General features: G+C 37.5%; 23 protein-coding genes and 1 long non-coding RNA gene across 40 annotated transcripts; 13 read left to right on the top strand and 11 right to left on the bottom strand.

The window, feature by feature from the left end:
- Nucleotides 1-319: 319 nt before the first annotated feature.
- LOC109070527 (neutral alpha-glucosidase AB-like) lies at nucleotides 320-10,495 on the bottom strand. Its single transcript, XM_042770055.1, has 24 exons — nucleotides 10,340-10,495; nucleotides 9,255-9,356; nucleotides 8,940-9,048; nucleotides 8,559-8,686; nucleotides 8,210-8,389; nucleotides 7,463-7,535; nucleotides 7,111-7,192; nucleotides 6,349-6,445; nucleotides 6,074-6,254; nucleotides 5,819-5,972; nucleotides 5,485-5,720; nucleotides 5,253-5,379; nucleotides 4,652-4,731; nucleotides 3,987-4,127; nucleotides 3,773-3,869; nucleotides 3,560-3,661; nucleotides 3,041-3,284; nucleotides 2,849-2,913; nucleotides 2,658-2,734; nucleotides 2,327-2,401; nucleotides 2,127-2,240; nucleotides 1,876-1,988; nucleotides 1,681-1,781; nucleotides 320-1,554 (listed from the first exon to the last, which is right to left on the bottom strand). Exons 1-24 carry the CDS (start codon nucleotides 10,360-10,362, stop codon nucleotides 1,448-1,450), a joined length of 2,808 nt encoding a protein of 935 aa, XP_042625989.1. The 5' UTR covers nucleotides 10,363-10,495; the 3' UTR covers nucleotides 320-1,447.
- A 9-nt stretch (nucleotides 10,496-10,504) lies between these two features.
- Nucleotides 10,505-15,191, bottom strand: LOC122133977 (integrator complex subunit 5-like). The gene is made up of 2 exons (XM_042770054.1): nucleotides 14,933-15,191; nucleotides 10,505-14,133 (listed from the first exon to the last, which is right to left on the bottom strand). The coding sequence occupies exons 1-2, from the start codon at nucleotides 15,007-15,009 to the stop codon at nucleotides 11,109-11,111; spliced, it is 3,102 nt and encodes a 1,033-aa protein (XP_042625988.1). The 5' UTR covers nucleotides 15,010-15,191; the 3' UTR covers nucleotides 10,505-11,108.
- Nucleotides 15,192-15,441: 250 nt separating this feature from the next.
- On the top strand, nucleotides 15,442-17,453 carry LOC109101550 (phospholipase A and acyltransferase 3-like). Of its 2 annotated transcripts, none has more exons than XM_042770056.1 (5): nucleotides 15,442-15,561; nucleotides 15,965-16,002; nucleotides 16,452-16,560; nucleotides 16,637-16,905; nucleotides 17,124-17,453. In XM_042770056.1, exons 2-5 carry the CDS (start codon nucleotides 15,994-15,996, stop codon nucleotides 17,241-17,243), a joined length of 507 nt encoding a protein of 168 aa, XP_042625990.1. In that variant the 5' UTR covers nucleotides 15,442-15,561; nucleotides 15,965-15,993; the 3' UTR covers nucleotides 17,244-17,453. The 2 variants fall into 2 exon arrangements, with proteins under 2 accessions (XP_042625990.1, XP_018970451.1); XM_019114906.2 differs by having other exon boundaries at nucleotides 15,561-15,688.
- A 3,645-nt stretch (nucleotides 17,454-21,098) lies between these two features.
- On the top strand, nucleotides 21,099-24,350 carry LOC109101549 (phospholipase A and acyltransferase 3-like). 6 transcript variants are annotated; one of them, XM_042770053.1, is made up of 5 exons: nucleotides 21,099-21,748; nucleotides 22,268-22,315; nucleotides 22,738-22,846; nucleotides 23,093-23,361; nucleotides 23,925-24,350. In XM_042770053.1, the coding sequence occupies exons 2-5, from the start codon at nucleotides 22,301-22,303 to the stop codon at nucleotides 24,051-24,053; spliced, it is 522 nt and encodes a 173-aa protein (XP_042625987.1). In that variant the 5' UTR covers nucleotides 21,099-21,748; nucleotides 22,268-22,300; the 3' UTR covers nucleotides 24,054-24,350. The 6 variants fall into 6 exon arrangements, with proteins under 6 accessions (XP_042625987.1, XP_018970447.1, XP_018970446.1 ...); XM_019114902.2 differs by having other exon boundaries at nucleotides 21,111-21,838; nucleotides 22,257-22,315; XM_019114901.2 differs by having other exon boundaries at nucleotides 21,114-21,748; nucleotides 22,257-22,315.
- An 846-nt stretch (nucleotides 24,351-25,196) lies between these two features.
- LOC109101548 (N-terminal kinase-like protein) lies at nucleotides 25,197-33,266 on the bottom strand. Its single transcript, XM_042770050.1, has 18 exons — nucleotides 33,058-33,266; nucleotides 32,091-32,231; nucleotides 31,669-31,791; nucleotides 31,356-31,576; nucleotides 31,079-31,169; nucleotides 30,781-30,936; nucleotides 30,037-30,195; nucleotides 29,824-29,931; nucleotides 29,586-29,699; nucleotides 29,195-29,350; nucleotides 28,906-29,094; nucleotides 28,703-28,778; nucleotides 28,379-28,573; nucleotides 28,137-28,249; nucleotides 27,923-28,003; nucleotides 26,431-26,772; nucleotides 26,227-26,305; nucleotides 25,197-26,104 (listed from the first exon to the last, which is right to left on the bottom strand). The coding sequence occupies exons 1-18, from the start codon at nucleotides 33,163-33,165 to the stop codon at nucleotides 25,980-25,982; spliced, it is 2,577 nt and encodes an 858-aa protein (XP_042625984.1). The 5' UTR covers nucleotides 33,166-33,266; the 3' UTR covers nucleotides 25,197-25,979.
- Nucleotides 33,267-35,674: 2,408 nt separating this feature from the next.
- On the bottom strand, nucleotides 35,675-42,652 carry LOC122147444. The gene is made up of 2 exons (XR_006161630.1): nucleotides 36,323-42,652; nucleotides 35,675-36,237 (listed from the first exon to the last, which is right to left on the bottom strand). It is a non-coding gene; the product is annotated as an uncharacterized LOC122147444 (long non-coding RNA).
- A 2,286-nt stretch (nucleotides 42,653-44,938) lies between these two features.
- Nucleotides 44,939-52,170, top strand: LOC109102047. Of its 2 annotated transcripts, none has more exons than XR_006161629.1 (7): nucleotides 44,939-46,400; nucleotides 47,152-48,475; nucleotides 49,397-49,425; nucleotides 49,703-49,831; nucleotides 49,924-49,990; nucleotides 50,274-50,377; nucleotides 50,824-50,962. XR_006161629.1 is itself a non-coding variant. In XM_042770049.1 (7 exons), exons 1-7 carry the CDS (start codon nucleotides 46,279-46,281, stop codon nucleotides 51,415-51,417), a joined length of 2,373 nt encoding a protein of 790 aa, XP_042625983.1. In that variant the 5' UTR covers nucleotides 44,940-46,278; the 3' UTR covers nucleotides 51,418-52,170. The 2 variants fall into 2 exon arrangements, 1 of the variants encoding a protein (XP_042625983.1); XM_042770049.1 differs by having other exon boundaries at nucleotides 44,940-46,400; nucleotides 50,270-50,377; nucleotides 50,824-52,170.
- Nucleotides 52,171-52,926: 756 nt separating this feature from the next.
- Nucleotides 52,927-57,652, top strand: LOC109101551 (RDS/peripherin-like protein xRDS35). Of its 2 annotated transcripts, none has more exons than XM_042770047.1 (6): nucleotides 52,927-53,037; nucleotides 53,365-53,515; nucleotides 54,401-54,676; nucleotides 55,147-55,301; nucleotides 55,660-55,906; nucleotides 56,985-57,652. In XM_042770047.1, exons 2-6 carry the CDS (start codon nucleotides 53,366-53,368, stop codon nucleotides 57,213-57,215), a joined length of 1,059 nt encoding a protein of 352 aa, XP_042625981.1. In that variant the 5' UTR covers nucleotides 52,927-53,037; nucleotide 53,365; the 3' UTR covers nucleotides 57,216-57,652. The 2 variants fall into 2 exon arrangements, with proteins under 2 accessions (XP_042625981.1, XP_042625982.1); XM_042770048.1 differs by having other exon boundaries at nucleotides 52,947-53,037; nucleotides 53,362-53,515.
- Nucleotides 57,653-58,732: 1,080 nt separating this feature from the next.
- Nucleotides 58,733-77,858, top strand: ccdc88b (coiled-coil domain containing 88B). 2 transcript variants are annotated; one of them, XM_042770045.1, is made up of 29 exons: nucleotides 58,733-59,023; nucleotides 59,708-59,856; nucleotides 60,005-60,113; nucleotides 61,701-61,770; nucleotides 61,906-61,964; nucleotides 62,107-62,190; nucleotides 62,283-62,423; nucleotides 62,557-62,699; nucleotides 62,915-62,996; nucleotides 63,097-63,255; nucleotides 64,491-64,637; nucleotides 64,848-65,028; nucleotides 66,190-66,305; nucleotides 66,387-66,476; nucleotides 66,585-67,199; nucleotides 67,550-67,729; nucleotides 68,719-69,059; nucleotides 70,015-70,141; nucleotides 70,519-70,917; nucleotides 71,071-71,232; nucleotides 72,095-72,372; nucleotides 73,126-73,269; nucleotides 73,982-74,168; nucleotides 74,873-75,018; nucleotides 75,143-75,256; nucleotides 75,419-75,564; nucleotides 76,495-76,794; nucleotides 76,918-76,983; nucleotides 77,648-77,858. In XM_042770045.1, exons 1-29 carry the CDS (start codon nucleotides 58,958-58,960, stop codon nucleotides 77,698-77,700), a joined length of 4,854 nt encoding a protein of 1,617 aa, XP_042625979.1. In that variant the 5' UTR covers nucleotides 58,733-58,957; the 3' UTR covers nucleotides 77,701-77,858. The 2 variants fall into 2 exon arrangements, with proteins under 2 accessions (XP_042625979.1, XP_042625980.1); XM_042770046.1 differs by having other exon boundaries at nucleotides 58,734-59,030.
- Nucleotides 77,859-84,081: 6,223 nt separating this feature from the next.
- Nucleotides 84,082-136,057, bottom strand: LOC109101905 (ADP-ribose glycohydrolase MACROD1-like). Its single transcript, XM_042770539.1, is given in 11 exon segments — nucleotides 84,082-84,678; nucleotides 85,657-85,738; nucleotides 88,109-88,182; nucleotides 89,388-89,418; nucleotides 90,995-91,105; nucleotides 91,107-91,123; nucleotides 97,348-97,464; nucleotides 103,380-103,409; nucleotides 135,371-135,481; nucleotides 135,697-135,777; nucleotides 135,988-136,057. Coding segments are annotated over 11 exon segments (750 nt in total). The 3' UTR covers nucleotides 84,082-84,652.
- On the top strand, nucleotides 107,379-127,143 carry LOC109101553 (leucine-rich repeat transmembrane protein FLRT1-like). Its single transcript, XM_042770044.1, has 3 exons — nucleotides 107,379-107,596; nucleotides 120,192-120,621; nucleotides 123,752-127,143. The coding sequence occupies exon 3, from the start codon at nucleotides 123,882-123,884 to the stop codon at nucleotides 126,027-126,029; it is 2,148 nt and encodes a 715-aa protein (XP_042625978.1). The 5' UTR covers nucleotides 107,379-107,596; nucleotides 120,192-120,621; nucleotides 123,752-123,881; the 3' UTR covers nucleotides 126,030-127,143.
- A 1,116-nt stretch (nucleotides 136,058-137,173) lies between the features above and the next one.
- On the top strand, nucleotides 137,174-145,005 carry LOC109101555 (fermitin family homolog 3-like). The gene is made up of 15 exons (XM_042770042.1): nucleotides 137,174-137,331; nucleotides 137,956-138,080; nucleotides 139,065-139,298; nucleotides 139,399-139,515; nucleotides 140,093-140,261; nucleotides 140,346-140,448; nucleotides 140,535-140,642; nucleotides 140,763-140,891; nucleotides 141,010-141,056; nucleotides 141,341-141,465; nucleotides 141,884-141,990; nucleotides 142,893-143,108; nucleotides 143,214-143,338; nucleotides 143,526-143,667; nucleotides 144,171-145,005. The coding sequence occupies exons 2-15, from the start codon at nucleotides 137,957-137,959 to the stop codon at nucleotides 144,348-144,350; spliced, it is 1,926 nt and encodes a 641-aa protein (XP_042625976.1). The 5' UTR covers nucleotides 137,174-137,331; nucleotide 137,956; the 3' UTR covers nucleotides 144,351-145,005.
- A 1,778-nt stretch (nucleotides 145,006-146,783) lies between these two features.
- Nucleotides 146,784-151,854, top strand: LOC109101576 (pre-mRNA-splicing factor SLU7-like). Its single transcript, XM_042770043.1, is given in 15 exon segments — nucleotides 146,784-146,921; nucleotides 147,325-147,494; nucleotides 147,638-147,791; nucleotides 147,879-147,959; nucleotides 148,643-148,807; nucleotides 148,979-149,047; nucleotides 149,193-149,228; nucleotides 149,337-149,462; nucleotides 149,695-149,816; nucleotides 150,366-150,546; nucleotides 150,641-150,802; nucleotides 150,909-151,013; nucleotides 151,250-151,335; nucleotides 151,432-151,537; nucleotides 151,641-151,854. Coding segments are annotated over 14 exon segments (1,728 nt in total). The 5' UTR covers nucleotides 146,784-146,921; nucleotides 147,325-147,339; the 3' UTR covers nucleotides 151,821-151,854.
- A 568-nt stretch (nucleotides 151,855-152,422) lies between these two features.
- LOC109101574 (complement C1q tumor necrosis factor-related protein 2-like) lies at nucleotides 152,423-154,281 on the top strand. 2 transcript variants are annotated; one of them, XM_019114944.2, is made up of 3 exons: nucleotides 152,423-152,680; nucleotides 152,937-153,193; nucleotides 153,421-154,281. In XM_019114944.2, exons 2-3 carry the CDS (start codon nucleotides 152,950-152,952, stop codon nucleotides 154,014-154,016), a joined length of 840 nt encoding a protein of 279 aa, XP_018970489.2. In that variant the 5' UTR covers nucleotides 152,423-152,680; nucleotides 152,937-152,949; the 3' UTR covers nucleotides 154,017-154,281. The 2 variants fall into 2 exon arrangements, with proteins under 2 accessions (XP_018970489.2, XP_018970488.2); XM_019114943.2 differs by having other exon boundaries at nucleotides 152,424-152,680; nucleotides 152,880-153,193; nucleotides 153,421-154,279.
- Nucleotides 154,282-156,148: 1,867 nt separating this feature from the next.
- LOC109075089 (nocturnin-like) lies at nucleotides 156,149-164,330 on the top strand. Its single transcript, XM_042770041.1, has 3 exons — nucleotides 156,149-156,248; nucleotides 162,213-162,473; nucleotides 163,011-164,330. The coding sequence occupies exons 2-3, from the start codon at nucleotides 162,221-162,223 to the stop codon at nucleotides 163,895-163,897; spliced, it is 1,140 nt and encodes a 379-aa protein (XP_042625975.1). The 5' UTR covers nucleotides 156,149-156,248; nucleotides 162,213-162,220; the 3' UTR covers nucleotides 163,898-164,330.
- A 2,089-nt stretch (nucleotides 164,331-166,419) lies between these two features.
- On the bottom strand, nucleotides 166,420-171,749 carry LOC109101573 (ETS-related transcription factor Elf-2-like). 2 transcript variants are annotated; one of them, XM_042770038.1, is made up of 9 exons: nucleotides 171,428-171,749; nucleotides 170,469-170,615; nucleotides 170,171-170,363; nucleotides 168,267-168,359; nucleotides 168,046-168,156; nucleotides 167,741-167,824; nucleotides 167,470-167,662; nucleotides 167,072-167,359; nucleotides 166,420-166,965 (listed from the first exon to the last, which is right to left on the bottom strand). In XM_042770038.1, exons 2-9 carry the CDS (start codon nucleotides 170,541-170,543, stop codon nucleotides 166,425-166,427), a joined length of 1,578 nt encoding a protein of 525 aa, XP_042625972.1. In that variant the 5' UTR covers nucleotides 170,544-170,615; nucleotides 171,428-171,749; the 3' UTR covers nucleotides 166,420-166,424. The 2 variants fall into 2 exon arrangements, with proteins under 2 accessions (XP_042625972.1, XP_042625973.1); XM_042770039.1 differs by lacking the exons at nucleotides 170,171-170,363; nucleotides 170,469-170,615; nucleotides 171,428-171,749 and adding an exon at nucleotides 169,337-170,153.
- A 7,797-nt stretch (nucleotides 171,750-179,546) lies between these two features.
- LOC109063578 (protein MGARP-like) lies at nucleotides 179,547-190,756 on the bottom strand. Of its 3 annotated transcripts, none has more exons than XM_042770037.1 (8): nucleotides 190,521-190,756; nucleotides 187,612-187,712; nucleotides 187,413-187,518; nucleotides 186,662-186,679; nucleotides 183,877-184,212; nucleotides 181,340-182,155; nucleotides 181,049-181,099; nucleotides 179,547-180,722 (listed from the first exon to the last, which is right to left on the bottom strand). In XM_042770037.1, the coding sequence occupies exons 1-7, from the start codon at nucleotides 190,600-190,602 to the stop codon at nucleotides 181,080-181,082; spliced, it is 1,479 nt and encodes a 492-aa protein (XP_042625971.1). In that variant the 5' UTR covers nucleotides 190,603-190,756; the 3' UTR covers nucleotides 179,547-180,722; nucleotides 181,049-181,079. The 3 variants fall into 3 exon arrangements, with proteins under 3 accessions (XP_042625971.1, XP_042625970.1, XP_018936166.2); XM_042770036.1 differs by having other exon boundaries at nucleotides 181,347-182,155; XM_019080621.2 differs by lacking the exons at nucleotides 179,547-180,722; nucleotides 181,049-181,099; nucleotides 181,340-182,155; nucleotides 183,877-184,212 and adding an exon at nucleotides 185,368-185,611 and having other exon boundaries at nucleotides 190,521-190,646.
- Nucleotides 190,757-192,793: 2,037 nt separating this feature from the next.
- On the bottom strand, nucleotides 192,794-195,579 carry LOC109063577 (NADH dehydrogenase [ubiquinone] 1 subunit C1, mitochondrial-like). The gene is made up of 5 exons (XM_019080619.2): nucleotides 195,561-195,579; nucleotides 193,730-193,852; nucleotides 193,138-193,241; nucleotides 192,981-193,053; nucleotides 192,794-192,881 (listed from the first exon to the last, which is right to left on the bottom strand). The coding sequence occupies exons 2-4, from the start codon at nucleotides 193,773-193,775 to the stop codon at nucleotides 192,994-192,996; spliced, it is 210 nt and encodes a 69-aa protein (XP_018936164.1). The 5' UTR covers nucleotides 193,776-193,852; nucleotides 195,561-195,579; the 3' UTR covers nucleotides 192,794-192,881; nucleotides 192,981-192,993.
- Nucleotides 194,696-207,097, top strand: LOC122147442 (N-alpha-acetyltransferase 15, NatA auxiliary subunit-like). The gene is made up of 20 exons (XM_042770035.1): nucleotides 194,696-194,997; nucleotides 197,534-197,618; nucleotides 197,718-197,822; nucleotides 199,006-199,163; nucleotides 199,280-199,414; nucleotides 199,544-199,697; nucleotides 200,342-200,464; nucleotides 200,548-200,640; nucleotides 200,724-200,830; nucleotides 200,928-201,000; nucleotides 201,093-201,262; nucleotides 201,366-201,518; nucleotides 202,112-202,230; nucleotides 202,412-202,632; nucleotides 204,262-204,455; nucleotides 204,540-204,648; nucleotides 204,737-204,835; nucleotides 204,918-205,061; nucleotides 205,661-205,758; nucleotides 205,857-207,097. The coding sequence occupies exons 1-20, from the start codon at nucleotides 194,944-194,946 to the stop codon at nucleotides 206,061-206,063; spliced, it is 2,601 nt and encodes an 866-aa protein (XP_042625969.1). The 5' UTR covers nucleotides 194,696-194,943; the 3' UTR covers nucleotides 206,064-207,097.
- A 546-nt stretch (nucleotides 207,098-207,643) lies between these two features.
- On the bottom strand, nucleotides 207,644-212,878 carry mlsl (malate synthase-like). The gene is made up of 15 exons (XM_042770030.1): nucleotides 212,736-212,878; nucleotides 212,466-212,594; nucleotides 212,076-212,294; nucleotides 211,904-211,994; nucleotides 211,702-211,778; nucleotides 211,137-211,247; nucleotides 210,984-211,043; nucleotides 210,737-210,893; nucleotides 210,456-210,657; nucleotides 209,508-209,586; nucleotides 209,309-209,401; nucleotides 209,143-209,215; nucleotides 208,981-209,048; nucleotides 208,774-208,904; nucleotides 207,644-208,115 (listed from the first exon to the last, which is right to left on the bottom strand). The coding sequence occupies exons 1-15, from the start codon at nucleotides 212,739-212,741 to the stop codon at nucleotides 207,947-207,949; spliced, it is 1,665 nt and encodes a 554-aa protein (XP_042625964.1). The 5' UTR covers nucleotides 212,742-212,878; the 3' UTR covers nucleotides 207,644-207,946.
- A 223-nt stretch (nucleotides 212,879-213,101) lies between these two features.
- LOC109102493 (ras-related protein Rab-33B-like) lies at nucleotides 213,102-217,281 on the top strand. The gene is made up of 2 exons (XM_019115842.2): nucleotides 213,102-213,653; nucleotides 214,401-217,281. Exons 1-2 carry the CDS (start codon nucleotides 213,426-213,428, stop codon nucleotides 214,881-214,883), a joined length of 711 nt encoding a protein of 236 aa, XP_018971387.1. The 5' UTR covers nucleotides 213,102-213,425; the 3' UTR covers nucleotides 214,884-217,281.
- Nucleotides 217,282-218,109: 828 nt separating this feature from the next.
- On the bottom strand, nucleotides 218,110-220,354 carry LOC109102494. Of its 4 annotated transcripts, none has more exons than XM_042770032.1 (8): nucleotides 220,259-220,286; nucleotides 220,056-220,136; nucleotides 219,755-219,905; nucleotides 219,011-219,070; nucleotides 218,787-218,918; nucleotides 218,549-218,695; nucleotides 218,384-218,444; nucleotides 218,110-218,230 (listed from the first exon to the last, which is right to left on the bottom strand). In XM_042770032.1, exons 2-8 carry the CDS (start codon nucleotides 220,076-220,078, stop codon nucleotides 218,124-218,126), a joined length of 681 nt encoding a protein of 226 aa, XP_042625966.1. In that variant the 5' UTR covers nucleotides 220,079-220,136; nucleotides 220,259-220,286; the 3' UTR covers nucleotides 218,110-218,123. The 4 variants fall into 4 exon arrangements, with proteins under 4 accessions (XP_042625966.1, XP_042625968.1, XP_042625967.1 ...); XM_042770034.1 differs by having other exon boundaries at nucleotides 219,755-219,919; nucleotides 220,041-220,136; nucleotides 220,259-220,278; XM_042770033.1 differs by lacking the exon at nucleotides 220,056-220,136 and having other exon boundaries at nucleotides 219,755-219,919; nucleotides 220,259-220,354.
- Nucleotides 220,355-221,023: 669 nt separating this feature from the next.
- LOC122147441 (histone-lysine N-methyltransferase SETD7-like) lies at nucleotides 221,024-224,860 on the bottom strand. The gene is made up of 8 exons (XM_042770029.1): nucleotides 224,476-224,860; nucleotides 223,670-223,799; nucleotides 222,723-222,924; nucleotides 222,389-222,578; nucleotides 222,190-222,271; nucleotides 221,866-221,983; nucleotides 221,599-221,756; nucleotides 221,024-221,452 (listed from the first exon to the last, which is right to left on the bottom strand). Exons 1-8 carry the CDS (start codon nucleotides 224,513-224,515, stop codon nucleotides 221,251-221,253), a joined length of 1,122 nt encoding a protein of 373 aa, XP_042625963.1. The 5' UTR covers nucleotides 224,516-224,860; the 3' UTR covers nucleotides 221,024-221,250.
- A 105-nt stretch (nucleotides 224,861-224,965) lies between these two features.
- Nucleotides 224,966-227,340, top strand: LOC109102495 (microsomal glutathione S-transferase 2). The gene is made up of 5 exons (XM_019115845.2): nucleotides 224,966-225,442; nucleotides 226,179-226,278; nucleotides 226,461-226,531; nucleotides 226,663-226,744; nucleotides 226,846-227,340. The coding sequence occupies exons 1-5, from the start codon at nucleotides 225,382-225,384 to the stop codon at nucleotides 226,955-226,957; spliced, it is 426 nt and encodes a 141-aa protein (XP_018971390.1). The 5' UTR covers nucleotides 224,966-225,381; the 3' UTR covers nucleotides 226,958-227,340.
- The last annotated feature ends 16,453 nt before the right edge of the window (nucleotides 227,341-243,793 follow it).

Raw genomic sequence — 243,793 nt, 5'->3', positions numbered from 1 at the left:
TACCTGAATTTTAGTTTTTTAATTGAGTGAGTGACAATGACATAGCCTAATGATTAATACAATTAATATATAATAAAAAAAAAAATATTAAATACTGGCGCCACTTTTGTTTATACATAACTTGAAAATATTCTGTAGAATTAATATACAAAAAGCATAATTTATTTCAAAATGTTTGCTTAATACCCTTTAAACTCAAGCAGGAATAAGCAACTATCTTAAAATTTGTTTGCTAGGTAGAACTTCCTTTTCAAATCAAAACGTTAATTTAATATTTTCCATGAATGTGGTGCCATAGAGACGAGAGAAAACAAACAAATTAAGTTAGGAATGTACAGCAATTTTTATTAACATCTCATTTGAACACTCATTAATCAGAACTGAAGACATTACGTTTGCCTCACATTTTCAGAGCTTTCAGGGTCACCCTCAGAAATGGAATGAAACGAGTGGAAAATCAGCAACACAGAGCAATAATGTGACATGGTCAAACGGAAATGTACACAAAGTCCTCTTTCATGAGCAGCCCTGCTTAAAACATTTACTTGACGAGATCAATAATTTTATAGTGGATGACAATTAACTTCACAAATCATCTTCCCCATCACAGTAGATTAGGCTGGAATAATTATAAGTGCCTGACTGTTTCATTCTGCTTTGTGTTAAATCACCCTACCCACCCCAAAAACAACATTCAAGTGCTCTAGAAAACAAAAATGTAAGCAATAAGACAAAAACTCACAGATTTAGTGGGCAATTCCCCTCTAAAACAATCCAAACCCAAGATCCCCCATCAAATTAACTAAATAGGCCATAAGCAAATAGAGCTTATTAGTAGTCTCCAGTGAAGAACTTACTTTTTCAAAACTGAACTCTAAAACCCCTGATATGATTATAGTTAAACCATTTTCTAGAGCTTTAATATTTCTAAACTAATAGGAAAAATAGCATCGATTTGCGAACCTGTTGTGTTGTCTTATCTTTGAAAAGGAGCAAATCTATTTGTTAAAGACCATTTCACTTCAGTAATGACTGGGTTTCCACTGTGCTCTGAGAGTTTAAATCCAATTAACACTCTCATTTGCTGCCCTGAAATGATTTAAATCCACTGTATGATTCAGTTAATCTGATTTTAATACTACTTTTCACTACACAAAATTAAAAACAAAGCTTTTGACGTTTGAACAACGTTACTACATTTAAAATGGAAAGCATTTACTGTCTGACCCTGCCAGTTGGATCCATTTCTTTTTAGCACTGAGAAATATCTCTGACCCACTGCACCACTTGTTCACTTTTGAATTGTTGAATTTGTAAGTGCTCTATGTGTTTATGGATTAAGAGGGAAATTTTCAACTCAGGAAATTTTCAAGTGAATTTTTTTTTTTTTTTTTTTTTTTTTGGATCTCATGTCATCTGGCCCCGGCCGCTGTAGAGATCCAGTGAGCTACTGCAGCAGCAGGGTCCAGTCGTCCCCAGCATTCATCCCAGGTTTACGGAGGGTTAGCACTGACATGGAAGAATCAAATTCAAAGTCCACAGGGGTTTCTTTGCCTGTTTGAAAGTGTATGAGAAGATTAGCATGCCATATCATTTCAGAAATTGAAGTTATTTTCATTGTAATACAAGATATTTTTTTCTCTTATTACAATGTTCAGGAGAACTGATTAAATATCTTACCATTCATTTTAAGAACCACCTTGCTGGGTTTACTGGCACCCAGAATGAGAACTTTTTCAATCCATGATGAGGTTAAGAAGTTACAGTCTGGGCACAGGTTGCTGAGATGAAGGAAAGTATTTTATAGAATTGAATCCAAAAATGTTTGGACAATGAAGCAGATATGTAAAGGACACATTAGGTTAATATAAATACCTGGAGGTGAGAGCATTATTGGCAAAAGTGAGGCTCCGGTGAATAAATTCTTTCTTTGTATCATAGTTAAAACTATGGCCATCATCAATGTAGAGCTTGCCTTCAGCAAATTTCTAAAAAGTGTGAAAGAAAAAAGAAAAGAGAGAAAGAAAGACATAGAGAAGAAAAAAAAGTTAAGTTACTCTTTTTTTCCAGTTCAATTATATTATACAATTTGTTTAATTAGTCAACAGAAAGAACTAGCTCTTTACCTTAGGGCTAAGAGCCACATACAAGGTGTATGGGTCATTTTCCATACAGGCAGATGACCTTCGAACTCTGTCCTTCCGAGGGATGATAGAGCCACCACGCTGGAACACCGGGATCTAAAAACAAAAAAACTATTAACACCAAATAAATTATGAGGTTGATCAAATAAACATGTTTTTCTTGCACAAGGAAAGACTCTTACAGAGCTAAGAGTGACTGGGATGTAGAGATTCTGTGCGCCATTGTGTTTTTGAAAGGTGTGGACATCATACCAAACCTAAATATGGAAAAAGGAAAACTGGATGAAGCATCATGCTGAAAATGTGAGTAAATGAACACGAGTTAATCTAATGTAACATTCAACACATTATATACATTTCCATTCATTTTAACGTTGAGCCCCCATGATAAGCAAAGTTTTGACATGGACTTCACTTTATGTCATAGAACAACAAAACTGGTGGTAGAAAATATTATTGGCATAAATATACTCATTCTAATACTATATATAGTATTTAAGTTTACAGTATCACCTCTCCAGCTCCAGGCAGATAGGCTGTGACCCCACGAGACCCTTCCTCAGTGACTGGGTGAACCAACAAATCGCTTCCTAAACAACAACAACAAAAAAAACAACAACACATTATAAATTACAGACTAACTGATATTAGATTTATTTTATTTTTTTAAAACTAAAAACATTTCAAGTTTTTCTCTCTCTCACCAATTAGGAATTCATCATCAATGGTGAAAGTTGCTGTGTCCTTGGGATAATCCACCCAAAGAGGTCTGAGACAAGACAGAAATAAAAACAGAGCACTCATGTAAAATGAGTACTTATGACTACACAAACAATCTAGTCTGCATGAAATAATGAAATATATCATAAGCAAGCATTCACAGGGACCTCGCTCACCTCATGACTGGCATTCCGGTCCTATATGCTTGGAAGAACAGCTGGTACCAGTATGGCAGAAGAGCATAACGCTGGCGGACTGCCTCCCGGATGAGTGCGGTGTTCTCTGGGCCAAAGAGCCAGGGTTCCCTACGTGTGGTGTCTAGATGAGCATGAGCGCGGAAGAATGGCTGATACGCACCCGTCTGATACCAGCGAACCAGAAGCTCAGTGCTGGGATTCTTAAAAAAGCCACCTACATCAGCTGTATGCAAGAAGAGAGATAAATGATCAGCATGATTACAAAATATAGGCAGATGAAGTTGCACACATGTACACTGCATTACTATCATTCATATAGTAGACACATCCTCTGCGTGTTTGTTATTAAATATTTTTCCTAATTTGACCACTACAAATAAAACTGCAATACTTATTCTGAAATATTAAAATACATTCCCCAGCGAAAATCAGCGAAGAAATAAAAGTTTGCTTGGGCCTAGTTATTACCACTGAGTAATACCACAGATAATTACTGACCTCCACAAAACGAGACGCCTACAAGCCCAAGACTGAGACACATGGGAATGGAAATCTTGAGATGGTCCCACTCAGCTGCATTATCACCAGTCCAAACAGCACCTGATGAAAATGAACAAACCCAAATGTTTCTTTCACACAACATGAACAATAAAATGATTACCATGTCTCAAACTGTAAGTTCAGTGTGTGAAAACAACCACATGAATTCACCAAATCTCTGAGAACCAGCAAAAAAGGCTCTGGTCAGCACAAAAGGCCTTTCAGCTCCACCAGATCGCTGAATCTGACCTTCGGCAGTGGCCATTTGCTGCAAAATAGTACAAAGAGGAAATTTGGAAGAATATTTAATGCAGGAGTATAAAATAAATATAACAATGTTATTGATATTTGTCCTTCCTCTTCTGTTGGTACATCAGTTCCTCACCACATAGAGTCCATACATATTGTGAATGTCTCTGTGCTCCCACTTTCCATGCAGTGCATCTTTGTGCATAGTGACCTCTGGCCCATTGAACACAGATGGCTCGTTCATGTCATTCCAAGTAAAGAGATTCTCCATCGAACCCTGAAAAGCAACAAGTAAAGTTGTAACAATGGGATTTGTTTGGCCATTTTCACTTTTAACACTGTGTCATAACCACATGTGATGTGTCAACATTTCCAAATTTGAAAGAAATTCTGTTCACACTGTATGCAAAAAATTAGAAGCGGGACTTCATTAAGATTTCACAGTGGAATGGAAATCAATGACTGACACAATGTCCTTCACAGTCGTCTGCAGTCTGGTGCACAGATGAAAACTTCATTTGTGCATATTTTACTTTGAACTTATTCTTGAACTCAGATTTTGTGAGTGTAAGCACTTCATACTCTGTAGGGAAATGCATCAAAACTTAAAAGCATCACCACATCCTGCGAAGAGGTGAGAAAGTGAAAAACAGAGGTAGAGCTACAACATCTGCATTGATCATTTATTTGCAAATCGTAGAACATTAGAACATGAAGGAAATCAGGAAATGAGCGTTATGATATAACAGTTTCAGATCCTTTTCCTAGTTTAGGGTTTCACCATGAACACAAAGTTCTCACCTCATACTGATCATAGGCGAACATACTAGCCCACCAGGCCCGCATTTCTGGATTTGTAAAATCTGGGTAACCAGAGTTTCCTGTGATAAGACCAGAGATGCTATTAAACTACAATACATGTAACATTAAGCATCTGAACATAAACGCCAATTTAAGTAAAATTACTTAATCTATGCTTCAAAAGTTTAGGGTTATTTTTTTTTCTTTAAGAATTTAATACGTTTACTCAGCAAGGATGCATTAAATTAATCAAAAGTGACAGCAAAGACTTTTACATTACATTACAAGAATTTAATAAAAATAAAAAGTTATTTTGAACTGTCTATTTATCAAAGAATCCTATATTTCTCAAGCATCAAATCAGCATATCAGAATGATTTCTGAAGGATCGTGTGACACTGAAGACTGCAGTAATGATGCTGAAAATTCAGCTTTGATCACAGGAATAAATTACATTTTAAAATATCAAAGTATCAAATAAATGCAGCCTAGGTGAGCCTAAGAGACTTTTTTCAAAAACATAAAAAAAAAACACCTTACAGACCCCAAAATTTTGAGGGGTACTGTATAAGTAAACTACATTTAAAAACAAACTTCCCACCTGGCCAGCACCAGCCTTCATAATTCCCACCATCTTTGTTCTTAACGTAGAAGTCTTTAGAAGTAATCTCGTTGTGGATCTTGTAACCACTATCAACCTTGATGTGGGGGTCTACTATAGCCACCATCTATTCACAAACAAGATCATCATCACAAAATAATCTGTTTTATATATATGGAATATTTAGAAGAAATTCATACCATACTGTAGTTTTACAACAACTGTGGCTGACCTTGCGTTTCTTGTCCATTAGGCCCTGAAGCATCTCTTTAGGCTGAGAGAACTTGTGGGGATCCCAGGTGAAGTAGCGCTTGCCATCTGCATGCTCGATGTCAAGCCATATGAAATCATAAGGGATGTCATGTTGGTCAAAGCCCTGGTCCACAGACTTCACATCTTCCTGGTCATTATAATTCCAGCGGCACTGGTGATAGCCCAGACTGGCGAGGGGAGGGAAGGACTGGGTGCCTACAGAGTAAAAAATAAAAAACAATATTTCTGACTCAAGCCTGAAGACCGTTTATGAAGGGTTTTGGTGTAGTTTAGAGCTCATAGGTGGCATTTACCTGTCAGAGAGGCATACTGTGAGAAGACGTCTGATGGTTTGGGCCCCAGCATGATGAAGACATCAATGATACCGCTCTCAGAGATCCAACGGACGTCCGTCTGTGGCTTCTCACTGGAGCCTTGAACAAAGTCCAGCATCTTACCAAAGACAGTCTGAAAGAAAAAGACAAAAGTAACAAAGTCAGGAGTGAAAGAATTTTCAAATGCACTACAATAAGAGATTATAATATAGAGAGAGCCTAGTGACCTCTTACCTTTCCCGCTGTATTAGAACTGATGTCTACCCAGGTCTCAGCTGCATTAAGCCAGAAAATACCCATGGTTCTCTGTGTGTTATGGGCTAGCATGAGGGGTATGGATCCATATAAGGCCATAGGGTTATAGAGCTCATACTGAAACACATCTAGGTTATAAAGCCTGTAAGGGTCACCACCACTAGAAAATAAAAAGAAAAGAAAAAAAACCTTTACTCCTCACTGGTTTCAATGGTGGTATATTTTTGATTTCTGTACATTAGATGTATACTCACTCTGTAGTTTTGAGTTTTAGGTCATCAGCATGCTCTGGAATACCGTATACATGTTCCACACCAGGCAAGGAGAAGTCTAAACTTATCGAAGTGGGGCCTAAAGGAATATTGAAAACAAAATCATTAGTATGCTGTCTTATAATCACAAATAATAACGATCAAATGAAACTTTCAAATATAAATATTAACATTTCTTTATTGTGTGTAAGACCACATGTAATAAAAATTTAAGTCCATCTCTGATAGATTTGAGGCCATCAATATGCTCAAATATGCTATAGTGTACTCTAAAATGTTGACTATTTTAACTGTTAACAGATAAACAAAATTGTTCAAAAGTTTGGGGTTAGTAAGATTTTTTTGTTGGTTTTATTTTTCTGTAAGAAATTAATACCCTTATGCCACAAGGATGTAAGGATGACAAACACATTTATAATGTTACAACAGATTTATATTTCAAAATTAATACTGTACTTTTTAATGTCCAATCACAGATTACACAAATAATGTTACAACACAACTGACAACACTGACAATAAGCAGTATATTAGATTGATTTCTGAAGGATCATTTGACACTGTCTACTCAACTGTGGCTACTCAAAAAAAAAAAGGAAAAAAAAGGAAAAAAAAAAGAAAAAGGAATAAACCCTTCAAGATGTTTCACCCAAACTTTCTGTTTCAATAGGAAACACGTGAACACCAATTTAAAAACTGCACTCGTCAAGCAGTTGAATGGAAATGAACTGACGTAGAAACATACCATTTGGTTTGGTATCTGTATGAGATTTAAATGTCTCCTCCCACAGTCCGTCTTCCTCTTTATTACTCTCTTCATCCTCATCCTAATGCGTAGAGGAAAAAAATAAAAAAATCAAGTTTTACTTCTGGTTTTAGTTCTCAATGTGATGATCATCAGGTCATACTTCTTTAGTTACTATAGTACTCTCACACACGTTAGTGTGGAACAACCGCTACATAAGACTGCTAACCCTGATCAGGTACAGCAAACGGACATGCTGGTTTTAACTGAAGACATGGCAAGATGAAAGTGAAACGGGTGGTAGTATCATTTACCTGAGGACACCCACAAATGCACGAAAACAGCTACTGACCTTCTTGCCTTCATCTTGCTGTTGATCTCCATCTACACTCTCTTTAACCTCAGCACCTTCTGGTTGTGCTTGCCTTTGATAACACACCCAACATACACACAAAAGAGAGAATAACAATAGTAAGGCTTAAGTAGTAAATGGTTTGCATTCACCACTGACATTTACGAAATCTCCTATACTCTGCAGCAAACTATACTATAATTTGTCTTGCTTATGGGAGAGGACAGGGATTTATTTCAACCCAAGCACATGTTGAAAACCACTTTTGGGGTGAACTATCCTTTTAAATCCTTGCAGGAAAAAACAGTTTCATCAACTACACGACCGTTCAAAAGTCTGGGGTCAATATGATTTTTTTTTAAAGAAATTAATACTTTTATTCAGCAATTGGATTAAAAATGACTTTCATTGTTACAAAAAAAATGTATCACAGTTTCCAATTGTAAATATTAAGCAGCACAACTGTTTTCAACATTGTTTCTGAGGATATCACGTGACACTGAAGACTGGAGTAATGGCTGCTGAACCCATCACAGGAATAAACTGCATTTTAAATTATATTAAAATATAAAACTATTATTTTGAATTGTAATATTACTGATCTGTATTTCTGATTAAATAAATGCAGCTTTGGTGAACAAAAACATTAAAAACCTTATGGACCCAAACTTTTCAATGGTAGTCTATAGGTATTCTCCTCAGCTTCCAAAGAAAACCCAGTTTAGGAGAGAGAAATTTAATACTTACGTGTCCTTGCGAAGACGCAGGTGCTCAAAGGCTAGCAGGCCACGAGAGTTGAGGGATAGCAGCACCTCTGGCCCCTCCATGATGTCCAGCCTAAATGGACGGGCACTAACAATCAACCTCTGGCTCTCTGCTCCCAGAGACAACACAACGCCATTATCATCCTTGGACAACACTGAGAGACTGGAGAAAGAGAAATACAGAGAGAGAGAAACAGACAGACAGGGGAATCAGAGGCAAAGGAAAGAAGCAGAGATGAGCTGAGGTTACTCAGAGGAACACAATAAATCATGCATGTGTTTGACTGTTCTCTGAATGTCATTGTGCACTCTCAGATCAGAGACACACTCACGGCTCAGTAGGAGGCTCTGCTATGAGCACGTCTGGCACCTCAAAGCGCGGCTTCAGAGGTTTCAGCTCATTTATTTTCACCCGAGTCATATTCCCCTGCAGCCTGTATAGCTCCAACAGCAAGTGCACCTGCAAACAGCAAGAGAGCACACCAAATCAGCCCAAATCCTGGCCTTTGAGCAGGACCATCATCCCAGGAAATGTAACAAGAAGGTCAGACTAACTACCTCTCTAGTTTACCATAAAAATAAAACAAAAGTGTTCTGGGACTAGATTAATGAAAATTAAACAAACAAAATGAATGAAGCACTGAATATCAAGAAATTCTGCATATCTTTTAACTAAGAAATTCAAAAAAGTACTGTTTTCAGAGGTATCGGACCTTATTGTTGTCATTGATGAGCTGGAGGGTCAGTCGGGAGTCACTGAGCTCCAAAGTTTCCAGTAGAGCTCGGTATGGGGACTGACCCGGCTTGAACGCCCTTTGACGTCTACGGACAGACAGAGACAAAAATCATTGCGTCTCTGGTGCCACAACAGAGTATACGGTGGATAACTTCAATATATTACATGTCAGAATAATCCAATAATAATAATGTTATCTTTCACAGGACTCTTAACATGTAATCCTAGTTGCACACCGCAGAGGTGTAGCATATCTATAATAATGTAGTGATTAACAGTATAAATGACATACTTGCAGAAGGCACTTTGATCGCAGGTTTTAAAGTTTCCCCGATCCACAGCAAAGGCGCTGCTGAAGAACAGACACACAAAGAATACAGACAGCAGCCCCATCCTAAAAAAGTACAAGAGGAGAAGTTTGAATTAAAATAGGCTTCTGCTTTTGAGCAGAGTGGAGTAACAATAAGAGCCAGTGCTAGGTTCACTTCCTTATTTGCCACCCTTGAGGATCATTTTCTTGTCTGTGATTTTAGATGTGGGATCATGGTGGGAAATTAACACCCACAGTCACCCATGCATTTTCACAGCAGCAGGTACTTCTGACTTATCTACTATCCACCATGACAACCTGTTCACGTTCAGTGTAACACAATCTCATACATTTTCTACAGATATTTTTAAATTTCTTTGTAGTATTTCTTAAAAACCGAGATAGGACAATAAAGTTATTCCCCACAATCCAAAGGAGATCAGAGTCCATGCACAGGAGCTGGCATAATGGCAGCGGAGATGCCATTAAGATGCATAAAAAAATTAAATAAAAAAAAAGAATATATATATATATATATATATATATATATATATATATATATATATATATATATATATATATATATATATATATATAAATGTTCAAAAAGCTGTATTTTCTCAGTTAATTTATTATTAAATAATCTGTAAACTCTGTAGATTTTATCTAGCATTGCACACCGATCAAACTACAAACTCGACCCTCGGACTGCCTTTTTCAAAAAAAAGATCAACGCCAGGATGAGATGGAAAAAGGCTGCAACGCATGCGCAAATAAACAATGCAATATAAAAGATATTCGTTTATACTATTTGCTATTTTTCATCAACCATAAAGCTATATAAAGACATCGGTGTCCTATAAATTAAAAGATGACTCGTCATAACGCCAGCGATGGCTCAAGCACGCAATCATATCCACTATTTTCTTGCTCGGTCAACACCTGCAGCAGACTTACAGCCTAGATCTCACACGAGCCGCCCGTCGGTTATCTTAAAATAAAGACAGGGGGAATTCAAAAAAGCCTTAACGACGAATTGACACGATAGCTTAAAGTCTTTGTTTTACCTTTCAATGGAGATGACCGCCATCTTGGACACACAGCGTTAAGCCCAGCCTCCCGGAGGTTGTGTTTGCAGGAACACTGCTGGGTAACAACCGAATCCTTATAGACCGCGCTTACCATGGAAACGAACCCATCTGACGTGTATGCGTGTGTACACAAGATACTTGTATGATGAAACTATATTAGAGATAGGCAGGCATCATTGGTTCGTTTCATGTCGATTTCTAGTTTGTTTTAACTAACTAGGCAGATCTTTGATGATAAAGATTAGACATGGCCTACTAACAGCACAAAACCTGTGTATGCCATTGGTTAAAACCACACAGACTTTACTTTTATGTAGCTTTTACTTTTTCCATTTTGTTTTAATTACAGCGCTTTTGCTGTAAAATAAACAACAGAATAAGTATGTTAATGCATTTTTTATTTTTTTGGTCACCCAACAACAACAACAGAGACAATGTGCAGAATTGCAAAAACATAACCTTTTTTCAGTATTTAAATATCTACAGAAAGCTAGACAATATAAATGTTAGATACAAAAACAGATCTGATGGTTAACGGAAAATCAGTTCCTAAAACGGTCACAATTAGGCTTTAAAGTGGTTATCTGTTACTTTTTGTTGTTGCTGTTGACACTGACATCTCTTAAAATGTAGAAATATGAACTTCATATCCAAGTTAACAGTATGTATAAAAATATCTGAATGCAAGAAGCCCGTGACCTTAGAACCCGGGTTTATAACACCACTTCTCTTAATTTAACAGTTGTCAGATTTGAAACCTCCAACAAAGGTGTCCCAGGTGGTCCATGTTCTTATGCAGAACACTGTGGATGGGTGCAATATAGCGCGCAACATCACCATCCCGTGAAAAGTCCCGAAAGAAAAGTCCTCGGTCAGCACAGAAGGTGAACTTCTGCGGCATTGGGCTGTTCCCCCGCATGTACTCCCATACACCCAACAGCAGTAGCCTAACTTCAAAGGGTGAGAGGTGAGGGAAAACCTCATGGATGTTACTCAACACTGGTGGTAGTAGCTGACCTTCACCCATACATGATACGAGCAAACAGGAGGTCTGAAGATGCCAGGGGGAGTCCAACACTGATGGTTCCCTTGATGCTTCCCAGTGAGCAAGTAAGGTGGAAAGCAGACCCCTTAAAATGACGGAGCAGTAGCAGAGAGCTGGACGTCCAGCTGCAACTACACGGAGAAGATGGAACAGAACAGGATTTATTTCAAAGCAACGACGAATGTGTATGTCTCGCTCAACAGTGGTTTTCGCATGTTCTTCTGGAGGCCAGGACAGTTCTCCATTTGCTACATCCGGACAAATGTTCTCCACCAGAGTTACAGCAATTACCTTTGCAGCTTCCGCATTAACTGGGGGAAGTTCATCAGAAACAAAAGGTTCACTGACAGCGAAGCGGCCATTACCAGTATCTCCAGCTGAACCATTTCTAGCATTGCCAGTAGGGCTTGCTCCACCTGAAGTACAGCACTGAACCATGACCGCAAACAAGGTCTGCATGTTCTGAGTGACTCTATCTGGGTCAGGTTGTGAAGGAGAGTACGGAGGTTTCAAACCCTTTCCGATTACTCCAGCGTGGAAAACGGACCACACACTACCAGAGAAGTTAACCGAGGTGCCAAATTTGCAGTTGATGTCCAAGAGGGAGATGCCTAAGTCTGGAACAAGGTTGGATGACTGTGTGGTGTCATCACCTGCGTTCTCCTGCAGGCCTCCAAATAAATCTCGGTTGCCTCTGTGCAGGGCTCCCTCCACCAGTTGTTGCAGCACAGCTTTAAGTGTCAAGGGAGAGTAGGCTGCAAGATGTGACAGCAGTCGCATGGAGTAGCCCACTTCCTCTTCCCCTACCCTAAGACCCTCCTCTTGCTGTCGTAAACACACAAAGAAGTGAGAAACTGCTGCTCTACATATCAACAACAGATGAGCTGAAGAGCAAGCTCTGGGAAGCTGGCTACATGAAAGCAGATAGACAGCCACCTTGGATACCATGGCGTCACCATGGAGAAGCAATGAGCAGAAATCCTGAAGGTGGCTGGAGACGGCGACTCTGACTTGTGCGGCCATCGATGACTGAGCCGAACTCCCCGTTGCAGCCACTCCATTTTTACGATCCTCCTCTTGACTCTGTACCACAGTAGCCAGGTTGTTCAGGAGCTGAGCCAACTCTTTGTTGTCAAAGGTTTGAGTGTGGATCTGGGCAACACAGCGGGATATTGTTGAAGAAAGCAACCCTGAAAGTGAAGTGGAAAGTGGGGTGTACAACTGCGAGGCCAGAGCAAGCTCCTCTGGGTTTCGAGCTTTGGTGAAGAGCTGACACAAAGCTTCAGTGGCCACGCTTGGACCTCCATACACTGATAGCAGACAAAGGAGCTGATGCAGCCAGAGGTGCCTTTTCCGCTCAAGCCGGAGGGTTTCAGCACACAAATCACCTATGTGTCCCTGGAGCTCCTCTAGAAATGGGATAACTTGCGGCATTGCTGTATCATCAGACGACTGTGGGAAGGGTTCATCACCCTTTGGTCTGTTGTGCACCAGCTTGTGAAGATGTAGCAGAAGCATTTGGAGTAAGCGGTCACAGGCGTCTCGAATACTATCATGAGGAGAGGGTGTAGGGCCCGATATGATCACTGAAGATGGTGTAGCAGTGTCTGCAAGGAACTTCAGCACCCTTGCTCCACCTGAAGGGCTTTGGCTTATGAGATGCACCGCTAGACCCAACATATTCTCGAGATCCTCCCGGGGAAAGGCCTTGAACTGAGCCTGGAGTTGAATTAGGATGGGTGGTCTGAGATACTCCACCAGTTCTGCAGAAACAGCACCCAGGAGAGTGGGGGAAAGAGCAGCCAATTGAAGCAAAAAAGGTACAGTGGCCCTACGGAGATGAGGGGAGTTCTCCCACCCGCCTGTCCCGGATGAATGCGGAGGTACATTTTGAGGGGGTGGAGACAGACTATCCTGAAACATCCTGAGAAGCTCTTTCTTGATGCTATCAGAATGTCTGGAGGCCAAGTGCCCAAGGATACCAACCACTGAGCCTATTTTGGGGACTCTGCTGCTCTTGTCAATTGCCTGCTGTTGGTTGATCTTCTCAGCAGAGGAATATCCGTGTGCATAAAAGTCTTTGAGGCCACAAGCCAGCACCCTGCTGATGATAGTGCCAGGAAAAGCTGAACCAATGTGGGCAACAACCCAGTCAAAATGAGGGGAGTGCTGAACAGAGGTGTCCAGCAAGGCATCCACACAGGCATCGGGGCACCAGGCCAACATGGCTGCTAGACACCGAGAGTAGCACTCCATAAGTGAGCGTGTGGCTGCACACGACATCCAAAGCTGCAGCTGCTCATTTAGACTGGACGAGTGAGGAGCTGCCCTTCGTCCTGCATGCTTGCTGCTAAGCTGACCAAGAAGGTCAACAGCCCATGTGGACACAAGGGGAGCCCAAGCTTTAGGACTAAGTTTGATAAATTCAGAGATGACTGCATGGACTTCTTTAATAACGTCCTCCAAATTGGATACACTGGTGCTGCCTCCTCCACTTGTACTGTTACCACCGTTTTCACACTCTGCCTCCAGGTCTTGCAGAAAGGCTGCAACATATTCATCATACACTCCCCTTAAGTGCTCTAAGACCGCTCCACGGCAGGCTGGGACAGTTCGAAGGAGGCGCACTGCACAGCGGGCATGATCCCGAACACTGAGTTTACGTCCCTGCGTCTGGTCAACTCCACTTATGAAAGCCTTGATTTCTATGGCCAGCTCTTGAGGACTGATGAAAAAAGAAAAAAAGATTTCCATATTGAGTATATTCTGACATGACACGTTTGGCAGTCACAGCAGTATAACATGCTAACCTTTATCTACTTTAAAACTTTAAAAACATTGAGAAACAACATGGAACATTTATTCTTTCAAAAGAAATGGTCATAGTGTATGTTATAAGTGCACATAATATAACAATACAACTTAAATAATTAAATAATATTATTCATAATTATTTTTATGAAAATCTTAAAATATTCAAATAAACAATATAATACCATTCCAAACAACACATACCACATAAACTGTATCCCTAACCCCATACAGTGTGACAACATGCCACATTTTAGGAATGCTGTCACAAAATGTCAACATGTGCTTCTTAAACTGTATCCTGGGCAATAACAGTGAACATGTTAATTTTATAAATATACAAAAAAAAATGCATATTTATTAATGCTTTTGCAATGTAAAACCTTTTACCATGCCAGGACATTTTACTGAACCTGAAATAACAAAGAAATGCAATGACAGAAGGCAACACATGATATTGGATCCAAAATGGACATACAATTACAATGGGGATTTATGTTTCGAGAAGTTATTTTTTAAACCTTAACTAACATACTGGACTGAACTTGGCAAACAGCTGCTTACTGTATCATTCCTATAAATCAGACTAAATAAACCACCTTCGTTTATGGCAGTAAAAAGACAATATTTTGTTCATTTATACAGATAACGCAGTTTAATGCAAAGTTTTAGAAGTTACTGTTAACATGTCTGATTATTCTTTTACTGCTCACCTGTAGTTGTTTAGAGGAGTGTGACAGTGAGACGTCTGCATGGCTGGCAGGGCATTCCTCTCGAACACAGCAGACATCGTTTATGTGCTTATGCCAAATACTCCATGCACAATATTTCATCTACATAAAAAAACTACTACTACAATGGCGAAAAGTTAGGGGGAAAGGTGCAACATTTGCAACTTTTACCAGTTTCAACACCGTTACAATGAACGATGCACTAGAAAGCGGAAGCTCTCGTGTATTCTTATGACAGAAGAAAGATTACGAGTTGGCTACACTTATCGCCCTCTGTAGTTTAGGAGTATTGTTAACGCATTCTCCTGGGCAAATCCGTGTAAAATGAGGTGTTTGTCCATGTTATAATGAGAGAAAACTCTCTTTCTCCAGTTTGCGCTTTTCACAGTTGAAATTGGCAACCCAGGAGTAAACCCTGAACTTTAATCTCGGGTTTTGTTCTACATTCCACACTGTTCGGTTTGCTTGGTTAATTTTATATCACACACTGTATGTTTCTAAATGTAAAGTTTTATTCGCTTATTTATGAGATCACAGTGAGTTGCGTGAACTGTTATGAGAATTGCTTGTCCAACACCGGAAAAGTTTCCAACTCCACCCTGTCTGTCTCTGTAAGTCTAATAAGTCTCTGTTCGTAAGGGCGTCTCTATCTGCACTGAATATATCTGATTGGTCGAGGACCGCGACGTAGCCTAGTTTTTGATTTCACTTTAGAAAAAGCATCCCTGCGACGTACTTGTAAGTATAATATCCTAATTACTTAAGACCACATCGATTATGAAATTAATACCTTGCTCAAAGCATGGATCATAGAGCGCAAACTTTGTTTGATAGTTAATTTTAGGAAGACCGAGGTGTCGCTCTTACCATGTTTAGGCTATTTCCGATGATTCAAATGAATTTATTTACGATAGAATGGGATAAAATGTGATTTATGTAATTTAGAGAATGTGTTCCTTGACATAGAGATTTAAATTTTCACATAAAACTTGTTTTGTTATGTGTTTCTAATAGGATGAAAAAAGTGAAAGTTTGAGGTTGCAATGGCCAAGGTAAATATTTTAATGACCTCAAACTAATGGAAAGAATGAAAGCTCACATTACATAGCAAATAGATATTTTTGTGCTGTTGTCATATAAGCTGACTGTTTGGTACTATTGCACTGTACCCTTAATTTTTTAGGTCTGTCACTAAGCAATATTACGGTACCAGAGAGAGAGAGACTTTAAAAAAAAAACTACAAAAGTGCAGTGCATGTTGTTCTCTAAGGCAACAGGATACGTGGCTATAACCCTCTCTCTGAAACGGTTATACTGTATGTCTTTGTGTACAGTTTCACTTTCTTGATTCTATCTGGCCTATTCACAAGTGCAGTGGTGTTGCTTTATTTCAGTTAAACATTATAGGCTAATATTACATTTTGTTGACAGATTAATTGGCTCTGTAGTAGGCCTATTTATTTATTTATTTTTAAATATTACGCCTGATATTGTTTCCTAGTACGAGAAAAAGCCAGAGCCCGGAGACCTCATTGAAATCTCCCGAGGCTTATACCAGCACTGGGCTATTTATGTTGGTGAAGGTTATGTGATTCACCTGGCACCACCCTGTGAGTATTTTACATGCCTCAAATGATATTGAGCTTAACTCGCATTGAACTTTCTTTTCCATTTCTTTCTCTACAGCTGAACATGCTCATGCTGGGGCCAGCAGTATCATGTCAGTACTACACGAAAGAGCCACAGTGAAAAAAGAACAACTTTATGAAGTAGTTGGCAATAATGATTATCGTATCAACAACCTTTTGGATGAGAAATATAAGCCACGTCCTGTTCGAGCGATTCTAAGGGATGCACACAGTTTTTTGGGAAAAGAACGTCCATATAGTGTGATTACAAAGAACTGTGAGCACTTTGTTACAGAGCTGAGATACGGAAAACCAGAATCGCGCCAGGTACAGTTGTTTGGCATGACCTGGTATACTGAGATCATTCACACAAGTACTGTAACTCAATTATAATACTCATAAATGTCTCAAAAATGCAAACCACTGTATTACAGGGCTGTTTATGGTAAAATATTTTAAAATAATTTATTACAGGCTTAAGGTCACAAAAGCAACAACTTTTCACACAATGAATTAATAAAGATAATTTCTGTTTCTTCTAATAGGTGCAAGATGCAGTGAGGACTTTGGCTGCAGGGGCTGGTGCAGGGCTCGGCTTCCTTAGCATTGCTTACGCTGTTTCAGTCTTTCTTGGTTCAAAAGACAAAGAGAAGCAGACACAATGAACAGTGAGAAATGAAGATCTAAAAGTACTGGATTATTTAAAGCAAGTAAATTGTTTGTTACTTTTTATTAACTTTAACTGAGATAAACCATTAAACTTAAATGTAAAAAACTTGGCAGCCTTAGCTTTATGAGCTTTATAAAACTTTTTTTTCTAATAGAATGTAAATCTATTGTGGTGTAAGGTAACTCAATAAAGCAATGTGTCCATAGTCCACTGATAAATCTCTTCTTTCTTGTTCTTCTATTTTATATATTTTTGTCTTTCACATTTATTTTTCTACCAGATTTTTCTACTAGACTTTTAGAACTGTCTATTATAACCAAAATCTAGAAAGCTGAATACAGTGGCATCTTGAAGCACCACCGGAAAGACGCACCCTAGTAAGGCTGAATTTCTAGGCTGCCATGTCCTCAAGCTCCTTCGAAGGACATCTCAATTTGAAAGATCCATAGTAGGCAGTCTATGTTTTGTGTCCTTCACTCGGCCTGTTTAGAAGGATGCATCAGGTGTATCCTTCACATCTTTCAATCACCCATATCTTTTTCAATCATTCCAGTATGCCAAAACATGGCATGGCCACCCCACTGGCCCCCCTCTTCACCGAGTCCACGTTGACTGTTCATGCTTAACATAGGATGAGACTTAAAGCCAAAGTGTACACATTTGATCAAATATGGACTTAAATATATCACATCAAAATTAAACAGCAATGGACATTCATTTCTTGAGGATTTCCTCCATAAGTTCCACCTAAACTATCCTTGCGTGTGCTCACTTTAGCTCGCCACTTTACTGCAGTGTTTGTGAGGATCGCTTTGAACTCGAAATGGACAAAACTCACAAGCAGTGTTGGTCAGTAACTGATTACATATAATCTAGACCATGTATTCAGATTCCAAAAATTAAGTACCTGTAATTAGATTATATTAATTTTAAAATGCTCTTAATCAGACTACAGTTACTTTTTTATTAATTACGTTATTACATATTATTCACACAATAACAATAAATTACTTAGAATTTATTGGTTCTCCCTAATTCTTTATTTATTTATTTTGTCATCTTTTAAATTCTTCTTTCTAAAATCGCCTTCTGCTTATATACATTTAGAAAGTTTTCCAGTTTTGTGGACAAAGCTTGATTTTTTATCTTATTGCATACAAGATATTTCAATGTTTCATTTCCCATGTAAAAACCATAAATCTTGTATTGTTTATCTCTCTGTAACTTTTAAGTATCAACTTCATTTTTAAAATAATAATTTCACATTCACTCTTTAATGATTTTACCCATGTCAGTGTGAATTCTAAATCCCGGGTAAATATCGATCTCTATTTTAATCTTTACCGATATGAATTCTTGCATTTCAGGATCGTTCTTTCAGTCTGTGCTGTTTTCTGTTGATGCACATACAAGTATTTATTATGTAGCGCCTACGATCTAATATGGATGTTAGGCGAAAGAGTGCAACTATTTAATAAGCTGTTTATCGCTGTATAAGCCAAAAGAAAGAGCTAGATACCTCTCCAAAATGTTTTTACGTTTATGCTAAGTTAACAAAACCGCAAGCGCACCTTCCCTTTCTTTCTCTATATTTATCTGTTCATAGTAGGGGGAGGGGGCACAACCTAACGCTGGACTAGCTGTAAAACACGTGGTTTAAAAGTATCAACCATAGACACAGGAGAGCATGATGAAACGGTGTGGAATGTTGGACACTTAATGTCGCAGCTTAAATTAGATTAGGGCTACATTACATTTTAAAATATATAATTGTTATCAGACTATAGTTATTTTTTTGGTAACACTGTAATAATAACTTTAATTTATAAATCATTAACAAACATTATATAATGTTTAACAGATCATTGTTAATACATATTCACATAGCTAGAAATATGAGATAATGTTCTTGTTAATGTTTTCTAATGAATTTACTAAACATTAGCTAATGATTAACATATGATTATTTAATGTAAATTGAACTTTCAGTTCACATGATCTTCATTTGTTGGTCTTTGTTGTGTAGACCTCTATTTACACATCTTAACAAATAATATATGAATTATTTTTTCATGTTTTTGCAGTAGGCCTACCCAATTTAAAGTTGTTGGGTTACTACAATAGACTGTATAAAAACAAGGACGTCACCCGTAGTTTTCTGAAGAGCGTTTTTGAAGCTCAAAGTGGGCGGAGCGGGCCGTCACCATCTTGGAAGCGCGTCCACGGAAACTGTTATTATTTATATGTGTGGAGCGTCTCAAACTCCATCTCTGCATGTTGTTGTGAGTAGGGGTGTAACGATTCATCGATATGGATCGATACATCAATACGATGTCTGACGATACGATGCATCGATGCCACACGTAAAATATAGATATCTGTAGTATAAATAGGCACCTTATTTGGCACTGTCCACATTTTCACATAATGTCCGTCTATGCATTACCGCCAACGCGTGCATTCTCGCTCAAAACTCGCGTATCAGGACTCGATATAAGGACTGCCCTTGCCTGAAGGCACAAGGTGAAGCATAAAAGACGCTCGGGATTGTTGGTGGAACATTCGAGCGCTGTGTGAGAAGTTTTCAGCGCACACATCTGAAGCGTGCGCACGCACACAGACAACCAAATGTGTAGGCCTATTTTTTTGTTGTGAATGTCCCAACTGAGGTACAGAATGTAAAATTTTCAGATGAGTTAATAAAAATGTAGATGGTTGTTTAAAATAGATATAAAATATCAAAATATCGATATATCGATCGATATACTCCTGTATCGAATCGAATCGTATCGAAGATTTTTTGGGGGTATCGGAAAATATTGTATCGCTGGGTATGAGAATCGATATCATATCGTATCGTGACGAACCCCTAGTTGTTTACACCCCTAGTTGTGAGTTTGGGTTTATTATAACGTTCATCTGAACGCAACGTGCACAATTTCATCAGTTTTGAAAGGTAAATCAGTGATAAATCCACGCAAACACAGGAGAATACATAATTATCTCGCAGGTTCAAAATAAAAGCTCAAACCCTCATTCTGAGTTGACACGTTTTGATGTCCACATATTCATTTAATTACAGTGGTTATAGCGCTTCTGTCCTAAAGAAATGGCCAAATATTAAAGATTAAGTAGACATTTGAATGAAATGGTGCTTGGTCAACAAGTTTTAGATCGCACAGTAATGTGTAAAAAACAATGGTCAGGTCGTTGGCGCCCCTGCAAGCCTTTGTTGTAATGCGTAATGTACATTAGCTCTTTTGTTTATAATGCACTATGTATTTTAACAATTTTGTTCAGTAAAACCATATAATTTATTGCTTTTGATACTTTATTTGAAATAATTATTATTGCTTCATTGCTATTATATATGTATTTAAAGTAATTTTAAAGGCTATTGTTCAATTACATCTATTTTATTGCCACAAAAAAAAAATAATTATAATTATAGGGGACTATGAAATTCATTTTATTTCGAAATTAATTTTTTTTCCATTTTCATTTTCCTATACTCTGTTTTAATGGTTAAATTAAGTTTCATTAATCAAAAAGCCTGTCTAATTAATTGAGTTTTACAGTTTCATCTTTACCAAATTCAGTTAAATATACAGGAGATTAACCATTTAGTGCCTTGGTCAGTAGCAATATTTTGAAATCAATACGGAACTTAATAGGTAACGAGTGTAGAGATGATCAAATTGGGGTACTATGGCAATATTTTTCTTGACCTGATAAGAACTCTAGCAGCTGCATTTTGGACTAACTGTAGCTTGTTTATTGAGGATGCAGGGCAACCAGCTAGTAGTGCATTACAGTAATCTAGTCGAGACGCCATGAATGCATGAACTAGCTTTTCTGCATCAGAAACAGATAACACGTTCCGTAGCTTAGCAATGTTTCTGAGGTGGAAGAAGGCTGTTTTTGTAACATATGAAATACGACTTTAGAAAGATAAGTTGCTGTCTTTAATTGCAGATGGGTAACTAATCGAACCATTGTAAAGTGTTATAGTTGATACGAGCATGACAGAACTCAGCACTAGACAAACAACCGGTGACTGGAGCGGAGCGTGCGTGGAGTCCAACCGAAACGCCTCTGATTGGCCACTGCGTTTTAGAAATCAACAAACATGTCTGTGATTGGCTACATTGCTCACCTCTGCGAAAATGCATCGTAAAATCATTTGACGCTTTCCAAAGAAGAAGATACACTGGATTGTGTGCCAAATCTATTTAGTTATGCTATTATTACGAAGAAGAGGTTATGGGCAGCTTTTCCATCTAAAAGTAAGCAGAAGCAACAGCAGGCAGCTGAATCAGTAAATACACGCTAAACTCAAGTCCGAGCGTCCCCCTCGGTCCGAAGGGGGTTCACAGATATCCGTGGGGGGCCCCCTCTGGCGCCAGGCCTGCTATGGTCCCTTACATGCCCTGAAAGTAACCTCCGATTGTGGAACCGAAAGCTGAGGTTATCTGCTCGCTTGTCCTCAGACATATCCGGGTATGTCACAACCTGCTGTTTGGAATACGTTACCACCAGCTGGTTAGTTTAGTCTAGTGATGTTATTTTTGCTTCAGACACGAATACACGGTTCGTAGCTCACCGACACAAACATTATTTGTAAGTATGATTGATTAGTTTTATAAGACCACAGGGTCACTTACGATCTCGATTACGGCATGAAGACCATGGAAGCCTGGATTGTTTATTTGTTTGTTTGTTTTGCAAGACGTCGACTTATCAACTTGATCCTGCAACCTGATGTTGTTGGGGTTTTTTTTTTTATTCCCGTTGCTCCAACCTATTATTCTCTTAAATAGAAACGTGATTAATGTAATTTCCAGAATATGTCGCACAATATTTGTTGCCATTTAAAAGTCATTGTATAGGTAGCCTAAATAAACGGCATACATAAATATAACAGTAAAGATTAATTTGTGATCACAAAAAATGCCTCTTAATACCATGTAGAACCAGGTCTAAATGTCGTCTTATGTGTCTCTTTTAGGATTATTTGAGTGAAAACAAGAAGAGCAGTGTTTTGGGGTTGCCATGGCATCGACAAAGGTAAATGTATTTTAATAATCTGAAACGACCTGAAAGACTGAAATGTAACATTAAAATTGAATAGATCATTTTAGTGCTATTGTTATTGAGGAAACTGTAGTGTTTGGTACCATTGCACAGTGTTTATTGCACAAGGTCTATTAAAGTGAGAGTGTTTAAAAAAGTATAAGACAGGATTTTGTATTCAAAGCCAAAGAGTTATATCAAGAGCATATGTATTTGCACATTTACATTTAGGCAAAAAAAAAAAAAAACTCAAGCAAGCACACTTTCATTTTCTTTGTCTTTTTATCTATTCATACGCGCAATAGTAGTCTATCTGGTTGTTTAAGTCAAACAGTATGATATTATTGTCAATCTAAATGGCTCTTTAACATTTTTTTTTTTTTTTATAAAATACAACATCTGATTTTGTTTCCTAGTACGAGAAAAAGCCAGAGCCCGGAGACCTCATTGAAATCTCCCGAGGCTTATACCAGCACTGGGCTATTTATGTTGGTGAAGGTTATGTGATTCACCTGGCACCACCCTGTGAGTATTTTACATGCCTCAAATGAGGTCTATTGAGACCAACTGGCATTCAGTCTGAAACACAACACAGACAAAAGCCAACAAACATGTTTGTTGGGTTTTGTCTGTCGGCATTGGTCAGGTTTGTTTTCACCCGAGTGACACTGTTTGTCAGTGTCTTTTGAATTGACCTCTAGTCTGATGAATGACATGTAAAGATTGAGCGTTTTACAGACAGTTTTTTCTTTTCCTTGTCTTTTTCTACAGCTGAAGATGCTCAAGCTGGACCCTACAGTATGATGTCAGTATTATGTGAAAAAGCCACAGTGAAGAAAGAGGAACTTTATGAAGTAGTTGGGAATAATGATTACTGTATCAACAATCTTCTGGATGAGAAATATGAGCCACGTCCTGTTCGAGAGATTCTACGGGATGCACACAGATTTTTAGGAAAAGAACTTACATATTGTGTCTTTAGAAAGAACTGTGAGCACTTTGTTACAGAGTTGAGATACGGAAAACCACAGTCCTGCCAGGTACGGTTTGAACATCAAAGAAGTCATAGTGTGAAGTAGTGAATATACTTTTCGGCAGTGTCACTGCTGCTGTCAGCTGGAGTATAATCTACACTGTGTAACACACATACTTAACAGCAGAACGATATTTAATTGATGATTAGTTTCTGTCAAACATAGGATTAATTATTTAGCTTAGAGTTAATTTACTTACAACAACCATTAGGCTTCTTCATGTGTTTTAATATTTGTCCTGTCATATATGTACTGCAGCTTCATCAGTATAACACTGGCCAGCGCACTTTACATTTACATTTACCTTTAGTCATTTAGCAGATGCTTTAATCCAAAATAATGTATCTCATCTATGGCTTTAATATTTAAAAAAAATATTTTATAGTATTACGCAATAAGAAATAACAAACGGTGACGTTCAGCGACAATCATCGGCACATGTCAGCGAAAACCGGAAGGGTCAGCTGATGTGCCACTGAGCATAGTGGCATGTGCTAATTGTTTCTGTTATGTGTGCTAAGCTTATCATACAGTGAATTAATTTGAATAATATCTGCCCATTCTCATAGGTGCGGAAAGCGGTGGAGATTGGTGTTGGAGTTGGTCTTGCTGCAGCAGCTACTTTTGGAGTTCTTGCTGCTGCTGCAGCCATATTTGGTTCAAAAGACAAAACAGAAACAGTAAAGACTGGGAAATGAAGAAGTGAAAGCACAATTGCCTTTGATATTTAAAGTCTGTAAAATGATTATTGCTTTTAATGGAAATAATTTAAACATGTATTGTATGGATTAGGCAGGCTTAGTTTTATGAGCACAAATGGAAATATTCTAAAAATCTCTGCCTGAAGGATTTCTCTTTCTACTGGTTTTCTTATAATATTTCAAGCATTTTAATAATCATATAATCAAAAATAGCAGGCTGAATATTTGACCAAATGAGTCCTAAAATAAACTGCCATGTTTCTATTTTTGTGCCATTAAATATTTGACATCATATGCTACTTGTTGGTGTTAACTTCTTAATGTGATTATACTATACCAGCATATTCTAAATGCTACTTAATTTATTCTGTAGTTCCATGGTGCAAGATTACCATTTACACAAGAAAATCAGAATCGGAAACACAATGACACTGCAATTACATCCATTAAGACAAAGTCAACTACATAATGCAGTTAAAAATTAACAAAAGATAACATTATAACCATACTGTGGATTTATATTGTATGACATAATCTGTGACTGTTGGATTTGCCACCACTCCTTAAATAGACATTTACAAATATAGCACTGGCCAAAGAGAAGGAAATAAAAACTTTAATCTTACTGTCCAGCAGTTTGAATTTAAGAAACCTTCCTTCCTGAGGTAATTACAGGGTTATAATAAATATGCTTATAATATAAATTAAAAGAAGTTAATAATTAATAAACTGGGCTCCAACACCTTTCAACCAATAACGTTTCATACCTTTACCCTTACCCAGCCCTTATTCCTACACAAGAAATATTTTTTTAGAAATATTTTTTTTTTTTAGATTTTATATAGAAATTATTTTATAGACAATTCAGCCAATTAAATATTTTAAAGCTGAGCACTACCAGTGTTTAGGCCTGCGAATTATAATACTAAAATTCCTTGATATTTCTATATTTTTGATGACTAGAACATAAATCTGCACTTTCAGGGTGCCATCGCACCACTAACAAACAATCAAGCACCTCATCTTCTGTTATGTATTTTTGGGAGGCAACACTGTGTTTCTGGCAGTTCAATGAGACCTTTGTTACCATTTAAGTTCTGTGAAGCATAGCGATTTAGCATCAATATTCTGTACGGCACATTTCCAAAGACTGTTCCTCTTTATTATAATACATATGTAGTTGGATTTTACATCTGGGTGTACAGTACATTAATAACCCCTTCTGAAAATATTGCACCAGATTTCACAGACTGTCTCATTAACTAAAATCATCTGTTGATTAATTTATTTTACAACATTAGCAGTACCGCCAACTAGGAACGCAAAAGAAGGCACAAACCAGAAATAACAAGCACATCCACCCTCACCCTGTCATATGGCAAACAAAGAAAGAACAAAACGCCTTTCATCAGTTACAATGTTTTTTGGTCAAGTGAATGATTTGTTTTGAAAATGTTCGTCTGTGTTTATACATGCACTAGTAATGGCATTGTACCACCTAGGATCATGTTTAAGTTACAGCTAACATGTTTAAGTTTCTCTGCATCATCCATTTTCCTCAAAGACCACATTCAGGGCATGTGGTCCATAATTAATGTATAATCAGTATACATACATACAAAGATATCTAGGATTACATTGTTCAAATGTCCCTCGACTCCTAATAATCAAACCAGTGAGTTCATGCACACTCAGTAAACTATGATATTGTGTAATATAAAAATCATGGTGCTGAGGAGAGTAAAGGAATAGCATAGTTTAAGATGTGTTAGCTGTTCCTCAGTCAGCAGACACGGCTGAATTTGAGTTCTTCCAAGTTGGCCAGCGTACAGACAGCTGTGAGAATCCATCACGGAATGTTTCTTTACAATCTCGCAGTCCCTTCATCTTCAAAGAGTCAATGATCTGGTGTACCTCCAGTGCTCAGTCCAGTTTGCGTGCGCCCAGTTTGAGAGGACCCTTTGCCGCCTTGCGCTCTGCCCGTTTGGCCTCCAGCTCCTTCCGCCGCTCTTCTCGTTTCTTCTTTGCTAATTCTACTTTACTTAAACCTGAGGGAGTTAAAGCATGGTTATTTGGGATGTATTTTCTATTTTCTCTAACAGCAAAAACAAAAATGAATCTGCATTTTAATATGCTGGTTTAAATGCTAAATGTAAAATGCGTCTCTGACCCTGATCTCCATCCAGTGACTCCCAGTTTTCTTCTGTTCCCCAGTCCCCTGCACTGTCTGCGTCCCAGCCATCAGACTTCTGTTTACAAAAAAACACACATCATACATAAACATCCTTCATTGGGAGGGAACTGTAATCCAGAACGGATTTCCGCCATCTTTAGCAATTTATAATGAAAGGAAATACCTCCACCAGAGCCTTACCGTAGTACTTCGTTGTGACACACTGGACAGCAGATCAGATGTTGTTGATTTTCCTTCCGCTCCATCCCAGTTATAATCACTGGCCAATCCTACCCCTTCCTGCGCAGAGCTTAATCTGGCACTCTTTGGAGCTCCAGTTAAGGCTTTATTTTGAGATGTTGGAGTGAAACTCTCAGACAGATTTCCATCCTCATCCCAGTCGTTACCCCAGCCCTCATCAGCAGGTGAACTTTGACCCTGACCATCTACGTCTTTCTCATTTGACCAGCTGTCGTCGGCATCCCAACCAGAGCTCCAATCAGAACTCTGCTTCTTGACTGCCTCTGAGGACTTCCGGCCCACCTATGGAAACATAATAAGAGTAGATTAGCTCTATTAAAGTGAAAATGAAAGTGATGTGTCCCATACTCTGAATTTTTGCTCTGCAAGTGCACACACACAGCAGTGAGTAGTGAACAAACACACACACACACAACGTGAACACACACCCGGAGCAGTGGGCAGCCAATTTTGCTCCAGCACCCGGGGAGCAATTGGGGGTTCGGTGACTTGCTCAAGGGTCTCACCTCAGTCGTGGTATCGAGAGTGGAAGAGAGCGCTGTACATTCACTCCCCACTCCTAAGATTCCTGCCAGTACCCAGACTCGAACCCACAGCCTTTTGGTAACAAGTCCGACTCTCTAACCATTAGGCCACAACTTCCACACCAGGAGATGTAAATCTAAGGCTGTTAAGATCCTCAAAGACTCCACCAAATTAGCTATCAGACTACTAAATATGGACATTAAACACACTGCACTTTAAAGACTCTGGTAGTGTAGAGTTACCCAGTAACTCTCTGCACACTGCACTTTTTTGAGATAACCTAGCTATGCAACTCATCCTCACTGTACATTGTTTACATCTCTGCACATCATCTGAGTAGCAGTTTCTGTGTAGCATCTCTGCACATCATCTGTGTAGTATTCTAATATATTGTGTATATTTCATTATTTGTATTTAATCATCTTCTTTTTTCTTCTTCTTCTTATTTTTTCGTATATTTTATTATTTGTATTTAATTTTCTCTTATTTTTTTGCACAGTCTAAAAAGAGTATGCCAGACCTACATTTCACTGCTTGTTGTATGCCATATAACTTGTGCGTGACAAATAAAATCTTGAATCTTATGGATAATACATCATTTATTTGTGAAGTGACATCTGAATGAATAGTATTATCTAATTTGTAATCATTATATTGCAATGCACATACAATATTTTCTATATATTTTGAAATATGTTTATAAAATACATTGAAAATCTCACCTCAGACAACCACTAATATAGCAAATGAATATGGTTAAAAACCTGTCAAGTTTTTCCATTTAGTAAATATAAGTATGGATATTGCATATATGTCTTCAATATTTACACAAAGCATAGCACTAAACAAATCAGTAGAATAATAGGGATCTTTTATTCGATAAGCTACACTAATGCAAATCACTTACATTGCTTTTCTTCTGTGTTGAGGACATTGCTGACCAATCAGAATGACAATCGTCTGGATCTGTTTGTACCTTCTCAGGGTCCTGTGGGTGCACAGAGATAAGGAATTATTCAAATTTCTCAGTATTTATGAGTAAGATAACTTTTAACACTATAAAATGTCAAGCACTGAAAAAACAACAGCGACTTTACATAATTTGAATAACCATCATTCACCTCAAGGCTTCCCCAATCTTCATCATCCCACCGATCCTTATCTGGCTCCACTGTCTCCTCATTTGATGTTTCTGATTGGACCCCACGTGCACCTGACGTCTGTGCTTTCATTTCTGGACATAACAGGAAAAGCGGAAAATGATGACAGAGAAAAGACATCCGTGATGATGTATGCATCTGACAAATGTGACCTCTAGAGGGCGCAGCCTTTGAAATGAGACAGCTTTTGTCTTGTTGCACACCTTTGTTTGCAGTATTTGTGGGTACTGGTCCAGCAGCAGGTTGAGGAGTGGGGCTGTTTTCAGCAGGTGGTGCCTCCGAACCAGCCGGAGCATTTCGGATGAGTTTGGAGGTGAGAGATGAGACACCTGTTACCGCCCATCCTGCCCATGTGACAGCTGACCCACCTGTCTGCGCCAAAGCAGTCACATCCTTCTCTGCGATTGAACCATTTAATTATATTAACATACATTTTTATTCAATTACCTTCATTTGGGAAGACTAGAAATCTTTGTGACTCATTTTGCCAGCACAGATCACCAATATGCTTATTAAAAACATCATACCTATTTCAGCTAGTTTAGAGGGGTCTTCAGAAACAGTCTCCAGCTTACTGAGGAAACTTTTTATGGCTTTGAATGCCTACAGGAACAGAAATACTTAAGAAATTGTCTGTTTCAAAAATGATGGATTACACAACCAAACTACAGAACATTTAAATAGATACAGTGTCAATGTGCACCTCAGTTCTGCTGTGCATTTTCTTTACCTGATCTCTGACGTTTTTGTCTGGGTCCACAGTCAATGTGCACAGTGTGGGCAAGATACGGCTGGCACTTTCTGCCACACTATAGTACTGATGGGTGGCTGCAAATCCCAGCACGCCTGCTGCACGTGAGGCTGGAAACGGGTCTTTAGCTGCCCGTGAGAATGCAGAGATTAAAACACGCTGGCGCATCTGAGAAAAAAAAGCATGGGGAAAAACCCATAAAGATGGTCATTGAGAGAAAGAAATATGCCTGAACAAGTGAAGGATTATTGGTTTTAGTTGCAGTTACCCCAGCATTGAGGTAGGGGGCAATTTTGCCCAGGCAAACAGTGGTGTTGCAGCGGATGGGGCCCTGATCGTCCCGGGCCTGCAGTCGTGCAAAGTGACGCATCAACTCTTGATTTAAATTGGTCTCATTTAATTTAGGGGCCAACAGCAACATAGACTACAGGAGAAATAGAAATTGAAAGAAAAGTCATTTAAAGACATTTTTAAGACTTATGTGCATATTGCCAAGGTCATGGGTTCCACTTCAAAGGAAAGCATGAATTGAAAAGCTTGAATGCAAAGTTAATTGTTCTGCATAAAAGTGTTTGCTAAATGCATAAATGTAAATATATGCCATTATATGTTACACTGACTGAGTGTCAAAACACTGAGAAGATGGAGCATACAAATACCTTTACAGTCTGCTCTCGGATGGCAGGGTTTGTGTCTGTAAAGCCATGAACCACGTGTGGAAAAATCTGTGAGTTAACTGCTGCTTCATTCAAGTACTGAATAAACTGCTCCATCTGGTAAAAGGAGAGACAAGTAGAAAAAAAACTGAGAAAGTGTGTATGATAGTCAGAGAGTTTGTGTAAGACTAATGTGGAAAACTCTTACGAAAGCGACATAAAGCATTGAAGTGACGTATACCTGCTGTAGCAGGCGTATCCTCATGGCACGGTCAGTAGAGGAGAACATCTTCACTATGACTGGGATGATCTTCTGCTGGTACTCCTCAGCTGACAAATACTTCCCTACCTAACACAGACAAAATATCCAAACTGTATTAAAGAAACTTAAAATGCTCTGAAGATAATACACAACATGTGTAAGCATTCATGCAAAACCAAAAATGGCTAGCACCTTAAATAGCGGGGTGAGGACAACAGCGCCAGCATTGCCAAACTCGAAGGCTGTCAGGAGCTGAGGAAGCACTTTATGTTTACAGAAATCTTCAGGAAAAGAGTCGAGATTCTCACTCAGGTCTTGGAAAAACTGCTGCTTCTCTGCAGGTTCTTTGATTTCATGAACACAGAAACAAACAAGCATTTAGGTGACTTTTCCAACCTAAATTTTTAGTAACAATGTATTAATGAAAACACATAAACAACACAAACCCATACACACAAAAACACAACACATACGAAAATAGCCTAATCATTCTACATATTCTTTTCAAGAAGACTTTATCATTTAGACTTTATTTATTAGGAAATTATATGAATTATTAACTTATCACAGCTTATTCATCAATATGCATTACTGTTCACATATTTGAGGTCAGCAATTTTTTAAAGAAATTAATATTCATAGTCAGCAACAAATGGATGCGTTAAATTGATCAAAGATGACAAAGACGTTTATAAGAAGATTTCTATTCAATAAATGCTGTTCTTTTGAGCTTTCTATTCATCAAAGAATCTTGAAGAGTGTCCAACACTGGCAATAGGATATGTCTCTCAAGCCCCAAATCAGCACATTAGAATGATTTTTTTATTTTTATTTTTTTAAACAAAAAAAAAAAAAACTCACCAACCCCAAACATTTAAATGCTAGTGTAATGCAACACAATACAGGCTCAGGCAATAACTGTTATCTGTATCTTACCTGTATCTCTTCCAGAAACAGACAGCTCTCCACAAAGCTGTTGTTCATAAAGCCTCCAGGAGATCTGCAGTTCAGTAAGAACCGTGCAGGGTTGGGACGAATCTTTGGGTTTGCTCCCACTAACTCACAGTAATGCGGCACTAACTGCTTTGGAATCTGTAAGAAGTAAAGAAAGTGGTTTGAAAGAGGATAAATAGCTTTTATTCTGTATGTAATAATTAAAACTACTGAAGAAAGTTGCTATTGCACAACTAGTTAAGACACAAATAGTTATCACTAAGAAAAAATGATCTGGTACCTTGCCGAGAGATCGTAACGAGGAGGCACGTGGTAAACTTCCATTAAATACTTCCCAAATGAGACACCCGAGACGCCACACATCCCCTGTCCTGAGATCATACAGACACAACAATACGCTATAGCTCATTAAATATGCATTTTACTAAACATTTTAAATCTCGATTGAAAGTAAAGTCTGAAAATGTTCTGCATTCAGAAAATGTAATAACCTATACAAAATATTTGGGCTGAAAATGAATAAAGAGAACTAGAAAACAAGATATTTCTGCCTGTACCATTTTTCTCCACCGTTACCAGGGCTCTCTGGAGGGTCATATCTCTCCAAGTCAGGGTTGATCACTTTAGGTGGCGGTAAGGAGATGGAGTCTCCCTGGTCTGAGGTCACATGATCCAACCCTCCAAGTTTCCATTCACCAGCACGGTCCACAAAGACGGCCCACATGCCCATGTTATTATGGTTTAGATGGCAATCATTCACCAAGAAGCTCAGCGCTTTCTGAAGGGAAAGGAGTGACAGCAAACTGAGCAATTTAACTAATTACTGAACAATCATTTCATTTTAGTCCGGGTCTTTACTTGACAACTTACCACAATCTGATGAAGGCCCCATGACACCTCTAAATCACTCGCACCACCCTTCTCCGCTTGGAGCTTCAGGTGAGCAGCCAGAGGAGTCACCGGCTCTGTGACAATGTACAAGCTTTTCTCTGTCTGATGTCAAAACGGAAAAGACACGAGTTTGAATAAAAAAGCCTTTTTAATAATTACAGTTAGGACAAATACTGACCGTCAAAAGTTTGTGTAAAAACTCCCACTAACAGAAAGTGACTAAAATATTTCTATCCCGGGATTCAAGTACATTTCTTAGAATATAAGTCTATAATTGAGAAGGGGTTACATTCACAAAGCTCACCTCAACCTGAATAATCCAGAAGAAAAGATAAGGCACTGCTTCAAGAGAACAACCTTCTTATGAGTCATCATCACACATCATTTCATGAGACCCTTACCTCAAGCCCATCTACGTAGGACAAGATGTTGGGATGTCTGAGAGTTTTTGTGCGTTTGAAAGCTGCTTTAGCCAGCTGCGTCTGCTCCTCTGTTCCCTGGGAAATCTCATACACGAAGACTGACACTGGCTCACCAGTCGTCTGGAATAAAGACGGGTTACTAGTTAACTTAAGCTGCAATTCATCTATATTAAGCAAAGAAGAATAGTGCAATTAGATTTGGAAAACTAGAATGTCCTGTCCTCATTATATTGTATTGACTAGACTTCTAATAAATGAAACCACTAATACATAGCCTTTAGTTAACAACAACACAGTAACAAGCCTGCCCTGATGTCTGAGCTGCTGTCATAATGAGGATCAGATGATTATCAGAGAGTTACTGATGCCTGCCAGTAAACTCAGCAAATGACGATCAAATACAATTATTGATATGACAAAAGTAATTCTGGTGAATGATGATGTGTTAGAGTTATTAATATGTCCTGTCAGGACACGTGTAGAGTAAATACAAACTATTCAGCTTTTCTCAGCAATTTATATAATCATACATAATACATTGAGTGATGATATTTCAAAACTCCATACCAAATAAAAAGGAAACACATAAACAGATGAATACTATCGACTGTACTTAGTCATACAATCATAATTCAGCCGTTTAATGTGTCTGCAGTTTTCTGTTGACGTGGCCACAGGAACGTTACATTCTGTGGTAAAAAGATGACAAAAGAAACCTAATTTCTGTTATACATGGTCCTTATATTCAAACGAATGCACCTCCACAGATTTTGAGTCCTGCCTATTAAAACATATAACCATACAAAGAATTTCAGGGTGTTTTGAGCTCTCTTTACCTTTACTTCACTGCGCAATGCTAAGCGGAATGTAGCTAAACTTTAGACCGAGGCTTCAGCGGCCTGCTGCGTCACTATCCGCTTTATATTAATATGTCAGATCATTTTACCTTGCGCTTGCCCCGACTAAGGGTCCATATGCCTGACTTTTCTTGGTTTTCGGGTAAAAGTTCATAGTTGAAGTCTTTGATAGGGTCCCGTGCGAAAAAGGACCACATCCTTCCCCGTCAATCCAGCCTACGATGTTGCTGTAGGACTGACAGCGAACCAACAGAGGACGCTCCGCGACCAGCGAGCGAAGGGCCACCTGACCCCCGAATACTTTTGATCCCGTTTGTATGTTAGTTCATTCATTTATTTATGTTACATCATATTTGATTTGTTGTTCTCTCTTATATTAGATTGTGTGTGTGTGTGTGTGAATTCTATCTTTTGCACTAAAGTACCTCTGAAATATTTTCACTATAGTTGTTGGGTAAACAGGTAAAATGTAAACAAAAATTAAAAAATGTAAACGTTGTTCACTCGCTTGTAGGGGTGAAAAGGATCGTAGCTGATCGTTTGCACTTGTTTATAAGTCTTGCCGATTTATTTTAAACTTTCATGCGTTTTAAAACATTTGCGCGCATTCGGAGCTAGTGCGCTGGTTTTTGCGCGCACTCCTTCAAAGCGCGCTCTCAGAGAGCCGGGTTTCAGACAATGCGCGTACACAGAATTGATTCCTCTTTCGCGTATCCTTGCTTCTGAATGAACACATACCCACAAAATTATCTCAAAATAATTGTTTCTGCAAGTATTCTCATAAACACAGTCGGTTATGTCTTAAGTGAACTTATACAGTGAAAAATAAATCTCCTGTGCATCATTATATTGGATCCGTGCATTCGGTCTTAAAGGAGCAGCAGCCTGTAAATACCTGCTGTTCCATTAGTGCCACCTGCTGTCAGAGAGTGACATTTGTGTCTCATTCACAAAGGTAAAATCAGACCGTTGTTTTTGCTTCAAATTTTAAACTTATGCAATCCAAATTACATGTATTTAGCACCTTTTTTGGATAGTAATTCAAATGCAGTGGTTGCCTCATATTAAAAAAAGACAAAAGCAAAACCCTTTTTTAAAATAAAAAAATTAATTTAATTTATAAAATTTTTAATTTGGAATTGTAAATTTTAAAGTTAGTTTTATTATTTAACATTTCAGTTTCACAAAGAAATATGCAGCATTTTGTATGAGTAATAATAAAAGGACACCTTTTCATTTATAATGTCTTAAATATCATTTTGAAAAAAAATAAATATATAAATAAATTGTAAGAAAACTGTATCATGTAATCTGTGTTTTGGGCTACCAAACCTGAAGAATGACTGCCCGAAGGGCTACCAGGGATTTTGACATTTTGTGAGCCCTGTGTACAGTGTATATATATATATATATAGTATACAGTTAGAGCACCCTCACTAATTTAAGAAGCACCCTCAGTGATTTGATTCTGGAGCCGGGCCTGTAAAGTGGGATGTTGCAGTTTACGGTTAGCAATATCTTTATCTTATTTATAAAATATTTGAACTAATTTCGGTTTATGTTATTTATTTTTTGGTTTGTATTTGTTTTCATAATATCTGGTAATACTGCAAAAACTGCACTTAAACTGCCATTAATTAAAAAAGCTCAAGGATGGGTTATTGCTGACAGGATACCACATTAAAGAAAACGAACAAGCAGCTTACAGAATGAAATTAAACACTAGCCATGAAGAAATCTATTTCATTCAGTAGTTACATTTTCATGCTAGTCACACTAAACAAAGTTATCATCTATATAGCAATGGTTATTAACATAAACTATAACAGTAATATGTATTGTTGCATGAATAATAAACAACCGAAAAATTTATCCACCCCAACCTATAGTAAAGTATTACCATTTTGATGCAATATATAATTTAACAACGCTCATTCCAAAACAGACATCTTTCACAAACATCTACATGTCTGTCTCTTTTAAAGTGTTTAGTGTATATAATGAGTTGTATTTGTAAAGGTTATTGTAGCACAATTCTTAACCCCAACCGAGAACTCACTCATTTTCAAACCCTGGTTACAGCCATGAATAAAAAAAAAAAAATAACACACTGGTATACATTCAGACAAGTCTCAACTATACAACAGATAAAATTTTTTTTTTTTTAAATAAATTGGCGAAATGTGTTATGGAGGAAAAAAATGCCCTGACTTATATATATATATATATATATCACTACCCTGATATAATACAAATACCCTGGCCAATCATCACTCCAAGTGGATGAGTTTACCTTGCATTTTGTGACATCCTCAACTTTGCTTTTCAAACTGGAAAGAAATGGCTCAGAAAGTCAAAAATAGCCAATTTCCAAATAATAATGAACATGAGTACTAACATCGTTTTCAAATGTGAATCTGTATTATGAGCCCATACACAAAATGAGCATACAAAAGTCAAGCCAAAAATTTACTGAAATAGAAAAACAGGTGGCATTATAAAATTATATAACTGCATTTTTTAGTCTTTATTAAAACCAGACATAGAATGAGCATAACTGAATTAATGCAGGATTTCAGAAATACCATACAGTTCAAATGCATTTAATAACTTTTCAGCAATATAAATGAAACTTTAGGAATGCCAGGAATACAATGAATTAGGATACCTTAAGTACTGATATGAACTCATGTACAAAAACAAAGGTGACATTGGGGCATTAGCAAACCTTTATTTCACAAGTATAAACAATTTTGACATGAATGAAAACTGAAATGGAAATAAGTACCATCATCAAAATAAGAAAAAACAAAATTAAATCAAAAACGAACTAAACTTTGGGTACACTAAAGAATATAACTTGAGCAGAGGTTAGAAAGCAAAGACGCCGCAGGGAATTGAACCCCGTCCTGAGAATCAGGAGTGCCTCCACCGGAGTCTTTTGCTTTTTTTCTTATGAGGTTAAAAAAGCAAAACCTGAAGGAAAAATCCTAAGATTATTCCCTCAGGAAAAGAAAAACCTCAAACCTGCTGCTCTACGACACTCTGGTCTTCTATGGCTCTTCTTCTTTAGCCTGAAACTACACAAAGACTGCAGGTATCCCCCCAATCCCCAGATAAACTCTTCAAAACATCCAAAATGCCATAGCTACTATTGAAGTTACGGTAAAATTTTCATATGCTTCTACTTGGAAGATCAAATCTCTGACCAGCGAGGTCTTGAACAAGGTTGCACTTGCATTCAGGTGTGACTTGTTCCCATTTAATAGCTGAAACACAAAGAGGATAGTTTAGAGCCCCCCACCCCGCCCAACCCAAAAGTGTCATAACCAATGTAATTCAAACGTCAGTTACCACCAAACAATGGTCCAGGTGTCGAAATCCCGCCAACATGGCCAGAACAAAATCCTGCCTTTGTGAGTCACCATTCCTGTAACTAGACAGACGCTCGCAGGGTTTTTCCGTTCCCCCCCACAGACTCCCCAAACTATTTTCATAATCTTTAAATGGCAAAAGTGCACGTAAAAACTTATCTCCAGCCAGTGACGCTTTACACCCAACTCTTCGGAGTAAAGTGTTAGCAAGTCTACAGCTGCAATGAAAGAACAGAGCAAAAAAAATTTACAAGCCCACATCCCCCTCCCTCCCCATCCCAATACAATTTAAATTAATTTACAATCCATTCCAAATACTTGTTACGCAATTGCTTTGACGCAAGCACATCCATCCACTCCAATGTTACAGCTCGGGCTCAATTTTAGAAGAATCACAACAGCATACCTGAAAAGAGAGAAAGTGTTGCCCCACCCCTCCCCAAAGCTACCAAATTCCAAACACTAACATTGGATTTGATTGAAATTTTAGTGCAAGTGTTATGTGCATGCATATTTATGAAAAAGTGAATGCTTGTTCTACCCACACATAAGATTAAGATCAACTTCATGTACTTAACTCAGCAGATAGCAGCAGAGCGATGCTCAATTAGCAGCAAAATGACAAATGAGGTTGATCAGAGCGACTGGATGTTTCATCAGGCGGTTAGAGCTCTCCCAGACGACAAGACAATTTTGCTCCCTAAGTGAAATTGACCTAAGAAAATGAAGAATTGGAGAAGAAAAAAAAAAAAAAAAAAAAAAAAAAAACGGGAGAGACGCGCAGACACACAAAGGGACTTCAGCGAAGGGCTTCAGAGGTTTGGACAAAGATCTCAAGCGCACGGTAGGGGGATTTGATCGCCATTCATTCAAGTGAAGACATTCACCAGGGCAACTGCTCTCACAGACAGCCTCGCATTCAGATGCAGTTGAGAAGGCGTGGGACAGACGGGTAATCTGAAACAAAGAGCTTCTACACACAAACACTTCCACCACACCGACTTCAATACTAAGGAGTTAAGAGATGTAAAAGAAACTTAAAGTGCATGAAGCACAAAACAAGTGCAGCTTCTGAAGCAGTGGTGATTGATGTTACTGAAGATTACAATGTTGCATGAGGATTCTACAATCAAGTTTAAAGATTCAGACACCTGGTAGCTATAGACTCCACAGGACGACATCATGTAACTTTCACCACACAGCTGGCTGATGAGATTTCTGCAGAAGAAAGAGAATAGTGCAAAGCCCTCCCCAGCCCAAACAAATCTTTTCCAGGTAACTTTCGGCTATACAGCCAATCAAAAAAAACCAGCTGCACAGTTGCACAGCTTTTCCCAGCCACTCTAAATTTGGAGTTTGGAGCACATTTGTGCAACAGCTGAACAGACTATTGCTATACATTTGTAAAGCAACTTTTACACCCTGCACAGTTGCGCAGAGCAGTGGCTGGGTAATTAAACATTTTAAAAGTACAGTACAGTTTAATATCTTCTGTAGCACAACGAATTGTCCTGCCTGCCGAAGTATTCAGTGGAACCGGATGAAGTGGCATTCTTCACGAGGCCTCGTAAAATTCTGCAAGACCAAAAATGGCAAAAACAAAGGCCCCCTCTGCCCACCCTTACAAAACAGCCCATTATCAAAGTAAAACAGTCTACAAGAATCAGATATTAAAAGGGTAGGCTTATGTATAAGAGACTACAATTTAATGCATAAAGCATATCTTAAAGTTAAATTTGTATATTTTGCCTTTCTTCCTTCGACCTGAGTACAGTTGTAGAACTGGACTGATCTGCCTCTCCACCTTGAACAGAGTCGACATCAAGCCCTGGCATCCAAGCTCTACAAAAAGCGCCAAGCTTTACACTCACACCTGAAAAAGCACAGAAATACCCCAAAAAGCCCCAGACATACCCCAAGAAACAAAATGCATACCAAAATATTTCAATCACAACAAGCTATGCATTTATTAACTGAAAATGGGAACAGTTACAGAATGTACACTTACATACAAATTACAAAGCTAATTTGTAATAAGTGCTCTACCACACATCTTAACAATTGTAACAGACTATTAATGAAAAAATGTTAGGAACAAATGGCTTGCTTAGTGACCTTACGTGACCAAATGAGGCTGAAGTTGACTGATGCGAAAGCAAATCTTTACATACAATGTTAAGATGACATCTTCAGTCGAAAGCATTCAGGGACACTGCACACTGAAAAATGCAAAGGGGGAGGAAAAGAAAGCCTACACACATCCCCGCTCTTCAAAATACAAAATTAACCAAACAATAAGAAACTAATACAATTACTGCATAGACACTTAGCCATCAAATTGTATTCAAGTACAATACAATGACAGACAAAAGCAAAATGAATGCCATTTACATGAATACCCAATTACTTGCCATTAGAAAACGTTAAAAGCATCTTGGCCTCTATTGAAGTAGCTTTGCTCCTTAAGTGGGGGGGGGGAGGGGGGGCAGATATTGGTTGGACCACCAGCTTTGTTCTTTGAGGGTTTGTTTCATTCTGTAAGAGTCAAAATTAAGCAATCCCCCCAAGATCCACAAACCCCATAAACAATATCAATACATACAACCAATATCGATATACTATTCAATAATGAGACAAAAGAGTGCCATCATGATGTGTTAAATAAATGGAAGCGTTTGATCCCATGCCGTGTTACCAAAGATGTAAACGCTGGTCTAGCTGCCATGGAAGGCTTGTAACAGGGCCACTCATCCACTGGCAGACACACTGGTGGTTCCTTCCCCCATACAGCGCTATTCAAGCCACTGCCACCCTTAAATAAAGCCGCTTTCACAAGCTGCAAAGTCTAGGAAGAGATTTGGGTTAACGGCCCACACCCCTCCACCCCATTGCCCATGACAATCCCAGACATTAAATACTGGAAAATATTTATGTATAGTATATGGTTCACAATTCCAAACACAACTTAACACAAATTCAATGAGGTACCTTCCTAAATCCCATCAAAGTAGAGGCTTTCTTTGTAGCTTTGTAAGAATCGTTACAGAGGAGTCAACAATTTGACTTTAAAAGGGTCCACACAACATCCTGGAATCCCTTTTGGTTCTATCGCCTCTAAATGTGACCAGGGCCTGTGGGAAAGAGAACTCGAGAAACGCATTTGCCCCTCCCAAACCCCCAAAACACTTTGCAATAACATTACGTCACTATTCAGAAACTGCATTTGCAAAATCTGTATGTTACTACTTTTACAATAGCGCATTTACAAAAAATAAGCGTTGCGTTTTCCTTTTTTTTTTTTTATATATATTAAAGCAACAGTGCTTTTATTTCATTAAAATTCATGCATGAACTCATCAAAATTTTTACCGGCAGGCAATACGCAGCTGCCCTGGCATCATATGTCGGACTGACGCAGCGGGGGTGCAGTAGAGGTAGTTGTGTCGTGTAGGGACGCAGGGGAACTTCAACTCCGAAAAACCCTTCGCATGTAGATTGCTTCTCAGGACAGACCTAATGGATTTAAGCGGATATGGGGACGACTTTTCCACGGGCCTATAGCCAAAACGTAGCGGAGGCGTGGTCGATTAAGGACGGACGTCTCCACAGCACACTAACGCCATTCATCAGACTTGGCCAACAACAGGAAAGATGACACATCGGAATTTCAAACACTGTCACTCACCACGCCTGAAAAGGAAAGAACAGAACTTCGCGAGCAAAAGTGTTCTGGAATGCAAACTACTGACATGACTTCAAAATTACACAGGATACCTCTACCCATACAAACCAAATGCCCTCTTCGTGACTTTGCTATGGCGAAGACCCCCTGATACTCTCTGCTTGTGAGCCCTCTTTCTTTCTCTGCAGCTGCTGGGACATTCATCTTTGGCTTGCTCTGATCTAGACCAGCTGAGCTCCCTCTGGTGGCGAAAGTTGTCCTGACGCTAATCTGCCTTGTGGATCTGGCTCCCCCATCTGGATACTGCTGCTGTTGCCTGCTCTGTGCCCTCTGATCCTCCCCCGGTTCCCCTCTGGTCCTGCCTGGCTCGCCATCTTGTCCTGATTCTCCCTGGTCCTGGCCTCTGCTGTGGGTCTTTTCTTCCATCCGTTGTCATCTAAGCGCTAGGTCGTTACTGGATAAATTAAACTCAGTCCATTTCTCCTTTACTCCGTACTTCAGTCTTCTGCTGATATTGTCGGATCATGAAAGACAAGCTATGCTCCCCATTCACAGCTGTTACGCAACACGTGACTCAGTCCATAAAAGCGATCATTAAGGTGCATGTTCAAGCACTCAGAAGTGCGTCATCGTAACTGATTAAAATGCTTTTTTATGAATTGATGGTCGAAAAACTGGTTTTACGTAAAAAAATAAAAATCTTCAGAAACAGATAAGCTGCGACTATAATCATCGTCCATTTCTTCCTAAGTATGAACTCACTTCTTGTTCAATAGATTCTTCCTAATAGAAGTAACGAGACGGGCTTCTCCAAAGGCTTCAAAAATAAATAAAATACTAATTTCCTGGCTGTCCGGGGTTTATCTTAGCAGTAAGCGGATACTGATGGTTCTGTTATGGTTTGCAGAAAAAAAGCTTTTTTTTTTTTTTTTTTTTTTTTTTTTTTAAATAAAATCTTCTGTAGATCTGTTCGCCCTCGCATCATGTGTCTGCTAACCGTCGCGACCGCCATTTTGAAAAAGCGTTGCTAACGTTAAGAATGAGAAATCGAGTAACTTATCGAAAAAAAAGCTTTTTAAGTCAAGTCACGTCATAAAAATCTCGTTGAAAGAAGAATATATTTAAAACTAGCTTAATAAAATAGGATAACATGGTCATAGCTGTGCTTTGTTTAAGCTATTAGTCAGCTGGTTAAACATTTGCTAGTAGTAAAATCAGCATTACATATTCTATTTCATAAAATTGCTTATTTCATAGTTCGTCTTTCCTATTAGAAATAGTCTGGTAAGTAATTATTTAAAAAAAAAAATGCACTTTTAACGTATAAAAAGCTTTCATTAAATCTTCTTCACGCTAAATGTAATAGCCTTAGTACGGTCAACTGTAACAAAGTATAAGCTTGAAAGTGAAAAAAGTTGGCTAAGAATAGTGCTTCTAGATAATCGTTATTAAAGTAAAATAGAATAAAGCGAAATCACATCACCAGATCACCGAACGAACCCTGCCTGCCTTCCTGTGCGCCTCACCCCGTCGTGACGCGCTTTGTTGTTGCCATGGTTTTTATAGACCTAGGCGGTCGATAGGCGGTCGGTTTCAACTCCTTCCGCCGTGTGATAAAAAAAAATAGTTCCTCTCAAAAGAATTTTGCATGCTATTTTTATAGTTCTTTCAGAGATATATAGACCTGCTAAATGTATGTTGCTATGAACATTCATGAATACTGTTATAAGTGAAATTGAGCATGTAATAATACAAAAAAATCATGGTTTTATGATGCATTATGTATACACCTTATATAAGACACAAAGTCGAATTAGAAAGCAAACGTTCCATCAAATTTAAAAGCAGATGACATGGAAAGTTTTCTAAAAGGAATTCCCCCACAATTTTCTATTTCTGTGAGATCAACGGTCACAGCTGCTCAGAGATGCATTAATGATAGAGCCTCACAAATGTACTTTTCAAACAACAACAGTTACGTCAGAAGCGCAGTGCGGAGGAATACAACATGCACAACACGAGCCCCATCTCCCAACTCGGCTTAAACCAGTTTTAGTGCACGGATCTTCTTTTCTTTCTACTGCAGTGCCCCAGTGCGCATGCGTGTAACAGTTTTGGCTTGAAAAAGACGATAGATCAACTAAATGCCAGAATGTTCTAGTTTAATCCAGATGGAAAGTTATGCTAAAACAACCCAGCTTTTTTGGAGGTCAATACATATACAGTATACTTTAGAAGGTTAAATAAATGGCCCATCATGACAAATCAGAGATGATATCCATTGTTTTTGTTTTGACGTTGTGCTGTATTTTTCTCACTTGTAAACCGCATAAAGCGTATAAAGGTACGTTTAAACTGAATTGTCTGAACTCGTTTCTTTGTCACGTTGGTAGAGTGGGTGCGGGGCAGACGAGAGCTCCAGCACGTCTCCTCTCTGGTATTTGTGCTGACGAACACAGCGGGACAGGGGGGATGGGCAACACAAATGCACTTAAAAACACGAAGTACCCGTGGACTGCCTGTTTATGTCTAAACATTCATCATGTAATTGCCCGGTAGAAACCTGTTTAGTGACGAAGCGTTTAGTGCTCAGTTAGTATGCATCAATTAATCTGTTAAACGGGTTTATATTACACTGCGCTTAATACACACAAGCGTTTTGGGTTTACGTTTCAGGGATAATCAAAGTTAGATGAAAGTATTTAATCTCCAAAATTGATGTAAATTATGCAATTTGTTCTCAATTATTAAAAGCTGTACGCAACGCAATGATTTATTTATTGTTCTGTCGTCATTTGTGCTACAGCTCTTGAGATGACTTCGCAGATTCGTCATCATCATGCAGTTCTGTCATTACTGCTAATATAACACTGTCTCGTTTCGTTTTATTTCATCGTGTCATTTTGTGTCACAACAGTGGTATGTAAAAAATGTATATAAAAAAAAAACTTAATGTGATGAATGGAAAAGTGTGGAAAGATCTGCATATTTTAGGCCCGTTTTTGTTTTTCCATTTGAAGGTTATCCGCTAGATGGCACCGACCTCACACTAATCACGAAACATTCTTAAAGTAAAGTCCATTTGCCCGTGAATAAATCCTATCAGTCATGACCTGAATGAAAACCTTCAGCCAGTGTATTAGTCTTTAACGTGTTTTGAACAGGAGCATGACACATGGAAGGTGACTGATTTATGTATGTTTTATGGGTAGTTGGTGTAAGCAACATTAAGATTTTAGGTTATCATCTGACTGTATAAGTTCAAGTTCATGTTAAGCTTTATTGTCATTCCGCTACATGTGTGGACATACTGTACAGTGGAACGAAATGTCGTGACTTGCAGGACCACGGTGCTACATAAATAAACAATATAAACATAAAACACTAGACGCAAGAACAATTTTTAGACCTACATAGCTAACTATCTGAAGCGGTAATCTAACTGTACATATACTATTAATAATTGACTATACATACACATAACCTAAAACAGCCTATACAAGTACTTTACATAATGACTGTGCATGATATTGTGCAAAAGAGGTATTTAAGGTTAAGAAGCAAGTAGTGCAGTATGATTTGTGGTGTATTCAAAAGTAAAACGTTTGTTATCTTTTTAAGTCCTTGTAACATGAAGTGTTTATTAGAAGGTGTCTGGTGCTTATAGAGAGTAAAGAGCGTGTATTTCTACAGGTGGTTTGTACAATCTACTCACTTGTGTGTAGCACACTCAGAATTGCACAATGTTCTTGAGGTTTTCAACAGTATTAATGAGGTTTCTCACAGCCTGATGGAAAAAGTTGTTCCTGGTTTCAGGAGCTAGGGTTGTGGATGAGGTTTCAGTGGGGGGTGAGGTGATTGGAATTAAGGGCTCTTAAAGCCTGGGGGAAAAAGCTGTCTTGCAGAGTGGGCCCTGATGCTCCGGTACCGTCTTCCTGATGGCAAGAGCTGGAACAGACTGTGGGAGGGATGGGTGGGGTCTTTCAAGTCAAGTCAAGTCTGCTTTATTGTCAATTCTTCCAAATGTACAGCACATACAAACAGAGAATTGAAATTGCGTTACTCTCAGACCCATGGTGCATACAGATAACACTAACAGTAGAGCTTAAAATACAGATAGATACAGATTAAATATAAAATACAACTATACAAATAAGGGCATGTAAAAAAATAAATAAAATAAAAATAAAGTTAAATAAAGTGGCAAAAGGCACATCGCGAAAAGAGTGCAAACCAGTGAAGTAAACAAACAGTGCAGATAAAAAGATTGTAGTGCAAAAGAGCTTATTCAGACTGATTAAAGTGACAAAGAGCTCAGAGAGCAGTTCTTTATTTAAACCGACTGAAGAAGTAGTTGAATGAGGTCAGTTCTATGCTGAATGCGATAGTGAGCAGACCAATGCTGCACAAAGCTGGGTGAGACGGGTTCCGTGAATGTCCTGGAGGGAGGGGAGAGAGACACCAACGATCTTCTCAGCTGCTCTCACTATGCGTTGAAGGGTCTTGCGGCAGGATGCGTTGCAGGCGCCATACCACACAGTGATGCAGCTCGTCAGAATGCTCTCGATGGTGCCTCTGTAGAAGGTGGGGCCGGGGCTCTAGCTCTTCTCAGTTTGCGGAGGAAGTAGAGACCACAGTTGTGTCATCAGCAAACTTGATGATGTGGTTGGAGCTGAACTTGACAGTGCAGTTGTGGGTCAGCAGCGTGAAGAGCAGCGGGCTGAGCACACAGCCATGTGGGGCACCTGTGCTCAGTGTGGTAGTGCTGGAGGTGTTGTGGACGACACGGACTGACTGAGGTCTTCCAGTTAGAAAGTCCAGGATCACAGAGGGAGCTGTTTAGGCCCAGCAGGTTTAGTTTGTTGATGAGTTGTTGTGGGATTATTGTATTGAATGCTGAGCTGAAGTCGATGAACAGCATTCTGACAGTCTTTGTTTTCTAAGTGGGTAAGAGCCTGGTGGAGGGTGGAGGAAATGGCATCGTCCGTGGAGCAGACGGTATGCAAACTGGAGCGGGTCAAATGTGTTGGGGAGATTGGATTTGATATGGTATATGATTAACCTCTCAAAGCACTTCATCATGATTGGGGTCAGTGTTATGGGACGATAGTCATTCAGGCAGGGCACAGGTGACTCCTTTGGTACTGGTATGATGGTGGTGGACTTGAGACATGTGGGGACAACCAGTGAGATGTTAAAGATGTCTGTTGCATTTTAAACCGTGCATAAAACTCATTGAGTGTATCTGGGAGGGATGTGTCATCATCACAGGCCTGTGGCAGGGGCTTGTAGTCTGTGATGGTCTGAATAGCTTGCCACAGACTCCATGTGTCTTTGCTGTCAGTAAAGTGATTATTGATTTTTTGTGCATACAACCGTTTTGTTTTCTTGATGCCACGGTACAGGTTGACTCTTGCTGTTTTGAGGACTGCTTTGTTTCATCTCGGGTCTTTAGCAGCCCAAGAACCTCTGTTGTCATCCATGGCTTCTGGTTTGCACGTGTGGTGATGTTCTCGGTGACTGTCACATCATTAGTGCACTTTTTGATGTAAGCAGTCACTGTTTCAGTGTACTCTTGCAGGTCTGTGTGGTCATGATAGTTGGCTGCCTCTTTAAACATGTTCCAGTCTGTGTCCTGGCGCTTGTATAAGGTCAAATGTGTATTTTATGTGCTGTAAATAGTCATCATTTCTTTTGTTTTTACATTTTTAGCCTTTTCAATTAATTTATGAAGACATACAAATAAACAAAATGTCCATGTCAACTACATTTATGCATTATAAAGGAAAATATAGCATGTTGTTTAAAATTTAAGTAGGTGACCCAATTAGCCTACCATGTCATGCAATGTCCTTTCACCAAAGCCTGATCGATTGTGTTCCAGCTGTGTTCTCCCCCCACCCCCACCCCACCCCCGTTTTCACTGACTTCGATATATGAAGTCATTACATCAGAATCAGATGGGTATTGGGTGACAGAAAGCCCTGGCAGCATTAGACTTGTTTCACTCAGCTGCTCAAGCCTGGAGAAGAAACATCTGCTTGTGAAAGGATGCACTTTTGAATATATTTCTTCAGAAGATCTTTCATTCTTCAGATTACAGGAACTTTAAAAACTAATTTTAAACAGACCCAAACAGCTACAAGGATCACATGCCCAAATCAGAGCTTAAAAAAAAAACATTTTCAGGAATTGCAAGGGAGGCATTAACAGAGTTACGCAGCTAAATACTGATAGTGTGGCAAGTATAAGAGATGGAAAGATACTTCACACCTGTGCGTGGCTCCTCAGAGGATGAGGTGAAAATTTACAAACATTACCGTCCCATACCTCAACAGCATCCTCACAACCATTATCACCACCATGGCTCACACAGGTATGTATATGTAAACTTTCTCTGGAGGATATGTAAAATTAACTAGCTATTACAATTTCTCATTCAAGCTAAATAAAACAAAATATAAATATAAAAACTTAATCTTGAAAAACTGAAATGAAAATGAGAAATGTTGACTTGTAAACTAACTGAAATAAAACGAGTTTAAGATTTTTTAAATTAACATTTTTTAAATAAGTTAAAAAAACGAAAGGTAATATAAATTTAATAGAATATAATAGAAATAGAAATATGTTCATATAATAAATATAAATATAATAGAAATAGAAGCAGATGCAAATGCCTTTCAATATTTACACTTAGTTTTCAGGCCTGGTGGCACATACATACAATTTCAATATAAATATATTTGAAAATGAATATATATAGTAGGAATTGAACAAAACAAACCTATTAATGCATTTGGTTTAATTTGAAAAAAAAGCAAACAACCTTCAATATTTTTCCTCATAATTTTATGGCAATTACGCTTAATTGAAACAATATGTAATAGTATGTTAGGAAAATTGTACATTGTGGCCTGTAACAGAAAAAAACAAAATATAATATCTATTACATTCCCACCAAATTTATAGCTTTATGTCTTGCAACTGAGAAATTGTTATTCAACACAAAGTAAATCTCCCAACTGCTATTGTGTAATAAGTCAATATATAAAAACAGATCACATATTGACATTATTTTCATTAATATTCATTTAATTTCATTATGTCACCCCCTTTTAAATCAGTCAAAGCTCTTCAAGCGGTCATGGAAAACACAGTGATAAACATACTTACCATCACCACGACAACCAGCATCACTTTTATCATCCCGCAAACCCTAAAATGTCTGGAGACCATCACAGCTTCTCTAAAAGGTCTTCCTCCAGCCTGTCCTCTTCCACTTCTTCATCTGCATCTTGGACCTCAGAGCCCAGTCTGGATGATGAGACGTATCTCATGCACAAACCCCAGCATTCCCTGTCCTGCTCCAACATCCCTGAGGTTCGAAGGAAAAGCCACAGAGATCACAGAGATCAGAGGCACCGCCACAGCCTAGAAAATGTCGTCGAACTGCTGCCTGGTTCACAGCATGAACATCAGATGCCAAAACTCTCCCGGGGCCACAGCAAAAGCGAGGAGGCCCTTCAACAAAACAAGCACAAACATGATTACTCAGAAGGATCTCACTCCATGCATCATGGGCCACTTTACAAGACTGCAAGCCTGGGACAAAGCCTTGCCTTTGGTGGCAACACTCTAGGTGGCAGGGTGGTTCCCAAGAAGGCTGTTTCAACCTTTCAGCTACCCAGCAAAGGTATTCTGAAAAACAAATATGATGGACAGAAAGAAGGAAACTTCAGGAAAGCAAAGTCTATGGAGGTGCTCTCCACCAGGGTGCACGTCACAGGAACATCCAAGCAGATCTCTACGGAAGCTGCAAAGGATAACTTTATGAAAGGGAAGCTACAGTTCTCTGCATTTCTGGACGAGATCACCAAGCAGGTTATCAGTCCCTGTGCTCTTAGCTCTTTTGGTGTAAACACATCAACGCCACCAAAATCACCCAGTGAAGAGCGCAAGAACCGCAGCAGCAAGCAGGAGAGCTTTGTGCCATCACCAAAACAGCAGCCCATCAGAACCGAGAGACGTGATTCAGAAAAAAACGATTCAAGCTCACTTTCTCGATCACATAAGAGACCGAGCAAATACCACAACCGAAACCTGACCAGTCCTCCACCCACGCCCCACCACCCTTCTAAAGCTGAAAGACAAGGGGCTGCTTCAGGTAAACAGCACCACAGGCAATATTCTCAGATGCTCACTGATGGTACCAGCACCAGCCCAGAAACTGTCCACACCAACCTCTCTAAACACAAAGAGCGACATCAAAGTAGTCATGGCCCTTTCAGACACATTCATACCAAGCAGGAGAAGGGTTCACCGCCACATTTGCGAGCCGCAGGGCTGGAATCAGAGTCTCAGTCGAGTAAATCATCCACCAGTGGTAGTTCAGAGAAAAGTGACAGACCCAAACACATGGGACACAGGAGGCAGTCCAAACCACACAGGGTGAGTTCATCACAAGACCAAAAAAGCCTGTTTATCATAATGTTTGGTGCAAAATAGGGCTAGAACCTTAAAATATTAAATGTACTGTTTTGTATTCCAATCATTTTATAGGAGGTTTGGAATTATTGCAACCCTGTTACCCAAATTTGAGATGTGCGATGGATTTGTATCACTTGTGAAATTGATAGATTTTTTACAATAAACACCAGTCAAAGTCTATATGAATAAAAATATATGAAAAACAGTTTATTTATACAATTTTTACAATTAAAAATCAATACAAAATAAAAAAAAATAAAGGTAATCAGCATGAACAACTTTTTGTAATTATTGATAAATTTAAACAAACATTACAAATTTCACAGACAATAAGATTTTTAAAAAGACATTAATGCGTTTATTCAGCAAGGATGCATTAAACTGATAAAAAGTAACAGTAAGGATGATATTTTTACAAAACATTCTACTTCAAATAAATGCTGTTATTTTGAACATTTTCTTCTTCAAAGAATATTTAAAAAATGTAATGAGGTTTCCACAAAAATATTAAGCAACACAACATATTATTAACTGTCATAATAATAAGAAATGTTTCCTGAGCACCAAAATCAGCATATTAACATAACATAACAGTAGTGTATATATTCCATTATTCTAGCACAGAGCAGAAAGATAAAAATGAAGGGATAATTAAAAGAAAAATTTAAATAAGTGATAGCCTTGGTGTAACCTCTAATGCTGGAAGCACGAGGGATACCCTTCATTGTGTCCATATCTGTTGATGAACACAATTGAACCAGATGAGTCATTAATCAATGGTCTTCCCTGGAACATATCACTTCAAAAATCAATTTTCTATTTTCTGTTCTGTTCTGTCCTCTATTCTCTGTTTCACCCCCCTCTCTTCTCTCTTGCCCCTAGGATTCATCTGGTTCCATGGACAGAGTTCAGTAAGTGTTTCCCCCCTTTTTCTGATTGGTTATTTCAGACTATTGATTTTGCTCTTATTCCAGAACTTTCCTCCATTTTTCTCTGCTCGGTTTCCTAAACTCTGCCATCCAGCCTGAGCTCCATCAATTGCCTCTGTTCATCTGTCCGGTACACAGTCAGAGCAGAGTCATGATATTTTTCTTTGCGAATGATTTATGATACTGAGTTTCTACAGAAGCACAACAGTTTACCTCCTGACAAAGACAAATAAACACACTGATCTGTAATATATTGCAGGATGCTGGAGGAGTACAACAAAGAGCTACATGAGAACCTGTTGCAGACGGTGGCATGCATTGAGAACATGGAGGCAGAATTGCAGTGTACCAAGACAGAGTTAGTCAGCTTCAAAGAGAAATACAGAAGGTCAGAAACTCCACACGTACTGTGAAAAACAAACGTTTTTAGTTCATGAAATGATAGCACCCATCTCATTCTCTGTTATATATCATTTGCAGGCTTCAGGAAAGCTATTCTGTTTCTCAGCAGGCAAACAGTGTCTTGGAGCAGAAACTCAAATCTGCGGTAAGATTAACACAAGTAGAGGAGGCACTTTCCACAAAAGACAAAGAAACTCTGTGTCGTGAATTGCTTTCTTACATTTTGTTTTCTTACACAAAGTGCATACCTGTAAAATATGATGGTACTCTTGTCAGGGCCTCATGGCTTACTGAATAAAGCGCCTGCTTGCCCTTGAGCTGGCCTCTTTGAAAATACAAATTCACAACACCTGAAATTTCTGTAGTGCTATCTACCATCACTGATGTTACATTTAAGCAGTATTTTTTAACCTTATTCTGACAGATAGACAGCTTGGAATCTGAGAGGAAGTTCCTCATGCAGAGAGTTGCAGATGTGACTAAACAGCTGGATATTGCTCAGAAGACCATCAACTCTCTGGAAAACGTCAATGTCAGTGCACATGCAGACAGATACAGCAAACAGATGCCCCATGTCTTCTATTTTTTTGCACAAACTAGTCAATTCCTCACTTAATAGCTTATAGTATATAGTATGCATGTCTATAATGTTATACATTACCCTAAGGTATTTTATTGTAGTATAGTAGATCTTTTACAAGCGCGGCTTGTTTTTTAGAGGGCTCTCCTGCTTTTGATATCACAGCTCAGGATAGTCTCCAGCCAATCAGCATTGCCATGACATAATTTCCACCCTGAATGAAGAGGGGGCAATATATAAACTTGTTCAAAAAAATAAAATACAACAATGCTTATGTTATAGCCAGCCAGCAGGCTTATGTATAGTTGTGTCGGCATAATGAATTGTTTCAACATAAAAACACAATTAACCTGTTGAAAAAAACAAAATGTTAAAGGTTAACATCTTTCTCTCTTTAGGTTCCCTCGTTCATTAAAGAGTTGTTGAGAAATCACTTTGATTCTCGGGAAGCACTGGAGCACTTCTTATGTCCTCGAACATCTCCACGCAAACCTGATATTGACCAATCAGAGAGGGCGCAGGAGGTCAGAAACAACCAACCATCTGGTGGAAAAGAGGAAGTATTTGAATGGCCACAGACTGGACACACATGTTCAGGTGCCAGACAACTGTCTGCCACAGCCTTTCTGCCATGGAAACATGATCATGATCCATGGGCAGGGCCAGGACAACTCATGGCTAAAGGAAGTGATTCACAACTTCCTTTTTCTTTTGATGATGATGTGCCAATCCACAAAACAATGGCAGATACAAAGGCCCCAAGTCATCAAGTGCATCAATTAGCCATTAACACAGAGATCCAATTAATTCCCCCAAACCCATATAATTTAGATGAGATGAGGTTCAGCAGAAAGACAGGTGGAGAGGGAAGTATCACTGTGGGGAAAGAGCCCACTGATGTCAGCTATCTTACTGCTCATAGGATGCTGAATGAGTTTTTGAACCAGATTCCTCCTCCAGCGCATGATGGTGAAGGGAAAGATAGCTTATAAGCAGAACTATAACAAAAGGAAAGCAGTAACATTTAATTTGACATCTTTTTGGTAAACTGTATAGGAACTGGATAAAAACCTCAATAACGTCTCCCATTACCAATATTGCAGCAAGGATGCAAATAACTGTGGCTCTGATGGCTCTTTATTGGTAGTTGTGAAATACACTTGATTTCTAGCTTTACAAGTATAATTGCTGTATGCATATAAGTATGTAGATACGGTATACCATCTGGTTTTGTGCTATATCCATTAAAACTTTTAGTTTTCTGGTTTCCTGCTTTCATTTGTAGTTCAGTACATTTGCAAAAGGCATCCTTTGTATTTGTGTTTTATGCCTGTTTGCACTTTTTGCCGTGCATATTGTGAAATATTTAAGGTTAGCAATAAAATTGTATAATTCGATATTCATTTTTTTATTGCTAACCAAAATTACTGTCAATTTGTTTTGGAAAAGTATGGCACTCTCATTCTTCTGTCTTTGGGTGCTCAATGTCTGCCTGTATAAAATTAAAAATTAAACTGTAGAGTGAATAGCACTTCTATGAAATGTGTAAATGAACTGAGACAATGTTCATGTGGTTATTTATTGTATAAATTACATTTAGGGAAATTTGAATTGTTGTTTTTGTGAAATCTATATGTGTAACTATATGTATATGTATAGAATATAAGTTATAGTTTCTGCTAGAAATCAAATAAGCCATATAACCATATATATTTAATATAGAATATCCTTGTATTTTTATTCCAAATGTATTAATAAAGTCTTGTGTGCAAGTTTGCTCTACATTTGGGAATGGTTAATATCTGTCTTAGTCACTTGGGGTGTCTTTATATCCATATAAAACACAGTCCAATTATATAACAATTGCTTCAGCTGATTTAAAGTTCAAATTAAACAAACATCACATTCTCAGTATATCATAAGACAATTAATACTGCTTTGTAAATTTCACATGACCCATTCCTGGTTATATATTATTATACAGCATCTATATTCTGCATAGTCACAGTGGATTAAGAGGTCCATAGTGTTATATCATATCGTATCGTATCATATCATATCATATCATATCATATCCTATCATATCATATCATATCATATCATATCCTAAAATTTTGAAATATATAAAATGTTATAAGTTGGCAATTTTGTTACTACATTTTTACTATCTGGGGCATTTTTTTTTTTTTATCACTGTTAGTGTGTTTTTGCCCTGAACCGTGTCCTCATTTATGAGTCTTCATTTATTTTTAACCCTGCCTTATACACTGAGGGTCACAGTGTTCAAATGCATCTTATTCTGTTATGCCTGTTTTCTTCTCTATTCTTTTGATGGTTTCTCAGTCCATTAAATGGCACACTTTGCATCAAACCCCTCCTTCTGGCACTCTTCTGGACTTGTTGACCAAGGGCAGGTTTGTTTAGAGGACACTGGCCTGGATTCTCATTGGTGGATTTGGTCTAATAGGATCAGACATGACAGGAGATTATGACACTCAAGACATAATACTCTATATCATATTTTTAAGACCTGGTCAAAATGGCTGCCAAACTGTAGGAGGCATATTGAAGGCTCAGGGTCTGAAAGAAAGGGCACTCAAACATTCTTGAAGGTAATGAATCATTTTTCTTCTGCTTAAATCAGACGATCTTGGGGACAACCTAAAATGTCATTTTAATTTAACATCCAAACCATGTTTTGTCCCACGCTCTTGTATTAGTTATATTGAAAGTATTTTGGAGGTGATTTCCAAGTGATACTGGATAGCACAACATTATTATTATTAGAACTAACAGAACCTGATGAAACTATGGGAATTTACCTGAGAATTACTGATTATTTGCTGTGCTGGATACTGATACTGCATGACCTCTATTAAATTCCTCTTCTGCAATCTAAACTTCTCTCTCTCCTCTATCCTACACTTCTTCTTAAGCAGCATGGTGTTGTTAAAAATGAAGTTCCCCTTCCAAAAGAGGGTGCGTCTGGCCCAGGGTCTCTGGCTGCTTTCATGGGTGGCCATGTTCTCTGGAGCCATCACCTTTGCTATGGGAGTCTTCCTCAAAACTGAGCTACATCGCAGATCAGAGGTGATGAAACGTTTCTTAATTAAAAAGCACATAATAGGACCTGAAAGTAAAGAATGTACTAATGCTTCCCTAGATACATGCTTGTTTGCCAAAAACATAAGTGGAAACATAATGAATTGCAGTGAGCAGTGTGTCTGCCATTATAGTCCATTTGGATCTATAAAAAATTTGAAAGGATAAACAGAATCAGAAATGCACTGCGTAGCAGTCATGCTTAACAGTTTTTAGAAATGCTCTGTGTTTTGTACAGTAAACAAATGTTTTACTAAGTAATATTTACTTAATGGTTTGCAGATATTATTTATTGGACACAATGAATAAATTACTGCTTTATTTACAATACTACAACAAGTTTTACTTTCATTTACCCTTTATATTGTCAACACCAGTGTAAAGGGCCTAAGCTTTGTCTTGATGCGAGGAATAATCTCACATAATCTGAGGATTGGCACTCAGATAATGTCCTGTAGTGTGTACCACCTGAGCTTGTATCTATAATGAAGTCAATAAACCTCACAAGGAAACCTGATAATGACTGAAAAGAGCATTGTGGGAAGAAATGAAGGACAAAAAAGTCACACGCATTCTGTTCAACAGGTGCAGGCTAATTGGTTTACAGTATATAATAGCTAACCTAAAACTTTCGGTCATGTCTGTAGGCTATAAGCAGATGCAGGAAGAATTGAAGTTGCTTAATGGTTAGCAAGAATTGTTAAAATATAAATGTGTACCATGCAATATACGTCACTTTGGATAAAAAGTATGCCTAATGCATAAATGAAATGTCTTTTTCTTATACTGGATTAATTTACGATTCAAAGAAAGTAAACATTGGTCTGGGCCTGATTAAATGCATGAAAAAAAACCCCCTCTTACTCTATACAGGTAATGCACAGTATGGACATCCACATTGTGCCAAATCTGCTGATGGCAGTGGGGTTAGCATCAGTGGGCATCAACATCTGTGCTGGTAAAGTCTGCCAGGACTCACTTGACCCCTCGCGTTTCCCACGCTGGAAGACGTTTCTTCCTCCGTTCTTCTGCTTCTCTGTCTTCCTCACCTCCCTGCTGCTGGTGGCCATGATTCTGAGCTTCGCCCTGCAGCCCAGCCTGGAGGAGTCTCTGAAGATCGGGCTGAAGAATGGCATCAGCTTCTACAAGGTTGGTGAGAGAAAGACAAAAAGAACAAAGTGGGGCATAAAAATGATTCAACTGCAATCAGGTGTCAGTTGAACTTAATTTAGTAATTTAGGCATAGCACTTACATATACATATACAGAATATAGATACATACATACACACACACACACACTAAAGGATTTTTCTGATTTTTAAATGCAAATCACAGCTGAATTTTTGAAATACTATAAGACTTTGAAATGCTAGATATTTATTTATTTGAATAAATCTGGCATTTCAGAGTACTATAAATATTTATTGAAATAAATAAATAAATCTGGCATTCCAGAGTCCTATAGATATATATTTAAATGGATAAATGAATGAATGAATAAATAAAGCCTTCAAATTCAGAAAGAATTTGATATAGAATTGAATTGCAGGATTTCAAGTCATACATATTTCTCTTAATGAACTTTCATGTATGTATCTGATGTTCCATATCTCTGCAGGATACAGACACACCAGGCCGTTGCTTCCAGAAGGAGACTATTGATCGTTTACAGATTGAGTTCCAGTGCTGTGGTAATACTAACTACCGGGACTGGTTTGAGGTGCAGTGGATCAGCAACCGCTACCTGGACTTCACATCCAAAGAAGTGAAAGAGTGAGTCCAAAAATCATAGATAAACTTACACTGCTGCACTCTCTCCTGAATGAAGGGCAGTGTTTGTTTTTTTTCATAATGGATTGAATCAAAGGTATCAGTGGTTAGTCAACACACTGCAAGATATTTAAATAAGTAAAACATTCCAAAATGCTTTCTTTTAGCTTCCAAGGTGAATCAGAATTTAGAATGTCATGTTCTGAAACAGGATGTCATCACCAAATGAGCCTGATGCACTGATCAGAAAGTCAATACAGACAGTTGCAGAGTCAATGGTTTAACAAAACTAGGAATATTATACTCATAACTGCATTATATGTAGTCTTATGTTTCTACCTATTCCATTTTACCGACACAGTCGTGTGAGGAGTAATGTAGACGGCCGATATCTGTTAGATGGGGTCCCATTCAGCTGCTGTAACCCTGCCTCCCCCCGGCCCTGCATCCAGTACAGTCTCCGGGACAACTCTGTCCATTACAACTACGAGTACCAGACTGAAGAGCTGAACCTGTATAGCCGAGGTTGCCGCCAGGCCCTTGTCAGCTACTACATGGGTTTAATGAACACCATCGGCCCTTGTGTTCTATTTGATTTCCTCCTCCAGGTATGAGCTGATTAATGGCTTTAATGAGTAGTAAGCAACAGCTTAAAATGAATGTTGTAATTTATGTTGAACAACAATGCATGACATGCTCTTCAAATTATGATAACTACAGAACTTATTTTACTTGTAAAGTGCAAAACACATGGCAACTTACAAACTTTAAGACTGAGGTACTAAATATTAGACTAAATTAACCATCCAACATTATTAAGTTATTACATATGTTTTAGGCTTAATATGTGTTAACTGCATCAGAGGATCATCATGAATGTTTTGTGAGGACTCGAATAACACATTGTATAATCTAATGTGCTCAACACATCGAACGGTTCACACACTCAGTTAATATTGACATGCATCCGGAATGGCTGGCAGTATGGTTGTGATCTCAAAGGTGTCAATATTCATTATTTGAGCATTAAAAATAACTTTCACCCAAAACCACATCACGCTCTCAGCTTTTATAACAGTCACAGCTTTTGTAACACTAACTGCATGATTCATTGCTCCTCATACACTAATTCAATAGACAACAAATCAATGCTGCCAGAACCAGGAAATAAAACTAGATTTGTTTTGCTATCTACAAAGTGTGATTCTTAATGTGGCATACTATCAGTTGTTAGTTCACAAATTCCAGTAAAGTTTGTTGTTGTTCCTGCCAAAAAAAAAAAAAAAAAAAAATTATAATACAGTGTGGTTATAATACAAGGGAACAAAATGTTTTGTAAAGGAAGAAAACCAAAAATGCAAATTTGTTAACCATTAACGACTTCATAAACCTGTATGAATTTCTTTCTTTTGTGGGACACAAAATAAGATATTTTTTAAAAATCTCTCTGCGTTTCGCTGTCCATTCAATGAATGTTAATAGAATCCGATGCTGTTTTGGACCGCAGTGTTCTTCAGCAAATCATATTTAGTGTTGCGCAGAAGAAAGAAATTCAAACAGGTTCACAATGACATTGTGAGTGTATAAATTACTTTAGGAAGACTCTTTAAGAGGCATTTGGGAAAACCTGAGGAAAATGTCTTAAAGGAGCTTGAACTCTGATCTCTGTATCTCTTCGGCCTTCAGATGGCCATTCTGGTGAGTCTGCGCTATCTGCAGACTGCAATGGAGGGTGTGATTGGACAGGAAAATGTGGAGATCGAGACAGAGGGATACATCCTGGAGAAAGGAGTGAAGGAGACATTGCTGGAGACTAAAGAAAAGGTGAAAAGGCTCCTCCAGTTCGCTCAGGTGGGCGACGCATCTTCTATGACCCCGGGCACACAGCCAGAGGAAGAAAAGCCAGCCACAGCCTAAAAGACCAAGTGTAATTGTTTATAATGAGTGCTAATGTGCACATTAGTGCTTACTGTCCTTGATTATCATCATCCAAAGGGAATACATAATCATAATTACAATGTAACATTGTTACTTCATTATATTGTTAAATGAAGTCATCAAGTTGCCCCAAAATTTAAGGTAACAACCAGTTACCTCTCAAAACACTGGAAACTGTTAATGCAAAACCTGACAATACCAAAATACCCCTTTGACAATTATACATAAAGTGAAGATGTATAAAGAAGAGTTAAAGCAGAAAATTCCAAGGAAATGAAGGCAATGAAATAGTACATTTCATCACATGTGGTCTGTAGATGTTTCGCTGCTTCATGCTTTGCTTAAATAGACAAAAAATTAAGAGTTGAAATTGCAAAAGATACATACGAAAAATAAAGATTTGAGTTTTTAACTGATCTATGAAGTCATGTGTTCATTGTGTCTTGTGACTGTTCGTCAAGTGCTTATTTTTGTTTTTCTCTTTTGCGTTGAAATGTGTATTTCATTCCAACACTTCTTACCCCACACTAGCCTGATCTTAACTTCCCTTGTGAAAGGGTGTAGTGTTAAAAACATTTCCTCTTCTTTTGCCTGTGCAGTGAGAGAGAGACAAAGAGCGAGTGAAAGAGAAATGAATAGGATTACTCTGACTGAATGCGGCAGGCTGTTCTGACACCTGAAATCTCTTTATCCCTTTGATGATGGTTAATACTATGACTGCTGCCAAAGCACTCATACACTAACACAATATTAGGCCAACACAAGAAATACAAAGGTGTATTGCCTCTAGTTGTTTATTGAAAGCAGTTAGTTTTGCACTAGTGATCATAATAGTTTCAACTAATTTTAACTTGTTTCAGTGGATTGGTCATTCCAGGAATTTTTTTACACACACACACACACACACACACACACACACACACACACACACACACACACACACACACACACATAGGACTATATTAAAATTTTGGAGACAATAAGAATTTTTTAAAATAAAATAATGAGGAATTTTTTTTTTTTTTTTTTATATATATATATTAAAAGTGGCAGAAGATGTACTATCAGTACCTGGCAGCGCATTACACCGTTCCACCATAAGAGAGCGGCAAAAACTCTATTTTCCTCTTGTGTCACTCTCAAGTTCGATAAAAATCTCACCCAGGTCACCTTGCAAACCATGCATAGATGCATTTGTATATCACCTACATCGTTTATTTTAGGAGCATTTTCGATGACTTTCATTGACATGAATAGATTTCGTTTTCCTGTGCTGCCCACACACCTATAGGCTGTGTCTCAAAGTGTAATAAGGCGCGTACTGCATTTTTGGACTGACGCGTTTGTGGAGATTGGCTATGAATCGATGCTCAAAATGCAAAATGCAATCTAGACAGGCAGCCTATGAGGTTTTGAGACACAACCCTTCTGTTGCGGTCTCGCTCTGTTCAAAGTGGAAACGCGCGTCACGGGCGTCATGCTGACACTAGGACGCGCAGAGGGGAACAGACCCAATGCAACTCTAGATTCCGGTGTGGTTTCGAAGTGTGACTAATGAAGGAAGGAAAAAGACACAGAAAGCAAATATGTTAACAGTTAAACAGTTTTATCTCGACAGTCTATTGTCAAGAGAATTACGGTAATCATGAGTGTGCTCGTCAAAGTCTATTATTTAAACAATCCGTTGTGTTTTAAGGAATAAATCAGATCAGGTACAGTACATGAAGATGGACGTAGACGTTACGGAAATGTTAGAAGAATTTATGGGAAGTGCACTTGTTACATGGGTAGGTGGTAAGCAAAAACAATTAAAGTTCTTTGATAATCTTCATTTTGTTCGATAAAAAGTTTTTTAAGCTCTACAAACCAGTTCAGACGTATTCTGCTACTGTAAATAATGACCAGAAGTTATTTTTGATCAATTCATGTTAAATCTGAACATTAACAAATTAAAAAAGGTCAACATTTATGCTATTCTCTGCTGAAAACTTAGTACACTCTTAGCTTTCTTTTGGAACATGTTAGCTGGTTTGGTCCAAGTTGATAGACCATCTTGAACCAAAAACGTTTGGCCAGCTAGTTGTTGGTTCAAGATGGTCTATCAACTTGGACCAAACTAGCTGACATGTTCCAAAACAAAGCTAAGAGTGTAATAAGTTTGCAGTCTGTTTTTTGCAGCTAATGACCAACCTGAACCAGCTAAAAACAGCCACCGTGGTTTAAAACAGAGCTATTTCAAACAGCGGGGGATATCTTAAAATATCTCAATGATTTCTTTAGAATTTAGAGTCAAAATGAAACTCTCAATTTACTTAGGATTTGGACAACCGCCCAATAACTTTAGCAAACTTCATGTAGATAGGAAACAGGAATAATAAAGCTTTCACAACAGAGAACAGATCTTATATTCAGATATCAGTTTTTATTATGCATCTTGATGGGAGCAGGGCATTGTTTTCATTGTCTGTAAGGTTCATCTATTTGAGGGTATTGTTGATGAGGAGGAGAATGGATCACTCTCTCAGGAATATATGGAAGTAAACTCCAACTCCCAGAATGCTGTGAGGCAGTACCTGAAGCTTACCAATGGAGTCTACCTCAATGAGGTCATGAGGATCATGTAAGACAGACTCAGAAAGTGAAAGTAAAATTAATCTGTTTTGTTTTGAATAATGTAGCTTGAATAAAAAGCTGATGATTTATTGCTAGTTCAGCAGTGACTCAGCTAACGGCGACGTGTTTGTTGTTTGTTTGGTTTTTATAATCAGTGATCCCAATCCAAAGGCAGAACAAATCTACCACAATGTGGGTGATGACAAGATTCGCAGGGTGCAGAACTTTTCCATCCTCAATCGACACTTGAGATCATACTATCAGGTATTGAATTAAAGCATCAGTCAAATCACTATGTGTAAACATGAGAAATATATTTTCATGTACATTCCACAAATACATAATCAAATACATAATATTGCCCTGACTAAAATAGAAACGCTGCCAGCACCTGATGGTAAAGATCAGGTCAATAGTGTATGAATGGGCAATCCACTAACTCGCTGAACAGTATGTACTGCCCTGTAGCTGTGGAACAAGTTAGCCACGTTTTTTTTAGGTTTCTGTGGTTTCACTTCTTGTTGCAACTGTGGACATGTGTTTTTTGCTGTTATTTTCACACAAAGCATTTAAAAACGACAATTTGCAAAAAATAAAATGAGAGCAAAAAAAAAAAAAGAAAAAACTGAAGCAAAAAACTCTAAATTATAGACCTGCTTTATCTGGATTTTTGACATTAAAATATAAATGAAGTGTGCTTGATGACTGCACAGTAGTTGGATTTCTTTGAGGAAACTGTCTGATTACAATAAATTACACTAAATATAGGCAGGTGATGCATACATTTCTGTGAAAGCATAAGAGGAATATTATGTGAAGCAACCAGTGTTGATTACTGAACACAGTTATTGTGTTTACCAAACAGTACTGTTAACTAAAACTACTTAAAATCCTTTTCATTAATTTAATTAAGGCTGGAATAAAATGTAAGTATTATACTCAGAAAAAAAGATACACAAGCTGTCACTGGGGCAGTACCCTTTCAATAGGTACACCTTCATATATGAGAGTGTAGATGAAAAACTTAAAACAAAAATCAGAAAGGTTGCCTTGGCAGCTAACTGAAATAAAATAGGTTTAAGTACTAAAATTACTAAAACTGAATTAAAAGTAAATTAAGGCTAAACAGAAATATATATAAAAAACCTAGAACTTAAACCTAGAATTAAAACGAAAATTGAAAAAAATAAAAATAAAAGCTGAAAGCTCAATTCGAAATATTAATAAATATTAGAAATAATACTGTTAAAACTAAAATAATACTGCATATAACTTGTGACATTGCTTTAAACTATTTCACCATGTTTGCTAATTTTTTTGCCTTCACCATAGTTAATACAATTTGCAAAAACAATTTGTAGAATTATTAAAAATGAAAACGATAAAAACACCACAGGGAATGTCAAATACTCAAATAAATAAAATGTTACATTGTACAGTGATGCCGAACTTCTACATACACTTATAAAAAGTACCACAGTTGGTACTTTTTGGAATTGTGTAAATACCACTGTATATAAATTTGGTAGTCAATAAATGCCATCCTATATATCACTGTACCATGGTACTGCCACAATACACAGTAAGTCGTTTTTAAAAGCATTAGAAAATTAGCAGTGCAATAACAAGATCATTAGTCATACTGAATGAGATGTCAGTTGCAGCAGATTAATAAGCCTATTTTCCACAATCATGCTTGTTTTCATTTGGCCATGACTGCATATGAATAACTCTCTTCTGTGCTCTAATGCATGTCATACTTAAATCTCTTACTTATGCATTGTCTGGGATGACAGCAGAACACCAATGAGGTTTCAATGCTTATTTCTTTCACGCGTGTTTCTCTTTAAGGAGAATCTACAGCAGCTGGTGCTGATGCCGCTACCAAATGTTGCTGTTTTAGGTCGAGATCCCCTGACAGGTATATGTGTACATTTGACAAAAAAAAAAAAAAAAAAACTTTCTAATTATTATTAAATAAACAGAAATGTTAAAAAAGTCCACATTTTTAAGTAAATATGCTGCGTTGGTGTTATGTTGGTTTCCTTGTAAATAGAGGGCGCTGTTGCAGAGCTCAGACGACTGCTACTGTTATTGCTAGGCTGTGCAGTACAGGTAACTAAACACTGTAAACACTTTTAATATCTTTACTGGACAGTTTCAGCACTGTTTAGAGTTGAATTGTTACTAATGTAAACATATTGAAGCTTGCAGTGTGTGATTAATTTCTCTCTGTTCTATGACTCATTGTCACCAGTGTGAAAGGAAAGAAACGTTCATTCAGCAGATTCAGTGCTTAGACATTGATACACAAGCAGAGCTTGCACTTTGCATACAGGAGGTCAGTGTATTTTGAACATATGCTGAACAAAGTTTCAAACTAAAGCCCATTTGTGTAGTGTGCAACTAACCCTGTGATCCACCCTGCTCCAGGTGACGCAGGACCCGAGCGCAGTGCTTCCTTTAGAGTTTGGAGACATGTGTGGGCTGAATGGAGCCGAGCTGCAGACTCTCTTCTGCTCCATGGCCAAACAGATCCAGAACCTGCTAGCCCAACGAGACACGCATTTGGAGGTGAGAGAAGAATTTATTTTAGCAGTCTGACATTTTCAGGTGCAAGTACAGTAGGTGAGGCTAGATATGATTCAGTCACAGTTGTGTTCAGAAAGGGTGTTCTTCAGCTTTGGTTTCTCTGTTTGATTTTCAGAGGATAGCCGAGCTTTGTCAGCAACAGGAATCATCTACAGCCCATATAACCACGTCGAGTGGGTTTGGAGATGGACTTCCTGAAGGTCTGGCTGTGCAGTTGGCAGACAGCAAAGCTAAACTGCGCCGACTCAAACAAGAACTGTGAGTTTATTTGCTAATGCATACATGATGCTTTATTTGTGGAGAGTATACAATATTAAGTTTTTTACTGTATTTGTGATCAAATAAATGCAGACGTGTTGACATAACATTGGTTTAACAGTCGTTATTTTTCATAATTTTATTATGTTACACTAGTGGCACAGAAATTACACACTTCATCTTTAAAAGTATTTACACATGAAAATGTCTTAAAGGGAGGATAAAGGTGATCAACTACTGGATTGCAAGCAAGAAATGCAAAGTATGGAGGAAGAAATAAAGAAACTACAGAAGGAAGTGAGCACACTATACTGATAATAGGCACTGTATAATGATCATTAATAAATGTGAATGGACCCTGGACACTGACATACCATCTTATGTTTGGTTGGCTCAGAACCGAGCGTTGCAGGTGGAAGCACGTGTGAGTCGGGGTCTGAAGGATGAACTGGACTGTCTGCGTGAGCGTGCAGCCAGAGTAGAGCAACTGCAGACGGAGCTGAAAAACTGCACACATCGGCTCCGCAGCATGGAGCTGTACCGCACACAACTGAAGGTAGAGGTGGAGATATACATCACGCTGAATCATTATGCTTTGCAATTAGGAATGACAAAGTGGAGAGCTATAATTTAGAAATGGAGTAATATTTTGTGCTACTTGTATTCTGGCAAAAGATCAGTTGTGAGAAATGAAAGTTGCAAGAAAAGGATTAAATTGCAGGAAGTTACTTTTAAAGGAATATATATATATATATATATATATATATATATATATATATATATATATATATATATGTATGTATGTATGTATGTATGTATATATATATATATATATATAAATATAACGTATGTATATATGTATGTATGTATATATATATATATATAGACAGCATATTATATATTAGAGGTTGACAGCATGGATCTGTGGTTTGTGCAAGTTCCCAGTAAGCACCACTTCAACAGTCTCTTCAGTATGCAGGTGTGTTTAATAACAAAGCAAAAAAGGGTTTACAACTTAATTCTCTTCAGCTCAAAAGTACTTAATCTTTGTTTCACAGAGGTACGTGTCCTTTCTCCAGCCGCCACACACCTCAACAGTTTCTCAAAAACCACAATATACATACTGCTGCTGGTCTCATTAGCTAGCTGTATCTCACATATTTTGTAGTCAACAGACAACGGCCATGTATGTTCCAAACCGCCCTCTCATGATGCCACAATAAGATGTTGTTCATAATGCCATAAGACTCACTTTCTTCAGTTGAACACAAAAGGAAACCTGCATGACACTACCATTTATAATGCATTTATTTGATCAAAATACAGTAAAAACAGTAACAATGTGCATATTACAATATAAAATAATTGTTTTCTATTGTAATATATATTAAAATGTCATTTATTTCTCTCACGGCAAAGCTGAATTATCAGCAGCCATTACTTTAGAAATCATTCTGATATGTTGATTTCATGCTCAAGATTTCTTATTATTATCAAAAATCCCAAACATTTGAATGGTAGTGTATTATTTGCATTTGGATTAACAAAGTGGAGTGCTTTCATCTGGAAATAATATTAGATTAGTTAATTAATGGATAATTAGTATTGATCAAACTTATAGAATAAAAGCTTTAAAATTAAGTTGTTATCAGTCATAAAACATGATGCATAAAGTTAGCAGTGTGAACATTCTGAAAAAACATCACAGAAAAAGTAAGTCAGGTTTGGGTTTGGAACAGCATGACAGTTAGTGAATGGTTTCTTGAACAGTCATTTTCTCCGGCCCTACAGGAGCAGCAGCAGTACTGCGCCTCGCTGCAAGAGAACAAGGCACTTCTGGATGAGCAGCTGGCTGACTCTCGAGCGCGGTGCACTGCTCTGCGGGAACTGGAGAAGGAAAATCTTCTTCTCAGGCAGAAGCTTGTGGATATGGAGGGTGTATGAATGACTTTATGAACTTATGGTGTTTAATTGCCATGCTTCCATTTGACACTACGGAGCTCAATTTTGATTAATTATGTTGAGTCTGAAGAAAACTTCTAAAATTCACTTTAAAATGTATGAAAGTTATATGAAAGAATTGCAATCTTCTAAAAAGTATGATGTATATTCATATTTCTATATGGTTATATAATTGCATTTATGTAGGAGCGAGATGTTGAGAGACAGAGGGTAGACGAGCTGTTGGAGATGAATATGAGTCTGCAGGTGGATCTCAAGCGTCAGGTTCATTCTGTGGGTGTCAGTCAAAATGTGACTCATCAGCATTTCCTCCAATCAGAGCTAGAGTCAGACGAGGACGTTCAGGAAATTAACATGCCTAAGATTGGTAGGTTTTATGTATGATTTGATATTTGATATTATGACTCAGCTGCCATCGTAGATGATTGATTTCATGTCTTCATGCATATGTAAATCAATCATGTATATGCAGATCAAGCTGTCGTGTTGAAGAATAGACATTTATGCATACAAGCAATAAATCTTAAAGGATAATTCACCCAGAAATTAAAATTCTGTCAACGTTCACTCACATCTATGTCTTTCCAAACCTGTATTTTGTTTTTATTCTGTAAAGCACAATAGGAAAAGATTAGCATTGTTCTGGATGCTCTTTTCCAAACAGTGGAAATGCAGGGCAGCAGACAGTGCTAAGCTAAGCTAAAACACTTTCATGTTGATTTTTTCATCTTTTTTGAAGCTTGACGATGTTCATCCTTATTTTCATTGTGTGGTAAAGAGAAGCAGAAACGTCCTGCCCTGCTTCTCCTTAAAGGAATAGTTCACTGAAAAATGAAAACCTGAGAGGTTTATGTCTCTCAACTGAAAATACAAGTAAATGAAACCAAGAATATCATATCTCTTCACAAGACTAGATTAAGATTAAACTCATATGGGTTCATTTTGCGACACGTTTATGACTCCTTTCTAAATTTTATTTACCTAAACGTTCAATCGAGGAACAAAAAGCTCTACGATTTCATTAACCAAAGTCTTATGGGTTTGGAATGACATGAGGGTAAATTATGACAGAATTTTTATTTTTGGGTGAACTATCCATTTAATAACATTTGCATTTATGCATTTAGCAGATGCTTTTGTCCAAAGTGATTTATAAAAAGAGGAACAAAAGTGGTTTGTCAAGGAGCCAACGATATTTGTAATATACAATGCCAGGTTTATTTGACAACTGGATTAGAAAGCGAGCAAGAGAAGAGGAGAAATGCAGAGAAGAAAAGTTTTTTTAATACGAGTGAGTGTGGGTAAATGCATCAGTTTAAGGGTGTGGGGTGGTTAAGAGCTCAAGAATAAGGTGTGTTCAGCTGCTTCCTGAAAGTTGCAGTGGTCTCAGCAGTTCAGGTGGAGGTTGGCAGCTCATTCTTAAAGAGAGGAACAGAGATGATGAAGGCTTTGGAGAGTGAGTTGTTGCCTTGTTGTAAAGGAACAATAAGCAATAACATGTGCATGTGTTTCTCTTACTGTTGTTTAGATCTGAAGCCTCTTAGTGAGGAGGTAAATGAGGCTTCCTCTCTGAGGCTTCTGGGAGCTGAAAATGAGAATGCTGAGCTGAGGAGACGACTGGAGCTCCTGCAAGCTGAACAAGAGGTCAGTGGATGCTTTGACATTTTAATCCTCAGGCTACAAATTGATTCTTGTAAATTCTCAGGTTTCCCGTCTCTCTTGCAGGCTCAGCAGGCCATCTCCCCTGACATGACTGAAGAACTCCAGAGACGCATGGACCAACTCTCACAAAAGCTTCAAAGCACCCTCAAGGAGGTGAGGCATGGATTTAAAGACAGTTATTCTAAGCGTTTTGTCTTCTGTGATTTTGTCCTCGTTTCAACTCTTTGAATCAGGCCCTGTCATTTCTCTTTCAATTGTTAGATGGAGTGTCTGAAGAATGAAAATAGCAGCTTGAAGATAAATCTTGAAGAGCTGAGGACAAAACAGCAACGGAAAGACCTAGAGGAAGAGAGAACAGCCTCGGAGGGAAAAGAAGGGAAAAAGCCAATAATCCCAAGAGGGGAATGTGAGGGAAATGACACGAGAAGAGAGAAACACGATGGAAAAGAAGGCGTAATAAATGCCCAGAGAGAAGATGGAGAGGGGGGAGAGGGGAGCGTCGTAATCCTCAGCGAGAGAAAAAAGAAGGTTATAGATGAAATGAATAGCAAAGAGAGAGGAGAGGCTGAGGGTGAGAAAGAAATTGAAAGGAAGAAAGAAATCACAGAAGAGGCATCTCAGACGTACAGCACTGAATCCCAGAAGACAGAAGAAGATCAATTCTCCCAGGACGCCCTCGCCCTGCATAACCAGCTTCAGCAGGCCCTGGAAGAGGCTGACAGACAGACCACTTTAGCCCAGGATTTGCGCTCCAAACTGGCAGAGCAGAGTAAGAAGGTTTTGGAGGCTGAACATAAGCTAGTTTTCCTGGAGGCTGAAAATCAGCGTCTGAAGAAAGCAGCAGAGAGCCTCATGGAGGCTAGGAAACAAATAGAGGTAATGAACCATCAAGCTATGACAGAAAAACCTAATTACTACATCATTGCACAAACTCCTTCAACGTCCAGTCAAAGCCAGATAACGGTCCAGTCGATAACACCAATGACTCTCCAAGTAAAAATGCAACTCCCTGCCACTAGCAATTAAGAAAGACATTCAATATGTTTACTAGACCCGTGTAAAACAAGGACTGTTTCTCAGATTGCAAATGAAGAGATGCCAGCCTGATTTCCTCAAGGAACGATCTTTGAATCATCACCATTGTGCCTTGAAGCACAGCACTTCACTTTGATATGCTTTGGATAAAAGCGTCTGCTAAATAACCACTTAATATGTTTATTTGTCAGGTGCTGCAGGGTGAATCTATGCAGCAGGAGGAGGAACTGATGCATCTGCGCAGTCAGGTGGAGTTTCAGAAGATGCAGGCCACAGTGATTGCTCAATTAGAGGGAGAGAGGGCAGCCTTGGAGAGGGAGAGAGAGACACTCAGAGGCACCGTAGACTCGCTCAGGGCTGCAGTACGCAAGGTGAGGCGGGTTAATTGTTTGCCCTTTTGCTGTACTACAAGATATGGATTACATGGCTGGGGAAACATTGAGATTGATGGTGTCTGCATTAAAATTAAGCTGTAACAATGAGTAGATATCAAAAACCACAATGGGCAGAGAATCAGCATGGGTAACAGTAATGAGACACCAATAGATGATAATTGGTCTTGAAAGTGGTAGTTCACAGAAAATGTGAAGTTCTGTTATCATTTACTCACCCTCATGTTCAAACTTACATGCTTTCTTTTGTGGAACGCAAAGGAAAATACATACAGTTAAAGTGAATGAGAAAGTTGTCAAGCCCCCAAAAGATTAAAAAACACCATAAAAGTAGTTCATATGAATGTATTAGTCCATATGTGCTATATTATATGGATCTGTGTAAGGAACAGACCAAAATGTTAGTTACAAATTTACATCTCTTAATTCTCATTTGCATATTCAAACTTTGGAGTATCAAGATGACTCATGCCATGTTTAACATCAGTAATGTCATTGGTTCTCGCAAGTCTCATGACTGAACATGATATGCCAACTTTAAATATGTTGATTTGAGAGTTGTGTTGAAAGGACAGATTTTCAGTGCAGAGACCATTTAAATTTCAAATAAAATCCATATACAAGCTTCAAAAGCCTTTCAATTTAGCATACAAGTTATATAGATTACTTATATATGTCAGTAAGATTTTTGCTTTGAAAGAAATTAATACTTTTATTCAGCAAGGAGGCATTAAATTGATCTGAAGTGACAGTAAAGGCTTTTCTTTGACTTTGACACTCCATTCTGCATTCACTTCCATTAAATGGAAAAGAGAAATGTAAAAATTGAGTATTAACAGCATATAGAGATACAAGCATTAAGTAAATTATGACAGAATATTCATTTTTAGGTCAACTATTCCTTCAAATCTGAAGAAAAGTGAATGTTTTCTATTTGTTGACTGAACTAAGCAAACTATATTTCATAGGGTGACCAGCTGGAGCTGACCAACCAAAACCTTAAGGCAGACCTTGAAAGATTGGGACGGACCTTAGAGTCTGCCAGGCGGCATGAAGAGGAGCTACAAGCTGAACTGCGAGAATCTGGCGTGGAGGTGGAGTCTTTGACTCGAGGACGGGAAGAAGCGCTGCTTGAAGTCATGCGACTTGAACAGGAGAAGGAGTCGTGTCAGGCAGAGCTGGACAGTCAACGGCGTGAGCTACGACAACGAGAGCGAGAAATGATCAGACTTAGACAGCAACTGGAAAGCACAACATCTGCTCTAGAGCATGGCAACCAACGAGCCTGCAGCCTAGAGGCACAAAACAGGTACAGACATAAGTACAGGCAAAAGGACCTAAGCACTTGAAATATTTAACCAGAAAAAACACTATTACAAAAATATATACACACAATCACCAAAAAATAGTAAAAACTTTTACACTGTTACAAAAAAATATATATTTCAAATAAATGCTGTTCTTTTTAACTTTGTTTATCAAAGATATAAAAATATATATATTACAGTTTCCACAAAATATTAATCAGCACAACTATTTTGAACATTGATAATAAAATAAATGTTTCTTTAGCACAAAAACAGCATATTAGAAACATTTCTGAAGGATCATGAGACACTGAAGACTGAAGTAATGGCTGCTAAAATTTCAGCTTTGCGTCACATGAATAAATTACATTATAAAATATATTAAAATAAAAAACAATTCACAATATTACGATTTTTACTGTATTTTTAAACAAATAAATGCAGCATCGGTTAGCATAAGAGATTTATTTGAAAAATCTTACCAATGTAACTTTATGAATGTCATGTCTTGTCATATCATAGTGATCTTGTTCTAACAAACTCCAAAAATGACCAAACACATTGAATGTAGTTTTTATGACTTGTGCGCTATATATAATTTTGACCTAAGTTCAGGTAGTTATTCACTATTGATAATCTTCCACTGCAGCATTGGTTCTTATCTGTCTGTTGCTCACACATCATACTGCTTCAGAAAACTTAGAATATAGTGCGCAAGTTGTATGGACCACCTTTTTTGAAAATTTTATGATGCCTTTTTGTTGTTTTTAATCTTTTTGTGGAAAAACAAATGGAACAACACAATGAGGAGTATTTAATGACTATATTTTCATTTTGTGAACTATTTATTTCACATAGAACCCTTTGTCAAAGTCCTTATTTCTGATCTTATGAAATAAAAAGTGTGGCATAAGAATATTATATGTCTCACTCACTACATCTATCATATGCCCACAGACGCATGTGTCAGGAGATTTCTCAGCTCAAAGAGACATCTGTCCAGTTCGAGGAGCTGCAGAAGGAGAATCTGCAGCTCGGTACACTCAACGCAGAGAGGAAGGTCCAGATTGACTCTCTGACAAAGGTCTGTGCAGTATTCAGCATGTTTGTTAGCAAGATCTGAATGATGAAAGCAATAATTATATTCAGTACTATACTCAGTACACCGTATTTCTGCAATAATGTTTGCCTCGAGGTCCCACTGAGCTGAGATCTTGCAAAATGGGCCTCTTTAAATATTTCCTTTCAACCAGATAATTGTTTTCTAGTTGCTTTTTTTATCTGAAAATCCTCAGCGCAATTAGATTTCCCCTCCGTAGATAACTGTGCTGAAAATGCATCTTTGTGAGATTAATAAAAGTTGTTATTGCTCAGGTTTTCCTAAAGAGTCACATGGTTGGTTCTGGATAAAGCTAGTAAGGTACAGCAGTTGTCTAACTTAAATATCTCACTCACAACCAGGACCTGGCTAATGAGAGTGCCCATTCCCGAGAGTTATCCAATCAAATCGCACAGCTGAACCGAACACTTGAAGAGCTGCAGACCAAGCTTGAAATGGCAGCTACACAACAGCTACGATCATCTCCAGAGGTTGCTTTTTCACCTCCTGATTCACACAAACAGAGAATCGAGGGTTGTGAATCAAACAGACAGTCTCCACCGCTGTCAGCAAGCCCCCAGGAGGCCACTGTCAGTATTGTAGATAAGGTTAACCAAAACCAGAGCTCGGGGCCTACAGACTCTATCTCTGCAGCAGAAGACTCTGAAAACACAAGGAACAAACAACCACACACAATGGCAGCGACTGGCACTGGCAGCCAGGAGGCGTTGAGTCAAAGACTGATAAATACGGAAAGGGAGGTGAGATAAAATGCAAAACACACACTGAAATCTTATTATGTTTTGGCCCCGCAAGGTAATGAGACACCAACGCCGTCCAGGGATTCTGATTATATTCTAAATGAATGGATATCAACTTGTATGCTGAACTCTATGCCTCTGGTTGTATCCCAGAATGCAGTGCTGCAGCGAGAGCGGGAGGTGTTGCTGTCTCAGCTGACTCAATCTCAGTCAGCCTGTGCTCAGCTCAGAGAGCAGTTGGACGCCCTGCAGCGCCACTCCATCTCGCTGCAAGAGAACTGTGCTAAATTACAGGCCCTCAACACCAAACTACAGGTGAGTGCTTGATTGAGTGTGGGTTGCTGGTCTTAAAAAGGACCCTTGACACTGAAATAAAGACTGGGGTATTTTAGAAACTGACATTTGTTTCAATCTATATTAGATTTGTAGTGGGTGGACACTAACGGGTTTCTATCATACCATTGATGGAGCGTAAAACTTCACCACTTTAAATTATACAGGCTTTTCATAAACAGATTATTTCCACCTGAATGACCACACTCTCATTATACAGTGGGAATAGAAAAGAATCACCCCCCTTTAAAATAATCACATTTTGTTGCTTTGCAGCCTGAAAGAAAGACGGACACAGTTTTTGTTTTATCCAGCTGTATTTACTCAGTGCTACTTATAACATCCAAGTGAAGGATAAATTGTCAATGGGAAGAAGGTTTACCTTCCAACATGACAATGACCCAAAGCACACAGCAAAACTGACCACACAGTGGTTGAAGGAGAAAAAGGTGAATGTCCAAGCATGAATGATCTAGTCAGAGCCCAGACTTAAACCTCATTGAAAGTCTGTGGAATGCCTTGAAGACTGCAGTCCACAAACAGCCACCATCAAAGTTAGTAGAGACATATGGCAACAGACTAAAGGCTTTAATTAAAGCAAAATGTGGTTCAACAAAATACTGAGACAAGGGGGTGATCATTTTTCCAACTCAGTGATTCTGTTTTAAGAAAAAAAAAATTCTGACAAGTTGGTCTTTCACTTGGATGTTATAAGTAAATACAGCTAGATCAAACAAAAACTGTGTCTGGCTGCAAAGCAACAAAATGTGATTATTTTAAAGGGATTGATTCTTTTCTATACCCACTGTATCTTTTTTATTTTACCCCATTTCCTCTCACTCAGGTGGAACAGGCATCTCTGAGCTCCGAACATGCGACAGTGTTGACACGTTGCAATGAGAGCGAAATGCGCTGTGTGGCTCTGGAGGCAGAATCAAGGGTGTGGCTCAAAGAGAAGGAGGAGTCAGTGATGCGCCTAGAGGCTGCAAGGCGGGATCACGAGAGACTGACAGCTCTGCAACAGAGACAGGAGGCGGAGTTAGAAGAGTTGTTGGCCAAACACAGTCAACTGAAAAGCAGCAGTCGCAGTCTAGATGCTCAATATAAAGACACTGAGGCCAGGTACAGTGTCTTAGACAAGTTTAATTGAATTAATTGAATAATAAATGTATATTTGAAAATAAATAAAATTAGAATAATTTATTTAATAAATAGTAATTTTAGCTGATTCAAAGGAAAAAAATGTTTGGTTATTTATTTAATTAATTTAATAAATTAATTTGTAATAATTTAATAATAATAATCTTAGCATACTTACAAAAGTGGTCTAAGAGGAAAAACGATGAGGTTATTTAATTAAGAATAAGAATTAATGAAGCATAAATTAAGAATAATTTAATGGTACTTTTTGATAACATATGTTTTTTTAGGTCATATCTTGTTTTAAGTCTAACTGTGATTAATCGAAATATGAAAACACAAGGTTGTTACATGACTTGTACTTAAAAAAAAAAACTAAAATAAATGTAGATTCCAAAAAAGTATGAACTAATATTACTAAAATAAAACATACAATAACACACCACATACACAATTTTTTTTTGTTTATTCCACATACAACTTTTACGCATAATAATAGAAAAACTTAAGACTTTGATGTAGTTTGGTTTTAATAAAAATTATGTTAATATAAACATAACTATAGTATTGGTTTATTGTTGTTTAAGTAATTGCTGTTCCATGTGATTTTAACATCATATGAAATTAAAACATGAATTTACAGTAGCTGAAATAAACTAAATAATCTCGATTTATGATTTAAAAAAATATCTTTGATTTAAGGCTTGTAAAATGTTCAAATACCGTACTTGTCAGATATAAGGAGCTGTTGGAGCGAAAAGCAAAGTTGGAGGAGGCAGAGGAATCAATACGTGTGGAGAGACAAAAAATGGAGAAAGTGACACAAGGGCAGGTGGAGAGCCAGAAAGAGCTGGAGAGACTGAAAATGGACAATGAAAGGTGAGAAAAAGTCATAATTGCGGTGACCACAACACTGGCTTGAAGTTACAGTTGAGCAGATTCATAGAAAAATGAGAGAGGAAGTGATGATTCCACCCACCACAAACTGCTCTTCATCCACTGTGGTGATGGGAAGCACCACCAAAGTCTCACCAGACCATGAGTCATTTCATAGCCCAGTTTCATAGCACAGTTGTTGCCATGGCGTGACGACCTGTGAAAATATTTGTAAAGCTGGTTGCCTTGGTGAACAGGATAAAAGACATTTTTTTACATAACCCAGCAGGAGGCAGTTTACTTTTATTCAGTATGTTCAGTTAGTTAGATAACTGTGTTAATGTAGATTGGCGCTTAGATCACTCGTCTAGGTGAATGGACAAATGGTTGTATAGACAGACTCACAAAAGCATGTCTGGGCTTAACCTCAGGATCTAGAGAAATATTAGCATGAAGAAAAAAGACAATGAAGCCTACATTAGATGTACTTTTAAAGGGTTAGTTCACCCAAAATTAAATTATGTCATATAATTTTAATTTTTGGCTGAACTAACCCTTTAATCATTTACTGTTGTATAGAAATATATAACATAATCACAAATGCCAAAACACATTTTCATTAAGCCTCCTTTAAACCTTATTTGTTTATTTTGGGAGTAAAATATGACCTTCATTAGATGTGTAGTTTAGTTTAATTCACTTGTTCTATCTGTAGATATCAGAACTTGCAGAAGGAGTGGGTTCAGGTGCAGTCTGAGCTGCTGGCTCAGAGTTCAGTTCTGCGGGCAGAGTTGAGTACGGCTCAGCTTGAACGGACCAGACTGGAGGGAGAACTCAGCACTCTTAAAGAGCAGAACCAACAGCTGGATCTCAACAGCGTCCGTCTCAGCAGCCAATACCAGGTCTGAGCACAATGAAAATTATGACAGTTGTGTCTGTATATTATATACAGTATATGAGATCTTTTCTTTTTTTTTAATCATGAATCAAATATTCAGCAAGGACAATTTTAAGTAAATCAGCATGTTACAGTGATTTCTGGAAGATCATGCGACACTGAAGATATAGTGATATCTGGAGTAATGATGCTGAAAATTCAGCTTTACCATCACAGGAATTCTTAAAAATAATAATAACAAAAAATGTATATATATATATATATATATATATATATATATATATATATTATATATATATATATATATATATATATATATATAAATAGATTATTTTATAGATTATAATAGTTTAAATTGTAATAATATTTTACTATATATATATATTATTATTATTTTTATATATTATTTTTATCAAATAAATGTAGCCTTCATGAGATGTCTTTAAATGTAAATTATTAGAGATTAAATTAATTATTATTAATTTTGTTGTGTAATATTTATTTTATATCATAATACTTCAGTTTTAAATTTTTCAAAATGCAGAACTTTATTTTAGAATTATTTACAGGTTCAAATTTTGTGGTTTTATTATGCATTTCATTATACTGAAAGTCTGAGATTAATCATGTTAACTACAAAAAAGTTAAATAATAATTATTTTAATTTATAGTATCATTTATTATCATTTATTTATATGTTTGCTATAGCTTTTAACCCAGTTGAAGGCGAACTTGGAAGAAGAGAACCGACATCTCCTAGAGCAGAACCAGAATCTGGCCAAAGAAAACAAGGCGCTACTGGAGAGCAACCTGGAGAGCCGAGACCAGCACCACAACCAGCAGAGAGAGTACCTGTAAGAACACACATTTGCAGCTCACTTTTATCTACTTTTTCCACATGCACCATGTAGAACGTTCAGCCGTGTACCACCTGCATCATGTTTTTCTCTCCCATCTGTCCATCTGTCTCCACCTCAGTGACAAGCTCAACGAGCTGCGCAGGGAGAAGCAGAAGCTGGTGGATAAGATAATGGATCAGTATCGTGTTTTGGAGCCGGGTCTGCCTGTAATGTGTCCACCCAAACAACCAAAGTTAGTCAGGCTTTAACATCTGTCTCTAGCAGACCTTTTCACCATGGACTTGTTGCTTTATTCACTGTATGCTCTCTTTCATCTTGTCATCCTGCCATTTTTCACTTATCTGAACCATACTCGCCGCCTTTCAATCACCTGTAAATTATCTTGTGATTTCAGGAAGTCAAACTGGATAGCAGACCGCATGAAGAAGCTGATAAAACCTAAAGGTGGAAGCAAAGAAGGCCGCACTCAGTCTATTGCTGCTGGCAGTATAGAGAACCTCGTGGATACTGTAGACGGTGCTCCCATCTCTTCAGCGTCTGGTGAGACTGCAGAGCTGTATGGCTGGTGTAATAACATTAGATGTATTGGACCACAGAGTGTAAGAGAGTGCCAGTAAGTTAAGACTGCAGGGTTCCCTGGACTCTGTAAAACACAAAAAAGGTCCCCAAAAGCCTATAACAATGAATGATGCTGTTACCCTACCACATTATAACATTGCCTTGGATCACAACCAGACATAGTAATTCAGTGTTTATGTGAAGGAGCAGTGGAATGGAATTTGCAGATCAAATGAATATTGCACAGAGTGTATACAGCATTGAGATTTATGGTAATATAAATACTAGTATACTAGATATAATAATACTAAATCTAGTGATACTAAATTTATGGAAATATAAATACTGGTAACAGTGTATAAATAAAGTAACAGTGTAACATTACTTATATGTAATGTATTTTCTGTGTATGTGGTAGATATATATGACATGGCATTAACTTTTTTTTTTGAGCAAATAAGTGGATTTGTAATTTTTAGAATATATCCAGTATGCTTCCATTTTAATCCGTTTTCCTTTGTCGTTTTCATAAAAAAGTTCTTTATTTTGACAAATATATAAATATTCCATACATTTAAATCAGTATTAAACCAGTTTATGTGTGAAAGTCACAAAAAAGTGTTTTAAATATTATTATTTTGGCGCCATGATTTATTTATTTTTGCTTTGTAACTTTTTTCTTGACAACTAAGCACATTTCACCTCAAATTCTCAAATGGTAATGTATCTGGATTTATTACATTTTACAAATACAGTATTAACAATGTGTACATTTAAATAAGATATTTTATTTATTGTATCTATTTTTTTGTTTGTTTATATGGTATATATTTATATTATTTAATGTTAGAATAATGAGAATTTGGGGGGATAATGTGCTTAATAATTCTGTTTCACTGTTTCATCCCTCAGTTCATGAGCAGGATCCCATCAGTGCTCCAGTCTCTCCGAGTTCATTAAGGAGAATCTCATCTCAGGCTGAAGAAGAACAACCCAAAGCTAATCTGCGGAGTGGTCGGCGCAAGCTGGGCTCCCGGCACGGCTGGGCTCTCGGCAAGGGCAGAGGAGGAACTTCCCAGTCCTTCAGCCCAGGAGACCATCGTGTACAGCCTCGCATCCGCCTGCGCTCTTCCCAAACAGGTGCCATGGCCCTCTGGGAACATGACGGCAGCCCTACACCCAGCCAGGACAGCCCTAGTGAGGAGGGAAGAGGTAAGAAGAGTAGAAGATATGAACTAGATAGGGTAGAAGGAAATTAAATTAGCTTAAGGTTGTAAATAACATGCATTTGCATTTGTTTTTTTGTTGAGTATAATATCTGTATGTGTGTTTTAGTTGATAGTGAGGAGAACATCTCTCCCGCACACTCTGATGTCAGCCGTGTATCATCTGGAACAGAAGGTCAGTCTACAGCAGTTGTTTTTAACTGGTGGATTTTTTTGTCACTGATTCATCTGTCAACTGGTAGAAGCTAGACACATTAGGTTAATGCCGGAACATCGACATGCTCTTACGATTTAAACCAGGGGACGCAAACTCAGTTTCTGGAGGGCCGCAGCACTGCAGAGTTTAGTTCCAACCCTGCTCCAGCACACACACATGTAGTTTTCAAATAAACCTAAATGATTAGATTAGCTGGATCAGATGTGTTTAGTTAGGGTTATATCTAAACTGTGCAGGGATGTGGCCCTCCAGGAACTGAGGTTGACACCCTTGATCAAACTACACAAGGTAAACTAAAATACAGTCAAGATATTAAATATGGGTTCACTTGTAATAAGGATAAAGATTGTCTTTCAAAACTCTATTAAGTCAATATAAAAACAAGCTGTCTCTTTTCCATTTATATTAATATATTTGAACATATTTTGAGGCTAATTAATATTTTTGATGGATAAAATACTACATTTCAAGAAAAGTTATGTTTGCTTTAAATTAGTTAGAATAATTAGCCACTTAATATTCAGCAAGACCACTGCAGTTACTTTTAATTATTGAATATGTCTTGATTTATTTTATTAAGAACGCCCAAAAAACATTAACATCTTTTGTCTCTCTCCTTTAGATTTTCACACCAGTTTTGACAAGCAACAAGACACAGAAAACAAACAAGCATAAAGCAATCACAATTTGTTAATGCTCATTTAACTGCCTTTATCCCTTGGTTTTTAAACAATTTTATTTACAAAACATCCATAAAGCATATAGTATAAACTTACTATATGTAATGGTCCAGTACATTTATTGTCGGAAAACAATTAAATGAATTTAAAACACATATGTATGATGCATCCATCATTAAAACACTCCATATATTTATAGACATGCGACTATCATGACTTTTATGAAATATTATACTAAATTATTATATTTATATATATATATAGTGGATGGGGTTGTAGTTCTTATCCTCACCGATATGTGGCACTATAATGCCCAGTGGTTGTGCTGGTGCCTTTTTGTCTGTATAATTATGAGAGTGTCTTATACAAACTGATGCTAACAAGATATTTATGAGAGCAGATTAATTCATGCTGTCTCGTTTGAAAAAAAAAAGCTGACACTTTGGAGACTTTGACATTTAGGAAGGAGGCAGATGATGATGGGGGTCTTAAAACAACGTGGGTGTGGGTAAAGATTTTTTTTTTTGACAATCCTTGGCTGGGGTGAATCATAACTCAAAAACGACAAATGGAACGCTAATACAATTCATGAATTATGCAGTTGTCATGGCAACATTAATCAAAATGCGTCAGTCCACAGACCTTTTTGTCGATGAACTGATGATATACTGAGCACCACGATGCACAGTTTAGAGATTGTCATCCAGTAGACCACATTTTAGGGAATGTCTTAAAGATGCTGCATTCTGAATGTTTAGACGATGCACTTGTCTCAAAGATGCCGAAAACACAATTTTTTCAGCTGAATAAAGAAAAGCAATTGTGAAGTTTTCAGAATTTCGGCTAAAATTAGAAGACCCCCAGAGGGTAGCCTTCATTAATTTGAGAGGAGAATGATTATTGTGAGATCTCATGGGCTGTTTGCCTCTGCAGTAGAGTCCTTAAAACAAAGCCACCACATATTTATATGCAACAGATCGTATGCAGCTATTACAAGATGAGATGTGACCTCCTGACTCCCTGGAGTTTGTTGAAGATACTCAGAGTTTGTGGGGATCATCTGAAATATGGTCACAGGTGATAGTATCTTTCTGAAGCACTGTCATCTTACCCCATTCATTCCCGCTTTCTCCTTCCGTCAACAGCTCCTGTCATGCTCCATTCCCTGGCGCGCTCTCCTCCTCTCCCTCTCTCCCTCTCTCCCTCTCTCCCTCCCTCACTTGTTTCTCCCCCAGTGTATTAAAGGCTTTGACGCTCTCAGTAAAAAGCTGATTTATTTTGTGGAGGTATCGATCGCTCTCTGCATTAAAGATTATAATTCATTACCCTGGTCCTTTTAATACATTAAACATTCAAAATAAAAATAAAATAAAATCGAGGTAGGTGAGAGGAGAGCACTCAGACACTGTCCACTCACACATGCACACACTCTCCATTTCAATCACATTTGGATAAACACTAAAACCTTTAAAGTATATTTATTCTATTAAAATAACACACACACAAACACATACATATAGAAGATTTACATTCTGAGCCTTATTTTTCTTCTAGTGTTTTTATTATTTATTCTAGCAATCTGACATGCGTTTTTGCCTGGTGAAACAAGGCACTTAGTAAATTTGTGAATACTGTTTTAGGCCAAATCCAACATAATGGTGGTGAGCATTGCATGGGCAGCAAGCACAAACTCACATTTTCAGGAAAAAATAAATAAAAACCTTCTAGTTTTCTTAGCAGAATCTTCATAAAGAATGTAGGCTATATAAAGTGCATATCATGAAAGCTGGGATGGTAGTTACTGTAAATTACACAAAACAAGGTAAGCCTCAAAACCAGAGGAGAATGCCACAGAAACAATGTGGATGCTTGAAAAGATCCATCACTGGTGGTTGTGCTTTCAGTGTGGGTAGACTCAGAGCATTGTCCAAATACAAGATCTATGACAAAAATAGAACCAAACAGAATAAAGATACAATGAATCATTTTATAATGGAGTGAATAGGCAATCATATATTGGCCACAAATGTCCCACTGTTCCATTATCACGCTAAGCACTCATGCTCCATCTAACATAGTATTTTTTAACAGCAAATGCAACATTTATGGTTTGTACACAGCAACTGACACAATGCATTTTATTGATATAGCCTAAATCAAAATAGTAGGCTATGATCACTTTGCTCTTTGGTTAACTATTTTTCTAGTGACACCGACACTTTAAATTAAGGGCTGGTTCATACCTAACGCAGTTACTTGTTTTAGTGCTGCTGCTATTAATTTTTTATTTTTTTTTACTTAAAGTGCGCTTCGAGGAACGTACTTTGATTGCTGTGTATCGCTGATTTTTCAGCGTCACGTACTAGCGCTGCGTTTTTAAGAAGTTAAAAGTTTTAAGAATCATTCCAATTCTATGAGAATAGGAAAGTCAGAAGTCCACTCCACAGCTGTAACGATAACAGCACAGAGGAACAATATCATAGGAATCACTTTCACAACAATTTTTTTTTCTCTGGCCGATAAATGACAAAAACACCGACAGCCAATCAGCACTTTACGTTAAAAAGTAGCCTAGAGCAAGGGTCACCAAACTCAGTCCTGGAGGGCTGGTGTCTTGCAGAGTTTAGTTCAAACTCTAATCAAACACACCTGAACCAGCTAATCAAGCTCTTAGGTATACTTCAAACTTCCAGGCAGGTGTGTTGAGACAAGTTGGAGCTACGCTATGCAGGACACTGGCCCTCCAGGACAAATTTTGGTGACCCTTGGCCTAGAACATAAACAACTGGAAATGACATGACTACAACGCACGCTTATAAACAGAGCATTATCGTCCGTTGGTATGGATGCATATATAGTTATCCTTACAGTTAAAAGTTATGCTTATAGCTAAAAGTTAATTTGGGTGTGAACAGGAATTTAAACTTAAACGTGTCTGGATAGCCTGCTGCTTTTTTCTCCTCAGCTGCGCTGCACGTCTGGTGGAAACAACGCGTTCTGTGCGAAAAGCAGTTATTATTAAGAACATTTCTTAAGTTGAATACTATGGAGATAATAATGCTCAGCACCATATTGCTGCAGAGTAATGTGGTAAACAAACTATAATGTTATTTTAACTTCTCCATGTGCTCTGGGGACTTTTGCAATTGTTAAATATTATATTAGGAATATTAAATTAAGTATATCCTACACATTTGTCTGACAGAGAGATGATATCACCTCTCTCATACAATACAGTAAACATCTTTAATATTTTAGTAGATACACAAACACACACACAGGCTGCAGACGCTCTGCAGGAGATGAAGCTTAACTTCACAGACGCTTCACTAAAAATAATTCCCTCACAATGTGTTATGCAGCCGCAGTGTTTACTGGAGAAGAACAAAAGTAAACGGCGTATTTAATTAAAGGATTCATATATGCACAAAAGAGCTGCCACCTAAAACCACCTTTAGTCTGCTCCTCTGAGATGTGAGCAAATTCTGGTACATTTGAAACTTCAAACTATTTTGACAAAACATTCGCCTGTTCTTTGATGAATATTCTTCTCATATGTAACTCTACTGAAAGTCCTGATGCCTCCTTCAAGCCTCCATCACCCCCACCTCTTCTCCTCTACCCGAGTTTATTGTCTACTGCCCTCAACGCTGGTGTTTAGGGCTGACAGGCTTTCAGCTAGTAAATCAGTGAATTGATCCTGAGGGGCAGCAGAGTGTCCTGGGTTCTGCTAAAGATCCATTTTCATTTCACAAGCAGCCCCCCACGCCAGCGTCTCCTCCAGCATCCATAAACATCAGCAACCAACTCCTGCTGACCCCATCCGACTCTTCCAACACTCTCGCTCACACTCATTTACCTGCTCACCCGCTCTCTCGATGTGATGAGGTAATCTGTTCTCGCAATGCATGATCAAAGAGCAAACAACACTTTTTTTTTTTAAAGCAACTTAGTAGTTTGCTCTCTTCATATACATAGAATGACAGAGGCCCTGGAGCTTGTGGGGGCTGTAGTGACACAATCACACTGCATTCTACACTAGAACTATTCTAGAACTGTTCAAGAGCATTTCATCTGTACGGTTTGCTTTTGGTGGGGCAATTATATTTTACTAGCTAATGTATTACAAGTATCGAACACATATAAAGTCATTGATAAAGAACATTAAGTAAACACGTTTGAACAATAACCTTTAGGCTTACGAGGAGCATAAATAAATAAAAAAAAACCCACCATACTATTTTTTTTTCTAAAAAATAAACTACATGTGGGTTAATAAACTAAAAATATGGTCTGAATGTAGCATCAATTTGCAGTTTAAAAATGAAAAAAAAAAAAAGTTTCCTGATAACCAAGTTCACTCTCTTTAAAATGCTCTTAATTATTTTATTATGGAGCTCGTTCCAAGACAGTACGTGCATCATTTGTGGTAGAGTTTCACAGTTTGTATTCCTAAATATTGAAAGAAAATCAACCTTTATGAGTCATTTTCTAATCCTTATCTAGCAGCTTACAGCAACTTCAGAGTTATATGACTGTGTATAATTTATATTGTAGAACAAAATGTAAAAATCTCTTCAAGTAATGCTAACCACAGACCTTACTGTACTCATAAATCAAAAACCTGGATTCTTAAAAACCCTTAAAAAATTCCAGAGGGAACTTCCAGTTTGACCTATAAATTGGGTAATCGCTCATTTAAGTAGAAATTTATTTGACTAAGCAGGGAACTGTCAAGACCAAAGGTGCTGAACTAAGTATAACATTTTTGCAATATCTCAAAGCCCAAAATAGCAGCCAAACATGGACATTTAGTTAATTAAGAACGTTTAAAAAAGTAAATGTTAATGATGAACTACACAGCCAGCGCAGGCCAGAGGGGGAACAAACCAAACGAGAATAGAGCATGCTGCTTGTTCACACATATACATTTATGCAGGATTATTTTAAATAAACTGAACAAAAATGCAACTTCTCATTGTCTGGAATGCATTAGCGTTGACATTTTAATGGACTTTTGTGTTCAAGAGGAAAGAAAAAAATCCTGTGTGTTTGAAGTGACATGAGGGTGGATAAAAAAAATGCTAAGCAACTGCAACTTGGCTAGACCAAAAAGTAGAGACATACGTTTTTTTTGTTTTTGTTTTTACCTTGGAACTTAATAATCAAAAATAAAAATTATTATTTGGGAAGTCACATTCAAATCCACTTGGCTCAAAAAGCCCTGGCTGCACCCACAAGATTAAACCAGATTGAAGTGACTATAAACTGTGACAGAGCACCAGGATGAAATGGCAGGGCCGCGAGTGATAGCGAGCTCCGTTTGACCGGCAGAATCTGGGGTTATGAGTCTGACGATACACAGGGAACGCAGCTGGAGGGAACCAGAGAGAGAGACACGATAGGATCATCGAAAATGAGCGCACGAGGGCATGGGAATGAGAGATAAGGTGAGAGAGCAGCAAAAAAGAGAAGAGGAGCTCTCATCTCGCCGTGCTTCTGCTGCTGGTGTATAGGATGCACTCCAGTGTAATTGTCACTGAAGGGTTACTATTTCAGCAGCAGCTCCACACTGCTGCTTTCACTGTACCAATCCAGCAAATTAAATAACACTTTACTAAGAGGGCTAGAGAGAGGGACACAGAGCTGGATTGCAAGAGGGAGGAAAGGAAGAGAGAAGTGCTGATGGGAAGGTGATGAAGTCTGGATTTAGGATAATTACTCTACTGAGCTCTTCCTCTCTCTCGCTCCCTTTTTTCTCCTCTGCTTTCATTATTTGGAGAAGCTCGCCTGATGACAGTATCTGAGTTGCCTGTCGCTTATTAAAAAATGAAAACTGCTTCAGATGAGTTTATTAAACTCATCTCTCCCTCTCTCTTTTTCATCTGCCTCCCTCACTCTCCTTTCGTTTACAGACATAGCAGCATGTTGAGATCAAAGACGACTCTTCTTTTTTTGGAAAGCGCTATGAAAGATGTTTGAATCGTATTGTACGATACGAGTGGGGAAAAATGTCGCAAAACAATTATGAGGAATTTGACAATCAATTTGAATCAAAATATTGTTCTAAATCGAATCGCTGACATAAACTTGAAGGCTTACGGTGTAATTAATGAAAGTTGCATTAAGAGCAGCCCCAGCCATTAATTCAGAGAGAGGAGTTGACTTTAATGAGGGTCTTTTATCATACTGGAAGACAGAATGTACATTGAAGAAGTACAAATAGTGCACTTTCATTATAGGTTGTGTTACAACCATTGACATACTCCTTTTCTTCCTTCGATTGCCTTAATATATACTCTATAAACTATATTCACATATGATATATTTAATCATTTCAATGCTAATGCACTGCAAATCATATAACTGCAGAAAATTGTTCCTGGAAGGAGTAATAATAAGAGTAAGCCATAAATAGATTTGAAAGACACAGAATTTGAGACAAATGGTCATGCACAGCTATGATATTATTTCTGTAATCAACTGAGGGGAAAAATATTATATATGAAGCAATACTTTTTCTGTTTCACCTAAAAATATCACACATTCATTCTTCTGTCGAAGATATTTTGAAGAATGTTGGGGTTCAAACAGAGATGGACCCTACTCACTTCCACTGTACAGACAAAAAATAAATACATAAAATAAAAATAAGAAAAACAGAAGAAAGAAATGCTATCTATGTGTAATTTTTGGGTGAACTACCACTTGTAAGCCCACATTGTTATTAATATTAACACAAATCCAATAGCAATATGACTCCCAACAGGAAGCTAATAGCAATCATTGAATTCCGTGGAGCACTGGTTTGGTGATATGAATAAATCAGGTGGTGTCAGGCAGCTGTTGTTGTTGTTGTTTGTAGGGGCTGCATCAGGTAAAAGCCAGACAGTGATGTGATGGAAAAGCAGCTTGTGTGGCGTTTCCACAGCAACTATGCCATCCTCTCATAATTTGCTCTTTGGCGGTGAACCTGGAGGTGAAAAAACAGGTCTAAAAGAGCACAGCACACACACACATACAGTAACAGACATTTACATGAACACTAATGTTTAGAGTTTGTCTACTGTGTGAGATCTCAATAACATCATGTCATAACTGTGATTATTAGAGCAAGGATCGCTCATGCAACATTCATGCAACAGTTCGTTACATTTTAAAAAAAGGTGCAAATAATAGCACCAGTCAATATGGTTGGGGGTGTTTAATATTTAGTGATATGAAAAACCAAATTAGTCAGTCTGCTGGTTTTTAATAAATTTATTTTAACAAGGTATACACTGCTTCCATTAAAAACATTAATGTAGTCAGTGTTGGTTTGTTATCAGCACAAGCTACACACGTACAGCTGTCACATAAGAACAACTTTAAATTGCACTAGTTTGTACCCTGTGTCCCAGAACACAGAAAAAACAAACACTAATACATTGACGTCACAGTCAGCACTACCAATTACTTGTCTGCTCACTGCGGGAGGGATAGATGAAAGACTTTGAGGTGAAAAATACTCAAATTATTTTGATTTTTGAAATGTACATATTGATAAAGTGCACAACCACTGAGCACGGTTTGTTTAGAAAGCATAAATGATCGAGGCTGGTTAGAAAATTTGAAACAGTTATAAATGTCTGCTATCTCGTAATTAAATCAAATCAATGTTAAAATGCAAAAGGTAATGAATAATGTTTGGAAGACTTCATTTAAAGTATAAGGGTGTGTGTGTGTATGAGAGATAGAGATATGTGGTCTAGGTAAACCTTGCGTTGGATAGTAAAACATAACATTTTTGGGTTAGTTTTAGGGGATAGAGTATACAGTCTGTACAGTATAAAAGTCATATCTATGGAAAGTCCCTAAAAAAAAAACAAGAAAACCCAACAAGTGTGTGTATGTGTTTGTGTGTCCGTGTGTGTGTGTGTGTGTGTGTGTGTGTGTGTGTGTGATGAAAGACCTTGTGGGAAGTATGCAGGCAACATTGTTTCATAGAGCTCTTTGTCAGACTTCAGAAACGCACAGAAGATGACCCGGTCCAGCTGACAGCAGATTAAAACAGAAAAAGAGACAAGAAATAAAAAATAAATGACTACAGAGAATCTCGCATTCAAGCTCTGATTTTGCTACTGCACAGCAGAAACCAACAATACTTCATAGACACAACTTAGAAAGATATACTTGTGATAATATATCACAAACTTCATCCAAATAATACAAATGTGCTCCTTCATCCTAACTATACTCTCTAAAGCTATAGCAGAAATTTGCTTAAATTCTTGTGAATATAGGAAAATGAAATAAAAGTGATTATGAAAGTAAATAACGTTTAAAAACTACTGCACATCTTGAACTCCATTATAAGTTCATTTCTGTCAAAGTGTTTGTTTGTTTTTTTAAACTGAGTTTATTTTCTGTGGCATGAATTGAACTTCAAAAATTCCATTTAACTGAAGAAAAAGGTTCATTTATCCAGTTCACTGATTTTTGACCTGTAGCCTTCTCAGTCTTGTGTGAAGAGAGGGTCTTCTTTAAAAGACCACTTAGGTGCAATCACTTAGCCTATTTTAATATCTGAGTCCTTCTAGTCGGAGAGGCGCAGTGCCAGTGACCTAACTGTCCTTGACAGAACACCAGCACCAGTCCCAAATGCTTCATGGCAAGCAACAACATAAAAAAAAATACATCAAGATCCATGCCAGCATCCTAGAACCTCCATCTCCATGACAACAGTGGTGAGGGCAGGTGGGCTGTTCCTGCTTCTAATCATGTTCCTGTAACACATCATTGCATCCAGCTAGCACTCCTACTCTGCCACTGAAATCTCTCTCACTCTCATTTTTCTCTCTTTGGTCTCTAGCATTGTCTTTTTTCATTTCTCTTTTGTCTCTCTGGCTCACTCATCCTGTGTCCCTTTGTCTGTCTGATTCAGATTCAAAATGAAGCTTTACATTGCCAAAGCATTTGCAACATTATAAACATGCACATATGTAATGCACTACAGAAATGACGAGGTTCAGTTTTCGGTTTGGATTGTGGGTTAAAAGCATAAGGCAAACTATCTACCATACACTATTAATAAGAAAATAATACTATAATATTTAGTTTGTTTATATTAACATACTATATTAACATTAACATAGAGAATGTAACACTAAATGATATCAAAGTCAATTTTATGTTTTTTTAAAGATGTATAAAATGCATATTTTGTGCTGTTTGCTATAATTAATAGCTACCTTCTTTCCAAATCAACTGCAATTCTCAGTAAACACTGCAGGTGCCATAAAGGTTACATGGAGGTGCAAATTTAATTTAACAAAGCCAAGTGTTTACTAAAAATGTCTCACTCACATATCTTCATCATCATTTCAAGTTCATTTTGATCCAGACATGAGTGGTTTTGTCCAAGTGGGTGAGTCGTTCACTCTGTAATTAATTAGTCAGTCCATTTCCACAAGCCTGACGCATTCAGGTCGATTTACAGACCGGCTACGATCATGACAGGTGGGCGTTATCAAATTGACAGGGTAATCAGCCAAACACATTGACGTGAAGGCACCGCCTTCTTTTATGTGACCTTTTGCTGTTATTTTTTCATTATCCATCACTCTTCACTCATTAAAAAAAACATGGCCTTAGATGTACACGGACATATTTTGTAAGTTTTTCTAAGTACTATTGATTATTTTCTCATCCAAATATTGTTTGCCACCTCAAAGAAAATGCAATACACAATATTACACATTTTTTAAAATAATAAAAGTAGAATAAATTATAAATATAATAAAATATATAATAAATATATAAAACTAGTACTTTATTCCATTCTGTACTATTTTTCTGGATGCATATGGAAAGTGGTAGGTTTAGCAAGCAGCAAAGCGCTGGTTAATTAGTGTGCTTTAATTAGGGTGTCTCTGTCATTTTGTATGTCTGTAGCGTAAAAGAAGGCAAGCGCAACTAAGCACACAGCGCAGAGTGAGATGGAAAAACATCACAACAAAAAACACATAACAGAGAGATAACACAGAGGGGAAAAAAAAGACAGATGTGACCAGGGAAGAAAGAGAGAGAGAGAGACTGCAGGATGGGATGTGCAGAAGTTTTGTCAAAGACATCCTGATGGCTCATTTCCTGTTAAATTTACTCTGGACTCACATTAAGTGACAGGGGCCAGGGATTGTGTCAATATGTTTGTGGATTTGTTGTATTTGTGCTGTTCTGTGAAGCCTATACAAGCTCCGTTAGGAACCAATTAAAACTTCTAGGTTATATTTGTGTGTGTGAGCATGCTGATTCAGAAAAGTAACTCCCTACGCAGCCACCATCTGTTTGCCACGGCGTGTTCCTCATTGAACAATAACAACAATGGCAAGAAAAGAACACCAGTAGGGAAACGACACACACACCTTCTCGTGGTTTTGCTCCAGGTATTCTCTCACTGTTCTCAGGGCAACTTCGACTGCTTGATCAGGGGGATATCCTGCACCACACACATCATCCAACGCACGAACACAACACACATCAGATTTATACTAGGACTTTCAATCGATTAACGTTTAAATTATGATGATTAAAAAGGTCTTAAACTACAATACGCTGATTGACTAAATAATTTAATCACAATTAATTGCACCAAAATAGATATTTCAAAGACATTATTGTGGCAGATGAAAGCACTGAATAAACATTTACAAAAGGTGAAAATAATGTCTTTTTTATATATATAAAAATAATGTATATTTATTATATATATATATATATATATATATATATATATACATTTTTTTTTTAAATCTATGCACATGTAAACAGATTTTGGCCATCACATTTCTGTTTTTCAGCATCTCATTCTATATAAATTTTGTTATTGTGTTGTTTTTTTATATATATAATTAATCTAAAAATAAACCATTGATGCATTAAACTGACAGCCCCAACACAAAGTAAATTAAAACAACCTTGATATTATTATAGATGTACACATTACTTGGATTGTACTGATGTAATTTTTATGATTAACCAAGAGGCGTCAGACATCAACATGTTCACACCTTGTCAATTCTGCCGATGCACGACACCATATTTTCTGCTTAAAGACTTGAAAATGTCTACTACTGATGGTGGTTGTTTTCTGAAGCTGTTTGCCAGGTTCATTTTAGAGTTTAATCTTGACACGTTTAGCTAAAAAGAGGGATTATAATCACAGTGACATGCTCTCGCACCTAATCTCTCCTAATCTGACCGTCTAATCCCACCCTTAATCTGAAAATCCCTCGTACTACTGCAAGTGATATCCACTCCCAGAATTCTTAAAATGAGGTTCCTACTACATAAACAACCACAAATAAGAACACATGCATGAGCACGGAGGTCACGGCATAGCCGAGGTTCATAAACGTACCATTGATTAGGTTAGATAGAGCGTCATAAACACAGGGAATGATGTACCATTGATGTTAACTCATAAATGTGGTTAATGAATGATCATAGGTTTTAATAATAAATGAGCCCATTGAAAACTCTAAATCAACCAACCTGTTTTCAATTACACACAGTCATTTATAGACTATGAATACAAAAGGCATATAAATATAAATAACTGATGTAAGACAAAGCAATTAAAGATCAAATGTAAACATCGATTGAGAGAAATAAAAAATAAAAAAAACGCTGGAATTTCCCTACCGTACACTCCAGTAGAGATGCAGGGAGAAGCCTAGACATCAACATAAAATACATAAAAAGAAATACAGACTTCAGTGTAACGTAATTAAAATTGTGAAGAAAAGCTTTAATGTCCATGTATGAACCAGTAAATTCTTCTTTAAATACATGTGTTGTATTATTATAAAAAAAAATAATTACAAAAAACCAATTATTGCACCAACTATTACAAAAAAACCACAACAAAACAACAGCTCTTACAAGGGAAGGTGATTGAAAACTGATTAATTACAATCCATTTAAGATACAATCCATTACTAATGACAACGAGTCAATTGTGCCCCAGAATTAAGGGCCTTAAAAACAAAAGCTTTACTTTAAAACAAATGGGCCGAGTCACAGACGATTGTTGGTGTTTTAAAAGCATTTGCTGCGAAGGTACCACTTTGTGTTTTGCAAGCCCCAGCACGTATGGATAGTACTTTGAATATAAATCAAATAAGGGAATGAAATTTCTGTCATTTACTCTCCTCCATGTTCTCCCAAACCTTGAATGACTTACTTTCCTCTGTGGAATGGGGATGGGGGATGTTGAGCATAAAAATAACAAAATAAGACTGTTGCATTTGCTTCGTTCTGTTGAAAAAGCTCTCAAAGAACTTGTAATGATACTTTTAAGCTCACATTTGAGCTCAATTTTCACCTGCCTCCATGCCCTTATTTCATATGGAATAGCAGCCAGAACATTTACCACAACAACAACTTTTGTGTTTCATGGAAAAATGATGCAGAAAAATGATGCAGAAATGTTGGCTTGGCAAACCAACTGAAATAAGCTGAAGTACTAAAATGAATAAGACTATAAATGGAATAATATTCAATCAAATATACATAGCATAAAAATGACTAAAGCACAACATTATTAAAACTTAAAATACTGATAAACACAATAAAAGTATATACAGTAAATAAAACAAAAATATCACAGGAAATGACATGAGGGTGTGTAAATTATGAGCTATCTTTTTTGTTTTGTCTTTTAAGATGAACTGTTCCTAATAACACAACATTTGTTTAAAGTTCTTTTTTCACAGTGAACACCAGTTAAATAAAGATAAACAGGAAGTTCCCACAAGACATTGTGATGCTGCAGCACTCACTCGCTCATTCCTAAGAATAGATATTAGATATTAACAATAGATATTAGCTGTGCCTGTGTGTATTTTTATCCTTGCTGGTGCACTGTGTTAAAATCTTTTATACATGCAGTAACCTGTCTTCAATAAATCAATCTCTGAAAGAACTAAAGCTGAAACGGCTCTCAACTGTTTTAGTAGATTCATATAAAATTGTTAGGGCAATAGTGGAGGGCGAGTTATGTGCTATGTTATGACTGGATTGCTGGCTTTTTGATTTTCATACCGTGACGCAGCTGTGAGTGATAGGGGTGAGAGTTTAACATGTTAACTGTATGTACCTGAGTTTATGTGCAACCAGTGTGTAAGGTTTGAGATTGTGGTGGGCTGTTAAAATTGCATAGCTATAAGTACAAATAGCTATACATCATATACAAGCAGCCAAGACATCACGTCTGAATCTATTATGAGTGTGTGTGTTGAGACCCTCACCACAGTCCGCAGGTGGTTCTTAGTTGGTGTGTGCAGACAGTTATAATAACAGTTTCTCAGTGCTCGCCCCCCCCCCCCCCCCACCACCACTGAATCATGGACTATTGGCCCCCACGGTGTGAATAACATCTGTGAAACAGAGACATAAAGCCAAAGACGGACAGAAGTCATACAAAAATATCAGAAAAATACTTCCTGTCTCTATCCCTCCCTTTTATCTATCCATGTTTCTAAAACATAAATTTGTTCATGATATTGTTGAAAGTTTTGGGTCAGTAAGAATTTTTTAAAAGAAATGAATGCTTCCATTTAGCAATTATTCATTACAATTTATCAAAAGTGACAGTAATTACATTTACAATACCATCACAGGAAAAAATCTATTTTAAAAAAATATATTAAAATGGGAAAAAGTTATTTTAAATTGTAATAATATTTCACATGTTATTGTTTTATTGTATTTTTGATAAAATAAAGCCCTGGGGGATAAGAGACTTCTTCTTTTTTTTTTTAATCCAATCTCTCTTTAAAATAAATTTTAAAAATGCAATTACTTCCTTACAGGAACTGAAATGGACAAGAGCAAATTCACTTTGTTTAGTCTGCACTTCTGTGCAGTTAGATTGTTACACTGAGACAACTGATTCGTCTAAATATATCGTCAGATTTCCATCTTTTAATTTAAATCATTAGTTTAAAAAGTTGAAAACCCTTATTAACAAGTCATTTAAAAAAGTTTTACAGTTTATTTAAAATAAAAGATTGTAATCTGACCATTTTCTGGAATTATAGTAAACAAAAAAATTATAATTTGGGTCTACTAAATGCCAAAAAAAATGTTTTTCAAACAATAGAAAGCACTATAAATTACCCAGACAGAACTTGGCTTTTTTATTACAGTGTGACCTACTTACAGAAAAAAAACCAGATTGCTATTGGAAGGGACTTTTGGCTTGTTTCTTCTGATGAGGTATGATAATATATAATGATATATTACTCCACAACATCGAGATATCTCTTCACAGTAACTGCTGTACTGATAAATGCTGTCAACAGCTGAGGTGATGTGCAGTGGGAATGTTTAAACCTTTACCATGGTAACCACAGTTTCTGGCACAATACCATAGTGACTGCAATTATTAAAAATAAATGTAAGAGTTCATATAGAATCAGCTTCAAACTGTGGAATTGATTTCACAGTGTTTTACTGGCATGTTACCACTGTTTACTGTAATAACAGTAGCAATGGCTGATACTAATAAATGTTGGCAGATTCTATGGTTTCCATGGTACACATTAATAAGAGTAACAGGAAACAGCTCAAAGCATCAAATTAGAGATTTTATTCTAGTTCAAAAAAGAAGTTATCAATTGTATCCATTCCGAAGTAGAATTTTTTACTTTTAAATCTAAAATGTCAGTGTTTAACTGAAATGCAGTTTTCGAAACCTGTCAAAGAAGGACTGTTATTTAAATAATTATAAAAATATGTCTAGACTGCCATTGTTTTACACATAAATGCTACCAAAAAAAAAAAAAAAAAAACAATATTATTTGCTTTAGTAAGGCCTTCTGTAGGAGAAAGCTGAAGAACCCCTGATGTGTCACAAACTTGTTTATTCATTATGTCTAGACTTTTGATTAGCTCTGCTCTTATTCACGTACACTAACTGCACTTTCTTTTTGTTGCTCCCACCTCTGCCATCTGTCCGTTTCTCAACTACTAAAGCCCCACTTGTCTCAATCCGGCACCCTCTCATCTCAATTTCCTGTTTCCTCCTCCCATTGACACTCAGCTCAACTGCAGACATCATGTCCATTTCCCTTGTCCTCCTTTTCTGTCTAAAACATTCATCCATCTGTCCTCTCAATGTCTCGTGTCCTTATGTGTCACATCTATGGCATGTCCTCAATCTCTCCCCTTTGCCCCACTTGTCCTTTGGATGTCCAGCAGCTTACCATCAGTTACACTCCCACTCCTCTTTCGTTCATCCATCCACCCCCCGCATCCCTCCCCGACACCTCTCTGTGCTGCGTGCTGTCCGGCTGCGTTTATTTACCGCTGCACTCTGCAGTGTTTACAGCATCGATCCACCTCTGTTTGTTTAGTCCAGCAGCACCATCATACATCACGCTGGGCAGAGACATAACTCACACAGAAACACACCCCGACTTGCAGACACTCACATATGAAGTGCAAAAGGAAACAATGGATAGACAAGGAAAAAACAACAGAGAACAGTGGGCATATGTTTGACTGGAAGTACAGTATCACAAAGTGTTGTCATGTTTGTGGCACAGCATGATCTGCTAAAGCGGGTGTAGAATCCAGGAAGAGAGAAAGAGAGACAGGATGACATAATCACTGCAGACACAGGTAGAGCTGGAGGTTAAAGCAAAGTACAAAAAACTGCCGGGAGGTTTAGATAACGCACTGCTCAACTCTCCCACTGTCCCTCCTGTTTGCTCTCTAAAACAAACCCACACAAGCACTCTTACAACAGCGCGTGTGTCGGGAAGAAAGTTAAGAGTTCAGAGTTAGAGTGCAGCACAATCTAGATTCAGAACCTTGCAGTTAAGCAATATTTTGAAATGGATAATTTAAGCTGTTAATTGGATGAGTTACATTTCATACTTGTTGTAAAGTACCCAAATAATATCACCTACAACAAGTACTGTGTCTGTGTACTTATGCATGTCAGGGTTTCAACACAAAATTAAAAATAAAGAAATTACATATTTATACATGTATATTTATATATTGTTTTATTTACCATTTGTGTCGAAACCTGACATACATATAAAGAGACACTTGTATTTTGTATATAAATTATAAAACTATATATAATTTATTTAGCAACAAGTGATTTGGTGCATTTAAATTTGTTAATAATAATAAGAATACATAGCTGTATCTAAAATGAATAAGGGCCAATAAAATACTAAAACAACAAACCAATAATTTTTTTTTATTAATTTATTTAAAAATACATACATATTTAAATAGCTATTTATTTTTATAGATTACTGTATTAGTATTTTATTGCCTCTTATTCATTATTTATTATTATTTATATATTTAAATACACCATTTTTATTTTATTTTATTTCAATATTATTTTTTCAATTTTATTTTTTTGTGGCTTTGTATTTTAATATATGCTAGGTCACAGCATCAGTGTGCATGTGGTTGTACAGCCTGTCTTCTAAAGCATTTAATTTCTTCATAGCTTCCTGATCCTGAGAAAACACACTGTTCTTTCTGCCCACACAGCTCCCATACTACACACCGAGACCTGACAACACCCATAACGTATCGATGAATCTACTCCAAACTTGCTATTATCAAGCTCTAAATCACTCCTCTGTTTGTTCCCCCCTCCTTCCCTCCATCCTCCTGCCTGCTCGCGTTCTCTTTCCTCCTCTCCCTCCCTCTCAGTGAAAGGTTGTCTGTCTTTCTGCTACCAAGTCTCAACTGTTCACTCATCCACACCAAACCCAAGCCTCCTGTCTCGTGCACAAAGGGAGGCCCTGGACTCTCCCAGCAAACCCCCAGGAGAAAAAGTCACCGTGCACAACTATATCCCCATTCTGCAGCAGGGGAGCAGGTGCGTCGATTTAAAAAAGGCAGCCAGCTAAGACGGACTACTTATCATCTGAAAGGTCTGAAGGTGTTTGACTCACTTTTTGTGTTTCTATCCTTTTTCTCAAATTCAGATCTGCTTGACAGTTGAGTCACAATGTACCAGCAGTCACCGGCCGATCAAGCACGACGGCCCGCACAATAGTTTGCTCTCCTTTCACCTTTGCTTTCATCCGATCGGTTTTGACAAGAAAATGCTTTGATTTTGAGAAAGCTGCGGTCCGAATAACAGCATGGAATTTAAGGTTATTGTAAACCTACAGTGTATTTCATTGGATTGTTTCATAAATATAATTAAGTAATTGAACCTTGTTATTCATCCAGTCTATGAGCAAATGATGGATAGGGGGAGAGAAAGAGAAAAAGGGATTAGTTAAATAACAAGAGAGAAGGGTGGGTGTTCGATTGGCCTGTGTGTATTTTAATTAGTGTTAATTGGCCACAGAGGGAAATGAAGGCTCAGGAAGAGTATGTGTATGTGTGTGTATTGATAAATATGCTTCTCTCTTTTCTTTCTCCTCCCTAGCAATGGTTGTTTTGTATGGTTGCGTCCCTAGTCAAGGCTGTATTGGTACACAGGTGGACTTAGGGACTGACAGGAGCTGCACATTCTGCCTTTTATACACCAATGAGATCCACTGGGTTTCTAGTTCACCCCCTCAACCTGGGCAGTGCATGTGTTATTACTATACTTGTGTTTTCCTATAAAACACAAACTATCCTCATCCAACAAGCAACAGATGTGCGAGCACATGTGCAAACTACAGCTCAGGCAGTCAAAACATGACAATACTCTATACGAACACTCAAATCTCAGATTTTATTGAGGGGCTTTTGCCTGTAGTTAGAAATGCTTTCTAAATACTATCAAACATACATTGGGTTCAAGCTGAAGTATATAATTTCTGTGCCACCGAACGGAATTGCAAAAAAAAACTTTGTTTTCAAAAAAGGTTTCCAAATACGCCCACATCAATCATTGATTTAACCATATGATAGCCCCACCCCCAACTCACACCACTTGTGTAGAACAACAATAGGGGAGTTTTCATAGCACCACGGAAACATAATATTTACAGCATAAGCTATATTTATAATTGTCTCTGGATATTAAGCTGGGATAGAAGAAAGAATTTAAATGCTTAAAAGTTAAATACTTCATCATTCAACAATTTTTGAATAAAACCTTAAGTTACCCTTCATTGAAAGTCCAGGTGACAAAAAATTAGAAGATCCAAGATTAATTTTAAAATGAATTTTAAAATGAGTTTTATTGAAGTCTTGTAATGAAATATGGACATTTTATATGATGAACAGATTTAATTTAGGCTTTAATTTTTTAAATTATGGATCTGGAACAACATGAGGGTGAGTAAATGATGACAGAATTTAAATTTTGGGGTGAACTATCCCTTTAAACTCTTCTTGCAATGGATATGATTGACTTCTCAAATCTTTCAACATGCTGAGGAGAGGTTTGCTATTACTTTTCCAAATGACCATTGTCTTCATAATCTGGTAGATGACATAATGGGTGAAAAAATACCAAAGATTTCCACTGAAGGAGTGACCTGAGCCATATTTAAAACCCTTGGCTGAACAGCATTTGTAGCAGCCAGTTTTGCATATACAAATGTAAGAAAGAAAATGTAAAAATCTAGTGAGAGAGAGAGAGGGAATGAATTCTAACAATCTTCATGATGCTCTACCTACTATGAAAGTGGTTAGAAAACCAGAAAATTTTATTTTTGAAATGTTACATTTTCACAGCTCACAAATCCCAAATAGCCCACACACCTGTTCATACATAGGTTATAATTAGATCAGTCATTATAAAAGAAGTGTGCGGTGGACACAGTCAGATACAAACACTAATTCCAGTTTTGCAATTACTGCTGATATTTACTGTTCTACTTCCCACGGTTTAGTACAGTACAAAGAAAGAGATGAGAAAGAAAAACACAAACTTGGAGAGAAAAATCAACTAAAGATTAAGTAAATCTTAACAAAGAGGATAGCCTAGAGTGTGAGGAATATCACTGATGTGTATCTGTGTGTTTATAAGTATATGTGTGAGTGCTGTTGGGACGGGGGGTTGGTGGCTGGAGAATCAGCAACGTGTGCATCTCTGTCTCTGAACAGCTAGGTACGGTTGGTGGGGGGGGTCATAAATTAGACAAGGAAATTACTGCTAAGTGTGCGAATAAATTAAAGTGTGCTTGCTTCTGTAAACACTGTCTGACTACATAATTACTGAACACGCTCTGGAAGAGTGAAAGAGGGGGAGGGAGATGGAAGGGGGGAGAATGATAGGCAAAAAGGTTTGTGCTGATGGTTTATTCATTTATTCATATGGCAGTGTGCAATATGTACGCGACCGTTTGACATTTCGCTACAGAGGTGGCACAACACCTGCTTACAATCCTAAGACGGGAAATGAAAAACCTTGAAAAAAAATGTACTTTATGACATTTATGAAGTGTAATTTAGTTTCTACAAAAGTATGGCACTGACTTTGAAGCGATAAAGTGTAAACACAAGCAAGGTTTGCTCTTTGCCTTATCCATCCAGCGTACTGGAAAAGATGCCCAGGTTTAATTCTACCAAATGATGCTGAATTTATCATCCTACATTACAGAGTTCAAAACATTTCAGACTGATGTTTATACGCCATTTGCATTATGATTGGTGTGTTTCATGAGTGACTCACATTTTGCACGCAGACCGTATGCTCCAGTGATCTTGGCCTCCCCGGTTTCACAGGCGTTCAGGGTGCCACATTCCTTCCTTAACAGAGGACCAGCCCCACGATGAATGGCACCATCCACTGAAAATTTGATAATATTTTATAAAAAAAATATGTGTGTGAAATATATATATATATATGTGTGTGTGTGTGTGTGTGTGTGTGTATTTATGAAGTAAATAAATTTTTTATTATTGTTAAAATACAGAACGTTTTCTGTTAGGGTTAAATTATGATTATATACAGTGCGTTTCTCAATTACAGAATATATATATAGCCAAATATCCAAATATTTTTCCATTGCAGTTTACAAACATGCACAATATATATTTCTAAACCTGGATAAATATGCTTTAACATTGCATAGCTCTTCCTAAAAATATTGCATGACAACAATTATGCAGTTCACTAAATTAAGGTGGGGGCGACAGTTTACCCAGAGACACATCTTACCCCACTCTCCCCTGGAGAAACACTGTCAATTAACTCTAAAAATTAAATGTTTGCACTGTCGTCCCAAACCCATAACACAAATTTCAATTTTTTTTAATGAATGAAACCTTATGTTTGCCTTCACTGAAAGTCCAGATAACCAAAATTAGAAGATCCAAGGTCAAGGCATAGTAAAATTAATCTCCACTAGAGAAACACTGTAATGCTGATGGTGTTTTTTTTTTTTTTTTTTTTTTTTTTACAAACCCAACCCCCATTTATCATTTGAGGACACAAAAAAAATCTGATTTCTCATAGCACTGAGGGCAGCAGTCTGAGGAACATAACAGTTTTACTCGAGGGTTTTCAGCACCCTGGCACTTTTGCTGATACTGTATGTGCTCAGAATCCATAGGAGCGAGAGATAGAGTGATAAAAAGATAGAAAGATAGGGAATATATATCGAGAAATACCATAGAGATAGTGAAGTGGAGAGAAAGATGAGGAAAAAACAGAGAGAGACAGAGGGACAGATGGAGGGAAGTTGTACTCAGGGCTTTGGAGCGGAGGAAAGGAGGATGAGAGGAAGGAATAAGGCAAAAGATGCGAATGTGGTGACGAGTTATGCCTGTTGGGAATAGTTTGCCTTCCTGTGTAATTGCAACACGCATGCACACACACTTTATATATTACACAGACATCTTGTTAGCAGGTGCTAATTGGCTTCTTGCTTACCTGACAGGGGGTTTGTGACACGGAAAAAACACATAATATTTTCCTATATTGCATACACAGCTTTTTCTTTTCAGTCCTCATTCACATGTGCTCTTCAGATGCAACCCTATGCAACATCTAACCACATGCACGCAAACATACATTCATCTGCAGCACACACAAAATTTCTGCAAACAAAAGCATTTGTTAACAGTTCAATTTCCCATCAAATCAGTTTGGCCTGGACTGAGCAGCACTAACAAGTGTTATTGAAACACACCCTTTTATTGGCTGAGCTGGTCACCATGGCAGCCATTAGTAAGAGCATTTGATTGGATCTGGCACATCTGCTTGTCCGTGTCGCAAATCCCTTGACACCAAAGCACTATCTCTCTCTAAACACTTGCCCGGCGCGCTGTTTTCAACCAGAATACCAACATTCCACTCAGTGCCAAGTGGAAGACAGAACACACACATTCTCACTCAAAAAATAAAACAATCAATTAATACTTATCCACGGGTGGCTTTCCAGGTTGCTTAAAATAGGGCAAAGAAATCTCACAAACAGACTTGAAGGAGTTTTAAAAAAAAGGAGCCATATGCCAAAATGCAACATTACACCATAAATGCAACAAAACCCCCAAAGAGACTCTAATGTCACTGTGTCCTTTAAAACAATCTGGAGCTCAGCTCTGAGCATCAGAACTGATGTCTCCCACTGTAATGAACAGAAAATTTTGATCGCCTATAGTTATGTGTGCCATTTCCAAGTATGATCCATTTGACCGTGAAAGTAGAAAATCCAGCATGAATTATTTCCATCACTGGCAGCTTCTCTTTTCCCTTCCTTATGCACTTTCTTTTACCGTTTTTCTTCCTTTCAGTTCCTGTCTCATACATAGTAAAGAAATTTAATTAGTACTATTTTTCGTATTCGATATATATATATAAATATATATATATATATATATATACATATATATATATTATATATATATATAATATATATATATATATATAATCTTGTCCACAAAATATATATATGTGTATATATACATATATACATATATATATATATATATATATATATATATATATATATATATATATATATATTATAAAAGCAAAATTGTGATAAGATTTAAGGTAATAAGGTAATAAGACAATAAGACTTTAGAGAATAATAAATAACAAATTCTAACCCCATTGGCAAACATTTATGCTTAAAGACAATGCAGTAAGAAAAATATTCACCGAAACAACTTTTATTAAATTTACATTATTATATTATATGATATTTTATTGTTTTGCTTTTCAAGTGATTAAAGAATATATCTTGAATGAGGCTTAATTTACTGAGAGCAAATAGTTTTGTTCTTCTTGTTTTAAGCATAAATCTAACAAAATTCAGTGAGGTTTATGCTCTAAACAATTTGCCAGTGAGGTAATAAAAACAAAATTTAATTTAAGATTTATTCCCTGAAAACAAGTCTTTTCGTATTGTTCCAAGTAAATTTTGTTTTAAGGATGTTTAGATATTATAACTGAAAAAGAAAAAACTAAAATACTTGGCTCACCCAAAAATGAAAATTCTGTCATTAATTACTCACCCTCATGTCGTTCCAAACCCCTAAGACCTCAATTTGTGTTCCAGCAGAAAAAAATAAAATAAAGGTCTTACGGGTCTTACGACTTGAGGGTGAGTAATTAATGACAGAATTTTCATTTTTGGGTGAACTATCCCTTTAATTTATATGGTTTTAGCAGTGCATCAAAAATGCTGACTGAGAATGAATGGGGCTAGGGTTTTTAAAACAGTATCCGAAACAAACTATATACTACTATACGACACATCCTAACTCATCCATCTTTTCTTTATTCTCTCTACTGTTGTTTTAAACACATCCTCTTGTTTTTGCCCTCTCAGCTTTAGTGCTTTTCCTGCTTTAAACACCAACAGGCAGAGACTAACCCCTCATCTCTCTCTGCATGCAATGCTCTGAGGCTGCGTCCTCCCTGATGTATAGTTTGTCCCTGCCTAATTATCACCCAGGTTTGCCTTAACAAACCTCAGGAGTGGAGCCAACAAAAAGAGAGGGAGGGAGTGCGAGTGCAAGGAAACCAATGTGTTTGCATACTGGCGACAGAAATAGAGAGAAAAGAGGTGTTGAGTGTTAAGGAGTGAGGAGAAGAGGTGATGGTGTAGGGCAGAGAGACAGAAGGATGGGTGAGGAGCAAAACAGAGAGAGTGAAAGGGAGATGGAAGACATGCAGTGGCACGAACTAACAGTGAGGTTTAAAACAAGGGAGGTGAAGGTCAAGCCTAAATCAATCGCATTTGCCATTTGTGTTTGAGGAACTGCATAAAAAAACCCAGGTCAATATACAGCAGTGCGCACTTCTGAATTTGTGTTTGTGTGTGCGAGACCTGGTTCTGATGAGTAGGATTCTCAAGTGCAGATTTATCACTGGTATTGATTAGCTAACGGGCAGGCACTTAACACGGGCAGAGAGCAAGAGCGACACACACTTACATTCAACACACACATGCATACGCACAAATACTGAGTCAACAGTTGGACATTTCTGTTAATTTGCATATCTCTCTACTACTGTGAATTACATACATTAGATCTTGCAATGCACTTTCAAAATGCACACACACCTCTCAAACAGACAGGGTATGCACACTATCGTTTCTGTTCAAAAGTAATATTTTTTAATGTTTTCAAAAGAAGTATCTTATGCTCACAAAAGCTGCATTTAACTGCTCAAAATACAATGAAAACAGTATTATGAAATATATAGAATATATTTTAAAAAGTAATTTATTGGTTGGATGGCAAAGCTGAATTTTCAGCAGGCATTACTCCAGTCTTCAGTGTCACATGATCCATCAGAAATCATTCTAATATGCTACTCAGTTAAACATTTATTATTATTAATGATAAAAACAGTTGTGCTGCTTAATATTTTTTGTAGAAACTGTGATATATTCTTTGATTAACAGTAAGTTCAAAATGAACAGCATTTATATTGAAATCGAAATATTTTAATATGATAAATGTATTTACTGTCACCTTGTGATCAATTTAATGCATCCATTCTGAATAAAACAATTGATTTCTTTAAAAAAAACTTTTGAATGGTAATGTACATTAGATCTGACATAACACATTTCAAGTGTGTAATAAGTTTTACAATTTGAAAACACAAAATTAGATACAATTATCATAGCTATTGACAGTGTTTGCATTTCTAAAACAACGCTCATTTATAGTGTCACACATGACAACTAGTCTGCTTGTTGTGTGAAATAATACAGTTTATTTTTAAATGGTTCATAATTTAAGTAATTTACAAGAATTTTTACTTTGTGATAATGACTGTAAATTATCTTGCTACCAAATAAATTAAATGTTCATTTATCACATATTACCCTACTTTATTTCTGTGAAAAGAAAAGATAAGGAACAAGCATTCCAGAGAAGTGTGTTTTATTTTTGAATGCTGTCCTGAAGGAATAGTTTGCCCAAAAATGAAAATTCTGTCATCATTTACTTGCCCCCATGTCTTTCCAAACATGTTATGACTTTCTTCAATAGAACACAAAGGAAGATATTCTAAAGAACACTGGGGTCCAAACAAAGTTTGATTTGCATTGTATCAGATGGGGGAAAATCTTTTGTGTTCTACAGAAGAAAAGAATGAATACAAGTTTGGAACGATATTAAGGCGTGTAAGTGATGAGAGAATTTTCAGTTTTATGTGAACTATCTCTTTAATACTGTCAAGATGGTTTGGCAGCTAGCCTGGTGGAAAAGGTTGTGCTGATATGAGATAGCTACTGTTGCTATTTCAGGTTAGAGGTGGTTTCACACTGAGCATAGTCTATTGGAAAAACAGTTGTTACATGTAACACACTTGTTATTAAGAACCTCTCGGGAGCAGGAACATTACAGGCCCATAACTAATGACTAAAAGTGCAATCTGAGATAATTGCAGACGCAGTTACAGATCCTCTGGAGAAAACTACTTATTTGATGGGCTGTAGTTTATATGTTGGATGTCTAACAATGTCAGTATTTTCCTGATTGAACTTACAAACAATACTACAATATCTATCATGAAACATGTTCAAAAATACATAGAATTATCATGACACCATATCCAACACATCGTGGCAGCTTGGTACTTTTCTGTCCTTTAAATATTAGTTAAGACTTAACTGTTTTTGAAGCTGCAAAGAAGCTCACTGTTTGATGAATATGTGTGTGTACAGATAGATGGGAGAAATCTGAAGGCTTTACTGTATTTCTGAGATGATCTACTATCTTGTCAGACCAAAGTACTTCTTAATACATCACAGTGAGCAAACAGTTTTGAAAAAGCACAGTCTCTCTTTAATTCCACCGTTTTATTCATAATCTGCTGATGAATTGTTTTTCTCTTGTCGATGTTTGTGGGCATGTGTGTGTGCGTGGGGAGGGAAGGGCAGCTCTATCAGAGATGGTTTTAGTGTTTAGCGCTCATTTCATCTCACTGGGTCTCTAATCGCTCTTTTGCTCCTCAAATAGCGCCTCTGTTCTCACTCACGGAGCTATCAGAGATCGTCTGTTCAAATTCTGAAAAGTGCTAAGCCTCAGGCTGACAACAGCTCCCATTACACACATACGGTTTCACTCTCTCACCTTTGTTTCCACCTGCTGATTCTCACTTGCTCTCTTTCACCTTCTAATTTCTCTCACCTCTCCAATGCTTCTCTCCTCTAATGTCTTTTCCCTCTTGAGCTGTGTCTAGATTTGTCTCATATAGCCTCTAAAAAAAAGGGGGGAAAATAATTGACTCACCTCCTCCACTACCCAGAAGTGTCTTGTTAGCTGAAACAACAAAAAGAAAATAGAGCACTCTTCAGGGAAGATGTCAGAGACATTACAGCAAGAAATACAGCGACTTAAAATCAAATGAATGCCTTACTGGTGACTGACAATACAAATTCAATCAGAAGGGAGAAGGTCAAGTATGAGAATCAGTTAAAGAACTCTATATTAATAGACTACCATTCAAAAAAAAGTGTAAGGTCAGTAAGATTTTTTATGTTCTTGAAAAAAGTTTCTCATGCTCACCATCTTCATTTAACCAAAAATCAGTGTAAAAAAAAACAAACAAACTATTGTGAATTCCTGTGGTGGCAAAGATTATTACTAACTTAACTAATATCATCAATATCAAAAACATCTAAAACAGCTAATAATTATAAACATCTTTACTGTGACTTTTGATATATGTGTCCTTGCTAACAATAAATATGAATCTGTTAAAAAAATGTATAATATAATATAATATAATATAATATAATATAATATAATATAATATAATATAATATAATATAATATAATATTTTCACTATATGAGCCCTTTAAATGTGCCATAATTCATTCAGATAGTGGATAAGCTCCTTTGTCAGACTGCATAGATGTGCCTTATGCCCCTTACAGTTTTCTGCTTGCTTAATAAACTAAACAAAATACAGTCATGAGCCTGGTCATTCAAAGTGCTAAATGACATTTCCATCAATTCAGTAAAAAAACCTGTGTCATAGGTGAAACGAAAGCCTTTATCCAATTTTACTAATTAAACTTGTAGATACAGAGCTGCTTTTTCATTACGAGACCTGAATGATAGACAATATACTGAAAAATTTGCATCAAACAGGGCTGAGTGTTTGAGTTCAAGTACGAGGCTGTTGCACAACAATGCAGCACTGAAACAACATTGTTTCATGATCAGACAGTGAAGTTAAAACACAAATGAGCAATAAGATTGCTGATTATTTTTTCCCATTTAAAATTCATTACACCTCTGCACATGGACATTAAACTGCATGATAAGTGATGAGCTTATGTGCCAACAAATAATTTACCAGATGGAGTTAATGTAGGCCCAGACAAACACATTTTTTCAAACAAATAGACACACAGCCACTGAAGAAAGGACAAACATGCACACACACACAATTTAGCAACAGAGATAGACTGACAAACAGGAGAGAGAGGTAACCATAGCAACCCCAAAGCCCAAAGGTTTGTTACTGAAACCTAGTTAATTACACAGGGAGGGCAAAGGAGGAAAGATGGAGACAGACGAGATGAGAGAGACAGGAGAGACGGAGCAGGAAAGATTTAATTTGCAAGTGGACGTCTCTTTCTCTTCTGACTGTCAGAAAAGAAAAAAACTACTAGTGAAAAGAAAAGTAGGGATCAGATATGCACAAAGAGCAAAACAGTGGGAGAAAGAATGAGCGAAGGCTGTAAGTTGATACCCCAGGGAGAGAGATTTGCCATCTGCTTAAACCCTGTGTGCAGTGTCTTACCCAGGGGAAGGGTGACAGTAGTACCAAAGAGATGATGATGTTCGAACACACACACACACACACACACACACACACACACACACACACACACGACTCTACGAGGCATACTGACATGGTCAGATTGTATTCAGGAAAGTGTTCACAAAATGCAATCTTCTTATTCAGAACTGTAACAATTCCTTTCAGGCAGGATGACATGGATCTGCGAAAACAACGTCCATGAACATCAATACCGAAGTTGGGATTGTAAACAAAAATACTGTGCTGATTCTTAGTGTCAATTCGACTCCACAAAGCAAAGCACACAGCAAGAGGCAATATACGGCAATGATGAGAGTTTACGGGTGGATTAGGATCACAGAGAGAGATTAGAAAAAAGAAAAACAAATGGATGAATAGTTGAGAATAAAAAAAGTTCAACAGAAGATTGGGGGTGAGAGGAGGGACGGACATGGAGGAGAGGCAAACGGAGAGAGCGAGAGAAAAAAGCCGGGAGGTATAGAGGGATCAAGAATACGAAAACACTAAATGAAAAGTGAAAAAAGTTTTTTTTTTCTTCAAGAAAACAGCACAGCATGAGTTTGCATCACAATACACAAGACAGAGAACAATTGAGAGTGGGTTTTTTGCTTTTTTAATAAATTCATTAATTAGAAGAGATGACAGAAAAGTTCTAGCTCTCATTTTCTTTTTTTTCTTTTTTCTGAAAAAAGGGTTTAAACATGATTAAACATTTTTAATGGCTTAAAAAGTATAAATAAGTAAATATATTTAACAAATAAGTAAAAAGATAACATAATAGAGCTGTAAATGATTATAATTTTTCATCTAATTTAATTATATAATGTGCCAATTAAATTAATTGAAAAGAAAAGCCATTGCAATTGTAATGTTGAATAGACATGGCAAAAATAAGCTTTAGAAAGAAATTATTTTGATCCAACATTGCACAAATAAAGATAATATATAGGTGTTAATGGGTTTTCATTGGTGAATTTGAGCAAAACCAATAATAAAGACAAAACTGTGCCTAAAATTAAACACAATACACTTGCTCGTGTGATATTGCGAAACTATATCATATAATATAAATAATAATAAAAAAAACATATAGGGCCATGTTTTGCACTCACATCTCGAATTTTAGGGGCATATAACTTCACTCTGACACCCTACCTCACACAGTCAGTCGTTTGTCCTGCATCATGTTTGTTAGAAACTGTCTGCAATGAACAATAAGATGACAAACCAATTTGTTTTTATCAAAATTAATCGCACCAAATTAACATGTTAAATCAACAGCCCTATATAATAAAATATAATAAAAACTGTAAGAATTGTAAATAAGTATTTACTGCATGCATTTATTAGTCATACAAATACCACATCAAGCGTGATTATTCAGAAAAGGTGATGGTCAAGTGTTTGGAACGGAAGTCTGTTTCGGAAATAGCCTGCCACCAGGGAGAGAGAGAGACGTTGTGTATGTCTGAACAGATGTCCTTAATGTCTGACACTCCAGAACCCTGCAGACACCTTGGCTTGTGCGAACTACCGCATTCATAACCACACAAACATGTACTGTATATTACACAAACCTCCTCTCAGGAGGACAGCTTCATAAACATTTTATTTACGCTATGCAGGGCTACAATTACAGTACATGCATGTCAAAGTCAATCCAACTCATAGTTCAGTGCACTGATAGCTCAGGACATGCACACTGCCTCACAGTCACTTGCAGTCCTAGACGGAGGCCCTAACAGCAAACTGCATGCCACGCATTAAAATTTAATATGACAAAACCAAAAAAAAACAAAAAACAACAACACTGATAATGCTGTACACAATCACATTATTCAAAAGGCGAATCAAAGTCTCAATGAAAAAGTAAACATTCCATGAATTATACATTGACAATACTCTGCAAGCAGCAAATGGGAATAAAAACTGGCTTTAGCGAGTGAAAAAAATTCTTCAAGATAGGCCTACCAGTTGGCTGGTAATTTTATTTAGAAATGCAAGGGGACATGGTTTATGCATGTGAGTGATCAAACACCAAGATGTCTGCTAAAGAAAAAGCATGGAGTGTAATAACTTTTACCTGATGAAAATGTATTATCTCAAGTGTATCTTTGTCAGATGTGGTGAAAATTAAAGTTTGAACCTTACTGTTAGGTTTTTTTATATATATTTATTTAATAAAAATTAATGTTCATAGAAGAGTCAGATATTAATTTATATAGGCTATAGCCTAACACATACACGTGCGTATAAACTGTTGTATTTACTGTTTACAATCGTATAAGCATAAGACACATATTTCGACATTTAACATAAGCCTTAATGTAATATATAAGACAATATCCTGTTGAAAGATGGATGTTGTTTTGTTCGTAAATTGATGTGTGTAAAAAAAAAAAAAAAACACGTCACTCCGCTGAGGAGATGAAGGGGTGGAGTGGCGCGAAAGAGAGAGAGCGCGAGGCGCGTCGCTCTGAGTGACAGGAGAGAGAGAGATTCCGAGCGCGGGCGACGGTTACAGCGCTTGACTGACTGAAGACTGAGGCGGTTAAAAACACAGAGAACGGGACAAGTCAAGACCTTTGGGGGAAAAAACGCCCTCAAGAAAAGAAAATAATAAACATTTCGCAGAATTTAAACGAGGGAAAGATGCCGTTTACCCAGACTGAGGTATGTTGCTCTAAACACTTCTTCATATGAGCTACTTGTTACCAACGGTCAGTCTGAGACAGCTGAGGTACATCTATTTTCTGGTCTGCTCAACTCTGACTTCAACTGAAATGAGGTAGAATAAATATGTTTTTATACACACTATAAGCGCTGTTTAGAGAATACTGACATATTCCGGCTGAATACGTAGCCCTCTAATTTGTCTTTCATTTGTTTGCTCTTAAGCGACTCTTTGATCAGTCCGAGGCGGCTGACACATGGATTTAAATGCAGGCGCATTGAAATTAGATCCTGGATTGGGACTCTCATTCATTTATTTTAATGACCTGTTATTAAACGCGTGCGACTGTGTATAGTGCCTAAATACGCTTGTTTGATTGTGATGGCTATTTAAATACAATCTGGTAAAGATTTGCATTTGTTTTTGTACTTTGAGACCTGGTGCAGAGTTTGCACAGGAGTTCAGGGCTATAGTGCATGCGTCCTTGCGCGTGTATTTGCACTGTACTCTCTCACAATCGGCATAAATACAATGCAATACAGTAGAACATCTAATAATATCATTGGCTATTGAAAGACATTTTTATGGCACAGATTACGGACATTGCCCTACACTGCAATGTGATTTCAACTGAGATAGTTAAATCAGAACGCATTTTATAGCGGTTGTAAATAAGAACATGATGCTTGAGTTGTGACTTACTTTTATAGTTTTTCTATGGATATATCCTGTTGTTTAAATTAATATTCACAGTAAAGTTCTCCTTTTATGGCTGTCTAGTTTTTCAATAAGACATCTGTGCAAAGAAAGAAAGAAAAAGAAAGAGGGAAATGCAGTTTTGGGTTGCATCTTATTCATGAAAGCCAAAGGCACTCCTCTGTAAATCTTCAGGGAAATCATCTTGATTTCTGAAGGTGCAGTAAGTGCAGTGAGGGAAAGAGAGTGTGTGTCTCTGTGTGTGTTATCATGGAGGCAATACTTCTATATTTTATCATATTTCTTTATTTCTCATCTTTTATTTCCCTGCCCTGTTGGTGACAGCCAGGAAACAGTGGGGGTTTTGTAGAGTCACCAGAAATGTCGCCATAGCCATGCCAAAACAGTAGGGCCAGTATGTAACAAACACGCTTTAAGGCCTTTCACACTGAGCGTGATGTGAATCGCTGACGAACAGTGATTTCACACCAAACCTGAAACGATTGTTCGCCTTCTCACAAATCAACACTGCACACCAACAGTCAATGATCAACAATGCATTTTTCCTTAGATATGTATCTCGTAAATGGATTTAACATCATCCGCTGCTCAACAGAGTGGTGGAACTATGATGTCACTTTGTACGCAAAAACCCGGAAGCGAGTTAGCATTTTAGCACTTCCGGTTCCATCGTCCCAGAGTCAATGGGTTTTTTGAGTGGGATTTTGGTTAAATCCCTAAAATAAGGTCTGTGGTTCACACAGGCTCAAGATACTTTCACATTTTATTCTACGACTTAAAACACACCAGTTACACCCCACTCGTGATTATGAACTGTTACGTTTCTTAAAAAACGTATTCGTTATATTATTTATTATTAATGTCTAATGTCAGTTTTAGTGTGGCTCTAGTTTTGTATTTATTCCAGTTTATATGAAAATGTTCATGTAGCGTGGATTAAAATTAATATACAGAGTAAATCCTTTTCACTGAACATGTTAAAAATAAGTTTGATAAAGTTGTGGGAAGAGTGGTGGTGATGGCGCTGAAGGTGAGCAACCATGGTGCTGTAATTCGTTGATAGCCTAAGTTTAGCTTTTAAGTTGTGGCGCTTTTATTTAGGCTTCAAAATTCATCAAAGTTATATTATCTTGTTAAGATTATCTTGGTGGACAAAACGTGTAAGTTTCATGAACTATGGCTGAACACAGAGCTTCTTTTTGCGATAATCCAAAGGCCTATGGGAAAATCCTCTAGGCTTTTTGTCGAGGGAACCAGTGTCATGCTAACAGCCGATCCGCCCACAGAGTGACGTCATAGTTCCGCCACTCTATATACAGCATTAAATTAAGATAAACAAGGTTCTATACCAGAAACAAACTACCTATAATGCCAATAGGCCTAGTTGATTTTGATTAATAAGCAGACACATGCACTCTTTGTATGTTTAATAACAATACACTGTTAATATTTGTCATAAACATCCTTTATTGCTTAAAAAATACCATGAGCTGCATACAAAACACATACAGAAAATATATCGTCACAATTATATGTCTATGTGCTTTCATATTTCCAGTGTAGAAAAAGAGTGAACACGCTCTGACTCATAACTCTCGCACACATGGAAAAAAACGGACGGTGGTCTACAGATCACATAATTCAGTGGACAATTAATAGAAATGTTATTCTGTATAAAGAACATGTGAGAATAAATCTGTTCTCAAATACCAACAATAACAAGAACTCAGCATCCAGTCTCTTCTCTTATCTGGGATACTCTTCTTCTGTGTTTGTTTACACTGGTTTTCTAAACAGTGCCACCACTCTTGCCTTTTTGTGCAACAGCAGCTGCTCCGGTCATGTAATCCTAGTTCAAATCTTAAAGGATGGCCCATGTTTTCACTTTGCGAAACTGAAAACATTAGTCAGACTGGTTCAAAAAAAAATAAATAAAAAATTTGCATTTTCAGTGCGCGAATGTTCGCAGTCTATGTGGAAGCATCCATAAAAAACTACTGTTTTATTCCAGCACGTCATCGCGTCCAATATTCGTTTTGCTTTTTCGCTCTCAGTGTGGAAAGGCCTTTGCACTGCATGAGAGAAGTACAGCAAGGCCTGCATCATCATACACACACACACACACACACCCCTTCAAACACAAGCCCATCAAACCCAAAACCTTTTTTATTACGAGAATACCACCACAACTACGCTTACACTTCTTTTCTTTTACAAGAGCACCTTTCAGCTATGCATTAATATTTTTATTGCATAAAAATAATCTATACATCAACTTCAAACAAACAAAAAAAAACAATTAACAAAAGAAATTTGTCAAATTCACTCAGCTCAAGTGATCCACCAAAGTCCATCTTGTGGTCACAAAAACACCACATGAACCACATGAACAGTGAGACATTTGGGATTAGCACAGTACTTCAGACCCAACTCCACTCACACACGGCAGATTACACAGACTTAGAGTACATCAACTCTAACGCAGATTAACATGGTGGTCAAATGCAGATGAGCAATGAAAGAAAGAGAGCAAGAGGCAGAGAGCAACACAGCTCAGTAAGAGAAAACTCACGAGAGATTAAATCTGGTTATGGTCTAAAAGTTTCCTTTTCCTTTCTGTTGCAACCATCTGAAAATGAACAAAACAAACATATGAGAAAATGTAATAGTAACATCATTTACATTTAAGAAACCAAATGCAAAGTTTAAAGAGTTACTCCACCGCAAAATGAATATTTTGTCATTATTCACTTACCCCCATGTCGTACCAATCCCATAAATGCTTCGTTCGTCTTTGGAACACAATTTAAGATATTTTGGATGAAAACCGGTAGGCTTGAGACTGTCCCATAGACTGCCAAATAAATAACAGTGTCAGGGCAGAATCACTGATGGCAGATGGACTATTCTGACGATGCTTTTCATACTTTCCTGGTCCTTGACACTGTTATTTACTTGGCAGTCTATGGGATAGTCTCAAGCCTACCGGGTTTCATCCAAAACATCTTAAATTGTGTTCCGAAGACAGACAAACCTTTTATGGGTTTGGAACGACATGGGGTTAAGTGAATAATGACAAAATTTTCATTTTGGGATGGAGTATCCCTTTACGATATAAATTCTCTGTATTTTCAGGTATAGTCATTTGTTTTTGTTTTCACTGCAGATACAGCTTAAAATATCTGTAAAAATCATTGGCAGATCTCTAGGCAGCAGGCTCTAGTTGTTTTATAATTCACAGTTGGGCCAGTGAGAGTGGCGTGTGTGTCAGTGGGGTCACTCTGCAGTGGGTTGCATGACAAAAACACAGCACTACAAATTACAAGGATAAAGCAGCTTCACAACTAACTTTTCTGTACATGTTTTCATATATCAGACAAAAAAAATTAAATAATTGGAACACAGGTGTACACAGGCATAAGTCACTTACAATACAGCTAAATGATTGTTAGCAATAGTGGAAAATGTAATACATAGACAGTTAAACAGACACAAGCTGTTAGCTTTCTACATGGTCATTTTGTAATACAGCTAGTTCACTATAAATCATTTACCATAGCCTTTCTAATGAATTGTTTTGTCAAAGCCACTGTGGTTTGCATCAAAAATCTAAGGGAATTTGCACACAAAAACTGCATGGCAGTAGAAAATAGAGGAAAAAGTGAGATGTGCCTGTTACTGGTGAATGGTCTAAGGCTGGCCGACAGACTGAGCATTTCATGATCTAAATATCACTACTGTTGCTAGAGCATGTTATATTCTATCAGATATTGGGTACCACAATTTTTGTTGTTGTTGTTTGTAGAACAAAATGGCAAACAACACACACACACAAATAACACTTAGTCATATTCCTCTCACCCGGACACTACATTCAGAGCAGGAACAATCACGCAGTTTTTTTGGCATGGTGTTAGAGTGTCCATTTAATATGCAAGTACTTCTAAAACTGCAATAATACAGTGTTCACTCATGTTTTCTAGCCTGGCAGCTGTAATAATCTCACACTTGATTCCCCAGACTCCCTAGCATTACCAAACACTTATAATCTGGAGCTTTTACTCAGTGCTCTCAACAACACAGTTACACAGTGTGCTTTGCAATTTTTGAAAATGATTGCTGCTTGAAATGCACACATCCATGGTGGTGATCTGACACAGTTGAAAAGTATCTCGGTACAATTTTTGATGAGAATTGTTCTGTACAACTTACCTGCAGTTAGGGGTGCGTAATATGCTCATCATCTTGATATATCAATAATGAGTAGTTTTTCAAACATTAACAAAACATATCAAGATATAATTGTTTTTTGCTGAAAATAATGGTTGTTACCATTATTAACAGTGAATTTTCATAATTCTCTATACCAATTTTGGTGCTACAGCAAAAACTGATAGTAGATTAACTAATGAAAGTAAAAAAAAATCTTCAAAAAATTATTCAAAGCAAGTAAATATTCAGTGATAAAATAAAAACAATTACAAACAATATGACAAATAAATACAACAGAACAAAGATACAAATAAAATAAACTGTGGTACATTTGGTGATTCACATTTTAAATCATCCCCCTCATTCCCTTTTAATCATGGCCAACATGAGCATTACATGTCAAACATGTTGCACTACATCAAGTATTTTCAGTTTTCCCCCTTTTATTAAGCTTTTTCTTTTCATGATGCCATAAAGTGAATGTTTACACAACATCAATGACCACAATCAAACCACTTCTGGAAAATCTGAGAAACTGAACAAGGTTATGACACCAATACTCTACTTTTAATCCACTTACTCTAATCTTATAAAAGACTCCAACTGAATCATAATTTGTAAGTTATTGATTCATTATATATAATATTACAGTAAGGAGATTGATGCACAGCTCGAGAGAGCCCTGAGCTCTTAGTAATGTCCTTTTTAAGGGCGGAAATGCAGTCAGACTACTCTTGCTCTCTGGAGAGGGAACAGCAGTCACAAAACAATGCGTGTTTTGTCTTATCCTCTGCCAGGCCAGGGTTGTCATAGACACAGGACCTACGTCAGTGTCATGTATTAATCAATGTGGCCGTTTTGGTCATTGACACAAAGTAATTTTTTATTCCGCCTCAATAAAACGCTCTTCTGTTAGACATATCTCTGGATGTGCCTCGCCTGCCGTGAACAAGTCAAGAAAAGACAGCGTTGTCTGAAAGAAAGTATGATAGAGGAGACTGTGTCTGGGGCAGGCAGAGTTTATAGGTAAAATGGGTCTCAAAGAGTTGCTTGTATAGCTCTAGAATCAATGAAATGGAGGCGCTATGAATTAAGTGAATGTGGCTCTAGATAATTGGACAAGGTCTGAAAGGGTCCCGGAACAGTCTGAATAGATGGATTTTATTATTCCACGCAAAAACCAGCTGCAAGCTCTGAAATAGACTTTGATAATGCAGCTAGTTTTGAAGTGCTGCTAATTTTAGCATGGTGCAGGTTAATAGATTGAGTCTGGACATACAAAACCACTTGTGTTCTATGCCACAACTGACATAAAGCATGCATATAGACTGCTTTGACTGAAATCATGTCCATTTAAACCCTGCAGCCTTCATTGAAATTACATAGCTTATCAAACACATGCTTGTTAAATCATTACAGCTCATTTATAATTTACATGCAGAGAGACCCATTCAAGCAGAGCTACAATTTTTTATATTTGTGCCCAGTTACTTAAAGTGATACAGTGTAGTGCAGGAAGAACGGATAAATGCATGTACGTGTTCACGCACAGCATGGTGCCTTGCAGTTTGGCTCTAAATGAGCTATAAAAAACAAATGCACAGGCCTCCCATAGGAAGCCAAACACTGCTCAGCTTAGTAGAGATAGCTTCTGAACATGGTTCGTTTCACTTGCTCGGTGAGTGCGGTTTGTCGAACATGAGGGCAACTTTGTTCACTGACCTAAATGCATGAATTGACTTTATATAAAAAGTGCCACTTTTTATTCACCACATGGTGGGGGATGTTTATTACGACATTTTGCTCTTTCTTGTTATGTGAAATGCTGATAAGAGAAATTTACCAACATTAAGTCAAATTCGGACTAACCTAATTATTTTTCTTCCCGTGTGCATGCTCTGCTTTTGAGTGTTTGTTTGATGTTCATAAGCACTGGCTGAGGGACAGCAAGAGGTATGATTGGTTGTTTGTATGTGATTGTCTGTGTGTGTGTGTGCGCACGCTTCAAGACAGAGAGAAAGCGAGCAGTGAAGTATCCAGCACTTAAATTGTCTGCTTATTTCCAGTGACTGCATCATTTACAAAGAAACTGGGAGCATAAGAAAAAGAGAAGAAAAGGGCAAAGGAGTAATAGAAGTGACATGGCCATGCAAGGGAGGAATGCTATTTGAAAGAGAAAGTGGAGGTAGTTGACTTTCATCAGTGTAACTTCAACAGAAAGTGATTTACGTATTTATGTCAGTGTTCAAATATAATTCTCATAAAAGCCCATCTCATCTAGCTTGAAGAGTGGATTGTATATTGGTATAAAAACATTGGGATCACAAATGGGAAGGGAGATTTGGAAATAAATAAATGAATTAATGTAAACAAAGAGAAGACAAGTGAAGAAAGGAAAATGGCTGGAAGTAGTGACAATGACAAACGTATGTCATATTTTTATTATTGATGATATTCTCACCTCAAGAAAAGTTAACATTATACATAGCAATCTTAGAAGTTTGATGGCAATAATAACATTTCCTCTAAAGAATAAAAGAAGGATGAATCTGAAAGAGGAAAAATAAACTAAAAGACTGGTGGAGTAAAAATGTTATTTAGCATGTACCTGTTCATTAGGGACCATGAGAGAGAAAAAGATGAGTGGTGAAATGTAGAAAGAAAGTTAAAAAAGCATAAATGATTTCAGTTGCAAAATGTAATGGGGTAAACGTACCTATTAAGCTCTACACTGAGACATTTCTAGTGCACCGATATTGCTTTCAGTACAAAAAGTTATATTAAAATAAAATATTAATCTCTCACACAAAAATATTTAATTTTATTTTAAATGACAAAAGCATTTCAATTAAGATATACATCATTAAAGTCTGGCTGTGCTTAATGGTTACATTTTTGTACCCTTTAAGCACACCCCTGTTCCCATTAAACTCACATCATATTTTATTAAAAATTCTTGTTTAATTTAAGGGACATTTTTAAAGAATAATTGTAAAAATATATTTTTTTGAAGGTACAAATTAAAAAAACAACACTATAATCAAGCAACAAGGCATTCAAGTCGATCAGTTATATAAATGACACTTCATAGTGAACTTATTTTAGATAGTCAACTTATCTATAATCTCTTATGGCTGAAATACACTACAGGATTTTTGCCTCAAATTTCCACAGATTTACAGTCTGGAGAAGTTGATGGCTAGTTGCCAAAGGTCAGAGCCAGTCTGCAGATTTGAGTTGACAGAATCCATAGAAAATCAATTAACTTAACTTAAAGTGACAAGCATCAGTTAATATTTAAAGAATGTTTATGAAGTATTTACATTGACGTTCAATGTGGAAAGCTTAAAAAGAGCACACTGAGCTTAATTGGAGCAGCAACAGTTTTTTTATAAATTTCATGTAATATTTATTAAAATGACAGGATTTTGCTAAATAAATAGTCTAGGTCATGTATTAAGTTCATAAATATTTTATTATGAACAACTATTATTAACAATATCTATACGATTATACTTTTTCTTATTGATGTCACACTGAAGCTGTGTGATTTTCATAGTAGTGTACCCTTTAAGCTCACCTTAAAATAATATGAAAGCTTGAAAAATTACAGCAGTGTAAAACAACAAACCAGCAATAAACAGTCAATTTATAATATTATAGATGTAAAAGCACAAGCCAGTAATGCCTGTGAAGTAATATATTAGTGTAGCACACAATCTTATACAGCTAGTCAGCTAACTGTGTTCTGTAGCATCTGTGCTATGTTGCTAAAACTATCTTTTGGATCTAATGTAATTAATTCCCACATCCAAGTTGGTTATAATATGCAAAAGTCTGAACATCAATCTCTTAATTTTACAATAAGTAGTAAAACTTACCCAAAATAAAGGCTTAAATATCTAAAAAATGCACGTTTAAGGGGCTCCTCTTTTGGTGAAAGTTTTTAGACAGCTTTCCAAAAGGCCACCAGACAGTGTGAACACATGGAAACCCGTATCTCAATGTGAAATGATCTGATTGATTTGAAATTATAGGAGGTATATAGTAACAAACATATCAATTGGTTAAGACATCAAGTAGGATAATAAATTATTTTTTCTTTTTATAATCTGAGCTCAAAGATGGAAGTGTGCTTAATGGGTATGTGAGCTTAAGGTACATTTACCCTATATGAGGTAATTCATAACATCTTATTTTCTATATTCAGACAACAATAAACAAACTCAATACAAGAGCATATTTCTCATCAAACCAAGGATCTTAAAATGCTCTGATAAACTTCAGGGTCAAGAACATTAAGTCTTGTCCATTCAAATTATTATGAGATGACTGCTTATTACACATTTCATAGACAGATGAGATGAGCAGCTTACACTTTTAGAGTTTAAATGAGGAATAGAGGTTCATTCGTATGTTGCAGGTGCACATGTACAAATTCAAATGCACCAACATTATGCTGCCGCATTTGACTCCATCTTTCATGATTAAGAAAAGGTAAATAACGCTAATTCATTCTCAACTTTCAGTAGGCATTCAAGTTCATTCATGTATTTTCTTTGCACCTTATGAATTACAGTACAGTCATGCTGACATCTTGGCATCATGCATAAAGGCAAAGAATATTGAAAACAGTGGCAGTGGCAACCCATAAATGTAAGCATGAATGCCTTAGTTCAAGTTCCACTATCTGTCTTTGTCTCTGCATTCCTATCATACTTTGACTATGATACCACCAGCTTTAGGTATGCGTTTTTAAATAAGCCTTGATATTTTTTGTATTGAATATACATTCAAGGTTTCTGTGTTATTTCAGTGGTTTAGCTTTCTCTCTTGCTCTCTCACCCTGTGCCACTTTAGTGCATCTTTATCACATCCACAAGCCACTGGCTCTGTTCAGTGCACAAACACTGAATATAATAAGGACATAAATCAGTATAGGCATTTATGCATTAATGGTTCACAGATTACAGTAAATGCACTGGTGAAGATCCAAGAGGACTGGAGCCAAGAGAGAGAGAAAGCACACAGGAATACGAAGGGAAAAATGGGGATATGGGAATAAACAATGTGCGTTCCCCTCTCTGCTCATCCACGCATCCCTGTCACACTTACCCTTCATCCCTGCTTCTCCCTCTCTTTGCTCCTGGTTGTTCATACTAAAAGGCTGCAGTGTGTGGGTGTGTGTTGAGAGGCTGGTCACATCCCCGCGTCTCCTGCCATTTTCACTCCCGTTGCTGAATTACCCCTGATTACCTTTAGCTAATTATCATCAGATCTTAGAGATCGAAATACACACATACACATGCACACACACAAACATATTACTATTCAGTGTTGCAGAGCCACTGGCAGTTAAAGATCTGAGACATCACCGGACTGCAAAAAAAGAAAAGAAAAAAAAAGAACGGTACCTAGGCACCTCATCAAGGTGTTTGTACTCCACTGTCAAAACATCTCTAGCAATTATATATATATTTTTTCTTTCTTCACTGAATAGTAGGTAATTACAACAAGTAGACTGAGCAATGAATAAGACCACTTCCTAAAAAGAAGCTTTGAAGCATCATTAGCAGAAGACAAATCTGTCATTTCTTGAAAGTGACAACTGTAGAATATTCTAGAGCACTTACAATTCTAGTACACAGAGTCCCATTGACAAAACCTTTTTAAAACTGTAAAACCGCTGAGGCCTAGAGCACTAGTTTCCTGACACACAAGTATGCCCTCCGGCCAATGCACTGCTATTACTGTGTCTATCTTCATAGCCCCAATGTAAGTCATATACACACATACAGTCACTCACTGTTCAGTAAAATACCACAATTCCTGAGGGCCCTATACCAATCATTTCATATTAACCAAGTTTACTGCTCTTATGTGCAAGGTACCAGACAGTAACACAAAGCTCTCCAGTTGTTTACATTGTTAGCCAGCCAGTACAACAACATTATCTATCAGTGCTTGTTGTGAATTAATAATAAACTGGATTTGCTGGGGAATAATTATTTCATGATGTACTTGAGTAATATTTTATGACAAAGCTGTGTGAGGAACAAGATAGACATTAAGATTTCATGCTCCTTCGTGATCCTAAGACAAAGCCCAGTGAGTCTGTCTTTGTGTCAGTGCTGTGAATATGTGTTGTTGTGGATACTGGGCCTGACAGTCATTTCTGCCACCAAATTTGATTCCAATAGGTTCATCAATCTTCCTTCTTTCCTTTCCTCCTCCATCTGCCCCCCTCTCTCTCTTTTCCATTCTCTCTCCCTTTCTCCGCAAATGAGAAATTGAAAGGCAGAGATGGGTAGGTTACGTGCACAGGATAGTAAAAATGTTTGACATGAGCTTATACACATATGCATGCACACGAACACATGCAATCACCCTCAAACATGCAAGGGCATACAAATAAAAGCACAGATCTGCAACTTTAAGAACGGAGGACATCTGTTCCATCAGCAATATTAACAAATCTGGAGCAGTGGAACTGCACCACCCTACTCCAGGTGAACATTATTATTGTCCATTTTCAGCATTTACTCAAGCACGTCTGGGGATGGAGGTCAGTGCGAGCATGACAGCAGCACTAATATAACCTCTTATAATTTCTCATCATAATCTCTTCCCTAATGTGACTGCCAAGTTATACCATACAAGAGAGAGAGAGGCTGAGTGAAAAAAGGTGAACAGAAAAGGGCAACGGGCTGTGTATTTGTCTGGTTTTACACCCGCTAGACATTTTAAGGCATCTGCCTCAATAGGCGTTAGGTTTTTTTCCACCATCTAAGAGCATTGATTGGCGAAAATTCCCCAGTACGTTCATTGATTTTAATTAGCCTTCTTTGTCCTTATTACTTCTCCTCTCCTCAATTCCCTTTACATTAGCTGTGTGCTTTGGAAATGCTCCCTGTCTCCTCACACACATGGTATAGGCCTCTGCTGATCCATCTTCACCAGGCTGCTACGTCCACATGGTGCATTAAATTTCTGCAATAATGTTTCTGATCACTCCCAATCTCTGAATGGACCGTGAAAAAGCAATTAGACTGGGAGCCAGTGGGACCCAGAGGAGACTTTCAACATCACAAACACAAATCAACCACGTCAGGCTTGGGAATTTAAACAGATTCAGCACACTATGATACAAAGAGAGTTAACAGTTGCTGGTTGAGAGGCTCAGTCCCAAAGCAGTAGTTCTAGAAGACATAAACTGCAAACACTCAAAGTAAAAATCTAAATATATGAAAAAATACACTATGCATAATTTCAGACTCATTCACCTAAAAAAACTTAATTGGTCTCAGAAATCTGGTAGGAAAAATCTGATAGTCTGTCTTTGTGTAATATTAAGTCAGAACAGATACCCATCATCTCTTGCCCTACCTCAGTCATGTCAACAATGTGACCCAGTTTGCAGCAATATGTGTGTGCCTTGACTTCTGCATTTTTGGTCCTGGCTATGGCTTAGAGCAGTCTGTAAAAGAGATTTTCCACTTAATTCTGCACACTGAACTTGACTTCACCATTTTCAGAGTTGATATTCTTTGAAATACAGTTCTTTTTAGGTTGAGCCAAGTTTAAAGAGAAAATGACACAATGTGAATATAAAAGTATTCTTTCCTGTTCTGGCACTCTAATTCACTGAAAATGTTTTCTTCACAGGTAACACGGTCTCAAAGATGAGGGGTTACAACATCTCCGTGTTCTGTCAATCCTCATTCAAGAAAACACAATCATCATGATGTCAATTTTGAAGGGACACACTGCAACTTCAATACACATCATCACCTCGGATATACTCTTGCTGTACAGAAGTGATGAAAATTTTGGCTGCTTCTATTGAATGACACTGGAAAAAATTCCCAGGGTTTTTCTGGTTGGTGTTATCCTTATTTCAGTGTCTACAATTCATAGGAATTCTACAGTAAATGCAATTTTCATTGGTCACTTAAGTTGAAGGACATAGAGAATCAAGAAGACCTTCAGCCCTTGATCAATTTCCTATCTTGAATTAAGAGGACGATTGTCACTGTTCAGACTCCGATTGCTCAGACCTACCAACCAAAGGATAATGTGGGATACTCGCTAGATGGTAAGAACAGCCATTTTTAATTCTGTTGTAAATAATACAATATGAATACAGTATGAAAATGTGTAAAGAGTTGTGTGGCTGGATAAAAAAAGATTGTGCTGCAGAACAATATTCTTTTATAAAGACAACAGAATTGAAGTAGATACCAAAATGAAAATAAAGAAATAAAAACTCAAGAGAAGGATCAAAAAAGCAGATTTAGGTAGAATGAAAATTCAGGATTGACACAGGAGGATCAGCAGGATATAGAGAAAAAGGAAAAAAAAAAAACAATACAATTAAAGAAGAGTATAAGAAGAGATTATAAGAGATTACAAATGCACAGTGGGTGTTTATGGAGATGGCCATGATGAAAACCTTCTTCAGATCATAGAAACATTTGAATGAAGGATAGAGAAACAGACAAGAGATGCAGAACAGAGAGAAGGTAAAGTTAACCTGTCTACACACAAATGTTTCAAACTGTGTAAAAAGTTAGAGATGGAGCTTCTCGCGGTCACTCTGACATCTGAAGGCAAACTTACAAGTTGTTTTGTGCATCAACTCCACAGTGCTCTGACAGCCCCAAACACAAAAATGATGCACTTTCACACAAAAACGTTGCTATATTTTACTAGATTTTGCTAAAGGCATGACTTTAGCATAAAGGCATGTTTTATTAGGTATTAAAGAGGCCTTTTTGCTATTTTCTTAGCAAAGTCTTCAGGCTCCCTCCTTTCTTTGTGAAAATACACAAGCCTGAGAGACAGCTGATTTTTTTTTCTAAAAATACCCAAATGTATACACCCTGGGAGAGCCATTAAATGTGACATTTAAATTGCTTCCATTTTCACACACCTCATTTAAAAAGAGAGACAGACATAAAAAGGAGAGAGTCAAAATGACAATGATATCTGATTTTTAAAAAAGCAGTATTTTTGCTAATTGTTACTTAGAAGGGCTGTGCAATTAATAGCATTTGATTGTGATGCGCATCTTGTCAGTAAAGCCGGTCCCGTGATTTGAAGTAAATCACCATCACCTGCTTTCAGATTGAGTGGCTTTCACTACACAGAGCTGTAGTTCACTGACAATTAGGCAAAATTGCCCTCATAATCGCAGATGAATCGCATTCGATTTCGAACATGATATCGTCTATAGCTTGTCATTGAACTACGGCTCTGTGTAGTGAATGCTGCTCATGAAAGCAGTTGATGGTGATTTACTACTAATCACGGGACCGGCTTTACTGACAAGATGCGCATGACAATCGAATGCGATTAATTGCACAGCCCTATTAGAATGTTATAAACATTTTCTGTACAGTAGTTAACATTTAAAGTGGATCAAAACCTTTAATCAAAGTTGTCCTAAAACAATACCCATTTTTGTCTTAGGACAACTTTGATTAACTTTTTTGATCCACTTCAAATATTGACTACTGTAGTCAAAGCAAACAAGATGAAAGTGCTTCCAATAAAATGGAATAATTTCCAATACAAGCAATCTATTCTCTTCCTAATTTCCTTACTATTTCTTCATCTCTAAACCTCATCGATCCATTTTGCATGGGTGCTAGCACTGTTTAAGGGTTTGTTTTGCATGTAGTTGCTGCCTTAGGTAACAGCGTTTGTAACCAAGAGTCAGCCAACCAACTCCCATCTGGCCTGACCTGCAACACAAACAACCTCGAGTTCAATCCCATAGGATGGCAGGCAGCAAAAAGAATGATTCCCCAGCAGAGAGCAATGCACACCAACCCTTCACACATAAATACTCACAAAAACAAGTACATTTTGGATTAGTCACAGGAGTATGCTAATGTCTCAAAATTGTGCACAAATGTACATTTTAATGGGCAAAAAAAAAAAAAAATCCTTTACAAAAAGAAAATATGTGACAAGCTGGATATTTTACAACTATAATGTATTAAAAACAGATTTTTTTCCTGGAATACAAGTGTATACACTGCAAAACATTCCTGACTGGTTCTTGATGTTTCTAAGACTAATCGCTCTTTGTGAATTTCAATAAACCTGAATGAATAAATGCAAGACATTTAGTGGTAATAAATCACTGGCCCAAAAGAAACAACAGGTCATTCTTATTAATGAACCTTGATGCAAAAACTTATTGGTTATTTGAAAATGAAAATGTGACAAATTTTTTTGTCAAAATAATATTGAAGTTATAATTTTTCCTTTTGATACATTTGAGACCTTACGGGACTGTCTAGATATATATCAAATTATTATTATTATTATTAAAAAATTAAAAAATCTAGCTAATTGCAAATATTTTTCCTTGCTTCCTCTTTTTAACATTGATAAGAGTCACAGACAAATCTTACAGACAGTACATAGACAGGAAATTCACAATCCCCGGCCATATACTCAATGATTGGTTAAACAGAGTGAAATCTCTGTTGGGTATTCTATGTATGTAGTCTCTCTGAATAATTCATGCTATTTTGAAAACAATAACAACCAACATCCATTATGCATGTCAATTTGTTGTAAACGTCTGTGGTTTTCATCTAAATCTCCATTGCAAATCAGGCCGAAAACGAGAACTCTGTCTGACCCTTCCTTGAACTTTCAAAAACTTGAGCTAAAATTAAACTAGTAATTTATTCAAACACAGTTCCCTGTAACATTTGAATTGTAATATGACTTAAGGTCAATCCAGGAATAAACCTGTAATTGTTTTTCCAGGAACTCAAATGTCAATATCATTTTAATATAAGTTCAGAACGACCACCTCACAACTTCAATTTTCAGTGTATAATGTAGCAATGTAATCATTACATTCAACTCTTTCCACACTATATATTTATATAGCTCAACCGCAATCCATTTGCCATTCTCTTCCAGTGCTTTTTTATTCTAATGTTATGTCTAATGCTCCCTATCTGTCAGTTGTTCTGTAAGGTTATCTAGAAAGCCATTCAGCTTGATTGATTTTCTCTGATCTTGCCTACTTACCTCTTACCACCTTGCAATGTTTTCACATTTAAGCAGAAGTCCTGTAAAAGTCAGACAGCGTACTATATAACAGATATTTGGATAATTGCACTGAACTATAAATCAAATGTAACCTCTGTATTTTGAATTTTTAAAAAAAAAAAATATATTTTCTATATTTCCCACAGGGCTTGTGATTGGAAGTAAAGAAGGGCAAGAAAAACCTGCATTTTCAAAACTACACTGACCAAGAATATTGGCTTGAGACATTGGGTTCAATTACCTCTGCAGAGAGAGTGGGGTATATTGCCTGGAATTATGGCCACAGAGAGCCTAGTTGAACTCCGGGATTGGTTGTTCCTACTTCTCCTATGCCTGACATTATTGGTTGAAGTCCTCGAGTTTGCTGCAGCAACAGCTGCCGCCGCTGAGGCAGCTCTCGGGGAGGCGGAGCTTCAGGGAGATGTGCCATGCCCCTCAGCTTGCAGGTGCGATGATGGCTTCATTTACTGCAATGACCGTGGCTTGAGTATCATCCCACCATTACCATTAACGGCAGCTGTGCTGTATCTGCAAAACAACCGTATAGACAATGCTGGACTACCAACATCTTTAGAGCGACGACTGACTGTGAGAGTAGTTTACCTTTATGATAATGAACTTGACGATTTTCCAACACATCTGCCTCCGTCACTAAGAGAACTTCACTTACAGGACAACAATATACGAACTTTACCCCGTTCCGCTCTAGCACGGCTACCCCTGCTGGAGAAGCTTCACATGGATGACAATTCTGTTTCAACCGTAAGCATAGAAGACAAAGCATTCGCCAACAATCCAAGGCTGCGTCTTCTTTTCTTGTCACGCAACCACCTCTCAAGTATACCATCAGGACTCCCTGCATCACTTGAGGAACTCCGCCTAGATGACAATCGCATTTCAACTATTCCAACACACGCATTTCGAGGTCTCTCCTCTCTAAGACGTCTCTTCCTTGATGGAAATCTACTGGCAAATCAACGTATTGCAGATGATACATTCTCACGTCTGTCTAACCTCACAGAGCTCTCTCTGGTTCGTAATTCACTCCAGGCACCACCATTAAACCTTCCAAGTATGCATCTCCTTCGGATTTATCTACAGGACAATGCCATAGCTCACATGCCACGAAGCTCCCTGGATGGCATGCGAAGGCTACAGAAACTGGACCTATCAGGTAACAACTTGACGACCCTTCCGAGAGGTTTATTCAAGGACCTGGACAGCCTTTCACAATTACTTGTCCGTGGAAATCCCTGGTACTGTGGCTGTAACCTCCGCTGGCTTCATGACTGGTTGCATGAGCGAGGTTCATCTGTGACTGTGAGAGGTTTAACTTGCCATGCACCAGAGAGACTAAGAGGCATGGTACTAAGGGACCTTACAAGTCAATTGGAAGACTGCGAGGTCAGCGCAGATACTGCGGGAGGAATGGTTGGAAATGATGGAGCAAAGAAAGAGAAAGGTTATTTTCCAACACAAGCACCAGTTACAACAACCCCTCCACTTCCGCAGGGTTCACTCTTTACCCTCAGATCCAGACGACCAGTACACAAGTATTCAGATATTAGCCAGGACAGTCTTGGAGGTGGAAATGGGGTTACAGGTAAATCATTACTAATCAGTGTAAAACCTCTCACACCAGAGACAGTCCACATTACCTGGGAGGCTGCACAGCCAGTCCCCTCCTTCAGACTTTCCTGGTTGCGAATGGGCAACAGTCCCGCAATGGGATCAATCACAGAAACACTTGTGCCAGGGGATCGCCGTGAGTATTTACTTACTCAGCTACAGCCCCAGTCAAGTTACATCATCTGCTTGGTGCCCCTCTCTGGAAACGATGGTAAAAGAACCTCTTTTACAGCAACTGGGGGTTTAAACATAAACACAAACTCAGAGCATGAGCACCCTGCTTGTGCCAAAACAGAGACGGATCCCCTAGAGCAGTCTATTTCAGACCAGGACAGTGATCAAGGAACTGACCAACTGGCAGCCCTACCACTTGCTGGAATTATTGGAGGTGCAACAGCACTGGTGTCTTTGTTCTTAATTTTTGCCATCTTCTGCTGGTACGGTCACCGTGCAGGGTACCTTGCGCCAGGTGACCATTCTATATATGGCAGAGATGTTGTTGGACCACGAGGTGCCAGCAAACATTTTGATGACTATGTTGAGTCTGGAACCATAAAAGACACGTCCATCTTAGAAATCAGAGCTCACGGCTTTCAAATGACACCAATGTCTGCCCAACAGCCTTTGCAGCCCAAGGCAAAAGTTGAGGATATGACATACATTCATACTATCTTTCCCTCTAATAATGCAACTCTATATAGGAGCACCCTGAACCACACAGGAAATCCAGGCTATGGAACAAATCGAGGGTACAGAGAAGGGGGAATACCAGACATAGATTATTCATACACGTGATAGCCTTTTTTATAGCCCCCTGCCTGTTCTGTTCCTGTTATCAGGTAAAGCAGTTGGGTAAGGGTTATTTTCCCTAAGTTCTAAAGTAGGGGTGTGCCGATACTAAGGGGACCATTTTTCCCCCATCTATCATACACAAAAAGTAGATTTTTTAAAATCCAAATATTTATACTTAAAATTGCTTAGTTTTCACACCACTGGAGTGCTGTTTTAACATGAAGACGTTTGAAACATAAATCAGAATTCAGCAAAGAGAAATGGGTAATTTAGTGATGTTATTCCATGTACAAGAATGAATATGATTTACTATTCAAAATCAGGTGTTAAAAAACTATATGGACTGTTCTGCAGACACTATACATAAATAATGCAAAACAATAACATGGTTATGTAAAAATGTTCAGAAAGGAATGGAGCAGGTTTTCATTCGGCACACCCCTATTCCAAAGTACCCTTTGTGCCTCCTTTAGTCTGTTTTCAAAACATTGTTCTTAATGGGCAAATCCCCTCTGGAACATGCTTAAAATACCAATAATAGTCAGAAGGTGCCAGGGTTACCACTCTTGGGGTTGATGTCATCCAATATTCAGATGACAATTGAAGCTTGTTTTTGCATCTTAGTACCAATGATTATCAGTGTCATAAAACGAGCTCATTTTAAGGGTTAGCATGGTGATGATGAGTTCTGGGACCAGGTTCATATAGATTTAAATTTACTACCTGGACTTTACTGTGTATATATGCACCAGGGAAAACTGATGCCTTTCCATTCTGGGGGATACTGACGATGACAACAAGAAAAAGAAATCTTTTTGGGGTGTGTTATTCAAATTCTAATTCTCAGTTCTCTCTCCCTCCTTTTATGGGCTTTTCCTTTATTCTCTCTATTTCTTTTGCACGCAGCACGAGGACTTTGTTCCCAACCAAGTGAGCTGACAGTGGTGATAATGGTTTTGACAATGAAAGAAACTGGGTTTCTTTTCTTTTAATGAGAGTGAGAAAAGTGGGGTAGAAGGAGACAAAAGGAAAGAGATGAAGGCGCAGAAAAAGGTTTCATGTTCACAAAGAAAATTTGTCTAAAAAAATAAGACACTGAAAAAGTGGATATCTTATGTCTGAAAAAGGGAAAAGAAAAGAAAAAGCAAAAACACGTTCCATTCACCACATGGAGGTTTCAAGAACAGTCAAACAAAATATATGAAGCTCAGTAGTTTTACCTGCTCAAAAACAGACATGTATTTCAATTATGACAAAAGGAATGACTTCAAAAAAATCTGAGGTCATTTAAACTAAATAGAAAGAGGCACTTAAAGACAATCCTGATGGGGCAACACTAATTGATGAATGAACCCACACTGACAGGCTGACATAGATAATGCAGTCAATTTAGCATGTAAAAAAAGCAAACTAAAGGGCAGGGCTTGTTGATACAGAACATACCAGAAAATATCATGGACACTAAATCTATTAGATGACTAGAAAAAAATCAGACAACATTAATATGTCATTTCTTTACAATCTTTGTGCGTGAAACAGTGTGCGCATCTACCCCAGAGGTGCAGGAAAAACAGAAATCAGGGATTTATAAAATATGTAACACTGTGAACCTCTGCATCTTGTGTGTGGGCCAAGAAGGGAGAGAGAGAACAAAGGTCTTTAACTGATTAAAGACAATCCACTTTTTTCCACAGTCAGACTTTGTGTGACTTAAATGCAGCAGTAGCCGGGAGAATAGCAAGTTAGGAACACTAAATGGATATCCGTACCGGATCTGCAATTTTCCAGCCTTTTCTGATGCATTTTAAAAGTGAACTATTCAAAAAGTAGTCCATGTAAATCACATCTTTCTCTCCTTATAGATACGGATATACATCATGATGAATAGTAAATAAAGCTTGTTATCTTTTTCATTGATATATGTATCATTAAAAGTTGTGCTGAAATACATTGTCAATGTGTATGAAGTCAATGAGAAGCTATAGAAATATATCATCTATATTCCAAGAAAACATTTTCCCTGTACTTTAAAATAATAACAAATTCACACATCATGTATGAGACAAAATCCCCTTGTCTGGGCCTTGTAAAGCTAAACAATTTAGATAAAATCTCCAAGGTGGCATTAATAGGCATATATGACACACGCTCGTCCACTGGAAGAGTGAATAAGGAAAAGAGTATCCAATTTCATAGTGTCTATTTAAGAGCAAATATGCCTCCAATCTGGAGAGCGTAGTAATGCCTGTGTAAGCAATGTAGAGATCAATATAATGGGGGGGGGGGGGGGGGGGGGGGGTATACTGTATCCAAGAAAGAATGGCCTTTAAACACAAGCTCTTCAATAGCTTAATGTGTACATAAAAGCACATGCTGTGTCCTCAGCACAGTTTCTCAGACAACATACAGTTCAATCAGTTATTTGCACCTGTTCCCCAACCCATTTCTCAAATAAATATAATTCTAGATGATTGGAAAACAGCACCTTCTTTCATAGCGATTTACAATTCACAGCAACATCAAATTATTGAGTCGTATTATGCATGAGGACAGCTGAAGACAGTTGCAAACATTGACATATGGAGGAATCGACAGTTACAGCATCTATAATGATCCACAAAAGGCAAAGAGTATCTGAAATTACCTTTTGCCACTAAAATTACCAGTTTAAAAGGCCAACTTCACTATACCCAACAATTAATTTGAAAGTTTGACAAGTCCCAGTTACTGGTAAATCAAATCCTGAGAAGGTACACCTAAGTCTTCACAGCGCTTCTCACATTGTCTCTAGCAAAACCAAACTGAGAATTACAATTACACTAAGCAATTGCACCAATCCAAACAGCAGCAGCAACTCTCAGAAGTTGTCCCTGATGAACCACATGCCTCTTTTCCCTGCATTTAGCACATTGGGTCAATTAGACTAATTAGACTAAGAGGAGACCGACAATTTCACATTCCTTCATTAGAGCTAAAGTGGCGATTGATTGTGAGAGAATGATATAGGTGGGAGGCTTTTAACAAGGCCTGAAATAATTGCTATGAAGCTGCCATTCTGCAAACATGCTCAGATCCTTTTTTTTAATCCTAAATCATTAATATCACCAGTCCATATTCTTATTCAATTTATATTTATTGTTCACATACATTGTAAACCTTTTTTCTTCTTTCAAAGTTCCGCAGTATTCAACAAAACAAACTAAATTGGCTAAAACGCTATAAAAAAGAAAAGCATTTCTGAAATGAAATTTTCTAAGTGACGCAGACAGAATTAATTTATAAGGGTTGCATGTGTGACAACCATTTCCACCCAACAAGCTTGATTTCCAATTAGCAACAATGTGGCATATGCTGAGAGATGTGAGATTTCTCAGTGTGAACTCATTTTAAATTCGCCTATGCTGGTGAGAGGGGTCTGAACCACCAGCTAAGGATGCTGAGCTTCATTTGCAACAGATAACAGATTTAATGGCTTATGCTCAATGACAAATAAGCTGCATTTCAGTCCTATTTAGAGATGTCTACACATTTTACATACTCCTGTGTGGTGCTATCCACACTCCCTGGTAAAGCTGTGTGAATATCACAAGCTTTCTGTGAAAGGAAGACATATCAGTGTGAATTATGCATACCGTCTTACCCAGCGGTGAAGGCTAAAACTGCGCAGGCAGAAATGCAGCATTACTCCCTTCATTCTCATCCTCAGCCATGCTTCTCTCCTCTGTGGGGCTATTTTTTGGGCTGAGGTTAAAGATAGAGTTCTGCACTACACATCTTGGGGCTTTCTAGATTATTCCGTAGTCAGTCAAAAGTAGAAATTAAAATTGTTTAAAATAACTCCTAACCTTAAACCATCCACAGTGCCCTCCACTTTCTTTTGCTGCTTTTTATAATACAAAATATATATCTATATAGATAGATAGATAGATAGATAGATAGATAGATATAGATATAAATATAGATATATTTAAGAAACTTAATAAAAACTCTTTGTTTTATTTTAATCTATACTGCATAGCGTCACACTTATCTGGGATTGTTTATGTGTCGGTATCTGTAACTCCGAACACTGACACTCGTTCTTAATTCCCAGCAGAATATGAATAAACATGGAGGGCGAATCCAATTTCTCCCATGAGCAAACATTGTGAGGCAACACTGCAAATAATCTTCATTAAACAACACTGTTTATTCTGTTTCGAGGTAATGATCCTACATCATAACCTTCCCCTAATAATAATAATAACAAAGAATTTTTTATTCTTTTTGTGTACTTTTCAGTTGTAAAACCAACAAAGGGTATGTGTTTTTTCTCACAAACCCAATCACAATACACTATTCACAATGTAATGCAACTTAATAAACCAATACAGGACAGTATATCCTCTCGCACTAACTAGATGGATGGGTGGATTGACAGAGCGATGGATGGCTAGTGGCGTAAAAAGGATGTTTATCCCTCCCTCCACCCCTGCTCTCGGAAGGACAGTTTCTAAGTGCTTGTGGATTTTATGTTTACAGTGTTTTATAGGGCAGATCCAGGAGCCAAGAGCTGTAAAATGCTGTGAGAGGGAGGAGAGAGAGGACAGGGGGTGGAGGCAATGTTATTGTAAATCCAATCTTTATTGAGAACAACAGACAAACAGTCCTCCCCACTCCAGCCCACCTCTCCATTACTCTCCCTATAGACTGATTGGGTTCTCAAAGTTTGTATGTTTTTGCTCAGTTTAACGGTTGTTCAATTCTGACCTTCATAAGAGTCTAGCAAACACACTGGCAAACTATGGCCCTCGACATGGTTTAATCCAGGTCAATTATCCTGAAATTTTGTCATTCAAAAGCTCTTTTATCGCTCAGTAGCACCTAACGAGCCTCCACAAGCATTTAACAAAGGATCCAAACCAAAATACTCAATCGGAGCTTTAAACCTGCACAACTTGCCCAATATTTTACTCAGTTTACCCAAGATGGCAACCATGAGCATGTTCTCTCACTCTACTCTGAAAGGTGCCACCAAACATCTAACTGCATGTTGGAGATGATTGATCTCCAGTGCTATATTCTGTTCAAAGGAAAGCCATTGCTTGGTGCTACTTATATATCAGTGGCACCTTTTAATAAAACACAGACCTGTTTCCCAACCCTGGTTGTGGTGTACATTCGACACTGCACATTTTGGATGTCTCCCTAATCAAACACACCTGCATTCAAGACATCCATTCTTTAGTAAAGACTCGAAGACCTGAAATGGGAATGTCCAATAAGCAATGCTATCTCACGACCAATTCGTATGAATTTGTACAACCTCACTCGTACGATTTTATATGATTTTTCTAAATCCCAGGGACGGGTAGGTTTAGGGGTGGAGTTAGGTCTAGGTCATTCATACAAATTCATACGAATTCTGCAACTCGTAAAATACGTACGATTTGGCAAAAATCGTATGAATTTGTACGAGTGTGATCGTATGAATTCGTATGAATTAGCCACCTCTTAAAATATGTACAAATTGCCGTGAGATCGGGCTGTCGATAAGGCATACAAAATGTACAGTCAATGGGGGGCTTCAGGACCAGGGTTATGAAACACTACATTACATGACACTTGTTGGATATGGGCAACCACTCAGCAACTAACTTAAAATTATGTTTTTTATTGACAGTTTTCTATAATATGCACACATGAGCATGACACGTTTCTCTTGATAATGATCCCTCTGTGTACTACTGAAACACACAATAACCTAGGATTACTACCTATTACTTTACTGTTTCTAAGAGGCTAAGGCTCTTAGTTTACCATTTTGTAAATATAAATCATAAACTCTCCAGGAAAGTAGAGGGAAGTCAAATAAACCTTGTATGATGCCTGGTGAAAACTGTCTACCTTTGCAGAGCAATACTAAAGGTGGAGTGGCCCCATTAGCCAGATATACTTCAGAAAGTTGTGTGTCATTTATTAAGATGAGTACATAGACTATTCTCAGCTTTTAGAATACAAGAGGATTGCATCTCAAAGATAAATGCACCCTTGATTTAAATCCCAATATGGCCCCTTTGCCAAAAATCTTGCTCACCCTGTCGTGGCAGCTTCCACAGATGAAAATGTAAAGATAAATGGAATCAAAATAATCACTGCACTGTAACATTTGTAAGGTGACTGGTCAAATGCATGATCACATAATTATATACATTATAATAAAAAGGTAAGGGTGGTTTTCTTTGAACAGTACATGCATCGTTTTCTTTACATTAATGTGCTGCACTCAAATATAAAAAATATTTAGACCTAAATTTTACATTTTTGTATTTGAACTGCATATAAAATTTCCATTTATTTGGAATACACAGTTTTAACAAACTAATAAACTTAATGTAATGCATATTTGTTATTCATACATAAATGAGACTGATAAGATTCCTGTAATACTACTATTAAACTGACTGTGTTTTGAATACACAACAATTTATATACTTCAATAATTCCAATTCATCTCAATCTCATTTTAACTAATTGAAGCTAGCCATGATCAAATAGATGCAAATAGTTGACAAACTATCCCATAATATTATTTCATAAAGAAAAAAAAATACATTCAAATATTACACAAAAAAATGCCATGATTTTTTTGCAGAGGGCAGAAATCTTTCATTTATGTATGACCGACAAATATGCATCACATTAAATTAGTTTGTGTTAAAACTGTGTAATAAATAGACCTATATATGCACAATTACATCATTCTCAAAATTAGGCCCATATATTTGTTGAGTGTACTGAATACAAAAATGGCCATCTTTGAAACGCCTCTCAGGCAAGTGCAGCTACTATTTCTCTGAATGGGCAAACATCAAATTCTTCAAAACTGTTCACCAAGCTTACAATTAAATTTCATATTTGAAATCACCAATGAAATCTGAAAACTGTCTCAAATGATGTTTATTTGCGTAAAAAAAAAGCTTATTTTTCAGGCTCAACCAGCTAGTGCACATGCACAGTCCTAAGTGTGTGTTGCAGAACGCTGACTGTTTCTATAGCAACCGGATATTCTAAACGGAGTGTGCAGTGACGCAATGACTTTACAAAAGTGATGGCCTTTTATCAAAAGGAAACGGCTCTCATAGAGCGGCCATACTGTGCATTTTTCACCCTTTCAAAACTATACAAGTACACGTTTCTCTGATATGTGAAAATAAAGCAACATGCTTCGCTCACTTGCAAAAAACCCTAATAAGTTCACAGAACTCAAAAAATATTTTGTAACAGATTACAAAAAACATTTAAGTATTTTTTAAATGTTTTAAGTTTACCAAATGAAAAAAATTACATTTCCAGTTGAAAACTGTTCTCAAATAATGATATTTCTTAACTTACAGTTAGGGAGTAAAAAAAAAAGTTCACTTATTTTTCAGGCTATAACCAGCTCAAATGTAACACAATGCACAGTCCAAAAAGACTCACAATACTTGCATACTAATATTCAAAACGCATGCAGTGACTTTTTTTGCTTTAGCAACCGGAACCACAGGCTTTACTAACAACGGGCAACACTGCAAAACTAACGAAACAATGAAATGCTAACATAACACAACATTTAAGTGATTGGCTCTCTATGTTATTCTTGTGTAAAAACACACAAAATAGCACCTAATTTCTACATTATTTTCCTTGAGGCGGATGCAATGATGCGTTGCATTTTTGAAAATACAAAAAGTTCACCTCATACAAGTGACACGAGTCTTTTATTTCAATTAAGTCCAATGAACTTTCATTAGCTTGCGCTCACTTGGGTTCCTAGGTAAATCAAAACCAAACTCAACACTACCAATTGGGTTCCTAGGTAAATGAGATGCACACTTAGCAGTGCTGGGAAGTCAACCTCTAAATTAATGACCACATGACAGTCTGTTAATCCTCACGCTTTTACACCAAGACCTACGGCCAGCCGATCAATGCATCAACTGGCAGAGATGAATCAATGCCCTCTCTGACAAACTCCTCTCTTTCTCTCCATGCCCACTCTTAGTCCTTTACCTTTTCAGCTTCTTTTTCTCCTCGCCCACTTCTTCTCTTTCTGCTCATGTTCTGAACAAGTCTGAAAACGATCTCTCTGCATACCTGTCTCAGTGAGCTGTAGCAGTAAGCATAAGGTCCTGTAGTAATATGATTGTTAAAACATTAACCAGTCATTGCTTTGCTTTATGGCAGCTTAGAGCTGATGATGGAGAAATAATAAACCTGAGCACTCTACTAACACTGTATGAATATGCTAATGTCAATATGCTAAATACCTGGAATATGCTGTCCCTAACAGCAGTATATTAATTATCAAAATGATTCATTTCCTGTCCTAAAATGGACCTTAGTCAGGGCAGATTACATTTATTTTAACATGAATAAAAACAAGACTGAGGGACAGATGTATAGTCCTCAATTCTTAGTTCGCAGATAATTTTACAATCAATCTTTTGGAACGATGTACTTTATTATTGAACAACTGACAACAATGTACAGTATACATTGCCTTATAGCCCACTGAATATGCTGTAAATCTGTCCCTCACCACCTTGTTTCCTTTGGCAAAATTAAATATAGCTATTCTGACTAGAGTTTGCAGGTGCAGCTTCACTAAGATGCAACTGAGAGAGTTTTTAGTCTGTCAGTTGTCAGTTTTAGTTAGTGCTTGACTTGTCTCTTTAGCTGTTTAAAGGATGCAAATGTGAAAAGCTTGGAAGTTCCTGAAAGTCACTTTGTTCTGCAACTGCCAAGAACACACTAGCAAATGCAGATGAATGTTACGAAACCTTCAGGTGTGTCTACAAAGAGACCGACTGGATACCACACAAACAGTAAGCTCTATCTCCACCTAGTGACATGACATCTGCCGATGAGGACTGCTGATGATTTCTGCTCTTTCTAAATGGCAACTTTTATTAAAATAGTACTGGAAAAAGAGCAATAGGTTTTGTTTTTTTGCTCTATTGAAGGGCGCTCTAAACTCAAATGGTCATTTAGTGCTGCAAATCAAGAAGTTGAAAGGTTCACTACCTTAATATATAGGGCAGTGTTCATTCAGAGAAAACAGGGCCTAGAGCTCAACTCAACTATGCCAAATCCTCCTCTTACGTATTGCATATTTTCAACAAAAATGACTCTTGCGATTATGGATAACAATTTAAAAAAAAAAAACTCTTTATGCAAAAAAATATCTTAACAATAAACTGCTGAATCTGTGTTTTAAGTTTATGATATATGGCCAGGCACAAGCGCTCTTGGGAAACAATAAAATCGTTTGGCAGACCAAGTAACGTAGACTATGAATTTTCCTGTGCTTTAATTTTCACCTGCGTTGGCGATTGCATCGATCTCCAGTTTTGTGATGTCACCACTGAAGAGGGATATCTTCTTATTCAGCTGTTCATTGACTTTGTACCGAGGCTTACAAGAGGAGTCACCTAAGAGAAAGCACAGTAATGTTAACATGTATTGACAGAACACCAAACAAACCCTATAAAAGTTGGTCTTCATACAACAATCTATTTATATCTTCATCCTTCTAAGAATTTATGGACTCCAAACAGGTTACATTGTTTTAGGATTTAGGATCAGCCCAAAAAGACTCACTTTTCGTATTTCTATACATGATGAGTGTTTAGTGTGCTTTGTTCACCTGAGGGACTCTTCTCCAGAGGAATGAAGTCAACCCTGTACATTTCCCTCCTGTTCTCCTTATCCACGGAGTAAAGCTTTTCTACCAAAGATAAATATGATGAATGAATAAAAAGAAAACTTGTCATTTTATTTTTATTTAGAAATTTCAGGCCTCAGTTTGATGATATTGATAAATTCAAAGATTCTGATCAATAGCTGGTCAATAGCTGATTTGGGCAGTTAAGGAAAAAAAACTGTCTTAACAGCCCCTCCACTCTGGGACTCTGAGGCCGTGGAAACCTTCTCCCACCTGTCTGCTTTACGTAAGACCCCCGGGGAGGGCAGCACTTTGCAGCAAGTTTTGACATCTGAAACGCCATAGTCTGGTCTGTCTTGACAGCTGGCAAATCTAAAGTTTAAAGTCCGAATGTCTCCCGTCTGCGCCTTCATTTTATATTTGTTTCGATTTGGGGTTAGTTGTAATAAGCAGTTTTACAGCTTTTTCTTTAAATAACAATAGTCAAATTGAAACTCAGCTGTCTGATACAATGAAAGCAATTGGGACTACACCAATATGTAGGGGTCCATGAATTCAATAGCATCCTTTACTGACATCTAGCGGCAAAACGGTGTAATCGCGATATTTTAGTCAAGCTGTCTTTGTTACTAATAATTTGGGTTTGACATTCAGTTGACATGAAGTTTTATGGACGTCCTGGTTTTGGATTAAACTTTATACGAATTTAGGTGCCGATCACTATTTTTAGTTTCTTAACCTTTTTTACTGGTAGTAGTTGTATCGTGAAGACTGAAGAATGGAGTAATGGTTTCTGAAAATTCAGCTTTACTATCACGGGAATCAATTACATTTTAAAATATATTATAATAGAAGACAATACTTTTAAGCTATAATAATATTTCATAATATTACTGTTTTTACTTTTTTTCCCAATAAATGTAGCCTTGGTGAGAATAAGAGACTTCTTTCAAAAACATTAAAAAAATTTTTTTAATAATTTCACATTTTTGACTGGCAGTATGTAATTTTTATAAATTTATTTATAAAACAAATACAGACCAGAAAATTAACACAATAATTGTGAGCTCTTGGACAGGTAAAGTTTTTTTTTAATGTACAAATTTTTACTCTCAGTTAATATAAAACAGATTTAGATGAAGATAAAATTGCACTGAAATGTGTCTTTTTTCTTCTTTTGTGTGATGCTTGCTAAATAAACACTCTACAGAAGCCTCTCTTTCATATTGTTTCAACTAATAAAATTAATCATTTGAGTACAGCACCAATTTACACTATGAAAAACACCAATACATAATTCCTACACTCAGTTGTCTCTGCAGTATTTATAACTATCATGATTCTAAGTCCCTGAGTTTTTGTTGTCTTGTGTAAGAGCGCAATTAGTGTGAAAACTATACAGTTCTGTTACACGGAAGCTGACAAAAGAGGAACACCCTTTTGTGTCACAGCTCTGACATACCATGAAAAACCACAAGTGATTTTTTTGCAGCAGAGGGGTCTTGTTCATATGAGTGCGTGTTTGTCTGTGTATCTCATAAAGAGACCTACCAGCATTTAACTGACCACACAAGAGGGAGACACTATCATCACCGAATCCAGAGTAAAAGAGAAAAGGTAACAAGGTAGAATTTTTTGACTTATATTTTGAGCTATTTACAATGAGTGATTTAAAACAATAACAGTGAAATATTTCTGTAGTCACTTCATTTAACAGTTAATCATTTAGAATAGAATTTTACAGTATAATTCAATATTAAGGTGGACAAAATTACATCTAAAGCATTTTGTTTAAATAAACTGTCCAAAGGTGTTTATTACACATTGCCCTGTTTTGCAGTGTTGTGTCTACATAAACATATTTTATTGTGGGGTTTAAATTACATTTCTGTTACAGTCTAAAAAGACATGAAGTTGTTCAGTAATATTATATTATGTAATAGTAATATTTTTGTTTCTTGAGTCTGGGTCTATTTCAGTTTTCAGTTTCAGTTAACTATTCAGAATTATCACATACACACCCACATGACCAATATAAACCAACACACCCATGCACTGGTGGATTAGATGCTTGACCAAAAGAGGAAATGTGGTTCCATGTGATTCATATAAACGGGAAGTATCAGCCTCTGTAAATTTAACTAGGATAAAAATTTATACTTCTAGTACACTATCAGTTCATTAAGCTTATGTTTAATTAAACCTCATTGTTTGCATAATTTTGGGATCTCTCTGCTGCAGAATGGCAGCGTGGGACCTTACAGTCACAGTGGAGGATCTTGGTCCTGATGCCCCACCCATCCAAATCAGTGTGACCTCTGAGCTGCACATTGGTGGAGTTATTCTCAAATTAGTTGAGAAGACCAGTGAGTTATGCTCAAGATGCTATTATATTATATTTTCTAATAAAAAGATCAATTCCATTTTAAAAAGTTTGTGATCAAGATGTTTTTTAAAAAAGAAGTTAATACTTTAATTGAGTAAGGATACATGAAAGACTTTTACATTAGAATAGATAAATGCTGTTCTTTGGAACTAAAAAAAAATGACGTGACATTCAGCCAAGTATGGTGACCCATACTCAGAAAAAAAAAGTGACGTGACATTCAGCCAAGTATGGTGACCCATACTCAGAATTTGTGCTCTGCATTTAACCCATCCGAAGTGCACACACACAGAGCAGTGAACACACACACACACTGTGAACACACACCCGGAGCAGTGGGCAGCCAATTTATGCTGCGGCGCCCGGGGAGCAGTTGGGGGTTCAGTGCCTTGCTCAAGGGCACCTAAGTCATGGTATTGAGGGTGGAGAGAGCACTGTACATTCACTCCCCCCACCCACAATTCCAACCTTACATACACTAAAAAACAAAAAACACAAAATGTATCATGCTTTCAACAAAATATTAACTGTTTTCAGCATATATTCATTAAAGAATTATGAACACAATATGTATCATGCTTTCAACAAAATATTAACTGTTTTCAGCATTGATAATAATCAGAAATATTTCTTGAGGACAAAATCAGAATATTCGAATGGTTTCTGAAGGATCATGTGACAATAAAGACTGCAAAATCATTTTAAATTATATTAAATAGAAAACCATTCTTTTCAATTTTAATTATTTTTCCAGTTTTGTGTTCTTTCTGTATTTTTGATCTAATAAATGCAGTCTTGGTGAGCATGAGTGACTTTTAAAAACCTTACCTACCCCAAACATTTGAATGATAGCATATTGTCAACAACACAACAAATTTTCCCATATTTGTAAAAACTGTGTTTAGAATTAATGTTTCCTAAATCTTTATTCACCCTGTGAAATGTTCCTGTGTCTTATTTCTAGATCTGAAGAAGGACTGGTCCGATCATGCTCTGTGGTGGGAGCAGAAGCAGCAGTGGTTGCTGAGAACCGGCTGGACACTGGACAAATGCGGGGTCCACGCAGACGCTCGCCTCGTCTTCACCCCACAGCACAAGCCTCTGCGACTGGGCTTGCCGAACGGGGTGACGCTGAAAATGCGAGCCTGTTTCTCCAGTTCTGCATTTCGCACTGTCATGGGCATCTGCAGGGTTCTCAGTAAGTGAAGGATCAAGAATGAATCCAGCACCCCCTCTATAAGCAATCTGTTACTAAGTTTCAGGTTTCCATTTCCAAAACGAATCTTTCTTGCTTTCAGATTTACGTCACCCAGAGGAGCTCTCCTTGCTCCGTCCTGTTGAGGAGAAAAAGAAAAAGAAAGACAAAGATTCCTCAGAAGAGCTGTATGATCTTACAGATGTTCCTCTAACCGCAGGTGCACTAAATAACACATCAAAGAAGCTTTTAATACACTGCTGTTCAGCAAGGAGTCACTGGAGTCAGCAAGATTGTATGGACATCAAGGTTGCATTGACTTGATCAAAACGATTTTTTTTTAAATTGAAAAAACTGTAAAAACAGTAATACTGTGAAATATTATTACGATTTAAAATAACCGTTTTAATACATTTTAAAATGTAGTTTATTCCTTTGATTTCAAAGGGGAATTTTCAGCAGCCATTACTCCTTCAGAAGTCATTCTAATATGCTGATTTGCTGCTCAAGAAACATTTCTTATTACCAGTGATGAAAACAGTTGTGCTGCTTAAATTTTTGTGGCAACTGTGATACATTTTTAAGTATTCTTTTGATGAATAAGAAGTTTAAAAGAACATAATTTATTTGACATATAAATATTTTTATTATCACTTATGATCAGTTTAATGTGTCCTCATTGAAAAAAATACTGACCCCAAACTGGATCGGCATAGGCCTAAATGTAATAATAATAACATGCAGTTATCACTTTGGTCACAGTATTTTAGTTTAAAGTGGATTTTATCTGGACGTAGGCTCTGTTCAAGCTCTGTACGATGGCATGCCGGCTCATTTTGCTGACTCTCCGAAGACTGAGGCTGTGTATAAAATGCTATCTGTCAGCTTGCCCTCACCTGCTCCTGAAGCCATCGCTAAACTCTACCGGCCAGCCAGTGTGGTGGACAAAACACATATTCACACCAGGTGCAGCAGAGAAACAAACACAGACTTAAAAAAAATCATAATCCACATTTCATCCTTAATATAAATGCTCTTCTGTTCCCTGAAGTGGCTGAATTCATCTCGTTCACTGATGCAGCAGGGGATACGAGAGAATGACAAACTATGGCTTCGTTTCAAATACTACACTTTCCATGATATGGATCCCAAGGTAGGGCTGTTTGGTTAAGACGTGTAGACAAAGGACAAAGTTTTCTAAGAGTCAAGAAATTAAAATCGATTTTCTCTTTGTTGTAGTATGATGCAGTGCGTTTGACGCAGTTGTATGAACAAGCTCGCTGGGCTATACTCTTGGAGGACATAGACTGTACAGAAGAGGAAATGATGCTGTTTGGCGCCCTGCAGGTAGAAAACCTAACAAATAATACTGCCGTAGAAACTATAAAACAGATTAGTAAAATTGATGTTAGCATTAAAGGAATAAACACAAAGGCATTTACCTCTCTTTCTCACTCTCTTATTCAGTACCACATAGGAAAACTGTCCTTGTCTCAGGACATGGTCTCTTCTTGTCAAGGGATGGATGACTTGGAGTCTGCGCTGAAATCCCTGGAGGTCAAGATGGTGGGAGATAGCAACAGCACAGACACGCTGGTGAGAGACACATTCCTCCGTATTAACAGAACAGAAAAAAAGGGGACATGGAGATTGAATTGCAGAGATGCAGAGGTATCAGAAGTACTATCAGTAAAAATCGGATTTTCTTTCACAGGAAAACATGACTGCTCCAGAGCTAAACGACTATTTGAAAATTTTTCGGTAAGTTCTTTCCTTTGGCTAAGTCTACTGAAAAAAATTTACTTTTTGATGTAGAAACAGTTTTCACTCATAAATCCCTAGTAAATTTCAGAAACATTTACAAAGAAACAACAAGTTTGAAACAATTTGGATGAAAATTTTAAGCCGAAAAATGTAAAAAAAAAAAAAAAAAAATCTTGTAAAACATACTTCAAAAATCTTTGTTTTATTAACAACTTTGAAATAAAAAAATAAAAAAATAAAGTGCATAATCATTTGATAATTGATAATTTTCCACCCTGCAGGCCTAAGAGACTAACTCTCAAGGGTTACAAGCAATACTGGTGCAAATTTCAGGACACATCGATCTCCTATTATAAAAGCAGCGAGGACCGCTATGGAGAGCCCATTCAACAACTGAACCTGAAAGGTCATTTTTATTTTATTTTATTATTTTATTTTATTTTATTTTATTTTAACCCAATATTGAAATTTTGCTACATGAGAGAAACTGATTAAAGTGGTTGAGTGAACTGACCATGCTGCAGTAGAAAAAGAGAACAAAAACTAAGTTAGATAAGTAAAACGTCAATAAATCTAATTGGTACAGTAGATAAATCCCATGGCCTTGTTAAGTCTTATGAAAAGAAAGAAGATTTTGCTTCGGTCCTTGCATTATGTATGCTTCGCTGTCACTGAGTCATTTCTGTGTGCAGCTTCCTACACTGTGCTTGTACAACATGTGAATATGTTTTCACACCTCAGTCAAGGCTGAAACCAAAGAAGACACACTCATCAGTGTACTGTAATGAGGCCATGTTATCTGAAACACATCTGCTTCTCTTTAGGCTGTGAGGTTGCGCCAGATGTCAGTGTAGCAGGCCAGAAGTTCTGTATCAGACTCCTCATTCCTGCACCAGAAGGCATGAATGAAATCTACTTGCGATGTGAAAATGTATGTATTTGTCGATAACATTCATTTGTAAATGTAAAATCACCAAGGCTGCATTTATTTGATCAAAAACCAGCAAAAACTGTAAAACTGTGAAATGTTATTACAATTTTAAATAATTGTTTTATATTTTGGTCCCACTTTATATTAAGTGGCCTTAACTACTTTGTACTTACATTTAAATTAATCATTTGATACAGTGAACTTATTGTGTACATACATGGTTTTACATTGTACTTATATTTTAAAAATACCTGGATGTAATTACATCTGTAATTAATTAATTTCTGTAATTTCACTTCTAATTACACTTTTGAGCCATTCCTTACACCTTAACCCACTCTTAAACCTACCCATACCACCAAACCTGTTCCCAACCTTAACCATATCCCACCTCAATAGCAGCAAAAGTGCTTTGCAATAGAATATGAACACTATAAGTACATTGTACTTATGTTTTGATGTTAGTACATAGTAGTTAAGGCCACTTAATATAAAGTTGGACCTATATTTTTATATATTTTGAAATATAATTTATTCCTGTTATGGAAAATCTGAATTTTAAGCAAATATTGTTCCAGTCTTTAGTGTCACATGATCTTTCAGAAATCATTCTAAAACATTTTTAGTATTCCTTGATAAACAGACAGTCCAAAAGAGCAGAATTATTTGATATAGATATTTCTGTTACAATGTAAAAGTATTTTATATCATTGTTGATCATTTTAATGCATCCTTGTTGAACAAAAGGATTAATTTCTTTAAAAAATAATAATAAATAAATCTGACCCAAAACTTTTTAAGATTTAAAAATTAGATTTAAAATTAAGATTAAAGATTAAAAATAAATTGTCTTTATTTTTTTTAATTATAATGTTTTGTTCCCACCTACCGTACTGAATCAGGAGAAGCAGTATTCTCAGTGGATGGCCGCCTGTAAGCTGGCATCCAAAGGCCTGATGTTATTGGACAGCTCGTATCAGAATGAAGTAAAGAACATCCAGACGTTCCTTGCAATGCAGCGCTCCAACTCTGCAGCTCCTGCTGCACAAACTGACGAAAGCATCAACACACACAGCCTCGTCTCACCAAGATACCATAAGAAATACAAGCCCAAACAGGTAGAGTGACCATGAAACTTCTGAGTTAATTCATATTGTACAATATACTGCAATGTTTGTTTCACTTCATCTATTCAGTGTTCCACCTCTTCTTGTTCTTTTCAGTTAACCCCTCGTATCCTGGAGGCCTATCAGAATGTCGCCCAGCTCTCTTTGACGTCTGCCATCTTGAAGTTCCTGCAGATCTGGCAAGCTCTGCCAGATTTTGGAATTTCCTACTTCATGGTCAGGTGAATAGACTAACCTTAGAGGCACAAAAACATGATCAACTCATGATGTACCTTTTAAACAAGCTTGCATGCACTTGTATGAGTGTTTAAGAAACAGCAGGTATGCTACGGTATGTGGTAACACAAAAGATTTATTTAATAATAGTCATCGAAGGTGATCCAGCTTCACAGTACAGTTGTTTCTCAGGTTTAAGGGCAGTCGTAAGGACGAAGTTCTGGGCATCACTAACAACCGTCTGATCCGTATAGACCTGGGAATCGGAGATGTGGTGAAGACTTGGCGTTATAATAATATGAGACAGTGGAATGTTAATTGGGACATACGACAGGTAGGGTTCAATAAAAAAAATTATAAAAATTATAATAACTGTGTGATACATTTCATTTAAATGAAGGAGACATTTCATTTCATTCTTGCCCTACGCAATTTGTCCCTGACTTACTATAAGAAGTTTGGGTCAGTAAAACTCACTCAACAAATATTAAGCAGCTCAACTGTTTTCAACATTGATAATTAGAAGAAATGTTTCTTGAGCACCAAATCATCATATTCAGATGATTTCTGATGGATAATGTGACAATGAAGGCTGGAGTAATGATGCTGAAAATTCAGCTATTCAGCTATAGCAAAAAGATATTAAAAAAAAATAAAGACCGTAATTATAAATTGTAACAATATTTCATCAAATTCTTGTTTTTACTGTATTTTTGATCAAATAAATGCAGCCTTGGTGAGAAACATCTTACCTTCCGCTTTTAAACTTTTGAATGATAGTGTATGTGCTATGACCTGTGACACATCTTATATCATCAACACCTGTCTCTATTCTAGGTGGCGATTGAATTCGACGGAAACATTAACATAGCATTCACCTGCGTGAATGCAGACTGTAAGGTTGTGCATGAGTACATTGGAGGATACATCTTCATGTCCACTCGCTCCCGACAGCAAAGTGACACACTGAACGAGGAGCTCTTCCACAAACTCACCGGCGGCCACGAGGCTCTCTAAACACCAAGCAACAGCTTACAGAGAAAAAACCATTACTGAAGCTACAAATGGAGGAAACTGATAAGAATTCAGTGTTAGCACTGCACAGCAACTGTCCCTTTGTTTTGCCTGTTTTCAACGAGTCATCATTTAGTGATCAATATGCATGCATTGAATTAAGACTCTTTAACATTGAAACATGGATCTTTTCCATAACATGTTACACACACATGTAATGAGTCTGTATAAACCATCACACTTAATATATGACTGCCTAACAGGAAAATATGACAATTAATTACTTAAAATGTCCAAAAACTAACTATGGAATTTTGTCATTATTAGCAGGGTGTCTGTATTTCTGCCATCTCATGTGAGTAACAGCTCAGGAAACCACTATCATTGTCTGACCAGACAATGGTCTATTAGTCGATAGCTCACAATTTCCTATCTCTGTCCAACAGAGTTTCAGTTACTGCACCAGGGTTATTTTTAGATGGGTGGGAGAGTTTAGTATCGAGTTAACAAAGTGCCATCTCTGCATTGTCCTTCAGTTCACAGTCTTGCTGATTCTCTATTATTCACTAGAAACATAATGTGTTAAAATACTGTGCATAATATTAAGCATTATGGTACACCATTATATTCATTTAAACCATAAAAAAGTACTATTTTAGTGTGTGTTTGTACAAACATGTTTTTGAGCTTCTAGTAGTAATTTTAACTCACTCTCAACCAAAAAAAAAAAAAAAGACCTCAGATCTACCAAACAATGTGGCTAGATTCTACATTATTTTGTAGGTTGGGTTTTTGTCTGCTACGTTTCAGTGTGGCTTTATTTTTATGTTTATCAGTACCCATACCCATTGTTATTTGTACATTTGTATTTCACTTTGGATAAAAGTATGTTAAAAAACAACACTCCTAAAAACCCTCACACTCAAAAAAAAAATCTAAAGAAAAAAGTAAAATTGTAAAATGTCACACTACACAAAAACCCACACTTACAATATCAAAAAATCTCAAAAAATATTACTTCTTTCTCTAACATTTAAACTTAGACCACATTATTAAATTACCTTTTGACTTTATGAATACATATAAATGACAGCTTAATTATTATTTTTTTTTTAGCTTTTTTGTGCAATTATTTCAAGACCACATGTACCATTTTTTGTCACTGGTGTTACCTTCTTTATCAATATTAAAAGATTTTATGAAATATTTTTTCTCTATTTTTTTTCAGCACATGTGTTCAGAGTTACAGAAAAAAATAATGAAAATGCAAGAAATAAGGAGATTATGTTTTATTTATTTAATGTGAAAGAAAAAACAGTACAGTAACACAGCACAGTAACACCAGTGACACACATAAGACCTGATATCCTGATCTTCACTGGTGTTACCCATAAGGAAAGTAACACCAGTGACAGTTTTCATGAAAAATGCATTTTACAAAATGTCTGCTGTAGGGAATCAAACCATATGTTGTCAATCATGGTATACCCACTAAATTAAGTAGTTTAATCCATTTGTATTATAGTTATTTTTACAATTCCCTAACAATAAATAGGTCATACCAGTGACGTCAACTAAAATCCGAAAATTTCTGAGTTAAATTAGAAAATTTCTGATAACTGAAAAGAAACAGTGGACTTAACAGGGGCTTTTTTCATAGATCTTTAGAAAATAGGAAGGAGGAAGTCAAGTGATGTCATCATTGTGTTTTTTATTTCAAACGGTAACGGTTTTTGTCACACACCAGTGACACAACTTCAGGGGACCACTGTTTTCATTATATATTTTATAATATTTATTCAGCATTTTGTTTTATTATGCTATTTATATCATATATTTGATAGTTATGAATACATTATTGTATTTTAAATGGCAGAAAAAAAACAGTTTGTGACTGCAAAATAAAGCACTTTCCCTCTGTACATGGCTGTGCGGACGAGCAGTTTTGTGGTGCTTGGAATTTCTTTATAATTAATTAAAAACAAACATTGCCACATTGATGGCGCAAGAAGGTCTAATTGTTCAAATAAACATATTGTTTTAAGGTCTAATTGTTCAAATATACGATATTGTTTTATATATAATATATAATATATATATATATATAAAATTGTAACCCTAATGTGTTTTTCAATTGTAACATTTCTGTAAAGGCTATAGGGACAGAAAAATGGACATTTCTGTAGAATGACCTTAATACGGGATCTTCTCATCCACAGAGGAGAATAGCAAGGACTTTTTATACCCATATACAGCATTTGTAATTATGAAGAATAAATAGTACCATGTGAAAATGTTAAGCTTCCTCAAACAGGTTTCTGAAACAACACCCACTTCTCGGTTCATTAGAGGTGCGAGGGTCCGGCTGTAAGTTTCCAGTCTTGACCACAGTAATACTTCAGTCCAGCCAAAGAGTACAGAAGTCAATATTAGTTCTTCAGTCCAGCTGAGGGCGTCACTCAGACAAAATACGTGCAGCACGTCGCAGCGAAGAAGACGTTCCCCGGAAGTCGTTCCCCGGAAGTGCGGTTGTAACACACTTGTAAACAACTCGCGAGCAGCCGACAGCTCAAGGTGTAAAATATTTATCATCGTTTTTTTTAATTTCACCAAACAGCCGGTAAATTAGTAGCTTATTGCCTTAAAACCTGACGTATCAGCGATACTGGCTATCACTTTTCCAGTTAAATCAACATTAAACACAAAAATCTCTAAAAACAAAACATAAGATATCTTAACAAACTACTCCACATGTTAATTTAACTTATCTATGCTATTTTTTTATAATTTTTATTATTTTTATAATTTTATTTTATTATTATTATTATTTATTTATTTAGATTTCTGTTTCTGTGTTTGTGTGTGTTTTCGGGAGTTGTTGTTGTTGTTTGTTTATGTTTGTTTTCAGATTCCGAATGATTCATTTCGAATTGATGTTTTGAACCTCCGATCGTGATCTCTTTGTGTGTAACGTTAGGTTTAGCTGAAGATCATGTCGAAGAAGGAGGGTAACGTTAAAGTGTCGGAGGGGGTCGTAGATCTCGAAGAGCCGAAGAAAATGACCCGAGAAGACTGGAGGAAGAAAAAAGAGCTGGAAGAACAGAGAAAATTAGGAAATGCTCCAGCTGAAGTTGACGAGGAGGGAAAGTATGTTGAGCAGATGAACATAACACAAGAGCAGGGTGCACTGAACTGTACATTCATACATATAATCACTGTAATAAAAAATAAAAGTATTAAAGTGACTTTATGCTGTAACGATTCCCCTGACCATAATATTTTGTTACCAGGGATATCAACCCTCATATTCCCCAGTACATCTCATCTGTCCCTTGGTACATCGACCCATCAAAGAGACCCACCCTCAAGCACCAGAGACCCCAGACAGAGAACGAGAAACGGTTTACACCCATCGGAGACTGGTACAAAAGAGGTGTACAAGAAGTGAGGACTACCTCTATCCAAATAGTCACATGTTATAAAAAGTGATTTAGTTTCTAAACCCTTTCTCATTGCCTCCCTGTCAACTAGAAACCAGTCAGCACAAAATACAGAAAAGGAGCATGTGAAAACTGTGGTGCCATGACACATAAGAAGAAAGAATGTGTGGAGGTATATGTGTTGTGATGGTGTTATTGTATGTTAGTAATGTTCTTTCTGTTATACTATCATATTATTTCTATTTAATACTGTGCAGTATATACTACTGTTCAAAAGTTTGGGCTCAGTAAGATATATTTAAAAGAAATTAATACTTTTATTCAGCACGGATGCATTATATTGATCAAAAGTGATGGTAAATTCATTCATAATGTTATAAAAGATTTCTGTTTCAAATAAATGCTGTTTTTTTTTTGCACTTTTTATTCATCAAAGAATCTACAAAAATATATATCAGCATTGTTGATAATAAGAAATGTTTCTTGAGCAGCAAATCATCATTTTAGAAGGATTTCTGAAGGATCATGTGACACAAGACGAGTCGGGGCTGCTGAAAATTCAGCTTTTCCATCACAGGAATGAATTACAAATTAAAAATACTTTAAAATAGAAAACTTTAAATGTTATTTAAATTGTAAAAAATCACAATATTACTGTGTTTAATGTTATTTTTTTGTTTGTTGGTTTTTTTTTTTTCGATCAAAGTAATGAAGCTATGATTAGCATAAGAGACTTCTTTTAGAAACATTAAAAAATCTTACCGACCCCAAACTTTTGATCGTTATTGAATTTAGAAATAAAACCTGCATTTTAATTTTTGATCACAATTTGTGCAAAAAAAAATTCTTTCATAGAGACCCAGAAAAGTTGGCGCAAAGTTTTCTGGCACAGACTTGGCACCAGATGAGCACGAACAGATTCAGCTCTCAATGGATTATGATGGAAAGAGAGATCGCTGGAATGGCTATGATCCTGATGAGCACATGCGCATTGTAGAGGAATATGCAAAAGTTGATCTGGTAAGTCATGTTGTTGGATATTTATGTGTATTTATGTTTATTTTACTATACAGCTAGGCTATTCTCAGCAAAGAGAACTTTTGTCATGTGATCATTGTCATACATTTTGTCAGAAGGATGTTTTACTGTATAGGTAAAGCATGTCTAATTTAAATATTTTTTTCGTAACAGGCTAAGCGTACTCTCAAAGCTCAGAAACTGCAGGAGGAGTTAGCTTCTGGTAAATTAATGGATCAAGCTGTAAGTATTCAAAATTATTATATTTTTTTCTTGGTATTTTTTCTACATTCCTCTTATAGCTGTGTGATTTCTAAAAATTTTATATGTTTGTCACAACCTTTTATTTACTACCTTTGTGTAACTAAACAATACGTCTTATATATAGAATTCAAGGAAGCATCTTATCGATGATGCAGCACAGGTAAATGTCATATTCAGGTGAATCTTTATGCACATTGTAGACTATAAAATAAAACTCAAATCATAAAGCCACTTCACTCAATTAAACTTTTTTCCTCACCCTGTCCAGGACCACAGCAGTGAAGATGAGGATGATGACAAATATGTTGATGACTTTGACATGCCTGGACAAAACTTTGATTCCAAGAGACGAATCACAGTTAGAAACCTGAGAATCCGGGAGGACATTGCTAAGGTGAAAATAACTTGAACTTCTGCAAACCAATAGAATAGAAATATGTGCATTTTATTTATTGATTTATTTATTGGCAGCTGCGTTAAAAAAGTCACACTTATAAAGTCCCATAAATATGACTAATAAGAGGATTTATATGGTCTTATCATCAGGATTTGTAGTAGCATAAGATGACACATGAATATTTTTACCACAGTCTGCTGTATCATGTTTTTCCCAATTTATTTTACAGTATCTCAGAAATCTGGATCCAAATTCAGCCTACTATGATCCCAAGACTCGAGCTATGAGGGAGAACCCATACTCCAACACTGGAAAGAATCCAGAAGAGTAGAAGCGACGGGAACACTTTTTGTAAGCGAAGAAAACAAAAATAACTACTTTATTCAACAATTCCTCTTTCAACAGTCTCCTCTGTGTATCTCCATATCACCTTCTGTATCATCCGTGCCACAAGGATGCGCTGTTTCTACGTGTATTTAGCTTTGATTTGAAAGAAAACAGTGCATTCTTGTGGAGCAGATGATACAGAAGAGCATATGGGGATAATGAGAGACAGAGGAGACTGTTGACAAAGGAATTATTGAATAAAGTCGTTATTTTTGTTTTCTTCGCTTACAAAAGTGTTCCCATCACTTCATATAACCCAGATTGCACATTTGATGGCAGATGGAGTATTCTGACGATGACTTTCATACCTTTTATGGACCTTGACTCTGTTATTTATTTGGCAGTGTATGGGACAGTCTCAAGCCTCCCGGTTTTCATCCAAAATATTTTAAATTGTATTCCAAAGACGAACTGAGCTTTTACGGGTTTGGAACGACATGGGGGTATGTGATTAATGACAAAATTTCATTTTGGGGTGGAGTTTCCCTTCAAATGTGGGCTCCAGACTCTCAGTTCGTGTTGGTCTAACATTGTTTTGTGCGTCTCCTCTGCAGTCTTTGCTTGGGAAGCCTATGAGAAGGGATCTGAAGTTCACCTCCAGGCAGATCCCACCAAGCTGGAGCTTCTCCATCAGTCCTACAGAGTCAAAAAGGATGAATTCAAAGAGAAACAGAAAGAGAGTATTTTGGAAAAGGTGCAGTTTAGAACCTCCATTTTTTTACACGCAGTGAAACTTCCTTCATCCTCTGCTCGGTGTAGTGATGGCTTCATGTCGCACCTCTCTGCAGTATGGTGGGCAGGAACACTTGGATGCCCCACCACGAGAGCTTCTGCTGGCTCAGACAGAGGAGTATGTGGAGTATTCTCGTCACGGAGCTGTGTTGAAAGGACAGGAGAAGGCTGTGGCCTGTTCCAAATATGAGGAGGACGTGCTCATTAATAACCACACGGTAAGTTTGCTGGCACTAATGGAAGTGTTACATAACAGGACGAGTTGGATAATAATGATAGATTTGTTTTAATGAATGTTAAGGATTTGTTCCTTTGGTTTTGCAGTGTATCTGGGGATCGTATTGGAAAGATGGCCATTGGGGTTACAAATGCTGCCACTCAATGGTGAAGCAAAGTTACTGTACAGGAGAAGCTGGCAAGAAAGTAGTGGTGCGAATCAAGTTTATCCATTGCACTGGCAAATATTGTGATGCATGACTTAGTAATACAGGCAGCAAAAATCTGATTTTTTAAATTGTGTATCAAAGCATTTATTTTATATTATTCATTTTCTTATTTGTTTTATTATTATTAAATGCATAATTTTTTTTATTATCATTTATCTATTTTTATATTTATCTAACATGATTCTGTTCTAAAATCAAATTTTCTGCTTATTCTTTCAGAGCAATTCTTGTATTCCATTTGAAGATGATGAAGAGGAGGCCCAAACGAGTAAAGAACCAAAGACTCTTTTACAGGTACATTTACAGCCATCTTTCTTTTGTGATATAATTCCAGTGGAACAACATGGCAGGTAGATGACTGTATTAAACCTAATATGTTTTTTTATTCACAGATGCACCAGTAAAAAAATGAAAGACAAGAAAAAGAAGAAAAAGAGCAAGAAACATAGAGATTCTGACAGCAGTGATGAGGAAGATGAAGCAAAAAAGACAGAAAAGCTGAAGAAGGTGGGTGGGCTGTTCCTGCCACACAAACTCAAATCTTCATATTCAGATGCATCTGTGCTCTACAAAGCCTATTTGTAAAAGAAAAGAATGTCTTTTTGTGCAGGCATTGAGTGCGGAGGAGCAGAGGCTGAAGCAGGTGTCTGTAATGATGCAGCTCGATGAGAGGAAGCGGCCGTACAACAGCCTAAAGGAAGTGCGTGAACCCACAGAAGAGGAGATGGAAGCCTTCCGCATGAAACGTTGCCGACCCGATGACCCCATGGCCCCTTTCCTGGGGCAGTGAATGAAAAAATAAATGTCTTTTGTCACCAACCAAATAAATGTCAGTCTCAGTTATTGTAAATCTGTGTTACGAAAAGACCAATGTTAAGCTAATAATGAGAAACGCCCCATATTATTAATGCATGACAGTCTGTTAGAACCATCAGTTTTGACATCTTTTCACTTTGTATAAATCTGTGTAGATTATAGCAGAAAAAAATAAATCAGCTGTATTTTCTCCGTTTTCATAATGGATTTTTATTTTTTTTTTTTTTTTTTTTGTCTCTTAATAATAAAGTGCCCAATAAATTACAAATGGGGTTATGTTTGGTGAATCATCTGTTTGTTGATTTAACAGATATGTTCCATTGTCATATATCTTCAAGGTATTAAAAAAAAAAAAGGTATAAAAAAAAACTCGTAAGAAAATAATCTGACTAGTGGTTAACATTAAACATATTTTAAACCTGAACATGACTATGTTTGGTCTTGTTATGGGTTTTTCTAAGTGACATGTAATCCAAATCATTGCAAAATACACAGAAGTGTTGAGAGTGATGTAAACGAGCACATTTTCATATGGCTGTAGTTTTGTGTAATATAAAGCTGTTTTTTAATTGATTTGTGGGCTGCAGAACTACAGTATAACAGTCTGACGAATTTTCAAATGAATCCCCTCCCCCAGTTTGTTCAATTACATCATGGATGAGCTATCTGGCAGAGCAAGTCCGTGCTAAAACTGGGTGGATGCTTGCAAAGTTGTTTGGAGGACATGTAAGATACAAATCGATTCACAATCTTGTTTATATTCTCCATTTTTGACTTTACCAAAAGAGCTGCTGGACCTCTACTTTGCATTGCAACGCCAATCTCATTCCCCTGGTGAGGATTTTCTTTTCTAATGCATGCTTTAAATGTGTTGTATAATTGCATTCTGTGGTCTGTTACTTACATTTACCTAAATAAAACTTCACCAATAGGCCTAAGTCAAGTTATAACCTGCATTATTCACAACCTGCATGTAATATAATGTGATTCATGGTGCTTATCTCTGTGAATGACTCTGTATATGTATATACAGGAAATCCATGGAAATTCCCTACAACAAAAAATCTGGCCCCATCTGCTCTGTTTGCAGGCACAGCTGCATCATGCATCAGTTACTGGCTGTTTGCCTGCTGTCTCTGTTCTCTGTGCTGACTGCAGACTTGTCCAAGAAGGGCCGCAACTTCACTATCTATTCATCACAGCTTAGCTGCAGTTTGCCAGGCCCTAAGGGTCCTCAAGGGAGTCCAGGTGCAGCAGGCCCCAGTGGTAACATAGGCAAGATGGGGATGCCAGGTGTTGATGGCCAGGATGGGAAGGATGGTGACAGTGGAGAGAAGGGAGAGAAAGGTAATACATATGAACATGTCTGTTGCGGTTATAATGTCATTAATGAAAAATAACATTAAAAGTTTTTAAAATATAGGTTAAATATTTTTTATATGAAATCACATTTGGACAAACAATGAAAATAAAATGGGGAAGTTGTTTCATAAAACATGATAAAATCTGTCTGCTAAATAAATACAAATTTAAAGGCACTAAAGACATTTGTGAATTTTATTCTCAAATGTCAGGTGAACAGGGTCGTCCTGGGAACCCTGGAAAATATGGACCACAAGGACGCCCAGGACTTGTTGGGAAGGCAGGACCACGAGGCCTTAAAGGGGTGCGAGGGGCACCTGGTGTGTCTGGAGTCCCTGGGATAAAAGGAGAGATGGGAGATGTGGGGGAAACGGGTGCTGCAGGAGGCTGTGCCTGTGGAGCAGAGGCACGATCTGCTTTCTCAGTAGCGGTAACCAAGAGCTATCCCAAGGAACACACGCCCATTCGTTTTAACCGTATTTTAATGAACGAGGGTAACCATTACAATGTCACCAGTGGCAAGTTTAACTGTGTGATTCCTGGTGTGTATTACTTCACATATGACATCACGTTGGCTAACAAACACCTGGCAATCGGGCTTGTCCAGAATGGCCAGTACAAGATCAAAACATTTGATGCCAACACAGGAAACTATGACGTGGCCTCAGGATCAACAATACTTAGACTGCAAAAAGGAGACCAGGTCTGGCTTCAGATCTTTTATTCAGAACAAAATGGACTGTTTTTTGATCCATTCTGGACGGACATCTTCACAGGATTTCTCATTTTTGCTGATCAGGCTACTTGAAATGAGGTAAAGACCAATTCTGGATCATCCTGATTGAACGTTTTTATTTTTTTTTTGTATACATATTATCAAATGGCCCACAATAACCTGTGTTTACAAATATTTTATATGAAAATATAAATAATACATTTAAAATATAAAAAAATGCTGCCTTATATAAATAATACTAAAATAACACTGCTCATCAGATTTGTTACGAGAAAAAAAATTGAATATTTTAATTGAATAAATGCCTTTTACATAAAATCAATCAACACAGATTTTATTGTTATATTTCCACATGAAATATTTTGATAAATATTTATTTTTATCCATACTACATTGACATTCTTTTAACAGGGTATTTCATTTTTGCTGATCAGCCTGCTCCAAATGAAATGAATGTGATAACCAGTTCTGAATCACCCTGATTGAGCATTCTACTTGTTTCATATTTTATCAAATAGTCCCCATTAACCCTGTGTTTACAGATCCACCACATCAGTATTAGAGCAAAACGAGGCAAGGAACATGTAGAAAGATTATTAAGTCTAAAAACATGAGTTTTTAACACCCAAATTTATTCCTTATAAATTACGGGAAACAACTTTCTCACTACAAGTATTGTGCAACTTTGACCTCAGTCTTAGGCCCCTAATAATCAGAAAAACCTTTTAAGGGACTTCTATCCATGATGTACACTACTTTTTTTTAGTCACATATGACTTTTGATCTTCTACAAGACTGTTCTGTTAATGAATTCCCCCCTTATTTATATTGTTTATTTACTATTCACATAATCTAATCTTGTATTACAGTTCAAAGGTTTAGTAGACCTTTTCTTGTTGAAACATGCTGTAACTGGAGGTCTGTGAAACCCTCCTTTTGAAGTATAATTTTGTCCAAAAATAGCAGCCAAGCATGCTGCTGTAATCATCTAATCAATATAGGTTAATGGTTAAATCCACTATTTACACAAAAGTGTAGCGCAGTTATTGAGCCTGTGATCACTCATGTGATCAGTAAGAAGTTATGTAATGATACAATGATTACGCGTTTATTGTATCGTACAGCTATCTGTCCCTCATATAACTTATCCCACTACAATATCAATACATATACAGTACACACACTTTGTAAATGTACATATTTTAACAGAACGACAGCCTTTCTTTAAGCTGGTAATTCTGTCTGTTCAGTCATTGAAGTCTCTTTTAGTAAATATTGTATTTCTTATACCAGGAGTATTACTAGAAATCAAATCACCAAATATGGAATGTGCGCTTGAGCTTGGAAAATCGTACAATGTACGTTCAATGATGACGTGGTATTCTAATGTCCATACGTCTTAGAACGTTCGACTCTAATTGGCGGGAGAAGCGCCAAGCCCCTCCCATTGTCCGGATTTTATTTCAAAAGAAGCACTGGGTGTTCTCTCTTTGACAGTAGGACTGAACCATTCACTGTTGTGTAGGTGAATATCGCGCTAAAACATGTTGCTGTTTTGTATTTTTCCATATACGTTTTGGATTTGTTTGAAGTGTTGAAATCCCATATGCAGTCCTCATATTTCATATAGAGAATAGCTTAATATTTAATGTAATTTTATTCGTGCATGAAAACCTAATCTACTGAACTCCCCTATCAAGATATAGTCCACGTGTCACCCTGCCTGGAATATGATGACACTACCGGCTTTTTTCCGTTTAGTGAAAAGACAACGAATCATCTCTAAATAGTGTCCAAAATGGCTTTTACAAGCGTTAGATAGGTTTGTAAACTTATTTCTTCCTTAGCCATACTTCAACCCATAGTTTGGGTTATCAGTTTAAACTGCGGTTCGAAGGATTGTCAACCGAAGAAGAAGAATGAATCCGGTGTAGTGCCGAAATTTGCACCCTGCCAGATTATGCACCCCCTGGTATTGGTAGGTTTAGGAGTAGGTGTGGGGGAGGGGTTAGGTTAGGGGTGGGGTTGGGATTAGGCAATCAGGTAGCGACTTCAACGAGGGGATGCAGAATCTGGCAGGGGTGAAGAATTCGGCACAACACCGGCCCGGCGCTGTTCGTCGCTGCTTCACCGAGAACTGGCTGCAGTCTGTCGCTCATCACCGGGGACAGCATCCATGATAAACCCGCTCCCGCTGAAGAAAGCAGCCTTCCGAAGGACACGGGACACCCTTCCACACCAGCGTAGCTCATCCTCCTCCAACCAGGTCCAGCTCATCACCCCTTCTGCTCGGTCCTTTACGAGGTCATATAAGATTTCATCACATATTCTTTTGTCTTACTAAGATCATGGTTGTGGTCTTAAAACCAAGTTGAGCTCTTTAAGTTACCTAGACAGTAACGTTAGGTGACTCGGAACGCGCCGCAACGTTTTGAGACAAAGTGCAGTTTTTAGGGTTTTCACCGTGAACACAGTGTGAGAGGATTGAGGATAATCTTAGGAGACACGTCACATAAATCACATAAAGAATGTGATTTGTGATCATATCACTTAGTGTGTCCCTCGTGCTATAACAGAGGACTCGTGTACAGTAAGAGGGAGAGCAGTGTGTGCCAACTAATATTCAGGGTACTTCCTAAGGGCAGATCGATTTGTTGCTTAAAGTTGCTAAATGATGTTGTTACATCATTGCGCGATGACGTCATTGCATAACCATTACACAAAACAGCGTTCTTACGTAGAATACACAACGATATTACTCAATTTTTTTTTTTAAATGTCATTTGTTCATAAAAATATTATAAACATAAAATATTTTAATTTAGAGTTTTAATTTGTAAAAGTGACAAAAGTAGCACAACTTTATGATCGGATATTTTTACTACATTGAATTATTGAACAGTTACAGTTTTAATGTATTTTCTTATTAACTAGTAAGACTGCACTTTCTCACACAATTATAGTTTAATCATTGAGTTCTGGTAGTTAGTTAGTGTGCTACACAAAAGGACACCTTGTATTGTTTATATGAAGAACAATATATATTTATTTTTCACAGGTGTTTTAAATTCCACATTGCATTTTGTGTTTTAAGGTTACAGGGTTACAACTTAATGGATAACGCAGAAAATTACTAGTACCGTTTTTACACATATTTTTTCTTACTGTGTACCTACCTGAACAACAATTATACAAGCTAATAACATGCTGTATCATAAATATGCATTTATTATTGTTATCCAGCTCTCTCCAGTTTGATGTGCTTCTTGGCTGGATAGCTGCTCAATGATTTCCTCTTTTTGTGTAATTAAGATGAAAAATTTGCCTTTTTATCATTTGAGTCACTTTACAAAAGTTGCTAAAAGTTGCCAAAAACCTTTAAAAATAGCTAAATTTGTTGCTAAGTGCTTTTTGAAAAAAAAAAAAACAGTTGCTAGGGTAGTTTGAAAAGTTGCTAAATCTAGCAACAAAATTGCAAAGTTGGCAACACTGAGAGAGAGAGTGATGACTTGTCATTCACCCTTTGAGGTGTGGAAACCATAGCAGATCCCCAATAATTTTATGATCTTTATTCAGATGCATTTGTTCAATTTGTTTTTATTTATATATTTTTTAATTCTCAAACCATCTCACTAAAAAAGCATTATTATTTTCAGTATTATTTATACTATTATAGTATTTATTTTAATTAGCTTTATTTTTATATTTTTATTTTTCATTTTAATTTTAGTTTATGTTATGTGCATTTGTCCATTCTTTAGTTTTTTTAAAAACATTTTTTCTTTCAGCTTTGTTTTTTTTTATGTCAGCTTTAGTAATTTTAGTACTTCAACTAAAATTTTATTTATTTGTCAAGGCATCATTTTTAATTTAAGTGTAAGCCTTTCATCTAATATTTATATTTTTAGTTAGGAACAACCAAACTGCTAGAGTCATTAGAATTTTATACTGTTTTGTCTTGAGAAAATCAGTTCTGAAGGAAGTTATAATTTGATATATAATTTTGTTTAATGTTGATATATAACATTATTATACTTTGTTTTTCTTAATATTGTTTGCTTGGGTTAGTTCGGTGTTCTCTACTTAGAGCTATTCTAGTGTGCCTTCAAGGTAACTTGATAGTCCTGCTAAAGGTCAGTGAACAGTACACCCTTTGAACAGCCCTGTGTTGATTACACTCTTAATCCAAGGTGTAACTTCTTATTAAATGTCATTCAGTCATAGTTTTCAGGTTATGGCATGCATCATCTTCACACCTAGTGAGGTTGTCAGCATTTCTCTTAATCTGAGAATAGCTTCACTGTAAAAAAAAAAAAAAAAAAAATCTGTAGTTTTTATAAAATAATTTGGCAGCTGTGGTTTGCCAGAATAATTTAATAAAAAATACAGAAAAACTGTAAACACATTTACAGCCAAAAACTGTAATTTACAAACACAAAACACCATCATGGTAACACATGATACTTAAATAATGCAATAAACTGTAATTATACAACAGAAGATGTAACATAGTTTTACCAGCCTAATGTAACATCTCCATATTGAAGTATGTATACAAGTCAGAACAAGGAAATATGAAGTTTCGCTTCATGAACTTCTGTGTCAAATGAAGTGCTAAATGTCAGAGCTTGGGGAGAGAGTTCAGCGATGTGCATCAGTTGTGTAATAAGGCTTTATAATCTCATACTCCAAAATTTACTATTTTGTTGGATGGTTTTGAGTGATAGATTTTTTTTTTTTCAATAACTAAAGAACATTTTAGATTAGTTCTTAAGTTATTAATGCATTATATAATTTTTGGTAATAATTAACAATATTTCTTACAGCATTTGTTAGTCTAGCTAAATGTTAATTTATAAAAATACTATTGCTCATTGTTACTTAATCATAATGTTACATTTTCATAATGCATAAAATGATTTAATATTTTTAGTATTTTATAGTTTAGGGTCTGTAAGAAAGAAGTCTCTCATGTTCACAAAGGCAGTTAAAATAACTGTTTTTCTATTTTAATATAAATAATATATAATTTAATTAAATCCTTTGACAAAAAACCTAAACTTCAGCATCATTACTCCAGTCTTCAGTGTCACATGATCCTTCAGAAATCATTCTGATATGCTGATTTGGTGCTCAAGTAACATTATTTATTTATTATTATTATTATTATTATTATTAATATACAGTCGTGCTGGTTAATAATTTTGTAGTAGCCAGATCAATTCTGTTCAGGATTCTTTGATGAAAGTTCAAAATAACAACATTTATTTAAAATAGAACTGATTGTCACTTCTGATCTTGATTTAAAGCCGCATTGTTGAATAAAAGTTTAAATTTCTTTAAAAAAAAAAACTGACCCCAAACGTTGAATATTAGTTTATGCCGAAATTAACATTAACTGAGATTAATAAATGTAAATGTATTTTCCGTTTTAGTTCTTAATATACAATGAATGAACTAATGTTCACAAATTTTAACCTTATTGTAAAGAGTTAGTGAAAAAGTGCCTAATAAGCAACAATGTCTTCCTCAAACCATATATTAAATTAGTGCTGAAGTGTCCTCTTCACTGTGCATAACCGTGTGTGTGTGCACATGTGTGCGCTGGCGTGATTCGAGTCCCTCTCGTGGTTTTTTTAAATGAGTCATTGTGCAGAATGAATGGTAGGGGAAGTACAGACACACTGGTGCATTCAGGAACCCCTTTGTGTAGGAACACATACACAGATACAAACACACTATCACATCCACAGTCCCCAGAATCTTCACATACGAATGCATAAGAGCTCAGTGAGTGAATGCTAGTGTTCTCTCTCTGTCGTACACTAACCTACTGACCGGACACTGGATTAGTCCTGGAATCAGTCAAAGAGAGAAGGGATTGTGCCTTTAGTTCACCTGCTTCAGAGAACATTCAGTGGGAAAGGATCTAATAAGAGGTATTTTTAAAAGAAATATGTGATTTTAAGGTTTTTTTTAGATTAATATAAGACCTAAATGTTTGAGAAAGGGACCATACTGGCCATAGATCCTGAAGAGCCATCGATTTAGTTACAGTGGATGTCTAGAGATGGTGAGACTAAACTTAGACAAGATGACAAATATGCATGTGACTTGAATTGTATGGGAAATGTGTGATTTAAATGATTACTAAGCAATGACTAGCCTTGAGTATTCAGCACTTCACTTCAATGAATGGAAAATCTTTACTTGTCAGTTATGAGATTTCACTTTTTTTAAATTTAACGAAGACATAATCAAACACAAATTTAAAGAGAGAGAGGCTGGATGTAGAGTTCTTGGATGTATTGGATGTAGTATTCTTGAGGAGGTAGAGACAACAGAAATGGAACAAGATGAAATCAGATGATATGCGTAAGATTAATGAATCAAAAGCTGTGTCTGGCATAAACATTTAAGTCAAAATTTAAATGATAAGAATTACTCCTACAATATATGATTTTTTATGTTCATTTTATTTACACTAACGTTAAAATGTTTGGGGTCAATAAAGTTTTTTAATGTTTATGAAAGACATGCTCACGAGAGCTGCATTTATTTGATTGAAATACAGCAAAAACAGTAATATTGTGAAATAGTATTATAATTTAAAAATTAACTGTTTTCTATTTTAATATTTTTTTAAATATATATTTATATCTATGATAGCAACGCTGAATTTTCAGCATCATTACTCCAGTCTTCAGTGTCATGATCCTTCAGAAATCATTCTGATATGTAGATTTGCTTTTATTTTCTTTTCAATGTTGTAAACAGTTGTGATGCTTAATATTTTTGTTGAAACCATTTTTTTTTTTTGTTGCAACATATCTTTATTTTAAATCTAAAAAATATATATATTTAGTGCCTCCTGTAAATGTAAGATTAAGATGACAGGAATGCAAAATTTGCTGCCATGGTCCTACTGGTTTTGGTTATTTCTAATGTGTTTTGAGGGGTTTTAGTATATGGTTGTGCAGGTACTAGAATATGAGTTATCGATTACTATTATGAGTAACATGAGTTGTCATTCATGTCTAGGATAAGTTAGTATAAGGTTTATATACACCAAGTATAAGCAATAGTAACAGTGATTTCTAAATAGCATTAAATAGCATTAACAAAGGTACTGTTTCCTGTCCACAAGGAGATGAGTGTTTCCCACTGTTTGTACTGGATACTGTATCTGTGAGTTGTCATGACAGACAGTACACAGCTGTTTTTCCATGGCTGCAGTTAACCAGTTGTCTGTTAACATGATGAATAATTTACATAGCGGTAAACTAGCATACACACATCTTTGTATCCATCAAGATTTGAGAGGCTAAAGAGGTTAATCAAATATTTTCTAGCCAAGAAACATGCACACACTCATGCAAGAATGTTAATATGTGATTCATATCTGGTTAAACCTCTTCTAAAGACTCAGAACAAGCCCAGACAGATGCTGAGGTATAAGAGCCATGTCCCTTGTGAACTTATTATCAATGCTTTAAAAGGAGTAGTACTTTTCAACATTACACTTACAATACACTGTGAGGTATCAAATAATAACCAAATAATGTTGTTTCTAGATTTACTAGTTTGTTGTTCTTTCTAGTTTTTTTTATTATACTTTTTTTTAGTAATACACATTAACAACAGACAGTACTTAAGACCTAATTCATCTGCACTTTAAATAGCTACCATGTGCTGTCATACTGTTGTTTAAATTTTCATATACAGTGTGCTGCACCGCTATTTATATCTACATTGGCTGTTGTTTGTTTTGTATAAAGTATGTTATGTCATCTTTCATACTGTGTACTATGTACAAGTGACAGCATACACAATCATTTCACCTGGTGAATGGTGACAACGGAAATTAAAATAAGGTGTAATCAGACAGTATAATTAAAAGAGGCATGAAGTAGATAAATATAAAGACATATGAAGGCATATAATGGCTTCAAATCTTGTATGTATTTTACATGCAGCTTTTATGTCCTCATTTGATTTTATGTGCAATATTTGTAAAATTCATTTGACACTGCAGGAATATTAAAGTGAACTGCAAATAGGGTTAAGAATGTTTTAAAAACATGGAAAAACATTTTCTGTTTTGATTTGCTATACACACAAACACCCCCCCCCCACACACACACAAATATATATATATAAATACATGTTAATAAACATCCATTAACAATTATGAATCTGTGAAGTTTTAGAAAAATTTCTACAGCTATACCAGAGTGTGTATTCATGTTTTGTGATGTGTGTGTGCAGTGTGTCAGATGGGAAGCAGCAGCAGCAGTAGACTCTTCAGTACTCTGGCCCAGACTCTGAGCAGCGCTGCGCTGACAGACCCACATGTGGATGCTGATGATTATGAGTATGAGCAGGCTGACCCGGACGCTCTGTTGCGTGAATGCGAGGAGGTTTTAAGGAACCGGCCTCCTCGAATGCACCGAGACTTTGTTACGACCAGAGCCGGCTCACTGCAGAACACACCCATCCGGGTCATGCAGTGGAACATCTTAGCACAAGGTACAGAGTCTGTCTGCTTATGTCATGTATTTAATTCACAGGGGGTAACTTAAATCAGAGGTTTTATGTTTTTTAATGCCACCAGCTTCTTGAAAGGCAGATATTTATTTGCATGTGTAAAGACTCATTTATACTGTGTGAGAAAAATAAACGTGATATTATGTTTTCTCTAATATTGTAAAAGAAACGAACAAACAAAAAATTATTTTTTTTAAAAACATGTTCTCCTGCCCTGTTTAGTTCCTGTCTCCCTAGTTTCTGTTTTTATCATTAGTTGCCTTGGTTAGCTAGTAGTTTCAGGTGTCTTGTTAATTTACCCATTATATATACTCTGTGTTGTTTGGTTTTCTGCCATCTATTTGGTATTCTATTGTTGTGCTGCACTTTATAATCAGCACACATGACATTTTTTTCTTTTTCCAAAATGTATATTTATATCAATCTAGGATAAAGACATCACATTTAACTACTGCAGTGCTGCCATATTGTGCTCAATACATGGTGTAAACATTCTTCATTTTTCTTGTGTATCTGCAGCTCTGGGCGAAGGCAAGGACAGTTTTGTGCGCTGTCCGATGGAGGCGTTGAACTGGTCAGAGAGGAAGTATCTTATACTGGAAGAGATCCTTACCTACAGGCCAGATGTGCTGTGTCTACAGGAGGTGGACCACTACTTTGACACCTTCCAGCCTGTGCTTGCCAGCTTAGGATACCAGAGCAGCTTCTGCCCCAAGCCATGCTCCCCCTGCCTGGATGTTCACAATAACAATGGCCCCGATGGCTGCGCTCTTTTTTTCAACCGACGTCGCTTCCAGCTGCTCCACACCACTCACCTTAGACTCTCTGTCATGATGCTGAAAACCAACCAGGTGGCCGTCGTGGCTACGCTTCGCTGCAGGCTCACAGGTCAAGTCTTCTGCGTGGCAGTAACACACCTGAAAGCACGGAGCGGCTGGGAGGCGTTTCGCAGCGCACAGGGGGCTCATCTCCTCCAGCAGCTCTGTGACCTAACCACACAGTCACACACGGAGATGGATGATGAAAACCGGACTAGGGTTGGGGAAAGTGAAGAGGGTATTCCGTTGGTGGTATGTGGGGATTTTAATGCAGAACCAAGCGAGGAAGTGTACAGGCGCTTTATGACTTCTCCACTGGGGCTAGACAGCGCTTACAAGTGTCTGAGTGAGGACGGGAACACAGAGCCGCCCTACACCAGCTGGAAGATCCGGCCCAGCGGAGAGAGCAGCTCCACATTGGACTACATTTGGTACTCTGAAAGAGCGTTCCAGGTGGACGCTGTGCTGAGGATACCGAACGAAGAGCAGATCGGGCTCAACCGGCTTCCGTCGTATCATTATCCCTCTGATCACTTGTCACTGGTGTGTGACTTAAGCTTTAGTCAGCAGCCTCATAGGCTCATGTAGCTGTCAGTCATTAATGCTCCCGGCCTTCATCTCCAATAGGGATCCAGAATAGCTTAGGACATTCCTAGTGTGTGTGTGTGTTTATGTCTGAATGTGAGAGTGCATTATTGCAAAGAATGTAACTTTTATGTAACTATTATTCACCAAAACCTTATTTTTACATGCTGATGTAGGTCTTAATACACCTCTATGCTTTCTATCCTTGAAGGAGATTAATTATTATATTCTTATTGTTTAAGCAGAGGTTGTGCAATATATTGTAATTTAAGTGCTAAAGGATGATCTCAGGAAGATGCACATTCTCGATTAAAAGGTTCTGGAAGTGGAAAGATGTTTATATTTATACTGACTTGACTTTTTTTCTTTTAGTAACACTGTAATCATTGATCTGTTTGCCACTGACCAGTAATCCAAATACATCAGTGTATTTAAATTGTGTGATCTCTTTCTTTAATGATAAGTGAAAGTGGACTGGTTTGAAAAAAAAAATTCAGATTTTGATTTCCACTAGAAGATTGTATTGGATTTGTTTCATCTTTATTTGCTTGCAGGGTAAAAGGTAGAAAACATGAATTCGATTTAAAATGCACGCATAACCGATTCTGCAGAGGTAATGTTTTACCAGCACCCTGACTTGGCCAAGAAATTTTCTTTTTTTAAATAACTTGAATGTAATGCTTCCAGTGTCAGTCGATTATTTTAACTGTACAAAAACAAGCCATCAGATTCATCCGCACAGGCTAGCGGAGTCGAAGCACAACTAACCTAATTACCAGAAAATTGTTCCTCCGCGTGTAACCTGTAGTTTTATGCTTCAACCGCTAGGGGGCCAAAAGTTACATAGCGTGGATTTTTTTAAATTACATACAGAACGCTTATATTTTAAACATTGTAATTTTTTCTACATCAACTTAATCATTTATTTTAACAAATTCTTCTTGCAGCCTTCTAAATCCATCCTTTAATGGTGAAATCTTTTATGATCTGGATGCAAAGACTGTCATCCTTCAAAGCCAATTTATTCTGGTCCGGATCCCTCTGAGCCAAAATTACTAAAACAGTAAAGAGCTCTGCAGTAATCCTAGTACATTCCACAGAGACTAATAAAGTCTCTACAGTAGAACATCTAATATCAAACTGCATATGTAGGGAAAGTTTGTGTGCAGAATTGTAGATTCTTTGAAATATGGTTTCATTCATACTGGACAGAAATTTAACTGAAATGACTAAGATCAAACGTCACACCATGAAGACAAGTTTCCCACGCATTAGACTAATAAACTTCTATGATTTTTCCATGTGTCACATGTCATTTGTGGGCAAGTCATGGCCTAACGGTTAGAGTGTTGGACTTGCAATCCAAGGGTTGTGAGTTCAAGTCTCGGGCCGGCAGGAATTGTAGGTGGGGGGAGTGCATGTACAGTGCTCTCTCCACCGTCAATACCACGACTGAGGTGCCCTTGAGCAAGGCACCGGACCCCCAACTGCTCAACGGACACCGCAGCATAAATGGCTGCCCACTGCTCTGGGTGTGTGTGTGTGTTCACGGTGTGTGCACTTTGGATGGGTTAAATGCAGAGCACGAATTCTGAGTATGGGTCACCATACTTGGCTGTATGTCACATCACTTTCACTGAATGACTGGATAAAGGTTTTTATAATCTTTCAATCAAGATCACATTTACATAGAGTCATTTCTAGTCAAAAAACACAACAACTCAGAACCAGTTGTTTGCATATTTCTCTATATTTAAATCTACTTGGATACATTTTTAGGGTAAGAATACAACAAAATATATACTTCATATATTGAATAAACAAAACACAAAATACATTCTTTCCCCTTTTTTGTACATGTGAAAAAAAAACAAAACAGATCTGCAAAATACAAAGCAGTGAATACATGATACAGAAAGCATACAGTGATAAATGCACAGAAAGAAAATTATTTAAAAAGTTTGAAATGACAGGAAAAAACATTTCAATGTCCTTCAGGAAACAGTTTCCTTTAAATTGTATAAAAAAAAAAAAAATCTCATATTTACACAAAAAGCGCAATCAATTACTTTTAGTAATGATTTAGGAGAAAAAAAAAAAGCTGACCTAAGGCTGCTTGTTTTATTATCAATAACTACCGCAATGGTATGTCTATGCACAGATTCTTTTATGCTCCAAATTACCAGGTGATCAAAATCTTGGCTGTTTCTCTTCTCCCACATGACTTCCTCTCAGTCTTTAGCACCAAGTGAGGTTCGTTCCTACAGCATCACAGCACAGATGGTATGCTATAACAAAGCGTGATTTGAATAGATAAATTTAAGAAATAAAAGCAGGAAGAAAGGCCATCTGACATCTAATCCAGGCTCAGGCTAGACACGGTGGTTATAGTGTTGGACATGAACAAGCATCTGAGCTGTAGTGCTGGTTTCTTCCGTTTCACAGCCACTCTTCACATCACTTGTTTTATGTGCATCTGTGTCACAAGCGTTGATGTTGGTTCCTGTAAGTGAAATGCAGTGATGTTTGCTCAGCTCTGTGTGGTCGTGGGGTTCGTCTGTGTGCTCGGTGTGTTCTCTGCAGCCCTGTTAACTGTCTGATCCACAGAAACCTCAGGAGATTCAACCTTAATAATAGTCACATCCTGTAAAGACATCGCTGGCTGTACGTTCGGCACCATGGTCACTCCCGGCTGAGAGGTCACCACAGTTACAGGAGCTGAGGAGGCAGTGGTGGTGATGTTGGAGGGCACGGCGAGCTTCAGGACCTGGGCGTTGCTGGTAGATACGGTGACAGGGGATAGCGTGCTCAGAGTGATGGGAGTGCCGGGTTTGCCAGGCATGGTGGGAAGGGTGATGAACTGCAAGGTGATTCTCTCACCGCTTTGGCCCTGAAGCACTAGCGTTGGCACGGCCTGGAGAACCACTTTGCCTGCACTGTTACCCCCAGTGACTGAGTTGGGCACAGAGAAGATCGGCGAGCGGATGGTGGGAGAGTTGACAGTTACTGTGGAGATTTTCTGACCCTGTGTTGTCATGAGTACAGGAACCTGCATGGCAAGCCTCACTGTCCTGGAAACAACCAAAAAGCATTGGGATACGTGTAAGTGTTAAACTTTTATACACTATAGGGCCATATCAAATAAGCAATTTACAAAAAGACATTTTGATACAATACCCAGGGGGTGTTGCTATGTTGTCTGGCGACTGCTGCCCGGTCATAAAGGCATCTTGTCCTGAGGTTAGATTGATGATTTTAGGTACAGCAGAAGAGGGAGAGACCAGCATCCCTTTGCCTTTTGGATTGCTGCGATTGGATGCAGCTGGGCTTTCTCTCTTTCCTTCATCAATGCTGTCATCCATATTGTCATCATCTATGAAAACAATGTCTTTGGGCATCTCCTTAAACTGATACACAAGTCTTTGGCCTTCCACTTTTGATAAAATGCCCCTTTGATAGTAATACCTACAATAAATTAATAAATAAAATAAAGAAGAAGAAGAAAAAAAAATTAATCAAGATTGCTAGCACAATTTTCTATTTAAATTTTTGTTTTATTAAACAACAGACATTACCTGAGTGCTCTCCCCATTGTCTCATAGTTCATGTCAGGTTTATTCTTATGCCTGCCCCATAATTTAGACACCGCTTTGGAGTCCACAAGTTTGAATATGCCCTTCTCTTTCTGAGTCCACTTAATGTACTTTGGACAGGTTTCCTTGTCCTGCAGAAGGTCCAGTAGGAACTCCCACAGGTAAGTGGTTGAGCCTGTAAGAGACACACTTAAGATTTGTGGCACCAGAAAATAAAATTCTCTTGCACAAATAAACAAACAGAAACACTCACCCTTGCTGTCTTTTGATTTCCTCTTATAGACCATATCCAGAGAACCATCACAGAAACTCCGTGGAGTTCTGGGTTTTCGTCCTGCTGAAGAAGATCACAGCAAACAAATGAATCTCTTCTAGAAAATTACACAGTTTTTGAACTATGCTATGTTGACTTTTCCACTTAGTTAATGCAATTAAGAAATTGAGTTGAAAGCGAACTTTAAGCACATGCATTGTACTATAATATTAAGCAATAATCATGCATTAGTTTCCAAACATATCTGTATTTCATGGTCTTGGGTAATAGGAAGTGTGGTTCACCTCTCTTTTTCTTCTTCAACAAATCGGTCTCCTGCAGGACAACAATATCCTTGGCAACAGGTCCCATATCCTCTGATCTCACTTCCACCTCCATCTCAGATAAAAGCTCCTCTGCAGAGATTGAGATCTATTGTTAATTTTATTCTTCATACAAAATTGATATACAGAGTAAGTAAGGCCTGTATTCCAGCATGCAGTAAATGTGTAGATGTAAATCACACCTGTGCTGCGATCCCCCTGCAAGCTGGCTGGTGAATCCATGTGCAGCAAAGCTTCAGCTGCTTCAATAGTTTTATCATGCACAGAGACCTCCACTAATAAAGAGAAAAAATAGATTTTTTTTGCACAAAAAAGTAACAAATATAATCATTTAAATACACTATTCTAAATCAAGAAATCCTTTTGCTATGTTTAAGACTGTAATGTGAAAACAGATGTTACAAAAACTGATACAGAAGATTTAAAATTGAGCTTGCTTCTGATTAAAAGAGCATTCTGCGTCCAAAAACATGTTCCTGTATATAAACTAATAAATTGGCGGTAAAGAAAAATATAGTTCTATTTCGATGTGTTCATTGGCTGTACGAAACAATACTAAGCGCTCATTGGCCAGGAGTCCTGTCACTCAACGACCTAGAACGCTTATAAGTACATTTCCGCTTTGAGCTTCGAAAACGAAAAGCGTATTTTTTTAATCATATTTTTGATATACTGCCAACGTGCTTGAATAGTTCTCTACATCAAAGAAAATATATCGAAACGTTATAAAACCACACGTTCCCGAAGTTTTCTGCAACAATCTCGCGCAAGTCTCATAAAACCAAAAGCTGTCAATTCAAATTTCTTGCATGACAATTTTAATGTAAAAATGCAATCCCGCAACAGTTATCCTTCAAAATATACCGCAACAAATCTGTCAATCATTATCGTGTTCGTTAATCTAGAAAAGACATCAATAAAGAGCAGAACCGTTAGCTGATTTAAACAAACAATCAAAGCCAACAAAAATTACACGGCTGCTACAAAACATTTAAAGCCTCAAGCTCTACCAAGAAACCCTGTTAAACAGTAAACCCCGTATTAAACACTATAACACACAGCGTGTCTAAGACGCAAAAAAGAAAACAAACACACTTCCTGGTTCCAACAATCAGCATCAATCCGCTAAGAAATCATCAGAACTGACAGTAAACGAACAATTTTAAATACACACAACACCAATGGCTAATATTACTCTACAAACACAGAATAAAAGTCCCGCTAAAACTAAATAGCAAGAAATTAGTATTACTTAAACTTGGCGCACGGGTTAAACGACAGCTCTTCTTCACTTCCTGGTTGTCAAGCGCTTTTGCATCCTTCACTTCAGCGCGAGCCAGCGCGCATTACCTCAAATCACGTGACACGCTTCTGAGACGAGCGAGGGGGTTTTTATTGTTGTTTACTAGCTTTGCCGAGTAAATATGGTCTTTAGATACATTTCAACTGAGCAGTCATCCCAGCTGCTTGCTGTTTAAAAACGATAAATTATCTCCTCGCCAATATTATATCAATAATTACCAATATTTCTCAGTCTTTGGTTACAATGAAGACAATGCAACTATATATAAGCCTCTTTTCTGCGTTTTAAAAAGGAACATACAATTCTGAGCAGTCAGTGTTGTATTTCGCATCTTTGAGAACAGAGAACAAACACAAATTATTACAAAACCATTGTTTACATCAAGATTAGTGTTTGTATAACCTACTTACACCTTTCCCAAGTGTTTCAAATGTAATAATCCTACAAATTATAAGATTTGTTTTTGTTTTTCTAATTTGTATCGTTTATTACTTCCACAAAAACGCCACAAGATGTCCCTCTTTAGCTGTTCCTGCTGTTAAAAGAAAATAAAATATTTGGGCATATTTGGAAATCATGTTTGGTGGTAAACATGTCCATTCAAAGTCAATGCAATCATGCTTTTCTGGGTTTTCAAAATTAGGTTTATTGTTTAGTTACACACACACAAAAGCAAGTGCCACAAGTTGACCTCACTGATTGCTCTTTCAAGCAAACGAATAATACAACATTTTCCTTGCTTGGAAACAAAGCCCTCTGAAAATTGTGAGAATTATTGCTTACCTGCCATCTCCTGCAACTCAGTCTCCACAACTTGTTCCTCAGCCACATCCTGCACCAGGTAGGTATTCTGATCATCATAGACTAACACCTGAGCAGCATAACACTGCTCCACATCAGCGCTATTCACCTGCTCCACAATCACTGCAGGACAGTCCTTCTCTCCGTCAGCCTCCATCCCATCAGGACAAACCTCCTGGCCAAAAACAAAACAAACATTTTCAGTTTCTTAAAATGTAGATTTTAGTTCAGCTGCAATTCTATTATGAGAGTGTATATTTTGTACAAGTGCAGACTTCACCTGCTGAGCTTCCTCATCTCCAGCGACATACTCCAATATATTCCCTCCACCATCTACAATCACCACAGAGGTCATGACTCATTCCTCTGTGTCAGAACCGCACTTATCCACTGCGCCCCTGCTGATGACCTTGAGTGACGTCACAGCCTGAGAAATCAAAAACAAAAACAACACGGGTAAATGCGGTGTGAAACACATTGTGCTTATCTCTAAAAAAAAAAAAACATTAATTACTTAAAACCATACCCCTCAACAAACTGTTCAGATAAACCATTGTAAGTTAATTATAATATTTTAGAATTACAATAAATAAATGTCATGTGAACTAAATCATGGGACTAATTAGGCCAAGTCTGATGCCTTTTCAGTTGGCATGCAAATAATGTAATATTCTTACATAGATCACAAGCAGACCTTCAAGCAAAAACAAATGCACACACATGCAGAAACAAAATAAGAAAACGGAAGAGGCCTGTATCCTGTTCGCAAAAGTGATCTCAGCCCAATCATAATCACTGTTTTAGTTTTTTCTCAATAAAAAAAAAAAAACACTAAGGGTTGCCGATTTCATGCCCCATCTTTGCATATATTTTTCTCTAATGTGTAGCCCTTTATCACAGTTTTCCATCAAGTATAACAAAATGTAAACACTGACACAAGGGGTCTGTTATTATTGACATTCAAATAGCGCCCCCATTCTCCTGCAATAACATTGAATCAACTTATTTTTTTTTTTTTTAACAAGGAGTGGACAAATGTTAAGCAACAACCATGCAAAGAAAGTAAATCAAAACTAAATTATTAACTTTTACAAACACTGTATCTGACACGAATTATTAGATCGATAAACAAACGCCTGTTGTACAAACAGCCGCGTTCCACATACCTTCAAATTATATCTAATTAATGAACTTTAACCTCTAATGTATGTATGCATGGAAAAATAGGATATTTCTCACCGTTTGTGGCGATTTCTTGTCGTTTGGTGAAGCTCAAGACAGTCGAGTGCACTCTGTCAGAAGGTTAGCATGCTAACCATGCTAATGACAGATTGACTGGCTGACGATAAAGCTTGTCAACTTGCGTAAACTGCACGCTGAAAATAAGCACGCGTGCAGGCGATAAACAGATGCCTATTTGATCAATGTAAAATATGAAAATAAATCAGTTTTGGCAGACTGCGTTGGTGTAGTAGGTAATGTTTTGCGTAGCGGGTTTCGGGCCTCCAGTTGCAGGATCCGACCGACGAACTGCGCAGCGACCGGAAGTGACGTCACACACCCCCTTGTCAGGTGCGAGCGCGCACAAATTACAGCAAGCTCAATTTAAAAACACAAACAAAATAGGATAGCGATCATGACATAAACTATTTATAATACTATCAAAATAAATAATGTCATAATAATATGTTTAAATTAGCAAATGTTTCTGAGGGAGATAGCAGGCAGATATAATATAGATAATAAAGTACAGACATGTTATGCCTTGCTGTATTTCAAATATACATAATATAATTGAAATGGTAATCTGTACAGTCGTAACCTCAAATTTAAAATCTTTATTACTATCCTTAAGAATTTTCCAAAATAGGGCCATTTCCAAATCCAATCTTGCAACTTATTAACAGAGGAATCTGCACCCAAGCGTCTGATAATCACAGGGTGGACTTACCCATTTGTCAAAGGTTGGTGACCGCCTTGGGACCCCAAAAGCCAAGGGCCCCATGAAATGCTTTTCAAACACGAGATGCGCATGTAACTGGTGTATGATTGACTCAATTTAATTTGCTTTCTTTTAATTCCTATATTGGATTATAATTTTTTATTTGTATGTATATATTCTGTTTATGCTACTATAAATTCTATTAGTTTCATAATAAGAAAGGGTTAGTGAACTCCACGAAATTTTGTTCATTTATTATTGTTTGCAAGTTAAAATTACATAATATTAGATTCGTGGAACTTTTTCTTTGGGATTTTTGTCTGGGGAGGGGAATTATATCAGTGGAACACATCCGGGGTTTTCCCCGCGTGCGATGTGCGATAGCCTCAGTCCACCTGTGTGCGAGGCTAAGGAGCACATGTATTATTGAGCTCTCCCCGTAATTGACTCTGTGTGCCAGAGAGGGAGAAGCGGTCGCCTTTTGATCCACTGATTATTTCTCCTTATTACAGACCAAGTAAAGGAAAGTGCTAAATCTCATCGAAGAGTGGTCGTGTGGTCTCTGTGTGTGTGGGGTGACCGGTCCAGACATGCTACATAAATTTGGTGCCGTGACCCGGATGCACCAGATCTGCAGTAGCTTGACAACGCCGAATCACAACGCTTCTGAAATCATCGGACAAAGACTCTAAATCGTTGACGTTTTGGTGGTGGTGTCTGGACATGGAACGGAGTAACTGAACTCTCGCTTTACATTAATCACACATTGGACTTTACACTTTGCACATATTTGAAAGTTTCCTTTTTTTATTTGTTTTCTTTATTTCTGTATTTAAAAGTGGATAACAGTGAAGTAAATTTTTCTTGTTTTTCATCAATCTACCTTTCATGATATGGCAGAAGGGGGGTGGAACGAAGATTTAGTGACGCCACACATTGGTCGGGGCCGTGGGTTTTTTGGGGGGTACCTGAGCCTGTAGTAGGCAAACCACGTGTTTTGGTGTATGATTCTGCGACTATTTCGGGCATGTCAAATAATGAGTCAAATAAACCAAAGTCTTCCACTCCTGCCAATGTTGGTTGTGACAGTGTTACACAGCAGCTGCGCGACCTCATTGGCGAGCTTGGAAACCAGATTGGTGATTCAATTGTTTCACGGTTGTTTAACTAGCCAGAATTCTCTATTACCTGATTCTTCTCCAACGGTTGAGCAGCAACTTTCTGGGTCCATACCCCTGTCTACAAGCCTCGATTTGTCTAAGTTGAACCTGATAGTAAAAACCGACATTAGAGAACCACAAATGTTCAGGGGGGAATGGTAGCGACAAATGCTCCATACTAGAGTGGATTGAGCAGATGAATGTTTATCTGGCCCAAAAAGGGTTGCAACAAAGTTGATAGCGTAGAAGAAATACTGAACCATCTATGTGGTCGGGCAAAGAGCATTGTTAAGGTTAAGCTGAAAAGTAGTCCAGTTGTTGTACTTTGTCCCGAAGTTATCTACGAGGTACTGCGGCGCAATTTTAGCGAGAGCCCTGGCTCATGCCAGCTGTTGGCCGACTTTTATGCCACGCAGCCGAAGAAAAGTGAGCGCCCTGTTGATTATTGGGTCAGGTTGAATGAGGCAGCCGAGCTAGCAGACACTCACCTGAAAAGATACGGTGGCAAGATGGAAAACATGAGCTCAGAAGTTTCAATGATGTTTATCAGAAACTGCCCTAATTCTGACCTTTCCAGTGTCTTTAGGTGTAAGCCCATAAGCAAATGGTCCGCAGAGGAAGTCCAAGAGGCCATCGATGAGTATGAGAGGGACTGTAAGTCCTGGAAACCAGTTTCACCTGTGCCTAAGGTTGTAGTAAATCAGGCTGTTGTTACAGAGAAAGCAGTCGGAAATCAGGTAGCTATAGGAAGCGAAAGTGTGGGTGCAACCTCACCAGAATGTATCACAGGTGTTCACACTAAACCAAATGAAGTTAATGATTCGGGCACTTTAGAGCATGCTGAAAATGTTAGAATGGGTGTTGGAGCGCACAACCTTACCAGTTTCAGAAACAAAACCTCGAACGTCACCGTGGTATCGAGCTTCTCCTTGTGCAGTGTGCGGAGACCGATCCCATTCGACTAACTCGCACTGTATGAAAGAAAAAAGATGCCTTGATTGTTTTGAACTTGGTCACCAACGTAGGCAGTGTCACAGGGTTCTTGCCCGGGGCATGGCCCAGACCAGCGATGATCAGGGAAACTAGATCACTCACATTGGGGAGAGGGCAGTGTGAGTGTCGAGAATCAACCTCTCACCAGTGAGGATAATCCTATGGTTATCTATAGCAACCAGTGTCAGACTGAGTCAAGCGGCAGTATTATCTTGTTCCAAAACATTGCAAAGCTGGAGAAAGCTAACAGTTTGTTTTATACGGATGTATTGGTGAATGATACGGTCGCTTGCCAAGGCCTGTTAGACACTGGTTCTATGGCGTGTACTATCAATGAGGAAGTTGAGCGCAGGTTGCTGGCTGCATGTGGGACTCTTGAGCCTGAGCAGCCCCACGCTGATGTGTTGCTTGTCGGTTGTGGTGGTGTTCGGGTCAAACCTAAGTGTATCCATCAGCTGAAGATGTGCGTATATGGATTTCCGGTTATTGTGCCCACTTTGGTCGTACCAGGGCAAAAAGACCAGCTAATTGTTGGTACTAATGTCATTAAGTATGTCATAAGTCAACTTAAGCAGTCACAAAGTTACTGGCGTGTCATGAACCAGCCAAATTCTACAAGGGAACCCGAGATTCAGCGGTTTTTGAGTATGCTGTCTGGACATGATAGATGGGAAGGTGATAGTATCCCAACCGTTGATGGTACTGCCAAGCTCACTCAGGCCGTCACGCTCTTACCTCACCAAGAGAACCTCGTGTGGGGTAGACTTCCAACCAGTTCCACTGTTTCTGTTGGACGCACCGTGCTGATTGAGCCATCTAGGGCACAAACCCATAAGAAGAGTGTTCTTGTTGGACGTGTCATAGCTACTTTGCCTGGTGACAGATGGGTGCCGGTTAAGTTGATTAACCCATCCAATAAACCTGTAATTTTAAGACGTAATGCTAAAATAGCAGATGTTACTCCTGTTTTAGCAGTTGAAGACCTCGACATGCAGCCTGGACATGATGATGGGGAAACTGTGAATGTGCAGAGCCAAGCTGTCTCCTCTAGCACAGGTGCAGCGGTTAGTTCTCCTTCTGGAATTCATGAGGCACTGCAGAAGCTTGGTCTCGGCGATCTCGACATTGAGTCGTGTGAGGTCACTCAGTACTGGAAAGACAAGCTTCTGCAGTTGATCCAAAGATATCAAGATGTGTTTTCTAAACATAAGTTAGACTGTGGTAAAGCCAAAGAGTTTGTCCACAGGATTCACCTGTCAGATAACCGCCCGTTTAGACTTCCGTATCGACGCGTTCCCCCTGCTCAATATCAGAAATTGAGAAAAGTGCTCTCTGAGATGGAAGAGCAAGAGATTATCCGTAAGTCTTGCAGTGAGTGGGCATCCCCGTTGGTCCTGGTATGGAAGAAAAGTGGTGATCTTCGTGTTTGTGTCGATTATCTTCGGTGATCAAAATTTCTTGACGTTACTCTGTTATCTTGATGACCTACTTGTGTATGCCCCAGATGAAGGTGAGGCCATTAGGAGACTCGAGATGGTGTTCAGTAGGCTCCGAGAGCATGGGCTAAAATTAGCCCCCAAAAAAATGTAATTTCCTCCGGAGAAGCGTGCTGTTTTTAGGGCACATCATTGACAGTTCAGGGGTAGCAACCGACCCGGACAAAGTCAGCGCTATCGGAGCTGTAACAGAGTCTGATTTGATGATGGAGGATGGGGTAACCCCATCCCAAAGGAAAATTAAATCTTTCCTTGGGATGGTGTTGTATTACCAGAGGTTCATCCAAAATTGTTCTGCCATTGCGAAACCCCTGTTTGCCTTAACAGCCGCACCAAGGGGTAAGAAGCCTCCAGAGAAGGGTGCTTCATTCAGGAAGTTGAGTCCTGGTGACTGGAAGGAAGAGCACAGTAGGGCCTTCCAGCAGTTAAAAGGTGCTCTGATGGATTCTGTGGTCTTGACGCATCCTGATTTTAGCCGCCCATTTATTTTGTCCACTGACGCGTCCCTGGACGGGTTGGGTGCTGTGTTATCACAGGTTGCAGAGGGTGAGACTAGGGCCCGGCCAATTGCTTTTGCTAGCAAAGCTCTTACACGCGCTCAGGCCAAGTATCCTGCTCACCGCTTAGAGTTTTTGGCTTTGAAGTGGTCGGTCTGCGATAAATTCAGCCCACTAGCTGAAAGGGCATGATTTTGTCGTATGGACGGACAACAATCCCTTAACTTACATTCTCACTAAGCCCAAACTCGACGCGTGTGAGCAGAGGTGGGTTTCCAAGTTGGCGCCCTATCGTTTCAGTCTCAAGTACATACCTGGGAGTAAGAACATAGTAGCCGATGCCTTAAGTCGTCAACCCTTCGTCCACAACCGGGTCAGTCAGAGGCTGCTGAATGAGCCTTACAATACATTGCTCGAGGAAGCGGAACAATTTGAGAAAAGAGACCGTGCAGGACACATTTAGGCTTAGTGCTGGTATTCAGAGCATCGAATGTTCTCCTTGTGTAATGTCATGCCATTGTCCGCTTTCTAGTGCCGAGGTGTCTGCTGTGTTAGAGGGTCATAATGACTGGGAAGCGGGGGTCGAATCGAGAGCTGTCTCTTGGATTGCCCAAGACACCCAGTGTTTGTTGCCTCCTGGGCAATGCCCATTGCCAGTCTTCTCGTTAGACGAACTTCGAGACAGACAGCTAAATGATCCTTGTCTGTCCAGGGTCCTGTTTTATGTAAATAGGGGCAAGAGAGCCTCTCGTCGTGAGCGTGCTGGTGAAACGTATAAGGTGCTCAGGATCTTGAAGCAGTGGGACAAGTTAAAGATACTTGATGGTGTACTACATCGTGTAACCAAAGATAATCTGACAGGAAAGAAACTGTTACAGTATGTTGCTCCCTCTTCTTTGATCACACAGGTCATGACAGGCATTCACGATGAAGCAGGGCACCAGGGCCAAGGTAGAACAATGCACCTAGCAAGACAAAGATTCTTTTGGGTCGGGCTGGAATCTGATGTTCGCAGATATGTTAAGTGTTGCAAGCGCTGCGTTGTTAGTAAAATGCCTGAACCCGAAGGCAGAGCCCCACTAGAGAGCGTGAGAACATCAAGTCCATTGGAGCTAGTATGTATAGATTTTTGGACTGCAGAAAGTTCAAAAGGTCGTAATGTGGACGTGCTGGTAGTAACTGACCATTTTTCTCGGATGGCTCATGCTTTCCCGTGTCGTGACCAGTCGGCAAAACAGGTAGCACGACAGTTGTGGGATCGCTATTTTTGTGTGTACGGTTTTCCTGACAGGATCCACTCGGATCAGGGGGCCAATTTTGAGAGTCAACTGATCCGAGAGTTGCTGCAGGTTGCCGGTGTGAAAAAGTCCCGAACAACTGCTTACCACCCAATGGGAAATGGCCTTGTTGAAAGGTTTAATAGAACCTTAGGCAGCATGATCAGAGCGCTCCCAGCGAGGTCTAAGGAAAAGTGGTCCCAGTTGCTCCAGACACTGACCTTTGCATACAACTGTACCGCGCACGAAATCCACAGGTTTATGCTCCATTCTACCTAATGTTTGGTAGAATCCCGAAGTTGCCCGTGGATGTGATGTTTGGCAACGTTGAAAAGAGACTGTGACATTGTTGATTACGACAAGTATGTAAAGAGGTTAAAAGATGATCTAAAATAAGCACTTACAGTTGCTCAGAAAAACATTGATGCCAGTCAGCAACATCAGACTGAGTTGTATAATCAAAAGACCAAAGGTCGTAACATTGAGTTGGGTGATCAAGTTCTGCTGGCCAACAAGGGTGAGCGTGGGAAGAGAAAACTGGCAGACAGGTGGGAGTCCACGCCCTATAGGGTAGTTGCGCTAAACCCACAGTGTCACATTTACCGTATACGTAACACCAAGACAGGTCAGGAGAAAACTGTTCACCGCAATTTGCTGTTGCAAGCAAACTTCCTTCCACTTGAGTCTGAGGAACCTGAATCATTTGAGGACAGTGTTGGATCTGCCCTTAGCAGTAGAAGTGTGTCAATGGATGTTGTTGGTCCTGCATCTGATTTGTGTCCTTTGTCTGAACGAGTCGCCAGTTGGGTGGAAAGGACCACAGTTTCTGACGACCCTCAGCAGAGGTTGTCCTGCAGATCTGAAAGCCTTGAATCATTGAACGGAGTCCCTGAGTCAACCGGACATGAGCAATTTGCTTCGAAGAATGAGTGTACCAAGGTGGAAAGTAGTGTAAGCAGTCCAGATGAAGGACAGAGTTGTGATTCTCGCAGTTCTGTTTCTGAGGCAGTTTGCCATAGTGACCATGGCGTTTCACCTCTTGAAGCTATTGAGCCACCTCCTGGTTCAGGGGATATGAGAATTCGGACCAGAGTAGGTAGGATTGTGAAACCGGTCAACAGACTGATAGAGAACATGACTCAGTCTAGGCTAAGGAGCACATGTATTATTGAGCTCTCCCCGTAATTGACTCTGTGTGCCAGAGAGGGAGAAGCGGTCGCCTTTTGATCCACTGATTATTTCTCCTTATTACAGACCAAGTAAAGGAAAGTGCTAAATCTCATCTAATAGTGTTCATATCTCCTCTTTTCTTCACTACATACCCATCAAAAAATTCTAAACTCATTTATCGTTGAACATGCTTCTTGTGTATCCTGCTTGTAGCAAATGAAAATATCATACATCTGATGCTGTAATTTAATATAGAGCAACAGTGCATGCGTAGGATATTATATGTTTATTGTTTTAAATGCCATTTACTCATTTAGGAGAAGGATCTAAATAGAGGACGCATAAGCAGTTTTTTTGGTTGATATAATCCTTAGGTGTTTAAAAGTTTTATTTCCTTTTCATTACTTTTTTTTCCTGTTTCATTTTCAATAATCCGGTCTGCAGTTTCTGTTCAGACCAATCCACCACATAACCCCGTTTTAAACTGATATAATAATCTATACTTCTGACTCATCCCTTTTTTCTCAATAAAATGGTTTAAAGGCTCAGTTATGAGGTTTATCTCAACTGTAAATCAATTGCTATTTCATGAAAGAAAGCCCATCATAACATGCTCAGGAAAAATGTAGAAACACTGGATACAACTATGGGGCACCATTGTGCACCAGCAAGCATCACAACAAAAAAGGAACCTCAAGGTATAGGTAAATGTGTACATGTGTAGATTTTGCCTGGGGGCCCCAATTCACTAAATCTGCCCCTGATCACACAGAAATGTTTTTCAACTCTTTATTTTTCTTTTACATACATTCATAGTTAAAAAAATAAAATAAAACGCTAGTTAGGGCCTACGGTGAAAGGTGAAACTTCAAAAGAGCACATGCATGTGTATTAAATTCCTAACCCTGAAAACAAAATCAAAAAGAACCCATGAACACACCCTTTATACTAAACCATACTTCACATTATTCCCTCACATTCACATTATAAAGTTGTATCTTACCTATAACACTTATAAGGTCCCTTTTGAAACATGAAGGAGATAAGAAACAAAATTGTTAGGTATGTTTTTTTTTTTTTAATCTGACATTAATTTTCCTTCTGGCTCGATATAGTATATCTGTCTACCATTCCAAAATCTCAAATCAAATGAGCATCAAAACTAGTATCAAAGTAAGTGTAACATTTTCATAATAGGTTTGGTGATGGTGACAAACTAAGAGAGAACAAGAAAACAAAGGCAAAGGATGCAGCAGTGGGGTTTACCTTTTGGATAATATTGTAATGTCAGCCTTTAAAATTAATACTGGAATGTGACTTGTAACATGGCTTATTGTTGTATTGATAATATTGATACAGGTTATCTGTTTGTCAGTTGTTTTTTTGACCTATTCATGTCACATTGGTAATGTTAGTTGGTTACTATAATACTGGTTACTGGTTAAAGGAGAACACTGTCTTTTCAAGCTGAGGTAGAGAGGTACAAATATAAAAATGGTGTTAATTCATAAATAATGCAAATGAAAAATAGCATATATTGAAGATAGAGGAGAACCTGAAGTCTAACCAAAAAATTGGTGGTCAGCATGCAGATATGACAGTGTTTGTGGCAAATGTTTAGCCCTGCTGGTATTGTAACTATTGACATGGCGTTTCCAAGACATGTCCTAAAAATGTGATGTTTGAGGTAGGGTTCACTATAGTATAGGCTCCAATGTGCAGTTGACTCAAAAAGAATGGAGTTCCATTTAAAAAGGGTATAAAGATAGGTCACAAACTTGTATGTCTCACATCAAAGTGAAGTGAAAGTTCACATGAAGTAACCACTCTCCAGTGGACAGCATGTAAGTGGAAAGAGTCGGAAGGAAACAGCCTTCTGGGCCCAGTGTAAGGATTACTGAAATCCAGGGGGTCAGGTAAGTAAGAAAAGGGCGAGGCACATCACTAATTCTTTATCAGGGAACCAGTTTACTATCCCAGAACGTCTGACTGCTCCCAACTGAGAAAAAGACAAAACAAGAATGAAAATCTCAATATACAGTCCTTTCAATGGTTTGGGGTCAGTAAGAGTTCCTAATGTTTTTGAAAGAAGTCTTTTGTGCTCATAAAGGCTACATTTATTTGATTTGAGAATACAGTAAAAATTAATATTGTGAAACATTATATAATATATTTTAAAATCCAAGTATTATACAATAGACTATAATAAAAAGGTTTACATTTCCGAACATTAAATTTGATAAAACTATCAAATTTCAATTATAAAATATATTATATACTATATTAGTAAAAAAACAAAAAAATACATGATTTTCACAATGTTACCTTTTTTAGTTGGCGCTAATGCATCTGCACGTTAAGCATACGGCGCTTGCCCTATGAACAACATTAAAAAGTAACATTTAGATCATAAAAACGATGTTTCAAGGTACATCAAGCACTTACATCAGAATACATATGTCTTTGTCTTAATATATCTTTCCATCCTTTCACTAATTCACTTTTCAACTAATTTCAAGTATTTGTCAAGTAATGTTTCTGTTAAACCATATTTTTTGCTCCCATCATTATTTACTTAACTAGTTAACCCAGGACTGCATGGTTAAACCAGATTACCTGTTACCTGTCCCGATGGCTCTTCACCATCATCAGGGGCTGAGATGATCTTGCCAATCATGGGGGACACACCGAGCACCATGGGCTTCTTTTCTGTTTTGGGAGCTCCCTCCAAGATAACCACTATGTAGTCTCGTTTGGGCTCTTCCAAAGAATCAGGCTCACTTGATGTTTCAGCTAGAGCAACTTTCTCAGCTACCACTGTGCTTGCAACATCTGGTTCAACAACACTTTCTGTAACTTCCACAAATGGACTTGCTGCTTCTTCATCGACTATACTTACCGAAGCCTCTGTAACAATAGCCTCTGCTGCCTTCACTTCCACACCTTCCTCAACCACTGGAATAACCTCTTCTGTTACTTTGGTTGCAGGTGTTTCCTCAAGTTCTTCGGTTGCTACAACAGGTGCATCTTCAGCCACAGCAACAGGAGCTTCTTCGGTAACCAAGGAAACTGCTCCCTCTTCTGTTACAGAGGAAACTGGTGTCTCTTCTGTCACTGGGACAACCAATATTTCCTGTTCTATCACCAGGACATCAGATGCTTCTTCTGTGGATACTGGTGAATCAAATGGCTCTACTACTGGAGCCTCTTCTACCACTGTGGCAACAGGTGGCTCTTCTACAACTGGAGAAACGGATACCAATTCTCTTACAGGTTCACTTTCCAAATGATCTGTTGTAGGAACCTCAGTGGGCTTCTCTGGTACAGCTTCAACTGGCACATCTTCCATGGATACAGACTCCTTAGGAACAGCCTCGATCACAGAGGCAGCAGCCAGCTTTGCTGGTTCTGCTTCTGCTGGGCTGACTGATTCTGCAAGACACAATCAAACCACCCAATAATCACACACACAAGTACACAAGACATTAGATGTTTGAGAGGTATCAAATGACTTATTTAGAGGTTTTATAGCTGTCAAATAATTGTAAGTTTAAATATTATTAATAAATTGTCATATTTCTGTGTGTTTTTGTGTGTGACTAGTTTAAAACAGACGATTAATCTAGACAGAGACACAATGGAAAAGATACAAATGAGACTACCAAAAGTAGAACACAAAGGTTCATCCCCACTATATTAGTGATAGTTATAACAACAGAGAAACATGTGTAAGTAGCTGAAGTAAAGTTTAGCGCATTCAGGTATGATCTATGATGTGTATCTTTGATTTTTAGTGAGTATCATCATGCATGTTCACAGCATGCAGCTCCATTTAGGGGTTTCCAATCATTCAGAACATACATGAAGGCTTTACTGCCAAATATCACCTAGAAAGGGACACACCACAAGATTAACTACAACAAAAACACCAATGACCTTTACACTAAATTCAGCATTTTAAAACATTACTTTTAAAAACAGAAGATGAACATGTCAGTTTTTATGATGTAATATTTCATTTTGTTGTGTTTTCTGGAAAAACAAAAATTAAACACAGAATATATTTTGATATTTATCAATTTCATTTTATTAATTGGCTTTGGATCCATTTTATTACATGACTGCATTTTTCCAAGTAAATGAGCAAATTCATTAATCACACACACTTGACCGTCTTGATAAGTTACTGAGTTCTTTCAGTTCAGTCATACAGAGGAGTATAAAGGGAAAACTAATACAGAAACACAGCTGGCCTAGTTGCTAGGGAGCAAAACACTCACAGTTTTCACAATATAACTGGCTTGTACACACTAAGTGATATCTGGCAGAGAAATACTTTTTGACAAATCCAAAATGTAATAAATGAACTATTACTGTTATTTTAAAACAACAAATAACTACATACAGAAGTACATTTGCTTTTTGGTGTCTTTGCGTGCAATTGTTTCTCAGATAGGAAGTAAGGCAGAACAGAGGTTAAAGGAGGCTGGCTCAGATTTGTGAGAAGATTGAGAGTGAAGCTAAGAGTAAGAAATTAGGAGAACATGAGTAGATGGTCTGAAGTGTGTCCATTGGAATGTTTGGTCACATGTAACAAAAAGCAGCAACTTTGGATTCTCACAGTGGTTTCTACAGTTATCAACACTTGAAAAACGTATAATTTAAAAAGTTATACTTTATTTATATAATTTTCAAATATTTCCAGCAAAAATATACACAATAAGCTCTGTGCTATATAGTGGGATGACATTACTGCAAAGCAAGCATCAAATCCTGTAGTATAACATTGATGCAACCAGAGAAAGTACAGTATGATAAGGACTATACTGTTAATCACATATACTATAATTTAGTTCATGCGTCTCTGAGCACCTTAAAACTTCAGTTTATGTCTAAAGAATCTACTTGTAAGGGAGGAAAAATGATGATAGACAGAGAGAACTGCAGGATTTAAGCAATAAAATCTCTCAAAATTTTGTTCAAATGCCTATTTTTGTTTGGATAAAGTGAGACAGTGACCATTTTGCTATACAGAACATTTGAGTGTTCCATATCTTGTGTGTGTGGGTGAGTGTTTGAGTACCAATGAGCCATTTAGGACTCTGTACCAGAGGCCTCTGCTACTGCCTCATCTTTGGAGGCTGGTGGCGTACCGTTGCTCTCTGACGCTGGCTCTTCAGCTTGGATAACAGGAGTTTCAACAGCCTTTGCTGCTGCTTCTACTTCCTCTGCTACCTTCTGCACTTCCTGTGCCACCGCTGCCACTTCCTCTGCTGTTTCATGAACAACCCCCGCCACCTCAGCGACCACCTCTGCAGTCTCTGCAACTGTCTCGGCAACCTTTTCCACAACGGTCTCAAGAGTTCCTGTCTTCCCTCTAGTGGCCTCGGCTGTTTCCAGCAAGACCTCAGGTGCCTCAGCAGGAACATCCTCCTCGGCTGCGCTCTCTACAGTTTCTGCCACCTCACCTTCCTCTGCACCAGCTTCTTCTAAACAGACAACAGAGAAGAAAGAAAAATAAGGCATCAAGCTACGTTTTCATTTTTGGCACACTCATACTTACTTTTGAATCTCACATAAAAATGACTGGGTTGAAATGATAAGAAATTATATTTTAAAATGAAACCCATTTTAGGACTATACGATTTAAAAAAAGAAAAACTGCATATTTTGCAATCAAAATGTAAAAAATATAATAATATAATAATGTATTTATTTTTATAATTATTTAATAATTATAATAAAAATAAAAATCACCACGTGGCAGTAATTCAAATCATCTTGTCATAAATTAACTACTACTAATTAATTATTACCATGATGTTTTTATAAATTAGAGAATCAGAGAATTTTTCTCATAATTTATTATTTATATAATAAAAATAATTATTACAATTTATTACATATTACATTGCATTGAAATAAAATAACAGATTTTTTATTTATGAATATAGAGATGTAATATTATAGATCTTGCAAAATATAACTTTTGATTCAGGAGTGTAATGATACCTTGACAGTTTTTGTAAGGTGGTACTATAATCACCAATATCTATAATATTACTTTCCTAATATTCATAAATGAATCTTTTTTGAGAACTGTACCAACTGCAATTATTTACCTAAGAAATATATAACAATATAATGAACTATATTTATAATAATTTTTTTGTAATGTAAGAAAACTATAATTATTACTCAAATAATTATTTTTATTATATAAAGAGTATTGACAATTTATTTAGTTTATAGGTATATTATAATAGGATTAATTTAACTGAATTTAATTTATGCTAGCTACCTAAGAACATAAGTGCAGCTAAGAACATCCATATTTAAAGCATTTACACTCGCCACCAAGCCTTTCAAATCCTCTCACACACAACATCCATCTTATCAAACCTCCTGGAAACCTAGCTTTGTCAAAATCAAACATGACCCGATCACTGCAGGCAGCATGCAAAACCCAAGAATGAGGAGGGAGGGTGAAAAGAGAAACTGAACAGAAACTACAGGGAGAAAGGGGCTGGGAGGACAGGTGAGGAGAGGGAATACAAAGATGGTTGAGCCTTACCATCTGTTCAAAGTTAGCAGTACCAGCAACCCTGTGAATTCCAGCAAAACTAAATAACAACCAAAGGGGCTTTGTTGTGCGTGTTTAATTAGTTTACTCACAGAGGGAAGTATTCTTTTACATGTCTTTCAATTTCTACTGTATTACACCACAATTAACATTTGAAATGAGTGTTTGAAAGTCAATGGAATGAAAAATATCAGTTCAATGGAAAAAGCAGGAATCATAAGGACATTAGCTCAGGAGAGAATCATCCAAAAAGTTCTGAATGAAGACTATAGGTCACCAGCCCCAACTGTCCGAATAAGTTTATTCTGGAAAGAGTCAGAACAAAGAGACAGGAAAGTTAGGAAAGAGATTAGGTGAAGTTTTGAGTTTGTTGTTCAATATTATGATTTCTTAGTTTGTTTTTTTTATGGCATTTGAAAGTCCACAGTATAAAACTGTTCATATTGGCTGGCAAGACTTTCTGGACTGGACTGCAGTCATTAATAGAGAATCACAGGTAAGTAAGTTGGGAAAAAGGGTTGTGTGAGAGAATAGGAGTGCACAGGGGTGCAGATGGATCATATACACAGTTTATTTAAGAGGAAAGTGACACAGTGTCAAAGAGAAAGGCACCCAGTTCTGATTAACAGGCTTTCTGACAAACAGGATCAGGATTAGAAGGGTAACATGAGAACAACTACTAAACCAATCATACATTTAGATTTGTGCATTTGGGAGATGCCTTTATTCAAAGTGATTGCATTCAAGGTATCAGTTTTATCAGCTCATAATTACCCTCACAAATTGAACCTTGGCATCGTTTGGCATTGTTTTTTTAGCTCACTTTTCAGTTTCAGTCTGTGGAAGATCTAGGCTCTTTATAAACAAGCATTTGACATTGCAATTTAGTCATTATTCTACCAATATCTGCCCATTATAGTATCATCAAAGGATATAGCAAATAGCAAATATTAATCAGAACAGGTCATAACCTATGTGCCAATAATCAGTTTTTGTCCAGTGTTTTGCAGCTATCAGACAACAAGGTATCAGGATCAACTGAATGGGAGGAGACTGAAAAGTAGCAGGCGTCATCATTTAGTTAACCTTTGACCTTTCTATAATATAGTTCGAGTTTACACAGAAATAACTCCCAAAAATACTTGTTATGCAGCAGTTCAGATCATGCGAGTTAAAGCACAAGTTAATTTGAACAAAATTCACTAAATGGATCCTACTGGTTTTAAGACAAACAGATGTGTTACACAGACATTTAAGAGACAGAACTGTAATTAGTCCATTTAAATATCATAAAGTTATTTATTATGGTACTTCACGGAGAGATTATGACATTAAAAGATCACTCATGAACTCACCATTGCCATTCTCCCCACCTAAAAAAAAAAACAACAACAACAAAAATATTAAATGATGGCACACTGTGAATCTGAAATGTCATTAAACCCTGAAGCTGCTGTATAAACTCCCTCCTATCAGAACGCATTACAACACATAATATCTCCTTATTTATAATACTTAAAAGAGAGCTTTTTAATACTGCTGTTATTAGATAAGACAGTTTAGATATTTTGGGCTCAGGTGCAGAAGTGTTAGAGACGCTTGGATTTGACACAATTATTTAATGATCTGTCTGGAATTACCGTGCTGACCACGAGATAAATGTGAGAGGGTGCCAAATGTCTTCCACACACCCCAACATGTCTATTGTCGTGATTGTAATTCTGATGTTTTGGAAGGGCTGCAATGGATTATTCATATTTATCTACATTAGATCTCATATTTTTGGATTCAGACTGATTCTAAACCGACAAATTAGAGCATTCCTGATGCCACTGAGAATGAAATCTTCAGGGTTACTACCAGTGCCATGTAAATAGCATTGTTTTTATTAAATATGTCCAATAAGTTGCTGAAGATTATCTGCGTATTACCTTATACCTTTATCTTGAGAAAGCTATGCAACTAGTATTAAATTTTTTACAGACAGGTAAATGGTTTAGTTTAAAAAGGCCATAGGAAACTCCTTTTCAGAATCCCAGAAGTGACTAAATCACAACACTAAAAGCAGAATTAACACTGTTTAACCAGACCATAGATAAGACTTACCCTTGGGTGGCCATGCTTTGGGTTTCCAGTCAGACTTGGGACGAGCATCAATTTCAGAAACACGATCAACAAAACGTGCGTGGTCTGTTGAAACTGTTTTATAAGCCTATCACAGAATTCAATAAAGACATTATTTAATTTAACAAGTGATCTGACATCAAACTATATCATCAATGGTTTGAGTTTTAATCAGACTTACATATGCCAAGGCACCTGCGAAGGCTCCACCGCAGAGGACGACGTAAAAGAAATTCTCACCAGAGCCGCCAGGAACCAACGACATGAGCCTCCGTGGAACTACTGCATAGAGAACAGAGGAGTTAGACAAAGATTTTGGATGTGTAAAGCAACAATGTAAGAAATCCTTTATCTCTCTCAGTTTCAAGATTTAATCAATTTAATAGTTTAATAGAAGTTGAAATACTATCTGTAGTTAATAGTTAATGTTTTAGTTAAAATGTCTGAAGATTGACCTTCTTGTCAGTCAAACCAGAGATGCTTTCTGCCCAGTAGGTCACTGCCTGATTGGATTCTGGGCAATGGTTTTAGGTACCTATAATTATGCCTGTCACCATCAACATTAATTTAGATATTTTTTGTGTTCTTTCATTTCCATGACTCAGAAACAGAATTTTATACTATGGATGTAAAGTACTAAGCAGACTCAAAATAAAATTCAGGTTTGTAACCCTCTATATACAAGTGTTACTGCAACAGTTAAGGGTTTATATAAACATCAGTCAATGATTCCTCAATACATAAAAAGATTTATGCATTATTTTCTCTATTTTCTTACCTAGATAATTGCTTTTATATCACCAAATATTTCATTTTATAAACTTAGCTTCCACTAAGTCTCCTCAGTGCTGACAGTTCCTTGTCCTAAAAAAAGTTAGAGGGCAGGGAGCAACTTAAATTTAGAAAACCATCAGTGCAGTCCAAACAGGATAGGAGGGCAAAGATCATTCTGACACAAAATTTGTAGATTTGTTAAGGAGAAACTTCAATACTCTCCTTAAAATAATCCAGTCACTTGTGCCCAGCTAGAGTAAATAGGTTTTAGACACCTCTGTGTTATTTATACCAGCTATTCTGTTAATCTTTCCCAGGAGTCAAAGGGTGAAGCAAACTGAAAACGATATGTGCTCGGTTAGACTAATAGGAACCAACATAACTTTTTCAATGTCAGATGCTGATGACAATATCTAATTTAGGTTGGAAATGGCCGATATAATACCTATATTTACATAATACCATTTAACAACAGCAAATAAGAAATAAATGAAAGGAAACTCATATATCACACAATATTTACAAAATGAAAAAAAAAATCCCAATATACTGACATCTAGTGGTGTGGATGCAGTATATAAAAAAGGAATAAATTAATAAAAAAAATAAATTAAGTTACCAAAAATGCTCTGTTTGCAGTCAGTCACATTTATTTTATTCCACAAGTTAAAGCGTCCAATAATATATATCTTTTTTTACAACACTATATTCAAAGTTCACCATTTACAACATCATTTACTCAACCTCATGTCTGTTGAAACCCATGAACTTTCTGAACCAACTAACCAGCAAATCTCCCTCTGCAAAGAGATTTATCACAGCTTGATACTGGAGTGGCTGAGTGAACTAGAATTACAATGAAAGGCTTTAAGCAAGTGGTATCTGACAAGTGTAGGCCTATCGGCCATCCGCTCATGGCTATTTGAGGAGATATTTATTGAACAAGACAGACAGTGTGATTATATCTATGCTTATTTTCATGTAATATTCTTATTAACTGCATTACAAACATCCTAACCTAGATTTTCACATTCATTTATCCAATACAATCAAACACAGCACTGCAAATGTCTGGCTTCAAGAATGTTTGCATGTTTATTTAAACAACCAGGGTTTCCCAACAGGGGTCTAGTACTAACCCCCCTAGGGTACATAAAGGAACTGCGGTGATTGTGAGATTGAAATGCCAGTGCTAAATTAAATATAATAAATGCAAATGTTTAGATGCCTAAGGTAGAAAAACTCTAAACTACATATACAAATCCATGAGCTAAAACACAGAACTGAATTAAAAAAAAAAAAAAGCATGAGCTAGGGCACAAAACTTTAGACTAATTAAAAACTAGTAGTACTATCTAATAACTAGTCACAATTGGGAAACATACTAGTCAGACCTGAATAGTTGATGTCTGTATGTACCTAAAAAATAACATTAGTGCCTAATGGAATGGAGTAGCTTAAAAATAAGTACTAGTAGCATGAAATTGACTATTTTCAAGGATTAAAATGTAACACGGCTTGCCATACAGCAGCCACTGAGTTCCATAGGTCCGCGCGCCTGCGTCTGTAAGTATAAATCAGCCTTAACGCGACCACGTAAACAACCACGTGAGCTGTTCGTGGAAACATATAGGACCCTGAGAACATTGAAGGTCACAAATCAAGCAGTATGTGTACTTATACCCATGATGTCAAATTTCAACCGATTCCCTATTACGCAATTTTGTGTTTCATAATCCATTTAGTGACGACAGAATGAATTTGACAGAACAAACATTAATCGAATCACGTTCAAGAGTCCACAACTAACTTCACAATGTTTAAAATGCACAGGGATGGGTTTTTTTTTCTTAATAATAGGTCTCTGCAAAATGACTATTTTAGTGCAGATCTGCATTGGCCAAGATGGCTACATTTTTGTGTGCTTGATGCCAGGCTGCGGTTTGAGAAGTGTACATTGTGTTCCCTGAAAATGACTGCGAATATGTGTTAGTATAGTAGACTTGTAACCTCTGAAGGGCCCTAAAACGTGAGCGTTATCTCGAAAGCCATTTAAAACTGTGGAGCACCAATAGGATCCGATGTTGAGACTGACCTTCATGTCCCCTTAACCCTAAACTACATGTAACCTGCCCAAAAATTTGTCGTTTTTGTAAAATAACATGATATAGCTCGCTCAAGCACATTTTCACTGTCGGCAACATCGGAATGTGTGAAATATCACAATTAACAGATCGCGAAAGCCCAAAGCGCATTGCAAATGACATGATTTCTAGGAAAAATGAAACTTTATGAGACAGATAAGATGGTGCTCACCATCTCTATTGAGGTGTGCGCGGTACAGGGACTGTCGCGCGAGAGGCCCACACCTCTGCCAGGCTGCTCTGCACACATACATCGTCCAAACTGCGAGTCCTGCGGAGACGCAATGAATGACTGAAAGAGCGGAGACACACGGAGGGGAGGAGAAAACGCTCGACTAAACCCTCCCAACTGCTGGGATTCCGTAGCACTGCCTTCAAAGCGGTGTTGCCAACTAATTTTCAGGGTAAGTTCCTAAAGGCAGATCGATTTTGGTTGCTAAAAAATGCTGAAGGATGTTGTGATGTCATTGCATAACCATTACACAAAACAGCGTTCTTACGTAGAATATACAACGATATTACTCAAATCTCAGCGAAAAATATATATTTTTTACGTTATTTGTTCATAAAAAAAAATATTATAAACATAAAATATTTTAATTTGTAAAAAAGTAACAAAAGTAGCACATCTTGATGATCGGATATTTTTTACTACATTGAATCACTGAACAGTTACAGATTTAATGTATTTTCTTATTAACTAGTAAGACTGCTCTTTCTCAACAATTATAGTTAAAACAGATTAATTGCATTTATTTACTTTTATACAAAAGTCTACAAAAACAGCACACCTCGAACTATTTATATCAGGGGTGCCCAACCCTGCTCCTGGCGATCGACTGTCCTGTAAAGTACAGCTCCAACCCTAATCAAACACACCTGAAGCAACTAATTAAGGTCTTCAGGCTCACTTAAAAATTAAAGGCAGGTGTGTTTGATTAGTGTTGAAGCTAAACAATGCAGGACAGTCGATCGCGAGGAGCAGGGTTGGGCACGCCTGGTTTATATGAAGAACAATAAGTATTTATTTTTCACAGGTGTTTTAAGTTCCACATTGCATTTTGTGTTTTAAGGTTACAGGGTTACAACTTAATGGATAATGCAGAAAATTACTAGTACCTTTTCAGTTTTTCCACATATCTTTTCTTTAAGTGTACCTAATTGAACAACAATTGTACAAGCTAATAACATGCTGTATCATAAATGTGCATTTATTACTGACCAATTGGAACTAGAAACTTAATGCACATTTGATGTTTGTACTGTTAGGCATCTTTCTCCAGCTCTCTCCAGTTTGATGTGCTGCTTCGCTGGCTAGCTGTTCAATGATTTCCTGTTTTTGTGTAATTTAGATGAAAATATCTTTTTTTATCATTTGAGTCACTTTACAAAAGTTGCCAAAAACCTTTAAAAATAACTAAATTTGTTGCTTAGTGCTTTTTTTTTTTTAAGTTGCTAGGGTAGTTTGAAAAGTTGCTAAATCTAGCAACAAAATTGCAAAGTTGCAAGTGGCAAACACTCCTTCAAAGCATGAAGTATCTTATATTTACTCAATAGTCTTTTTCCTGTATTATTTGTTTTGTAATTGATGCTACTTACATTGCAAAAAAAAACATCTAAATTGAATTAAAGTGCCACAGGATGATCCCAGTTTTTGCAGATTTATCATGGTATCAGTAATTACAGTAGACTACATTTCCCTAACATTAGTGTATGGTTCCCGATTCTTTTTATCCATATTCTTACCTAAAAAAAAACACACACATGCTCTTCTCGCAACGCCAACAAAAAAATATGAGAACATTTTCTCATAGTTGTTTTCTAGGTTTCATAACTGGATACTAACTTTACCAGAAATTTGCAGAATGGTTTCTGTGTAACAACCTGTCTACTGTTAGCTGGAGTCTAATTTTTTATTATACTATTCTGTTTAATAGTATGTTTATACAGTATGCTTTTCTGTGTGTTGATAAGCTGCAGTGATTAATAAGACAGGACATTCTCCAGAGCTCTCTGGCCAATTAATTAATATACTATTATGAGATCTTGGTGCAGAGATTTAGCATTACACCTAACATACTCGCAGTTTTGTGTCCATGCATGTTCTCCACTGTATGAAGGTAATCTTTTTACTCAAATCGTCAACTTGTTTCTCCTAAACACATTAACCTGACTCTTATTGAATATTAAAAATTGAATCTTGGAACATCACTGGTTTGTTGACACGGATTGTTGGCCTCAAAAGTCTGATTTCACAGTTTAACAAAAAGAATTAACAGTTATATTTACTTTATTAAAATAGACAAAGTTCAAGAATGATTCTGTAATTGTTTTGCTTATAAACCACATCATTAGTCTAAACTGAAAGGAACAAAGCTAAACCGTATATATTATTCTCGGCAAACTCATGTTTGCTGGAGTCAAGAGAGAGTGACAAGAGGAAAGTTATATATACATCTTTAATAAACGTTATTGTACATCTTTCAAAAGCAAAGGAAACAGAAGATCCACAAAGCACAGAGCAATCGCTGCCCTACAAAGGAAAAAAACAAGTTACTATTACATCATTAGCATGGCATCACTTAACAAATGACACTTACACTGACTAAAGATATGATAATGGTTTCACTACATGGCCTGGTGAATTACTCTAACCCGTTCCGTGTTTTGTACTCATGCACATCAGTGCTGTGCTGTTTAAACAGCTGGTGGGGAACAGAGAGTGTGGTTAGAAAAATCAAAGAAGAAAGTTTGTGCATATGTTCGAGAGATCATTCAAAGTGAGTTACCAATGCCCACAAGACAGCAGTGCTTCCGAATGCCAGTCCTGCTCTCAGCATGTTTGGCTTGGAGGGATCCGGTTTTGAAGCTATAAAGGAATTTCTGCTAAACACTGAAAAGAGAGAAAAAGCAATCCTCAAATCCGTTTATATTTAACACAATGCTTGATTAATTGGATAGTTTTGGTAACTTGTAACTTGATGGTTTGTATATGAATTCATTTATTAACCCACTGGTGGCAGTTTTCCAAATATTTAAAATGTTATTTTATGCACAATATTCGAATTTTGTTAGATGTAATACGTATTAATGTTACAGTTATCAAAGTATTAAAAAATATTTTCAGAGTCCTTGGTTGTAAATCGCAAACACCTGAAAATGTTTTCTAAAACTGTAAATAAATGCCTGTAACATAAATAACTCATACGTGCGGTGAAACTAATGTATGGGCTGCTGCTGTGTTGCTAGTCTTGCTGTGCTAAGCAAGGTCAGGCCATCCTGCTTTGCTAACTTACATGAGGCTAATTAACAAATGTACCGAGGAAATGTACTGAGACTATAATGTTCGCCAAATATAATTTGCATTGTTGAACTACTCACTCTTATTGACAGTTGAAGTCCGCAACAATAACCGACCAAAAGGCATTTTCACAGCGTTTCTCTCCCAGACAAGATGCGCTCCTTGCTCGATTACTTTCCCTGGCTCCTGAATGAATGGCTGGCCTAGTGGCAAGGAGAGTAATCGATCACGACACACTCGAGTGAACATACAACCAGTCATTAATTAATCAAAAAACTCTATATTCATGGAAAATATTAAAGGTTTTCTTTTTCTTTTTTATTGACAATGTTCTCTAAATAGATGCTGTAGTCTTTGATCTCCTGGACAAAGATAAATTAAAAATTCCCAAAACAAACATAAAAATGTGGATGAGAAAAAATACATACATACAAACATCATCTTTGTTTTTTACTGGAATGATACATTAATAAATTACAATTATCCTGAATCTATAAAATAAAAAAATCCTAAGTTTTCCACTCAAAAATACTTTTTACTCTTTTTCTATTGAACAAAAAATACAAGAATAATCATATCCCTCGATATCCCTCTAACACACTTTTAGCTGAATATATACCATGTAAAGCCACATAACCTCTTTTACTTTATTTTTTAACAGTATTTTCCATAAATACTACAAGTTTTACTCCAGTTTATACACATTTGTCCACAATAGGCTTTTATGAGTAGCTGTTTAATCAGTTAATAAACATATGTGCATTAGTACAATTGTGTTTATATCTCCTATAAATATGTCTTTAACATAGTGCCTCAGAAGCATAGCTCCCACAAGCCCTTACAAATGTATAATTTGCTGAGATATTGCGTCACAGCATACGACCAAGATAATATTGCCATCTAGTGACTACAGGCATATCATTCAATATATATGCTTGGTCTAAAAATTTATCGTAAATTTACACTGTCATTTAATTTCAAATCATGTATATTTCTCGTATAATTAACGTATAATATATACATATATGTAGTTAATTTCCACTGTTTCATCCCCGCCTCGGAAATAGTGCAGACTCCGCGCATGCGCAGTTCACCGCTTGACCCGGGGAGAAGCAGCGTCGCCATTTTGGTTCTGAAGGGGGGCCTGCTGTCACCACGTGAAGGCGAGAAGCCCCACACAGCGAAGTTCGGGGGGCTCTTACGATACGGCAGACAATCCGGCCAAAAGATCGCGGATTCCGATTCATGATCAGAGCAAAGTCACGGTGATCAGCACCAGAGAAGAAGACGAAGCATGCCCTCGGTAACTCTGCCGCCGAAGGAGAACGCTCTCTTTAAGAGAATATTGGTAAGTTGGGGAAAATATATCTGCAAACGAACGCTGGATTGTTAATAATAGACCGCAAGCGTGTGTCAACCCCCTTCCTATTTTAGCCAGGATCTCTCTCCGCTGACCTCAAGAGAAACCCACTCGGAGTCTCTGCGAGCTAACAGAGAGCATTGGTCTGCTTTAATACTCGTAACGTGACTATTAGCTCATGCACGTTCACGCACTTTGAGAACGGATGAACTTGCCCGACACAGAAGGGCCAAACGCAGAGATCGGTGATTTGGTTGCTGTGTGGACGGAATGAACATTAAACAATGCTGATGACCGTGTTGTTGGAGGGTTTCGCGTGCAGTAAGGGGTTGAATCGATTAGTCACCGTACAAGTGAACAGAATGAAAGCGAATCCATTTAAAGCAACACTAACCTCAAGATAATAAAAATAATAGCAGAGCATGAAACGTACGAAGGCAGTGTTACAATAATTACGTTAGTGTGTCGTTTACTGATTTGTTATGCAAGCTTTATTGGAAAAGCATGGTTTTAAATACACCATTATTTTGCATTGACATTTTAATTCGTACCTGAACGCTGCCCCTCAGATCTGTTGTCAGATCCTAACTGGAGAAATCATGCATTAACATTAACCATAAGTGCATTATATACGAATTGGGAAATGGAAGCTTTTAGTTCATGAATCAGGATTTCTTAGTCATGTCGAGGGAGGGACGTGTTTTTTTGATTGGACAGAAGTGGGTGTAAATGCAATATGAGTCAGTTATTGATATTAGTTACTTGATATATATTGTGTTTAACAGTTATTCTGTTACTGAGATTTAATAATGGTTGACCCTTAAATTTGTCAACACTACTAGCATGTAGTGTTATATGCTGACACGGCAGCGTGAAGCAAAGCTGCCTTTACTAAAAGCTGCAAAACTATTGTGATTTCACAGGGTTTTTCTTAAGATTATGCCACAGAATACAGGTTTAATTGATTGAGTATCAAGTTTACTTTTAAGGTTTACACAGAAACCAAAAGAGAGTGTACTGTGAGAGGCTGACTTGCTTGACAGGTTGGCTGTGTCTCAAAACCCGGTTAGCTGTCTGCCTAGACAACAATTATGATCACGTTTCTGGGAAAGTTCAGCTTTCTAGGACAGAGCCGGAAAAATGAGTACTCTGATAGAGAACGATTAGAAATAGTTTTAAACATCCAAATGATGAACTTTTCTTGTTATGAAATGCTTTGAGCTTTAAGAAGTAGTTTTAGGTCGTAGTGACTCAGCAGTCATTGCTCTTAATTAGTAATGTGTGTTAATGACCAGTCACGAAACAGCCCCAAATGGTTTTGTTTTTACTGATTGTGAGACAATCCTGATTTTAGTTATTCCAGAATACAGAGTTAGACATTCAGAGTCATCTGACGATGGTTTATTTGTGTTTTCTAACATCTGTTTCTGTTCTGTCACAGTGAGGGAGCTTGAGAAGACCTTATTTTGATCTAATTTCTTAGACTCACACATGACTTTTCAGTCATGATAACAGTGCCAACAGCAGAGCTTAAAGAGGTCTGTCCATTAAACCTGATTATGCCAGAAGGCATTCCTTCATGTTACTGTTGTGTTGATATTTGGCAGACAGCTCTCCTGAGATGTCTAAACTGTTGTGGTGACCAAAGTAGATCGGAATTTTGTAATCAACATCTTACCATCATAGCCTTTTTTTCTGAGCCTGCCACAGGCGTTTTAGCAGCATTGTGAACTAATTTTATAAGAGTTACATGAGGAAAGGCTGGAATACACTACACACAATCTTTCCCCCGATTTACAGTCTGAACAAGTTGACGCTAGTTACCGAAAGTCAGAGCCAGTCTGCAGATTTGAGTTGACAGCAAATCACATAAGTGTATGGTAGTCAAAGAATCTTCTGTTTAGCTTCAGACTATGATTCCATTCAGTTTGAGGATATCAGACATTTTAGATTTTAGATCACACATTGTTTTTATTTGTCACGTGTCTCTTTGCAACAAGGCGCACATTTCTGTGTGAGTTTGCTGTAATTGGAATGACTTGGAAGTCTGGTCTCCCCCAATTTTTCTTCTGTGACTGTTTTGCAAAGTCGGTTAGTGTACGATGCCTAGTATTTTAAAATCTGTTCATATTTTAAGAGCCATGTAGTGTGTTCCAGCCTTAAGCAGCAGATCTTTAAGGGGAAGCTTGCAACAAGAGGTGCGTCAGATTCTTTTCTGGCATTGATATCTTGATTATCCAGCTCATGTCTTTGCAGGAGTTCATGAACTCCTTTTGTCTTTGTGTCATCTTCTACAGAGTGCTGAGGTGATTCACACTTGTATAATACGCTTTGAGTGTCCTGATTTTATGTTTGGAATCGTGATGTGCCTCACTTATTTCTGTGTGTGGTTTTGAAGGGAATTTGAAGTGTTCGAAAGATGAACATTGCTAACCACACACCTTAACCCTACTTTCATTTTGCCTGATGTGCAGTCAAAGTGTTGTTATTCTTAGCATGCTTTTTTCCATTTTATGTCTTGCAGAGATGCTACGAACACAAGCAGTACAGAAATGGGCTCAAGTTTTGCAAACAGATCCTGTCCAACCCAAAGTTCGCCGAACATGGAGGTAAGTCCTTTCTCAGACATTCGTTGCTATAGTTTTTCATCATTTTGACTAATTCAATTTGTTGAGCACATAATGATCTCTTTTTTTTCCATCCCACAGAGACCCTTGCAATGAAAGGACTGACTCTGAACTGCTTGGGCCGAAAGGAGGAGGCATATGACCTAGTGAGACGTGGCTTAAGAAATGATCTGAAGAGTCATGTGTGTATCCTTAACACTTTTTCCACTGTCAGTAGATTCATAAAAAGCGTTGTCAAAAGAAGCAGTAATTTCTGTGCACATATTAACACTTGTACTCAACTGTTCGTCATAGACTCCCAGTTTAAGGTATTTTTTGACTCGTAATTTCAGATGTCTGGCAACTGTTTGGCACAGATAACCTCACAACAGGGCTGAGCTATTTTTCAGATTTTATCGATTAATTTGAATGTTTTGCCATGATTTTAATTTTTTATAAATCGAGGAATCATGATTTTGAATAGAAATATTACCAAACGTTAGAATAATACGCCAATGTTAACAGTAAAGAGAAAAGAATGATCCAACCGCATGTTGGCGCGCGTGATATACCACTCACATGTGACATGCTCTGTGAAGAACCATAGGTAGAATATATCATTAGGTGGCGTTCACAAAGTATGCACTTTTGTGTTGACAAAGATGCAACGCGGGCAGTGGAATAGGAAAAAATGCGGGAAGATGGGAGTTGAACTTCTTTTAACTTGAACGCCGTGTTTTTAGAAAGCCGTTTCATGCATGAGACATGAGCGCAACAGCTGTAAAGAACTACTACTTTATGTATGATATTTAATGTTTACATCATGGTGACATCTGACTGAAAGCTGCTGTTCAGTGTTTTTACAGAACATTTATAGTTAATAACATACTACACCCATATGCGACGTCTTAAGTCTCTGAGGTAAATATAAATAGATTTGAAATAGATTTTTTTTTTTACTAGATGAAATGTCTAAAATTCCTTAGTGGTCGTGTAAAACAGCACCCTTTTTACCTTGTCAAAAAAAGCTCTGTTCACTGCGACCCATTTCGGTGCATGTCTCTTTAAATGATAATGAGCAACCACTCATGATGACGTCATACTGCTCAGAAAATCGGCTTGATAACTGAGACTGTTTTGGTTTCTTGGGGATTTAAGGAGTGAATGGATTTTTTATTATTGTAGGGTGGTTGTGTCCACACGCTGCTAAGACACATTTATATGCAAACACCATGTAAAAGTGAATTTTGCATCAAATGTCCCCTTTAAATCACAGTCAATGATAAAAATAGTATGTTCGCTTATCAGAAAAATAGTAATTTGATTATTTTCCTGCCAAATCGTACAGCCCTAGGCGCAGTGCTGTTTCCTGTCCTTAACTCTTCTTCAGGTTGGCACGTTTATGGTTTGCTTCAGCGCTCGGATAAGAAATATGACGAGGCCATCAAGTGCTACAGGAATGCTCTTAAATGGGACAAAGACAATCTGCAAATCCTCAGAGATCTCTCACTGCTGCAGATCCAAATGAGAGACCTCGAAGGTTACAGGGTAAGTTATTTTAAAAGTAAGTGCTTCCACGTGTTAGGAAATAATGTTCCATGGAACAAGCCAGTAAAAATACAGTTATGGTCATAATATCATTTGTAAAATGTTCTCTATCACAGGAGACCAGGTACCAGTTACTGCAGTTGCGGCCGGCTCAAAGAGCCTCCTGGATCGGTTATGCCATTGCGTACCACCTTCTGGAAGATTATGAGATGGCGGCTAAGATCGTGGAGGAGTTCCGCAAAACACAACAGGTATTTTTTGCACTACTTCCTGTCAGTTGTCATCTACACTAAGTTTATTGTTGCAGACAGATTAATAGTGGATACCACCAAGTGTTTGTTTTTGGATGCCACTGAGGTTTGTTGTTGATTGTGTTTCAGACATCTCCAGATAAAGTGGATTACGAGTACAGTGAGCTGTTGCTTTATCAGAATCAGCTGTTGAGGGAGGCCGGGCTTATCAAAGAAGCCCTCGATCACCTGACCAGCTATGAAAAACAGATCTGTGACAAACTGGCTGTAGAGGAGACACGAGGTGTGTTTTTTTTTTATGCATATATATTGGTTATCAATTGAAATTAGAGGGTTTCTGTTTTTTCTTTTTTCAGCTGATTGCATGATTATTGATGGATGCTAATTTTTCAAGTTTTTTGCATATTTTGTTGTCATCTAATGCTTGCTTAATATTTAAAACAAACACTCATTTAATAACACTGTTAAATCCTAACAAATCTTAGAATGAATATTCATATTTTAATGCTGAACATGTTGTGTTGTGATGCCAAAATTTGCTTACACCATTTACATGTTATTTATTTATTTACTTTTTTGTTGTTGATTATTTAACTACCATTCAAAAGTTTGGGGTGGGTAAGATTTTATAATGTTTTTGAAAGAAATCTCTAATGCTCACCAAAGCTGCATTTACTGATTTGGTGCTCAAGAAACATTTATTATTATTAATGTTGACAACGGTTGTGCTGCTGAATATTTTTGTGGAAACGAATACGTTTGTAGGATAAAATAAGTAGATAAATAGCATTTATTTAAAATCTTTTGTAAAAAATTATGTCTGTACTGCCAATTTTCATGTTTGTGAAATCCTTGTGTGTGTCATGAACTTGTTTATCATCTGCTGTTGCAGTTTCTTTAAAGCAACGTATGTTGATATGTGTGCAGGAGAGCTGCTTCTCAAGTTAGATCGGGCTGGTGAAGCTACAGAGGTCTACCACCGACTGCTGGAGAGAAACCCTGAGAACTGGAGCTATTATCAAGGGCTAGAGAAAGCACTCAAAACCGAGTAAATATACATTTTTCTGGACACAAATCTTGGCTGATTTTCATTTCTATTAATCCCTTATTCTATGTCATGCTGCTTTCAGAGAGTGTCGAGGAGAAGCAGAAAATCTATGAAGATGCCTGGGTTAAGTATCCTAAAGGCCTGGTGCCAAGAAGACTTCCTCTCAACTTCCTCACAGGTCAGCGCCAGTCTTGTCAAATCAATAGTGCTGTTATGCTCTCATAATGTGTCTGTGTATGTGACCGCATTTGACTCTCGCAGGTGAGAAGTTTAGAGAGTGTTTGGATCGCTTCCTGAGGTTGAACTTCAGCAAAGGATGCCCGCCTGTCTTTACCACACTGAAATCAATCTACCACCTTAAAGACAAGGTGAGATGGGGCAATGTGACTAAGAAAATGTTTCTTCTAGACTTAAACATATAAGAAAAGACACCTCATTTTTATAACATCATCTTGTCTTCTGCAGGTAGCTATAATTGAGGAATTAGTTGTGGGCTATGAAAAAAGTTTGAGAGCTTGTAAAATGTTCAACCAAAATGGTGAGTACATGTAAACAGATTTTAATGACAGATAGCAGTTGCAGTAATGGTGCCAAAGTTCTCACTGAAGACATGTGATACTGAATTTGTAGATGATGGGAAAACAGAGCCGCCCACTACTTTGCTGTGGGTTCAGTATTTCCTGGCCCAGCATTTCAACCATATCGGCAAACAGACTCATGCCCTCGAATACATCAACACAGCCATTGAAAGCACCCCCACCCTCATAGAGCTCTTCCTCATCAAGGCGAAGATATACAAGGTAAACACACTCAGCTCAGGTCATTGAAACAGCCTGAGGTAAAACAAATGATAGACTTGAGAGAACATGAGAGTTTATGTTCCATGCCTTGTTCTCTTGAAAGCATGCAGGTAACATCCGTGAAGCAGCTCGCTGGATGGACGAGGCCCAGGCTCTGGACACCGCTGACCGCTTCATCAACTCCAAGTGTGCCAAGTATTTGCTCAAGGCTGGACTTATCAAAGAGGCTGAAGAAATGTGTTCCAAGTTCACACGGGTTAGTATGGTGAAGGTCACACACTTGTGAGAACGCACTTAAAATAACACCAGTTATTACATACATAATATGGTTCAAATGGTCAGGTAGATGTTTTAAAAAAAGAATTGAATACTTTTATTGAGTAAGAGTGCATTAAATTGATCAAAAGTGTCAGTGAAGATTTGTATAATATTATAAAGGATTTCAATTTTAAATTAAGAAATGTTTTTGAGCACTAAAGCATGTTAGAATAATTTCTGAAGGATCATGTGACACTGAAGACTGGAGTAATGACTGCTGAAAATTCAGCTTTGGACATCACAGGAATACATCACATTTTAAAATGTATTAAAATAGTTTAAGTGTTTAATAGGGAGGTGAGTTTGATCAAGGTTGGAGCTTAACTCTGCAGGAAAGTGGACCTCAAGGATTAGAGTTGAGAACCCCCGATTTAACCAATAATTCAGTTGTCCCTTGTAACTGAAGATAGGACTTGCTTACCCTACAACTTACAAAAATGACCTTTTTAATGTCTCCCGTTAATTTTTTCAAGAGTGTCTCATTATAAAAAACACATCAGTCTGAGTGTATCCAATCTTTATCACCTGCAGGAAGGAACTTCTGCAGTAGAGAATCTGAATGAGATGCAGTGCATGTGTCAGACGGAATGTGCTCTGGCCTACAAGTCCTTGAACAAATATGGAGAGGCGTTGAAGAAGTGCCATGAAATTTGAGAGGGTAAGTCTTGCAGAATTAGACACTATCAGATGTTTATTTCAACCGTAGATAGCAAACTGACATGGTGTATACCTCAATGCTAAATCTGTAGGTTTAGCACAATGTTAGTTTAGAGTTCAAAGTAGAATGGATTTACCCAACAGACTGAAATATCCTGACACTTTCTTTTGTCACTCACAGCATTTTGTGGAGATAACGGACGACCAGTTTGACTTCCACACATACTGTATGCGGAAGATGACGTTGCGTTCTTACGTGGATTTGCTCAAACTAGAGGATGTGTTGCGCATGCACCCTTTCTACTTCAAGACAGCACGTACAGCCATCGACATGTACCTCAGCCTTCATGATAACCCACTCTCCGATGACAACAAGGAGTCGCAGGCAGACAATGGTATCATCATGTATAGAGATGCACTGATTCACCGGCCAGGGACCGGAATCAGCTGATTTTCCGCATGATCGGCCTGGACCGGTGACCTCTTGCCGATTCCGAGCCGGTCCGTTTTGATGTCACAACTACACTCCACATCCACATGTGAACATGTCGTCACCATAAAAGTTGTTCACTGTGTTTGTAATACTTGCAGGGCCAAAGTAAACCGTGGGGGGAACCACAGGGCTCAATTAACGTTTTTCTGGGTAGATTTTTTATAGGGGCAAGTGAGAGAAAATTTTACTTGCCTGACCGGATAGACAGTCTGATTAAAACATCAGTAACAAAAAAACTTGGTAAGCACTGAAACTTGGCCACCAAAAATTTTCACGTGAGAATTATTCAGATTTTTTTGCATTCAGTGTAAGCGTGTAAACCACGACTGATAAGGTTTGCTCAGCCTGAGTGAGAGAGGACCGACTTGTGCAGAAATCAAAACAAATGAGCGTAACACCACACACAAGGGGTAACTCACAGAATGTTTATAGATGCATATTGCGGTACAAAAAAAAAAAGATATATATTTTATAATAAATGATATTGGTAAACAACTTTACAAAGATGTTTCCTCGAATATCAGCAGGATTGCAATGTGACATTAATTTTATACAATAATAGTTAAATAAAGGTTAAAATTAAGTGAATTACATTTTAGACACAATGTTGACTGTTTTTGCTCTATTTCACAAACTAAAATAATTACAAATTAAAGCCCACAGCAGAACTGTAGTTTCCTTACTGAATGAATCCATGTTTTTTGAATGAATCGAGTGAGTCACTCATTAAACTTTGGTCTTTGGCCGCCAACTACTGTTGGTTTGGTTTCTTATTTTTAAAGTATAATTGCATTTTTCCCAACATTTCTTATTTGTATGTTCAAAAAAATTATTTATAACATTAATCTTATATCATTATTTATGCATGTGCAATTTTTCAGTGTAAATGCATTCATGGCACCTCAAGCTTAATCAAACAGTCTGTGTAAATACATCTAATGCCACTTCAGATGCAGCTTCAGTGTTTCCTGCAGTGGAAAGATAGAGTATGTTGATACTGATTTTATTTGATTGGTAACAACTCTAAAGTTTCTTATTATTCTGTATTAATTAATTGAATCAATGTAAGTATAGATGTAAAAGATGACATTTAATAAGGTTAGAGGAAAAAACGGCAGTTTCTAAACCTTGGAAAATGAATCCGTTTTGTTATATATACAGCAATTAAATAGTTATTTCTGCCTCTTTCCAGTCACAGAGCACTTTATTTTGAGAGTTGTTTAATTGAGAGAACATCTGTAACTTAGTTTAGATTGGGGGAAATTGTAATGTTTAATCATTTCTTTTTTTTTTTTTTGCAGTCAGTTGTAGTTCTGAAAATTGGAATCAGCAAAAATCGGTATCGGCAGGTCACTCTTACAAAAAAATCGGAATCGGCCAAGAAAATAGCAATCGGTGCATCTCTAGTCATGTACACAAACACATTCAAACTTTAGAGGTCCATCCTTGATTTAAAAAAAAAAAAAAAAACAGAAAAGTGAGGTGTTTTTTTTTTTGTTTTGTTTTTTTTTAACAATTGTTTATTCTGTAGCCAACCTAACGGACAAGGAGCTGAAGAAATTGCGCAACAAACAGAGACGTGCCCAAAAGAAAGCCCAGTTAGAGGAAGAAAAGAAAAATGCTGAGAAAGAGAAACAGCTAAAGAACCAAAAGAAGAAAAAAGAAGAGGATGAGGAGGAGATTGGAGGACCTAAAGAGGAGCTCATACCAGAAAAACTGGCAAAGGTGCATATGTTGACAAAGCCACTTATACTTAGAGGATAAAGTATTTGAATTGTTCATCAGAATGTACTTTTTTTCTGTCTGTAGGTTGAGAATCCTCTAGAAGAAGCGGTTAAGTTTCTTACTCCTCTGAAGAACTTAGTAAAGAATAAAATAGAGACACACCTGCTGGCCTTTGAGATCTACCTCAGGAAAGGTGAGCACACTGATGAACTTTAACATAGTGATTCATAATGTTTTAGGACGCCTGATTTAAAACTCATAATGTGTGTTTGTGTTTGTAGAGAAGTATCTTTTGATGCTGCAGTCAGTGAAGAGAGCTTACTCATTGGACCCTGATCACCCCTGGCTCCACCAGTGTTTGGTGCGATTCTTCAAAGGAGGTACATAAAGTATATACTAATATACTTTTCTCACATGGGACAAAAAACATACAAGAACACTAAGATTTGTGTCTGTTTTCAGTGTCAGACAGTAAGGACATGCCGGAGGCTGTACAGACAGTTCTGAAGCAGGAGATCACAAAACTGTTTGGAGAGAGTGACCCCAAGACTTTCAACAAGAACTTCCTGAGCAAACATACAAACTCAATACCACACAGAGTTGCAGGTACCCACTTTTTATGATGTTAATGAATTTTTGGAAACCACTACAGACTAGTGGTCGATGATATATCACCAAGGCCGGTATTTGGTATTTTTTTAAATATCAGCATCGGCCAATAAATTTTTCTGTTTGGCCAATGTATTTATTTTGACAGCGCTCACATTTTCCCTCTCCACTGTTTGCCATTGATGTTTAACGGTTTTGTCTAAAGCCAGGCATACACTGTGTACGATTTTCGCCTGATTTTGAGCGGAATTTTAGCTTGTGCAACTTTTTTTTTTTTTCAGGCCGAATTTCAGTTTTGTCGTGCATCATTTGTCGTGCAGTGTATGGGGGAAACAAGAATTGACAAGTCTCTCCCCGGACAGGCAGTCGGACGGTTGGATGAGTTTTTCTGAAATTTTAGTTGCCCCTCGTGAGGGTATCGCACAGTTAAAGCAGAAATTGTTCAGTCACATCGCTGCTCATAAATTTGAACTACACCAATGGCCACTTTTGCTCATGTGACCAGAAATGAATTGCTTTGAAACCTTTTTAGTATGAGTGTGCTGCTGATTTTTTTTTAGCTTTTCATTTAGCATCTGCCTTTTTGTTGTATGCAGCTGCCAAGATGATGGTCTTTCTGGACCCCTCCTCTGAGGGGATGGCTGCTGAGCTGGCTACCTCTTTGAACGAGTCCCTAACAGGCAGAACCATTCAGGTACATTTACCATAAACAATATAACAGTATAAAATTAGTAATATTTCTCATGAAATGCATGATGTCACATATCTCATATTTGTATGTGTGAATATTAGACGTGTACCGAGGTGCTCCAGGCTTTGAGGGATGGCAGTCTGGGCTCGCAGCAGGAGAAGAATCTTGAATCGTACCGTGCATCTTGCCATGGTATCTATCCCTACGCTTTAGCCTTCATGCCCCCCGGTTACCAGGACAACTCTGCGGTGACCACCAATGGAGACCTGTCCCCCTGCGACCACGAGGACATGCCCAATGAGATGTGAGCATTTCAGGAAGGGAGCAGGGTGGCCGTTTTATGGCCGTCAGCATTTTGAGACGCCCCACTGAGGTTGAGACTCTACTGCACTAACGAGACCATGGTTACCTTCCGCCTTCACTTCCACTCACAGAAGCGAGTGAGCAATAGGGGAAAAACCCGTTTTACTATTTTTTTCCTTTCTATCTTGTTCTTGTTTTTTTTTTTTTTTTTTTTAAATACGGCCAATGGTGTCTCTTTATGCTAGAACAGAATAAACGGTATTAAAGAGAAAGATTGATCAAGATGGTCACAGTGAACTCATTGGGCCTAATTCCTGTTTATCAGACACATGCATCTTGCTTCTCATGTTTTTAAGAGTAATTTATATAAGACAATATTAAAGAGAACCGAATAATATCAGGAGGAGCAATACTTTTGGTCCTGGTTTGACTTGCGTGGTCGTGTGCCAAACCTGTGGGGCGGACCTTTAGAGGCAGATGACGGCACCTGTTGCGAGGGTACCTGGGAAGGGGGGTTGGGGGTGTGGGGAGTGTGTGGCAGTGAATTAATGTGTCTGGGCAGAAACAGTTCCAGGATCAGCCAACAGTCGAATCCCACCATGTCTGCTGGGAGGAGACACTGATGTTCAGCCAGTAAGCTGATAACACAGTCGATTGAAAGGTCACCTGGGTTGCCGAGGAGAGGCAGACATGCATCTCTTTTTTTTTATTATTATTATTATTATTATTATTATTTTTCCCTCTTTCATCCTGTGCTGCCTATTGGTTTTTCAGTGAATGTCTTCAAGGTGGCAGTGGCTTCTGTTGGACCTGTAGGACCTTTACTGTGACTGTGTTTCTGTTGGGTTGGTTTTTACCTTCTTTTTTTTTTTTTTTTTTCTCTCACTCATTGTTTAGGTTCTTCTGTTGGTTTCAAACTTTGATTTTTTTTTTTTTCACCATAATACAAGACTCCATCAAACATACCACTGTCTGAATTCTGAGAACATGTCTGGTCATTTGACACTCACACAATTACAAATAAAACAAAATAACATGACTGTGATGTACTTCTCTTTTTGTTTTTTAATTTCCACATGTGGTTGTACACTGATATGATAAGATATGACAGTTTCATCTCTTAAATACAGAACACCAGAATTTGCAGGGGTTGCTAAACTTAAACTAAATATATTTGCTGGTGAAAAGAGCTAGAATTTGGACCTATTTTTCTTTACTCATTTGGGCTTTACTTTTATTGGTTGTTTGCCAATAAGATGACTTTAAAATATATTCAAATGAATTACAGCCATGATTCCTGTGCAATAGTAGTGGTTATCAACATTTTAATCCATGCCCCCACTCCCCATTGTCCACAACAATATTCATAGATTTTTTTCCAGCTGTTTGTGATTTACTGGATATAAATTAAGGATAAATAATTTTGTGCTCAGAATTTTGAAACTTGAAATGGCTATAAAACAATTATACTATAGTAGTTTTAAAAATGTATTAACATCCATTATTTTTTTAAAGGTCTAATTTAAATGGAATATATATATACAGTATATATATTTCCTCATATAACCTTTTTTTTTTTTTAAAATTTCAAAATATTTTTAGGGGCTAAAATAAAAATCATATTGATTGATTGATTTAAAGTTGTTTTGGCCTATTGGTATATTTTGGCTTTTAAGTCATCTTGAGGTCTCTGGGTTGAGAACCACTGTGCTAGGTACACTGAAGTAAATTTCCTGTCCTTTTTTTTTTTAGACTGTTATAAACCATCTTCATAGTTATTTGTCTAAAATTTGGTATAGCGAGTTTGTGAGTTCGCAAATGTTAAGACAACAAGCGTTCATGGTGGTATTATTTTGCTTGTGATGTAAAAGTAATTTATTTAGGCACGCTAGAGTCTGGCTTTGGGCACCATGTCTGTCTGACCATTCTCATGTTGGCTCTGAGAGCTGAGGAAAGTGTGGTCCAAGTTCAGGTATGTGGTGAGGAACTCTGGGAAATCATTCTTCTGCACTATTTCTATAAACATGGACACAGCAGTCATCAACCTCTGTTTGTCCCTAAAAAGAGTGGAAATAGAGAAAAGGTCAGTATTTCTCAATGTGTGTTCTTGAGCAATCACAGAGGTCCCTTAGCTCTGTAACAGATTTACAATGTAAACTAATACTGTATTTTTTTATATTATAAAAGGAGGGACATTAGATTACATAAAATCCATTAAACCAGTATTTTTTTTAATCAAATATATTTGCTTTAATTTTTCTTTTAAGTTTATTTTATTTTAGTATTTTTAAATTTTTTGTAATATTTTTAGTTCAGCTAAATTTTAGTAAGTTAGAACTTATTCAGTTAGTTGCCAAGGCATTTATTTTCATTTTCATTTTTCATATATATAAATTTTATTTCAGTCCTCAGTTGTGTCCATTACTGAGAGATTGTTTTAGTTAATGAAACTCTGAGTTAGAGTAATATGGTATATTAACATATTTTTTATATATATTGTAATTGAGGTATTTTACAATACATTGAACTACTGAACAATGATTTCTTCATTCCGTCTTCAAGGACATCCTGTAACCATTGTAAAATCACTGTAATGCATGGTCTTCTGTTGTGTGAATTCCACTAATTTTCTGGTCACTTTTTCTTGTTAAAGTGCACATTCCAACAAATGTTTTCTCTGTCCAATATATGAAGCGTCTGTATGGCATTCTTTACCTGCTTGTTTGGCAATATATGGCTGCCTTCAGATCTTCCATCAAACCTTCAGCCAAACTGCCGACAAGAGCTCGGGTCACTACTGTCCCATCATCCTCCAGTCTCACTTGGTGCCGGATCCACTGCCAGACCTGACAAATGCAGCCTCTTTAAGTAAAAGATAATATTACATTGTAGCATGAGAGCTGGACAGTGTTGTGAACCAACCTGAGATCTGGATATCTCTGCTGTTGCTGAATCCTCAACCTTCCCCAGATAGAAGAAATGACCTCTGCCTGTTGTACAAAGTTAATATAAAAAAACCTCAATTCATCACATAGCAAAAAAGAGTTGTTTAAAAGGTCATATGGGTGAAATAAAGTTTTGCACCTGAAAGCCAGGCTTCAATGAAGAGGACTCCTACAGCAATGTTATACCTCAGTCCGTACAGTGTTACTCCTCCCTATAGAGATATAAAGCACACAATACAAACACAACAGCATTTTCATTCAGCAAACATTAAAATGTTGACATGATTTGCAGTGATTCAACTGACGGCGGGCATAGTGAGCAAGTCTTCAGGGGTCACAGTGATGTCTTCACGCAGCTGCAGGAGTTGATTCGGACCATGAGAGTGAAGCTCAAACAGCTGTGTGAGAGAGAGAACATGTTTTCATATGTATATATGCAAGTGCTGTGATGGGGAAGTCTATCAATGACTAGACAGAAATGAACAACTTATGTGAGACACTTACTTTCTGCATGGGCTCAATCAGGTCCATGTCATAGACCATGAACCCATCAACTCCTGCCTTGATCTCCAGTAATTTAAGTCTAAAACAAAACAAGAATGATCATTTGTATGGAAAACAAATACAGAACCATACTTGGTTGAGCTGTATTGATGTATTTCTTTGATTTGGTCAATAATATATTAATGTTATGCATACAAAAAATTACTAAGATGACAGTGAGCCAAGAGTCAAATAACTTGATAAGTACAATCTGTGATGAATCTGGTGCATACCCATGCTAAACAGGCCCAGCTAACAGAGAACGTTCTTAGAATTTTTTTCCAGTAACATTAATAGAATATTTGTTCAAAGTCATCTGGTCTTTCATAATCAAAATATTTGCACAAAAATGTTATTTATACATCATTCATAGAACATTTTCTTGTTATATATTAATCTTTCTTGTAATATATTCATATATCTTGTTATATATTTATCATTCCCATAATATTTGTAAAATTAAATGCTCCCTTAACATTTATATACATTTTATATATATATATTTAGAAATAATGTTTTCATAACGTAATGGGAACGTTAGCAAAGCGTTGTTAGAAAAAATAGGCTACTTTTATTGTCTGTAAGGCAACATGTGTCAGCCTGCTTGGTACATGATTTAAGGTTCATAATACATATTGGTGCAGAACTACAGGTCAAATTTTAATACTTAGGGTCATGGGGTTGTTCAAATCCCCAACCCTAAGCTTTATTGATAGCAATAGTGATGCCGCTTAATTTATAGCGTTAGTGAAAATGTATGATATTTAGATTAAGTGCAAAAACAATTAAGTTTACTTCATGTTTTATGCCATATTAGGATTTACAAGCATGTGCCACTAGATTTTGATTGCAAAAATGGGTTGGATTCAAATCACTACAGAGCTTTTATTTGCTCTGGTTGTGTCTTGCCTGGTGACAGTTCTGAGTACAGTCTTGTAGAGGTCACTCTCTTTGTCTCTAGGCAACAGCAATGCTGCCATGCCACCTGTTGCTAGGGCACCCCTGCGGTGACACGTCTGCACTAGAAGATCCATGTAGCTGTGCAGGAAAGCTTCGTTCTCCATATCCACATACTTACTGCGATCAGGGAGGAGGAAATGAGCCCGATGACCTAGAAAGCAAACCATCATCACTAACAAGGAATTTGATTGAGTCTACTAGTCAAACTCGCAGAAAATGTATGCACTGACCGAATTTGTTGACAAAGGAAGCCGAGTAATCCCAGATGCCACAGTTTAGACCAGCAGAGTGCTCCTTGAGCTCGTACAAAATCTCCTCCATCTCGAACGATGCCAGGACACATTCGATCAACACGGTGGCTTTTATACAGCCCGCTGGCAGGCCAAGCTACAAAACATTTCAGAACACATTAGAAATAAAATTCAAGGCAGTTAAAACTGCAGCAGGGTCATGTGTAATCTCTGCCAACACTTGCACCTTCTTTTCAGTCCAGAAAAAAATCTGACTCCAGAGTCTGGCCTCCATGTAGCTTTCAACCTGCACAACAAAACACGAAGAGTTTCTAGAATATGTTTGATACTACACTGAAGTTCTGTTCTGGTAAACAGAGTAACGTGATCTGACACTGACCTTGGACAAGTAGAAAAAAGGGCCACTCTGGTTTTGAAGAAGTTGTTTTGCATTATGAAACATCAGCAGACCAAAATCAAACAATGGACCTGGAACCTCTCGACCATTCACCTACAAAGAAACAGATGCTCATATACTTCAAACTACCAAGAAGGATATTTTACTACTCGGGATCAGCTCATTTACAGCTAAAGAGTTAACTGATTTATCTTTCATTTTAATCTGAATCAGATGTTTCTCCAAACAATTTGGAGCTTTATAATCAGACACAAATGAGACAACTACTGACATAAATGAAGAGTAAAGAGGAATAACATGAATGTGAAGAGTTTTATGATGAAAGATTATTATTAAGAGAGCTAAAATTTTAAACAAATCTCAATTGTTGTTATGAGTGATTATAATTTTAAAACAAGGAAAACCTTACAATAGATCAATAAATCATTATAAGGTGAAATGTGAAACTAGATCAATATCAAACAAACTAACACATGATTTGGGCAAGCAAACAAAAATGCAGAAATAATCATCTGTGCCATTAGACCAGCTCTCTGTTGATCTATACCATCATATTGTGCTCCACCATGTTCCATGCTCGAGGGCGGAGCATCAGCACTGGAGCCTGAGAAATGGGTGGTACATCTATTCAAAAGGAATATGACAGATTGTTACCACATGCTTTCCATACATCTCTGATGGGATTCTTTTGTTAAAGAATATTTAATTCATTACACTTCTGTCAAAGCAATTAGAATCATAAGACTCACCCTGAAACTGGTTGTGCACAGCCTGATAAACATTGTAAATGCCCTTTATTTGATTGTGATATGTTGGGCAGTTGCCATCATCAAAATCGATCTACAACAGAACAGAAAAAATAATGCAATTACAACCAGAAATTTTAGTGTATGTCATCTTATTTGCACAACTAAATCCTACCTGTAACCCTTGGGCAGTAGATTTGAGTCCTGTTATAAGTCGCTGTGTATCACAGGGTGAAAGGTCACCAACGTCTACATGTCTGCAGTGTAATCGGTCTGGAACAGGACTCACTCTCCAGCTGGGATCATTTCGGATGTGAGCTGTGTCCTTTAGAAAGCCTGGCAACTCTCCGGTCAGATCCAGCTGAACTTTCCGGAGGACTCGTAAATTCAAAACCTTGCAAAGGAGTGATGACGGTCTTTTGATGAATACTCATCCAAACAATAAATGAGCAAACATTGTTATGACTAGCCTAAATAAGTATTTTGGGTTTCCTTAACAAGCATTATGGGGTTAAATCCTAATAGAAATTATATATAAGTTCAAGTGGTTTCCCCAATAGCTTACCTTGTCAACCTCTGCTTGGAAGGTAGAGATGAGTTCAGACAGAAATTGCAGAGCATCAGAATTAAAAAGAGTATGAAACTCTCTCTCCAGTCCTGAGGGAGGCGTTTCCAGCTCAACACCTTGATGTACCTGTTTATCAGCAGCACATTAAATCTGCATGATCTCCAGACACTGAGACCAAATACATACAAATATAGGAACATACTGAAAAAATATTTTAATGAGAGGGTTACTGCTGTTTTAAACCAGTCACACAGAATGAGAACTTACCAACATTTTCAGCAGTCGTCCAGTAAATCTAGAGTTGGACTTTGATAAGTGTCATTGCACTCTTTACTTTAAGCCACACATGACGTGTAGTGAGGTTTCTTTCGTGAACGAATCAGTGTTTTAACAAAGCTTTTAAGGGAACAAATCAGTAAACAAACTCGACTAAAATCTTTTTAGTGCAATTCTCCTGCCATATTAAAAGCACAAATATCACTGGAAAGAAGTAAAAACTTCCACCCCCCTTTTTAATATAACATAATATATTACAATATAATATAATAACTTCCATATTTATTTAGTGCGTGTGTGCGTGCTCAGTTTGCAATGGTAAGTTTTATTTTGTTATGTTCTTTTGTGTGTATTGTTTGGAAGTACCAACCATAACGCTCTCAGTATTATGTGACGTCTCGCGAGATTACAGTTGTGTCAACGTCGTACGTGGCTGGCTACAGACCCAAACAGTCTAGGAAGACTCCGCCAGGAATGCATCAGCAAAATGCGGAGACTACCGGTCAACACGTCAAATACAGTCCCCGACGCTTGAATCTCTGAATTTTGCACATGAAGCTTGAGGTGAAGGGCTGAATGTTAAATTTAGCCTGCGTTCGAGTCATTTGTTTGACCCGCTAGCATCACAACATTTGCACTGTGCCATTCTGTGAGGCACTTGTTTGTCTTTAGGAAGACAGCATGGCAGATATCGAGTCCTCCTTTGACTTTAGCTCATCTTTGACCAGCTCTTCGCTGCCTCCCCCGCGGACTCGAATCTTTAAGATCATCGTGATAGGAGACTCTGGAGTTGGCAAGACGTGCCTCACCTATAGATTCTGTGCGGGCAAGTTTCCTGACAAGACCGAGGCCACTATCGGGGTGGACTTTCGGGAAAAGGTTATTGAAATAGACGGAGAGAAACTCAAGGTGAGGATGCTTCTGATTTCAGGAGGTTATTTTGCAGAATGACTCCAATGTGTGTTTATGTCATACTGTAAATCCTGACATAAAATAATAGTAAGAATATTTTAAAATAGAACAGTTTATTGAAACTTTAGAATAAAGAGATATGAAAAAGTTTGCATGTGTGTTTTATGTTTGGTACCATATTTGATACATCAGGCTTTGATACCCTATAGGCCCATAGAGTATGGTTTTATTCAGAGCTTTAATTCAAACTATGCATGTTGGTTAGATGCTGTTATTGATATGGCTAAAGCCTGTCATGTAAATAATTAAATCAGTAATATTGCAGAATACTTAAAATGTGTATAAATATCAGTTGTGACTATGAACTATTAATCAGCGGCCAGAATGCATGTACTAGATTGTGTACAATATGTTTTTCAGTTTTGAGCTTGTTGAAAATCTACATATACAATAGGCTTTATAAAGTTGAAGAGATGGCCAGTGTAATGCAAGGTTAGGCTTCTTGACTGTCTATGCATCGGTTGTACACCATTGCATTGTTCATAGTAGCCTTATTATGTAACTAAATGTAAATTTCCAAAAACCTTAATGCACACAACCCACACTTTCATCATAATACCTAACTGTGTTTGTCATTTATGTATGAACACACCTTACATTTTCCTGCAATGTTTAAAGAGCAAATATGCATGGTATGATATAAGTTGACTGGTAATTAGCTCTCCTTTTTTCCCTCTCTACAAGGTCCAGTTGTGGGACACCGCAGGTCAGGAGCGCTTCCGAAAGAGTATGGTGCAGCACTACTACCGCAACGTCCACGCTGTGGTGTTTGTCTATGACGTCACCAATGCCGCTAGTTTCCGAAGCCTTCCAGCGTGGATCGAGGAGTGCTGTCAGCATGCCCTGGGTCAAGAGGTGCCCAGAATCTTGGTTGGCAACAAATGCGACCTGCGCCACGCTGCTCAAGTAAGCACTGACGTAGCGCAGCAGTTCGCCGATGCACACTCAATGCCTCTGTTCGAGACCTCTGCCAAGAACCCCTATGGAAACGATGATAGCGGTCGGAATAATAGTGACCACGTGGAAGCCATTTTTATGACGGTGGCGCATAAGCTGAAATCTCAGAAGCCGCTGGTGTTAAGCCAACCACCGTGCAGATCAGGAGATACTGTCACTCTCAGGAGGGAGGACGAAGAGGACAGGGGAACTTGGGGCTGTGGATGTTGAGGTAATGAAGGAGTCACCACTTTACAGGATGGAGGTGACAAAGGTAAAGCACCTTTTAAAGAAGCAGATACAGAGGTGCTTTTGTGTTATCTGTGAAGGTCCAGGGTTGATGACACAAGAACATGTATTCTCTGTAGGTGAATTTGAAAATTTTACTTTTTTTTATGCCACAATTAGATAAACTGTTCTGTTAAATCTCTTCAGCCTCCCAGGTGAATTTGGTTTAGTCTGTTTGTTTGTTTGTTCTCTCATTCTTTGCAAGCCACACATACTAAATGCAGGTTATTTATTAGTGCTGCTAATAGGTTTTAGACAAAACGAGGGATGAATTTAAAAGAAAAATAAAGCTGATATCCTTGCCTTTCTGAAAAAGCCAGTCCTAGTCCACTGCCATTGTTTTATTTTTGCCAATTTATTTTTTTCCAAGCAGTCATTCATCTGAATAAAATCTACTGTAAAGACATCTGGGTTATGCATGATAACCAGTCCTTCCTGTGAATCATGTTGAAATGTAGGTAAGTTAGGTAAAAAGGGACAAGAATTTGCTGACAATATTTACTTCAGTGTCTACACTCAGGTTTTGTATGTAGTACTGCTTTGTTAGGCAAAATGAAGATGATCTGTAGTGTATAATTGCAGATTAGTATGAGTATCTCATATTATTCATGGCATTGCTCTGTGCATGGCATAAATCTGATTAGAAGGTTTGATATCAATTTGTATTTCAATGTGTAATCTGTCAGTACAAATACACAGATCTGTTAATGACTAAATTGTCTTTTCCTTCGGCTGTCTTCTTTCCAACACTGATATGCAGAAAGGAGTTGAATCCATTACAGGGAATATTCACTCATGTCATTATGTAACCACAGCTGGTCCTGTGGAGTGTGTTGGAAACTCAGAAGCAAAGACCAGGAGACTCTTGGGTAATCTTCAGCAGGACTCTTTATTGAGAACGCGCTGCGTGGGGCTGCAGTCATCAAAAGTCTAACTAAAGCAGTAATGCTTCATCATTTATATCCATTCAAGGGGGAGGGATGCATAGAGGTGGCGACAATCTAAACAAAGCATCCAAATGCAGTACAGGAATCAGCCCATTACCAGAGTTTCCCCAGCCCTGATCTCATCACCATAACAGTGTCATTCAAATGCATAGGTGCTAATTCAATCAGCCTGGCAGTATCGCCCATACCTTCATATTATCATAGAGACAAAGGCACAGCTGTGCCTTGAGCTTAGCATTCACCTTTAACTTGGGACCCTGCCCAATAGTCAGGAAGTGCATGAAGACAAAAGGTAAATGTCTCAGACACTTGGGCTGCTTGACTTGTTCTTCTTAGAATGTCATCATCTTTACCTCAAAATGTAATACACAATGTACATAACCTTAGTTTTTCATGTGATGCTATGTCAGAACATAGGATCAGCATATTTTAAACAGATTCTTAAAATTGTAATCCCACAGGTGCACGAAAGAAGCTCAGGCATGACATTATTTATTTTATGGGAAATTGCCAAAAAGAGGTTTTGCATACGATTTCTAGTTATTTTTTTGAAGTAGGTTGGTAAAGGGCCTGATTAGCTGATGCTTTGCATTGTTTGATTTGGGTACAATAAAAGGGGAGCATGTGATTATTTGAGGCACGGTTGGCGATGGCTTTTAAATATTTAAATGCAACATAAATGCATACTAAGACTTGTCTATTTGTGCTTAATGTTTTGACCCTGGGTGCTTACAGAAGGTTTATATTTTATTTATCTGCCATAAACATGATTTTTGTAGGTTCATGCTGAACTGGTCTTGATGAAAACACTCTTGGTCTGGATTTTCTTCATTGTTGTCTGTACAGATTTTTCTCTTTTCAAGTGTCAATTGTCTCTTTTCACTATTTCAAGTGTCCTTCAGAATTTAATTCTGTATTTTTTTCTGTCTTCATGAACACATCAATTATGTAATGTAAATATTAGCAGATCTCAAAAATCCACAAAAACAATGTTACAGCTTGAAAATTCCAAATGCAGAAAATATATGGAAGATTATTAAAATGTTTAAGAGTTACATTTTTATTATATGTAATTGTTTATTATTCTTGGGATAATTATGCATCTTTGCAAACAAAAAGTATGAGCCAATTCTTGGTATCTGGAGTCGGCAGTTGATAAAATAACACCTTGCAATGCCAGAACTCAAGCATGCACAGCATATCTTTACTAGTCATTTGTCTGATACAACTCATGACTTTAATGTTGATCAGTGAGTTGTAGTGATATAGTTTTAAGAAAATAAACAAGCCATCGATCCACTATAATCAAAGGAGTACAAAAGAAATCAATGCTTGTTGCGGTTTTGGTTTTCAATGTTCTACTAAAAATAAAAGTACCACATCTTTGAATTTCAGCTGACGGGTATTGTGCTTTATTTGTCTTATTAAAGAGTGCATTTGGGAACTCAATGTTCAGAAATTAGAAACTTATTTTAAAGTAATGACATTGCAAAAATGATCCTGTCCCTTGGTATGTTATCATATAGTCTTATTACACGGCTCTGTGGAATACTTGATTCTGATTGGTCAGTCGCGACATTCTGAGGTATGTTAACCCAAGATAACAACCGGTAAAAGCTATTAACAGGCTCATCCGTTGTGTAATAAGTGGTATGACTGCACTGTTTTCCTTAATTGTCCGTTTAGTTTGATTTTGCCACTTCCTCGCAACTCCTGTCTTCACGGAAGCTTTGTATTCAAATATTTAAACTGAAATCAACATTTCGTGTCTAATTATTTACTTATGTGGCAAGTAGCCATGTAGTAAGCGGGATTAGACAATGCATACTTCGCGTCGGGGTCCTGATCGCCCTGTCGGGGGTTATTCTGCGATAACATCTGGCTGGATGTACATTATGTCTTACTGAACATCCACTGAAATGCAATAGTTTGTAAATTCATGAAGAGGCAAATATAATACTTAATTTGTAATATATTGTTTATTGTAAAATATATACATGTGTGCAAATATATCGGTCTATCATGTAAAAATATAAAGCTAAGGCACGTGCCTTAAGAAAAAACAAACAAACTGAAAGATCATATAAAATATGGCACTGATAATAAATTTAACATCAAGAAACAAATTTAAGTTGATTTGAAACAAGCTGAAATATTTATGGGGAAAATTAATGAACTATATTTCCCAATATTTCATATTTTCCCCAGACACACACACATAAAAAAAATAATCCAATTACTGAGCTAGTCTGCTATATGGTGGAAGCATGGAGAGGTCTTGCTGTTCCTGTTCAGGACAGTGATCCATGAATGACATGGGGGAGTTAAAGATTCGCTCATCATCTGCATAATTCAAAATAAAATCTTATTACAGTCAGCCACATCCTCACTAACATCATCATAATGGCATACATTGTGGCTCATACAGCAGATGACTTATGAAATATGATTTTGTTATCTCGGTGTACAAACACTCCAACAACACATCTCACGTACCTCGCCAAGAGCATACAAGTTCAGTTGGAGTAACAGGGTCATTCTGATAAACCAGAAACTCCTGTAAAATACACAACCATGTAGTAATTAACAGCTCAATGTTGTTTTCTGTATACTAACTTTAAAATACTTAAGTTTTCTTATGTTACAAAAGATCTCACCCACCATGCCATTCACGGAGTCATAGCAGCCACAAAGTGGCAGACTGCGGCAGCCAACATATGCAATGAGAGAAGAAAAGAGCAAGGACCCCATGCAGGCCAACAGAAGGGTGCTGTTTGCTCCTTTCACCATCCGGCTGAGGACAAACCTCTACACAGGACACAGCTTTATCAAATACTTATATGTTTTGAGCTGAGTGTACAACAGATGGGAAAGTAAACATGACTGGGTGTGACTGTACCACTTCAGGGATAGGATGGGCATGGAAGATCTCATCATCCTCTTCTCCATAGCTGAGAGTGACGCAAGCATAAACGAAGACAATCACAACAGCAAAAAGCGACATTACAGATGATGCGATCATGACATTTACCTAAAGGTATTAATGAAAGCTTGTTAATATCAACAGGTAGAAAGAGACAACTGTTAGGAAAAAAACTTTGGATTAGAGGGATAAGAAACTACCAAAATTGGGTTTTTCTTCTGGGATGCAAAGAGAGCAAGCACACCAGGGGCAGCCATAATCTAAAAGAAGAGGAAAAAGTGAAATGAGCAAACTCATATGGAAAAAAAAAATAATAATTTCAATGCTTTTGTATTTTCTCACAAAACTTTTGCATTCCCTTAAAAAACTTCGGGTTTGCCCGAAAACCTTTGTGATGGACATAATATGAGGTGGGAGGAAAAGCTATATTTCAGGGCATTTGCGAAAGCATGCAGTTTCTCAGGGGAATGCAATAACTTTGTAAATGAATGCAAAAGTATTTTTCCTACAATCTCATATTTTTTCCATCACCCATCCTGTTAGGGGCCCTGTAGAATCACCATCTCTCAGTGCACAAAGATGCTACAAGAGGATGAATTCAGGTCAAGTGGGACACCTAGGCCTTATCCTCTTTATTATTATTGTGTAGAATCTTCTATCACTAAAAATCATCATTAAGTTCATCCTAAACCACATTCACACAGCAGTGAGAAACATTACAGTAAATTGACAAAGAAGGAAAATCATGTTAACATGATAAAATAGCTAAACGTGGTATGTTTTAATATGGGATACAGCAGTGAATTCTATTTTCATAACATAAGTGCCATACTATATTTTTTATGTGACTTTGACACCGTATACTGGCAAACTAGGATGGTGCATTATTGGTTAACGGAGGAAGCCATTTAAATAATTTAAATTGTCAGTTTTAAGGTTTTTACCAGTCCAGCCCAGAGTGTAGCTCTAGTTTCACTCAGAGTAGTGCTCTTGCGGAAGACTGCATCCATAAAGCCGCAAACCACGCAAAGCCCCGCGCACGCCACCTGAAGGATGCCGAAGACCACCACACTCTTCTGATTGAAGATGAAATACCTGTAACGGTCCATCTCAGGAGAGAAAAGAATCAAAGAGAAGGTATCGTATTTTATGTTCATATATATATATATATATATATATATATATGATGTATATATATATATACATCATTTAAAAGAGAAAATCGTTCACTATTATGTCTCTGACCGGGACTGTATCCTTTCAAACATCTAATGACTTGAAACCATCACGACCGCTTTCCACGTTTATTGTGCGTCGATTCTGAAACTGCAAAACCACTTTACACAACTTAATTTGACTAAACGCTATAATTAAGCTATGCTACACCCAATTAAATACGCATAAATTGGTGTATAAGTCCTATAAATTAGAATACATGTAGTATTTACCTGTGCCGTTTTTCCTTGATCACTTCCTGACCGCTTATGTTTGGAAGCAAGCGGTGAAACCCAGCGTCACTCATTTACCTGGCACGCGCGCAGGTGCTGCACGATGACCACGCTCCCACACTGTGGATATTTACAGTGTTGACATAATTACTTAAACATTTCTCCCTTTTGGTTTATCGAAACCCCGATTCATATTTTTTTACATTTTATCATTATATTATAGCTGAGAACACTGAAAACATGAGTCAAATTGTGCTCTATGCTGGAGTTTTTATTGATAAATCTTTTGGCATATCAAAGGCTGAAGTTCAGTTCAATAGAAAGATTTTTCTTAACCCTGTGCCTTTTTCTCAAATACTGTACATTCTGTTCAGTCTTTTCCCCACATATACACCTTACTTAACTTTCTTTTAATGGTGTAAATTTTTCAGTTTTTCTTGAAAAAAATCATATAAATAAACAGCTTTGTCGGTATAATACTGAGCATATTTAAAACGTAACTGTAGTTGTTCACACATGCAAAAAAAAAAAAAAAAAGACAGAACAAATTGGTTTACAATACAAGAATAATTATAGAAACTATACTGGTTTAATACTGCATAGTTTTCACAAGTTGTGGTATAGAGGTTGTATACATAAAGTCAAGAAATAGTGACAACAGTCTTTAAAACTTTCAAACTCCACTCTACTTCATGGATTTCCATCAAAATGCCTTTTAAATCACTTGCTCTTTTTCAGTCTCTGTATTCTTGTAGTGCAATCAAATCAGTCACCAACTGACACACATACTAGTCCTTCCACACTGTAGAACCATAGTATTTTGCAGTTTGCTCAGTGATCTGAGTGAATCCTTGCAAACTGATGAGGATGCCAGAAATCAGTTCACGGGTGATTAGATGTTGGTGTTAGCTGCAAGAAGGTTGAAGAACCAAGTTAGAGTTTCTGGTGGTAGTTACAGGTTGGGATGGGAGACAGCTGTGGTGAGAGGAGTCTTAGCAGGTCTCGTCAGCATCTTCTCCAGACTCCCTCTGCTGAAACTCCAGCAATTGCTTTGTATACCATTCTGGTGCCTCTGGACCAGACTTCCCTGATGGCTCATGGTCATAACCATAAGCAACAGTGAGTTCTTCATCTTTCTCCACAGCACGGATTGTTCGGATGCATTTTATTCGCCCAAAACGAGGATGGACGTACCTTGACAGGTAAAAACAGCTGTTACATAACTAACCAATTATTGTCCAACAATAAGAATTGTTTATATTGAAATATCCAACAAAATTCTACTATGAAACAAAAGCACGATGCTTCTGTATATTTCTAAAATATACATACACACTCACTGATCATATTTGCAATTGGGAGTGAAGGAGTGATTGGCCTTGTGACCTAGAGATGCACAATAATTCTCCGTCAGATTGAAAGGTTCCGGAACATCAATCACAGTGTCCTCATCCAATGAAATAGTGTTCCCATTCAGGGACCAGTCACGACTGTCCACCTGTTAAATTAAGTACAAACAGATTTAAAGAAAAACTTAATATAGCACAGTGCATCCTTAAAAAATCATTACATTCTGGCCTTGAAATGTAAAATGCAAAAAGACAAACCTCTGTATGTGTAATGCGGACACCATTATAAAAAGCCATCACTGTGTTAGCCTCAGCCTCAATTTTTGTAAACAGCCCTTCTCCAGCTCCGGAAATAAGTGACTGTCCAACATACACACTGTTAAACATAAAGAAAACCACCTTTCAGCTTGAATCAACGAAATCATGATATGATAAATACTGTATTAAGTCTTGAGAACCAACAGAATCTCCCCAACGTAATGGCAAGACAATCAGTCACTGGAAAAAACAAATATATGTTTTCTGTTCAAAACAAGATTTGATAGATTGAGGTTTACATGGTGGATCACAGCATGCACCAACCGTTGACTTTCGTAGGGGTCAGGCAACAGTTTATGACCGGCGATACATGACGAGGTGGATTTATCGTAGCAGTAAACGGGACCTACAAGAGAAAGAAAGATTAACAATTTTATAGCAAGCAACTTTTACTGATTTGGGTCTTTTAAACTGCTTTAAATGAAGTCTTGCAAATAAAACTGAAAAATAAAAATAAACTTACTATCTGGATCAACAGTGAAGTGTGGTCGGCTGTTCTCTTGGGTGGTAAGAGTGGCACGTCGGGCCTCAATCAGTTCTCCATCAACAAAGGAGCCATACAGAGCCGTACGCCCATCAGGATAAACATAAGACACAGACTTTCCAGTCATCTCTCCATCTTCATTCACTTCCCCAACCACGCAGGCGCCATCCTTTAGATGGCAGAGAAAATAGAAAACTTACATACATAAACCTGGAACTTTTCAATAGACTGTTCATGATTAGAATTCAATATGTTAAAATGCTGTTGATTGAATTTAACTTGTGATAAGTGATTGATGTTGGGTAAAACACACCGTGTAGTAGATCCAGCACATGCCATAGTGAATGTTGTCCTTGTACTGGCCCCTGAAGACCAGTTGACCTTCTGGATTGAACTCTTGAGCAGGGCCATTGAGCTCGCCGTCTATGTAAGTCCCATGTAATGCTCCCCCATCCTCGTAAGTGTAAATGCCCTGGCCCTGCAAAGCATCATCCACATAGAAACCCTCCAGCCTACTATAAAGGAAAGAAAACAGGTGATATTTGGGTGAAATATAATCACATTTATCTGATATAAACAAAATAATCCAAATCAGCTTTTTAGTATGTAAGAGTATAAAAAAATAAGACCCCAAAGAAGCAAATAAATTGGGGAGAAAGAAAATAAGCAAGTTAATTTCATCTCTGACTGTTGATGGTCCATGTGTCTGCATGTGCATTTGAATGATAGTGACTCACAGTGATATGATTCTAAAATTATATACCAAGTTCAATCATAAAATTCTTAGGAGCAGCTGATTGATACACCTAAAATGGCAGCACAGTCAATCAATCTCTCTTTCCCCATCTATGTCTTATTTATTTCCATCTCGCCCTGGTACATATCAGTATTGTGGGCAGTGGGAATTTTCATTATCCTTCCTCCTCCCCAGCACCACATGTCTAGATCTGCTACAGGGGTTTTCCTTTAGTTTATCTTGCAACATCATGTATCCTAATCCCTATAATATTGATCATGTTTCAACAGTAACCTTTCACTAATGTCAGCAGTAGCAGCAACATAGCAAAACTAGTCCGCCAAGACCAATCCTACTTGCAATCCATTCATACGAATAAAAACGATAACCCCGTCTTTAGAGTTGTCATTATTTAAATTATGAAATCTTAGAGTCTAATCAAAAGTGACTTATATTCCATTATTAAAACATATGCTGTAAATCAATAATAGACTTATCAATGGTGCCAACATAAAGTCTCAAACCTGCCATCAAAAAAGAAGAATTTTCCTTTTCCATTTTTCTCCCCATGAACAAAGTGTCCCTCAAATCTGTCGCTGGAGGAGTAAGTCACAGTGCAGAAACCATGAGGCTGGTCATCCTCATCCAGTGGTCCTAATCAGAGATAAGCCAAGTAATATACTGATGAATAAGTAACGCACTCACTACCCAACAATAAAACTAATTTTAAAGGACCATGTTGATAAAATCAGCTCAGTTAGATACTTGACATTTAGCAAAAACTTTTAAAACAAAGTAATAGTACACTAATTGACGGAGGACCTGGGTATTATGGTGATAGTCCAGAGCTAAGAACTATGTGCATCTGCAGTTTGAATCGAGCTTTAAAGCTCAACTTGCAACTTTTGTATCAGCACCCCACTTTTTAATAACCACGTGGCTTCAACAACACTATTGAGTTCATCCAATTACAAATCTAACTTATATATAGAACATTTACAGGCTCCCAAAAAGATTATATAATACAAAGTGTCAGAAAATGTAATAAATTAAAAGATATTTCAAGAGAAATCAATTAGCCTAACAGCGTTTATTCTTCCAGTTTTTATACTATCTCAGTTCATGGGACTTCAGACAAAATTGCAGTCTAAGCCGAAATAAAACTCGTTGTCATCTGGAGGATTTAAAAATACCCAAGTTTACGGGCTTTGGGTGCTTGAGAGCTTGTGTACGAAAGAAAGCTTGTCGGAATCCTTGGCTGAATGAAACTGCATAACAGTTCAGCCCGAGAAGACGACAAAAACAAATTCACGCATCGTTTGTCGTATACCTTCCACCACTTCTTCAATGTTGTCATCGTCGCTGTCCATGATTGCGCTTCCTCTGTTGTTTATTAGAAGAATATATTCTGCTTCTGTATATGCCTGTCGCGGAAGCTTGAAACGACAGTTCCCGGCGCACAGTCTGACGTCATCAGCGCCGAACGCCTAGCACAGATTTCCAGTTACACAAGAGCCTAGTGCTCCAGAGTAGGAACGTTCGAATCATTTTAGCGAATCGGTTCATTTGGACGATTCGCTTCTATCAACTAGTTAAAAATGATTCACTGATTTGAGTCTTCTTCAAAACTAGGGTCGGAAACCCGAGGAAAACGTATTTTTTTAGCCGATGTGGACGAAACCCTGCTAAAACACTGACAATGTCACCACGATGCTTTCTAAAAAAAAGTCTGTTGTTTATAAATATGTTACTGCTGCCTCGTTCTATCTATGACGTACTGACACAAAATTCAAATGATTTGCAAACTGTCGCTTTATCGCGTCCAGTCTACAGCTGTCGCATCCGGTGTAGACACGCTGGCAGATTAAAACTAAAGATTGTTGAGGCACTTTAAAAGGAGCGACTAGCTTACTTGAAAATTTAGTTTGTACTTTTGTAAATTTAGTTGAATCGAAGTATTGTGGTGTCTTAGTTCAAAAGCACACGAGACATAGCTAATGCATTTCGTTGTTCTTCCCAACTGATATTTGACCTGAACGGTGGAATAGCTGGAGAACCGATGTGCGTTGTATAACACGTTACACCCAGTGTAAACCTTAGACCGGTACTTCCTGATCTCCAAAACAGAAGAAGGTGCAGTAGGCTATAGGCGGACGTAGGCTACAGACCTAATTTCACAACTGTGTGGAGAGACGTTGTCTAAAAAGGAGTTGTATCGGACCATATCAGCACAAATATGACTTCGGATCTGCCAGTTCTCCTCGCAGCAGTCTCGATACTGTCTGCTCTCCACCTGGGTAAATCTTCTTCTGCTCCATCCAAAATGACAAGAGTTCAGCCACTGCACTGCTGTGATAACTGGACTGTTCAATCCTAATAGTATTAAAAAAAATCTAAGACTCTTAAAATCTCATAAAGGTTCAGCAAAGATTTCTTTCATTTTTTTTTTTTTTTTTTTTTACATTTGCTACCTTTGGAAAGATCAGTCTTTGATGTTGAATTATAGGTTATTATAAGTTATTCTGATCAGTTTCTATGTTTCTTTAATCCATTTATACTTTTTTTTTTTTAAAGAACTGTTTGATTTGATGTATAGAATTAACTGTTTGATGTATAGAATTAACTGCATCAGGCTGTAAAAACTTTTTATTTAGGATAAACTATAATGTGTTACATTTGATAAATTTGATCAATTTTAAATGTTGAAAAGATGTTATCTTAGCACTTAGTCGATGACAGATCTCTGTAGAACATAACGACCTCTTGTTTTTTTCATAAACCCTGCCAAAACCAGTACATTGTGTAAATTAGATCAGGTCAAGGCTTTGATAATAATAATGTTTAATTAGGGCCATAGTGAGGTATTTCAAGATAACAAATAATATGACATAAATCAAAAAGGTTCTATAAATGTATATGATTATCAAGGTAATACTACATTTTAAGTGACATTTCAGATACATAATTATTAGTCTTTTTTTTGTAGCAAAGTCTGTGGTAAAATGAATAATAATTGTGGTTGAATTTCTTTAGCGCTTCAGGCTAAACGTGTGGGGTGGTCAAGGATGAAACATAAAATTATGCCCCCCACTGTTACTGGACCTCCTGAGTTTGAAAGGACGTTTCGTGCACAGTAAGATCTTCAGACACTTCTCACTCTTTTAATTCATAAAAAATCATATATATGTAATGTAAAAAAAACAAAAAACATAGTTTGATTGGCAAGTTGTCACAGATAATCCTAACTTGAATAAACCTGTACAAATAAGTCATATATAAAATATTAAAAAATGTGTCCCTCCACTATGTTTTTAGCCAGAATAGCGTAGAGATGTATTCAGTTTTCTTGGTGGTATTGTGGATCTCTGGCATCTTTTGCAGTGAAGGTATGTTACATAGTATACTTCTATAATTATATCTATAACAATGATATAGTAATACAATATTTATGGTGGATAAATAAAAAATTAGGAACTGTTTTATAGCTTATAAAGAGATCATTTTTCCCTTTTCACAGTGCTTGCTTCTCTTGGAGGACTTCTATATGTTGTGGGCAGAGAGATGTACTTTACTGGCTATATCCGTGAAAGCAAGAAAAGGTGATAATCAAAACAAGTTATGATATATATTTTTATATGACATTATATTCTGTAAAGTCAAGTCATAACACATTACAGCCTACTCTTGCCTTTGTTTCTAGGTTGCCAGGGTTTTATTTGGCATTGTGTGCCCTGTTATTCCTAACTGTGACGGCTACCATTGGAATAATTCAAGCATTTTTGAACAAATATCTCAACACCAGACTTCTCTAAATAATTTAATTCAAATTTTCAAAACAGTTTTCACCAATCTGTTAAATAAAAGTCATGTAAAATGTATGTTATGCATGTTTCTCATGTGTCAGTTTAATCTAATTTTAAGATTCAAATTACAGTATTAATTCAGAGAACCCAGTGATAAACTCACCACTAAATTCTTGTTGAAAGCATGATCTCTGGTGGACATCATGTGGAATGAATTGGAATGCTAATATATTTTGTATGTTTTTACCAAAATTGTGTTTGAACTTCAGACCTAGTGTGTCGAAACTAAGGGATAGAGTCCGCATATTTGTGCTGTTTCAGGTCAACAGGGAGAACTGGGTCTTCTTATGAATACAAATTGTCCCGAGGAACATTAAAGCTAGTGTTTGTCACCCTGTCCTTTGCATTCACAATTATTTAAGTATTTTTGAACATATTAGAACTTATAAATTTAATTTAAAAGGAATTAATTAACCAATAAAGCTCTTAAATCTTTTAATGAGGCTTTTTTGCTTAATTATGATATTGGGAAATTTGCATCACCTTTCCATGTGTCACAGTCGCTATCAAGGTAAAAAAATATATATATATTTTTGTGTAAATATGAATTAAGTTACCATGCACTTGCTTTAGATAAACCTTGCAATCACATTTTCATGTACCATTCAATACACCAAGTCATTAACTTAGTATTAAATCAAGAACTTTAACTGTACTTAAAAATGTATTGTCTTTAAATTATTTGCTGGGGTTGTAACACGTTTTTACAACAACAGGACACTTCCCCCTTGTTTGCTGCCTTGTCAGGAAATCAGCATGCAGAGAAAGTCTACTTTGCAGTCTGAACCATTCTGGTTAACCTTGAAGAGATAAATAAATAAATAAATACATACATAGAATGGTGTTTATGTTTTTTTTTTTTTTTTTTTTTTTTTTTTTGGTAGGAGAGTTAATTTCCATTAAAACACTCCACATTTTTGTTTATATTTTATGTACTGTAAAAAGGCTGTTCTGTTTCATCCTCTTTTAAGACCTTTTTCTATACTGCAACAAATCATTTTCTTGATCAGTATATTGTAACTTTTCCAGTAAAACATTTTAAGATCTTTTATATAAGAAAACTCTGACAAAAATGTATAAGAAAAGATTAAGCTTTGTTTTCAAAGAGTATATCTTGAATTAAGAGTAGACTCGGAGAGGTCTAGTGGTTAGAGAGTCAGGCTTGTAACTCAAAGGTTGCGGTTTCAAGTCTCACCCCTATGACTGACTGTTTTCATTGATGACTGCATGAACTGAACCGGTTGGGGACGAATAAATGCATGGCCTCCTCTGTTTTGGAGGAATGAGCATTGTTAAATTATATCATATTGCACCATTACTATAAGTTAGGGGTGTATAATTATTTTCAGTTGTTTATTATTCATTCAATAATACACAGCCCTATAACAGTAGGCTAATATAACTATATTATACTGTTAATAATAGTATTACTGTTATAGTTTTCATGAATAACCATTGCTATATAGATGATAACTTTGGCTAGTGCACTTGAATGTTGTTAGCATGATTTAGTGAAAATTTAACTTCAATAGTCAATGAAATAGCATAGACTTCTTCATGGCTGTTTGCATTTTTCCCCTTCTGTAACTACTTGTTCTACAGATCTCTGCTCTGGTGGCATATGCTATACACTCACCTAAAGGATTATTAGGAACACCTGTTCAATTTCTCATTAATGCAATTATCTAATCAACCAATCACATGGCAGTTGCTTCAATGCATTTAGGGGTATGGTCCTGGTCAAGACAATCTCCTGAACTCCAAACTGAATGTCAGAATGGGAAAGAAAGGTGATTTAAGCAATTTTGAGCATGGCATGGTTGTTGGTGCCAGACGGGCCAGTCTGAGTATTTCACAATCTGCTCAGTTACTGGGATTTTCATGCACAACCATTTCTAGGGTTTACAAAGAATGGTGTAAAAAGGGAAAAACATCCAGTATGCGGCAGTCCAGTGGGCGAAAATGCCTTGTTAATGCTAGAGGTCAGAGGAGAATGGGGCCGACTGGTTCAAGCTGATAGAAGAGCAACTTTGACTGAAATAACCACTCGTTACAACCGAGGTATGCAGTAAAGCATTTGTGAAGCCACAACACGCACAACCTTGAGGCGGATGGGCTACAACAGCAGAAGACCGCACCGCGTACCACTCATCTCCACTACAAATAGGAAAAAGAGGCTACGATTTGCATGAACTCCCCAAAATTGGACAGCTGAAGACTGGAAAAATGTTGCCTGGTCTGATGAGTCTCGATTTCTGTTGAGACATTCAGATGGTAGAGTCAGAATTTGGCGTAAACAGAATGAGAACATGGATCCATCATCCCTTGTTACCACTGTGCAGGCTGGTGGTGGTGGTGTAATGGTGTGGGGGATGTTTTAATGGGACACTTTAGGCCCCTTAGTGCCAATTGGGCATAGTTTAAATGCCACGGCCTACCTGAGCATTGTTTCTGACCATGTCCATCCCTTTATGACCACCATGTACCCATCCTCTGATGGTTACTTCCAGCAGGATAATGCACCATGTCACAAAGCTCGAATCATTTCAGATTGGTTTCTTGAACATGACCATGAGTTCACTGTACTAAAATGGCCCCCACAGTCACCAGATCTCAACCCAATAGAGCATCTTTGGGATGTGGTGGAACGGGAGCTTCGTGCCCTGGATGTGCATCCCACAAATCTCCATCAACTGCAAGATGCCATCCTATCAATATGGGCCAACATTTCTAAAGAATGCTTTCAGCACCTTGTTGAATCAATGCCACGTAGAATTAAGGCAGTTCTGAAGGCGAAAGGGGGTCAAACACAGTATTAGTATGGTGTTCCTAATAATCCTTTAGGTCAGTGTAGTTTTGATAGCGTTGATAAAGTTTCTGACAGATAATATAATTTTTTGTTTTTTTGCGTTTAAAAAAAAAAATATATATATATATATTTTTTTTTTTTTCCATTTGCCTTAACGAATACGAATGTGATATCCTTTCAGCAATAACATGTCCATGGGCTCTTTTGATTTCTGCCAGTTTAAGTTCTGACAATTATTGCAGTGTTGCCAGATATTGTTATGAAAACAAATAAAAACCGAAAATAAATAATAATAAATGACTATTCAGAAGAGATTTGTAACAGTTTAAAAGTTACAGGCTATTAAGTGATGTAATCATTTAAAATACAGTTGACGTATCTGAAAACTGCACGTTACTATATTTTAGAATAACATATAACATTACGGTTCCAGCAATAACAGGCACGAGTCCAATATGTTTCTTTATATTTATATGTAATATTTACATGTTATATTGGAAAATAATATTTATTCATTTATTTACACATCATTATTTTTAACTTACTTTACTAGCAGTGAAAGCTCAGTAATGATAAATGTAGTCAAATCTCACAAATCTAGCCTCAGTTCAGATCCTTCTCTGTTTCATATTATTTTGGAGAAATGTGTCAGTTCTAGATATACTGCATTCTCAGACACACCCAATCAGTTAACACAACCTACTGCCGGTCAGTGAAATATATTCACTGAAGAACTTGCACAATATATTTATCCAGTTCAGACACAGTATTTGTTTTAGCGAATAGCACTTCCCACTTGTCATGAGGCAAACTGTAAAGTATTATTGAAAATCAATCATATGAAGGTATGGCAGGATTAAACACAGATTGGTGATGACTCCTACTAGCTAAACTGGCTAAACCTAACAAAAAAAATGGCAGCTCTACCTTCATGTTTCAACCTGCTGGAAAAACAACTCTTCCTTTCCCACCCGATCAGTATCACACCATGTTCGATTGCTAAGGCCTGAGGAGATCTGCTCCACCTGAGTCAGGGTTTTCCCAAGATTTTTTTTCTCTCTCCATTTCTGTTACCCGTCAAGCTGAAACTTCATATTACGATTATAGTGACCAAAATGATCACGGTTATCAATATTAATCACATGTGCTGGAAGTGTTCAAGTACTCACACTGCTTTGTTGCCCTGTGTCTTGTATCTTGTGCATCTCCTTTGTGAAAATTAAGTACACTTTAGCATATTTTTGAAAAAGAGTAGGCCTAATTATGATAATTATGTCTTTTCCCAGTCAGCTCTACAACTGCATGAATAGCTCTGGTGAGAAGCTGTTGTCTGGAATGTGCTGCTTATGCTGTACCATGCATTGCAATTGCTGTTGAGTGTCACTGCGCTTAGATGTCGTCTTTACTTATGCTGAGCGTTAACAAATGGTAAATTGGAGCTCTATAGAGAGCTATGTCTTAGTTAATGATCACAGGGGAATCAAGATTACAGTGAAAGCCTCGACCTGACAGCTAAACCAAAGACTACACACAATTAACACACTAAAAGAACATCATCAGTGAGCTATGTGGATATCTTGACTTTTTTCTTTCTTTGGCTTGTGTTCATATATTGTGAAATTAAGGGAATGCCTCAATCCTCAGCACAACTCTAGCCCCCGTGTGGACAGCGTTAGTCTTGGACTTAGTATTAGTCCTGGAATGCAAGTAAGCATTGAATTTGATCCTCCACTAGGGGGAGATAAAAACACACACAGTCATCAGGTTTTTTAAATATCTGGAGTTCATGCATCTAGAGTACGTCTTCCTTTAAAACAAGCTGAATTTTAGGATAGTCTGAAATTCATGTAAATTAATGTTTGCAACTCGACTTTTGACTAGGTTATTCTGATTAAATAATTTGTAACGAAATGTTTTGTATTAAATAAAATGCAAACAAAGCATTTTCACTAATGATCTCAGTTTTTTGGAGCCCAGCGCAAAAACATTTTATTTTACTTTCGGAATGGGTGGTAATGTATTAACGCTATGGCACATTTATGCCATGCATCAGAAAGACTAAGAGGGAAATATAGCTACTGGGTCAAATTCTTTACATCAGAGATTTGGGCTGCGTTTGTCTCTTAACTCGCAACGAAGACTCTAAAGGTATATCGTAAGTAAGGAATAATTGACGACGGGCAGTTGAATTATTAGAAAAATAATGCACACCTGAGGTGGTGATGCGGCCTTTCAAGACATCGATCAGATGATATATTTAAAGGGATTCGTCCCTTTAGTAAGTAGGATTATTTCTTCTGCATCTCATCCAACGCCTCTTTTCCTGGTTCCAAAACGTCATTTTAAAGCTGGTAATGGAGGCTTGAGCCGTTGATAGCATTCTAATGCAGTTATTAATGAAGTTATTAGAAAGAAAGCGAGAGAGACACACACACACAGAGAGAGAGAGAGAGATACAAAAATAGAGATACAGACCACACAGAGAAAGAGACACAAAAAGATTTCTATAAAAAAAGACCAGTGGTTCCCAAAGTGGGGGTCGCGACCCCCCGGCGCAGGGGTCGCGAGATGATTTCTATAAAAAAAGTGCCCTATATATTTTTGTTGCAATTATTTTAACCCTTTCGCACGTACGATCACACCGGTGTGATCAGTCTAGGCTGGTCCCTGGAGTGTAAGATCACACCGGTCAGTGTATGACGTGAAATTCAAATGTGCTCTCGCGCGTTGGCTGGCGCTGAGCCAGAGACAGGCGCGCTCAGAGCTGTCATCAGAACTTTTCAGAGTTTTTCAACCACATAATGTTTATTTTAGGTTTCAGACATATAAGTACTAAAAAAAACAATACATTTAGAGTTTGTAAAATACACACTGATGTCAAAGGACGAGGCAATAATAATCCTTTCCATTATAATTAGACACGTTTTATGCATATCAGATACACATTGTGTAAGTAACTTTAAAGTTTACTCTATTATTCTCCCAGTTCACCATCCACTTACTTTTATGTATTTCGGGAGAAGTGGATGAATTCACGTGTTGCAAATCCAACAGATCCGATTCTCTGAACTGCGTCTGCGGCACAAACTAAGATGGCGGCGCCCATCGGGCATACAGCTCAACTAACGCGATCGTTATAAAGGCCTTTAAACAACAAAACACTTCCACTTGCATATATTTGAAAATCGGAATACCAGCTATATCTAACAAATTTGTGAATATTTTGAATAAAAAAGGAAAAATGACATAAAAGCAGATCATCATTCATTCAGCTCTGTTGTTTCTGCGGTGTGTCACGTGACAAGCAATGACGCATCACCATGGAAACCATAAAGTGACACATCTAAATAACGATCGCCTTGAAAAACTCACGCTGGGGGGTCAGCCAGAATATTTTAAACTTACGTGTGAAAGGGTTAATTCAATACTTGTTAAATGGTGTTTGCAGAAAAGTCTGATACAAATAAAAAAATATAAATATATATATATATATATATATATATATATATATATATATATATATATATATATATATATATTTTTAATTCAATTTGTAATTTTGTCCCAGACATTACGAGATTACGTCAGCGTCAATCACAATCAAGTTACGTACGTACTGCACGCGCAGCAACACAACGTATCCCGCTGTTTGCTAAAGTTAAAGGTGTTTGGAGGCTCCAAAAAAAGGGGTTGTTGAGGTTGAGGTTGAGGTTGAGGTTGAGGGGGGGTGGGGGGAAAGTGTGGGGGGTGCGGGGTCGCGGGGCAGCAGCGCATTTATCATGGGGGTCGCGGGCTTAAAAGTTAGGGAACCCCTGAATTAGACTACCTCTGTGCGTCCATCAACAGTGTTCTGCAGCAGCGTAAACAGCGCTTTTATTACCTCGCTAGTGAGAAATGTCATGTGTATTTACTTTCGGAAAATCGTCCCTCATTTTGTTGTTTTTGTTAGTCCTGTAATTTCCGTTATTACAGTTTTACTATGCGAAGTGATATGGAACTGTAATGCGGTCAAGAGTGCTGCCTGGAACCACGTTCGCCGTGCGTTTCCCAGAAAATACCTCAGAACATTTGTCAGATCAGATTCAAGCATTCAACGGCCCCTTAGTATAACTAAAGGTATACCTGTTCTAGGCGTGTTCCTCGAATTATACTGCTTAAGATGTACCTCCTTATGTGCGACGTTACCAGGTGCTGCTCATGGCGGTGGTGCTGAATTGGTTGATATGTTTTTATACAGTCTGTGGTTGATATCGATGCCTCGAGAATCGATTATTCATTTTATGCACGGGGTGCTTCACTGCATTATGTGAGTAAGCGGTGTTCTTTATAAAAGAAGGGTTGATTTTAAATAAATACACGGAACTCGTAAAACTTTTACTTCCATTCGCTTTGCAACATACATCACGTCAGGGAATAAAACCAAGAAAGAAAAATATATGCCCAGAGCACCTCCCAGTGGTCACTACATAAAATACAGGGAGAAAAACCTACAGATACTACTTAATAATTTAACAGCTTTTAACAGAAGAGAGAAAAAAAAACACCTTGGGCCTACACAAGTCCAACAGAAAAACATTCAGGTAAGAGTGCTCGTTTACTCCACAACCAGGGTCGTTTGCACAGCAGCCACATTATGTATTGCTGTAAATCACTAATTTATGTTACTGGATGAGCTACTCAATAAAAGCGCAACACGGGAAACATATAACTAAAATATACTATGGTGGAGAAAAAAAAGAGAAAGAGGAGAGCTGCCAGCAGCTGAATTTCGGCTCAATTGAACACTGGGTGTGTTACTTCAGAATTAGGCTACTTTCTTATTATGTAAAGAATTGTGAACTGTCAACAGTGATAAGGTAGGCCTATAGCTAAGACTCGTCCAGACCAACCTTACGAAAGTATGACTAGAAGGTAGCCTATACTTGACTAAGAAAATTTCGGGTAACACATATTAACTATAAGGTACAACTTAAGGCATAACATAAGAACGACCTATAGAAGGTTTCTGTAGCGTTACGAAGGTTTGGGAAAATGCAGCCTTGGACTCAGTGTATCACATTTTAAACCTCCACTTTGTCTTTTGCACTATATTTGAACTGATGTCTAGCTGTGTTGAGTGAAATCAGTTTTTCTCTCTGTTTTTGTACGGTGGGATAATCTGAACTGTAACAAGAGATTAACTCAAAAACTAGAAAGCATCTACATGAGCACATTTACTGCTCTCATAGTGGTAAATCAGCAGGATAAGTGATCTTGAGAGAGTCAGACTGCCCTCTGATGTTTAATTCATCTAAACGAGACAGTTCATCTGTCAAGCATGTCTGGGGCAAGATATAATCTCTAGCCCTGAACATGACACAAAAGAAAATAATCCAATCACTTGTTATTATTTTTGTCATGTCTTTAAGAAACTTTGTATGGTGCTTTCTATGAAAAGAACACAAAATAGTGTTCCTGTGGGTCAGTGGTAGAGCATTGTGTTAACAGTGCAAAAGGTTGTGGGTTCAATCCTAGGAAACACACATACTGGTAAAAATGTATAGTCTGAATGCACTGTAAATCGTTTTGGATAAAAGCTTCTGATAAACATGTACATTATTAAATAGTGCTTTGAAAGTTAAGTTTTTAATTTTTTTTAATGATTTCATTTTGAGTAGCTCAAACTTAACATTACCAATATTCTGTAATGATCCACTGAAGGCAAGTTGTAGTAGAACCCATGTGCAGTTTTTTTAAAAACAGAAAATAACTAAAAAATACAACAAAAAAAAAAATAATATCCCAAAAAACAAGACTGGACTTGACTTGTCTCAAAACATGAACAAGGATTTACCAACAGTGGTTACACAGACAAAGGGCAATGGTAACATGAGGGCTATATGAGACTAATGAGTAAACAAGACACACCTGAGAACTATCAAGACAATAAACCAATGAGAATACAGAACTGAGAAACACGACTTAAACAATCGTTCCCTTACATAGGTCACTTCAATGCTGCGGTGACGTCTCCGTATGGGAACACCCTTTGGTGTGACGAATGTCTGAAGCCCTGTACCATCCCGCCAATCCTATTGGCCAAATAGCGCTTGGCACCGCTTTACGCATGCGTAAGCATAGTATACCTGCATGGCGCGTGCTATATTGCTCAGATTTAATTTCCTTTAGGGAAGCGAATGCAAATTTTCTGTGCCCTAGAAAAGCATCTTGCGTTCTCAGCGACAACTTCTTTGAGCAGTGTTCAACTCCTCTTCGTGGACGCGTTGAGTAATTGGAAATGTAAAGAGCCATGAAGCAGGTTTATCTTGGCAGGGGATGCTCATGGAAGGTGCGTTGTGTGCCTGCATCATGCGCAGGTGGCGCTTAGCGGCCTGTCGACTTGTCCCCACTGTGACAGCCTGCGGCTGAAAGTTCTGCGCTCGGGGTAGAAGTTTTCTTTAAGGTCACCTCCGCATCCAATCACTACCGTGTCGCTTCTGCAGTTGCCAAGGCGCCACATGAGGCAATGGCTTGGGGCGACGTGTGCGACTCGGACCGTGAGGACAGTGCTGTGCTGGAGTTTTCTCCATTTCGCTAACTCTCCCCCACTCGAGTGCAAGAAGTCAGCAGAAACTTTGTGGAGCCAGTTGTTTTCGCCAACGAGGATCTACGGCCCGCCCCAGAAGCCTGCAGTGCAATTTCTTTCAGCTGCGGGCTGTATGACGATGACCTAGGCCCAACCTCAATCTAAGCTGGACGACCGTTTCCTAACTAGTCGTGCACCTGCTCAGCTCTGTAAGCCACTCCCCTTCTTCCCGGACCTCCATCAGGAGGTTTCGGATCCTGGAAGCAGCCGTTTTCGGCGTGCATCACAAACGCAGCAGCCGCGGATTTCGACCACCATCGCTGACATGCCGGGCTGTGGTCATGCAACGATGCCGCCAGTGGAAGAGACTTCAGCTGGACATTTCGCGCCAAACTCAGTCGCAGCTTAGAAGTCTCGCCCCCTCCTCCCGTCGAAGACGTGTTGAGTCACGTCGAGCCTCGTCGGAAAGTCGGCCGTTCGATGGCGGGGATGGTGCCGGTTGAGCGCCACCTTTGGCTCAACCTCACCAATATAAAGGAAAAAGATATGTCTTTTCTTATGCATGCCCGAATCTCCAAGGACGGACTGTTTGGCGATTCAGTCACCGCGGTGGTGGAGAAATTCAGGGCAGCGAAGCCCAGGCCCAGGGAAAAGGAGCGACGTCAGACGCCAGAGGCGCGCTCACGTTCATTGTCTTCACACCGCCAATAGGGCACCCCGCGGGAAGAGCTATCACCTATGGCACCCCCTCGTAAGGATTGGGGTCCTAGGGCTTATACACCGGCGCGCCAGTGGAAAAGGCTGGACCTGAGCTCAGCAGCGAAAACCTCTCGTCCTCAGGCCCCTAGCAGCAGTTCCTGATCCTTCTGCTGTTCGTCAGGGACTGTGCCCTCCACTAGAGAGTGTTGTTGGACCGCTAATGCGCATCCAACCTTCTCACTGCAGTCTCCAGGCTCAAACATACTGTCTCACCGCAGAATGTGACTCGAGCAGCATTGGATAGAGCCGCCATTCCGAGTGCTCCCTCAGACACTCTGTGCACTTCAGCCTTCAAGGTTCGAGGGACTGCCCAAGGGTCTGGCAAAGATGGTCCGTTTATGACGGCCCACAAAACTGGCGCTTCGTTGCTAGCAGCGGGGCCCGATGTGCATCCTGTTGGAATAAATCCTGCCATAAAAACGCTTCAGGATCCTATACAACCTTGACACATGCATTTTCCGTTCTTACGGATGCCGGGAGCTTTCCGTGCTAACGCATGCGGAGACATCAGAGCCACAGACGGAGGTCTTGAGGCCATTAAAGCATTTTCGAGCCGCATGGGAATGCTTGCCCCGGCATTCTGCAATGGGTACTATGCACAATTCGTTACGGATACACCATTCAGTTTTGAAAAGGCCAGCCTCCTTTCTGTGGGATTTTTCTCACAATCGTGAGTTCAAAAGAAACCACAGTGCTGCGTCAAGAGGTGTCATCTCTGCTGAGAAAAGGGGCTATAGAAAAAGTACACCCCTCTCAGACGGAATCAGGTTTTTACAGCTGATATTTTGTTGTGCCCAAAAAAGATGGCGGCTAATTGCCAATATTGGATTTACGCCGTTTGAACCTTGCAATCAGAACGAGCAAATTCAAGATGCTGACTGTGAAATCTATTCTGTCTTAGATTCAATGGTGGACAAAAAGCCAAAGGATTTCACCCCGTTGTTATCCGCATAGAACGATTTCGGTGACACGGAGGTGTGTTCTGATGTAAAAGACCTGGACGTTGCCAAATTTGATGATATGATGATGATAAGATGATAAATACAGCTTTCGTATGGAATCAAACAGCAAGCACATTGAGTGTCTTGTTCATCATATTTATTTTCATATAAAAGCAACAGAACTGAAATTATATCATGTTTATTAGCAATATTTTAAAAGTACTGCTACATTGTCAAGCTGTTGTACCCCAAAAGATACAATTTTGGCCCCTTTTTTCTGTGTGGCCTGGATGAGTGTGAGATTTCCCGGCCTAAAATTGAGTCCCAGTCCGGCCCTGATGCAAACTGTTGGACACTGCTATTATTATTATTATTATTATTATTATTATTATTATTATTATTATTATTATTATTATTATTATTATAATTATACAATATCAGTGCATCAGATTATTTTTAAATTATAATGTTATAGAATTTTGATTTCATACAGCCAAAAAATGTCAAGAGCTTTAGAAGTTGCACACACCAAAATCTTGTTTTTTGGGGCAGATACAGACTTGATGTCTTTGTACACTATTTATGAAATGTGCATGGTTGTTTTCAATAAGAGAAATGGATAAAAATGAATTATATGAAATCCTCTATAGCAGGCTTCAACAGTATTTGTGGTATAAACCTTATCAAACAGATTATTAAAGCAGGGTCCTATAATAGAAAACATACCATGGTTAGCAGCTGCAAAAAATATGTGCACATACGCCATTGAATATATATGACTGATCAATAAGGAATAGATCCCGTCTACTTTACAAGATCTAATTTCTCTTATTTGTTATTTATACCCAATTACACCTTTCCCTACCCTTTCAGTCTCTCTTTCTCCCTTTATATCCCTCTCTCCTCATAAGTTTTCCCTAACATTTGATAGATCGCAATTAGATATCTTTGTAACATCCAGAAAGAGTTGTTACTCAATCCTGCAGTTTTACATTTCGGTTCTGTCATCAGTAAATTGCATCCTCTCCACTCCCCTCACCCTGAGTTCACTGTGTCTGACGTACAAATACTCCCGTTTTTTACTCCTCTTTCATTTTCCGTTACTGAGCTTTCTCTTCCTCCCTGACTGAGTGTAGCTCTTTATACATATATTATACATCAGTTGAAGTTGACAGAAAGAGAAAAGATTTCATGCTATAATCATGGAATCTGCTTAAGTATCAAGTTTAGGATAAACTGAGCAGAGTAGGTACTGTATGTTGGGAAATACATTTCAATGTACTGATCAGATCTAGAAAGATTAATGTTGAAATAAGACAGGGACCACAAATGTGGGCATATAAACTTTATGCAGTGAGGTCACCATGGTTTATGTCCCATACAAATTTGCAATGAGATTGTATCTGAAGGTATTGAATTTTTTTTTTTTTAATAAATCCTATTACTGCCACACCACATAACTTGGCATAATCCCAAATTAATTGCATTCTAGGAATTTTAAGTAAAACATATTTAAAGGTTCTAGTGTAAATTAACATATTTCACATTTCAGTCACACGTATGCAACTTTAATAAAATTTTCACTTATTAAATTTTTCTGCTTAGACATGTTGAAAGGTTGTTTAAAAGTAAGCTTCCATATTACTTCAATAACAGAATCATAAGAAATAGAGGTTGATTGTTGTGGCATCAGATAAGAACAGATCCAGGTTTAGGGAATATAAAATACAGTTTGTACAGTATAAAAACCATTTGGCCTATGGAGAGTCCCTGTAAACCACATACAGTGTATATTTGTGCGTGTGTGTTTGTGAGAGAGAGAGATTTCATATAAATCCTTTGTTGCTTTTTTACTGCTGATACAGAAACCCTTATCTTACCAATCCAATGCACTTTAGAATACAGCCTGCAACTCAGACAGAAAAGGGCAAACTAAAGATAAGGAGAGAGGTATCGGATGGATAGAGTGTCACCTCCTGAATGTTAGAAGGCCAAAAAGCAGACACGGTATCCTTCAGTCTTACTTTGCCCTCCTGGATAAAACACACCTGGGCAGGGAGAAGGATGACATTCTGTGGACTTGTACAGAGGAGCAGATGCTAGAGTCTGACAGAGAGAGAGAGAGAGAGAGGCATCAGTATAGACTGAAAGATGTAGAAAAGCAGAAAGAGGTTAAATTGATTTCTTTTGGTTTTTTAAAGAACATTTACCACATTTGCCACATCTTGCTAATTCAGCTTGAGTTACTGAAAACAGTTCTGAAAAATTCACAGAGAGTAACAATTGTAATTGCACGGAAGAAACTTCAGATAGGCCCATACTGGGAGGGGTAAAACAGGTGTTGTCTTACTGTGTGTGTGTGTGAGAGAGAGAGAGAGAAAGAAGAGGAAGAGAAAGAGAGAGCGTGCCATTGTTGCAGGGATGTTCATGATTATTCGAGAAGGATCAGCAGGAGGGGCAGGTAGTACTGGCGGCATGAGCGCTCCACCAGAGAGAACAGCCAAACAGGTAGAGTTGTGCTTCTATGTGCATTTTATAGACATTTGTCTTTAAAATATTCAGTTCTTAATATAATCTGCTTAAAAGGCAAAGTGAGTCATTTTGTAATGGTTTCCTTTATTCCAGCTTAATATGCACAGACAACTATACCTAAACCATTGTAGGATTGATTTCCATGTAAACTGTAAACTCTGACACCATCATGAGCATTGCCCTGGGTTTTTTCTTTCCTTTTTTGAGTGCACTGACCAGTCTGGCACAATAACATAAATTTGGGGGTGGGGCCATCTGTTTGTCCAACCAATAGAAGACAGAGGAAATTTGTTCAGTTAACCTTTTTGAAAACAATCATTATTTTTGCAGTGCAGCTGTAGACTGAAATTACACTTAACTGTTAAGATTAAAGTTTAATATGTAATTTTGCTGGATGATTAGTAAAATGATTTGTTGTGAAGCATGATATTTATATCATCAACATTACAGTCCAATTTGATTGGCTGAAGGGCCAAGTCACACTATCTTGTCTTGTTCATCATATTTGTTTTCATATAAAAGCAACAGAACTGAACTGATATCATGTTTAGTGTCAGAAGTGTCCGTTTTGACTGCGCGTTATTTCACCTCCTCCCTTCACTGCAGCCCATACTCTCACCTAAATTTCAGGCGAGGCTAGGCACATTTCAAACGAGTCTACTCTGATCAAACCTTATGTGTCCTTCACTCCCATTATGCAGATTATAATTGCAATTATGGTTATAATTAGCTATGTAAATGTCCCCAGTTGCTGATTAATCATCAGCTTGGTTTTAGGATGTCTGACCCTCCTGTGTCTTCTGACAGGTCCAGGCCGCAATCAAGAAGAAAGTGGAGAAACAGAGAAAGCAAGTTGAAATGGGTGTGGTGGAGGTATTTAACAGTAATTCAAGACCTAAAATGGGACAGAAAAAGAATCAGCCCCTCCATCCACCCAGCAGAAATGGAGATGGTGAGGAGGAAGATGAGGAGGAGCCTGTTGAGACTGGGGAACAGAAGGAGAAGGAGAAGGAGGAACTCAGCCTCAGACCCATCGTGGATTCTGTTTTTGGCCAAGTAAGAGCACACAATTCATATCACATATGCCAACACATGCTGCCATTCCATGCCCTTCTACCTAAAGCAGTCTCACTGTGATCCAAAACTACCTTTTTTTTACATTCTTTGTTGTGTTATTATAACCAAAACTGCTTATATACTTAATAGAACTAGAGTGGCTATACATCAAACTACTGAAGGCCCATACCCGGTCTTTAGTCTGATGGGTATTCCTTGTCCCTGCTCTGTTTGCTAACTATGTTGATACATGATACATGATACAGACGATCCCTTGTTGAGCTCTGCCAACTCATTTATTTTCTATTTTAAGTGACACTCACTATAAGAGTAACTGTTGATCACAGACTTGAAAATCTTGAAGCTCAGAGTCAGACCCAATATTTTTTTTGATTAAATGTTATCATATCTCTTATGATATTTGACTAGGCAAGGCAAGGCATTTTTTTTCTAAAGCACATTTAAAACAGTCTAAAAACGTAAAACAATCAAATACACACTAAAAGAAAATACAATACAACAAAACAGATAGACTTGCAAGAGAACACCCTGATTAATAAAATTACATTGATCCAAAAGCCAGAGATAAAAGATATGTTTTCAGCAAAGATTTAAAACACTCAACATCGGATGAAAGTCTAATGTGTAGCGGCAGATCGTTCCACAATCGTGGAGCCGCAACAGAGAAAGCACAATCTCCTTTTAGCTGTGTATTTCACCTGTATGGTACCCTTGGATAAATCTAATTGTGAATGCAATGTAAAAATGTTTTCAAAAACAAAGCATCATGTTATCTAGGTGTAGTTTAAGTGATTTTTTCAAGTCAAAATTTTATTTAAAATAATTTCACTGTAGCAAAGTCAAGCTGATAAAGTAACAGTGCTATTTTAGTGTTATTAGTGTTAGTGTTATTTTAGTATCATTCATTTTTTAGTTTTATTTTAGTAATTTTGTGATTTGGTTTTGTCAGTTTTATTGGTTTTTATCAAGCATCACTAATTCAGGTTTAGTTTTTTTATTTTTAGTTTAAAGTTAAACTTACTGTAGTTTTAGTTATACTTCAGTTAGTTACAGCATTTCTATCTTTTGTTTACTTGTTTTGGTTATTTAATTTTATTTCATATTTTAGTTTTAGATAATGGTAATAACTATCATTTAGTTTACTATTCAGTCATATTTTTAATTGAATGAAACCAGTTAATTTAGATTTACCACATGAAGTAAATATTTTTGGTTGCCTGGCAAAACATTTTCTTTTTTCTACAGTACATGCTTTTTAATATATTATGTTAATGTTCTGGGTGTCCCAGAGCGACTTAACTTCATTAGCAGATAGGTGGTTAGGTGACGGTCAGGCATGAGATAACAGGTTAAGGAGCTGTCCTAACAAGCACATCTGTCCCCTTGTGGTTCACCCGCTCATGACCTGGTCTTAGCCTTGTGGTGTTGCATTCCCACACTAGGATAACCTTGCATCCAGTGCTAATCACTTGATATTGAGCTTGAATCACCAGCAGTGAGCACACAAGAAACCCAATCTTGCCCACTCACCTTTCTGGAAGAGGGATCATTGCTTGTATTGTCATAATTATTTAATTGGCTTGGAGACATAGATAGCTACATGCTAATTTAGATGATGCATTCACTGAGTCATTGCCTAAGCCGTGTATTAACGTTAGATTTGTATTTACAATTTACATTTGCACAGTAATTACCATTAGAGCATTCACTGAAACTCTATCCATTAGTTTAAGTCACCTAAGAATGAGTATTGTTAGATAAGGATTAACACATAGTTTAGGTTGACTAGTCTGACATCTTGTTATCTTTAAGTCAATGAATAAAGCAGGAGATTTGAACTGGATATGTGAGTTTACACCCAAACGAAAGGGAAAGCAAAAAAAAAAAAAGGAAAAATAATTTTATTTAAAAAAAAATCAATAAAAAAATAAATCAACACCACACAAAACATATTATGGCAGTCTTCAAAAACAAGTCTCTCAAACTACTGAGAGGTTTTATCTATCATCTCGGGCCAGTTGAACCGTGGGAACAAATTAAGGTGTTTTTTAAAACCATGCATGAATTTTAATAGATTCTATATAGCTATTAACAAAGTTTTA

Source organism: Cyprinus carpio, chromosome A14 (assembly GCF_018340385.1).
Source record: "Cyprinus carpio isolate SPL01 chromosome A14, ASM1834038v1, whole genome shotgun sequence".
NCBI classification, from domain to species: Eukaryota; Metazoa; Chordata; class Actinopteri; order Cypriniformes; family Cyprinidae; genus Cyprinus; species Cyprinus carpio.
Note: the sequence above shows the minus strand (reverse complement) of the source record. Positions and strands in the feature narration are given on the sequence as shown.

Excerpts from the sequence above, each read along its gene's own strand:
- LOC122147441 (XM_042770029.1), bottom strand. The coding sequence starts at position 224,515 with ATGGACAGCGACGATGACAACATTGAAGAAGTGGTGGAAG. Across the intron at positions 222,925-223,669 it reads TTCTTCTTTTTTGATGGCAG|TAGGCTGGAGGGTTTCTATG; the intron begins GTTTGAGACTTT and ends TTTCCTTTATAG. Across the intron at positions 222,579-222,722 it reads TGTGCTGGATCTACTACACG|GATGGCGCCTGCGTGGTTGG; the intron begins GTGTGTTTTACC and ends TGCCATCTAAAG.
- LOC109101550 (XM_042770056.1), top strand. Across the intron at positions 16,561-16,636 it reads GATTCACCTGGCACCACCCT|CTGAACATGCTCATGCTGGG; the intron begins GTGAGTATTTTA and ends CTTTCTCTACAG. Across the intron at positions 16,906-17,123 it reads GAAAACCAGAATCGCGCCAG|GTGCAAGATGCAGTGAGGAC; the intron begins GTACAGTTGTTT and ends TTCTTCTAATAG.
- LOC109101551 (XM_042770047.1), top strand. The coding sequence starts at position 53,366 with ATGGTGTTGTTAAAAATGAAGTTCCCCTTCCAAAAGAGGGTGCGTCTG. Across the intron at positions 55,302-55,659 it reads ACATCCAAAGAAGTGAAAGA|TCGTGTGAGGAGTAATGTAG; the intron begins GTGAGTCCAAAA and ends TTACCGACACAG. Across the intron at positions 55,907-56,984 it reads TATTTGATTTCCTCCTCCAG|ATGGCCATTCTGGTGAGTCT; the intron begins GTATGAGCTGAT and ends TTCGGCCTTCAG.
- LOC122133977 (XM_042770054.1), bottom strand. The coding sequence starts at position 15,009 with ATGTCTGCTGTGTTCGAGAGGAATGCCCTGCCAGCCATGCAGACGTCT. Across the intron at positions 14,134-14,932 it reads ACTCCTCTAAACAACTACAG|TCCTCAAGAGCTGGCCATAG; the intron begins GTGAGCAGTAAA and ends TTTTTTCATCAG.
- LOC109101555 (XM_042770042.1), top strand. The coding sequence starts at position 137,957 with ATGGCAGCGTGGGACCTTACAGTCACAGTGGAGGATCTTGGTCCTGAT. Across the intron at positions 143,109-143,213 it reads AGAAATACAAGCCCAAACAG|TTAACCCCTCGTATCCTGGA; the intron begins GTAGAGTGACCA and ends TGTTCTTTTCAG. Across the intron at positions 143,339-143,525 it reads ATTTCCTACTTCATGGTCAG|GTTTAAGGGCAGTCGTAAGG; the intron begins GTGAATAGACTA and ends GTTGTTTCTCAG.
- LOC109102493 (XM_019115842.2), top strand. The coding sequence starts at position 213,426 with ATGGCAGATATCGAGTCCTCCTTTGACTTTAGCTCATCTTTGACCAGC. Across the intron at positions 213,654-214,400 it reads TAGACGGAGAGAAACTCAAG|GTCCAGTTGTGGGACACCGC; the intron begins GTGAGGATGCTT and ends CCTCTCTACAAG.
- LOC109070527 (XM_042770055.1), bottom strand. The coding sequence starts at position 10,362 with ATGGCGGTCATCTCCATTGAAAG. Across the intron at positions 7,193-7,462 it reads AGCAAGATGAAGGCAAGAAG|GATGAGGATGAAGAGAGTAA; the intron begins GTCAGTAGCTGT and ends TCTACGCATTAG. Across the intron at positions 3,285-3,559 it reads AGGCGTCTCGTTTTGTGGAG|CTGATGTAGGTGGCTTTTTT; the intron begins GTCAGTAATTAT and ends TCTTGCATACAG.
- LOC109101553 (XM_042770044.1), top strand. The coding sequence starts at position 123,882 with ATGGCCACAGAGAGCCTAGTTGAACTCCGGGATTGGTTGTTCCTACTT.
- LOC109102494 (XM_042770031.1), bottom strand. The coding sequence starts at position 219,967 with ATGAACATAAAATACGATACCTTCTCTTTGATTCTTTTCTCTCCTGAG. Across the intron at positions 218,696-218,786 it reads CCCATCCTATCCCTGAAGTG|AGGTTTGTCCTCAGCCGGAT; the intron begins GTACAGTCACAC and ends TGTCCTGTGTAG. Across the intron at positions 218,445-218,548 it reads ATGACTCCGTGAATGGCATG|GAGTTTCTGGTTTATCAGAA; the intron begins GTGGGTGAGATC and ends TGTATTTTACAG.
- ccdc88b (XM_042770045.1), top strand. The coding sequence starts at position 58,958 with ATGAAGATGGACGTAGACGTTACGGAAATGTTAGAAGAATTTATGGGA. Across the intron at positions 64,638-64,847 it reads AGCTTGTGGATATGGAGGGT|GAGCGAGATGTTGAGAGACA; the intron begins GTATGAATGACT and ends GCATTTATGTAG. Across the intron at positions 75,257-75,418 it reads TGTCCACCCAAACAACCAAA|GAAGTCAAACTGGATAGCAG; the intron begins GTTAGTCAGGCT and ends TTGTGATTTCAG.
- LOC109102495 (XM_019115845.2), top strand. The coding sequence starts at position 225,382 with ATGACTTCGGATCTGCCAGTTCTCCTCGCAGCAGTCTCGATACTGTCT. Across the intron at positions 225,443-226,178 it reads ACTGTCTGCTCTCCACCTGG|CGCTTCAGGCTAAACGTGTG; the intron begins GTAAATCTTCTT and ends GAATTTCTTTAG. Across the intron at positions 226,532-226,662 it reads TGGCATCTTTTGCAGTGAAG|TGCTTGCTTCTCTTGGAGGA; the intron begins GTATGTTACATA and ends CCCTTTTCACAG.
- LOC109075089 (XM_042770041.1), top strand. The coding sequence starts at position 162,221 with ATGGGAAGCAGCAGCAGCAGTAGACTCTTCAGTACTCTGGCCCAGACT. Across the intron at positions 162,474-163,010 it reads GTGGAACATCTTAGCACAAG|CTCTGGGCGAAGGCAAGGAC; the intron begins GTACAGAGTCTG and ends GTGTATCTGCAG.
- LOC109102047 (XM_042770049.1), top strand. The coding sequence starts at position 46,279 with ATGGAAAGATACTTCACACCTGTGCGTGGCTCCTCAGAGGATGAGGTG. Across the intron at positions 49,832-49,923 it reads TTCAAAGAGAAATACAGAAG|GCTTCAGGAAAGCTATTCTG; the intron begins GTCAGAAACTCC and ends TATCATTTGCAG. Across the intron at positions 50,378-50,823 it reads ACTCTCTGGAAAACGTCAAT|GTTCCCTCGTTCATTAAAGA; the intron begins GTCAGTGCACAT and ends TTCTCTCTTTAG.
- LOC109101549 (XM_042770053.1), top strand. Across the intron at positions 22,847-23,092 it reads GATTCACCTGGCACCACCCT|CTGAAGATGCTCAAGCTGGA; the intron begins GTGAGTATTTTA and ends CTTTTTCTACAG. Across the intron at positions 23,362-23,924 it reads GAAAACCACAGTCCTGCCAG|GTGCGGAAAGCGGTGGAGAT; the intron begins GTACGGTTTGAA and ends CCATTCTCATAG.
- LOC109101573 (XM_042770038.1), bottom strand. The coding sequence starts at position 170,543 with ATGACCTCTGTGGTGATTGTAGATGGTGGAGGGAATATATTGGAGTAT. Across the intron at positions 168,157-168,266 it reads GCAGGGGGATCGCAGCACAG|AGGAGCTTTTATCTGAGATG; the intron begins GTGTGATTTACA and ends CAATCTCTGCAG. Across the intron at positions 166,966-167,071 it reads AACATAGCAACACCCCCTGG|GACAGTGAGGCTTGCCATGC; the intron begins GTATTGTATCAA and ends GGTTGTTTCCAG.
- LOC109063578 (XM_042770036.1), bottom strand. The coding sequence starts at position 190,602 with ATGTATGTGTGCAGAGCAGCCTGGCAGAGGTGTGGGCCTCTCGCGCGA. Across the intron at positions 187,713-190,520 it reads CGCACACCTCAATAGAGATG|TAGTTCCACGGAGGCTCATG; the intron begins GTGAGCACCATC and ends TTCTCTATGCAG. Across the intron at positions 182,156-183,876 it reads GCCAGCGTCAGAGAGCAACG|AATCAGTCAGCCCAGCAGAA; the intron begins GTACGCCACCAG and ends TGTGTCTTGCAG.
- LOC109101548 (XM_042770050.1), bottom strand. The coding sequence starts at position 33,165 with ATGTGGTCCTTTTTCGCACGGGACCCTATCAAAGACTTCAACTATGAA. Across the intron at positions 29,932-30,036 it reads TCCTCACCCCGCTATTTAAG|GTAGGGAAGTATTTGTCAGC; the intron begins GTGCTAGCCATT and ends TGTCTGTGTTAG. Across the intron at positions 29,095-29,194 it reads CCCCCTACCTCAATGCTGGG|ATGCGCCAGCGTGTTTTAAT; the intron begins GTAACTGCAACT and ends TTTTTTTCTCAG.
- LOC109063577 (XM_019080619.2), bottom strand. The coding sequence starts at position 193,775 with ATGCCTTTTGGTCGGTTATTGTTGCGGACTTCAACTGTCAATAAGA. Across the intron at positions 193,242-193,729 it reads GACTTCAACTGTCAATAAGA|TGTTTAGCAGAAATTCCTTT; the intron begins GTGAGTAGTTCA and ends CTCTCTTTTCAG. Across the intron at positions 193,054-193,137 it reads CTGCTGTCTTGTGGGCATTG|CTGTTTAAACAGCACAGCAC; the intron begins GTAACTCACTTT and ends GTTCCCCACCAG.
- LOC109101574 (XM_019114943.2), top strand. The coding sequence starts at position 152,887 with ATGGAAATTCCCTACAACAAAAAATCTGGCCCCATCTGCTCTGTTTGC. Across the intron at positions 153,194-153,420 it reads TGGAGAGAAGGGAGAGAAAG|GTGAACAGGGTCGTCCTGGG; the intron begins GTAATACATATG and ends CTCAAATGTCAG.
- LOC122147442 (XM_042770035.1), top strand. The coding sequence starts at position 194,944 with ATGCCCTCGGTAACTCTGCCGCCGAAGGAGAACGCTCTCTTTAAGAGA. Across the intron at positions 200,465-200,547 it reads GAAAGCACTCAAAACCGAGT|GTGTCGAGGAGAAGCAGAAA; the intron begins AAATATACATTT and ends TGCTTTCAGAGA. Across the intron at positions 201,001-201,092 it reads TAAAATGTTCAACCAAAATG|ATGATGGGAAAACAGAGCCG; the intron begins GTGAGTACATGT and ends CTGAATTTGTAG.
- mlsl (XM_042770030.1), bottom strand. Across the intron at positions 211,248-211,701 it reads TGGTGGAGCACAATATGATG|GTGAATGGTCGAGAGGTTCC; the intron begins GTATAGATCAAC and ends GTTTCTTTGTAG. Across the intron at positions 209,402-209,507 it reads TGATTGAGCCCATGCAGAAA|CTGTTTGAGCTTCACTCTCA; the intron begins GTAAGTGTCTCA and ends TCTCTCACACAG.